This window comes from Melanerpes formicivorus, unplaced genomic scaffold (genome assembly GCF_026170545.1).
Source record: "Melanerpes formicivorus ecotype bairdi unplaced genomic scaffold, bMelFor1.0.p_v2 SCAF_35, whole genome shotgun sequence".
NCBI classification, from domain to species: domain Eukaryota; kingdom Metazoa; phylum Chordata; class Aves; order Piciformes; family Picidae; genus Melanerpes; species Melanerpes formicivorus.
In genome coordinates this window covers 6,685,334-6,929,126 of record NW_027142387.1, presented here as the reverse complement: position 1 = coordinate 6,929,126, position 243,793 = coordinate 6,685,334, and the positions used below count along the sequence as shown (strand labels likewise).

At 43.5% G+C, this 243,793-nt stretch overlaps 3 protein-coding genes and 1 non-coding gene across 10 annotated transcripts; 2 read left to right on the top strand and 2 right to left on the bottom strand.

Moving 5' to 3' along the window:
• The first annotated feature begins 5,616 nt into the window (after positions 1 to 5,616).
• SGCE (sarcoglycan epsilon) lies at positions 5,617 to 35,489 on the top strand. Of its 7 annotated transcripts, XM_068157039.1 has the most exons (13): positions 5,617 to 5,792; positions 12,759 to 12,863; positions 17,410 to 17,532; positions 18,484 to 18,641; positions 21,401 to 21,473; positions 22,945 to 23,143; positions 24,084 to 24,246; positions 26,670 to 26,881; positions 27,577 to 27,603; positions 28,284 to 28,472; positions 29,788 to 29,831; positions 31,110 to 31,144; positions 32,517 to 35,489. In XM_068157039.1, the coding sequence occupies exons 1-13, from the start codon at positions 5,672 to 5,674 to the stop codon at positions 32,565 to 32,567; spliced, it is 1,500 nt and encodes a 499-aa protein (XP_068013140.1). In that variant the 5' UTR covers positions 5,617 to 5,671; the 3' UTR covers positions 32,568 to 35,489. The 7 variants fall into 7 exon arrangements, with proteins under 7 accessions (XP_068013140.1, XP_068013134.1, XP_068013135.1 ...); XM_068157033.1 differs by lacking the exon at positions 12,759 to 12,863; XM_068157034.1 differs by lacking the exon at positions 17,410 to 17,532.
• Positions 35,490 to 36,198: 709 nt separating this feature from the next.
• CASD1 (CAS1 domain containing 1) lies at positions 36,199 to 67,067 on the bottom strand. Its single transcript, XM_068157032.1, has 18 exons — positions 66,752 to 67,067; positions 61,001 to 61,097; positions 60,223 to 60,343; positions 58,719 to 58,763; positions 56,376 to 56,438; positions 55,424 to 55,468; positions 53,569 to 53,692; positions 51,713 to 51,927; positions 49,466 to 49,891; positions 48,602 to 48,691; positions 47,922 to 48,041; positions 46,392 to 46,548; positions 45,766 to 45,845; positions 44,046 to 44,147; positions 41,898 to 42,038; positions 41,332 to 41,409; positions 39,179 to 39,271; positions 36,199 to 38,500 (listed from the first exon to the last, which is right to left on the bottom strand). Exons 1-18 carry the CDS (start codon positions 66,882 to 66,884, stop codon positions 38,234 to 38,236), a joined length of 2,397 nt encoding a protein of 798 aa, XP_068013133.1. The 5' UTR covers positions 66,885 to 67,067; the 3' UTR covers positions 36,199 to 38,233.
• A 3,041-nt stretch (positions 67,068 to 70,108) lies between these two features.
• On the top strand, positions 70,109 to 70,182 carry TRNAN-GUU (transfer RNA asparagine (anticodon GUU)). The gene has a single exon. It is a non-coding gene; the product is annotated as a tRNA-Asn (tRNA).
• A 4,182-nt stretch (positions 70,183 to 74,364) lies between these two features.
• On the bottom strand, positions 74,365 to 114,896 carry COL1A2 (collagen type I alpha 2 chain). The gene is made up of 52 exons (XM_068157031.1): positions 114,688 to 114,896; positions 112,533 to 112,543; positions 111,889 to 111,906; positions 111,146 to 111,181; positions 109,551 to 109,634; positions 108,176 to 108,232; positions 105,827 to 105,871; positions 105,681 to 105,734; positions 105,346 to 105,399; positions 104,914 to 104,967; positions 104,375 to 104,428; positions 104,078 to 104,131; positions 102,349 to 102,393; positions 102,043 to 102,096; positions 101,891 to 101,935; positions 98,982 to 99,035; positions 97,869 to 97,967; positions 97,739 to 97,783; positions 97,528 to 97,626; positions 97,026 to 97,079; positions 96,825 to 96,932; positions 96,434 to 96,487; positions 96,229 to 96,327; positions 95,316 to 95,369; positions 94,855 to 94,953; positions 94,049 to 94,102; positions 93,335 to 93,388; positions 93,155 to 93,208; positions 93,006 to 93,059; positions 92,177 to 92,221; positions 90,509 to 90,607; positions 89,718 to 89,825; positions 88,458 to 88,511; positions 87,825 to 87,878; positions 87,190 to 87,243; positions 87,006 to 87,059; positions 86,796 to 86,903; positions 85,247 to 85,300; positions 85,102 to 85,155; positions 84,025 to 84,186; positions 82,508 to 82,615; positions 81,906 to 82,013; positions 80,046 to 80,099; positions 79,835 to 79,942; positions 79,458 to 79,511; positions 79,034 to 79,141; positions 78,377 to 78,430; positions 78,138 to 78,245; positions 77,068 to 77,314; positions 76,374 to 76,564; positions 75,691 to 75,933; positions 74,365 to 74,815 (listed from the first exon to the last, which is right to left on the bottom strand). The coding sequence occupies exons 1-52, from the start codon at positions 114,755 to 114,757 to the stop codon at positions 74,669 to 74,671; spliced, it is 4,092 nt and encodes a 1,363-aa protein (XP_068013132.1). The 5' UTR covers positions 114,758 to 114,896; the 3' UTR covers positions 74,365 to 74,668.
• Positions 114,897 to 243,793: the final 128,897 nt, after the last annotated feature.

Here is a 243,793-nt window from a genome sequence, read left to right as displayed (position 1 = left end):
GGTCTATTCTATTCTATTCTCTTCTACAAGACATGTAGACATGGTGCTAGGGAACATGGTTTAGCATGTCTTGGTAGTGTTAGGTTAATAGCTTGACTCAATAATCTTAAAGGTCTTTTCCAGCCTAAACAACTCCATGATTCTTTGGTTCTCTAAAAGCACACCTCAATACTGTCATGTCTGAAAAGCCAGAAGTGCTCACATGTGTGCAGCTAAAACCTCTGTAACCAGCCCAAAGTTACTGACACTGAGGGCTACTGGCTAAACAAGTGCTGGATCAGCAAACTGAAGTTGCCTGTGGGCTGTTTCAGCTTACAGTGCACTTCTGATTTCTTCCAAGTTCTTTCCCCCCCCATTTGTTCTTGTTTATGACTTCCATATTTGGATCTCTATAACCTTCTGTCTCTGAACACATGGTATTTTCCAAAATAAAAGCCAAATTCTTGAGAAAACTACTACATTACATAATTCAATCTTCTGAGCTCCTCTTAACCATTTATAATTCCAGGAAAGGATAAAACACATGGGCTAAACGAGCTAAAAGTCTATTTCTGTTCAGTTCTGGAAGTTAATTTTGAACAATGTGCTCTGTTTCAATAAACATCTGTTGGGTGCATTTCACATAACATTAAAATACTTCAAAACTTGAATTTTTGATGATATTTTTGTTGTCCCAGTGTCCTGCAGCACTGCTGCCTATAAAGCATGTAGCTAAACACTGTAGACACATTAACAGTATACTACAATTCCAATTTACCACATTAATATAGAATCATGGAATAGTTTTGGTTGGAAAAGACCTCTAAGAGCACTGAGTCCAACCATCAACCTAACACCACCATGGCGATTAATCCATGTCCTAAAGTGCCATGCCTACATGTCTCCCCTCAGCCTCCTGTTCTCCTGACTAAACAACCCCAGTTCCCTCAGATGCTCCTCACCAGATCTGTTCTCCAAATCCTTCACTAGCTTTGCTGCCCTTCTCTGGACCTGCTCCAGCACCTCAATGTCTTTCTTGGAGTGAGGGCACCAAAACTGAACTCAGTATTCAAGGTGCAGCCTCACCAGGGCTTCCCTACTCCTGCTGGCCAAAAGACTTCCAATTATCACTAGAAAGAGAAGTATTAGAAGTATTAAAAAAAGAAGCCTTGGAATGCAATCAGATTCTTTGCTAGCATGAAAATGATTGCTGGACAGTTACCAGTATTCTCACCAGTTAGCCTAAATGTTACCACCACAGGATGGGCAACCCTAGATCATTATGGCACAGCTACATTTGCACACTTCTGTAAGGGAACGAATCAAACACTCACGCAGAACTTCAGCGAAAGTAGCTCTACTCAAGAGACACAGGAGTACTTGGAGGTAAAAGAAGGAGAGTGACTTCTGCTCTTAAACATCTATGTAGTCAAATTTAAAATGTGAGTAAGTTCTGAAAGCCTCAGAATAAAAAAGTCTTTGCTTTGGGATAATGAGCTGGCTGTATAAAACACCAGAGTATTTTACACTTTAATGTCAAGCAGAACTTCTTGACTGAAGAGCCTCTCACTATGCAAAGTTCCCCTTCATGGTATGCCATAATGAAAATTTAGAGTTGTAACAAGACTAAAGCCAGACAGGGTGAAGTCTTCTACAGTTGTCTTTTTTCCCTTCTACTTATAAAGAGTTTAAGAGGGTCAATGCAATTTGAGGAAGGCAGATTTCTTCCTTCCAAACCTCAAAAGCATGTATTATTATTATTGTTGTTGTTGTTGTTCTTCTTCTTCTTCTTCTTTTAATAATAATAATAATAATTATTATTATTATTATTATTATTATTATTATTTCCAAATGCATTTTGGCTTGCAAGAGTGGAAATGCTTACGAAATTTCATGAGAAGTCCAAATTCTGTATGCAGAACAAAGGAAGGAAGGTTATTTCCATGGATAATGGAGGACCTACTGCAACTGGCAAGTAACAAACATGACAATCTGCCAACAAGAGAACATAAAAGTAGAAATGTATTTGTTGAGCTGAGGCTTCAGTTGTGGAAGGTGAAAAAAAAGTCTTCAACTGCATTCTATGCAATTTCAAACAAGTACTTCACAGAAACACTCCATCCAACTCTTGTCCTGTTTAAATGTACTTTTATATTTGCCTACACAAAACACTTACAAAGGAGTTGTCAAAAATCTACCCACCCATGTATAACTGCCCTAAGATCTTGCAAGCTTAAACTAGAAGTTAATCAAATGGCTTGGATGAATTTTAGAATTTAGAATAAACCAGGTTGGAAGAGACCTTCAAGATCATCGTGTCCAACCCATCAACCAATCCAACCCACCTAAACAACTAACCCATGGCACCAAGCACCCCATCAAGTCTCCTCCTGAACACCTCCAATGACAGCGACTCCACCGCCTCCCTAGCCAGCCCATTCCAATGGGCAATCACTCTCTCTGTGTAGAACTTCTTCCTAACATCCAACCTAAACCTCCCCTGGCACAGCCTGAGACTGTGTCCTCTTGTTCTGGTACTGGCTGCCTGGGAGAAGAGACCATCATCTGCCTGTCTACAACCTCCCTTCAGGTAGTTGTAGAGAGCAATAAGGTCACCCCTGAGTCTCCTCTTCTCCAGGCTAAGCAACCCCAGCTCCCTCAGTCTTTCCTCATAGGGCTTGTGTTTCAAACCCCTCACCAACTTTGTCGCCCTTCTCTGGACTCGTTCCAGCAAGTCAACATCCTTCCTAAACTGAGGGGCCCAGAACTGGATGAGCACACTGCTGGATAAAACTGATCTAGTTGAGGATGCCCCTGCCTACTGCAGAGGGGGTTGGACTAGATGACCTTTGGAGGGCCCTTCCAACCTAGACCATTCTATGATTCTGAAAGACTGGCTGGATGTCCAGGCCCAAAGAGTGGGGGTCAGCGGAGTTAAATCCAGCTGACAGCCAGTCACAAGTGGTGTTTCTCAGGGCTCAGTGTCAGGACCACTTCTGTTTAACATCTTTATCAATGATCTTGATGAGGAGTTAAGAGTGCACCATTAATAAATCTGCAGATGACATCAAGTTAGGTGGGAGTGCTCATCTGCTTGAGGGTAGGGAGGCTCTCTCAGAGTTGGATCAATGGGCCAAGATAAGGGATAAGCTTCGACAAGGCCAAGTGCCAGGTCCTCCACTAGGGCCACAACAACGCCATGCAACACTGCAGGCCTGGGGAGGTGTGGCTGGAAAGTTGTTTGACAGAAATGGACTTGGGCGTTCTAATTGACAAGCAGCTGAATATGAGCCAACAGTGTGCCTGGGTGGCAAAGAAAGCCAATTGCATCCTGGCTTGGATGAGCAAGTGTGACCAGCATGAGCAGGGAGGTGATTGTACACCTCAAGGACTGTATTCAGCTTTGGGCACCTCAATACCAGAAAGACACTGAGGGGTTGGAGCAAAGAAGGGCCAAGAGAATCAGTCTGATTAAGAGCAGCTGAGGAAATTGGGACTGTTTAGCTTGAGGAAGAGGAGGCTGAGGGGAGACCTTAATGCCCTGAACAACCACCTGAAAGGACAATACAGAGAGGCAGGTGGTGGTCTCTTCTCACAGATAAATATAGAACAACAGGGAATGGCCTCAAGCTGCACCGTTCAGGCTAAACATTAGGAAAATTGTTCACATAAAGAGTGGTCAAGCACTGGAACAGGCTGCCCAGAGAGGTGGTGGAGTCACCATCCCTGGAAGTGTTTAAGGGTGGCACTTAAGCTTTAGTGGTGAACTTGGTAGAGTAGGGTTAATGGTTCGATCTGATGATGTCAAGGGTCTTTTCCAACCTGAATGAGTCTATGAGGAATGGCTCTAGATGTGGTTCTAGATGTAATTCTAGTCAAGGCACTACTCTTCCACATACCAAAGAAGAAACTGAGTGACATTCCCTGCAGGAAAACACCGTATTTACATAGCACTGTGTCTTAAGTGGTTCTATTCGACATATACAGACACCTACTCACAAAATACAGCACCACTGCCAAGAGCTCTATTTGACTATATTCTTCCTTCCTACACAGGGGGATCTGCTTCCACAGGGAAGCAAGCACTATCAGAATTTTTGGGCTATGCCACAGATTCTAAATGGCAGTCAAAAATGTAGTAATTAGACCAGAAAGCAGCTCACAGCCTGTGTGAAGTGAGACAGCACAAAATGATCAGACCTGACCAAAGAAATCAGGTACGATCTGTAATGGAGGTCATTACACTGTACAAGTGACAACCTCCACACAGAGTAGCCTGGAGCTTGGACCCCGTAACGATCCCCTCCAGAGACCTCGCTCACAACTCTGCTAGTTACAGAATGAAAATAAAAAACCCATTTTGGATTGGCATGTAGAATAGGGATTCAAACCCAAAAGGGGTAAGATGACCTGGAATCTGATGTTGCAAGGACTTTAGCCGTAACGTCCTCAATAAGCACACCACAAGACAATCTTTTGAGGTGCTCTGTCTTATTACTTATGTCATGCCTTCAAGGGAAGGAGCAGGGCTGCAAGAGTTGAGTACCAAGGTGCCACAACTGCTGTCCTCCCTTTCCCGTCCTGTACCCCAACATTGCCTCGTACCACCATGACTTTGTTCCTCACACATCTGCAATGCCTGAGGTAAGAGCAGACAGGTGTGTCGCACGCTGTGCCCACATCTCTGCTAAGAGAGGGAAAGAGGAGAGAAGGGAGGGAGAAGGGAGAGGGCAGTTACCAAAAAATACTGGATTCAAACTCTCCAAGATCAATTTGAATGTTTAGGGAGCAAAAAGGAATGGACGTGCAGGTGGTTTCCCTGCAGCCTGCACATGCCAAAGCAGGTCTAGTTACAGCATTCCAAACACACCCAATACATATTCATCACTTTTCTGATAAATCTTTAACATACTCATTAGTCTGAGTTTCAGAGTTCATGCTGAACTATGCAAATCTCTCTTCCACAAGCACAGTGCCAGCCTCTGGCAAATTTTGGAGGAGTTTATGAAAAATCCTCCCAATTTCCACCTCCTCTGATATTCCAAGGGTCTGAAGTCTGTTCACTAGTTGGCCCAGAGATTCTCACACGTTTAGAGGTGTGGACTTGTTAGTGAAAGTCTTAACTATTTAGAAGCCTCCGTTCTATTATCTTCAAGAGAACTTCACACTTCATTACCTTTCCTTCCATGATTCATCATCTCCTTATCTGAGGCCTACAAAGATGAGAGCACAGCTGGAGAGACCAAACAACCAGAAGTTAACAACTAATAATGAGGGTTTCTCTGCTGTGCTTTAGTTGTTTCATTGACCTATTCTACTTCATATTTATTTGTATATAAATAAATAAAAAACCCTCTACTTGTTTCATTGCCCTACGCTATTTCAATCTCCTACTTGGAAGAAAGGGAAGGCAAGGTAGCCAGCTGACTCTACCAGAGGATCATAAGCCAGCCTGCCCCTGCCTTCAGGGTCAGCGGATCCTGCCGCCTCCCCAGGAACAACCGCCCCGGTCGGCCCAGGTACTCGGCGCTCATCTCCCTGCCCTCAACATGGCGGCCGCCAGCAGGGCGCGGGCGGCTCGTCCCGGCATGCCCCGCGGGGCTGCCTAGAGACAGCCGGCGGGGCGGGGCGGGGAGGATGCTGCCGCGGCCGCCGTGGGGCGAGGCGGCGGCGACACAGCGCGGAAGGGAGGATGCGGCGACGGTGGTGGCAGCAACAGCAGCAGGCGGCGGAGGAACGGGGAACCATGCGGTGCTGCGCGGCAGGGCCCTGGCCGCACAGCGGGGGTGCCCTCACCACTCTGCTGCTGACAGGTCGGTCACGGCGGCGTTTCACGGCGGAGAAGTGGGTGCGGGCCTCGTTGGCAACCCGCGGACTCCGTGTACCCTCCTGGCGGGTACGGGCGCCGCCCCGCCTTTTGCCTCACTGCATGCCCTGCGTCGGTGCGTTATGCGAGCCGTCCCGGTACCTCCCCACCTTCCCCCAACCCGCCTCGGCTCCAGCGGCTTCTCGGCGCGGCGGCGGCCACCCCGAAGACTGTGCAGGGGCGGCGACCTGCCTACCCCTCGCCTTCTCCCCGCCGAGGGCACAGCCGCAGCCCACCCCTCTTCGTGCCTCGGAGCTGAGGGAGCCCGGATGGGGCTGGGGCTGAGGCGGCTGGGCCGGTGGAATAGGCTTCGTGGTGTGTCAGGGGGGTTGCTGATGGGCCTGCCTGAGAGGCGCTGGCTGGCGGGGGCAGCTCGGCTCCTGGGGCCGGGAACGGGCTGCGCGCTTCTCCTTCAGCCTGGCAGCCCGGCTCCCAGGGCTGGACTACTTCGACTAAAGGAGTATCTTTTGTATCCTTCCCACTTTGACCACTTAATCCTACTGTGTCAGAACCGAGACCGCATTTCCTGCATTGGGAGCCTTAATCCTGCTCCCTAATGCATGTGAAGAATAGCTGTCATGCAGCAGGCGGGTTTCACACCCGTAAGGGTCTGCACAGTGAAACACTTTAAACAGATAATGCTTCATATCATACCAGCCACAGGACTGCCTTCATGAGACTGTTGCTAAGCTAAAAGCAAGTTAACAGCAAAAAAAACTATAAATCTGTTTCTTTAGGTTATTTTGTGATGTGAGAGGTCAGTGGTCTGTCACTGAAAGCTAACAATCTGCTCAATGTCTTCTTGAATAGTATCTAGATAAATTTCTAATACTTCTTTATGGCCAATCTTGTTACAGAATATTGACAGCAGAGGTGATGGGACACATTGGATACATGTAGAGATACATTTAGCACCTGGGGTTTGAGTTGTTGTATGTGAGGACAAAAATGTGCATTTGTTCAATGCAAGATGCTGCTCTCTCCTTATGTGGAAATTCTTCCTGCCTTTTCTGCCACCCTCTCCCAAGGCCAGTTGTGAGATAGCAACCAAGAAAGAACTAGGACAATCTTAGGATAAGCTTTCAGTATGAACTAAGATACGAAGTTAAAGAAAGTTCAACTGAAATGAGCTTTTAGAAGCTGAATTCCACAAGCCTCTCTCAGGCTACACAATAAGGGCAGAGACCTTAAGGGGTTTTTTAGTGTTAACTTTCCCACTCCAAATTCAGATATTTTTAAGCTTGATTCAGGTGGATTTCATTACTTAAAATAGCAGAACATACAGTTTAAAACTGATGTAAAAAAGGAAGCATGAACTTAAATTCAGGTGAGCTCTTTCAAGAGGTATCTATTTAAAATACATGCTTCATCAAGTTGGAGTTTTGTAGCATGTTCCTGGTTTGAGTTCAGGTACAACAATACAAGACTGCTTCGAGAAGCTGAATGATGCAAACTGTCCCAGGAGCTCACTAAAATTCCTTTCCATCCCCTTAATAAAAAAACAAAACACAAAACAAACAAAACAACCCAACCCCATGCCACTGTTTTCATTGTAGCATCTTCCTGCTTTCCCTGAGCTTGACATCCCAACTATGATCGTGTGCAAGGACTTCCAGCCTCATCTGCTGGCTCTGACATGAGCCACAGCCCTGCCTGAAAGTCCTTTCTTTTGAGTCTTGTTCTCAAGTAGACTTCCATGGTACTGAAGTATGACTTAACCTGGGAAAAAACATCTTACAGACAAAGTAGAATATGAGAAGTAGCATAAAATCTGCAAACAGATTTCTTTGAGTTCCCCTCTGCTAATATTTTTCCCATTTCTCTAGTAGCACTTGATCTACAGAAGAAACTTGACATCTGCTTTTTGTGCTTCTTAAAGATGTGTGAAACATACTTGCAGGCTTTTTAGAGGAGGCTGGCTGCTGTCAGAAGTGTGGATTGTCCTCCTCCCTGTCCTTTCTGTTGCAAAACATTAACTCAAAATGTTTTAATTTCAAGAGATTGAAGAGTTCAAAGGATGTAAGAGTGATTTCAGAAGTCCTACCTTTGCTCCTGGAGGGCTGATAGGGTACTCAGATTGAAGGTACTGCCTCTCAAACACTAGCTGGTGGTAATTTTCTTCACTACTAGAAAAAAATGAGATATTGTGAGAAGTGGTATTTAGGGTTAAACATTTCTAATACAGACTAGGTAGTTCTTTAGCTTCATAGTAAGCAGACATGGGAGAATTTTGCTAGGTTAAACTAGTAGAGATATTTGCCAGTGAACTGTCCCCATATTCTGCTTGTACAGAGAGAGTGGTCATTAAAATGTTGTTGAGTGACTGGCCATTTTCTGGTTGTCCTATGTTGCTACCCTTAAAGAATTCATTGCCAGTGTTGTGCCTGGAATGCCTGTTTTATCCCAGGGAGTTGTAGAGCAATGGAATCATACTACCTTTTCCCAATAAAAGGACCAAAATGGGGAAGGAACTCCCTTGTTCTCACTTTGGAAGCTGTAATTTGTCATAAGGCTGTACCACTGCCAGAGAATATTCTGCTCTTCCACAACAAGGCACTTCTCTCTGCTTCCTTTTGTAGGTGCCAAATAGCTTGTACAGTGATACTGTGAGTTGAGGCATGTGCCTGAAAACTAGACCACCCACAACCAAAAATTTTTCACTGAAATCAATCTACTGACCAGGGTGGGATGGGATTGTTTACCCTGGTGTGTGCTAGGTGGCCAGGAACATGCTGGGAACCCCTCCTTGCAGCAGGGCTGCTTTAAAACAGCTGTGAAATTGCTAGGATGGGTATTCAGGAGGCTGAACTTGATCCCTGCACTTACAGAACCATAGATTCATGGAATTATTGTGGTTGGAAAAGACCTCTAAGATCATCAAGTCCAATTGTCAACTCAGTACCACCATGGTCGTTAAACCATGTCCTGAAGTGCTATGTCCACACCTCCAGGGGTGGCAATTCCACCACCTCCCAGGGCAGCCTGTTCCAGTGCCTGACAAAACCAGAAAGTAAACTCAGGCTGTCTGAAGACAATCATGACAGATGATCTTTGGCCTTTTCATTCTGTGGCACACCTGCCTCCTGTTCCCAGAAGAGCCACTCTGCTGCTCAGCACACTCTGCAGAGGGAGGCAGAACATTTCAGGGGGGGATGTTTTCCAACTCACACCACAGCATGCCTGCCCTTTTCTTCAGTTGTAAGGGCAATCATAAGGGCAAACAGGTTTTCCTCATGCAGGGCTCTGAATCTCTGCCTGTAAAGATGAAACCTCTCAAGTTCTTGTACTAATCTGACACAGATCAATAAATCAATTTCCAAATAATAATTGAATAACTAATTACAGGAGGGAAAGTGGTGTAATAGGTGGTGTAGGTTACACAGAGACATCTTAAAGGTCCTAAAGCCAGGCAGAAGTCAGTCACAACAGGATTTCACCTTCCAGATGTAACTTGATGTGTAAAGAGAGGATTTGTTTTTCCTTTTGCTCATTAATGTTTTTTTACACTTGAAGCTCATTAAAGTACTTCAGGAGTTACAGTCGCCAAAGCAAACCCCTTTCTTCTGAAGAGAGGTTGTTTGCAATCCAATTAAGAAGAAAGAATGCCAAGCCTAGACACATCCATTTTGGTACAGCTTTTGAGCTCTTCTTGAGTAGATACTGATACAGCAGTCACTAGCAGTGTAGAGTGCTGTCCTTTGGCAGAGCTCTAGAGGAAAGGAGGGAGTTGCTACTTTGGATTACTTACAGAGGAATTTGAGAGAAGCAGGAAAAAAGAGCCAAGAAACCAAGGAACACACATTAGTTCCCTTCTGATCAGCTGAGCTGCTTTTCAAGCAAGTAATAGAATCAAGAAGTGCTCTAACTTGGGAAGGGTTTTGACGACTATCTGGAAGCGTTTTCAGTGCGCAACAGGGTGTCACTGACTGAGAGGTGAAGGTACAGATTTCAGTGGCTGAGAATTGCAGGGCTGCAGTTAGCATGGCCAGGTTATGCAGGTTCAAAGTATCCATTGTTTTGTTAACAGGGTAGTTATGGTGCTCACTAACTGCCTGGTTGGAAGCTCTGAGATGTCGACTAAGATGGGTTGCTTGGTGGGTTTTTTGTTGTACCTTAGTGCTGTCAGTTCCTGGTGGTTTTGCTTGGTGGTTCTCAGCAGCCTATTTGAAATCTCTGCTGTATATTGACTTCTGCTTCCAGCTTAGCATGTGGGAAGGGCTCTGAGCTAGATGGGTTATGTGGTGGAAGACTGAAAGAGCATTTTTGGGGGGCAGAGCTGTGTGGTAAGAGAGTAAGGGGTAGTGAAAGCGTAGCCCAAGGTTATGGTATGTGGCATGAAGGTGATGAGCACCTGCTTAGGTCAGAGTCCCAGGCAGAGCTGTGGGAGGGAGGGGAGATGCTGGCTTTAGAGAGGGGGAGCTGTGTGCTGCATTACAAGTGGGAGCAATGGGCTTGAGATCCTACTTCAAAGAAGCAATAAGGAGCAGAAGTGGTACTGCAGGATGGTTTGTGGGTGTCAGACTGTAGTAAAGGAATGGGGAAAGGGATGCTGCTCCATGATACTTAGCCACAACACAATCCAAAAAGGACCTATCTTCTCTGTGACATAGTCTGCCATTAAATAGTAATATCAAAATGCTTTACATAAACCCTATGTGAAGATACTTAAAACGGAAATAAGTATAAAACAATATCAATATAATTTATATTTACAAACTAAAGAAGCTTGATTTCATAGAATGGCTTAGGTTTGAAGGGACCTTAGAGATCTACTCTAACCTCCCTCCCATGGGGAGGGAAATTTAAGGAAAATAAATGTTAATTAAAGAAAAGAGACTAGAAAGCACTGTGGATGTACTTCACCTTGGCATGTTGAGGTCCCAGGCACAGAGCTGTGAGTTACTCCTGCTACAAGAAGCACTGCTGGGTGCTCCAGCAAGTGTGGTGCTGTGTAACCATCTGAAGAGCATGACACTATTAACATTTTTCTCAGTGTAAGTACAAGGCTGATTAAATGAATCCTAAAGTGTTTCTTTGATAAAATGCATAGTTTGAATCCCTGTGTTGTGTAGTATAAGGGCTCTCTTGTCATCCTTTAATCTTCCCTCAGCTTTCTTCATGTTGTCACTGTGCTTCTTGAAGGCTCTGTGTAAGCACTAGACACAGTGTTTGAACAGTCATCTGTGTCAAGGACAAAAATGAAATCTCCTTGCTCCTCCTTATCTTGCTATTTACCCACCACAGAGTAATTTTGGTTGGAAAAGCCATTCTTTAACTCTACCAAATCCAGGGCTAAACCATCAGCACCACATCTCTGCCTCTTTGAAACACCTCCAGGGATGGGGATTCAGCCAGCTCCCTGAGGAGCCTGTTCCAGTGCCTGACAACCCTCTCAGCGTTGCTATAATTTGTTTGCCAGTGTTTGTTTCTTCCTGCAGGCTGATGTCTGTGAACCCAAGTGCTGTGCCTCTTTGTTTCTAGTATTACTGTTTTTATAAGGAAGTGAAGATGCTAATCTGATAACATCTTTTAACCAGGGTTTGACACAAGTTCTCCCTCCCAAACAATTGTAAAAGAAACATGACTTACTGTGACCACTTTGCCCTTCCTGACATCTGAGAGCAATTCCTTCCCTCCACACTTTCAGTTGGCATGTAACTGTACAAACAGCTGATGTGTCTGTTCTTCATCATAAAGGAATAGGAACAAAAGAGCCCAAGCTGGGAGATGAGGAGGAGCTTTCTCAGGCCATTCTGCTGCTGGCGAAATGGAGTTTGTCAATTCCACAGCTGCCTTCTGTCTCCTGTAAACATTTGCTCCTCACCACACTTAAACCTTACACCTTCAGCTGCAGTGATCCAGCTCTTTTCAGGCTGTGTTCTGGCTGCCTGGGATGGAGACAACAATTTTTATTTTCAGAACTGTTTATTTGTTATGCCTGCAATCTAGGAAATCAGTTCCATGTGTCTTTATCTAAGCAAAGCATCTCTATAGAAGCAAAGCCATGCTCTTGGTTGTGTTACTTTCCCTACTTGGCTCAAAATACACTGCACCAGTCAAAGTAACTTCAGCAATGGCTGTGCCCTGTGTATGAGGTTTTGCCAGTGCAAATATATTTACCAGAGAATGCTCTTCATCTTAGAATCACAGAATCAGAGAAATGTTTCAGTTGGAAAAGACTTCTGAGATCATCTGGAACAGGCTGCCCAGAGAGGTTGTGCAGTCTCCTTCTCTGGAGACATTCAAAACCCACTTGGATGTGTGAGCTACTCCAGGTGATCCTGCTCTGACAGAGGGGTTGGACTTGATGATCTTTCAATGTCCCTTCCAATCCCTAACATTCTGTGATTGAGTCCAACCATCAACCTAATACCACCGTGGCCATCAAGCCATGATGCAAAGCGCTATGTCCACACATTTCTTGAACACCTCCAGGGATGGTGACTCCACCACCTCCCTGGGCAGCCTGTTCCAGTGCCTGACTACTCTTGCAGGAAAAAAATTCTTGCCAGTATCCAACCTTGGCCTCCCCTGGCACAGTTTCAAGCCATTTCCTCTCATTCTGTCACTCAATACTAGAGAGAATAGAACAAACCCCACCTCACCACATCCTCCTTTTAGGTAGCTTCATTGTGGCTATTGTTTTGTCAGCAGAAGTGTCTGCAAAAGTTCAAGCATTTAGTGTAAACTCAACTTATTTAGAAAAATGGGTGTCAAAAAGCTAACTGTCAGAAAGGTTTTACATATTCAAATCAAACACCACCGTTTTTTAAAGCTGAGGTTCCTCAACCCCAAAACCTGGTGTAGAAGGCATCTGGTCCCATTTGTTACTTGGCTTGTGGGAGTCTGGTGATCTGACTAATTTCTTTTTTTGTTTGTTTGTTTGTTTTTTTGCATGTTTTATTCTCAAAAGCTATGTTGTTAAGCTCTGCTGATGGCAATAATGGAACAGTTAACTGGACGACTAAGCGAGCCCACAGTTATATTATCAGCAGAATAAAGGCTGTTGAGAAGAATGGTGAGTTTAGGTTGTGAATTTAAATCCCACATTGGTTCAGTCAAGTCTGTTTTTAATATTCCTCTTGCTTTTCCAGCCACGTCCTTATTTTAGGGGTAAGGTGCTATTTTCAGGTAAGTAATCTGGGAAAATTTGCATTTCTTCAGTCTTTTAAACATCCACAGACTTGCTTGTCCTGTGTGAGTCTTCCCCAACTGCTCCTGCTCCTCTAGCTTTTCTTGAAGTAATGGCTGTGTTACACCTAATACTGCACTTCTTACCATGGCTGGTGCTTGGAGACACCTCTGCAGTTTGCTTAATAAAATAAATTCTCTGCAGCAATCCAAGAAAGTCTTTTCACTGATGTACATAAAAAGCATTCTTTGGTGTCATTTCTGTAAATGCACACAGCATATTGGAGCAAGTGTGCACTAGCTGAGAAAAGGCTTTGCTCTGACTGCCCAGCCAGGCAGGCAATCTGCATTGGCCCTCAATCAAGTGATTTCTGAAGTTGTGCTTCATCTTGCTCAAAACCAGTGGGGAGAGAAGCCACTGGAATTGCCCCCAGAAAAACCCTAGATGGATGTTTTTCTGAACATCATCAACATCCAGGCTTCAGCTAACATGGTAAATTGTCTGAAATCTCTGGAAATGGGAATCCTCTGGATCTGATGACAGTCTTGAGGCTGACAGAATCTTAGCTAAATTCCTGGCATTGCCCAAGTTCAACACCTGCAAGAAGAACAACTGGGACAGTTTTGGTATGTGTGTCAAAGAGAGTGATGTGTGTTTTCTAACCTTCAGTTCCCAATTACTTCTTTCCCAATCTCCAGAGCTTTTAACCTTTCCTAGAACCATTTTGGTTGGAAAAGACCTTTAAGATCATCAAGTCCAAGCATTCTCTAGCTCTTCCAAGTCTCAGGCTAAACCATGTTCCTCAGCATCACACCTCTGCATCTGAAACCTCCAGGAATGAGGATTCAACCCCATCACTGAGGAGCCCATTCCAGGCTTTGGGAACCCTTTCAGTCAAGAATTTTTTTCTAATACCCAACCTGAACCTCCCCTGGTGTAACTGTAAAGGGGTTGGGGGCAGATCCATTTCCTGTCGTCCTTTCTGCAGAAATTCATCCTGGGACCTACAGAAATTTCTCCAAAGGATCTGGAAACAAGAAAGAAGAAAACAATGCTGTTGAAGTAGCTGATATGCTGTCTTTTTTTTTTTCCTAGCAGGGATCTGTTGTGATCCTGTGTAGTGAAGATTTTTAATTCTACATGACCAGCTTTACAGAAACCTTTCACATTCCACAAGATTTTTATCTACCACAGGGAATTTGCCCAGGCAATTCACAGTCTGACAGTCTGGTGTTAGATTAGTAGTATCTGGAGGTTGGTTAAGTGTATTCAGTTTCATCCCTGGATCACCTAAGATTACACATTCATCTCCAGCCTCAGGTACTCTTAGCAGAATAATGGTGGGGTTTAAGAGCTTCTGAAAAGAACAGCATTTCACTGGTTTAATTATTGAAAAGCAGTGATGGCTGTTGTGGGCTGCAGACTTATCATTTTCTTTCTGATTTGGAAGGAACTTCATATTGGGAGAAGAGGGCTTCTCTAACAAGGGAGGTGAGGACTTGCAGATACTTGATCTCCATACTTGTGCCCTTTCAGTGTGCTTGTCATTATAAGATAAAATGGGTGGGTGGGTTTCTTTCCTGCTGAGAGGCAATTCTGGTTTTTCAACAAGGTCATTATTTTTTATATGCATGCAGTCCTTGGTGGTGTGTTTACTTCATAGTATCAGTCAGGGTTGGAAGGGACCACAAGGATCATCTAGTTCCAACCCCCCCTGCCATGGCCAGGGACACCCCACACTAGATCAGGCTGGCCAGAGCCTCGTCCAGCCTGGCCTTAAACACCTCCAGGGACGGGGCCTCGACCACGTCCCTGGACAACCCATTCCAGGGCTTCACCATGCTCATGGTGAAGAGCCTCCTCCTCACATCCAGCCTGATTCTCCCCGCCTCCAGCTTCATTCCATTCCTCCTAGTCCTATCACTACCTGAGATCCTGAGAAGTCCTTCCCCAGCCTTCCTGTAGGCCCCCTTCAGATACTGGAAGGTCACAATTAGGTCACCTTGAAATATCTCATGGCTAGCAGTGGGCAGACATTCAGGGGTGGCCATGGATTACCTTGGACAGATGGGGTTGGTTTTTTTCAGTAACTGCTGATCTTATTATCCTTCCTTTCTAAAACTGTTGCTTGTGGAGGAAATACACATTGAATTTCCACTGTTCTTGTTTGAAATGCATTCTCATTCTAGAGTCCAACGTCAGAATTGGAAAAAAGGAAATGTCTAGGTATTTTACACATTTTCAGCCAGCCCCCATATTTTTCTCAGCTTCTCTGCTTTATTTAGATTATAAATTACTTTCCCTGCTTTTCTTAAAAATAGTTGAAAGGAAATGAATGAGTTTCCTTGCTCCATTAGCAACTCATTCACAGAAATGAGCACAAAGGCTTTTTGGCTCATCACTTTGCTAATTTCGATTACACAAATAGCAATGTTACTCTACTTAAGGCTACATAATTGAAATTAAAGTAGGTAGTTTATTAACCATACAAAATTGTAATAAACTCTCTTAATTTTGGATCTATTTTAATTTTGGTTTCAAGGAAAAATGATTAGCCAGATACTCGGTTCAGATGTTCAAAGCAGCTTCCAAAAGTGGGGATTTGATCAATAATACATCCAGAGCTTGTGACTATTCTGCAATATCAGACTTGAAGAATGGGAAACAGGTAACTAAATGTAGAGCTCTACATTGTAGCTGTCTGTGTCTCCTCTCAGCTTGCCTCTGCAGTCAGTGGAGATCCAGTCTGTGTAGTTAGGAATCTAGGACATGATTCATCTCATTTACAGGAGAAATCAAATTAATCAAGGCCTAGAAGCGTCTGTTTCTTCTCCACTGACTATAAAAGGAGCCTGACTAACTCAGTGGTGGATGTTGTTTCTGTAGGCATCTAAAATTAGGTGAGATAGATTCCACCCGGAGTACGTGGTGCGAGGGATGGAATGTCTGTGATTAATGCCTAATTAGCAGTGGCTTTTTAAGCAGATCTCAAGTAAGAAGGTTGGTGTAATGAGAAGGCTGGAGAAATTATAGCAGGATTACAAAATTACATGAGCTTGATCCATATTTCACATGTATTTTGTTTACTGATTGAAGGGCTGAAATTAGCCCTTTATCTTCTAGGAGGTGTGGGGCTCGTTCCTTTGAATTTGTTATGACAACTGTAGTCTCTTTGAGTCACTTTTGCCTCTGACAGTAACCCCATGCTGCATGGCCCACAGTCTTTGTTCAGAGATGTGATTCCCAGAAGTTTCTTTCAGCTTAGCAAGCAAGGCAGGTAGCTGTGGGGCTCTGTACCTGTGACTTCTCTTTATTTACCGCTCATGTAACCCTCATCTATTGACAATCATTCTCAGCAATGTGATTAATTCCTTCAGGGCAGTGACTTAAAGTTGAATAGTGATGTGGGATGGTAATATGACCTAGAGTGTGTCCTGTTAAGACACCATGAGAAACATCTTTTATATCAATATTCTCCCTTTACACTTCAATTTGTTTTGCTTGTTGATAAAGCGGCTTCTTACCCATTTAGTGAGTCATAATGATCTTTGCATTAAGATGTATATATATTGTGTCACTGTATAGATATACACACACACACATACAGTACTGTCTCAAATATGTCATACCTAAAGAAGATTTACTTTAATCAACTAAATTTGTAATTGTGTTAAAAAACCCCAACATACTGCTTTTACATATGCTTGTGGTTCTACTTCAAGTTTCCTGTAGGGTTTTTAATTCTGAGTACTGTAAAATACAGCTTCATTTAGTTTGGAGTCAGTGGCTGGCCTTTAATTGCCCTTAACCTTTCGTTTTCTTCTTCAATAATGAGCTCTCTAAGTAGATTTTTAGGTGTCTGTTGTCTCAACCTGCTGGCCCAAGAAAGTCTGACTTTAAGAACTCAGAAATCCTCAGCTGAAGTGAATTTGCCTTTTCCTGTTCTGCACAAAGAGTGGAAACTCTGCCATTCCATTCTGTGAGCAATCAATACCATTGGTTGGTGAAGTTCCTTCTTATTTCTCATCTTTCTTATTTTTATGTAAAATATCAAGAAACCACAATTGTATCATCCACTGAATAAATCTTTGTTCATGTAATATTACAAATAAACAGCTATAAAATAACAGTAGCCTCCCTTGTTGGTTTTTGGTTTCTTTTACTGCAATCAAAACAGTTTGTGCAACTTCTGAGGTCCTATCACAGCCAGTTTTACAGTGCTGGAAGGATCCTGTTGGGCAAAGAGAGGCTTTGCTCTGTGTTCTCATCTTAAATCCACTCAACCTTTAAAAACTTATTAACAGGTCTCTAATATCCCTTGCTTTCCTGCTGCCAGATTGCCCACACTGCTATTGAAATGCATGCTGTTATTATCCAGAGCATGTCTCATTTTTGCCTTTTTCTGTCTTTTATCTTTCCTTCTGCTTTTCAGTGTACACAATTCTGTCCAAGGTGCACTCTGATCGGAATGTTTACCCTTCTGCTGGAGTTCTTTTTGTTCATGTTTTGGAGAGAGAGTACTTTAAGGGGGAATTTCCTCCTTACCCAAAGACTGGTATGGGATGCTAACATCTTCCATATTGTATAAAAATGTAATAAAATGTTGAAATGTCTGACTGCTTTGCATACCTTAGAGTTCAGCATGTAACTTAAAAAGAACACTTTACAGTGTCTATTGAAATGCCTTCAAAGGATATAAAATACATGGTCCTACAAGGTGGAAATGTTGTGGGTTGTGCAGAGATGCAAAATAATTGTGTATTGGGAAGAATGAGAAGGCATAACTAACACATCAGACAGCTGAGATTAGGGAGTACCTTTTCTTCACTTTCACATCAAATATGAAATCAAGGAAGTTTAATTTTGTCTGTTAAAAATGCCAGTTACCTGATCACTGTTTCAGATGCAGCAGGTATCAGGCTATGTGATGGACTGTGAAAGCAAGGAGTAAAATTGAGACAGCAAATATGAGACTATGTAATGATCATAGAATAATTTGGGTTGGAAGAGACCTTAAAGATCATCTAGTTCCAATCCCCCTGCCATGGGTAGGGACACCTCCTATTTGACCAGCTTGCTGAAGGCCCCATCCAACCTGCCTTTCAACACTTCTAGGCTTGAAGCCTCCACAGCTTCTCTGGGAAACCTATTCCAGAGCCTCACCACCCTCATGGGGAAGAAGTTCTTCCTGAGATGTAATCTCAATCTAGCTTTTTCTAGCTTTGAAATCTTTTATTTAAAACAAATGGATTGAGCCTTCTTCCTGTGTTTAGGAACAGCTCAGTGTTTAGTAAGGTAGTTTTCTAAGCATGGTCTTTTGGCAAACCTAAAGGATTGAAGACCTCCTGTATTTCTGACAGGGTGAAGGTTAGCAGCAGTGTTTCCTTTTGGACATGTTGAGAAGACCCTAACAGGAAGACAGAACAGGATTTTCTACTAGAAATGCAAAAATCAAGCTATGCAGTATTCTCTTGTAAATGATCTAATAGAATTTTTTCTTATCTAGGTGAAATAAGTAATGATCCCATAACATTTAATACCAACCTGATGGGTTACCCAGACAGACCTGGCTGGCTACGCTACATCCAGAGGACACCATACAGTGATGGAGTGCTTTATGGCTCACCAACTGTAGAAAATGTGGGCAAGCCAACTGTCATTGAGGTATTTGCTTTGGAAGGCTCACAAAGATGCATTTTGGCTTAGAGTACAAGGTTCAGAATTGGCAAAAAGCATTGCCTCTTGTTTTTTTAAACTTAATCACTGTTAAAAAAAGATTTTAGGCAGAGACAAGGACTTGTGACATGAAAATTTTCTCTTAGGTGCCACTGTGTCCTCTGAGAGAAAGGCAAGTCACAGTATCACAGTATCACAGTATAACTAAGGTTGGAAGAGACCTCGAGGATCATCGAGTCCAACCTGTAACCACAGACCTCATGACTAGACCATGGCACCAAGTGCCACGTCCAATCCCCTCTTGAACACCTCCAGGGACAGTGACTCCACCACCTCCCTGGGCAGCACATTCCAATGACAAACGACTCGCTCGGTGAAGAACTTTCTCCTCACCTCGAGTCTAAGCCTTCCCTGGCGCAGCTTGAGACTGTGTCCTCTTGTTCTGGTGCTGGTTGCCTGGGAGAAGAGACCAGCCCCTTCCTGGCTACAACCACCTTTCAGGTAGTTGTAGAGGGCAATGAGGTCACCCCTGAGCCTCCTCCTCTCCTGGCTAAACAATCCCAGCTCCCTCAGCCTCTCCTCATAGGGTTTGTGCTCAAGGCCTCTCCCCAGCCTTGTTGTCCTTGTCTGGACACATTCAAGTGTCTCGATGTCCTTCGTAAATTGAGGGGCCCAGAATCATCTTATGCTTCAAGGTAGAATTAGGAAATGGCAATAACCATTTAAACTGAATGTGCCTTGCTGAAATATCTTTAGATTCCTGCCCTTCATCTTTATAAGAGGTTTCCTTTCAGTAAATTATAAATACATTAAATCTGGATAAATATATTAAATCTGGATAAATAATTAAATTTACATTATGCACATATAAAAAAGTAATTATTATAAGATAGAGATGTTAGAAAATATTAACTGTATTATATAAATAGTATAATATAAATGTGTTAAAAATAATAAGTATTAAAATATAATTAATATAAAATAGTAATAAAATTATTACTATATTAAGAGAAAATATAATAAACATAAAATGTTTAACTGTAATAACAGTTGCATTCAAAATCTGAATTTTATTAATAATCTGAATTTTAAGCTTTGCAGCATTCTTCCCTCAATGTGAGGCAGACTTTTCCCCAGTGTCCACTCAGCAATCAGGTTTTTAGGGTTGCTTTGTTGTGCTCTTAGAAACTAAATTATTTTTCATCAGCTATTAATTGGTTCATAATTGTTTATTGGTAGACTGAATTTTAGTTAGCATTTCCATGTATTGAACCCTGTTCTAGTAAGTGTAAAAATGACAAGCCCCACTACTTCATTTTTGGTAATAAGCTGTCTGAATGTTTCAAAGCACCGATTATTCACTGAGCAGCACCGGGAAGGCAAAAAGGGCTGTGTGTTGTGCCACGCACTGTGGGTCACAGCGTTGGAAGAATCTGCTTTTTAACTTCTTGTGCCCATTTTGCTGCCTCAGCAGCACATTTGTCTTAAACCCTTGATGACTTTCTTTTTTTCTAAACTGCCTTTGGTGTAGTTGTTCCTCCTCAAGAATGACATCTCTAAAGGTTAAGTTATACTGGAGATAATTTTCACCCATGCTTCCTTCTGTATCCATGATGCAGTTTTGATGTCAGCAGAACTACTCCCATCTGTAAAATGATTTATGTGCTGAAGTACTTGCAGACTCAGCTTTCTGAAGAGGAAACTTCTTACTTGAAATTGCCCCTTTTTAAGCTGGCATGTGCCTTTAGATGCTAGGATCTGCATCAAGACCTCCATTTAAGTCTTGACCCCAAGCCTGTATTTGAACTAAACCTTGCCTGGCATGTAAATTAATTGACTGCAGTCCCCTCTCATCTGTGGCTTTTAAATTAATTCTGTAGCATATGAGGAGGGCAGATTGCATTTGATCCACTCCCTAGTGCCACCTGAGAGGAGTGATTGCATGTTCCTGCCTTCAGTATAACTTTCATCGTGTTGTTTTGGGGGTGATGACATGGTAAGGTCAATTAATTGGAGGAGAGCTCAGAATGAGAAGAGCCCTGCAGTAGAGCATGTAATCTTCTTGAGCTCACACTCCTCTAAAAGCTGTGCAGAGATGGTTTGTGATGAATATTCAGTACAGAGGCGGGTCTGCCACTGTCACTTGGGCGGGTGCGCAGTCCGCACTGGCAGCTCTCACTGCTGGAGTGCAGCTGCAGAGTGGGTGCTGTTGTGTTCTGTGCAGAGAGCTGGCTTTTCTAGGTATTAATGTTCAAACTACTGTTAAAACAATCCTGTGAAAAAATAGCAGTATTGAGGAGTTAAAAATCTCCTCACTTTATTTTCTATTAGTTTTATAATGAAATTGTTACATGGTATAGGATGTATCAGGTAAGCTTTTCTTTTGCACTGGAGGGAACCTGCAGAAGATACTCAGAGCATTTCTCCTTTTGATTCCAATCTGGACATGCAGCATCTCTGACTTTTCTTTGTTTAATAATCAGTGTCACTATGCTTTGTGGCTTTGTTTGCTGAGAAGCAGCATGGTTATGTACCTATTGCCATTCCTCTGCCCCTCCCTTGTCCCTGAAGTGAATGAACTGAAGATGGAAATTAAGGAGAAATGTAATCTGTTTCAGATTGTTTCATGAAGGAAGCAAGCATTCAAAAGGTGATAAACACTGCTAAATAATCAATTGAATTTTCACTGATGTTTCATTTTTGCATTGTTGCTTTGCAATCAGATCTTTTGGTTGGTTTGTCTCTAGATCACGGCGTATAACAGGCGGACTTTTGAGACAGCGAGACATAATTTGATCATTAATATCATGTCAGCAGAAGGTATGTACGGAAAATCAGAGCAGCAGTTGCCTTGGAAAGAGCCCCTTTAAGATCACCATACCCATCCATTCTCTACCTCTACCAAGGCCCTCAGCACCACCATCTGTGCCTCTTCGAAACACTTCCAGGGATGGAGAGTCAGCCACCTCCCTAGGGAGCCTATTCATGGTTTCAGAACCCTTCCAGTGAAGAAGTTTCTTATATCTAATCTAAACCTCCCCTGGTACAACTTGAGGCCATTTCCTGTGGCTCTATCACTTGTTATCAGGGAGAAGAGACCAATATTCACCCAGCTTCAACCTCTTTTCAGGGAGCTGTGGAGAGCTAGGTGGTCTCTCCTCAGCCTCCTTTTCTCCAGAAGGAAAAATAGCTTGTTGTGCTTTGAACTGAATAGGGAAAACATTTTATGGGTTCTTACTCTTTTAAGATTAAAAAGTTAATGTAAACCAGTTGTGTAACGTTCAAGCTGCATGCAGGAGCTCAAAGGGGATGTAATGGTTCTCCCTCTTGATTCAATTTATTTTTAATCTAAATTGCTTATGTCAGCTAAGACTATTATTACTTTATAAATATAAGCTAGTTTACTTTTTCTATAATTTTTTTTTCCTCTTCAGATGGACATTAGAGGAAAGATTTTACTCTCTTTCTGTGTGTTGTTTAGTTTGCTTACTTCTGTATGTTCTTTATGCAGAGATCAATTCATAAATTCATAGAATAGTTTGGGTTGGAAGGCAGCAGCTCACAGGCAGGGAGACCTTCCAGTAGGCCAGTTTGCTCAAGGCCTCATCCAGCCTGGCCTTGAACACCTCCAGGGAAGGGGCATCCACAGCCTCCCTGAGCAACCTGTTCCAGTGTCTCACCACCTTCACTGTAAAGAATTTCTTCCTAATCTCCAGTCTAAATCTGCCCTCTTCCAGCTTCAATCCATTCCCTCTCCTCCTATCACTACAAGCCCTTGTGAAAAGTCCCTCTCTAGCTTTCTTGTAGGCTCCCTTCAGGTACTAGCTGGTTAGTGTGAGGTCTCCCTGGGGCCTGAATAATTGTACAGGCAGATTCAGAAAACAAGAGACTCTGCCACCCAGGGACATTTCAGCTGAAACCCCCTTGAATATTTTACATCCTCAGAAGGAGTTTTTCCTATTTCTATATACACATAGTGTGGAGTGTTGCAGGTTGCAACCCCTTGTCAGTTTGGAGCCCCAAATTAGCACGAGTGTAATTTTATCTGTTTAATGAAGGTTTCCAGCTGAGACACTTTTCCTGTAGTCCACTCCTCTATTTCCCAGCCAATATTTTTCAGCTTTTTCAGTAGGGCTGTTGAAACAAACATGAGCACATCAGATTCAAACGGAGCTAGTTCACATGGAAGACTTAGAGAGGTGTTTCAGCCTCAGTGGGGTATTGTGTTAATGACTTTCAACTCTGTCATGGAATCTTTAAGGCAAAACTCCTCCTTTTCCCTCCCAATTAGATTTCCCTTTGCCCTATCAAGCGGAGTTCTTCATCAGGAATATGAACGTAGAAGAAATGCTGGCAAGTGAAGTTCTTGGGGACTTCCTTGGAGCAGTGAAAAACGTGTGGCAGCCAGAGCGCCTGAATGCTATAAACATTACTTCAGCCTTGGACAGGGGAGGGAGAGTTCCACTTCCTATTAATGACATGAAGGAGGGGTAAGCACATCTCTCGGTCTTTACTCTCTTCTTTCCTTGCTGAAAAGCTTCCTGGTTTTTGGGTGTTCTAGACACTTTGCAGTTGCTCTTTTGTATTTTGGAAAATCAGATTGCTGTTAGATCTGAAAAGTTTCCTGATGGCCTGGGCCTGTTGTACCCTGGGTCTGTCATGGTTGATAACCATTTCAAAAGGCAACACTTTCTCTGTATTGATTTTACAGTGAAAATTATGGAATGGTTTGGGTTGGAAGGGACCTTAAAGATCATCCGTTTCCAACTCCCTGCCATAGGCAGGGACACCTCCTACTAGACCAGCTTCTTCTAGGCCCCAGCCAACCTGTCTTAGAACACTGCCAGGCTTGCAGCCTTCACAGCTTCTCTGGGCAAGGTCCCTTCTAAGCCAAACCATTGTCTGGGTTTCTGTCCTGTAATGCTAAATGAAGTGTTTACATTCAGCCTTCAGTATTCTGCCAAGTTTGTAGGCAGTGGCATAGCTACAGCGTGGAACCTTTTAAGAGAAGCTGGGGCTTTGTCAGGTTGCTGTTAGAATTAGGTCCTTGTGAATTTAATTTGAAAATATGGGAAGAAACTGTCTAAAAATTCTGTGCTGAGCAAGACTGAAGGTTTCCTTAGGACAGAATTAAACTTTTAACAATTTCTACAAGTAGTCCCAATTTAAGTGAGTACTGCAAAAGTGAGGAACCAGCACTTGGAGCTCTGATGGTAAGCAAACATGTACACTATGCAGAAAACAGAATACCTCGGAGTAAGGAGCTAGAAAAACAATTTTGATTTGATTTGGTTATTTATGTTCTTAAAATACACTACCAAGAAAAAGGATTTTAATCTTTGAAGCAGAGCAGAATCTTATTGTGAGCACTAAGGTTTGGTGGAGTACATCAGTGGAGAGCTGTCCTGACTGTCACTCATCTCTCCACAGTGTCTATGTTATGGTTGGGGCAGATGTTCCATTCTCTTCCTGCTTACGGGAAGTTGAAAACCCCCAGAACCAGCTGAGGTGCAGTCAAGAGATGGAGCCTGTCATAACCTGTGATAAAAAATTCCGTACTCAGTTCCATATTGACTGGTGCAAAATCTCTCTGGTGAGTTACTTTCTTCTTGCATTAAAATGGTGTTTGTAGGAGCTCAGTATTTTATGCCAGACATGATTTAGGCCCATTTAGAGTTAATAGCAAGAATTAAATTGCTTGCACTGGACTCCCTTAGGACTGCTCCAGCTGTGACCTTCCCACTCAGCTTGGTGTGCCAGGAGCTTGATCTCACTTCATCTTTACTGCTGCAGTGCTAAGAAGAAAGTGTGAAATGAGACCCAAGAAAGCTCAAGCAACTGTAACTGATGTGTCAGGTGCCTGCTGGGTTCACCATGAGCAGGTTTATGGGGAAGGACTTTCACAGGAAAGAGGAGCCTTGCCTTGCTCCGGCGCTCACTTCTAGCTGTGAAATGTTTTCTGTTAGGGTAGAAGTTGGTCTTGGGTGCTTTTCCTGAATTTGACTTTAAGGTTAACAACTCCTAACTGCTGGCAGCCACATAGAATGCACAAAGACTTTTTTTGTGCAGTGCTTTGGGTTTGAGATTCAGCGCCCAGGTGAAACCTGGTGTACCTAACACCAAAGTTACCATGGGAGTTAATGAGTGGAGAATACTTCAATTCTTTTTTGTCACACTGTCTTGCACTTAAATATATCAATCTGTATGTCTTTGAAGCTGAACAAAGCATTATTTCTAGTGTTCCATGGAAGCCTGTTCATCCATTGCAGAAGTTTTAATGCACCATTTTATGACTTAAAGTGTAAATTATCAAGAAATGACCATCAGCTGCCAGATTTCTCAGTGAACAGTGGCAGGCAAAAGGTCAAGAATGGAGGCAAATGTGATTTCTTTTCATTAATGATCTGGAGAGAGTTTGAAAGCCAACACTGGTAAAATTAAAAAGTAATATCTAATTGGAGATACCAAGGAAATGAAGGAGGGAAATTGAAAAGTCATGTTGGAAAAGCAATTAAATGCAATATGAAAGTCAGCAGCAAAAATAAAAGGTTGTGTTACTTGGAACATTAGATACAGACATTAAAAAATCAGATCTAGAATTACTTGTGACCAGGAATGCAGCCTCTGGAGCTTAGTTGAGTGAGGACATAGAAAAAGCCTTAGAACTCAGGCTCTGATCAACTGAATGCACATCTCCAAGACTGGCAGTGTTCAAAGGCAGGTTGAATAGGACCTAGAGGAAGCTGGTCTAGCATGAGGTGTCCCTGTCCATTGCATGGGGTAGGAATTACATAATCCTGAAGGTCCCTTCCAAGCCAATCTGTACTTTGATTCTATGATCTCCTGATAGGGTGCAGCCTGCACTGGGTGAGTGGAGGAGGCAGCAGAACCGCTCAGTCCTGAGCAGGCTGGTTCATGCCTCTTGGATTTTATGAGCACTGGATGTGAAGCTCAGTAGGAAGGAGGAAGAAAATTGTAGCTACTTCACTCTCCACCTCTACTACCTCCATACAAGAGAAGGCAGTACTGTTGTTTAGGAAGACTAGTAAGAAATGGATTAATAAATCAAAAAGAAATCACATCAAAGAATGAGTTTGTAATAAAAATGTTATTGAATGTTTACTCCAATAATATTGGTGTGAGAGATCCCTAAAATGAATCACAGAATGGTTTGGGTTGGAAAAGACCTTTAAGATCATCCAGTCCAACCATTCTCTAACTCTGCTAAGGCTGGGGCTAAACCATGGCCCTCAGCACCACCTCTCTACATCTCTGAAACACTTCTAAGAGATGGGGATTCGGCCACCTCCTTGGGCAACCTGTGCCAGGCTTTGAGAACCCTTGCAGTGAATACATTTCTTGTTATCTCCTCTCCTGGTGCAACTCTAGTCCTGTCATTTTTCACTAGGGTCAAGAGACCACCCCCCACCTGGCTCTAGCATTCTTTCAGGGAGTTGTAGAGAGCCAGGAAGTCTCCCCCTCAGCCTCCCTTTCTCCACATTAAACAACCCCAGTTCCCTCGGCTGCTCCTCACCAGACCTGTTCTCCAGACCCTTCACCAGCTTCTTTGCCCTTGTCTGGACCCACTCCAGCACCTTACCTGTAGTGAGGGGCCCAAAACTGAACTCAGTACTCAAGGTGTGGCCTCCACAGGGGGACAAGCACATTCCTGGTCCTGCTGGCCACACTATTGCTGATAGAGACCTGGATGCTTTAGCCTTCTTGTCACCTGGACACACATTGGCTCATCTTCAGCCATACATCAATCTGTAAAATCAGAGTATCTCTGGCAGGCACAGAACAAAGTAAGATACTAGAATATCACTTATAGCATGGATCAGAAGTTTTCAATTAAATAGAAGGTTTCAGGGTTTGGATGAAACTTTAGAAGTTGTCAGATGTGTGCTATGGACTTTGTAGATGCTCCTGCTGGTTACACACTGCCTGCTTTCACATTCTGTTATTTTATTAATTATCTTTATTTTTTCTTCTGTTTTTTTTTCTTCTGGGTACCAGGTTGACAACACAAAACAAGTTTCCACCTTTCAGGAAGTGATCCGTGGAGAGGGGATACTGCCTGATGGTGGAGAATACAAGCCACCATCTGACACCCTGAAAAGCAGAGACTATTACTCGGACTTCCTAATCACACTGGCAGTGCCCTCGGCAATAGCACTGGTGCTCTTTCTAATCCTTGCCTATATCATGTGCTGCCGACGGGAAGGAGTGTGAGTACCTTCACACACTGATACCTGCAGGGCTCTCTAAGGTGATGATGTTTGTTAGGATAATTCCATTCAGTTCATTAAAAACATTTAAAATGAACCAAAAGCTATCAGCTTCAAATAGTGACCTGTCCCTCATGGAAGCACACGTGGTAACTGCCAGGAGAAGGGATGTAGGGCCTTTAACTGTTGTAGCTGAAAGGGTTAAACACCTCAGCATACACACAAAATGCCCCAAACACTTAAAATGCTAATAAAGGATCGTGGACTCAGGGAATTAATAAGTAATCTCTAAAATGCTAACTTGTCTAAAATAAGCCTGGTTGAGGAAACGACCTGAAGTTAGCCTTACTATAAACCACCTAAAAGCAAAGCAGCAAGTAACGCAACTCCTGCCATTTCTTACACCAACTACAGTTCCATTTTGTCACAGAATTTATTTGAGCCAGAAGCTTGCTCTTTAACCTGCATTTCCATCTCTGTGTGTGTGTCTGTGTGCGTGTGTCTCTCATCAGCACACCTTTACGTGCGTCCATCCAGGCCTCACCATAAAGCCAGCTGCAAATGCTGCCAAGTTGGCGTTTGGCAAGAACCTTGTCAGCATTTGTGCATCACCAACTATTCCTCACCACCAGAGAGATTTAATGTTCCAACTATCAATGCTATTATTTAATTCATAAATTTTGTTTTGTTTTTAGGGAAAAGAGAAACATGCAAACACCAGAGTAAGTGTCTTCTTTCCTGTTATTTTTCTTTTACCATTTAATTTTCATTCTCGGTAGCTTGTCATGCTTCATACATGTGTGTCATAATCTTCTCTCATTCTCTCTAATCCATGGTTTAATTCATCAATGTGAAAGCTGCTTTTAAATCAGAGTCTTGGCAAGGATAGAAGACCAGAATAAAAAGGGTTTGAAATTAATGACTCTCAATTCAAGATAAAATAGTGCTATTAGAAGAAAGACATTAATAGCTCATTTAAACTCCTGGTTACTGGAACTTTCCAGCCTCTATCTTAAAGGCAGTGGAGAGGAAAGGAAGTATCCTAGAAGTTATCCAGTGCCTGTGCTATGGAGTGGTTTAAAATTAACCTGTGAGCTTTTATGAATCTCCCACAAGAATCAGGAGTTAACCAAACCGTTTAACTGCACCAAATAAATGCACAGGTTTGGGTCCTATGAAAAGTCCTTATCCAGACAGCAAATTCTTAATACAATAATTACTGCCTTAAAATGAAATAAATCCAATATTTATTAACTATTTATTAACTTAACTATGTAAAGTTACTATGGAGTCTGTAGCATGCCTCAGGGTCCTTGTAATTTTTAAGACAAGTAATACTTGTTCGAGGTTATCCATTCTGATGGACCACTTCAAACATGTGTTTAATTTCTTCTTGCCACAGCATCCAGTTGGTCCACCACAGTGCTATACAGAAATCAACCAAAGAGCTCCGTGACATGTCTAAGAACAGAGAGATAGCCTGGCCTCTTTCGACACTCCCTGTGTTCCACCCAGTCACCGGTGAGATTGTGCCTCCCCTTCACACGGACAGCTATGACAACACCAGTATGCCACTGATGCAGACGCAGCAGTAAGTACTCAGATTTTCTCCCTGGGTTGCACCGCTTAATCCCAGTGCCTGTGTTTATCATGGTGGTGTCAGCAGTGGCTCTAGCTGAGGAGTGCTCTGAGGTCTGCAATTCAATGAGGAATGTAAATGTCAAAAGCAAATGAAATGACTTGGCAAGGAGGAGATGTTTCTGCATGCTTTGGAGCAAACCTGCTGCTGACAGAGGAATTGATTGAACTGCTCTATTTTACACACCCTGCCTCTAAAGCCATGCCTTTGGATTTCTGGTACAAAACTAGCAGTGGGCCTGGGGATAGTTCCATAGAGAGAATCCAGTCTTTGTCAGTAGTTAGTGGTGTGCCTGTCACAGGTGGGTGATGTCTTGAATGGTGTCACTGAACAGGGACATGTCCAGTTACACAATGAGCCCTCCACCATTTCCACTGCTGCCAGCCTCTCACCAAGACAGAAACCAGAGAAATATTGATTCCTAGTCCCTGATTTATCAGTAACTTAATGACACCATCAGGACAGACTTTCCTGGTGCTTGGACATGGCCTTTGCAAGACGTTTGAGTGTCTGGGGTTGTGCACACCTAAGGCAGGGGTTGCAGAAGTGGCTGCCATTGTTCTTCAGTGCTGTGCTCTGACATATGCTACAGCTGGGAGCTCTTCAGCTGGCAGGCCTGCATGGCCCCAGCACTACCCTGGCCCTAATTTACACATGCTTGCCCTGAGCTTTATTCATAATGTAGGTACCTGCTAGAGGAGTATTTTCTTCTCCCTGTCCCAAAGCTGTTCTCCAGAAGGTAGAATTCTGCCTTGTGCAGCCACTGCAGAGTGCTCTGCCCTCTCTTTTACAGTTCCCTCTCCATCCAGAATAGCATTTTCATATGCCTGGGGTAGTAAAAGCTTTCCCCTCACTAGCTAGGGGCTATTGAAACAGACACTTAAACAGGACACAAAAATGTAACTTTGCCTTGGTGAGTGTACTGGTCCTGTGTGTAAAACTAGCTGGCCTTTCATCATTCCATAGTCAATAATGAAGCTGCAAATACTGTCACCTTTTCTGTGTTCACCACTTATGGAAACCAAACTTGGCATAACATCAAAAACCTGCCATGACTCCTCTGGTCTCACCAAGTGAGCTTTGATGGTAGCTGAGAACTGAAATAACAGGAGCTACTCCTTAGCAATAATTTCCTTTCACTAACCTGGCTAACCTTTGGACAACTGTCTTTGCGTGCTGGAAATGGATTATTGCTTCATAAGAAAAAAAGAAGAGTTACTTGGTATTCAGACTCTTCTAATTCAAGGTATTAAATTGTTCTTTGTAGGAACCTGCCACATCAGACCCAGATTCCACAGCAGCAGAGTGCAGGTCAGTACGGAGAAAACATTGTAGCTGTGAAGTGACCAGTGTGGAGCAATCAGTAGTGAAAACACACACAGGCTGTGGGCAGTAGAAACCAATCCCCAGTGTAGTGAAGTCTTACAGCATCATCACTCCAGAGTTTTCTCTCAGAATCACAGAGTTTTGTACATCAGTGGACATTTGGGGCTCAGACTGATTGAACCAGTAGGATAAATGCTGCATTAGGACTCAGCATAAGGCACTGGATTCTAAGCTAAGTTAGAAACAGCCTCCTAGAAAGAATTTTCTTTGACAACTAAGAAGCTACAACCAGATTCCCCACTGTGGTTGAACTCTTCAGAGTCTCCAAAACTTTCCCACTCCTAGCAATGCTAGCTAAGCTCTGAAGAAGGAGCTCTCTACTGCTGTTACTAAGCAGGAAGAGTTGATATTGGGGAACCTGGGGCGAGGCACATCCCCATGCTGCAGGTTTTCCATGCCTTAGTCATCACTTTTAGCTCATTTTCCCTAATCCTGTTGCAGTGACTGAAGCCATCAATGATCCCATCAGAGTATGGGCTAGGAGTGATTGTTTCCCATCATAAGAAGGACATAGAAATGTTGGAGTGAGTCCAGAGCAGGGCCACAAAGATCCAAGGGCTGGAGCACCTCTGAGGCAGCTGGAGTTGCTCAGCCTGGAGAAAAGACGACTATGTGGGGACCTTATAGCTGCCTTCCAATGCCTGAAGGGATCCTGCAGGAAGGTTGGAGGACTTTTCATAAGCGTGTCCAGCAATAGGACAAGGGGGAATGGTTTTAAGCTGAGGGAGAGTAGGTTTAGACTGGACCTTAGAAAGAAGTTCTTCAGTACAAGACTGGTGAGAGTCTGGATTGCCCAGGGAGACTGTGGATGTGTCCTCCCTGGAGGTGTTCGAGGCCAGGTTGGATGAGGCCTTGAGCAACCAAGTCTAGTTGAGAGGTGTCACTGCCCACGGCAGGGGCGTTGGAGTAGATGATCTCTAAGGTCCGTTCCAACCTAAGCCATTCTGTGATTCTCTCTAGTTAAGTGTCAGGTGTGAGAGAAACTGCAGCCACAGCCAAGTGAGAAGGCAAATGCAGGGGCCAAAGTATAATTTGAGTATCCAAAGAGGTGTTGATGCAAAACTAGCCACAGATAGAGACATACAGTGAACATACTATGAGGAACACAGCTCCAGCAGGAAGGCTTGTTTAAGTCAGGAGTTACAGAAGCAATTCTTTTCATTCCAAATCCTTCTTCTTCATTACTGCTTTCGGGGATTAAAGGAGAATTTCGCATGACAACATTTCAGAGATTTGAGGCAAGTATATGATAGATGCTTCTGCCCATCTGTTTTTATTTTGTTATCTGGAAATTAAAACCATTTCTAAACCCCCCAAACCGACTGCAGTTCTGCTGGCTTTGCTGTTGGTGTGCTCTATTGGACCTCTGCTGGAAATGGCAATCAAAGCCTCCAGCACTGGCTTGGGTTGACATTTAGCACAGCTCTTAACACTCAAAACATCACCCAGTTCAGTTCTTCTGTTACAAGGATTCCAGTCTGTCTTACAGTAAAAAAAGTGCAAAATCACTAGGTAGCCCTGTGAGAAATCTTTAAAGAGGGATGAAGTAGAAGCTAGCATGAGCTTGGCATTTCCAGGTCACACTGAAGAGCTGCCATAAACCCAGATTTTAAAAGTCCTCCTGTAGCCCCTGATTTTGGTAGAATACACTTGGCTCTTTGATACCCATCACAGAAAAAAACCTCTTTGTGACAGAAAACATTCCCTCCTCTTCTCTTAGTTTGCAGTGACACCTTCCTTCATAGCTCAGAAGAGCAGATGACACTGCAAGAGCTTTCATGATGACATGACGGGGGGTGCCTCTTGCAGTTTGTCTCCTAAAGGATATCTATGACTCATGTTGTCAGAAGGTTAGAATTTTAGGAAATTATGATGTAACCCCAAATTTAGGTGCTCCTAAGATTATTTTTTTGTCATTATTACCTATTTTTAGCAACAAAACTACAAACTCAGCAATCACTTTCATTGATCTGGTCACCTAAGCAATGTATAGAACTAACATGCTGAGGTCCAAATACATTTCTAGAACTAGACATCCATGGTTTGACTTTTTTTCTTTCCTGCAGAGGATTCCAAATAACATAATCAGGATCATTAACTTTCTACCAGTCACCACCATGATAATAAGGTAGTTCTATTTTAAAGCTTCTGTAGACCATAGTTAGTAATTTGAAGAGCAGAACACTCTTATGGGGAAGAATTGCTTCCTTAGGTCTCATCTCAATCCAGTTTGCAGAGACACCCTCCACTAGATCAGGTTGCCCAGAGCCACATCCAGTCTGTCCTTAAGAACTTCCAGGGATGGGGCTTCCACCACTTCCCTGGGCAACCTGTAACCTGTCTCCCTAGAAAGTCTGTTAGATCCCAAAGAGAAAGGTAAATTTCTGGCTGAAGCCTTGCTTCCCCTATCTGCCTCCCCAGAAGCCAGCAAGCGAAACGTTCTCATGTGTATTGTTATCTTTTGGTGCCAGCGGTACTTGTGTGTCCCCAGTGTGGCTGTGGTAAAGGACTAATAAAACTGTTCCTGTGCTGTGCTACCCATTAGCAGTTCAACAGTGTCAGATCATCATCTGCCACTGCTGGATGATACCAAATTCTCTCTGCTTGCAGGTAAATGGTATTCCTGAGGAGAGAAAGCTAACAGAAGCGATGAATTTGTAATCGGAGAAGGCAGCACATTGTCTTATTTTCTCATTTGTTGGTTGGTGCATGAATTTTTTCTGGTGTCTGTTCTGCATGCCCACAGTATTGAGATGATTTCAGTGCCAGAGAGTGCAATCACTTCATGGAGCTGCTGTACTTTTGTACTTGGGACATTTTGGACAATTTATAAACACTGATAACTTTTTATACTTGGTACATTCAGAAAATAATCTTTCATATACATGTATTAATAAACAGCAAAGTTTGTTCTGGTTTGTGATCTCTCCTGGAGGTTTTAAACAGAGAAATCAACACTTCAAAAAGAAGAACCAGGTTCAAAGGATTTTAACCCTGGAAGTGGTCAAAGGCAGGTTGGCTGGGACCTTGAGCAATCTGGTCCAGCAGGAGGTGTCCCTGCCAAAGGCAGGGGTTTGGAACTAGATGATCTTTAAGGTCCTTTCCAACCCAAACCATTCCATGATTATATTTCAGACTGTTCAACGGGATGATAGAATTGCCTTGTATTTGCTGATGAAAGGCAGCAAAGTATAAACATGAAAACTTGTGCAATATGGTGAGGCTCAGCAATAGCATTCCAGATGCAGTAAGCATTTATTTTGTAGAGATTATCAAAATGAAAGGAGCAAAGTTAGCTTTGGGAAAAAAAACACAAAGCAAGAAGCAAAACTCTAAAACTATTCCTGCTGAAAATTGGATTTCTGTTCCTCTACCAGATCCTTCAAAACCCTAAAACTATCCTTGCTGAAAATTGGATTTCTGTTCCTCTACCCAATCCTTCAAACTCCTACAACTATTCCTGTTGGATTTCTGTTCCTTTACCAGATCCTTCACCAACTTGTAAGCAATAAACATTTAAAATCTGTCCATTCATTCCTCTGCTTGTGTTGGAAGAAACTGTTCCAAACCACACTGTAGGCAGAAATTAATGTCTGCAAGTAAACAAGGGTAGATTTTATTTCTGTGTACATGGACCAACTTTTAACTCTTTTTTCGTTTGTGATATTCCTGATGTACTTTGTTTTTTAAATCCTCCACATTAATTGTCCTCTTTGGAGCAGAGGGAGTAGGGGGAGAACTAGCTATCCAAAAACCATAGATTTACTTTTTTTTGCACCTTAAAAAGGAGTTGATTAAGTATGTCTTGAGAGGTGGCTGCTTTGAGAGGCATTTGGGCAGCTGACAGCTTAATACTAGGAACTTTGTTAGAAGGAACTGAGTTTATTTCCTTATTATTTCCTTATTTTTTCAGTGAAGGGTGGTAATGTATTTCCTGATGTGGTTTGGCTAACTCTAAGTTACTGTTTCTGATGTTTCTCTAAATCCTCCAATAGTTCAGTCTCTGCTGTAACAGCTCACCCCAACAGAACTGGTTTTAAGGAAGATCAGTAAGAACGGGGGTTTTACCTTGAAGCACTCTGCTGGGTGAAGCTGACACTTGTGCTTTAGCTCTCTTCTGCAGTATTCTTTCAGAAGCTGCATGTTCTTCTTCAGGACATTGCATTGTAAGCAGAAAGCTGTGCTTTAGCATCGCTAAATGCTGCCTGTGTTTTCTTAGCTGAGCTTTCTGAGGTCTTTGCTAAGAGAAATTTGGATTATTTAGGACTTTGAGGCTAAAAAGAAACTGTAAAGTAAGAGTAGTAGAGTTTGTAAAAAGACCAAAGTAGTCACTGGCTTTTCTTTCCCTCCCCTCCTCCCCCACTTCCTTCAAAATATCAAATTTATGTTAAAGGGCCTTTCCACAAAGGTATGGAGTGTGTTAGGCTGAGGGGTGATGGCTTCAAACTGGAAGAAGCTGGATTGAGATGGGACATTAGGAGGAAATTCTCCCCTGCGAGGGTGGTGAGGCACTGGAATAGGTTGCCCAGAGAAGTTGTGGAGGCTTCCAAGCAGGGCAGCTTTCAGAGGCAGGCTGGATGGGGCCTTCAGCAAGCTGGTCTAGGAGGAGGTGTCCCTGCTTATGGGATGGCTGGAAGTAGATGACCTTTGAGGTCACTTCCAACCCAAACTGTTCCATAATTCTGTAATCTAGCTATGGGAATCATACCGGTGGTTACTTATACTAGGAGAAGTAGCTCAAGCTAAATTGAAGTGTCTGAGACAGCTGGAATAAAGAACCATTCCTACTCCCTTTTAAAGCAGCACTCTTAACACCTACCTCATCCAAATGGTACCAGGCAAGAGCTTTCAGCACTCAGCCAGCCTCCTGTGAGACCTCTCCTTTTGTCCAGCAGCCTGGGTGGTAATCAGAGTACAATCTCCATTTGATTTCTCCTAATTTTTCTTAGTTTCTCCTTCTGTTTTCAGCTGTATGAGCTGTCAGTGTGCTTTGGAACAGAAATGAATGGAATGGATTTTAAATTACTGATTTCTGCTGCAGCTTAAGACTGGCCTTTGTAAATAGCATTTGGTTTGGATCCTAAGAGGTTCTGCCGTGACAATCAACTACCAGTGGAGCTGCTCTCATCTTAATCTGTGTTAATATTCAAAAGTGCCAACAGATTTAAGGAGATTCCTTAAAGTGTTCTTTACATACAGAAAAAAATTAGTTTGTACCAGCAGCTGCACTTAACCTTGAAAAGAAGCTGATGAAGTAGGTGACTTGGGTATTAAGCATACCCAAAGTGTTTTATGGTTGAAAGTTTCATCTACTTGAGGTACGTTTAGTAACAGATGATTTATTTTTACTTATTAAAGCCATTACTCTGAAAGCATAGGTTTATAAAGCTGGCTAAAGACACTTAATGGCTGCAGATTTATTACTAAAGTGCTGATAGTTAAACCCAGTAAATTCACCACCCCTTTCAATGGCAGTGTGAACTGATGTATTCTGAGACAGTTGCAACCACGTGAACTCAAAAGCACCCCAGCTGACTTTGTAAATACCTGAAATGTAACAGCTAATAAACAGCAACACATCAAGTGGTGATGTCAGTGCCTGCTTATTTCACTTGATGCCTGAACCTTTTGTTACAGCTGTTAATGTTTATGGATGGTGACACTGGAGGGTGAGTCCACAAACTCAAATGTGGCCAAGAACTGAAGTGGAGCTGATTGTGCAGAGTTGGTTTGACTGGGTGAGATGCCCTAGGATGGAGTATTTGAAGTATTTGTACCACATTATGTGTTGCCTTCTCTGTTATCCAAGTAGCTCTGGGCACAGCAACTGTCACTCAGAATCCTTTGTTAATGAGCTCCTTCTATTTAGTGTGGGACTTAAGTGGCTCAATTAAAAGCTAAATCAACCCACACAAATCTCAAAGATAGGTTTCTTGCTGCTCCAGACTGAAGAAAAGCAAAGTCAGCTCCTCTGCTTTCACACAGAGCCCTGCTGCAGTCTTCACAGCTTGCAACCCAGGGAGGGGAAGTATTTGAGCCCTTGGTATGGGGTTCTACTGAAGTCCCCCGAGCTCCAAGGGTGACTCTGGCTACTGCAGCTGTAATCTCAGACCTGGGACAGTGCCTCTACTGCAGAACAATCTCCTCCTGCATTGCATCTGAAATAATCTGTGATACAAGTGACTATTTGCCCTTTATTTGCAGTAATAGTATTCAGAATTGTCTACCTTGGAAAAGCTGCAGTTACTGATCTGTCATTGAAGGAAGGCACAACAGTGAAGTGTAGCCCAGCTGGAGTCAAGCAGTGAGTTTTTACTTACTCCCATTACAAAAATAAGCATCCACAGCACGTTTATTTAATGTTTAAATTACTTCATCTTTTTACACAACCTGAAAAGAAAATATATTTATCCCACATACAGTAAACAAGTGCATTATTTCAACCATGAAAAATAAAATCTTTTAACCAAGTCTGTACAACAGATAAATAAAATTATATCTACAATACTTAAAATTGTGAAGAACAACCCAAAAAAAGAAAAATTACCCCTCAAGACTCACAGTTCCCCACTGCTCCTAATACTGGCATAGATGAAGGGTTTGCATCCTGTCCTCCACCACAGTGGTCACCTACACCATTTCCTTTCAGTCATTCCAGAGGTTGGAAGCAATGCATCTAAAGAACAAACAGCTGAGTGAGTATCTTTCCAACAGTTCCAAAAGCCCTGGCAGACCTAGTCATTCACTGCTGAATTTGGGGGAAGGAAAGGATTTCTTTCTTTCTTTTTTTTCCTTTGAAAGGAACTCTTCTCCACTGAAAAAACAAACCAAACCAAAACAAACCAAAGCCATTCCACTCTTCTCACATTTGTTTTTGCACTCACGGGTGGCTGCAAGTTTGGCTTCAACTTTTTAGCTGGGCTAAGATCAAAACCATGTACATGACAGTACACAGGCTACAAATTAAGATTCCTATTGTTTAGAATCACAGGTAATTGCAAATATGCTTGGAAAACATCACTGTGCTCATGGGTTTTGGCTGCTAAGAGGTAATCATGAGAAGAAGAGAATGAAAAAAAACCCCAAAACTTGAGGTCAAACCCACCTGAAGCTAAAGCACAAACAGCAAAGAAATAACCATAACTTCACTAAGTAAATTACAGCTTCTCATTGCCAGTCTGAAGGGCTATTTCTTTACTTTTTGTGCTAAAAGGAAGAGTTAAGAAAATTGAGACTGATTAATAAAAACAAACAAACAAACAGTCCCCCCCAAGCAGTCCAATCTCATTTCTTTGATAGTTCTGAGACCCAGCAACAAGATGACCACTGAGTCCCTCTTCCTGGTTTCAACAGCTTGACTTGCAGTCTTTCAATTGAAAATATGATTACAGCAGAGAGATTGGCACCAGTTCCTTAATGAGACCCAGTTCAAAGTCACCTACAAACTCAGAGAGAGGTTTGAAGATCACCCTTTTCCCTGTTCTCCCATCTCCTTAAGATCTGATGGAGCTGGAGAGGATGGGATTTCATCTGACTGGAAAAGGTTGGAGGTCTTCCAGAAAGTCTCCATCTCAAAATGAGCCTCTGGAAAGCATTCATCTATTTGTTCTGTGTGCAGAGAACTACACATAGTTACATGAATTAGTGGAAGATGTAGGAAAAGCAAGGAGTTTTTAGGGGGAGAAAAAAAAAATGCCCTCAGAATTCCCCATGTAATAGCTTAAGTGTCTAAAAAAAAACCCCCAAAGTATTATGTAAACTTGTATGTAATCTTCACTCACTGAACCTGGTGGTGACTCTTTGTTTCCAGGTATAAAGGGTTTCATGTAATGTTTACTATCTCCACCCAATATACTCATTTCTAACCCCAAACCCCCCAAAATCACCATTTTGTTCAGAAGAATGCCCTGGTTTCCCAGTAAATTCGTGTTTCACATCAGCTAAAGGTGACCACTAAGAAAGGATCACAAGTTTGCTCTGGTTTGTTCCTTGCTGAGCATGATTCCTTTTAGTAACAGCCATTCTTCAGGTGGCTGAGCCCAGGTGAAGCTGGCTCCATGGTGTCACTGAACCTGTTCACCGCTTCATGCCATGTAAACAGAAACATCTATCCAGTAGAAAAGACTCGTCTCCACATGCAGCTCTGTACAGTGCATTCTTCTTTCTCAGACTACTTGAGAAGGCTATTTCCACACAAAGGATGTCCGTGTGCACTATATACATTTTCCACACCCTTAATTTAAATGTCTCTTTGCACCTCTGGTGCAGAACTTTTGTTCAGGCAGACGCAATGTAAACCTGAAGGAAGTTGCCAAGAACTTTCCAAGTCAATGCCTTGACTGATCTTGCATTGCTGAGAAGAGAAGCAGTCCAGAAAAAAATCCAGCTATGCACAGCAACCTTTTCAGCAGAGTGGAGTTATCCTTAGGAACCAGGATCTGTGCTAGGTCATTTGTGATCTGAGAGATTTCATGTGCCACACACACAAAGATGAAAGTGCTGACGAGAACATTGAACATTGGATATCCAGGAATGAGCACCAAGATCCCCTTTGTGTCTGCTGCCAGCCAAATGTGATATTGGCAAATGAAAAGCTACAAGAAGAAAAATAAAGAGTGTCTTTAGTAATAGTTAGATATAAAGCTTTTTACTTACATAAAAACCTGCCATTCAGGGCAACAAAGCTGATGAAGAATCTGGAGAACAGGCCTGGTGAGGAAACTGGGGTAGTTTAGTGTGGAGAGAAGCTCTGCTCTGGTGAGACGTCACCTGCAATACTGCATCCAGCTCTGGAGGCCTCAACACAGGTAGAACATAGACCAACTGGAGCAGGTCCAGAGGAGACCCATGAAAATGATCAGGGGGCTGGAACACCTCTGCTACAAGGACCGACTGAGGGAGCTGGGGTTGTTCAGCCCAGAGAAGTGAAGGCTCTAGGGACACCTAATAGCAGCCTGCCAGTGCCTGAAGGGGCTACAGGAAGACCTGCAGTAACAGGATGAGGGGCAATGGTTTGAAATGAGAGCAGAGGAGATTTAGGCTGGATGTGAGGAACAAGCTCTGCACCATGAGGGTGCTGGAACACTGCAACAGGTTGCCAACAGAGGTAGTTGAGGCCCCATCCCTGAAGATACTCAAGGTCAGGCTGATAAGACTCTGAGCAAGCTGCTCTAGTGGATGATGTCCCTCCTGGCTGCAGGGGGGATGGACTAGATGACCTCTGGAGGTCCCTTCCAGCCCAAACTATTTAATGATTCTATGACTCTACTTACCTCTAAAGAGATTTTGCCAAACCAGGCAAAGAAGGAGCTGTAGACAGACCGGACATAGCCAGGAATGTTCCTGATGAGGACAAAAGCTAAAATCTTTTGTAAAAGAACATAAAAAAAACCAAAGTGACTCTCACTGTCTTCACTGAAGCTCATCATGCATTAAGATTTTCATTAAAATCTAATAAATACCAAACAAAAAATGAAAAGTCTAATAAAACCCCAAACAAAAATCCATCAGTTTATACTCAGAGCTGGACAAACTTTTGACCAAGAACACAGAAAGGGAAGAGAATCAGACACCTGGGGTAGAGTGAGGCTGGAGATGCAGAGAACATCTAAATTTAAGAAAACTACACACATGCTCCTGTGGCCTACTTCTCCTCTGCCCAAAAGTGCCTACAAGGTCCCACATGTTGCTTCCTTCACTAACACAAACTGAAAGACTACATGTCCTACAAACTGGCAGAAGCTAGATTGAGATTAGGACACCATCACAGAAGATACTTCTATTTTAAAGCTTCTATAGACCATAGGTACTAATTTGAAGAGCAGACCACCCTCACAGAGAAGAATTGCTTCCTAAGGCTCGAAGCAATTCTTCCCCATGAAGGTGGTGAGGCACTGGAACAGGTTGCCCAGAGAAACTGTGGAGGCCTAGCAGTGTTCAAAGGCAGGTTGTCTGAGGTCCTTGAGCAAGCTGGACTAGCAGGAGGAGGGTTGGAACTAGTATCTCTAAGGTCCCTTCCAGCCTAAACTGTTCACTGGTCTATTTTCTTGAGGAACTATCTGAAACTCCAACAAGAAACATTTCCTTTTTATTTTACCTTACATGCCCCCCATAGCAGGGGTGGTTGGAACAAGATGATCTTGAGTCCCTTGCAACCCAAGCCATTCTATTCCACCTCCAAGAGACTCATGCTTCCTTACAGCTTTTTGTCTTCTCCACTGCTATGCAATTAACCAAAATGTGGACATAAAACAGTGCAAGTAAAACCTGCACTGATGGTTCATCAAAAGCACAACCCCAGTGTGCAATTTCAGTGCCTGATACCAGTGCACAAGGAGTGGGTAAACCCTCTTTCACTGTCAGACAGGAGCAATAACTGACCACCCATACACCAAAGCAAAAACAGACAAAGAAGTTTTAATAAAAGCCCAAACCAGATCACAGTATCACAGTATAACTAAGGTTGGAAAAGACCTCGAGGATCATGGAGTCCAACCTATCAACACAGACCCCATGACTAGACCATGGCACCAAGTGCCACGTCCAATCCCCTCTTGAACACCTCCAGGGACGGTGACTCCACCACCTCCCCAGGCAGCCTGTTCCAATGATGAACAACTCAGTGAAGAACTTCCTCCTCACCTCGAGTCTAAACCACCCCTGGTGCAGCTTGAGACTGTGTCCTCTTGCTCTGGTGCTGGTTGCCTGGGAGAAGAGACCAACCCCTTCCCGGCTACAACCACCTTTCAGGTAGTTGTAGAGGGCAATGAGGTCACCCCTGAGCCTCCTCTTCTCCAGGCTAAACAATCCCAGCTCCCTCAGCCTCTCCTCACAGGGCTGTGCTCAAGGCCTCTCCCCAGCCTTGTTGCCCTTCTCTGGACACGTTCAAGTGTTTCGATGTCCTTCTTAAACTGAGGGGCCCAGAACTGGACACAGTACTCAAGGTGCGGCCTAACCAATGCAGAGTACAGGGGCACAATGACTTCCCTGCTCCTGCTGGCCACACTATTCCTAACGCAGGCCAGGATGCCATTGGCCCTCTTGGCCACCTGGGCACACTGCTGGCTCATATTCAGGTGGCTGTCAATCAGCACCCCCAGGTCCCTCTCTGTTTGGGAGCTCTCCAGCCACTCCGACCCCAGCCTGTAGCTCTGCATGGGATTGCCGTAGCCAAAGTGCAGCACCCAGCACTTGGACTTGTTGAATGCCATCCCATTGGACTCTGCCCATCTGTCCAGTGGGTCGAGGTCCCTCTGCAGAGCCTTTCTACCCTCTGACTAACATCTGCTCCTAACTTGGTGTCATCTGCAAACTTACTGATGACTGACTTGACCCCCTCATCCAGATCATCAATGAAGATGTTAAAGAGGACAAGGCCCAGCACTGATTCTGTCACTGTAAGGAAAAGGACTCTAATCATAATTACCTGCACCACAGAAACAGAAGGATGTAGTTCATTGCACTCTGTCTTGTTTTTACAGCTACTAGCCCAAATAGAGTAGGTCTGAAAGACAGGAAAATCAGTCTATGCAGCAATTTGATGTACCACTTAATAAGAAAACATGAGGCGAGCTATTTTGAAGTGCTTCAGCACTAGGTGGTCCACGAAAAAAACATTGTGCTTAGTTTTGGGTTCCTCTGAAACTCTTCTATACTACTGGTAGCATATTTACTCACACCCTCAGATACAGACATACTGCTGACCATTTGTTCATCACAAACAGGCAATCAAGAGTGGAGAAAAGAGCTGCATTATCCAGCATATTGTTTTTATGACCCAATCTTCTCATGCCATCTGAAATGGATCTACATGAAAGATGGTTTCACCTCCAGTTGACTGAGAAGAGTAGAGAGATTTGGCTGTGCACCAAACCACAGCTGAAATATCCCTACATCAAGAGTTCATTTTTAAAATCAACATATTTTCAGGACAAGCACTTCAGAAAACTTATTCTTTAGAGATTTACAAACCTGGTTATACAAAGTACTTACCAGAAAGGAGACAACTGAAATAAATAATAAAATATTTGAAACTCTGTTGGAGAAAAGAGGATCTCCCTTCCCTTCTGATATCATCTGGCGTTTCTGCAATGCCAGATAAATAAAAGCAAACAGCATCCCATAAAAAACCACCTGTAAAAGACAAACAAAAGGCAATGAATGTTTCAGAGCTTTTGCAGGTACTTAAGAGCTCATGCTCTTAATAGAAATGAAACAGGAGAAACTATTTGTCATACCAAAGCTTCAGTGTCCAAAGGTCCTTTCCCAGATGTACTGAAGCACCCAGAACTAGCTCTCTATACCATGTTGTCATAAACTGCAGTTTTTAGTTTATTTGTACTTTTAAAGTTGAATTCTCTTACTAATATTTCACAGAGCATTAAAGACACAACAATGACATTTCAAGAAGCTTTCAAGTACCTCCTATCCCTTCTGCAATCTATGGCAGCATTGAAAAGGACTTTCTCTGGGGGGAAAAAAAACCAACAAAGAAAACCACCACGTGAGTTCTCTGGCTTTCTCCCACGTTGGCAGGTGAAAACATTCAAGAAGCGCTACAAGTGCTTCCCCCTCTCACAGACAGTTCAACAGAGCGTTCTGTGATCTTCTGCCAACTTCTCATTAGCTAGCAACACCATGCTGCTTCAGGCCCACGTGGTGCTTGTCTTCTGCATTTATTTTGGGACTTCCTCTCTATCAGCATCACAGATTACACAGTCCCACAGCGTGTAGGAGCAGCCCAGGACGTGTCAGCTGTGTGCTCTGCAAATCTCAGCTGAGGGAGAAGTATGCAAGTCACCCTCTTATGGATAAGGTTAGCAGACAAATGCTCCCACCCTAGAAACTCCACTGATCTTACCAAAAAAATAAGAAAATAAAGACTGGTCTCTCCCTGTTCTCTTTCCCCACAGTGTAAGAACCTTTCTCACTGGGAAACCATTTAAAAACATGTGCAACAAAAGCCTGGTCAGGGCATCAGGCCTCTGTTTTTAGGAGTGTTTTAAAGATTATCTTAAAAGAAATAAAGACTTCATTGATAGAAATTTCAAAATCTATTATTAAGAAAACCATCACAGTGCTTTGCTTTGTATTTCAATAGCCTGAAGTGCTACAGGTGTTAAAATCTGGTGGTCAAGTTTTTGAGAAAAGATAAATCTAGGTCATAGAATCACACAATGCCTTAAGTTGGAAGGGACCTCAGAGATCATCTACTCCAACCTCTCTGCCATGGGCAGGGAAGCCTCTCAACTAGACTTGTTACTCAAGGTCTCATCCAACCTGGCCTTCAACACCCACAAAGAGACGTGTCGTGGTTTGGGAGACCAATTCTCCCACCACAGGCAAAAGACAAGACTCAGACAAACGGATTGCAAAAAAAATGGTGGGAAGTTTATATGGAAAAACAATGAAAGTTTTACAGAGAACCACAAGCACCGTGACAAAGAAAGAGATATCCCAAAGCATACCCAAGAATGTCCCATCGGGTACACCCACATCCCCCCAGGCTCTTTCTTCCCCTCCCCAACCCACCCTTGGCCTCACGCCATTTTAACTAGACAGCAGGAGGGGACAAAAGAGGAAGTGAAGACCCCATGCTGATGTATTATAGGGGAGCAGGGCGTTATGGGAATGAAATACCTGGTTTCCTGTGACCACCCCTTGGGCTGGGCCCACTCCTTGGGACCTCCCAGCTGTGGTCTGTGCAGCAGCATCAGGGGGACAGCACCCAGCCTAAACCACCACAAGATAACAGCCACAACCTCCCTGGGCAGCCTATTCCAGAGTCACCACTCTCATACTGAAGAACTTCTTTCTAAGATCCAGTCTAAACCTACTCTCCTTCAGCTTCCAACCTGCCCCCCTTGTCCTATTGCTAGACACCCTCATGGAAGGTCTTCCAGCATTCCTCTAGCAGCAAACTAAGGAGAAGTCAACAACAAATAAATCAGTGTCCACCTTTCAAGCAATGCTTTGGCAGATGTTTGCAGAAGTAAGGTGGATTCAGCTTTGATTTCTATGAAACAATCCAGTGGGACAAACCCCTGCTTTGTCTGGAAGGAGGGAAAACAACTCTCCCTCCCCCTGCATTAAAAAAATCCCCTTAACAGCCCAGTATAACTGGATGCAAATGGTACATACATAGCGATCCAACTTCCACCTGAACCACCACTCATAGACATTCCCGTTCAGCTCAAAACACTTGGACAGTGGCCAAAAAGAAAATATCTTCTCAAACACACCCTGTAAAAAAAGAAACACAGCAAGAACCTTCACATTGATGTCATCCACATTTACTAAACTTAAATCAATGTGCTGTCTGTTTAACATTATCACATGGCCACCAGCATTACCAAAACAAGAGGCCTCCTCAGATGGCACTCCCACTCACAAAAGCTAAATACCCACCAAAAAGACTTCAGATGGGAGTGGGTTTCAGGTTTTTTTCCCCCCCACACACTTTCCATTTGGCACTGCAAGCTTCAAGGGAGAGATCCTCCAATGTTTATAACAAATGCACACTCCACAGAAGGCTACAGTCCAATGGACTTGAAACCAGTGAAGGCTTAAAACTCCTCCCTGCACAGCCCTAGAGTGAAAAACTCTACCCCTTACTTCTGCCAGCTAGATTTACAGCATGTAGTAAGGCACTAATTTAGCATGAGAACCAGTCTTCTGACAGGGCAAAGCCAACACCAAGTCTCTAGGAGACAGATCTTCAGATGTATCACCTTATGTTATCACCAGATGCTGTTTAAAATCATAGACTCACAGAATGCAATGGGTTGGAAGGGACCTTTAAAGATCATCTAGCCCAACCACCCTGCAGTAACCAGAGACATCCCTAACTAGATCAGGTTGCTCAGAGCCCCATCATGCCAGACCTTGAATGTCTCCACTAGGATGGAGCCTTTGCTGAGCAACCTGCTCTAGTGCCTCACCACCCTCATGGGGAGGACTTTTCTCCTAATGGTTCATCTCAGTCTGTCTCATCTGTTCAAGCAATCTAATGGCTTGAAGCTACTACCTCTTGTGCCTCCATGCCTTTGTCAAAAGTCCCTCTCCAGCTCTACTGGATGCCCCCTTCAAATACCGGAAGGCTGCTCTAATGTCTCCCTGGAGCCTTCTCCAGTCTGATCAACCCCAACTCTCTCAGCCTGTCCCCACAGCAAAGGTTCTCCAGCCCCTCTGATCATTTTTGTGGCCTCCTCAGTTCCATGTTCTTTTTGTGTTGGGGGTTCCAGAGCTGGACACAGGACTCCAAAGAGGCTCTCAGCAGAGCAGAGGGGCAGAATACCCTCCCTGCCCCTGCTGCCTATGATGCTTTGGATGCATCCCAACACAGGATTGGTTTCTGAGCTGCGAGCACATGTTGCCAGCTCTTGTTGAGCTTCTCCTCACCGGACACCCCCAAGTCCTTATCCTCAGCACTGCTCTCTATCCATTCTGTGCCCAGCCTGGATTTGTGCTTGCAATTGTCCTGACCCTGGTGCAGGACCTTGCATTTGGCTTTGTTGAGCTTGACGAGGTTTGCATTGGCCTTTAAGCACACAACAAAAAACCCTCACCCCAAACCAAAGCACAGACCTTTGTATTTATTACATTTGTAGTAAAATGTAGAAAACACCTAGAAGTGCTAGAAAAAGCCAGGAGTAAGACACAAAATTATGTTGTTTTGTGTTTTTTTTTTCCCCAGCATCCACACCAATTTCAATATGAAAAGTTAAAGGTTCCATTTTTCCAGGTTTTTTTCTGTATTTATGATGCAGGAGCAAATGTAAAAGTTATCAGCACATTAAAAAGTAGAGATAGGTAATATTCTCCTAGGGCATTAGGGATAAAATAGTCAAAATGTACAAACCTGAGAGTATGACAGAAAATATATACATGTCAGCAAGCAAATCAGCTTCAGCAGTAACCCAAAGTGCCACAGGCAGTTCCCTGAGGTAGAAATAAATTAATCAGCATTCAGTCATCAATTTTTCAATAGCAAACCCCAGGACACATGAAATAATAATTGCCAATTATTTAGTGCAGCTATGCTTTGTAACAGATACACTCATAAATACATGGTCAAATATCACCAGCTATATTTTATTACCACCCACATTGACGGAACCAGTTTTGCTTTAAGCAATTAAATTAAACACTCACAGCAATTAACGACCTATGAATCCTAAATTAAGATACAAGTGAGAAGGAAAAGAATGTGGGTGTTTAAGCAGAAAGATGATTTTAAAGACTCTGCTTTCCCAAACACTCTGCACAGAAACATTCTAACAGGGCTGTGCTCAGGCCAGAGTTTAACTATCAGCTGTTACTTTTTCCACCTGACCCAGAATTTACCCATGACAAGCTGCATTTCTGTCCACAGCTGTGTGACATCATTGTGACTGTGTCACAAAGACACTGAAATGCACTAATGCCACCATTTCCAATGACATGGAAATGGTTTAGAGCAGAAAACAAAAATTCAATCAGTCTTACCATTTGCTTTCTTCTGGACTATCTGAGGCCATATAGCTAAGGTGGCATAAATGATCATAAACCAGACAGTGACCAGTGGCACAAAGTAGTAGAACTGGTAAGGTCGGTCCATCACGATGCACAGAACCACAACCAAGAAATTGAGACGAAACAGAACCTGAAGGGCGTCGAGAGAAGACAGAGGGGAGGCAAAGCTGAGGGACATGGGTGATGTGTTTCTATTTTATGTGGCACATGCTCATTATATTCCAGTTGAAACACTGCTAAGTACCTTGGGGGAAAATCAACAAGGCAAGGTATGACTGCAGGCTGCTTGTGTAGTACTGGGCCTGTCTTGGGTAGAGGTAGCCATGAAAACAGTTAAACAGAGCTGACCATTATTCCCCAGGCTGGGACAAGTAGTCCAGCTGCTGGATGCTGTTAATGCCTCTCTCTGTTTCACTCCCATATCTACCTGGGCTGGCTCAGGTAAAGCTAAGGTCATAAATGCATCACAAGTGCTGCAGTTAGGCTGCAGACACAGAATCACAGAATGGTTTGGGTTGGAAGCAATCTTGGAGATCATCAAGTTCCAAGCCCCCTGCCATGGGCAGGGACACCTTCTAAACAATTTAGACCAGGTTGCTCAAGGCTTTGTCCAACACGGTCTTGAACATCTCTAGGGAGAGGACATCCAGACTCTCCTTGGGCAACTTATTCCAGTGTCTCACCACCCTCACTGGGAAGATTTTTTCACTGAGCACGAAGACCTGAGTGACCTGACACAATACAGCACTTAACAGCAATAAAGAATAAATTATTTTAACTGCTATATCACACATTGCAAAACCTGGGAGGGAACCCATAAAAACAGTTATGTTCTTTAGTGTGAAAATTCCCTTTCTGCATTAATGAATGTAGGCACCAACACACTGTCTTTGGAGACTTTACTTAATTACTGCTATATAATGGAAATTGCTACTGTGATGAAAATCCCACTACTATACATTGTGAAATCACAGAATGGCAGATGTTGGAAGGGACCTCTAGAGATCATCACCTAGGGCAGGCTGCATGGGGAATGCATACAGGTGGGTTCTGAAAGTCTCCAGAGAAGACAACTCCACAACCTCTTTGGGCAGCCTGCTCCAGTCCTCCAGCACCCTCACCATAAGCACCCTCACCTAATCTGTAGTGGCGCACGATGTTACTCCTCCCCAGATGCAGGACTCTTCACTTGCCCTTATTGAACTTCGTATTTCCTATGAACTACTCCTATTCAAAATCTTTCATATTTCAGGTATTTGCCTTGCTAAGCCTGGACAGTGACATTTTTGCCATTGCAAGGAATATTTATATGCTGTATGTTTGTATTAGATACACACCACCAACTAAGCAGGTATCACAGCCAAACACCAGCCACCTTGCACTGCAAACCTTGGCTAAGCAATCTGGTATCACATTGCTGAGGCAGTAGGGATCTGTTAGAGAGGGATTTTTATCTGATAAAAAACCCATGTATTTGTTAAAACATTAAGGAGATATTCTTACCTGACACACTCTGTACACACCAAAGTCCCCTTTGAGCCAAAAATAGGAGAAGTGCCCATAACCTGTTTGGAACAGATATGCAGCAACCAGAACTCGAATGTGCATGTAGACAGGCAAAAACTGTTGAGAAAAATAAAGTGCTTTTTATAAATTGCCATGGAAATGCTTTTGACTTTAATTTCCCCCCCCCCCCCCCTTTATGCCTTTTTTCTGCACCACAGTAATTCAAGTTTAACTTAGAAAGGAAACATTATGCTACATTTCCCTCTTTCTTACTAAGCTCTTTTGGTGCCCTAATATCTCTGATGTTAAAATTAATTTGTTCTATTTATTGCTCTACACTTTCCATGTTCTATTAGCATCTAAGAAGGGCTCTTTGAAAGTTTATGTTCAGCAGTTTCAAGCTCAGAACATAAAAAAGAAAGGTTGCTAGCAATTAAAAATAAATTCACTTAATATTCTACATGGAGGGAAGAAGTCTATTTTCTCACAGGTTAAGTAAGGCAGAAACTGCTCTTAGCAATGAAATCTACACTTGGCAAGAAAAATGCATCCTGCTAAAACAATTTTTAAGCTACAGAAAGAGCAGTTATTAACTCTCTTCAATCCTAATACACATTTGCACTCTCTTTCATTGGAGTGCATTCCCACTTAAAATAGAATACATTAAAATTACTTACAGTGCTTGCTCCAGAGATATGATAAATCAAAATAACAAGCTGCATCCAGCCCTTCCATTCATCAGTCTGTTCTCTATTTAACACTTTAGTCTAATGCAAAACAAAACAAGAGTTTTGCTATTCCAAAAAGTACAAGACATGTCTACAAAATGAGGAGAGAGTCCAAAACAGTAAACAACTTTATAGGTAAATAGGTCTCACTTGTAAAAGCCTGTCTAGGAGACACAAGTCTGCCAGATTTTAATGTGTTCTACGCTTTCTTGCACCCAAGTTATGCTCACTTCCAACTTGACTGAGTGACAATGGCTGAAAGTGCTCAATATGCACATGCTTTCAAAAAAGCATCTAATTCCATGCAAACACTGAGTGCCTTTTTTGCAGGTTAGCTACACTGACTTTAAAAAAATCTAAATGTCTATAGCAGTTAGTTATTTGCACTCAAACTTCTGAGGAGCACTGAGGGAACTTGGGTAGTTTAGTAGGCTGAGGGGAGACCTCGTTGCTCTTCACAGCTCCCTGAAAGGAGGCTGGAGACAGGTGGGGTTGGTCTCTTCTCCCTAGTAACAAGTGACAGGACAAGAAGAAATGGCCTTAAGTTGCACCAGGGGAGGTTAGGAGGAAACTTCTGCACTGAAAGGGTTCTCAAAGCCTGGAACAGGCTGCCCAGGGAGGTAGACGGTTGAATGCCCATCCCTGGAGGTATTTCAAAGAGGCTGCTGAGGGACATGGTTTAGCATGAGACTTGGTAGAGTTAAAGGCAGGTGGACTCAGTGATCTGAAAGGTCTTTTCCGACCTAAACAACACTATGTTTCTAAACTAGGAGATAACATTATAAGCCAGATGCCAAGAAGACCATCAATTACCTCTTTGGTATTTTCGGTATAGAATACCCCCAGAACCAAGATGTAGACGATGGGGATGAAGAAAGAGGAATGCGTATAAAATTTATTTTCCTTCATGAAAAGATTTGCTCTGTCACACAGATAAAAATAGGTCATGATTAGACCAAGTTTGCAGAAGGAGTGTAAGAGCATCTCTAAAGTAGAAACATTAGGAGTGTTGACAGCAGGTTTCTTCTCCTCTCCGCTTTCCAAATCAGTGCAGGATTTGTTCTTCCGATAATTATTCCGATGAATTAAGCTGATGACTAAATATCCAATAATGGACAGAGTGAAGAAACAGAAAGCCAACTTCTGTATCAGAGTGAGAGGAGGCTGAGGCTGGCAGCAGGAGCCATCGATAGGCTTCATGATCTTATTGCAGTAGACATTCATGAGGATCATTGCATTCTGTCAAAGAAATAAGCGGTTTGGTCAGACAATCTCTAGTTACAAAGTTAACATTGTATGATGTTGCCTCCTAGACTGCATTGCCCTCAGACACATGTCATTCTCCCTTCACATTACAGAGAGAAAATGTCACGCTACAGACAAAACATCTCTTCCTTGAGCTTCCTGAGATATCTAAAAGTCATAACCCTGACCCTTACAAAAGAAGAGTTTTCTCTATTGGCTGTTAAAGGAGCTATAAAAGAGCCAAATGGACTAGAAACAAAAAGCACCTCCCAAACTTCAGTCCTAAAGGGGCAGTGAAAGCCTCTAAAACATGGCAAGGAGATTGAAACCTGTGGAAAGGGAATATTTAGTTCATCTGGTACTTGAAATCTATTTGAGGGTAGGTTTATACTGGAGATTAGGAAGAAATTCTTTCCAGTGTGGGTGGTGAGACAGTGGAACAGGCTGCCCAGAAAAGTTGTGGATGCCCCCTCCCTGGAGATGTTCAAGGGCAGGCTGAATGAGGCCTTGAGCAAGCTGGGCTAGTGACAGGTGCCCCTGCCCATGGCAGAAGGGTTGGAACTAGATGATCTTTAAGGTCCCTTCCAACCCAAACTATTCTGTAAGTCTATGAAAGCAGCAGAACTGAAAACAATGTAGTGGGAAAACTCAGTCAGAAGAAGGGCAGACCAACAAAGCTCAGAGGGAATCACTGCAGGCATAGGTTAAATATAAATGAAGAAATCAAGTCAGGGGCGCCCCATGCAGCCAGGAAGGTAAATACTGTGTTCTTTCTTACTCTTTGCTTACTCCTTACTAAACCAAATTATATGGGCAAATGGAAGACCTTATTACCACACACCAGTATATAAAGGGTGGCTACCAGGGGGATGGAGGGTCCGATTTTACAAGGAGTCCCAGGGAAAGACAAGGGATTATGAGGACAAGTTACTGCTGGGGAGATTCCCATTGGACTCCAGAAGAAAATGTTTCCCCATGAGAAGGGTTGGACATTGGAATCATCTCCCAAGGAAGCAGTGGATTCCCCTACATTGGTCAGTTTTCAGACTCAGCTTGACAGGGTGCTGGGCCAGCTCATTTCAACTACACTATCATTTAGAAAGGTTAGTCCATTTAAATCTTGGTTACTATCATTACTTTTTCATGTTGACCAGAGTGCTGGGTTACACCATCCTGGGGGAGGGCTGCGAGAGCCCTGCTTCCCCAGGGGACAAAAGAAACCTGATCCAGGTGAAACAAGAGGGACTTGGTTTCCCCCTCCCAGGAGGAGGGGTCCCCCCAGTCAAAGGTGGTCTATTCCACCCCCCCTTCCTGTCCAGCAAGCCTATAAAAAGGAAGACACTGAGGCCAATTGCTCTTTTTGCTCCTGCCTCGATGCCAGCCTCCTGGTTCTGCCATATGATCGGGCCTGGTGCCGTCCCTGCCGCATCCATGTTTCTCTAAAGGATTGAAATCCACATGCATAGAAGCAGATGTAAGGCCATCCAAATTTGGTTTTGTATATTTTCCTATTCATCCTTATTCCCTACCCTTGTAAATCCTCCCTGTTACTGAGATAGATTATATATATATAAAAAATAAAACATTTACTTCTACTTCCAAACCAATTCCAGATTATTTTTTGGTAGATTTACCTCCCTCTCTTTTCCCCTCCCCCCCCCCCCCTCCCCTTTCCCCCCCCCCCCCTTTCTCTCCTTTTTCCTTATCAGGGAAAAGGGGTGGGGGGCAGGGGAGGAATTCTCAGTTTGCCATCATCTGAGCCCTTAACCTCCAGTTAAGGCTCAAACCACTACAACCAGTGACAAAGGCACTTACTGTATCTCTGCTTGATTCGGGGAGATGCAGACCATCTGCAGACTTCATGATAGTTTCTTGTGCTATTAATTTTGACACACTGAACACTTTCACTTTAGCTTTGGAATTTCGAGAGCTGCTGTTCAGAATCCGAACGGCTGCTTCATTATAAGCATCTATTTTCTCATTAGTGATCATCTTCCTGCTTTCACTCAGCAGACCTTCATAAACAGGATCTGCATTTGAAGGGACAAAGAAGGAGGATGTTAATCTTCTACCTGTCAAACACACCTGCAAGCTCAAGTTGCACAAGCTCTTTTCCTTTAGGTAGTCACAGCTGTTTAATGGCACACAAAAAATGTACAGCTAGGAGTAAGTGACTGTTACAGAAATGAGTTGTTTGTAATGGAATGTTCTTACCACCATTCCCTACTCATGCATATATATGCTTAAGATTAGAAAGCTTTGGCCAGACATGAATGCCTGTTTAATGTCCCCTAAGCCACAGAGAGTGGGTAATGCTGGAGTGCAAGCTGCTTATGCCTTCTCTCAGAAATGGAATCCCTCAAGGAAAGACTCCAAAGCCAAGAGGACAGAAGATAGGCAGCAGAACAGACATGTGGGGAAAAATAAAACAAATAAATCTCTCAAACCCTCTAGTTACTGCAGAAGAAACCAGCTTCTCATTTCTCTAAGTCATAGTCCATAAGCATATTCCACTTGCTCCTGTTGAGTCCAGTTTAAGTGATGGCAGAATCTGAGTTTTTCAGAAGAATGGAACATCACTTAAATGCCTGCAGGCTTCAGAAATGATGTACAGCTTAACACAAAGCTCTGTGGGGTTCTAGGTCAGCTGTAAATCAGCAAGCTGCTACCAAAAGCTGCTGCTAACTCTGGTAAAACATGCTGCAAGTTCTAAGTTGATTTACTCTAGCTACCTGCTGCTTACTCTTGGACAACTCTGTGTGCACAGACTGCTTCTATTATTTTTCCCATTAAAGAACTCAGGGATGACTTAAATGAACTGGATCTTTAGCAACAGAATGGGGAGATATTTTCTGACAGCTAAGTGCTTCTGGTATAGATAAATATGGGTTTGAATTGTTGATTCAGGTTAACCTCTAGAACCATCTTTGACAGGAAATTGGATGTGACTGTAAATGTACAGCTGGGTATACTCCTATCAGGGCTCAAAATCTGCTCTGGGTTCTAACTGAGGTAATGATCATCTAAAATGCTGTCCTAAAACCCACAGAACCGTAGATGTGAGCTCCCTGTCCAGCATCAGGGACATACCTCTGTTTTACTCAGGAAAGGCAAAAGAATGTAAGCTGGTGCCGTAATGACAACCTCTCAGAATCCTTGTGAGCCGTGGATCTTAACTCAGCAGTGCTCAGAGTACAGAAGCAAGTTTCGCTGCAGAAACTTACATTCTCCATATTCTCTAGAGTATGTCTACTCATTCTAGACACACAGAGAGACTGTATTTGTTGAACCTCTCCTATTATTTATGTACTCTGAAAATGCAATAGAAAACAATCACAGGAATACAGCTGGTTTATGCACTTGTGTTCTTCACTCCCAGGAGGCACACACGGAGCACAGCACAGGGAGAATAGACCCGGCATACTGAGTCTGATAGTAAGCTAACAAAAACTTCAGGATTCAGAAAGCAAAAGATTTTCTTGAAAGAGGTTTAAATTCTCCATCTCTAGTAACAGCTAGTAACACTGGCTAGTTAAGACTGCAAGAAAGGCCAGGCTGGAATTCAGCCAACACCCTTCTTACTCTACAGTTAAGCAGTACAGCCTAAGTTTTCCATCATGATTCAGCAGACAGTGGCAGCACAAATTGGTACCTACTATTCATTACTTTACCTTGTAAGACCCAGTAAACATCGCTACTTTTGGCTAACTTTTCCAGAAGAGGAGCAATTGCAGTGATATTGATTTTATATTGTGCAAGGGCTTCATTGCTGCCATTGTGAATCTTGATAGACCACTGGAGAAATAAAGAGAGAGATGTCTGAGGATCCTTAATTAACTGATTCCATTGCTCTGCTAGTAGCTATTTTTAATTATTTTGATAAAGCCAGATTATTTCTTTAGTCTTCACTTTTAAAGTGCTAAAAAATGTCCCTCGGACCAAGCAGCTGTCCAGACAGAGCGTCACACTCAAACAAACTACTCAAATGCAGAATATATGGCCTCCAACTTCACACAGATTTTCTTTCCATACATTAAATGCTGCAAGATGTTTTAATTAAAAGCCTCTTGACTTTCAGCAATCATGGAATCGTTAAGGTTGAAAAGGACCTTTAACATCATTGAGTCCAGCTGAGCATATTGTGGGTTTCTATCTCCAGCTGTCTACAAAGAACAAGCAGCTATGGCTAATGTCCATGTGAGTAAAAACAATCATTTACTAAGAGTCCTGTAGTTTTACACCCTGACCTGCATGTCAGACCATTCTTCATATATAATGGCATTTTCTGTGTGAAATCTAAAGACTGATGCCACCAAGACAGGCATCAGATTGTGAGGAGTTAATTTAATCTAAGATTCCTAAAGCTTAAATATTTGTGTGGATCCTACAGAGGAAAGGAATTTAGGGGCTTCATCTATAAGGAAACAGAATATTGTGATCCCTCAGGAAGTATGTGGAAGTTTGCATACAAATATGACATTGCCCTAAAACTGGGGGGATTCACCCTAGATTGGCATGCCTAGGAGCTTCCACATTGGTAGAGTGCCTGAACTCCCTCAAAACAAAAGGAATCTGTTTAAAATGGAACACATTTTTCCCCTCTGCATTTGAGCTGATATGAAATTATAACAGCTCATTCCTTTCAAATTCCAGTTCCAAAATATTTGGAAGGGACATCAAGTGTGGAACTAATGAGATGAGCAGCTGCTTGGCTCAGGGGGTTGGACCAGATGATCTTTTGAGGTCCCTTCCAACCCCTAACATTCTGTGATTCTGTGACTCCCAGTACCAGCCAAATACTGGAACAGACTCTTTAGGGGAGGCTGTTGACAACCATCCCTAAAAAGTTTTGAAGAACTGGCTGACTCTTATCAAGTGCAACACAGGTACGACTGGTCCTGTCTTGTGGCAAACTGATGGGTCCAGGGACCTCTTCAGGTCCCTGTTAGACCTGTTTGCTGTGAGGCTCCAACCTACAGCAGTGGTGGAAACTTCCAGTGAAATAAGATTTAGGAAGTCCACTCTCTTTGGTTGAATCATTCATGTAAAAATCATGAGTTTACCCATGTTACTCTAAAAGCAGTATGTACACTCAAGAGGAATTCCAGCTTGAGCCATGCACTAAAGTAGGTTTTCATAACTGGAAAGAGATTATTTGAAATGCATCTCAGTCAGCATGCAGGTACTTCTATTTAGTTCTTTTAATAAATTATCTGCTTTTAACAAACCTGTTTTATCTGCTAAGTTCAAGCTAATTATAGAATCACAGAACCATAGAATTATTTGGGTTGGAAAAGACCTCTGAGATCATCCAGAATTGCTGCCAAAAAGCAAGAACTGTACATCCCACAGCTATAACAAAAGATAATTGATACTATAGAACTACTTGTTGGAGCAGCAAATCCACTGAGAATGTATTTTTTATTATGCACTGAATATAACAACTTCATCATGCAACCAATTTGAAAGCAGAAAAGTTAGCCTACTAGAACTTTCTTCTTCACTGAGATGCCCCAGATAGCTTACCGTGGCAGCTCCTGCTACAATTATATGAGGTTTTGCCACAGAATCCTAAGACACAAGTAAAAAGGAATCAGTTTTTAAATATTTACATCATTATTATTATTATACTGAGTAGGTTAATTAAGACTCATATCTATATTATTATTTACTGAGTAGGCTCATTCAGACTCATATCTTAGTTAATTGCGACTCAATCCATCAGTTGATGATGACAAAAGAATTGATTGTGGATACATTAAAGTGAACATCAACCCAGAATTTTCACATCACAGGATGTGCAAAGTATCAACAAGCACTGCAAATTATTATCCATTTAGCAGAAGTTCTCTTCAAAAAGCTGTGCAAACATATTATTTGTTATCATAATTACTTCATTTTATGCTGAATAACATGACAACCTCGACCAGAACTGAAACATCTAAAATAATTAGGATGCAACTTGAGGGAAATATTGGGGAAAAAAAAATCATGGCATTCTAAACCTTCCAAACTGCTGTTTTCCTTCAGTTTGGAACCCCTGAAATAAATCACAGAACATCTCAGGTCAGAGGGGACCCATAGGAGTCAAAAATGTTTGGTCACATATAAGCAGAGCAATCACAGACAGAAGAAGCAAAACAGCAAAGCAAAGGGAAATTCTTTCAGCTCTTAAGAATAGCAATCAACCTGCTCCTAGGAAGTAAAGGTTTTTTGATTTGGTTGAGTTTTTTTAGCCCAAATGAAGCCTTTCTTAGGAGACCAGGAGGTGCCCAGAAACACAGACACCAGTAAACATCCCCCTTTCACTATTTTGATGTCAAATTTCAGATCTCTGGCATATAACTGACTGGAGTTATGTGATAGGTTGTAGCTGCTGGACTCTTAACAATTATAGTTGTGTGAGTGGAAAAAAAGAAAGGTAACAGTCCTCTGACACTTGATGTATTTTCCTAAAGTAAAGGTTTTTAAGACAAACCTCAGTCCAAGATTTGATACGTTGTTTCATAGAGCCATTAACTTCTGGATGCCACAGGAAATCCTGTAAAATAAATGCAGATTTCCTCTGTAAGCTTCAAGATAAGCAGTAAACACCCCAAATTAATTGCTATCAATTGAACTGTGAGGTAAAACACTACCCAAAGTGAGATTTCTTTTATGATTCCACCACTTCCCTGGGCAGCCTGTTCCATGGCTTGACAATCCTTTCAGGGAAGGAATGTTCCATATCTATATTCCACTTGCACAGAACTTAAGACACTGTCAGTTCATCAATTGCCAGGAATTTGTGAGCAATCATCTAGCACTCTGCAGTGGCTGGAGGACAGAATAGTCAGTCTGATGACTAGAATGGGCAAAATTAAACTCTCCATTTGTTCCTAGTGCTTCTGTGGTCTGTTGTGCATAGTTAGATTATTGGGTCACAGCCATTCTGAGTGTGAAAATTAAGCTGCCATGCCAATAATGGCAACAGCAATCAAAACAAGGAAGCAGCTGACTAGTGATGTATTCCTGCCTACCCAGACATCTCCCAAGAGCCCAAACCTGCCATCACAAATCTTGGTGGTTAGATACCTACAAAGGCTTAAGGAGTTGTGAAGATGTAGTAGGTGTAGTTCTTTGTCAGGCTACAATAACAGAAGCCACATTGCACCGGTCCTCTCGTCCTGCTTTATGTTCTGCCCCTCCTTTTCCAGCACTCAGGTGACTATATGATGAGCTACATCACACCTGACCAAAAAGGAGTCCTACAAGGTTAGTTTTTGGCTGAACTGACTCCTAAACCAGTCCACTGCACAGCTGTACCGGGGTTAGTTACAGCACAAAACCAGGAAGATGCTGTGAAGGGCAAGAGTAGGACAGCACAGGCTCACGTTGCCATGGGTTCACCTCCTAAAATGTTATTCTGTACCCCAAATAATAACCAGATACACAAACAGGTACCGAAACCTCACTGAGACAGCTCAGCAAATACACTGCATCTTTGATCCTCCTGAACAGAGCATGATCTGTCTCCAGGGCATAAACAAATACACAACTAGCAGAATCCCAGCGCTGCTGACAGCTGTCATGGGAAGAAAAGCAAGCTATTGAGGACACCATTTCCATTGCCAGGGCAGAGGAGAACAGAGCCCTTCACAAAACCTCCCCTCAAGTACTTTCTTTGTTTTCCTTTTTAAAATATCCACATTCTCATTAACGTTGTGGTTATTCCTCCATGCAAAAGCAGGCAAAGGAATACTTGTTGGGATAGCACAGAGAGCTCAGTGGCAATTATGACAATCGCCACTTCAAGTAAGTTAGCCCCAGATACATATTCTCACAGTAGTGGGAGAGTAAACTTCTCACCGAAACCTACTCCTGGGAAGGCCAAAATATGAGATCTGACAAAAAAACTGTAAACACTCCAGAGCTTATGCTCAAAGATAAAGCAGAATACAAGTACTCAAAGCCAAAAAGCCTTACTCAAAATGTACTATCACAGAGTGGCTCATGTTGGAAGGGACCTCAGAGATCATCTACTCCAACCCCACTGCCATGAGCAGGGAAGCCTCTCAACTAGACTTGACTGCTCAAGGCCTCACCCAACCTGGCTTTGAACACTCCCAGGGAGGAGACAGCCACAATCTCCCTGGGCAATCCAGAGTCTCACCACCCTCATACTGAAGAACTTCCTAAGATCCAGTCTAACCCTACTCTCCCTCAGCTTCAAACCATTCCCCTTGTCCTGTCTCTATACACTGTCATGAAAAGTCCCTCCCCAGCCTTCCTGTAGGATCCCTTCAGGTATCGGAAGGCAGCTCTAAGGTCCCCCCCAGAGTCTTCTCTTCTCCAGGCTGAACAATCCCAGCTGCCTTAGCCTGTCCTCAAGCAGAGGTGTTCCAGCCTTTGGATCATCTTTGTGGCACTCCTCTGGATTCACTCCAACAACTCTGTGTCCTTCTTATACCTGGGACACCAGAACTGGAAGCAGTGTTTGCAGTGGGGTCTCAGCAGAGCAGAGTCAAGGGGCAGAATCCCCTCTCTTGCCAAGCTGGCCACACTCCTCTAGATGCAGCCCAGTACATGGCTGCCTTCTGGGCTGTATGAGGGCAGTGATGGCTCATGGGGAGCTACCCATCAATATGTTAAGACACAGTGTGATGTATTTTGTGGAAATCTATAAACAATGTGGATAGTCTCAAGATTTTTTTTTTCCCTTTTGAATTTTACAGCACTTGTGGCAACCTGACAAATGCAGCTCTGACTGCAATTTGGGTTTCATTGTATGAAATAACACCGTGATTCTGACTTACAATTTAAAGCTAGATTAAAAACTTACCACTCTAATTGAAGCAGATTTATCTTCAAACAGGATATTTCCATGCTGTCAAAAAACCCAAAACAATAAAATCAAAGTAAGACAAAATATTTACTTTCATATGCTAATTTGCTTTCATCCCAAGATTTATCTGCAGCAAAAAGGATTTTTCTTGTATACACTTGTCAGTATACTCATGTTTATGTTACTTTGTCAGTAAAACAAGCTACTTCCATAAAAGGTTATTTTTACTGGAAGAAATCTATCCAACAAAGTTTGAAATGCATTCTGCTCACTCTCTTACAAAGGTACAAAATGTTTTCCTAAGTTTACCCTCCAAAAAAAACCTTAAACCTCTGACTTTTTGATTCCTCTTTCTTCTTTTATGCTTCCTGTCCCTTAGCCTTCCTTTTCACCTGCCCCTATTCTTTCAGCAGAACAACTGACACAGTTTTAATTAAAGAATAAAAGAAAATCAACTTGGGCAGAAACAAAGTCTGGAATGCATTATTAAATGTGCAGAGTGAGACTGTAAGAAATCAGAATGCAAGCACAAATGCTGCAGAAACAATCCTCCTTTAAAGTATCACTGAAAAGAGCGTTAGTTTCAATTCTCGTCCAAAAACACAAGCATATTTCTCCTCCACAAAATGAGATCTTGATGTCAGAAACACCTGACAAAAGATACCTCTTGACTCAGAATCATCAATTACAGCACTCTGTCATTGCATCACCAATTCTGAACAGCAACCGTGACCTAACAGACCAGGGAAATCAGAATCATCTAAGCAATCAAACGCCTTGGTTTGAGCAGCGCTGCCTGCTGGACAGGCTGCAAGCTGGCACTTCTAATGACAGAATTACTAAGTAATTGACAAATCTGATGTATAATTGAAAGTGAAATGTCTTTCCCCTCACATATGTGTATACACCCATGAAGGGACACACCTAAGAAGCATGATATAGCAAAAGAAATTAATGTTCTGCTCAACAAATGATGCTGCTAAATCCTTTCTTGCTGCTTCCACCCAACAAACTGCAGTTTACATTCTTCACTCAGCTCTTCAAAATGAAGGTGAGACCAGGAGCTATTTTTACTTTCAGCTTCAAGTTAGATCTGGAAATCTGTCATTGCCCCAAGGATTTTAATGAACAGATTAGATCAGCAATTTAACTGACATTTAAAATGACAAATTATAAGCCATGAATTACTCCTCTTTAAAAACACACAAAGGAGCAATCATTTTCTCATCAAGAAACTAAATATGAAGTAGAAGTTGCTCTGGGACAATTCAGCTTCATTAATTTATTCCCAGACTGCCAAGAGCTTTCTCTTAGGCTTCCCAGTTCATATCTCAGATTCCCAATTGTCTCATCTGTACCAAATTATCTGTGCTTCTCCTTCCAAATGGACAGGCCAGCAAATGGTACCATTTCTTGCCTTGTATTTTTGAAGCCTGGAGAAGAGTTATGAGGTAAATTAGGAAGAAAGAAACAAAACCATGATTGAAATAAACAATCTTACCTTATTTCCTTCTTCTTTGACTTGAGGATTTAGAAGTTTTATAAAAGAATAGAACAGCTGTCGAATTCTAGAATCTCCTATAAAGGCAACGTGTCTGTCTAGGAGGCAGTTTTTTGCTTCACTGCAAAACAAAACAGAAACATTCATGTTCCAGGGAGTTTGGATTTTAGGAAAAAGCCTTTTAAAGACCTACAGAGCAATACAGGTAATTCCAAGCTTTCTAACCAGCTCTAAGGAGTGGTAAATCCTTTTTTGAACATGCCAAATGAATCAAAACTTTACTTCATAGAAATGAAAATGAACTCTCCTGCTATGAGATGAGGCAACCAACCAAGAAAGCTTTCCTATGTTGCGGTGTCACAAACACAGCAGTGCCAAAATGGTAAGATCCAGGTAAATTCCTAAAACTAAAGTTCTCTTCATAGTAGGTGAAAAAAATGCTTGGTAGTTTCATTGGGGAATTTTTCAATTGTGATTCCACACCTAAGGTCAGCATTTTCCCTTTCAGCACTCTGACAGTGACTTAGGAAGCTCTGCAGCCTCTTGCAGTTCTACTGCCAGCAGCGTTTACACGGTTTTAGCTAGAAATACAACTATGGCAAACACTGAGGACACACAGATAAAGTACAAGGAACAGACTGTCTTCTGATAAACGTTGCATGTTTTTGAAAGCCTGGAGAATCAGCTCTGCAGTGAGAAAGAGATGACAGTGCAACTACAACAGCTGCAGTCAACCAACCACTTTTCTTTCCAGGCAGATGAGCGGGAGTTTTCTTACCTGTTTTTATATTTATGCATCATACAACTGTGGGGTTGCCATACTTTCTCTCCAAGGAATCTCCCACTGGACAGAAGATATTCACATGTATCACCACCTTTAAAATGTTAAATATTAAGATTAGAATTCAGACACAGAAATTAAAACACAGAATCGTGATTCTAGGGGGAAGTTGGGGAAAATGTTACAAAAAGCATTAAAAACAACATGTTTCAAGTAGAGTTGACAATCAAAGCTCTCAGTTCCCTCTTCAAAACCTCAAGCTCCTTCCTGCTTAGGATGCACAAAGAACATTTTAAGTATAGTACATAGAGTGTAGCTCCTGTGTTGCTTCTTGAAAAAAGAATGTAAGAGTGTGGAGGAAGGAATAAGTGGCAGCTAAAGAATCACAGAATTGTCAGGATTGGAAGGGACCCCAAAAATCAGCTAGTTCCAACCCCCCTGCCATGGGCAGGGACACCTACCACTAGGTCAGGTTGCCCAGAGCCACATGCAGCCTGGCATTAAAAACATCCAGGGATGCAGCTTCTACCACCTCCCAGGGCAACCTGTTCCAGTGTCTCACCAGCCTTATGGTGGTGAGACTTCTATCCCTTCCTTTTTCCCTGGAACTCTTCCCACTCATTTTCATGAAAATCAGGAAAAACTGTAGACCAGGCTCTATTAGAACTGTCACTCCTTGGCTCTTTTATCCAACCAAATCCAGCAGTAGCAACACAAACAAGTGCTACTATTTACCATGATCCAAAGCTCTTCATTCCCTCACTGCAACATAAAACTCTAACAACCAAATTTATTTCTCTCCTGGAACTTCAATTAGTTGCCACCACTACTGTATCATGACTACTGAAAAACTGGAATAAGATGAAGAACATTAACAGTCTTGAAAAAGGTCTGGATTAACATCTGAATCACAGCTCTGAGTCTGGGCTAGTTCTCTGTAAGCAACCCACAGGACATACTCCACAGAGGCAAGGTAAACTGCCTTTATGGAAGCAGTCACGCTTTACTCCCTATCACTGTTTTGGAAGCTCTTGGTCAGGCAGATTTTAGAATCACAGAATAGGATTGATTGGAAAAGGCTTTTCAGATCAACCATTCTCCAACTATATCAAGTCTTGTATTAAAACCATGTCTCTCAGCACTACATCTCTGCCTCTTTCAAACACCTCCAGGGATGAGGGTTCCACCACCTCCCTGGGGAGCCTGTTGCAGGTTTTAAGAACGGTTTCAGTAAAGATGTTTCTTCTAATCTCCAACCTAAACCTCCTCTGGTGCAACTTGAGGCTGTCTCCTCTCCCCCTGTCCACATGAGCTTGGTCTCTTCTCTCAGGCAACCAGCACCAGAACAAAAGGACACAGTCTCAAGCTGTGCAAGGGGAGGTTTAGGCTGGATGATAGGAAGAAGTTCTTCACAGAAAGAGAGATCGGCCATTGGAGCAGGCTGCTCAGGGATGTGGTGGAGTCACCATCACTGGAAGTGTTTCACAAGAGACTGGATAAGGCACTCAGTGCCATGGTTTAGTAGATTAGATGGTTTTAGGTGATAGGTTTGACTCAATCTCAAAGGTCTTTTCCAACCTGGCTAATTCTATTCTACTCTTTCCAAGGAGAAGAGACCAACGCCCATGTCACTCCAACCTCCTTTCAGGGAGTGGCAGAGAGCACTGAGGTCTCCCCTCAGCGTCCTTTTTGCCAGGCTAAACAACCCCAGTTCTCTCAACTGCTCCGCATAAGACCTGATCTCCAGACCCAACAAATATGTGTATTTTGACAGACACAGCCAAAATGCATTAAAAACGTAAATAAAATACATACATAGGTGATAAGCTTCTATTTTAATCATCAGTAAGAGTCTATAAATCACCTCAAGACAGTTGAGGAATTGCCTGAAGTTGACCAGTAGCCTCTCAAGCAAATCCCTGAGATTCCACAAATGAAATGAACACTTCCTTCCTTATCTGAGGGCACTTGCACTATCCATGTCAAGCTGATTAATTACTGCACAGCAGCGATGGGATGTGGCAAATGGCCAGATGCAGAGGGCCACATGCTTCTGAACATTTAAGGAGCTCTCATGAAAGTATGCTGAGACCATAGATACAGGCTGCACTCAGGAGATTCCAGAACGATAGTCTCTGCAACTCTGTTTTTCAACCAGTACAGGTTACTCCAGGTCAGCAACATCATCTTTTATTTTCCACTTTGTGCCTGTTTCATTATTCAGTACAGTGCCACTTCTGAACAGATTAAAGAGAAGATCTCCCCGGAGCAGTTTATCAATGCCTTTCTGCTCCTCTGTCAACCATCGCTACTTGGAAGATAGCTGATCCTGCTGCCAAAATGCCTGCAGATGAGATGGAACGCAGAGTCTTCACCTGCTTTTTAACTGTGTTGGCAAAGCTCCGGTGTGTGCTGGACAGACATCTGTCTATAGGAAGTATAAATCTGAATTTACCATTGTTTCACTTTTAGTAATTTCAAATAAATTAACTTCTATACTTTGGCTTTCAAGGAATGTGATTTCCTTGATTCTCAAGCATACCCACTTCTGAAAAATAGCATTCAGAGCAAGCTGCTTAAAAATGGACCAGCCAGAAATACTAAAAAACCTTTTCACACTCATGTGGTTTGTGATGGGATGATGAGAACAGGCGACGCACAGCTGCAAAAGCTACTACTACAAAGTCCTCCATGTTACATATTATGAAAATCAGGAGATCATAGAATCACAGCATGGTAGGGGCAGAATCACCCAGGGCAGGTCACACAGGAACACATCCAGATGGGTCTTAAAAGTCTCCAGAGAAGGAGACTCCACAACCTCCCTAGGCAGCCTGCTCCATGGCTTCAGCACCCTCATAGTAAGGAAGTTTCTCCTTGTGTTGAGATGGAACTTCCTGTGTTCCAGCTTGTACCCATTTTTCCTCGTCCTGTTACTCACTAACACCAAAAAGGAGCCTGGCACCTTCATCTTGACACCCACCCCTCAGATATGGTAAGATCCCCTCTTAGCTTTCTCATCTCAAGACTAAACAGGCCCAGGTCCCTCAGTCTTTCTTCACAGAAGAGATGTTCAAGTCCCTTCATAGTTCCTCACAGAAGAGATATTCAAGCTCCTTCATAGCTCCTCGTAGGAAAGATGTTGGAGTGATACAAGTGAAATATGCAGAAGAATGGCCACCAGTAATTGGACTCCTTCTGAAATCTACTAACTTGCTGATGAAGATGCCCAAGAAAGTAAGGACAGCTCTTTGTGGTCAATCTACCTTGGTATTCTGCCTTCAGCTGGGGCATCACCAGATACTTAGGGATAAATAAGAGGGCAGGCAAACATTCTGTTCCTGCCTAACATCCTTCCTTCCATCTTCAGTCCAGGGACTGCCTGAGCTGGATGATGTTTCTACCCATTGCTGCCCAGGGATGGGATGGAGTCACCGTCCCTGAAGGTGCTCAAGCAATGTGTGGGCATGGCACTTCAGGAGGTAGTGTTCTTAGCTGACAGTCAGGACTCCATGATCTTAAAGGTCTTTTTCAACAAAACAATTCTAGGACTCCATGCCTTGATTTCATAACCCAAGCTTGGTAGGTCTGCACTCCATGATGCTCTCACGAGAATTACTCACAAATAAAACAATCCTCCATCCTGCAAAAGGTTTACTAGAACGAACACCTGAGCTGCCAGCCCAGCATGTTTGCAGCCCCACCTCAGCTACCCTCTGTCAATCAGGATAATCCTTTGGGGGGCACTTTTGGTGTAAAATCTTACCAATATTTCAAAATGGCTTTGTGGGAGGAAAGTGCTTTCTTTTGATTTCTGCTAATTTCATTTTGCAGCTGGTACTTTTTGTGTAATGACACAATCGCCGTGAATTTACCTTCCCCCAGCAATTCACAATATTGGAGACCATGTTAGTAGTTTTCTGTCCAGGGTACAGACTTTATTTACTTCAGACAGCTGTTTCATTCCCCTGTCATTTGTGCTGCTCTCTTGCCACAAATTTTTCCAAGCTCTATCCTATCACTACTAAGAAGGGTTGACCAACACCATTGACAGTAAAACAAGGTGCCGATTAGCTCCAGCTGTGCAACCACAGTGAAGTCATATGGGGTGTGATTGACTGCCAAAAATATCCTGACACCTGCTGTATTTCAGATGTTTAAGATCACCTAAGGGTTGCAGAATGATCTCGAGCACCTCTGCTTTCAATTATCCTGAAAACTTTTGTCTACTACAAATGCTTCACCTGCTTTTTCTAAACCCTTTGCATTTTGAATATTATTTGTTTAAAGGACCTCAACCTGGTAACTATTCACCCAAGGTCTAGCTTTTAAACAGTTAGGGGAAAAGCCTCATGCTTGCCCTATAATAACTTTTAGAAATATAAAGTCTTAGGGAAAGGAACCATGAAAAGCTTTGTGAAAATCTATACAGACCATATAAACTTACATAAAGGCCTGCAGATTTACAACTTGTGACTCACCTCCCTCATTAACTCTCCTGCAATATATCACATTTATGCATACTCCAGTTTGCTTGTAATCAGCTTGATATGGCACTCCCTATTTTCTTGGGCTCGTTGCGCAATCCTTCTGTTAAAAAGCATTACATTCACCACCCTCCTGCGAATTTTTGTGACTGATTTGCGTTAAGAAACACAGTACAACAGGGAAGTCAATTACTTAGCGTTTGAGCTCCTCTAGAGTTCAGTAAACTCTTCTGTGTCTTGCAACTTGGTACTAGTCAGTTTATCAGACTTACTGATGGGCCAGCCAGGGGCTGAATGTAGGGAACTGTATCCACGAAGATCCCCTACCCACTTTCCCATTTCCATAATAAACTGCCTCAGCCTAGTCTTCCAAGGACGCTGGCAGCAAGTGTTAAGAGAACAATGACACCAGTTCTCCTACCAATAAACAGAGCCGTGGTGATCGCTCTCTCTGGATCAACTTTTTTGTTTACCCACAAGAAAACCCACACATTTTTTAGCCCGGAAACAAGATCTTTCCTTTAACATTAGCATTTACAGATCATGCCAAGATTTACAGCTTGAGGGCCAAAACAACCTGAAAGAGTACTCAACAAATCTCCCAACACCCCGGTAACAGACAGGTTCACCAGCTCGTCTCCAGGTCCTGGCTTGTTCACAGCCACTAACGACACATGAAACCAAACACGTCTTTATTTTGCTTCATCCACCAGAGGCTGGATTTTATGTTTGAGGTAATGGTTCACTTTTATACAACAATCCTATACTAAGTCTTGCACTAATTAAGACTTCAACCACAAATTGCCAGGTAAAGATCGTTAATCATCCTGTATAGGGCACAGGGAAGAAGCCACGCTCTAGCCCTGCAACTTCACCTGCAGCCGTGCTGCTGCCACACACCACGCAGGCGAGGCCCTGTGAGTCTGTCTGTGCTTGGGGTGAAACCGTCCCCTCGCCGCAGCCCCCGAGGGGCCTCACCAGGGCGGCGGGAAAACCTGCGGCGACCCCGGGGCCGGGCCCTGCAGGACCCACGGGCCAGGGCCCGCGATGGGGCAGCCGAACGTCCGCTCTGCCCGTGCTCCCTCCCGCAGCGGCCAGCACCGCCCCAGCCCGCCGAGACAAGTGAACTCCTGTCGCCCCCAGAGCTGCTTCGGGCGGGGGGTACCGTCGCCCTCCCTGCACGGCCGCGGTCCCCGGGGCTCCGCCTCCCGCTGCCCGCCAGCCGCGGCCCCCCGTGCAGCACCCGCGGCCGCCCCCTCACCTCGATAGCGGCGGGAGGCGGCGTGGCAGGCGGTGAGGAGCAGGACGGCGCCCAGCGCCAGCACCTTGGCGCTCCTCACGCTGAAGTAGTAGTTGATCTCCCGCTTGCCCGCGGTGTAGGCCAGCGCCGCCATCTTGGCTCCTCCATGACAACAACGTGCGATGGAGCGGGCGGGCGCAGCGGGGCAGCACTGGGTCCCCGCTGACGGCAAAGGCAGCCCCCGCCGCTGCCGTCCCCACCGGAGCGGCGGAGAGCAGCCCGACACCCCGCTGCCAGGGCGGAGCCGCTACCGCCTCCCTCTTCTCAGCGCGGCGGCTTCCCCTGGGCCGCCAGTGGGCGGCCCCAGCGCTCAGCTCCCCGCCCCGCTGCGCGCCGGGGGGTGCGGCGGAGTCCCCCGGGTTGGCCCCGGGGCTCGCCCCTGAGCGTGTGCCGTAAAGGAGTTGCTGGGCAGGGCTCTCCTTGACCCGGTACGCGGCTGCTGGCACTGGGCAGTGTGAGCTTTTCCCCAGCTGATGCGATTTTTAAACACTTGTCGCTCTGAAGGAGGATGGACACAGACTCTTGGCGGTGGTGTCCAGTGACAGGACGAGAGGCAAAGGGCACACATTGGAAGACTGGAGGTTCCACGTAAACATAAGGGAAAAAATCACTTTGGAGGTGGCAGAGCGCTGGAGCAGGCTGCCCAGAGAGGTTGTGGAGTCTCCCTCTCTAGAGGCATTCAAACCCCACCTGGACACGTTCCTGTGTGATTTACTCCGGGTGACCCTTCTCTGGCAGAGGGATTGGGCTCTGGGCCCCACAGGAGAGGTGGTCGGTCCATCCCTCTGATCATCTTGGTGACCCTCCTCTGGACGCTCTGCATCAGGTCTTTGTCTCTCTTGTGCTGGGGGCTTCAGGGCTGGACACAACACTCCAAGTGAGGTCTCACCAGAGCAGAGGGGCACAATCACCTCTCTCGACCTGCTGGTCACACTGCGTTTGATGCAGCCCAGGATGATGCAAGTGCACACTGTTAGCTCATGTCCAGGTTCTCGAGTCCTGAGTATTCTTCTGATGTGTGCTGTTACTAGCTATTCAATGATTGCCCAGTTTCCACTCAACCAATATCTTTACTACTGTCACCATATAAGCTTTATTAAATCCAGTCCCTTAAATCATTCACTTTATCAGCAATGTTTTTAGATAATAATAACTCTCTACTATTTTAATGTGTTCAGGTTTATTCTCTCAAGAAGAGAGGAAAACAAAAGTAGCAGGTAAACTCCAAAGTGTACAGATTTGGAGTTACTGAAGATGGTTATTTGTTTCCTAGTGCTCCTTGGATAGCTTTCACTCTTCTTTCTGCTCTAGGATGGCCAGTGGCATCCTGGGATGCATCAAAAGCAGCATGGCTGGCAGATCAAAAGAGGTAACTTTGTCACTCTGCTCTGGTGAGACCTCACCTGGAGTACTCTGGAGTACCCTGGGGCTGTCAACACAAGAAGGACATGGACCAAATGGAGGGTGTCCAGAGGAGGCCACCAAAATAATCAGACCTCTGCCATGAATACAGGCTGAGAGAGTTGCGTCTGTTCAACCTGGAGAAGACTCCGGGGACTGCTTTAGAGCAGTCTTCCAGTACCTGAAGGGGGCTACAGGAAAGCTGGGGAGGGACTGTTTACAAAGGCGTGGAGCACCTGGATCAGCAGCCATGATTTTAAACTAGAACAGTAGATTTAGATTAGACATTAAGAAGTTCTTTACTTCTTAATGGAATGGTGGAACACTGTCACAGGTTGCTCAGAGAGGTGGTGGGGGCTCAGACTTGATGGGACTGTGAGAAGCGTGATTTCATTGGGGCTGTCCCTGCTTACTTCAGGGGAGGTAGACTTAGAAGGCTTTTAAAGGTCTCTTCCAACCCGATGCATTCTATCATTCCATGAACTTTTTAGGTCTGGGTTTCCACAAGGCACCTGCTCTTACAGCTTCGTTCATGGCTCATGCTTACTGATACTGTTCAGTTCTCAAAGCCTGGAGCCTGTAAGTGTGGTTAGTGTTACGGGGTGCTCCAAATCCCCCTTCTCCCACCTCCATCAGTGGAGGTTTGATAGGGGAAGACAAAGGAGTGAAATTGCCTTCCCCTCCCCCTGGGGAACATTCATCCCACCGGGAGCTGAAGCCCCTCACAGGTATTCACCTGTGGGGGGAAGCCCGTGCTGGGGTTCGGAGCTGTGATTGGCTGTGTTCTTCAGACCCAGGATATATTGGCACTGGATACACCGTCTAGGGAAATCTTAGAGTGGGCAGAAAGCGGGCTGGGCCCTCTCGTTTGGGCGCTTTCATTTTGGACGTCTGGGTTTTTTGGTTTTGGGTGTTTTTTTTTTTTGTTTTTTTGTTTTTTTTTTTTTATCACTTTTGGCGCTCATTTTGGACTCACTCTGCTCTCGCTCTGGATTCGTGGCAAAATTGGAGAGATGAGCACTCAGACCTGGCTTCTCCCCGGACCTGCCTGCCCTGGGTCCTGCTCCCTGCCTGCCGCTGGAGTGACCCTGCCTGCCGTAACACTGCGGCTGTCGGCTGGCACAGGCCGGCAGTGTGGCTTCCCTTGCACTGCTCAGACAGCGCTGCTGCAGGAGTTTTCCCTCGTGGCAGCTGTGTCCAAGCACACTTTGATTTTGGTGGGTCCCTTTCCCTTTGGATCTGTGCCACGCGATCCACACATTGGATTACAAACTGGCGGTTCTGGAGCCTGCCAGCGAAGAGATCCCTAGGGACCATCTCCAAATTCCTGCTCCGCCCTGGTGAGTACAACCGGCGTTCTCCTTGGCTTTGCCTAAGGGGTAGGGTGAAGCTATTTTGTGGCTTAGCCTTTCCCATTCTCTGAACTCTGTAAATTGTACTAAAGTTGCCCATAAGCATCATTGTAGAATTCACGACCAAACAGAACCTATAAATAAAATCTAACTAGTTTGTACATAATTTTGGGGTGGGGGTTTCAGGGAAAAAAAGACAACTATAGTTTTACAATTCCCGCCTCGTTAATTTAATCCAAATCAAAACAGTTAGCAATCAGCAACCGAGCAAAACTCAGCAAGGAGAAGAGCAAAGGAGACAAAACCGAGGAAAGCACATGATGAAGAGGCTCAGATAATGCCCGATGGTGGACTTCCTTGCCAGGAAACTAAACTGTGTGATCCTTGAGACTGGACAGACATAGAGTTTGATGTCACAAAAGGCATTTGGCTAAATAAAAGGCCAAACGAAGGGTGAATGAGCAGCGATGGAAAATAATTTTCCTTAGAAGACAGCCACCAGCAGGAGTCTCTGCGGCACAATCGGTGAGCGCGTTTGGGTGTTAACACAAAACTGCCAGCAGGAGTCTCTGTGGCGCAATCGGTTAGCGCGTTCGGCTGTTAACCGAAAGGTTGGTGGTTCGAGCCCACCCAGGGACGACTACTGCTCCTTTCCTCTGCCGACGGTAGAGGGATTGTAGTCTTGATAGACCTTTAATTTAAGGTTCCTTTCACGCCAAACTCTTCTCTGATCCAGCCCCAACAAGAGGAGGTGGAATGGTTAGATTGTTTGGAGCAGGTCTGGATGATGATGAGCGGAGGGGCTTTTGGAGCACCTCAGCTATGGGAACAAGCTGGGAGAGTTGGGGTGATTAAGTTTCAAAAAGAAGGCCACTTTAGGCTAGATTTTGCAGCATTGGAAGGGGGCTACCAGGACAGCGGGAGAGAAACTTTTGACAGGCATGGAATGAAAGGCAAAGGGGAATGGTATCACTCTAGAAGCAGCTTTATTGAGTTGTGACATCAGGAGGAATTTTTCCACACGAGGGTGGTGAGGCACTGGAGCAAGTTGCCCAGAGAAGCTATGGAGGCTCCAAGCAGCATTCACAGGCAGGTTGGATGAGGCCTTGAGCAAGATGATCTAGTGTCCCTGCCCACGGCAAGGGGGTTGGAACTAGATGATCTTGAAGGTCCCTTCCAATTTAAACCATTCTATGATCTTATGATTGCATGAAACTTTGGACACCAATTTTTTTTATTAGCCTGAGGCTCATTAAAACACTAATTTGCTGAAGTGTCAACAGCAGATTAATAGACTAAAATATTTACATGGTGGAATTACAGAGAATGAGTTTAATTTAAGCAGCACACTTCCCTAGGGTACACATTGTTCTGTCACACCTGTTTGTCTGTGCTCTTGTGGGTGGCTGTGAGCTCCACTGTGCCTACGATGTTCCAACAGCAATTTTATGACATTGAAGTGTAAACAAAATATCAGCACGGGCTGCTGTGCACCTTGGGCTTAGCAAGGATTCGTCATTTAAGAGTGAGCTGAGAGCTGAGCAGTTGTCCCGCTTCCAGACATCCTGTGTAAAAGCCTGCTGAGTTGGAAGCTGCAGGCCAGCTGTTGGTGCGTGCTGCCAGCTTTAAAACCCCTGGGCACACTTTGGTAACAGCTAAAGCCTAAAACCAGGACCAATCCACATGCAGTGAAACCATGAAGCCTGTGTCCTTCAGTAGCTCCCTCATGTCATGAATCATCCCCTCTCTCGCAGGGAAAACTGTTTGTGCCCTCTCTCCACTGCCCACCTGCCTGTTTTCATGGTATAAGCAAGAATTTAATCCTTGTGAGAGGTCTTCCTTTCTATACTGCTGGAGCATAAGGATCTGAACACTAGGAAAGAGGCAATCAAAGTACTGGTTTCAAAGCTGAAGGCAAAACTCTACCAATCCGATCAATCTGAGAGCAGGAAGCAGACAATTAGCTGGTAAAAAGTCAGCTGGCCTTGGTCTAAGTGCAAAAGACCAGCTGAAAAACCCAGAAGAGACCTCTGAAGATCCCTTCCAACCCAAACCAAATCAAATAATTCTATCATTCTGTGATTCTACTTCGACTCTAATATGGAGGGAAAATATTCTTCACTCCTACTGTGAACGTTTCAGGAACCTGATGCAGAGGTTCATATCAAGCACCCAACAAATGCTACAGCTGATGTGTTGTCATAGTAAGAGCCTTGAACAGTGACATTTCTGAACGAAACCTGATTGCTGTCTTCTGCTGTGGCAATTTGTGCTCTCCATCAGTGATGAGAGGTGATCCAAACCCACTCTCACCTCAAAGACGTTTGCTTCCCATTTTGAACCCCATGTTAAACCTATACTTATATTTGTGTAAAGCCTGATGATGCCCAAGTCCCCCCCTGAGGTCTGGAGGCTAATCTAGTGGTTGTGAATGATTTGCTCTGGTATGGGTGCAGTTGTTAATGGCTTCCACTTACCCCTCAAGACAAGGTTTCTCTGCCTTGCCAAAATAATTTTTCACCTTTTCAGAATTGCAGGCAGACAACAGGAGGACAAAGTTGAAACCTTGTTGTGGATTAAGATAAAATTAAACAGTCCAGAGTGATTCCAGTCTAAATGAGAGAGCTGGTGAAAGGTGAGAACAGAGTGTGTTCAAAGGCCCTGACCATGGGAGCCGAGTACACATCTAGGGATTTGTCAGGAAGATAGAAAGGAGGAAAGAGACAACTGTGAGGTGGCATCTTCAGCCTCCTTCCACTCTGCCTTCTATGTCCACGTAACATTAGCAATATTGTAGGTCTGGCCAAACAGAAAGAATCCAGTTCTGTAGTTCCTCTGTAAAGTGAATTCTTTCTGCCCTGACTTGTTGCAGATCACTACCAAATGCCCTGTACACCTAAAACGATCATTTAACAGCAGTACCTTTGCTGGGAGGTGATGGCAGGAGACTGCTAGCTGAATCACAAGCAGCATGTTAACAACCATTTGCTTCACTGGGGAGATATTCATCAGGTACATTTGCATCTGATGTTTCAGAGAACCTGACAACTAAAAGGCTAAATTATTGTTGTCTTGAGTCTTGTCTATCCAGAGTAGACCACAGTTTGCTGCCAAGAGCTTTTCTGTTTTAGATGGATGTTGTTCTATTAAGTTAATCTATCTTTAGGTTGAATTGTGATGTTGACATTTGGCAGAAATAGCCCTTAGGATACCCTTGGCCATGGGCAACTCAGAAGATTTGGATAGTAACCATAGAAGTGAATACAAGTTTAAAAAAAAAGAAGGAAAAACACTTTTCAGGTGCTAGTAATTGGTATCTAAGTCAACAGGTGGTGCACTATGCACTACGGAAATGGAGGAGAAGCTGCTTTTGCTCTTTCACTAAGGGCCTGGAGAATGAGCAGCTGAGAACACTTGTTTCATTTCACCCAAAGAACCAATTTCAGTGCTTGAAAGCAGCAAGAGAAAATGAAATAGATATACTTTTATAAGATGGTGCTTCAATGTGGTGTGCCAGTAACTACTGAATTACTAGAATAAATGGTATTTATTTAAATGCTTGTGTTCTGAGCACCTTCCCAATTCCAAACTCAAGGCTGTTGGACTTGCAGTCTCTGGAAAGGCCTCAGATAAGAACAGTCTTTCCTTCTCCTGGTGCTTTTTGTGATAGTAAAGTATTAAGGTTAGCAACAGCAGATAGTTCTGTTGTCTCCTATAGAACCAAATGAGTAAGGGCCTAACAAACCCTGACCTTCCTGAGCAGACAACTGAATTTAGAGATTCCTTGCATGGATGATAAGAGCCTGACAAACCCTGACCTTCCTGAGGAGACACTGGAGATTCTTTGCATGGACTTTTGCACATAATTTCCAAGGCATGCAGGCACAGTTCTACTAATTACAGCACAGCATCAGCCAGCACAACTCTCTCAACACCAAGGAACTATCTTGGTGTGCAAGACAGAAACTTAACTTCCCTTCTACCTTCAAATAGGAAGATGATCCTTCTTCCAGTCATTAATCCAAGCTTAGCAATTACAAAAAGGAATTATTTCTGCTTCTGAACTATGAGCCACAGAATTGCTGAGTTTCTTGTGGGCTTTTCAGAAGGTGCTGTTGAAATGAAGAGCCAAGTAGGCAATCACACCCTCAGGGCAGTTGTAAGCAATATCTGAGTCTCTTCCAACCTTAGTGATACTGAATACTGAAAAGAATGCTCTAAGCCAATGCCTTACAGCGGTGGGCTAAGGTAGCTGCAGTAATGCCAACATCTTGTAAATTGAGTCTCTAACCAAGTAACTTAACTCACTGAGTAGCTTCTTTTGGAACACTGGACATGCTTTATTTCATTAATCTTTTTCCACAATTTATTTAAAAATCTCACATATACAAAATACAATTTCTTTCTTTCTTTCTTTTTTTTGAGAAATGGCAATTGTTTGGGATTTTAGCCATCGTTTAAGGTGGAAATGAGATCTGAAAGGAGAAGCACCTGATTTTGGAGGAAGAAGACAAAAGATGAGGAAAAATGATCCACATGCTTAAGCTGGGGTGAGACAGGACATTCTAAGTTGTGAGGCAGACTTCAAAGAAACAGAGAAGTGACACTTGAAATGCTGCTAGCACCATCAAAGTTCAAGTACTGGAAAGAGACTTGGTTATAGGAATGCAATTCACACCACTGCATTTGGAGTGGAACTCAAGGTACCTCAGAAGTACCTACAAAAGATGTGGGTCACACGACTGAGTGCATGAGGTAGTTTAAACCTTCGGGAGTTGTGGTTTTAAACTTCCTCTGTGGAAGATATTCAAAGGCCACAAGTGGTGCAAACTTTCAGAATTTTTTTATTTTGGTTTTTTTTTTTTTAATTATTTTTTTTTTTACTTTCTCTTTACAAAGGTTGACATTTCCCAAAGTAAGGTGTTAAATCTTGAGAGACTTCCAAGTTCTTTTGGGGCTGGTATTAAATTTCATTGCACAGTGCTCCAATCAATTCTTCTCCTTCTCTTTCGCCCAGAGTTTAAGCAAGTAGATGAACAGAAGAAATGGAAGGAGTCAGCTTTCATTACAAAAAGAAATGACAAGAGAATAATTTGGGAGAGGCTTTAAGTTAATTTTAGTTCATTCATTTGAAACAGACTGGGCCAATGTCCAAACCGAATTCTTGGTCAGCGCCGCCAATATCCAAAGGTGCAATGTCAAGGATGGGCAAGCGAGATGGTTTGTTTGTTCTGTATTCAATGATTGTTTTGCCCCATTCATTATTCTTCCTCTGCAAGAGAAGATTAATAACAATTGTTACTGCCTTGTTCATAGGATTGAAAATTGGCTCACCTGAATGGATCATCTCTGAAAGAATTTCTTGTTAATCTTGCTGCCGTTGTTCACAGATCAGAAACCCACAGCAAGCTATTGACATCTCTGATACTGAAAGTACTTACTCTTCTGAAGTCACATTTGTGGTGCTCTACATAAACTACCACTTTATTCACACTGATGTTAAATCCTCAGAGAACCCTGACCAGCTTTTTCAGGCCTTAAAGATCATAGAATGGCCTAGGCTGGAAGAGACCTCAGAGATCACAGAATCCAACCTCCTTCCCATGAGCAGGGATGCAGGTTATTCAAGACCACATCCAACCTGGCCTTGAACATCTCCAGGGAGGGGGCATCCACAACCTCTCCAGACAATCCATTCCAGAGTCTTGCCACCCTCATAAAGAAGACCCTGCTCTCCCTAGAGATTGCACACTATTTTCTCCTCAGTGTTCAACAAATTAAGTTTTGCTCCCTCTTTTTCTTCTGTTTTCCCCACTGCTCAGTACAAAGTAGGATTTGTTTGTAGCCCAGGCCTTGGTATGGCTGGGTTTCACAGAATCACAGAATGGTGAGGGTTGGAAGGGACCTCTGGAGATCATCTAGTCCACTCCCCCGCTAAAGCAGGTTCACCTAGAACAGGTTACACAGGAATGTGTCCAGGCAGGTTTTGGAAGTCTCCAGGAGGGTTTGTAGGCTGCTCATCCTCACTGGGTAAAACTTTGCTGGTCTGATTGGCAACTTGGTTCTGAATGAAAGCACAACTCTATCTCCCTAATCACATGCTTAAGCAGGAGCAACCATGGTGCCTGTGGTTTCTGCATTACTTACAGAGCAGCCATCCTCAAGGACACTGAAAGTGAATCTGCTGTTGCCTTCAGCTCGCAGTTCGACATCATTGGATCCCTGCAGTATAACAGCCTTCTTCAGGTTGCCAGTTGCCTCATCCATGTAGGCAATGCTGTTCTTGCAGTGGTAGGTGATGTTCTGGGAGGCATGGTTGGCCAATAGACGCATGAAGGCAAGTTGGGTGGCCATATCCTTTGAGGTCACACCCTCATGATTGTATTCAAACTGAAAAACAGAAAGAGACCTGGTCATTTGTGCTGCTGAGGAAAGATGGGTGCCTGTAATGGAACTGTGTGATGTTTGCTCTAGGAAGGTTAGGAAAATAACCACATAGGTCTGCAGTCACTTGTCTGTTGCAACTCCAGAGCTAAAGAGCATCCAGTGAATTTAGTAGGAGGTAGGTTGAAAACCAGACATGAGATAATGTAGCTAAAAGGCAGAACTCTTCCACAATAGGGTAGAAGAGGAGGGAGAAGGAGAAATCCTTCCAGCAAATTGTAATCCAAAACAGAACTGAAGCTCTGTCCCCTTGGAATAAAAGGTAATTCCCTTTTTCACATTTCTCCCCTAAGAGTGTTGAATTTATGTGTTTGCTTGCTGAGAGTCAGTGAGTTGGGAATTCTTCAGCTCTGTAGGAAACAATCTTCCTGCCATACATCACTTACCTGGCTGCCACCATTGATGGTTTCACCAAACCAGACGTGCTTCCTGTCCTTGGGATTCTTGTTGACATACCAGTTCTTAGCAGGAATATTGGCAGGGTTGGCATGGATGCAAGTCTCACCAGTAGCAAAGTCACAGTAGGCTCTGATGGCATCAGCAGAGCAGCCTTGGTTAGGATCAATCCAATAGAAGCCTGCCATTGAGGAAAGAAATCAAATAGTTCACTTGGCCAAACATTTGCATTCACCTTCTTGATTAAGGAACTCAGAAAGAAAATGGGTTAGGTTGGAAGAGACCTTAAAGATCATGTAGTTCCAACCCTCCTGCCATGGTAGGGACACCTTCCACTAGATCAGCATGCTTAAGGAGAGAAGCCAGAAATAAATCAACTAGGTACAATATTAAGATGGCAAGATGAGATAAATACGTATTTTAGGTTCTTAATGTACATGAAACTATATTTGATAGACTTAAGTATGTTTGTGTCTAAAAATAAGTAATATTGTACTAATCACACAGCAATAGCTACAAAGAACTTTAAAGAATGTCCTCATATCTGTTTTCAGTGGAGACATGGAAAACTTTGTCAATGGCCATTTAGTATTTTCACTGGGCGGCCAAGGAAACCTTTCAGGAAAGAAAGCAGAACTGGAAGTATTCCCTGAGCCAGAAAGGGCAAGTCTGCCACCACCATACCGCTGCTCCATTCAGGGTGGCTCAGTCTCAGGTCACGGCAGGTGCGAGCTGGGTTCTTTTTGGAGCCTTCTGGGGTCAGCAGGGTCTCAATTTGGTTGTTCAGTGTTTTCAGAGTGGCATCAACTTCATAATCCTTGGGTCTGAGAGAAGGCTGATCAGCCCGGTAGTATTCTGCATCAAAGCCAACTTCATAGCCACCACCACTGGGGCCAGGGGGACCAGGAGGGCCAGGAGGACCAGGAGGACCCTAAAGTTTTTCAGAAGCAAAAGATAAGAAGCATTCCATTAGACATGTTTCTTCCAATTAAGTGCTTCCACACGTGCATAGCTCTGCTTAACTCCTGGTACCCTGAGCTCTAATCTGAGGCAGCAGATAAGGTTTGACTCCTAGATCTATGGCTAGACTCCATGATCTTAAAGATCTTTTCCAACCAAACTGATTCTATGATTCCATATGGACGTGCCCTGTGGTGACTGCCATGGGCTCAAGCAGTAGATTTACAGTGCAGTACTACTACATCTTTTTGTACTTTCTGCCTATCCATCACCGACTGGTAGGGGTTGGAAGAGACTCCTGAAGATCATCTAGTCTAATCCCCCTGCTAGAGCAGGATCACCTAGAGTAGGTGTCACAGAAACATTTCCAGGCACGTTCTGAATGCCTCCAGAGAAGCAGACTCCACAACCTCTGGGCAGCCTGGACCAGTGCTCTGCCACCCTCACAGTGAAGAATTTTTTCCTTGTGTTTGAAGTGGAACCTTTTGTTCCAGCTTGTGCCCACTGCCCCTTGTCTTGCCACTGGACACTACTGGGAAGACTCTGGCTCCATCCTCCTGTCACTCACCCTTTAGCTGTTATAAGGCATGAACAAGGACTTCAAGTTAGGCCTCTTAGGGAAATATTTAATATTCAGTAACAGACATTTGGAAGTTTTAGTGTTGGTTTGGTTTTGTTAACTAAACAAACCCACATCTTTTCCTAAACTCTGAGGCTTTTGAAGTAATTTTCTTGTCATGGTGACTCAAATGTATTAAATCAACTGGGAAAAAAACAAAGGAGGTTATACTCACAGCAGGGCCTTGGCTACCGTGAGAGCCACGCACACCAGCGGGGCCAATAGGTCCAGGGAGACCATTGCGACCATCTTTACCAGGAGGACCAGAAGGACCAGGTGGACCCTAAAAGGAAACTCAGTTTAATTGGAGTAGAAAACACTACAACCAGAGACTGATATAAATGGGAGTGCACATCTTTATGTTGCACAAAAGGAGTGGGAGAGTTGTTTGAACATGCTCTTAAATCCACATACCCTTGGGCCAGCAGGACCAGTGTTACCAGGAGGACCTTGGTCACCATGTTGGCCCTATTGGAAGAGATGCAGTCAAAAAAATTGCAGCAGCACACATTTGTATTGGCGTGATTCAGGAGGGAGCTACAGTCAGGATGTGTATTTGGGCTCAGAGGATGGGAATCTAGGACTAGTGGCATTTATTAGTGGAGTTGGGGTATAAAATGCCCATTTTGGGGAGGAAGGAGAGAAAGTGTGAAGAAGTGCTTAAGGGGATAACCTCTAAAAGTATCTATATTGTTTCTTCGGAGTTTCAGAGAGGGGTTTAAAATACAAGTTCCTAAGGGGATATAAAGAAAAGAAAACCTAAAAATAATAGAAGTAGTATTAAAAGGCAGAGCTCTTTGAATTCTGTGCTATCCAAATGCAGTCCAAGTTTCAGGGTAGCTAATGGCAATCCCAGCTCTAAAGCCAACTATCAATGGCAGTATCAAAAGTTGTTTTCTGGAAGAGGACTGAGTACTAAAGAGAATCTTCTGGCCTCTAAAAGAAGGCACAGAGTGCAGTCAGTGGCATGAACATGCTGGGTTGTGCATATAGAATTCCACACTAGGGTGACCTTATTTTCTTTTTTAATTTTGCTCTTTATATCCAAAATCCTGAAAATCATTTACTTACAGCAAGACCAGGAAGACCCTGCAATCCGTTGTGTCCCTTCAAGCCAGGCAGACCTCTGTGCCCCTTATCACCAGGTTCACCTTTCTCACCACGTGGACCTTGTGGGCCCTAGAAGGGATACAGGTGTCAAGTATATACCAGTGTCAAAGCAAGAATTAAGCATGAGCTGTATTATGTCATAGGTTGCCCCAATATATTTATATACACCCCCTTAACCCACCCAGGAGGAATGTCAGCCCCAAAAGCTTCAGGACTGGTCTCCTTAGAGAGAACCCTGACTGAGATCCTAGGTCTAGAAATATTTACAGGTCCCTAAGCACTAATTTTTGGGCCCATATCTTGAGCAGAGTCATGAGGTTTTATTAATAAAGCATGTTTTCTCTCCTTGCATCAGTGTGGTGATGTATTTAGAAATCAGACTTACAGCAAGACCTCTTGGACCAAAAGCACCAGCAGGACCAACAGCACCAGCAGGACCCTGAAAGAGGCATAGAAAAATGTCAGTGCTGTATATTGTACCTAAAAAAGGTTCTATGCTAAATACATCTCTGCAGATAGCAATTGTCACAGAATCACAGAATGGTAGGGGTTGAAAGGGACCTGGAAAGATCATCCAGTCCAACCCCACTGCCAGAGCAGGATCACCTAGAGCAGGTCACACAGGAATGCATCCAGGTGGGTTTTGAATGCCGGCAGTGAAGGAGACTCCACATACTATAGAGGTTTGATGTCTCATGTGTATATATATGATGGGTGTTAGTCCTGTGTCAATCAAAAAAAATTAAGGTCTCATCAACTTACAGGATCACCACGGTTTCCAGGCTTTCCAGAAGGACCAACTTGGCCATGAGGACCGGGAGCACCCAGAGCACCACTGGGACCAGGGCTACCAGGAGCACCACGCTCACCCTGGGAACAGAGGAATGCAAAAGGAGAGAGTGTGTTACTGCTGACTTACACACATTGGAGTATTTCTTCCATGATTACGAAATGTAAGGAAAAAAGAAGTTACCTTGAAGCCAGGAGCACCGTCACGGCCTGGAGGACCATCATTCCCAGGATTTCCCTGAAAATATATTAGATTCCATCAACCTTCATCTTGCACAGAACTGTTTCTCAGTCTAATTGCTGAGAATAAGAAGATAGTGAGATGAGACAGCATAAATCTTGAGGATTACAAACTCTTCCTCAGGTAAATATGATGGTTTTAAAATATTTCAGGTTTTACAAGCTCAGTGTAGAGGCAAATTGCAGTATTTAAATGAAAAGGTCGAGACAATGGTGGTCTTCATCTAGCTTGCACTCCTGTAAATTTGAGACCTTCTTTTTGGATGGAAAATGGCAGTGGTGAAAAAAGGATTTAAACAGTAGTGACAGCTAAATTACTTTGTTGTCCTCAAATGGCTTCCTTGGTGAATGTTAATTTCAGGTCAGCTGTTCCACTGTGATCACCAGCAAACCTTTTCCCTGAGCAGAAGAAAGTTTATTTCTTTGTAACTACAATTCACTGATCTCTTTGAAATCCTGTTAGTCTCAGGACTTGCAGGAGTCCTGTATCAACAACACTTCAGATTATCAAATGGGTTTCCCTGACAGGAGAAAGCTTCATATGGTTATCCTAAAGAGATAAAAGGCAAGAAGCTGGAGGTGGGGAGATTCAGGCTAGATGTGAGGAGGAGGTTCTTCACCGTGAGAGTGGTGAAGCCCTGGAATGGGTTGTCCAGGGAGGTGGTCAAGGCCCTGTCCCTGGAGGTGTTTAAGACCAGGCTGGATGAGGCTCTGGGCAGCCTGATCTAGTGTAGGGTGTCCCTGTCCATGGCAGGGGGGTTGGAACTAGATGATCCTTGTGGTCCCTTCCAACCCTGAATGATACTATGATACTAAGACAATGTATTAACGTGTTCTTTAAACTGTTCTTAAAGCATGAGTCTTGTATGGCCACCGGATGGATACCCTTCTTCAAGGTGAACTGCTAATTGGATGGGTAAATTTGCTGCTCTGTGAAGATCTGGGAGCAGGGCCCTCTCCTCCAAATAATCAAGAGGGAGCAATTTGTCCAACTACAGTTTCCCCACATTCCTCCTCCTGCACAGGACTCAGGTCCTCCATTGTGTCTTCACCTTCACTGATCTCTGTAGTCCAGCAGTGCCTGTCACACCAAGTTCTGTCAAACCTGTTACATCCTATCTTATAAACCTGCTTTACACTTTCTGGTGAGGGAATGCACAGCAGGAAACATTCTGTTGTTGAGCCACAATGCTGAAGTGTATCTGTTTTGTTGGGACTCCAGTAACTGAATATCAACATTTTGTGTGATGTGCTTCGTGTGCCTTCTGAGTCAGCCTTAAGTTAAAAATCACTTTGTCTTTAATATCACCAACCACCAGATCCCTCCAGTAAAACTGATTTTTATGCTTTCCTAAAATATATCTTATTATACTTCTATAAAGTATGGTTTTATACTTCCCTAAAGGTGTGTATGTACACTGCATCTAAGGTGCTGGTAATGAGCTTCCCTAAGCTATTCTTCTCCCTAGCCAAAGCTTCATCCTCTGGAATGCACCATTTTTTCACATCTCCAACTCAGAAAAAAACCTTTCCCCCTACTCTGTATTTCTTGGCAATTAAGTGACTAGTCAAAAGATCCTGACAGTGACTGCAGACACAACTTGTGCCTTGAAGAATCTGTCATCTAGTTGAGGATGGGAATCCATGTCTATTAGAATCCCGCTACAGTTTTCCCTGCAGACACCAGAAGACATAAGTTTGCAGGCTGAACAGCCTCCAGGTGCCATCCACGATTTCTGTGTATTTGTCTTTGGCTCAGAATAAAATAAATGCAATTCTGGAGAGGAAATAAGACATAGCTTACATCACGACCAGCTTCACCAGGAGCACCATTTGGACCAGGAGAACCCACAGGACCGGAGGGACCACGGGCACCAGGAGGACCAGAAACACCCAAGGGACCTGGTTCACCCTAATACAGGAACAGTGGTAACAAAATGTGACATTATAATACAACACAAATCAGTCTTAAGAAAATGTGACATTACAGTACAACACACACCAGTCTTACAGAACCTTTGGGCTATATCTAAGAGAAACATTTCTCTGCAATCCATCCTGGAAGTGAAAAAGAAGCAGGACACAAGAAACAGACCTAACTATGCCAAATACTAGCTTCTTTCTAAGTTTTCTACTTTTTCTATCAGAAGCCTCTAAGACCACTCAAAAACCATGCCCACCTGCAGACACAAGTCTTCTTTGTCTGCAGCAAGCAACAACTTTTGCCACTGCTCCAAGGCTGTTAGGTCCATAGCCTCTGTTAGCAGCAGCAATGGCAACAGCAGAATCTATATCTCCTTTACCTTAGCTTCCCATAAAAAGAGACTTCAGCCTTCTTTTTTACACTTTTCTTTTTAATCTATTAACTGGTCATAAATTAAAGTTATTAACTACTCATATACTCACTGTTGCTCCAGAGATGCCTGGAAGACCACGTTCTCCCCGAGAGCCAGGCAGACCAAGGATACCAGGAGCACCAAGAATACCCTGAGGACCAGGGGTACCAGGAGGACCCTATGGCAAAAAAGAATATTATTTATATTAAGAAAGAAAACAATTCTTATGGACCTCCAAATCTCTCACTTGTTTAGCTCTACAAGAACTACTTTCCAAAGCTCTCAGTGTGTGTCAGTGCATGCAAGAAGCTGCAACCAAGCTGTAACACTTGAAACTCCAAAGCTAAAGGTCTGTGAAATTATGATGCTGGTTGTACTCCCCTCACAACTGTTTTCCAGTGAAAACACTGTCTGAACAACACTAGACACATGTTCTTAACCTTTCCCATTCAACACCACTGGGTAATGCATTAAACCCAGAATATTTAATAATTCTTACTGTAACTCTCCAGTGAATGCTGGAGCATTCAGTGAGAGAAGATGACATTGTGAGAGGATTCTCTAGCAAAGAGACAGGTCACCTGAGAGATCATGAAACAGCCTTAGAAGATATCTAGGTGATATCTTGACATCTCCAGACAACCCTTACTGACCATTTGAAAAGTCAAGTTTAATTTGATGACTTCTTCATGTCCTTGAAATTTGAGCATATGTGATGCTAAACCAGGCCTAACAGATTACCCTAAATTATTATCTAATTTACAGTCAAGCCTACAAGTTCAATTGCTTTTCATAATTGAAGTTAGATTAGAACATAAACATTGGAAAGTGTCTTGCTTTATACTGGACAGAAAAAGGCAACTTTTCAGTTGTCACCTACAACATTTTAATATCCATGCCTGACAATGACACAAGATTTCATTCTTAGCAGCAGCTTCTGCAGATCACAGGAGAATCATAGAATGGTATAGGTTGGAAGGGACCCTCTTGCCTTGTTCCATCCCTCTGCCAAGATATGTCTATAATATTTAATTGAGAAGCAATAGAGTGCTAATTCACATGAGCGCACACTTCCATGAGACAGAAATGTGTCTGGCTGTAAACCCCCCATCAATTCTAGATTAAAGACACTCAGAGTTAATTAATTTACATAACTCTAAGCCAACCTGGCCACAGAAAACTTTGTGTGATCCTCACACATGTGAGTTTGTGATGCAGAAATGAGTTAGCTCTGAATCTATGTTCATATGCTCTGCCTTTTATCCATCCACAAAGCTAAGTGTCTGAGCAGGAGGCTTTGATTCCCTTTCTCAGCCCAAGGAGCAACTTCTTGGCCTTGTTGCTTTCATTTGGGCTACTTGCAGAGAAAAGATGCAAATCACCACAAGAAAAAAGTAAATGAGAGGAAATCCTGACTCAGAGGTCAGGTTCACTTTGTCACAGCATGTTTGTCAAATGTGTCTATAAGCAATTTCCTGATTCTCAGTGGAGCTTCTACTTAGAAACTTTGCTAAATGTGTGGGTACCAGAATATCTCAGAAGTCAGGACATTTGGAGGAAGAGAAACATTAAGAGATATGAACTTACAGCAGCACCAGCCTCTCCAGATGGACCTTTCTCACCAGCAAAACCAGGTGGGCCAGCAATACCTTGTTCACCAGTACGGCCAACTGGACCAACATCACCACGCAGACCTCTAGGACCATCTTTGCCAGCTGGGCCAGGAGGACCAGGGGGACCAGTGATGCCCTAGGATTGAGTATCAATATGACATCATTGCAATACAGACTCATTAACTGGGGGAACATCATTTGATCTCCCTGTACAGAAGTTGTGCTTTGCAACACACAGGTTTTTGGATGTTCTGAAGAGGCAGCTTCTGCTCCTTTTGTTAGCAGCTGGAATCAGTGGAATTGTTGAACTGAGAGATTTAACCTTTACTTTTTTTAGTTAGTGCAGGTAAAAGGGACAAAAATTTGGTGGGAAAATATTGACTTGGCTCTGGAGACTCAAAAATGTAGAAGACAAAACCTCTTCTAATTGAACAGGATTTTACTTTGGCTACTGGGATTCAGACTATATTTAAATGTAGGGTATCTAAGCAAGGAAATGCCTTTTTGAAAAGGTTGGAAACAGCTTGGAAAAGGAAAACTACAAATGTCAAGTTGAAATGAGACTTCTTGGCTGAAAAAATAAAGAAGCAAGGATTCACATTTTTCAACACAATGAGAGGTTGCCCTGCTCGAGACAGGGGCTGCAACTGCAGAGGCTTTAGAAAATGTGGGCACAATGGAATTTTTGTTCTTTTTTTCAGATAGGATATGACCTTCTTATGCCTTTCAAAATCAGTGGCTATGCAGTCACTTGTGGTGAACAGGAACTCAGTTCCACCACCCCCCCCCCGCTCCTGTTTTCCACCTTTTTCCTCTTTTCTTTCTGCAGAGGGATGCTTGAGGGGTTGTAAAATAAACCACAAAATCAATGTGTAACCTTCACTCTGGGATTTTAAGTAGAAAAGAGCCTTTCTTATCATCTCCAGTCCTGTAAGGACCTGAGGTGACTCCAGCGGAGCTAGGATTTGTGACAATGTAACAAAAATGAGGATTGTCCCTAACCAGTGCAACTTCTGACTTGTTTCCCCTAAGAACTTCATTAGTTACTTACAGCAGGGCCAGGAGGACCAACTCTTCCAGCTGCTCCAGGGAAACCAGTCATGCCCTAGAAACAAAAAGTGAAAAGGAAGATTTGATTTAAAGGCAACAAAGACTTCCTGAAAAACAAGGGCAGGGCCAAAAGCCTGAAGACTTACAGGAGGACCAGCATCACCACGAGGGCCAGCAGGACCAGCTGCACCGGCAGGACCCTATGTATGAGGGATTGAAAAAGAGAATCAGTCAAGGCAAAGATTGCTCATATTCCCTGTCTAGCATAAAGGCTCATCTTACCCTTGGGTAAATTTATAGAATCACAGATTAATTTTGATTGGGAAATAGTTTTAAGATGATCAAGTCCAACCATTCTCTAATTTCAGTGAGGCTGGGCTAACCCATCTCCCTCAGCACCATATCTCTGCCTCTTTGACACACCTCCAGGGGTGGGGATTCAACCACCTCCCTGGGGAGCCTGTGCCAGTTCATTCAGTCAAGAAGTTTCTCTTTATGTCCAACCTAAACCTCCCCTAGTGCAACTCGAGGCCATTTCCTCTCCTCCTATCATTTGTTACTAGGGAGAAGAGATCAACCCCCACCTGGCTCCAACCCCTTTTCAGGTAGTTGTAGAGAGCAATGAGGTCTCCCCTCAGCCTCGTCTTCTCCACACTAAACAACCCCAGTTCCCTCAGCTGCTCCTCATCAGAGCTGTTCTCCAGATCCTTCACCAGCTTCCTTGCCCTTTTCCGGACCTACCCAAGCACCTCAGTGTCTTTCTTGGAGTGAATGGCTCAAATTGAACCCAGGACTCATGGTGTGTCCTCACCAGTGCTGAGTCCAGGGTGAAACTGAGATACTGCTTTTTGCTTTAACAGGAGGAGGACTGGACCCAAACCCCAGTTTTTGTCCTGATGCTAGGGTAGTAAATTCTCAGAGACGTTTTAAATCAGTACTGTTGAGAAGAGTTGCACAAGGCATTTATGATTCAAATGAATTTTCCTTGTAAATGTTATGTGCACCTAAGAAAATCTGGAAGTCAAAATGTGAAGGACATAGGAAGGCAAAGAACAGCAGGTCCTCTCCTTGCACTGTCTGACTAATGCAGCCACATAGCTCCAGGGCCTGGCATTGCTCTGTTGGAATTGAACAGTAAGAACACCAACCCATGTTATCCTGCAGCACTTTATCTGAAATACCAGGGCTTGACTCTCTGCAGCATTTCAACCAGTTCCCCAGCAAGGAGCTGTGCGTATGTGCTACAAAGCACATTTAGGCTGTAAAGGTGTTAGCACAGGAAAAGCCTGTGTGCTAGTGGGTGCACAGAGAAATCTGCACATAGCCTTCTATATGACTGGGTCTGAAAACCAGACTGTGATAGCATGTCTGCCTTTGAGAGGTAGCTATCAACATCCTCATCTCAGAAATTACACAACTGCCCCCTGAATGGTCCAAGACAGACTTATTTTGCTGATCTCCAGAGCAAGCTGAAAACTATTATTTTCCTCTTAATTTCTGTTGCAGACACTCAACCAGAGCTCACTGAAGGAGTTTCTATCATGTATAAAAATCAGTGTGGTGACTTTCCCCACAGTCTAGTTTGAAGTATTGTTTCCTTAACTACCCTTTCCAAACTCGAGGCCTTCAGGCTAGTGTACTGCTTGCATAGCACAGTTGAAGACTATTCATTTTACAAAGGCACAATTCACTTACTGGTGGTCCAGAAGCACCAATTGGGCCAATAGCACCTGTTGGTCCAGTTTCACCCTTGGGGCCTTTAGGTCCACGCTCACCCTTAGCACCAGGTTGACCAGCTGCACCCTATGGGCAGAAAAATATCCAGACTGAGGGGCTGGACAAGCATGGAAAGGAAAGAGAGGAATGGCATGGTAGCAGGAAGAGGAAAGCACAAACAATACTCACAGGAGGTCCAGCAAATCCATTAGGACCTACGGGACCAGGCTCACCACGTTCACCCTAAAGAGAGGACAAAAAAGAGAGGACTGGTTAGGATGGGCTTTAAAAGGGCATTTTCCCCTTGTTCAAAGCACATTTTTCTGAACATCATGTCTTTGACACAGGAAAAACTGCAGGAATTGCTACTTACAGGGATGCCACGTGCACCAGCAGGACCAGCAGGACCAGCAGGACCTCCTTCACCCTAAAACAGATGGCAGAAAACATGACAACATAATGACAGATGGCAGGAAACACGAAAACATGGGGGAAGGCCTCACTGCAGTCAAAACAGGGATGATCTTGTGGTACAGATGTATGTAGGGAGTCTCCTTTCTCAAATGGAGAGGGTGTTCCTGAACATGCTTCTCCTTTAACCTCTCCCGTCTTAATTACCTCTACCACTGCTCAGACAGGCTAAAGAATTGTGCTGAGCTGATGTGTTCATCACATCAAAAACCTCTTCTCAGTGTGAGGAGGACTGTGGAGATAAGCCTCACCTGGGAAGATTTCAGATAAAGCCTAAATCAGAACCCTCTCCCCCACTGCCACCTAGATGTACATCCCTTCTGTACTCATTTGGGGAGATGTTTGGGGTTGGGTTTTTTTGACTCCTGACAAACTTCACTGAATGGTTCTACAGTCCCAATAACCCTTGCCTTCAAAATCTGAAAATCTTGCAAAACCCCTCCATACTAAAAAGATGGGATTGGTTTTTATGGTTTTCTTGTATGGGTAAACTGTAAGAACAAACAAGACAGCTTCTCATTCAAAGACTTGACTTACCCGATCACCAGCACCACCAGCAGGGCCAGGAGCACCAATAGCACCAGGGAGACCCTGTAGGTCAAGAGAGAGGACACCATTTCTAACAAGCTCTAAGCAGGAATGACTACTTCTAATACTTTTTGCTCCTTCCTCCTGGTGACTGGTGTATGACTTTCTGTTTTGGACACAGAGGACAATATCTAAAGCTGTTTTCAAGATAAAGGACACATTATTTCATAAACCCAAATCTATTCTGTTATTTCCTTTCCAAAGTATGAATTTTAGGACAGGCAGCTGAAAATTAAGGATAACTTAGTGTGACTTTTCAGGCTGCTTTTAGAATTAGCTCTCTGGGCTCAGCCCATGAAGCTAAAGAGGACAAATGTCACAGTGAGTAATTGTCTATGAAATACAAGGTTCTTGGTGATGTAATTTCTCTGCTTGTGTGCATGAGATGATCATTTCTCTCTCTCCCCTCAAATTCAAGCACCCCTGGACAAGTGCAACAAAATCATATTGATTTGTACAAAAAGTGAGCACATATGAGCAGAAGTGCAGCACAGTGGGAAAAGCAAGTCCTGACCATCATTTTTAGTCACTATGTTCTGAAGTGTAGGAAGGTAAATTGACATACAATCAAAAGGTACTTACACGAGCACCATCTCTTCCTGTGGCACCAGTATCACCTCTCAGACCTGGGGCACCCTAGAATACACAGAGGGGGAAAAAACAAAACCCCACGTTAGTAGCAAACATCATGGAATGTTTTGGGTGACAAGAGACCTTTAAAGATCATCTAGGGACAGCTTCCACTAGACCAGCTTGCTCAAGACTTCATTCAACCTGGCCTTGAACACCTCCAGAGAGGGGGCATCCTGCTATCCTATCCTACTTTCAATCTGAAGCAGAAAAACAACTGTTAAAACCAATGATGTTGGATGAGTGGTCTCAAAAAGCACCATACGTTTCATATAGCAAAAGGTTAGTTCCAGGCTGTCCCTAGTGTCAGGAAATCAGCTCAAATAAGACCAGCACTATGCTCTATCTCTTTAAGACATCCTTCTCTTCTGCATTAATCTGTAAGTCAGTGCACTGTGGTTTATAAAATGTTGTAAGCAGTTTTCATCTTAATTTCCTTACAACTCCACTTACACTAAATGATTATGGAAATTTTTTAGTCAGTTCCATAAATCCCAGTTAAAGAACTTAAATAGTGAAGAGAGGAGAATATGGGATGAGATGTTTGTAACAAAGTAACTACCAGGTTTGCAGCTAATGATACGGATAAAGCAGAGCTGGTGACATGACTTTCAATCAGACATCACAGCTTTATGTTAGAGCTTACCCAGGCTAAAATGCTTTCTGATTTTATAGGAAACCGATATAATCACAACACTTCTGTAACTGATGCACTTATGTCATGTTCACTGCACTTAGAGCAGCCAAGGATTTAATCAGAGAGTCAGTCCTTTGTGATCAGTAAGCCCATTCTTGCTATAAAGTCTGTACTCACAGACAGCTTTAGTTTTTATAGAATCAGAAAATTGTGTTGGTTGGAAAACACTGGCTGGGGCTGAACCACGTCCCTCAGCACCACATCTCTGCCTCTCTGGAACACCTCCAGGGACAGTGAGTCAACCACCTCCCCGGGAAATCAACCACAGCCTCTTCAGTAAAGATAAGCTCATTATTAAGCAATCCTGTAAAGAATTTACTGCAAAGATCAAAACAACCTTAGACAAGACTGTTGGTCTGTTAGACCAAAAAAAACCTTCAACTTACTGACTACTAAGTGGTAGAGTTTCACTGTAAAAAGTCATGCTGGGGCAACCTGCAGGATTTTTAAGTCAATGAAACTCAAGCATCTCCCAAGGCTGTGCTCGCAGAAACAAAGCAGGTTGTCCATCTTACCTTTTCACCTTTGCCTCCTGGAACACCAGCAACTCCTCTCTCTCCTGGGATTCCACCAGGGCCAGCAGGACCAGGACTACCAGCAGCACCAACATTGCCAGGCTCACCCTAGCAGCAACAGCATAAGACAGAGTCAAATCACTCACCCAGTTTGAAACTAAACTCTGTCCTTACTCCTTTGCCCATAGTTATGCTTGCTTGCGAACAGCATGAGGAGGAGTATTTTGTCTTAAGTCATTGTACTTATTTTACTTTTCCAGCTAGTGAAGATGCTAGACATGAACCCTCTCTCTGATTTTGTGGGCTTTTGAGATTTTGGAGTGTCCCATATTCCAGACTCCCCATGAAAATCTTGAAAACTAAGAGCCATATTCAGTTAGCATCAAGCTAACATGATTTTGGTAGTCGGCTGCTCATTGTTGTGCTAATGTTTGGGGGAAAATATTCCTTACTAGACATTAACGTTGTGTAGAGGTGGGTAGAAATAGAACTTGGTATGATTTTTGCCCAAAATCTCAGACCCTATCTCAAAACAGACCCTATTACACCCAGCTGACAAGCTGTATTCCAACTGAGTCCAAACTGGGGTTGCCCTCCCATCATCTATAAGGGCTAAACATAAACCCCTTTAATATTAGTGTGGACAAGCTGGATAGAACTTCACCACTGGAAGAAATGACCCAGGGGCTATGATGTGTAGGTAACCACCTCTTACCAGTTATCTCTTAAGCTCTTAGGAAAGAAGGTTTTGGAATTCAACAGTAAAGCAATGGCAGCTGGCAAAGGCATACCTTGTTACCATCAGGGCCTGGTGGGCCAGCTGGACCACGGCTGCCAATGGGACCAGCAGGACCAACAGCACCACTTTCACCAGGAGGACCACGTTCACCCTGCAGGAGAAAAGGTGATTTGAGGTTTTCCTTCAATTATTCCCTGGCTTAGAGGTTTCATTGGAGTTATTCCATAGCTTAGAGGTTTCAAAGCACCAACCAGCAGTAATACAGGTTTATATGAACAAACCACCCAGAACTGCATTAGAGTTGTGCAGAGTATCAGCTCAAGTGGTCATAAAATAAAGTAGACACAAATTCAGCAGAGTGAATTAGTGAAGTCTTGCTTCATGGTAACAGCTGGCAAAGTACAAGCCATGTTTCTTGAACATGGATTTTGGCTACTGTGCCAATAGGCAGCTATCAGAAAGGTAGAAGCTGTTGTGGACAGGAAGAAGGATTGGCAAGGGAAGAAGTGAATAACATGCTGGAAGTGGGACAAAAGTAAGAATGTAAAGCACCAGGCCATTTATTTAGGCACCAAAAATGAGGATTTGTGCTGTAAATAGTAATTTCAGCTGATGAAAATGACAGAGAGGGAAAGGTGACAGCAAATAGCTGACAATATGATGCAGATGTCACCTGGTACAAGCAGCAAGGCATCTTTAAGAAGTGTTAATTTTGTTGTACAAAGCATAAGAAAGACCTAATTTGGAATACAGAATGAAATATGCTCTGGGTGAGCATGAGATGCTTAAGGCAAGCTAGAGCACAGGCAAATAATTGCTACTACAATGATAAAGGGGGCCTGGTTTGGATAGATCAGCCAAGTGCAAGTTTAAAGAGGACATGATTACTAACACAGCCTCAGGGAGGAAAAGTGCTGTTTAAACTGATTGCTGTAAGTGGTAGAAGTGAATGAGATTATTTGTCATAAATACATTTAATCTGGTAGTCAGAAGGAAAGAGGAAGCAACAAAAGTCATTTAAGCATCAACCTCATTTATAGGGTAGATTTGGAGAATAAATAATTGATGAAACATTTTATAAACTACTCATTGCTCTACATAAATGAGACCTCCACCATGGCCTCCACAAAGAGCCCCCTGCAGTGCAGGTATAATAGGAAGCAGGAGGCAATGTCCTCTAATGACTACTCCAGGCTCTGGATCCAACCCACCATTTGTTCACAAAGGCATTAGGTAGGAGCTGGCTAGCAAGATTTAATATAACTGAAATGGTCAGGCTGAGAGTGTGACAGGCACTGGAGGTGAAAATTCTCACCTTGCAAAGGTCAGGCTAGGAAGGTGACAGAAGCACTGGAGATGAAAATTCTCATGTGCACCAGGCCTCAGTATAAGACTGTAGGATCAGTCTTTTGCCACCCACATTCTCATTGTGAGGTTCATTACTACAGGATATCATTATCTGGGTAAGATTCATACTGCTTATCGGGAAGTTTACTAACACTTGCAACTATATAGATTCTGTGTCAAACAATTATACAGCTTGACTCATGCAAAGAGCAGAGAACTTTCTCCCTCCTGCCTGGGAGTTTGTTGTAATACACTGGTTTCTGTAGCTGAAGAGAGCTGTTTGTCTTGAGAATCTTGGAAATCTATGCAGCTACTCACATTATTGAACACATTGTTAATACAATCTGGGGTAGATTTCAAGTAAGTTACTCACTCTTGGGCCAGCAGGACCAGGAACACCAAATTCACCGTGAAGACCCTAGAAGAACACAGATGTATTTGTAAAGCTTCTTTCTAAATCAAATTTACCAGCTGAAATGGTGCTTTGTTTCTTAGCAGTAAGTAGAAATGCTTCTCAAATTGCAGCAGCACATTGAAAACCTTCAGACTAATCTGAATCTTTTAGATAGAAATAAATCCTTTTCATAGAGCTGCATGATACAATATCTCAAAGCAGAAACAGGGTAATCATGGAATGGTTTGGGTTGGAAGGGACCTCTGGAGGTCATCTAGTCCAAGCCCCTCATCTTAAGAGTTAGCTTTTAAATTCCAAGATCCTTTTTCAGGTACCTGCAACGTCAACTCTTTCACAGGGATGTAACTATGAACCTTAAATGTGGTTCTGACACATAGGATGCACAATTTGCAGGTTGCAGATACTTTAATGGAGCAGAACCTAGAGCCTGAATTACCACTGGGCCACCTCAGTTGCACATCATCATAAATGCACTGAAATCAACTGAGTATAAAATATTTTCCATGTCCTGACTTGTCTTTTGGAGGAGGGGACAATATTATTGCTGCTTAAGGCCTGAACAGCAAAGGACTGGCTTTGCTAAGTCTCACAGCAAAAGTGTAAAAAGTGATGTTGCAAATTCCAACATCATTTGTGGCCAGCTTTAACAAAAGGGACCATTAAAGTCTGCATGTAACATGGATTGCTTTGCTCTGGCAAATTGATCCACCAAGCCCTTGTGTGCAATTGTAAACATAATGGTTGTGCAATGCCAGCCCCTGCCTGTGGAGTGCTGTCTGCCACTCACCCTTTCTCCTGGTTTACCAGCTTCACCAGCCGGACCTGAGGGACCTGGCAGACCCTAAGAAAAAAAATGAATACAAACAAAGTGAAGACTGAAGCACTTCCTGCTTCATAAACCATAGGTAAGTTGGAGTAGAGCACATAGTAACTTACCTGGAAGCCAGGAGGGCCAGCGGGACCTGTTTCACCTTTCCCACCTTGGTTGCCCTGGATGGAATGAAAACCAAGTGATTAACTTGGAAGGAGAAATACAGGAACACAGGTTTCAAAATGGGAAGTCCCAGTCATGAAAGGTAAATCACATACTGGATCTATGTGGAAGCTGTTACTTACAGTGACTCCAGGAGGACCTTGAGCACCATTGTTTCCCTCTGGACCAGGAGCACCCTAAATGTATTCAAGCAGAAAGCTGTTATCAAAGGCTTGATTTGTGAATAATACCTACTACAGTGATTCTGTGCCCAAAACAAAGATGTCTGGTTGCATATTTTGAACTTCACCATTTACTTGTAGGAGCTTCCCTCTCAAAGGGAACTAAAGACCCCTTCCATTTTAAATCACAGAATTGTTTTGGTTGGAGAAGACCTCCAAGATCAAGTCCAACCATCATATTCTGGTGATTGTTTTGGTTATTGCAGCACATTAATCCTTAAGGAAACTTCTTTGGGATTTACAGATTATAGGAACCTGGCTGACAGCATTTTTTCCCACAACAGACCAAATGTTTGGTCCCTTAAATGAAAGAATTCAGTTGGCAATTTGCAAGATAAATAAAAAACAATTTGTATGGGGACTGCTGTTTTGTCCTCTTCATAGTTATCTAATATTCCATTATTAATTACCCAATTCATACTCAAGAAGGGCAGTTTTCATTTATCCTTTAAGCAGTGCTCCTCACTGACATGAGGCTAGATAAATGCATTCCCCAGTGCTTTTCTATTTCATCATCTATTCATGTTTGCATAAGACCATGCTATCTTATTACAGAGGCTTTAAAAAGCTACCTTTTGCTTTCAGGAGCTTGATAAAGCAAATATATCCACTTACCCGTGGGCCAGCAAGACCAACATTGCCTTTTTCACCAGGTTTGCCAGGTTCACCCTGAAGTTGAAAGAAAAAGATATAAAAGTTAACCAACACTTCATGTTAGATTCCATTTAAAATACTAAACTGATACCCTCCTTGCCAGAAAATGTAGTCTAGTAATTTCTTTAACCCTAATTCAAACACTCACAAACTCCATTTACCCTGCTGAATCACTTAGGCAGAATAGTTCAAAATAGATGTCTAGTCAAAACTCCAATTCCTGTATTTTTTGAGATCATCATTCATGACTCTCTGAACAGTGTCCTCTGCAGACACTGCATGGATATGTATGTTTAGCAACACCACAAATCCAGGAGATGGTTATTGTTATCTGTGGCCTCCATGTGACGTGTCAAGAGCCCCACTGAAATCACTAAGAGCTTTTCTTCTAAATGGAGTAAGCTTTGGATTGTGCTTCATAAATAACAAGAGTCTGGAACTGAAACTCAGGCTTGGCCACCAATCTTTATAGAACTGTTACAGAAATGCTAAGATGGGCATGCAGGAATGATAATTTAGACATCTATTATTGTAATCACTTTAATGTCCAAATATTCCTGGTCTAATGGCATTGGTTTTCCTTTGTTTAATCATATTTTAGATAAGTAGAAACTAATTTAAACCGGAACACTTGAATGTAGGTAGATGCCATCCAATAAGCAGTACAGGAGAACATGAGAAGGTGTATTTGATTGGTAATAGCTGAGGAGCTACAGATTGGTCTGGAATTATTTTATGTTAATAGGAAGTTTCTGTGCTGTACTTACAGTGGGACCTTTTGGTCCAGGGAATCCAATGTTGCCAGGCTCACCTCTGTTACCAGCTGGGCCAATTGGTCCAACCCTACCATCTGCTCCAGGGAAACCCTAGAAAAAAAATCATACTACTAAAGATTTCAGTCTTAGGAGCAACATGTAGTGACAGGAAGCAAATGCCACTGAACTTTTAAACATTGCTTCTACATTGCATGCTCATGCGTTCCTCCATTTTTCTCCTTTTTGTAGAACTGAGTATTCCATCTTCCCCTTCCAGGACACAGGCCTGATCTGAGACCCACAGAGATGAATAGGAGGTTTCTCACTGATCTCTGAGCAATAGGGCAGTAAATCATGCCGTTTTTACACAGAGTTACATTAGAGCTCAGTGCTGAAATCTTTGCTTGTTAAAATCTGTTTATGTCTGTGTTTCACAGGCAATGGGGAAAGAGAAAGAAAAGCAAAGTACTTACAACAGGACCTTCCTTGCCAGCAGGGCCTGGGCTTCCAGGCTGACCTGGGAGACCCTGAGAAAGCAAAGGTTTTGTGTTTTCAAAAGGAAACCAACTCACCCAACAATTAACCAACAGATTTTGTCTACATGCACACATACACACACAGAGAGGTGCCAAGTCATCAACATACACTGTGGAAGCAGTTTTAAGTTTAAATCTAAATCACTGAAGTTTAAATTGGTGGTGTGTGCTCTCTTGCCAGTTGACAATTAAAGCAGGCACCTGTTTTGCTCAGATCAACTAATTTAGGCTCTGCTTTAGCATAGCATGTGCTTAAATGTCTGCAGATGCCTAACAGTTCATGTGTGCATTGAAGACTCTTATTCTTCCTACCCCACAAAGTCTGAGTAGATTAAAAAGGACAAAAGACAATGACATGGACATCATCTGGCTGTTCTCAGTGAAATTGTTTGCAAAAATCAAATGGAAATAATTGAGATCAGCCATCTCCCACCATTTTAGTAGGGGCTGCTGTTCTTTAACTACAAGAGGAGGCACACACTTCAGCTATAACCTTAATCATCGCATTCTGTAACTCATCACAAGCAGAACCCCCTCTCAGAAGTCAAGGCAGTATCCAGCACAAGGGGACACTGCTCCGTGACAAGGCAATCAAGTGCTACCACTGCCAAAGAAAAGGGCAATCAAATGTTACCAGTGACAAAAGAAAGTAATTCCAATAAATATTTTGATGCTTCTTAATTATTTCCTCATGGATGTTATTTTTCAGTAGAACAGCGGAAGTGCCCACACCATGGTTAGCACAGGCTGAGATTTTGCACTTGGATTTCTGAGTAATTTTGCCCCTGAACTGTCTAAGTAGTTTTCTTTTTTTGCCCAGTTCCAACTTAACACCAGAGTTCAAACTTACTCTTGGACCCATAAGACCAGGCTCACCGGGACGGCCACCATCACCATTAGGACCCTTAACACCAACAGGACCACTAGCACCACGGTTACCAGCAGGTCCCTACCAAAATAAATACATACAATCAGGCAAAAGTAGCAAAAAGCATCACTCATCTGTATATATAATAGAAAAGTGACAAGAAATGATGACCCAGACAAAGTCTTACCATGACACCAGCTCTGCCGTCAGCTCCAGGGAGACCACGAGATCCAGGCACACCCTGCAAGTGAACACAAAACAAATCAGGAGAAGGAAAGGAGGAAATCTGCTCCTGTAAGGTATGGAGTGCTTGCTAAATTTCAGCTTTCCAAACAGGTCTGCTGAATTTGAGCTAAGTGCAGCTCTATGCACATTCATCTCTGTGTAAATGTGCATTGAGAGAGAAACCTCTCACACTTCCTTTAGATTTCTTTAAGTTCTGATCTGCTTGCATCACAACATTCTCATGTTCATTGTAACCTAACAGTGGCTCTAGCCAGCAGCTAGGATCCCACAACCTGGCCCACACTGTGTCACCTTCACTGTTTCTACTTCTGGAACATGAAAAGCAAACCTACTCTTAGACCAGCAGGGCCTGGGGGACCAGCAGAGCCGGGTTCACCATTGCTGCCTCTCTTGCCTTCCTCACCACTAGGACCAGGAGGGCCAGGGGGTCCAGCAGCACCCTAGTTGAGGCAATAAAGAAGAAATCAGATGCAGTGTTGCAGATACTATCAGGCTTCTTGATTGAAAAACCCTTCACACGTTGCCATACTTACAGGCTCACCCTTGTTACCACTTTCTCCCTTGGCACCAGCAGGACCTGGTTCACCCTAGAGTCCAAAACAAAAAAGATCATAAATTAGGTACTATTCCAAAATCTCTTTTCTACTTAAACAGGGTTTTTTATGTATCAAACCCTTTTTTCATCATGCAATTTGGGTTAATAGGCACAGAAACATGTTAAACATGCTTATAAGTGACAGTAACTGAACTATGACACATTCAGGGCTGGTTCCTCTACTGAGGACTCCAATTAAGGGCCTAGCTGTGAGGTTGCTGCCACATCTCTCTTGATACTATCAAGATGAATAGAGACAAAAGAGTGCAAAGTGAACCTCTTCAGTGTCTGAAGCAAGCAGTGAGACACAAATTAACCACAACGTTTAATTATAGTGGAGCAAGAAATAAATATCTGCATTAAACACAAAAATATATCCAGAGAGATCTGTAGACACTGTGTCCAAGTTTCAATTGAAGATATGCAGTCTCATAACTTACAACAAGTCCTCTAGCACCACTAGGACCAGCAGGGCCAGGAGGACCAGGAATACCACGGGGACCAGGCAGACCAGGAGCACCAGCAACACCAGGAAGACCCTGTCCAACAGAGGGGGGAAAAAAGGTATGATGAGCCCATTACCTTTTCTGTTGCATTAATTGAATTGGGTGGGTTTTAGAGCAGAAAAAATGTAAACATGGTTGTACTTACAGCTGCACCCTTAGCTCCAGGGAGACCATTAGCACCAGGGTTGCCCTATCAAGAAAGAGAACAATAGCAGTTAATTCAGAGTCTCAGGTGCACCCATCCAACAACAGAGAAAATCTGGCAAGTTACTCACTGGAGGGCCAACAGGACCACTAGACCCAGGAAGTCCAATCTCTCCTCTTGGACCAGCAGGACCACTAGGACCAACATTACCAGCAGGTCCAATTTCACCCTGTTTGGGAGAAGGACAGAGCCCTCAATCAGTGTACACAGTGAGAGGGCAATCCCAAATAGTCATAGTTCACCCTGGACATGTAGACAGTCTTCTCTTGAAACTACATGCTGAGAACACACTCACATCTACATCAGAAAAGACTTCACGGCTTCAAGAAGTCTTGCATTTTGACAGGAATAGGCAGGATGGGAATCTCAATTTTTGCTTGTCTTCCCTCAGTTAACAGTAAGAGGTCTAGCAGCAATACTTAGATTTTCTTCTAAAGGGGGATTAAGGTGAGAGTTTTGTCTGTTGTGACAGAGTTTGTGTACTTCCATTAAGGGTGAAACACTGTCACACCACACCTCTGTATGCATCTCTCAGCTGTGAAATCTGTAAATGCAGTGCATGGGCCCCAAATGCTCTGTCCTTCTTTGGAAGGACAAAAGTAGAATAAAAAATAATGAGACTCTGCCCTAGATAATAATGCTGAGATCTGAACAATCAACTCAGTTGATTGAATCATCTCAGTTATACTCTGCAAGAACTAAATGGCACTGCCCTAAACGTGGAATGTTTAAATGCAACTTTCTCCATAATTACAATGGAGACATTACATCAAGGAAATCTTGAAATTACATCAAGAACTTGGCTTGGAAGGAGCCAGATACTTAAATGCAGCTCCTTGGTCCTCCACTACTTCTGTAAATTGATGTAAACTGATTATTTGTCATGATCTGTGTCTCCCTTCGAAGGTGTACACAACTGCACCACATAGGAAGCAGCAAGAAGAAAACAGAGGTTGTGTGTCTTCCTGAACCTGCACAGCATCAGCCTTCAGTTGTGCAGTATCTGCTGTTATTTTAAATTAGCTTATCTAACATCCTCCAAATACTGTAGGAATTCATCCTCATCTTGACTGCTAAAAAATAATTTCTCTTTCAGAGAGGGCTTTTTTCTTCTGCCTAGCAATACTTGTTACTGTATTTTGTTTTCACTATCAAATGTACCAGCAGAAACAGATGGCCATACCTTTGCACCAGGAGCACCTGGGAAGCCTGGAGGACCAGCAGCACCAATAGGGCCCTAGGAAATGAAAGAGAAGCAGTTGTGTAAGGGGGACTCACAGGTGACATAAGAATTTTGCTTGCTGAAGTAAAGAGATTTAAAACAACGCACATTTACTGAGACACTCTTGCACATGACCATCTCACATGACCAGCTGCCTTTTAGAACTCTGAACTGACAGATCTGTCTCACTATAAAGAGTTAAGAGTGAGGACAGCACCGAGAAACATTTGCAGTGCAGATGAAGTGTGAATTAAGCAACAATTTTGTAAAACCTTGCCTTGAGGCCAAACACCTGAGAAAGAATCAACAGAGGATAGACAGAGGCAGACATCTGCAATGCAGGATGTCTGGCTGTGAAGTCCCACAATGAATTAATGGAGCTGTGCATCCTGCACATGCAGCTCTCAGGTGGCTGCTTCCAACACCTCTACTGTGCAGAGGTAACTGTGCAACCTTTCACACCAGTGGTCCTTCTGTACAACTGGTCACACACAGCAGCCCTGTGTTGATGACAGCATTTTTCCTTCATCAGACAAGGGAAGAGGGCTGGTAAGATCTCTCATGTTTTACAAGCCAGTACTTGGCACAACTTACATTAAAGTCAGTAAGAATGCACCAAAAATTGGATTATATTGAAGAGCAGCTGAGGGCAGGAGTTGATTCCAACATGTGAATGCACTCCTAATCTTGATTCATATTCAGAATGTGCCTTCTGAGGCAGTGAATATGTGCAGCCCCAGTGACTTCTCATTCAGTTGGGTAGTTTTTATGTCACTGGCAATGGCATGTCAGCTTAAGAAGCCCTTCTGTCTGTGAGATTTGTAATGACAATGGGTTTATGAAGCTTGCTGAGGTACAGTACCCAGACACCACAAGAGAAGATGCACTGATGGATTCATAGCCTTTGTTACTCTTTAATGAAATAGCCAATTTATTCCTGGCTGTTGGGGGTCGATACCTGCTTTTTTTGTGTGCACTAACATATTTCAATGATAAATATTTGTTATGAAACTGCCTCACAAATCCAAGGGAATAAAATGGGTCAGCTGGCAAAGAGGAATTGGATGCCAGCATTCTATAACCTCCTGTAATAAACAGAGTACCTGAAATTCTCACTGATTTTGCATTAAGTAAAGCAAAAAAACTAACCACCCTTTAAGATATGAATGAAAAGGTAAACTTCCAGACTGCCTATTGCAATGACCTTTTTGTTTTGAATTGCCAGTGGCAAGAATAAAACATTACTTCTGCTTTAGTTTTGAAAACAAGAGTGTTAATGAGTGCTGTGCAGATGTTTGCAGCATCATTACCTAAGTATGTGTAAAATAACTTTAGCCTGCCATAGACACTGGGACCCATGTTTTGCTACAGTCCTTCATAGTAACACCTCTACAATCAGCAGCTCCAGGATAGTTTTCATATAGTAGAATCATAGTATGGTTTGGGTTGGAAGGGACCTCAGTGATCACTGAGATACACCTCCTACCAGCCCAACTTGCTCAAAGCCCCAGCCAACCTGCCTTCGAACACTGTCAGGCTTGGAACCTCCACAATTGCTCTGGGCAACCTGTTTCAGTACCTCACCAACCTCATGGGGCAGAATTTCTTCCTAATGTCTCATCTCAAGCAGCTTCCTTCAGCTTGAAGCTATGACCCCTTGTGCTACCCTACATAACTTCATAAAAAGCCTCTCTCCAGCTATAGAGTTGCTGAAATGTTTTGGTTCTACTACAAAGTCCAACATCAGTTCTTAGCTGTCAGGTCTCTAATTGCCTACAATTCAAATGTCTGAGCAGATGTATTTTTCAATACCCCCTATAGCAGAACTGCAGCAAAATTCCCACCTATGCAAACATCCTATTCTGTTCAAGCATGACAGATGTTTCCAGTGACAAGGAATATTAAAATGAACTTTAGCATATTTAACATAACCAGGTATGGCTTCATCATTGACTCTAGTTTTGAAGGGAGGAAGAAAAAACTGTCCTGTGCTATGCCTGAAATTTTTTTACAGCTTTTAAACTGAAACAAATGAGGTTTGCTGAAATTAGTATGTGTTATGGCAACACCAAGTCCTTTCAAATGGACAAATCTACACTGGATCAGCATGTAGCAGAAGAGCTTTTACCAGTCAGATCAGGACAAGAGGACATAGTCTGAAGCTGTGCCAGGGGAAGCTTAGGCTCAAGGTGAGGAGAAAGTTCTTCACAGAGAGAGTCATTAGCCATTGGAACGGGCTGCCTAGGGAGGTGGTAGAGTCACCATCCCTGGAGGTGTTCAAGAGGGGACTGGATGGGGCACTTGGTGCCATGGTTTAGTTATGAGGTCTGTGGTGACAGGTTGGACTTGATGATCTTTGAGGTCTCTTCCAACCTTGGTGATTCTGTGATCTTGCTGACCTTTCCCACTAGCTCACATAACTCAGGTATTAATAGTGAATGAAAAAGGTTGGCTCCTGTTAGACAGGACAATGTTGCAGGTGCAAAGCTGTGTCCTGAAGATTATATAATAGTTTGGGATGCCTATAATTAGTCATCTTGCAACAAGGGCATGGTATGTATCTGTTAAAAGATGTAAATATTCTTTGGTTTGGGGATGAGAACAGTTCTGTCAGAAATGTGAATTCATCAAGTGTTTCTCTATGAACTCACCAGAGCAAATGAGAATCTTTGGCTCCTTTGATATAGCTCTGTTACATATAAATCCTGAGGCTCTCAGGATATTGCCTGAAATCTTTTTGTGATGGTCTGATAATCAACAGTTGCATTAAAAATGTAACTCCTTGGAAGCCCAAAACATCCTTTATTAACAGAAAGAGGGACACAAGCCTAATGGGTTCCATATTGTCAAAGATAAAGACTGAAACTTACAGCAGGTCCAGTGGGGCCAGCGCTGCCATCACTTCCACGAGCTCCCTGTGAAGAGAGAACAAAACAGAGTTTGAAAAGAGGGTCAAAGATCAGAGAAAGCCACAGTAGGTGGCTGGTCATGATGACAAAGAGGGAGATAGGAAACCACTTACAGCTGGTCCAGGGGCGCCTACTCTTCCTCTCTCACCAGGGAGACCACGAGCACCCTGAAAGAAAAATTAATTTAACTCATTTCTATCTATGCACTGAATAAAGATACATACATTTTTTTTTCTCTTTTACTAAGTCTCTATAGGAAGTGTTTTGCAGTCAGGCAATCCTGCTTTAAATGTTCACATACTATTACATCAAAGTGTCTTGTTAGCTGGAGTATCACTGATGACAAAAAAAAGCACCAAAATGGTGGCTGAATCATATCTATCAGATCAACATTTTCCACAGCAGCAACAAGTACTTACAGGTTGTCCTGGGGTACCATTCTCACCAGGGGCACCAGGTTCTCCCTGTGAAAAAGAAAGATTGCAGGCTGCAGCTACTTAAAGGATGCTTTGGACAGACAGCACATCATCATCAAGAGGCAGTTGAATAACTGCTGGATTTTACCATCTCTCCTCTGTAGCACTTGCACCACAATACACAAGACCAGGAACATCAAGTCCTAAGGTCTCTGCATATACTGAAACCCAGCCAGTGGAAATCCTCTTAGAGGAGGAAGGCCACAGCTTTCTTTGCCCATCTCAGCTTTCTTTATCCCCTTTATTCTGATGTTTACTCTGTAGCACACACCTAACAGCTAAGTTCTGGATAGTCAACTATCAATTCAAATCAGTCATAGAATTATAGAATGGTTTGGGTTGTAAGGGACCTTAAAGATTCTCTAGTTCCAACCCCCTTGCATGAAAAAACATCAGCAGCTGTTTCTTAAGCTAGAGCAGAAGAGGAATGATGCTTTCTCTTGCCTTAGGTTAAGGTGACAAAGTTCCAGTCAGCTGGCTGGAAAGAAGGATCTTCCTCAGGTATTTAACTTGAGACCAATAATACTGAGATGTGAGCCATTAGAACATGACCCCTTGCCCTTTAATAGTAATTTTTCTACAGCAGTTGGTCTATACTGCTCTACAGTGATGAGTCCTTGTCCTAGAGCACCTGTATCTGGAACATATTTGAATGCACCTTGTTTTAAATGCTGCACACAGCACAAATTTTTGCCTTTGCTATTACTTTTACAGTTATATTGGAAAACAAGCATCAAAGTCAGTCACAGTCAGATTAGCACTCTCACTAATAACTCTTCTTTCCTTTACTGAATTGCTTTATCTGCTTTTAAACTCCAGTGACTGGACAGTTTGCTACCTCTAACTTTTTCTGAAGCTTAACAACTTGCAGTGATATTGGAGAATGCCATGTTACAGTTAGTAACTCCATAAGCAAGGAATGGTAAGCTCTGAGAAACAAGCAAGAGGCAGAATTAGTGTTTGAGCTTTCTTCGTTGCATTAGAAGTTCTTAAATACAAATCTCCTGTGAATAAGCCACCAGGCAGTACATTTCCTAAAAGCCAGTAGTGCAGGAGAGTTAAGAACACTGCTATTAGGCACTGAGATTCAATGGGAGAAGAAACAACTGAAGAAGAGTTTGCTAGAGATGTTTCTAGACCATAGTTTAAAGGATTTATTAACGATAGTGTTCAAATGTCAACTAATCTGAAGAGAAAAGACTACAAATACCAAATAACCTTAAGGCAGAAGATCTCTCCATCTATCCAGTTGTTTAGCAGAAGCTTGACACTGGAGCATGTGTCTCATGCAGCACAGTTTTGTAGCAAAGTGAAGTGTTTTCATTTTAGTGTGCTTTAAAAAAAACAAACAACAAAATGCCACGCACAAACCATAGAAAAGCAGAGGTAGCAAAATAAGCCTTAAGTGCTGCTGGATCAACCATCAGGAACTCAGTTCTGCAGCCCTTACTCATGGAAAGTACTAACTTGACTGAGGGCTGAAGAATATGGCCCCAAGAATGATTTCTTATGTTAAGGTGTAGGCATGTCCTATGTGGATCCACTGACTTCTAGATTACTGCAGCTGAGCAATGTTTAATGACAACATGGAAGATTGATTGGAGGGGAGTTCATGTGCCTTTTCCTGGGAAGAGCTACAAAAGCTTCCTAAATGTTCAGCTTTCATCTTTACCTTGGTGCCAGGAGTACCAGGTTGTCCTTTTTGACCATCCAGACCATTGTGTCCCTATATTGAGTGGAAAAAGAAATATTAATGGCTATACACAAATCCTTAGTCTTGCAAGGTAAAGCTTTTGTTGCATACTAAATGATTTCCTAATATAATCTTAAGATTAAGAACAAAAATTTATATCAGAATATCAAAAACTTCAAAGAGGTTCACGGACTCCAAACTTTGAGGGGATTTCTAGGGGTTTTCAGTATGCTGAGGTAACTGTTCAGGGGAAAAAAAAAGTAGGTATAGACTCACCCTAATTCCCTTAAAGCCAGGCAGACCAGGAGTTCCAGGGAAACCACGAGCACCCTAAAAACACAGAATGCATGAATGTCCCTCATACTATACTGCAGCTAAAAAGAAAAGTAGTTAAGTCTTTCAATAAAATTAATTAGTAGATTTGGGCTGTGACTATTCAAGTGAGGAACACAGTTCCTTCCCTAACCTCCAAGGACCAGACTTGTTTGAAGCCTAAGAGTAATCAATCTGCTTTTCCAGTTGTGAAGTTCAGAAATGTCATGCATTAACATGTGATAGCACAGCAGGCTTGGCTTCCTGTGCTAGAGGTATCTATCCCTGTGTAACTCCTCACTCTGTCACTTCTGTTCCTACTTACCCTGTCTTCACTGGGGGCAGGGGAACACACAAACCAAAAAAGAAATAATTATCATGATATCCCTGAATTGAATTTGCATTAATCTTACAGGGAATATTACTAGAGGGTTAATGTGGTGCAATGCAAAAATGTTGTTAGGTTTCACTGATAAGACAGTTGGTTTGTATTATCTACATACCTGAGGGCCAGCAACACCCCTCTCACCAGGTCTTCCAGGTTTGCCAGGGTGACCCTAAAAAATGCAGTACAAAGGTACTGAGAAGAAAGCTCATTTGATAAAACATAAAGGATCAAAAAAAGGTAAAGGCATTGGTAAAGCTTCTCTTTTTCAACAAATAGAGAGCTGGTTAGCTTTCAAGTGCCCTTCTCCCTGTACTCAGAAAGCTAAACAGTGAATTTGGAGAGGTTTTGAAGTGACCCATTTTTCTGTACATTTCCAACATGCAGCATCTCCTCTACTGTAAAATTATTATTTCAGATGTTTATTCTACCCCATATTACAAAGCAATGAAAAAAGGATGGCAAATAGAATGCTTAGCTTAACAATAACCTACTGTTGGAATTGAATCACAGCCCCAAAAGAGATGAGAGACATTTAATATCCACTTACATCTTCACCAGCCTTTCCAGGAGGACCAGGGGGACCACGAGGACCCTGAGGACCCTGTTAAAAAGAGATTGAGGATTACTTGAAGTATCAATCTTCAGGTAAGTCTTCTGACTTGAGTTGGGGCAGGGCTGGAGTCTAACTGACTTTGCACATTGTGATTCCAATCCAAAGGAGTCAATCTGAGTGGTCAGCTCTGATTCTGTAACAGAATCAAGCAGGAATATCCAATTCAAATATTCCAGGATGTGCATATGGACAGGAGAAACAGACCTAAGCACTAATTTGGTGTCCTGTTTCTAATGCTAACAGTGTCTGTATGTGAAGCCTCTACTTACTGTTTGACCAGGTTCACCAGGCTCACCAGGAAGACCTTGAAAACCAGGAGGACCCTAGAAAAGGGAGATTTTTGTTAGAGTGTGAACAAGCCATTTTGGGCTTGTCAATGTTAATTAGTCAGCAGGAGAGATGAGACTGTACTTACAGGGGGTCCAGATGCTCCGGGTGGGCCTCTGGGTCCCATTAAACCCTAGGGGAGCAAAATCACAGAAATCACCATGATATAAAGGCCATCTATAACATCAATTACTGGTATGACTAACATTTTGGTAAGCATTATGGTTTCCAGTGTGCAATGTCCAAATCAAGTTAGGCTAACTGAAGAGATCTGCATGAATTTCCATGGGCAGTCTGAGTGCAAACCAGACCTTCTAATGCTAAAGAACCAGCACAGAATCCATTGATGTGATTATGGTTGGGAGCCATGGGATTAGGCTTCTTAATCTACTCTTGTTAGCAAGCGTGTTGTTCTATTTTTCTATCTGCCCTCTCCCTTCCTGTGCAAGGACTCCCAGGATTTAAAGACAAAGGTGGCAACAACATATTAAGAAAGGTTGTATTTTTGGGACCTCTCAATTTCATCATGATTTTCAAGAGATGATGGGGAAAAAAATATCAGTAGAGCAGTAAAAAGGAAAACAAAGGTATAGAAACAACAATATCAGCATGAACTGAGAGACATATAGTTGTGGAAAGCAAGCAAGCATATTGCATATTAATCTATTTCAAATAATGATCAACTTCTATTTAAGTCTCTCATTGTTTTCCATTTTTTATTAAATGCCCTTCATTTCACCTCCGAAGTCATTAGTATGTTCTCCTTAACTGCATTAGGAATTTACCCACATGTTGGGGAAAAAAGGTGAAAAATCACTTTTAAAGAGGAAATTTCATTGTATTTTATTAACAGATGTCTTAATCTTAGAATGGTTTGGGTTGGAAGGAACCTTAAAGATCATCTAGTCCCAACTCCCCTACCACGGGCAGGGACACCTTCCACTAGACCAGCTTGCTCGAGGTCTTAAGGCTGACTAAGCAAGCAAACAATTGGAAAATGAAATTTAATTGATTCTTCTAGTGTCCAAATGAATGTTTTAGGAGATGTTTCCAGAGAAATGATGATGTAATTGGTTTTAAAACTTTCTTGCAAACTCTCGTAGATTCTCATTACAAGATTAAAATCATGTGCCAGCTTTTCAGTGGCTTTCCCCTAGGATCAAATACCTTTCATTAAGGGGAATAAATGCATATTAAATACAGGCATTTACTTATGGAAGCTAAAACAATCCTGTGGCTATAAAATATGCAGTAATTCTAGACACAGTAACTGCTTCTGGCCAGTCTGAATCATACATGCTGCATAAGCCCTGTGAATATCTTCACAAATTATATTCCATAATTGGTTTTCCCTCCTTTTCTGTCTTCCCTATCTCTCACATTTTCTTCATGAAACTTGGAATTTCCTCATAGGAGGTAGATTTTACTGCTTTGGCTGACAGATGAACCCTAAATGACTCAAAAATTGGAATGGAGAAATAATGACACCCTAGATAAATCCTCATTTACATTTTCTCATTTGTTGTCAGATACTAAGGACAGAGTTTGATTAAAGATATGCCTGTTTTCCCACATTTAGTATCTAAAGGGATGCCAAAAGTATTTTCAAGACTTCATTTAACATTACACTCTTTTCAGGAAAGGAAACAAGCGCTTGACCCAGAATTGTCCTGCGCAGCCTTCATCCTGCTGCTCACTCATCGGATGCATTGCCTGTGACGTCATTCTGTGCAGTGAATTTAACTCATGCTCTGCTATGTACAATGAAAGTATCTGCTAGCATCAGAAGTTAGAATTTCATATGGAGAGGCACTGCCTCATAATGGTCCTTAATGGTTACTTAAAGGTTCCTTAAATGTCCATTTGGACACAGTATACAGTAACCAATAATTCCTCCTCAGAACAGGCTTGTAGGAGCAAGCACTAAGGGTTAATTGTTGAGAACCAAATGTGGTGGCGAATTTCCTGTAAGATCTGTGCAGTTCCAGGAAATCCATAGGAGAAAAATGGTTACTAACTGGAGCTGAGATACTGAGTTACTTTCTAGACCTAGGTTTGCTTTAGAAGGCAGCTTTACAACCAATCTTACTTCTAAACCACCATCTTCTGTCTCAATATGGATAAAGTAATACTATACCAAAGTACAGGTGGCATCTGACATTAGGAGATTCACTGATTCATAGAAGTGTGGTCAACAGAGAATTAAAGCACAAGACCCAGCAGTGTTACATTCAAGTTAAATACAGTCCCAAGATTTTATTGCAAGTCCCAAGACTGTATTTCAAACACTTCACATTGTCCTACATCAAAGGAGCAGCTGGCAATGAAAACACTTATTTTAGCTCTGTGCTTGGTGTTGATCAGATGGATTAGACTCAAAGGAAAGTACTAAACACTTGATCTATGCAAGTTATCAAGTGCTAAATCATATACCTACCATAGGTCCTGGGCCTATATCAGCTGCTTTAGATGGATCATACTGAGCAGCGAAGACCTGTAAGTGAAAAGAAGTTTGAAATTAAAGGAAGCCTGAAATTAAAACACTACAAATTTTACTTCAAAAAGTATTGATAATTAGCATTCTGCATACATCATCTGACTTGCTGCATACCTAAAACTCAGTAAATATGGCCCTGTTACCTATACATTTCTATTCACTTGTTTACAGAAGGATTTGATTTTACTAGGCAGTCCCTTTCACATAACAGCCTCAAACATATCTACACAGTAGCAAAAGGGAGACATTGCAATAGTGTAAATTGGAAATTAAGAATGTAAAGTAAGTGCTCATTTAAAATTGAAAACTTTCTTTAAACCTTTAAATCATTCTGCCTCATTTCCAGTGAGGGAAGCTATGCATATTTTTTGACTCAATTACTTAAGTAAAATTCATCTACCAGCCCTTACTATCAGTTGAGTTGGGCCTTTCAGCTTCAAAAAGATCCGAGGAGCATGCAAGCGCCAGAAACACTGCACTGGATTTTTGATCTTTTATCAGTACATCCAGTTTCATAGAGTACATTTTCCATCTTCACTAAAATGGGAAAAAAAAATTCTATACAACACAACTGAAACTCCTTTTCTTGCATGTTTTATTAGCACATTAAAAAAACCCAACAACTAATTAATGAATGCAGTTTGGGATTTGCTAATGGGAAAATAATTTTTTGCTGTTGATATTGAAAGCAAAAAGAGTTCTTCCACACAGGAGGAGTTACTAAACTTGATCAGTAAGACACTGTCTATGTATGCAGGCTCTCTGTGCAAGCTTATGTCAAGCAAAGAGTTAAAGGCAGCATTCTGCACGGAGGACTGATGGATACTTCTGCAGAGACTGTTCACTTAGTTCTGTAGTTTCAATACAGATATAAATGAAAAGTTCTAAAGAAAGACATTCCAAAGTTCCAAAAGACTTTGAAGTACAGACTTTCAACTTAAGGGTAGTCTTCTTCAGCTTATTCCAGCTCAGCTGGTGTCTCTTGAACCCAACTGCAAAAGTGTGAACAGCACAGGTTTCATTGAGCCGATTCCTAATCCAGACACATTACAGATGTATAAATTTAATGCAAATTAGCAGGTCTTATTTGCTTCTGTGCATAAGTCTCTGAGTACAGAATGCAAATTTGCCATGGAAAATAAACATCCCAACCAGAGTTTCATTTGAACTAGAACGATCAGTTTCTTGTGCATCACAAGAGATTATTTTCTCTGCTCTCCAGGGCAACATCAGGCTTTCCCAGCAGCTATACATTTAGGCTTAGTCACAAAGCTCAGATCATCAGTTTAAGTAACAGAAAGTTTGGATGCCTTACTCCACCAAGACCTGGAGGACCAGGGGGGCCTGGAGGACCTGGTGGACCATCTTCACCATCTCTGCCTGGTGGACCTGGTGGACCCTAGGGTCAAAAAAAGGAAGATAAAGTGAACATTAGAAGTGGCTAAAGAAATCTCTCAAGTAGTACATCCAGGCACCTACAGCACACACTACAGCAGGGTCATATGTGCAGGTTCAGTATATGGTTAACTTAGAAAAGCAGCATAGCCTGAATTTACATTGCCTTGGCAAACCTCACATCAGGGATTTACTCCAGTTTCATATTTGAGAAGACCTATGGAGGCAACAATGGATCCATGACCCTCAAGTGACCCATACAGACCCACACAGCCCGTCAGATTCTGTTAGTGAGAGGTTCAGTTTGACTAGCTGAGGATCTGTGGAGATCAGTATGAACTAACATAGATCCAGAGTAAGTGGGAGGCCAGTTATTAATCAGTCTAGATTATTTAATAGTCAGTGACAATAAAACAGTGCTTCTCTACAGATTTTTGATACTGTCTCTGTCAGAACCTTTTACAATAGCTTGAAGTGACATGAGTTCAGTCCAGCGACATTTGTCCCTATTTTCTTTCATCCTTAATGCACAAAGCTGGTCAAGTTTTGCCGTTGTGCAGTTGAGGTGAGGTATTTCATTTGGTCTGTATTCTGGAGCCAGGTCAGATTAGATGAAATCCATAATAGAAGTTTTATGGATTTTTAAAGCAGGAGGGTTAGTCTTGCTGCCTTCAGGAAAAATCATGTATCTCATCTCACTAAACATATTTAGTTAGTGGTAGCCTAAAACAAATTGACCAGATCCAATCTTCTTACTAGTTTCCATTATGTTTGTCAGTATATCATGATCCAAGAAATCTTTAAGAGCTGCCTATGAATACTATGGTATTTTGATTTTCCTAAGATACACAAAAGACTCATGGTAACTACACACTGCCAGGTAAGGAGGTGAATTTCAGAAAGCTTTACAAAAAGCAGCAAGGATGTTTGAAGCAAACCAGAAACACAGATCCAGGCAATATGAATGAACATGACAATTAAATTATTCAACTATCCTTATTTATGGTTGCATTTGGAGTAGTCTTTACAGACCTTCTACTAGTCATCTACTTTGACTAGTAGAAAGTAGATGGCAAATGCCTAGATGCCAAGAGGACAAGCCACCTTTGAAGGCTTGTCTATTGGGGTTTGTCTATTTGCGTTTGATACAGAGAGCTTATCCATATACCATATTTAAAGACTCCATCTTTATATGTCAGCTTTCCCTTCTCCATTTTCATGCACTACTTCCACCCTGGACAACCAGAAAAAGGTTTTTCAAGCCTTCACTTGGGAGTTCTAGGTTGCTGACTCAACTCAACCACATCAGCTCAGGCACAATGGCCACAATCAGAATGTGGGACTGCTGAGGCAGAATGTAGGTAACTTGTTTCTTTTTAATTGAATAGTACATGCAAGCTTCTCCAGATGCATTTATTTAATCTCACATCAATGCCTCAATTTCAGTTTTTCCCTACTGGTTTTCCAACTACGTTCAAAGATTGCAAACACATGAATGTCAATCTAATTCCTTACCCTTTCTCCCTGTGGCCCTTTGTCTCCTCTAGGGCCCTGTTGGAAGGAAACAAAACTTAATGAGCTGCCATGGAAACTTTCCAGGACAAGACAGGGAAACACATGTGTTAAATAGAATTAATGTATATGAAAAAGGGAAAGAAGACTGCATATACAGGTCCAATAGCTGTATTTTCCACAGACAGCATATCCTTTTCCCCTAATAAACTACTGGAAATAGTCACTGTGATTACCAGGTCAGTTAAAAGTATCACTGCACAGTCCATAGAAGTACTTGCAATGTTGGTTTTAGTTTCTACTGAATAACTGGCTCTAATTTAACAGTAAATTTGGGAATAAAATGTAACAGTGATTTGGGAAACTAAATAGAATCTCTATAGCCTTTTAGTCCTCTTACAGATACTGCTGTACTCTTCCATTCATGCCAATCTTTCCAAAGTATCTCTGGTTGAACCAGAATGCTACTTTGATGCAGTTTAGTTCCTGGTAGGCTTAGTTCTGCTCTTGGGAAAAGCAGCTTAAATCCAGTATTGGAATCTACCCTGGTGTTAAGATGTTGCACCCATTGTCCCCTCATTTTTTTATCTCCTGCTCATCTCTGTGCTACTGCTTAACCTCAGGGAACACTGGAGATCATGAACATAGTCAGTTTTTCTTTCATGCAACATTCAGCAAAATATTCATCTGCCTAAGAATATCTGACACCATCTCTATTCCCACGCAAGAAGAATTCAAATGCTTACCTTACGCCCTGCAGGTGCCTGGGGAAAAAAAATAATTCAAGAAGAAAATGAAAACAAAGATACAGTTTCTCCCAATACTTTAAAATTAAATCACCTACAAACTTAGACTCATCTTCTTGCATAATTTTTCTCAGTACGGTGTATTTAAGTATGCCCTATGGTTTGAAATTACTCTAAAGGATAGGAGTTTATTAAACAGCAAAGATACTGCATTAAAACCTTCCATTGAAGACCAGCAATCCTCTACCTCTTCCAGCCTACAAAAATGGCATTTAAAAAAGGTCACACCTGAGTTCTTTCATAATCCTTCTGTGCAATGAAATTCAGACAGGAAGGCTGGCTTTAAAGTAGAGTCATCTCCAGTCCAGACTGGTAGGGATAGGATCCAAACAGCACTGCTCTGTTATTTTCTCCTCAAGGTCTTTACACCTATGAAGGCAGTCTCCTAAAAAGGCCGTCCCACTTGAGAAATTGGGGTGGGGACCTTCCCAGGCAGTCCCTTCAGGATTTAGTGGGTATCTTTTCCATGACCAGCTTGGGATTTAATGTTAGTAAATAATACTGCTATGTAAAAGAAATCTAGTCTGTCACCTGAAGCTGAGTGTTACATGTTAAACAAAAAAAACAAATACAATTATACTGACCTGACTCACATCTGGAAAGAGAAGGGAAAGAAAGGAACGAAAAAACAAAAGGGAGATAATTAGTGTGTGGATTTGGTTACTTTATAAGCTTTACAATTCAGTGCTTTTAAACCAAAATGCAACTCTATCAATTTTATTAATGCAAGACGAATTTTCCTAGTGTAATTTCTAATGTTTAAGGTGATCATCTCAAACTGTAGGGTGGGACTGCTGTGCATTTCAAATTCAAAACCAACTTGCTAATGAAAGAAATAATATGTTTGACACAGTAAAAACACAAATCTGTTGGCTGCTCTAAACATGCTTAAACCCATGGGGGGAAAAATGCACATACAGATTTTCACATACGCATGCACGCAGCAGCTGAATAAACCCACATGGGCTGACGTGTGAAGATATTAAATTGTAGGAGTGATCTTGTATCTGAATATAAAATGGCTACATCTCAGTTCCTATGGGGAATGGTTCTAAACATCCCTATTCCCACAATTTCCTGTAAAATACAGCGTATGACAGAACAGCTTGAAACTATTACATGCCAAATAGCAAATAATTTTATGTAGCTTGTACACCAAGTACACACTCTTGCTAATCAGTTGGAGACACTAATCCTCAAGAATCTGAGTTTCAAGCAATTAAAAAGTATTTCAGCTGTAACTCACCCTAGTAAAAAGTCTCACATCACATTTAAAGCCAGCAGTCTGACATGGCCACCGACAGTTTGTTGTGTGGGTTTCCACAGTGTCACTTTGTCACTGTGTGATCATACTGAGTTCAGATGGTTCAAGCAGTCCAGCAAAAAGGTAACGACACCCAAAGTGCTGAACACTGCAGGCCACCGAAACACGAGTCGCCTGTGCTAACTCAGCATCAAATTCAAAACTTCATTGCCCCCAGGTGATGGTGACACTGGTGAGGGCTTATTTCGGGAAAATTTCGGATCCCACAGGAACTGCGCCTTCTCCTCAGCTTTTGCACTGTCCGGCACCGGGCTGCGGAACGTGCCCGGGGCGCAGCTGCCGTGCGCGGGGGCAGGCCTCAGCCAGGCCGTCCCGCCACAACGCCCCCCAAGGGCCACCGCCGCGGCTCCCTCGCTGCACCCCCGCCGCTGCCAGGGGGGAGGCGGGGTACGAGGGGCACTTTCTCGGGGACTCCGAGCGCCATGAGCGGGCAGCGTACGGCTGCTCCCCGTTCCGCCGCCTGGGACCGCGGTCAAGCCCCAGGTCCACGCCAGTCCTGAAGAGGAACGGTGGCGAGGTGTTAAAAGGGTGACTTGAAAGGATGCTGTCTAAGGGTGAGGCAAGGGGAAGGCTCCCACCACAGTGTGTAGGGGAGCTGCGATTCTCGGGAAGTGAGGGGGAGACGAAATCTTCTTCCGGGCGAGAGAGCCGCGCTGTATCCTCAGGGGCCCCCGCTCCTTTTCGCACTAGAGCTAAGCAAGGATCCTACTCTGCCTCCCTCCTCCTGTCCTGCACGGCCTGTCCCTCCCCGGAGGCACCTGGGAGGGCGGGCTCAGGGAGCGGGGATCCACCCGGAGGGGCGGCTGGGTCTGAAGGAGCCCAGCAGCCGGTGTCCCGCGGCGGCCAGGCGCTGCCTGCAGGTGGCGGCGGAGGGCTGCGGAGAGCCTGCGGGACCCGCACCGAGCCGCCCGCTGCCCGCACGCCCCGCGGAGGGAGGGGGTGAGCTGCCTCTATCGCTTCCTCCCGACTCCCCCGCTTCGGAAAGCACGGCTGAAGGCTCCCAAAAGTGCAACTCTGGGTGCAGCCCGGCTTGTTCGGATCGCTGCAAAGACTCTTCTAGCCTTTAAGCGTCTGCACTTCAATTAGGGCTTTGCGTTCTCCTGAGCATCCGTGGTTCTCTTTCCTTTGGTTGTTTTTAGTTGGTTGTTTTTTTTCTCTTTTTTTTTTTTTTTTGGGGGGCGGGTAGGGGGGGATCTCGCTGGCCTTTTGCCATCCGTTTCTACTTCTGAGGGAAAAAACAAAAAAAAGGCGGCTAGGTTCAGATCTGGGATAGAGGTGGCATTTTACGAGATGGTCTCTGTAGCTGCAGCTCCCCGCACACTACCATCCGTGGGGAAGACGTCTGGATCAAGCGCCGATAAGTCGGCCAGCCACCCCGACACCACCCATGCCACAAACAAGCTGAAAGCACTTACGTTGGCCTGTCGCTAGGAATGAAGTTACTGCAAGCAGCAACAAAATCCGCGTATCCACAAAGCTGAGCATGTCTAGTTGCAAGACATGCAGACTCCTTGTGGTGCCGAAGTCCCTGGTCGGTGGTTTAGCTTATTACCTATGGGACGCAGGCATACAGGCTTGAGGAGTTAACTCCAAACTTAGCAGAAACCTCCTGCCCCGGGGATGCTAAATTAATGAAGCCCCGCTCCGCCGTATTTATACCACAGGAGGGTCCCGGCGCCGCCAGTCACCGGCGGCGGCGCAGCCAATGGGAGTGCGGCGGCGGCGGGGCCCGCGCGGCTCCCAGGCTGTCACGTGCCCCCTCTTGTCTCCGGCCCCGCGGCGGCAGCTTTGGCAGCGGTGGAGCCGGGGCTGGGCTCGGCTTGTGGGGGGGCGAGGCGAGGGGAGGGAGGAGGCAGCGTTAAATTGGTTCCATGCTTTGAGGACGTGGACACTTTGAGGCTTTCGGAAGGAAAATCTGACTCGTTGTCTGCTTTTTTTCTCCCTCCCCCCCCTTTACCTTTTTCCCCCCCCGGTTTCAGACGTCCCCCCCGCCCCTTGCTCTGCATTTCTGGGGCTTGCGCGGCCCTGAGCTTTCGCCGGGCGGCCGGTTGGCAGCAGCCCGGAGGGCGCTTTCAGGGCTTTCAAAGCGGGAGCTGTCCAGGGCCTGCGGAGCATCCCGCCTCGCTGGGATGACGGCGGGGAAGTGGCCCTGGCAGCCGGGAGCAGGCTGGATCCTCAAACTCGCCTCGTCGTCCCACCGCCACTGAGGGCAAAAGGCGATGCTCCTCCCGCACCAGAGGTGCGGAGGCGCCTCACCCCTCAGGCACAGGGTGCGGGGAACTTGTCACCCTGGTCCCTCGCCCCTCGCTTTCCCCGCAGCGAGCAGGGACTGCAGCAGCGACAGCCCCAGCACCCTTGTCGCAGCCGACCGCAGGCAGAGCCCTTTCGCGGTTTGCTCTCCCCAGGGAGATCTCTCCGGCCAGGGCGCGGGCAGAAAGCCTCTCTAAGTTTCTTCTCCCGGCTTCGTGGGCACTCGGGCAATGTGTGAGGGGGAAGCCTGGAGTAGCGCAGCACTTGGCCATCCTGAGCACTCTATGCTGGTTAAACAGACCCCGCGGTCGCTCTCCGGCGCAGTACAGGTGCTCCCGGTAGCTTCCCTTCCCGCCGGCCACCTGCGTGCTCAGCTTGAGGGGAAAGCTGGCGGGATGGCTTGCCACGTCTGTCCGGCAGCTGGCTTCTTCTCGGGAGGAGGAGGGGAGAAGGGGGCGCCGACCGCCTCACAGAGCGCAGGGAGGCGAGGGGAGTGAGAGGAGCTGACCGCGCCCTGCTTCTGAGAGTTGGCAGGGCCAAGCCGCCCCTCACGGTACGCAGCGACGCCCGATCTTCCCGGCCCCAGGGACTGGGGTCGGGGAGCTGCAGTCACTTGAGATCGCCCATTTTGGCCCCGCAGCGGCTAAGGGGAGCTAACATGGTCCCACCGAACGGGCCAAAATCCGGCGGCAGCCAGCCCGTCTCCCCGCCCAGGGGCTCCTCCGAGGGAGGCAGCGAGCCCCCTCCTGGGCCCCCTCTGTTCGATGAAGGGAGTCCCGGGAAGGGGTGATGGCGAAGGCAAGTGGGAGCTCCGCCTCAGAGCGGGTCCCCCCTTCCCTGGGCCGGAAGGGGTGATGAGGGCTCGGCGGGACGCAGTACTCGCTCCCGTTCCCTCGCCCAGCCCCTGGGCGTGGGTCACCGAGCAGGCGCATCCCGCTCAGACACATCAGCGAGCCGCAGTCGGCCGCCACTCTGTCCGGGCAGCCGCGGCGAGGGAAGCGGGAGGCTCCCGGCAGCGCGGCCACACCGTCTCTCTCGGGGAGGTGAGAGGGTGGGTATCCAGCCCTGAGTTATCAGCCGCCTCCGGAGGGTCGTGCACGGAAAGCACGGGAAAGGAAGCTGGGTGTCTGAGGGGGAATCCCACAGAGATGGTGTTCCAGGAGTGCAGCTAGCACCAGACATCGCTGAAAGCAGCATCCCCGTGGCAAACACTTCCATATGTTTATCAATGATCTGCACGAGTTGATTAAGACACCCTCAGTAAGTTTTCAGATGACACTGTGCTAGGAGAGAGTGTTGATCTCTTGGGGGTAAGAAGACTCTAGCAAGGAACCTGGACAGGCTGGCTCAATGGGATGAGGCCAGTGATATGAGATTCAACAAAGCTAAGTGCCAGGAGCTGCACTTGAGTCACAACAAACCCATGAAGGCTTCAGGCTAGGGGAAGAGTGGCTAGCAAGCTGCCCAGTAGAAAAGAACTGGGGGTGCTGATTGACATGAGTCAGTGGGTGCCCAGGTGGCCAAGAACACCACCAGCATCCTGGCCTGGATCAGCAATAGTGTGGCCAGCAGGACTAGGGCAGGGATTTTACCCCTGGACTGAACACTGGTGAGGCCATACCTTGTGTACTGGGTTCAGTTTTGGGGCCCTCACTTCATGAAAGACATTGAGGTGCTGAAGGAGGTCCAGAGAAGGGCAACAAAGCTGGTGAAAGCTCTGGAGAACAGGGTGAGGAGCAGCTGAGGGAACTGAGGTTGTTTAGTGTGGAGAAAAGGAGGCTGAGGGGAGACCTGGCTCTCTACATCTCCTTGAAAGTAGGTTGGAGCCAGGTGGGGGTTGGTCTCTTCTCCCATGTAGCAAGTAACATAACAAAAGGAAATGCCCCCGAGTTGCACCAGTGGATATTTAGGCTGGATATTAGAGGAAATTTCTTGATGAAAGGGTGCTTATACACTGGAGTAGGTAGGTAGGTGGTCAAATCCCCATTCCTGGAGGTGTTTCAAAGAAGCAGACATGCGGTCCTGAGGGACATGGTTTAGCCCCAGACTTGGTAGAGTTAGACAATGGTTGGACTCAATGATCTGAAAGGTCTTCTCCAAACAAAACTGTTCTATGATTCAAGGAAAGGCAGCCTTACCCAGGCTGAACAGCCAGCCTGAAGCCTCCTTCATGTATGCTCTCAAGAGTGCTGATGAAATGGATGACATGCATGACAGGTAGCACACAGAATTAAACTGCAGCTGGCATAAAGCCCACAATTTGGATAAAATAACCCTTAGCATTAGGAAAAGATAGTCCAACAAAATATGGATCTAGGAGCATGAAAGAGGTTCACTTAATGTAAATGAAATTCACATGAGAGTCATAGTATCACAGAATCACCAAGGTTGGAAGAGACCTCAAAGATCATCGAGTCCAACCTGTCACCACAGACCTCATGACTAGACCATGGCACCGAGTGCCACGTCCAATCCCCTCTTGAACACCTCCAGGGACGGGAAGGTGCTCCAGCCCTCTGATCATCTTTGTGGCCCTCCTCTGGACCTGCTCCTGCAGTTCAATATCCTTCGTGTGCTGGGGGCACCAGAACTGGCAACAGTTCTCCAGGTGGGGGTCTCAGAAGAGCAAAGTATAGGGTGAGAATCACCTCACTTGCCCTGCTGGGCACTCTTCTTTTGGTGCAGTCCAGGACATAACTGGCCTTCTGGGCTTAAGCACACATTGCTGTTTCATAGCCCCAAGTTCTTCTCCTTGACCCTGCTCTTGAGCTACTCCTCACACTTCCTATATTTGTGCTTGGGATTACCCCCACCCAGGTGTAGGACATTGCACTTGGCTTTTTTGAACTTTATGCGGTTGTCTTGTGTCCACCTCTCAAGCCTGTCCAAGTCCCTCTGGATGGTATCCCTTTCCTCCAGCATGTCACCCAGACCACACAGCTTGGAGTCATCCACAAACCTGCTGAGGGTGCATTCCATCCCACTGTCTGTAACGCTGACAAAGATGTTAAACAGCACTGGTCCCACGACTGACCCCTGAGGGACACCACTTGTCACTGGCCTCCATTTACAGTATCACAGTCTCACAGTATCACAGTCATGACTTGGCTGGGCATGGATCATCATTTAGAGGGAGTCTTTAGAGTGCCAGTAAATGGTATGGAAGGCAGAACGTTGTTCTTTGTGCAAACAGCTCATAGCCATTGACTCCTAATAGTTCTTAGATATTTTAAAGCAGTTCTTTCAGAATCATTTAAAGGGACCTTTGAGAAATAGTTTAGCAAACAGACTTTTCATGAGAAACAAATGAGTTCTGTGTGAAGAGCTATGACAGCTGCTTCCTTTAGGTTTTGGTGCTCAGTGGTTGTGTACACTCAAAATACATCATCACTGATTATTCTCAGGAGGAGTAATGGCCATGAATTGTGGGTGACATGGACAGTGGCATTGAGTGCACCCTCACCAAGTTTGCTGATGACACCAAGCTGTGTGGTGCAGCAGACACGCTGGAGGGAAGGGAGGCCATCCAGAGGGACCTTGACAGGCTGGAGAGGTGGGCACAAGCCAACCTCATGAAGTTCAATAAGAGCAAGTGCAGGGTCCTGCATCTGGGTCGAGGCAATCCCAGGCACAAATCCAGGCTGGGCAGTGACTGGCTGGAAAGCAGCCCTGAGGAGAGAGACTTGGGGGTGCTGGTGGACAAGAAGCTCAACATGAGCTCTCAGTGTGCACTTGCAGCCCGCAAAGCCAATCAGATCCTGGGCTGCATCAGGAGAAGTGTGGCCAGCAGGTCGAGGGAGGTGATCCTCCCCCTCTACTCAGCCCTGGTGAGACCCCACCTGGAGTACTGTGTCCAGTTCTGGAGCCCCTATTCCAAGAGGGATGTGGAGGTGCTGGAGCGTGTCCAGAGAAGGGCCACAAGAATGATCAGAGGGCTGGAGCACCTCTCCTATGAGGACAGACTGAAGGAGTTGGGGCTGTTCAGTCTGCAGAAGAGAAGGCTCCGAGGTGACCTAATTGTGGCCTTCCAGTATCTGAAGGGGGCCTACAGGAAGGCTGGGGAAGGACTTCTCAGGATCTCAGGTAGTGATAGGACTAGGGGGAATGGAATGAAGCTGGAGGTGGGGAGATTCAGGCTAGATGTGAGGAGGAGGTTCTTCACCATGAGAGTGGTGAAACCCTGGAATGGGTTGTCCAGGGAGGTGGTTGGGGCCCCGGCCCCGGGGGGTGTTTAAGAGCAGGCTGGATGAGGCTCTGGCCAGGCTGATCTAGTGTGGGGTGTCCCTGCCCATGGCAGGGGGGTTGGAACTAGATGATCCTTGTGGTCCCTTCCAACCCTGAATGATACTATGATACTATGAATTCTCAAAAAAACCCAACTGATAGGTAGAGAGCAGCCTTGCAGGGTGTGGTGTTGATGGGGTCAGTAGATGAAAGTAGTGGAAAATTTCCCTTGATTATACTTAAGACTGGTTTTCCTTCTTTTCTTTTCCTTCTTTTGTTCCTTGAGGTGTTCAAGAGGGGACGTGGCACTTGGTGCTGTGGTTTAGTAATCAGGAGTGCTTGGGTGACAGGTTGGACTTGATGATCTTTGAGGTCTTTTCCTACCTTATTGGTTCTATGATTCTATGAAGGTTACATGTTTAGGACTTGAGGAAATCAAAACACAGGTTTAGTCCACCTTTAGATAGCAGACTCAGTTGATTGTAACTGGGACCAAACCAATTTATCAAGATTAAATAAATTCAGGACACACAGGCTGCTTTTCAGATCATTATCAGTTCAGTCTATTGTTCTTTGACACTGAAAACAATCCAATAAAATAATGCAATCATTAATATGCTATCTCATTTTACACCTAAAAGATAATTTTAGACCTAAATTTTTAAGACCATTTAGACTTTACTTGCAGTCCAATTAATAAAGCTATAAGCCTGCGAGCTGTTATAAACAGCCTTCTACTCTGCCTCTGATTCTGTTCTCAATAAGAGAATAAAATAGAACCTCACGTTGACTTCAGTAACAGCAGAGGCAACTATTCACTACAGTTGTATACCTCACAAGTATTTAAGACATATCAGAGAATTTTTTTCCTTTGTTTTTCAGCTTTAACCACCTAATTGAATTATTTGGGTCATTATGCCTGCCACCTTTAGAATGCTGACTTAAAGCATAGAAGATTATCAGCAAAAACAAAAGGCAAGACAAAAATAAGGCAAATGATCCTCTTAAAATTATCACCAGAGTACCACAGAATCACAGAGTGGTTTGTGTCGGAAGGGACCTTAAATATTACCCACTTCCAACCCCCCTGCCATGGGCAGGAACATTTCCTACTAGATCATCTTGCTCAAGGCCCCATCCAACCTGCCTTTGAACAATTCCAGGCTTGGAGCCTCCAGATGGAAGCTAACTACTGAAAAAGTTCGCTGCACAGTTAGAATTTCAAAACAACAAAACCAAACCCCGCAAAGAGCCCACAGCTGGAACTGTTCATAACAGGTGGGCAAACAGTCTTTTGAATTTTCAGTGAGTGTAATAATAAATGACAGTTTTGCATATCACGAGATAATTTCCGGCTACAAAGAGTACAGAAATGATGATTTAATGGAAAGAAATCTATCTCAGTGGAGGAGCACCTTCAGCCTGATCCTGCACTAAAAAGAACGTGACTTGGTATGCATGCTGACAGTGAAAAATAAGCAGCAGTGCAAGTAATGGCTTGCTTCAGACAAGTGCACATCACTGAAGTTAGCTTCTGAAGCAGCTACATTCCCACAGGCAGTGGCTGTAGTTTCCAAATGCATTTTGATGCTAATTTGAAAAATGAGGCAGCTTGGAGATATAAGAAAGATTCAGAAACAGCATTGCTCTGTCAGTCCACACTTTTCCATGACTTCAAAACTTTTCATCCCTTGTCATCCTATAAAGAAAGAAACTCTTCAGCAGAGGCCTGAAGTGCTTTCATCTCCTGCCACTGCTACGGACAGATGTCTGTTCTGCTTCATGTGTAGTTACAACCCCTCGCTCTGGAAGGAGGATGCAGAGGAAATCATCTGAGTGCTGATTACTTTTGTGTGTCCTACCCACAGCTTTCTGCTTCCCGTTCACTGAAAGGACAAACAAGATCTCCTGCTGCAGACTAGGAAAAGATCTTAGAGCATGTGAGTACAAGGGTTCATGGCAATGCTCATGTCACACAGCGGCAAATGTGAAATCCCTGCAGATGCAGTCACTCATGTAAGGCTTGCCTAAGTGCAGTATCTTGCTGTGTCCCAGAATTACTTGTACACCACAATGTTCCCATTTTGAAGCAGTAGAATTAATGAATGTGTTGGGGTGTTTTTCCCTACAAGCATTTTTAGGGCTGGTTGTGCTTTGTCAAAACATGTAACACAGTTTAATAGGTTATTGTTCATTGCTACAGCTTGTGGCATTGGAGAAAAAAAACAACAAACACTCAGGTGATTCCATGAGTGGTGCAACCAAAAAGACCTTATCAAGAGATGTGGCATACTTTTTAAGCACTTCAGCTCATACCTTCTTCTAGATTACTCTTCCACATCTCTCTCTAGGCTCAACTCCCTCTGTCCAGCTATCAGCAGGGCAAAACAGCCTGATCTGGGGCTAACCCCAAGCATGCTAAGTATATTTGTGCTGATTAGCCTGCTGGTAAGCCAGACTGGACAGGCTCTAACTCACACTGCAGCCTTTCTTTCTTGGAGTTGATGGTTTTAGTCTTTTCCCTCTGCCTGCCAGTTTCATGAAACTTGCAGAATCTTCCTATTTTTCTAGGTCTTTCCATCAATTCCACTGAAGCAGACTACAAGGTTAGAATGCAATGCAGGCAAACAGGGAGAATGCCAGTGTCCTCTTACTAAGGTCTATTGTGCCTTCAGATCTAAAATGTGTTTTGCTGAATGTTGTTGATATTCTTCAGCACAAAACACCTTCTTAAATGTTAACTTTCCTTGTTAGGAAATACCACTAATGCATGAAGAGTGGTAGCTTTTCATTCTTTCTCCTACAACATTTTCCACTCTTTGATAATGGTTGCTTAATCTTGCCCTGCTATATTTCTACATGGACTTGTGAGATGCTAAACACCCTGGTTGCAATTGTTTACTTCACTTTTTTCATAGGATGATATTTTCACATAGCAAATTTTAATAAGATACTGAGGTATTGAGCAATAAATCAGTGGAATCCTTGAAAAATTGCCAGGTGAGAATTGAGGCTTGTGGTTGCTGCACCATAAGAAGCTAAAGGCAGTGAGAAGAGCTATCTTTCAGTTATCACCTGTACATTTCTGTTAGCCTGCTTACCACTGTTTTGTGTGCTCTTTGAATATTTATACTTCCGCTAAGAATGTCAGGACTTAGTTATTACTGGGTTGGTGTAATGGTATGTAAGGTTGGGAAATACCAGGGAGTCATAGGTTTTGGGTTAGAAGGGACCTTAAAGATCATCTAGTTCTAACTCCCTGCCATAGGCAGGTCCACCTGAATTCAGTTTCTCACCACCTGAATTCAATAGTGGTTATAATTCAGCTTTTCACTCTTCTTCTGCACTAGGAAGGTGTCTAAAGAAGTTATTGGCCATTAAGGTGCCACTTGGAGGATGTTGCCTTGATAGCCAGCTCTGTCAGTCAGTTCTAAAGAAATTTTGGAGGGAAATTTGTGACTGATCATGGCTCTGAGGGCCTGAGGCATTAGCTTTGAACCACAGCAAGGTGGCTGTGTTCTCTCTATTGTTTTTATTTGTTACACCCATTTCTTAATGAGTTTGTCAGAAATTGATTATGTTGTCACTTGCAGAGACTTCACTCCTTAAGTAAGGCTGTAAAAGAACCAGAGCAAACAGTAAGCCCTTGTCTTCAAGCCCTAATTTGAACAATATGTGTGTTTACAGAGAGCCAGCTAACAGCTATTTCACTGTATGATTGTGCTGGAGTCTCTTGGGTAGGCAGAATGTAAACATATCTTGCATTTCGCTGTAGGAATAGAAGACAAAGTGCAGGAAAAGATGTAGAGGGGGGCCTGGCCAAGGTCAGGAGATGACTTAAGGCAACCTTTGCCTTCCAAGTATGACTATGTGTGTATATGTGATACAAGCTCTTCTTAAGGTTCAGACCTACTTACATTGCCACCTTTCAAAGAAAGCAGCACTTTAGAAATGTCCACAGTTCCTGGGCTTGTCCCATAATTAGCTGAGCTGGGTTCTTGTGTGCTTTCTACCTGGCATGTGAGTGTAGAGTCAGCTGGGTGCTGTGTGATGGGGAAAGCAGCTAGGCTCAGTCAGGTAGCACAGGAAAGAGACAGAGGGAAGGTGAGGAGCTTTGTGAAATGGCTGCTCTTCGTCTGGCACCAAACATCTGCTTCTCTCCTGGTGGGCCAGGAGCTGCAGCTGTGTGCCAGCTGTGAGGGAGTAGGAGCTGTGTGGGAAAGGCCTCAACAAGGCGTAAGAGGAGCTGCATTAGCAGATAGAGCTGGCTTTGCAGGGAGTGGGTGCAAGCACTGGAGGGAAATGGGCATCATTTTCCACTTGATTTCTGGGTTGTTCTTTAGGAGCTGGGACTAAAGAGCTAATAATGGAGAGATGCAGGTCCTGAAAGCTTGGTTGACTTGCTCCAGCCCACCAGAAGATTCTTCACTTTCTTTTCTATAAGAACTTCTATGAGATTTTAGAGTAATTTCTTTGCCATACCGTGTGCCCTTTGATGACAGGTGAGGCATCCACCATTCCTTGGAATAAAATACTCTGTAGTCACCTTAACTGGCAGAAGAAACACAAAGTCTTTCCACAGGTCTTTGTGTACAGTGTAAGAACATAGGTGTGAACTACTGCTCACAGGTGCTTTAACAAATGATCTTGCAGCAACTGAACTGTGATCAGTGTCTCTGAGCACCATGATGAAATGTGTGACAGACATGAGAAGATGAGATGACTTTCTCTCAGTTCCCTTAAGGGATATGGTTAATCACATTAGCTTGTAGTTTACATTAATTGTGTCTGTGCACATAGACAGCAGCACAAACTGTTGATATATAAATATATCTTAAACCACTAATAGATGGATTCTGCACCTTTTTCACATCTAAAACTCTGTAACTGTGGAAGATTGTTGTACTCTTTATGAGAGGGAGGACCTAAACTTCATGGAACTGCTTGATAATGAAATGATTGGTTTGCTCTGGTATCAATACCAGGTCTGGAACTCTCACTACAGGAAGGATATGGACCTGATGGAGCTGGTCCAGAGGAGGGCCATGAAAATGATCAGGGAATTGGAGTACCTCTGCTACAAGGACAGTCTGAGGGAGCTGGGGTTGTTCATCATGGAGAAGAGGTGGCTTCATGCAGACTTAGTAATGGCATGCCAGGTGAAGTGGGCTACAAGAAAGCTGAAGAGGGACTTTTTGCAAAGGCCTGCAGTGCTAGGATGAGGGGCAGCAGCTTCATACTAGAGAATAGCAGATTTAGATTGGATGTTAGGAACAAATTCTGCACCATGAAGGTTCTGGAACACTGAAACCAGTTGCCTGAGGAGGTGGTTGGGACCCCATCCCTGGAGATATTGAAGGTGAGGCTCAACAGGGCTCTGGGCAACCTGATCTAGTTGAGGATGTCCCTGCTTACTGCAGAGGGGGTTGGACAGATGGCCTTTGGATGTCCCTTCCAACCTAAACCATTCTATGATTCTATGAAAACCCTCCCTATTATACCATAAGTTTTCTGTTGGTGTTTATAGGGAGTGGTCAGCCTTTCTCTTTTACTGAATTGGTTGAGGGATTCTGTCTGATGGGTTGGTCCCAAAAGCTGCTTAAAAAAAAAAGGGGGCTAAAAAAAGCTGGACTGCAAAAGCAGTTCTTCATAGCCAGTACTGCATCAGCCCATGTCCCTCTGAGAGTACCATGAGGATATCTAGGAAAGAGCTCACATTTCCTTTCCACATGTCATGCACTGACCATCACTCAAAATGGTGACTTTATTTGGACTGAGCTCCCTGCTCTCAAGGAACTGAGGAGCTGCCTGTTTTTTCCCCCCAGTAGATTAGGTAGAGTGAAACTTTTGATGAATTGCCTGGTGTTTCAAGGACTCTAAAGCAGCAGAGAAATCATGAGTCAGAATACGCCCAAGGAATGTTTTCCAAGGCAATGAGTTTGTTTAAGTAAAGTGCAGTCTGAAGAGTGGGGGCAGGGCGGGAGACAGGGCTTCAGCTCAGACATTCTTATGATTGCAGCTGAAGTTTTTTAGGTCCTGGGGAGGAGTTATCATTCTTAACCCTCTCATTGGAAGTTCAGTATCGGGATAGTGACAGCAATGCTACAGACAATCAATGCATCTTTTATTTTACTACATCAACAAGGTCTATGTTTTCATGGAGAGTCAAAGGATGAGAATAAAGACACAACAAGAATAGCTGACATTGGTTCTCTGAAAGGGAACAGAAATGCTTCCCTCAGTTATACTAGCTTTAATCTGATGTAGCTGGTAAATTGAATGACATTTCTTCAGAGTACCACTAGTTTGAGAATCAAAATTATCTGTATCTCTAGCTATTCCTTTACATTTCCTGCTGTCTTTATTAGTAGATTAATATTCTAATTGACTACTGCATTCCACCTTAAAAACTCAGCACTTAAATCACAGCAAATGGGTAATGTCTGATGTCATTTACTACTGCCAGCTACCTATATATCTACAGCAATGTATACACCATGGTATATTGCTATATTGGCACAGGGCTGGGTTTTTTTTTTCTTGCTTTCTGTCCCTTTCTTCCTCTTATCTTCCACCATTTAAAAGCAAACCAGCCCCAAAAAGTCTTGTCTGGCTTTTGTTTCCATTGTGTTCTAGGGAGCTGCTGCAAAACTATTTTGTGGTTTGCCCTGATGCAGTGCAGCTGTTGGGAAGTACAGTATCTCTCCAGCCCTCTGAATGCTCTTCAGAGCTGCAGCCATTTCCCCCTCCTTCCTCTTACTAAAACTGCTTGCAACTCCTTGATTTCAGTATTCAGACAGACAAAGTTAATTCTGAGGATTCTCCTTTTTCTGAATTGTAGTAAGAGAGGAGAGGGAGTGAAGAGGCCCTGTTAGAAGCAGACTGTCGTCACTGCAAGCAATTTTATTTAAACCATGCAATGTTTTTAAACTGGAGCAGCGTAGATTTAGGTTGGACATCATGCAACCCTTCAGAAGCATGGAAGGGCTGTTAGTCTCCAAGGTTTACCTGAAAAGTAGGGGGCTTAAAACAACACAGATTAGTTACCTGCTGTGTTAGAATCCACTTTTGACAGCAAAACTTTTCTGTTTTCCTGCTTCTCTAATTCTCAGCAGTGCCCTGCAGCATTTCACAGGCAGTTTGCTCACAGCATATAAACACAGACCCCAAAGTCGAGAGCTCAGAGGAGGGCACACCCTTTGGTCAGCATAATAACCATTTACCTTTCAGCAAAATCCACATGACTCATAGTTTTTTAACCAGACTGAACTAAATATATCTGTTAATCTAAGATATGTATGAAAAGCAGCTGGGTTCAGCTGCAGTCACTATGTGGCTGTGGCATCTAGCAGTCTTCTCTTATTTAAACACAATGAGCAATAAAACTCTCATTTTAGCCAGCAGTGGCAATTTATTTAGAATAATTACATCCTGGGCACTACACATCTTGGATATGTAATCACCTGACTCCAGGACCTGCAACTAAAGGGAAAAAAAAACCAAAGCAAAATTGTTTTTAAAATTAGGATTAAATCATGAAATTGTGAAGTGTGTTGGTGTATGTTCACTGACAGCAATCAGTCTGAATGACCGGCACTTCATGTTACTTTGATTCCTATAGCCTGGGGTAGATTCACTCCTAGAGAGCTTGCACTTCAATACTTTAACCCTTTTGACTTCCCTGCCTTTCTGTTCCTGGAGAGATCTAACCTTTGTTTGCCAGTCAGGCAGAGCCTAAATGACCTTGGTTCTTAAAAAAGGTACAGATCTCACTTTTGATCACCTCAATCATCTTGTGTGGGGAAAAAAAAAATCCCCAAACCAAACCAATAAAACCCAAACACTAAATCACCTCATATATTTTATACAGAAATATATCAGAAATGGTTCATCCTCCAGAAAATTGGGTTCAGCACTGCACCTGAAGGGGGCCTACAAGAAAGCTGGGGAGGGACTTTTTACAAGGGCTTGTAGGATAGGATGAGAGGGAATGCATAGAAGATGGAAGAGAGGAGATTTAGATTGGAGATTAGGACAAAATTCTTTACAGTGAGGGTAGTGAGACGCTGAAACAGGTTGCCCAGAGAGGTTGTGGATGTCCCTCCATAGAGGTGTTCAAGGCCAGGTTGGATAAGGCCTTGAGCAAGCTGAGCTGGTGGGAGGTGTCCCTGTTCATGGCAGGGGGTTGGAACTAGATAATCTTTAAGGTCCCTTACAACCCAAACCATTCTGTGATATGCTTGTATGATAATGTTGGACATAGCTTTATTTCATGAGTACTGACTTTTGATAGAACTGAAGGTTTGTATCTGAGATACAAATTGTAGGATATTGTGTGGGTAAAGTGCTAGAATGTGCCTTCTCTTTTATTGCATTGCATACCTTTTCCACTCCTTGTTAGTCTGGCATAAATAACAGACTGTAAGTGCCACCAAATTTGCTGAGAGTGCTTCAGCTTCTGAAAAGAACATGGTCAGGAACACCTCTCTGTGGCCCATGGATCTGCTGGTACAGATGCTGAAGAGAAATAAGCCTTGTAAAGATTGTTCTGATTCCTATCAGCAGGCTCTCAGAGTGCTTTGGCAGGGACTCAGAAAAGGGAAGTATAAAAATGGGGGAGAAAAAGAGACAAGAAAATACTTTCAAAGGAAGCCTACTAGTCCTGAAAGGACTGTGGCAAAGTTTCTTTGAAATTCCTCCATCTGAGAACTGGAGCCCTGGTTTGGAGAACTTGCTGCTGAGCCACGTTTGCTTGTCTCTGAAGGAGAGGGCTGGAGAGGACTGGTGGGATTTCTTCCAGCTAGTTAGCTATGTGGCACTGCTGCTCTTGCTGCAATGGCATTCCTTCATCATGACGTTTCTTCTCTTGGGCTCCACGGCCAGTTCAGCTCTCAGAATCTACTCTTACAATTAAAATGTATCAGAAGAAAAGAAAAGAAAAAAGAAAAGCCTCCTTCTGCCCTCCCCCTGGTAGTCCAAACATGAAATATTTGCAGTAGCCAGGTAGTGCCCATTGAGCATGCAGGAGACTGTTGTATTGAATTAAGCACACAGCAGTCTCTGCCTGTCCTGCAGTGGACTGTAAGCACTGTGATCCTCTGCATGCAATACCTGCAAGGCACACAGCCAGCTCTGGGAGTGTGTTTGACCTGGGAAGGGAAGTTTCCTCAGGGTCTGGGGGGAGCTGGGTTCTGGGAAAGATTCACAGTTCACAACATGATGAGTGCAGGTGGGAAAGCTGGAGGTCACAACAGGAGAGCAGGGGAAAAGCTTGCCTGATTTTTTTGTTTTTAATCTCCCTTGTGGTAGGAGGATTCACAGACTGAAATCACATCCTGGACTTAAACTCCTATGGCTGTCCCCTTGAGACTTGAGCAGTTGACTTGTCCTTTGCTCACGTGGGAGTTGCTGATGGATGTGCAGAGTGATCTTGGCCGCTCTTGCTTATTCCTGGGGCAGTGGTGATGCCTAAGAAGGGCAAACCTGCATTTTATCATATGTCATACATGCATCAAAGTAGGGTCACCTGAGCAAGTTTTTTCTGGGTCTTTAGGGTATGAGTCCCTCCAAAGAAAAACAAAAGTCTTAAAGTTAAAAAATGCATAGTTTGAATAAAATGATGGGCAATGGAGACAATGCAGCACTAAACTCCAAGGAATGGGGGGAACACACTTCCATACTGTGAGATAAAATATGAAGAGATGATTGTTTCCACTTTTCAGCTTCTTCATGCTATAGCATGAGAAGTTACCTATTTAACTGGGACACTCTGGTTTGTTCTGGTACAGTAAATTGTTTGCTCTTGAGTTATTTTTATCTGAATGCTTGTCTCGCATACATATTACACACATATATATGTGTAGAAACACAGACACATGCTTATCATGTGGTGTCCTCAGATTATCTACTAATAAATGTATCTACTAATAAATGTACTAATAAATTATCTTAAATGCCAAAATTAAAGCAATCTGATAGGAGCATTAATGGTCTCACAATATAACCCCTGGTGAGGGGTTTGGAGCACAAGCCCTATGAGGAGAGGCTGAGGGAGCTGGGGTTGCTTAGCCTGGAGACGAGGAGGCTCAAGGAAGATCTTATTGCTGTCTACAACTACCTGAAGGGAGGTTGTAGCCAGGTGGGGGTTGGTCTCTTCTCCCAGGCAGCCTGTGACAGAACAAGAGGACACAGTCTCAAGCTGTGCCAGGGGAGGTCTAGGCTGGATATTAGGAAGAAACTCTTCACAGAAAGAGTGATTGCCTATTGGAATGTGCTGCCCAGGGAAGTGGCGGAGTCACCATCACTGGAAGTGTTTAAGTAGAGACTGGATGAGGCACTTAGTGTCATGGTTTAGTTGATTAGATGGTGTTGGGTGATAGGTTGGACTCGGTGATCTCAAAGGTCTTTTCCAACCTGGTCTATTCTGTATAATATAATATAATATAATATAATATAATATAATATAATATAATATAATATAATATAATATAATATAATATAATATAATATAATATAATATAATATAATATAATATAATATAATAATATAATATAATATAATATCTTATAGCAATAGGATGAGGGGCAATGTTTTTAAACGGGAGCAGCATAGATTTCGGTTGGACATCAGAAGAAAGTTCTGCACAATGAGAGTGGCAAAATACTGGAACAGGTTGCCCAGGGATGTGGTTGAGGCCCCATCCCTGGAGACATTCAAGATCAGACTCAATGTGGCCCTGGGCAACCTGGTCTATTTGGAGTTGTCCCAGGGTTGGACAAGATGACCTTTGAGGGTCCTTTCCAACCCAGTGCTGTGAATAATATCTGTGAATAATAAAGTTTAAGTTCTCTTTTTGTTTGGCATTACAAAGGAGTTCATATACTGTAACAGGACTGAAGCCTTTCCCGGGTATGGACTCTGCTCTTCCTGTGGATAATTGTTGGTTGGATACAGAGGTGGTGGAAGGGAGGAAAACTCTAGCAATAGGTGTCTCTAGAAATGCAGCACCATATTATTAGCCGATATAGCTGTAGTTCTCTTAGTGGAGCTGCATCCATTTCCCCCCGGTCAAGTCCCAGACTCAGTCTCACTTCCACTGCTGCTCTTTGACTCCTTGCCAGAGTGAGGTATAACTTAAACCAGAAACAGATGTGGATGACTGTAACTGAGCTGCAGAATATATCTGGGCTCCATACATGTTAATTTTCCATGCATTTGCAACAGGGATGCCGAAATCAGTTTAAAATCTTGTAGCTAACAGCCCCTGAATGGTGAGAAGGGCTTCTCCTTTGTTTGTTGCAAATGATACTTTGTTTCTGCCATCCCTCTTTAGATTGCACTACATTTATTTTGAATTGTTTTCAGCCTTCTCTGCTAAGCATGATGGGAGCCTGTGCTTAAGTGATTGCAAATGTTTCTGTGGTAATCATTTCCATCAGACACGCCAGCTGGATGGTCCCCTCTTAACTAGCTGAAACTCCTGCCCTTTGCTTTTTACAAAGGAGCAACACAATGGGATGAGTCTTTCTCATGTGCATCAATACAACCCTCAAAACATGGGATGCAGGTATTACATAGGAATGCATAAAGTGAGCACTCCTTGAAGCAGAGGCACACCATAGTAAAAAAAACCTTTTTTTTTTCAGTGCACTGTGCTTTTGGAAGGCAGACTGAAAGAAAAGGAGAGATTTCCAGAAAAAACAGAGTCCTGAGCCAAGCTAAGCAAAATACTCCAAGTGAGCAAAGCAAAGCAAGAGTCCGTTAACAGTTTGTAGCAAGAAGCTGTATTTGCTTTTCCAACCTCCCACCCCAGGAACTGTGTCTTGACATCAAACAAAGCCCAGCAGGAATAAACAGGTTGTTGGGGATGCTACTCCAAAGCTAAAATAATGGCCACCTTTGGATAGGACTTAATTCTGTTGTATGAGAGGCTGACTCCTGTTGTTCACTTGCAAATCAAGGCTGGATCACTGCACTTTGCCTTGCCTTCATGCTGCAAGGGGCTGGACTTGCTGATCTTTCCAGGACCCTTCTGACCCCTAACATTCTGTGATCCTGAATAGGTGTTTAGCCTTGCGTATTAAAGTCAAACAGATTTCCTGCGAGTCTTCAAACTCCTCTTTTTTTAATAAGAAGGGATGCAGCTGCATTTACCCCTTGGATTGCAGGAGTGAGAAGAATGCTTAGGAAGATTCAGAGGTCTCTTTTTCATTTTCTTTTTTTCTTTTTTTTCCCTTCCCTTTGCTGTTTGTGCAATCTGAAATGGAGGTGGAGAAAGCTGGTCCAGTTTTCCCACTGCAAGAATTTCCATGGCTGCATTTCCTGCTGACTAAGTGCTCACAGGCCACAGTGGCTTCTGCTGCTTCAATACTAAAATCCTGAGGAGAAAAAATCTATCAGCTTGTTCATTATTCCATTTCTGCTCACCAGTACAGCACAGTTCTGCAGGGGATGTCAAATGGACTAAGCTGTCCAGCCTCTGAAATTACTGACTGATCTTTTACGTTGAAATTTACTTCTTGGGCAGGGCCATCTTGCCACGTATGTCTCATCTTTGTGTAGATCCTAGGAATGTGAAGAAGCTGTGTTGGCTCCCTGTGCTTGTGGGAGTGGAACAGTGTCACTGGTGGCTTTGTAGACTGGTTTTGAATCAGAAATAGCATTCATCTCTCCATGTTTATTGTGAAAAAAAAAGGGAATGCCTCACCTGAAGAATGTACCACTCTGCAAATGTGACATGTAGAGCATGTCCTGTGGGAAGGCTGAGATGATTCTGTGTTTGAGAGGTGATTCTGCCACTCTGCTCTGGTGAGACCTTACCTGGAATACTATGTCCAGCTCTGGGGCCCTCAACACAAGAGACACATGCTGTGCAAAGTAAATCTAAACATGAGACCCCCTCCCCTCCATTTCGTAGCCATAAAAGCAGCAGCCACATGCTAAAGCTGGAATCCGTGCAAGGCCTTTCTCATTAAGCTAGAAATCACAGCCAAGTGACTGTCCCAATCTGAGAGACAGGCTTCCATGTATAAACAAACCCCTATGGAAAGAGTGACCATGTTGCAGTCTGCCTTAGTTTATCTTGCTTTCTCAAAGGGTTTGTTTTGTGGGGGGTTTAAAACAAAAAGATTTCATTCTCTTTTGCAAGCCTATCTCCTCTTTTGCAGCTATCTCCTCTACCTTAGAGGGAAAGAAAAATACTTAGCCTGCTTTGATTGTTGTTATTCCTAGTTTGTACTCTATTTCTAGAGGGAAAAAGAACAAGCATAAGAAAACATTTTAGCTTGGCAACTTAAGGATGAATAATGGTATCAATAATAGCCAAGTGCATGCCTCCTTAGACAAAAACTGTGTCTGCAGGAAAGCAGAGCAAGTGTGACCATTCTGCCACCCCCAAGAGCATATTTTATCTCTGGTCCAGGGCTCACTTCTTTGACATACATGAAAATCAGTGATGGGTTTTATTCAGGCAGAAGAAGAGGTTTCAGGAGCTGGCCCACTGTGAACTCTCACTGAAATCTGCCCACGTGCCTCTCTTTGCATGAAGAGGCTGTGCATCCTGCATTCCTTAATAGACAGCTGTGTTTAGCTCAGGTGACAAGCATGGAGGCTGAAGCTGTCCAAGGCCTTTCTAATCTGCACACTTTCAAAAGGTGGATATTTAGAGTCATAGAACGGTCTTGGTTGGAAAAGACCTTTAAGATCAATGAGTCAACCATCCTCTAACTTTACCAAAATTGGTGTTAAACCATGGCCCTCAGCACCACATCTCTGCTTCTTTGGAGCACCTCCAGGGATAGGGATTCAACCACCTTCCTGGGGAGCCTATTCTGGGGTCTGAAATAATATTTGGGTCTTCTTGAAGGCTTTTTCACCTGACTCTAGCCCTCAGGATCCTCTCAGGATCTCTCAGCAACTTCCTCTCTGAACTTTTTGACCAATTTGACTGGCGAAGATTGAACCAGAGACGGAGCAAAGGGTTGGTTCTTCGATCTCTTCTGTCTCAGTTTAGTTATTGATGCCTTTTATCTTCCTCATTGTGTAGGTAAAAAGCTGGGAAGTCATCAGAAGCTAGGCATTTTAATTGTTTTATTTTTTTGCATCCAAATATTTGTACAACTCCAGTGGGGGACATCAGGAAATGTGAACAAATGCATTGGTAACAATGGGCTATTATGAGTGGACCACTACAAATTATCTGAGGCAATAGTGTCACTCCATCCAAATGTCAGGTTACTGCAGCCAGTTTAAAGCAACCTTGCTGAGAGCTGTGGTAAGGTTCCAAACCTATTTGTGATAAGAAAAGAGCACTTTAACTCTGGATATTTTTCCCCACAGACAGTTTTAATTCTCTCCCCCCCTCCCCCCTTTTTTTTTCCTGTTTGGATGCTTGAATCTGTAGCCTTAAAATATTAATTTACTGTAGGTCTAGAATATGTTTTCTTTCCTTATTAAGGACAATAATATTATAACTTGGATAAACTGTTTCAGAAAGAGTGGTCAGATGGTAGCTTGCCTGTGCTAAACTTTCTGCACACAAACAAACCATCCCTTTTCCCAGTCTGAACTGTGCATGCTTTAAGAGCACCTACTTCAGGAGAGGCTTTCCTGAGGTTATGCAGATCCCACACGACCACTAAGTCCAACATAAATAAGTTTCCACTGAATGAACCAGTCATGGACATGATGGGCTTTTAAAGCTATCTACACAGAGTTCTAACCACATAAGAGACCAGAAACCACCAACATAGTCACCTGTGGACTTCATTAAAGAGCCAGATGTTGTTTCAGACAAATAAACACTTCCTCCAGCCTGGCATCTTAGACCTACAATTCTCTTCAGAGGAGGGGCATCAGTCTAATGGAGTAGATGGCAGCCAGCTGCTATCCTGCTGTGGCACTTCAGCCATTGCACAAAAGCACAGAATCATTGAATGGTGGGGGTTGGAAGGGACCTCTGAAGATCATCAAGTCCAACCACCCTGCTAGGGCAGCGTCACCCAGAGTAAATCACCCAAGGCCATGTCCAGGTGCATCTCTGGGCAGCCTGGTCCAGTGCTCTGGCACCCTCAAAAGGAAGAAGAGATGTGATTTAGTGGCACTGGCTTTGCAGCAGTGGTGGGTTTGTGAGTTCTAGGTGAGCAGCTGGACTTCATGATCTCCAAAGTCTCTTCCAACCTCAACAGTTCTATGGTTCTATGAAACCTCCTGTGTTCCAGTTTGTGTCCATTGCACCTTGACACTGGACACCACTTGATATCACTTTGATTTTTACCTTAAAAGAGACATTAGAGACACAGGTGTTAAGTTCCTACCAGTCTTCAGCACATACATAAGGATGTGTATACAGAGTGCTTAGACATCTGAGGGGCTTGTGCACACATTTCATGGCAGATTTCACACAATCACAGAATTTATATAGTAAATAATGTGTCCAGTTATGGAAAGTAATGGTCAGGTATTGGAACAGGCTACCCAGGGCGGGGATGGAGTCGCTACCCAGGGAGGGGATGGAGTCCCCACCCCTAGAGGTGTTCAAGAAGCATGTGGGTATAGCACTTGTGGACATGATTTAATGGCCATGACAGTCTTAGGTTGAAGGTTGGACTCAATGATCTTAGAGGTCTTTTCCAACCAAAACAATTCTATGATTCTATGCAAATGGGATACTGCCTCTGTTCCCCATACCAGGGACTGCTGTTCAGGTCATTTAAAAGGGCACTGAGATAGGCAAAAGAGAATAGAATAGAATAGAATAGAATAGAATAGAATAGAATAGAATAGAATAGAATAGAATAGACCAGACCAGGTTGGAAGAGACCTTCAAGATCATCATGTCCAACCTATCATCCAACACCACCTAATCAATTAAACCATGCAACCAAGCACCCTATCAAGTCTCCTCCTGAACACCTCCAGCGATGGTGACTCCACCACCTCCTCGGGCAGCCCATTCCAATGGGCAATCACTCTGTGTAGAACTTCTTCCTGACCTCCAGCCTAAACCTCCTCTGGTGCAGCCTGAGACTGTGTCCTCTTGTTCTGGTGCTGGTTGCCTGGGAGAAGAGACCAACATCCGCCTGTCTACAACCTCCCTTAAGGTAGTTGTAGAGAGCAATAAGGTCACCCCTGAGCCTCCTCTTCTCCAGGCTAGGCAACCCCAGCTCCCTCAGTCTTTCCTCATAGGGCTTGTGCTCCAAATCCCTCACCAACTTTGTTGCCCTTCTCTGGACACATTCCAGCAAGTCAACATCCTTCCTAAACTGAGGGGCCCAGAAGTGGACACAGTACTCGAGGTGTGGCCTAACCAGTGCAGTGTACAAGGGCAGAATGACCTCCCTGCTCCTGCTGGCCACACTGTTCCTGATGCAGGCCAGGATGCCATTGGGCCCTCTTGGCCACCTGGGCACACTGCAGGCTCATCAGTCACCAGCTGAGGAAAATCGATAATTGTGCTTATTCCCTAGATGATCCAACACTCTTCTGTGTGGTTGTCTTTATGGTTTATTTGAACTTTTCCAAAATATTTGAAAAGTAGTACTGGGATACCTTTATGTTCACCTTTAAATGGCCCTGTCAACTTGCTCCTCGCTACATAAAACATGACTTTCAGAAAAACTCATGGTTTTCACTCCTGAGCCCAAACCCAGGTAAGCTATCTCACACATGGGGCTCAAAGTCCCTTTCCAGGCCTCTATATAAAAACTTGAGTTTTCATATGTGGTGGGTATCCCAAATGTGACCATAGTGGTGCCAAAACTAGCTGAGAATGATATTTGTGTCTACATGGGACTTGTAACATCGTCTAGACATGCTTGAATGAAATCCAGTATCAGAAACCATCAGAACCTGAGGCTCTACATTAGGGTAGGAGCAACTTTGTGTGGCTGCGTCTATTAGACTTCAACACTAGGGTTTCCTCACGTATTGCTACATGGAATTGTGCTGTGTGGTGGTAAGGTACCCTCAATCTCTTTGTATCTCAGTTCCTCTTTAATTCCCAGAGAAGTGGCTTGTGAGGCACAAGATCCTAGTTTCTTAAATGGAATTGTAGAATCAGAGAATCATAGAATTGTTTCAATTGGAAAAGACCTCTAAGATCAAGTTCAACCATCAACCTAAGATGTGGCCTTTAAACAATGTCCCCAAATGCCATTTCCACATGTTTCTTGAACACCTCCAGGGATGGGTAGCCTGTTCCAATGCCTGACCACTCTTGCAGGAAATAATTTTCTGCTAATATTCAACCTAAACCTCCCCTAGCACAATTTCAGGCTATTTCCTCCTGTTCTATCACCTGATAGTAGGGAGAAGAGACCAACATCCTCCTCACTACCACCTCTTTTCAGGTAGTTGTAGAGAGCAACGAGGTCTCCCCTCAGCTTCCTTTTCTCCAGACTAAACAACCCCAGTTCCCTTAGCTGCCCCTCGTCAGCCCTGTTCTCCAGACCCTTCACCAGCTTTGTTGCCCTTCTCTGGACTCACACCAGAATTAGGTACCTTGTTTCAAAAAGGGAGGTTTGAAGTGTGCCAAGGAGGTTTAATTATTGTGATAGGCTGGAAGGCAGAAATGAGCAGGCACCTGTGAAGATCTTTGTGCCTAGAATGACTTCTCTGGTGCATTTCACTTCTGCAGTGGCTGTGCTGGGCTGTGCTCCTGCTGATGTGGCACCAGAATTTCCAAGTTTGTCAAGTAGAAGGTATTCCTGTTACCTCCTCCTCCTTTTGTGTGCTGCAGCCCTACAGACGTGGCAGCTCCCTGAACCGCTTCCCAATTATACAGTATGCATGCAGGATGTCCCTTGTGACAGTCAGGGCAAGGAGAGTCAACAATTCCAAATTAAGAGCCACACAGTACCAAAAAAAAGGAAAAAAAGGAAAAAGAAAGAGGAAAAAGAAACAGTGAGGAGTCCAAGATAAAAAAAACAACGACTTTCCCCACTCCCACCCCCATGCACCCTTTGATTTTTTTCTTTCCTTCCACAGAAAAGTTTGGTGGGGGCACAGTCTGATACACTGGGAATTGTTAGATCTCGGGGTCTGAGTTTGGTTCTGTTTGTTGCAGTTCCTCAGGAGCATAAAAAATTATTACTGTTAAGATTTGGCTGAAGTCTGCAAGATGAAGATATTTGTAAGGGAATCTTCAGCCTCTTTTGCCTGCCCCTTCTGAAAAGGGAGAAGCTGGGAGGCAAACCGACTCACTCCCTGGGACTTTTAATTTTAAGTGTCTAGAGCTGCTGTGAGTGAAGCCAGGCTGTGGAACACCCGGAGCCTCACAGGGTTTTATTACCCCCTTCCACGTCATCCTGTAGTGCTTAAATCCCTAGAAGAAATATTCAGGCAGAGCAGGGGGGAAGGGAATCCTTTGCTTTTTGACCTGCAAGTTTTCTTGCACTCCATTAAAGTATTTGCATCTTTAACTCAAAAGCATACTTTGCCAGCGTTTTTTCCAAATGAATTGCTGCTTTCCACGAGTTTGTTTGGAAGGCTGAAGCAATTAACATTTTCCTTCTCACCACGGAAAAGGACTTTTTGCCCCACTGTGCCTGTGCTTTACTATTGTGAGTTAGAAAGAAGTTGTTGTAGCACCTCTGAAGCTTTCCTTTCTTAAATGCAAAGTACCTGGTTATGACAAAACAGTGCTAGGGCAGCAGCAATCTTGCTGAAAAAAAACAAAGGAACATCAACTACAGGACACTTCTGGGCTCTCTGCCTTGAATAAGGGGCAGTTTGTCACAGAGCTGAAGTAAATCACCACCAATTTGCAGATGGGCATGAAGGTGTTTGCATCTCTTAGAAAACCAGACAGCAGGAGCTGTGGTCTCCTCGGCAGTATTAGGAAGAGCAGCTTTAATGAATGGCAAATGTCTAAACTTCCCTGCTCTCCCCACCCACCTCAAAAAATGATTCCCTGCTCCTTGCCACAACACTCTGTGCAGCTTTACTTCTTTAACTTAATCTGAGCTGATTCATAGAGCTGAGCAGCGAAAGAATGGATAAACAATCTGGAAAACACATGCAGGGCAGAGGCAGGGCTTCCAACAGCCTGTGCAGAGCAAGAGAAAAAGATTTTTAGGAGAAACTCTGTTAGGAGAAGCTGGCTTGTTTCACTTCATGATGTGTCAGGAAGATCTTAATGATAGCCCAGATTCAGGCTAAACCCAAAAGCCTGGGGACGGTCTAGAAATAGCTTTTGTTAAACTGCCCCCTGGATCATGAGAAGGAGGTGCACCAGAGCTCAGCATCAGAGAGAATAAGGAGGAATCTTTACTGCTTATGAATATAAGTGGAACTCATGGGGTTTAGAAAACAGAAGATTACCAATGAGAAAAATCATAGAATCATAGAATGCTAGGGGTTGGAAGGGACCTCCAGAGATCTAAATCTAACCCCAAGGGACTGTCAAGGATTTTTCTGTGTTTTCAAAGTTTGCTAAGCACCAGTTTTACATTGTGGGAAAGATTTTCTTCCTGCTTTTTAGTCGATTTGTGATCAGCAATTTTTCTAAACCCACGTTTTTAATTTAAAAACCCAGAGCAAATAGAATGTTAGCATTTAATGTGATACGTGGAGGTGTGTTAAGAAAAAAAACCATACAACAAAAAGCAGTTTCATTTAATTCTTAAATAAATGCATTACTGAAGAGTCTACAAATACCCAACACTGCAGTAAAACTGATTCATCTGCAGGGAAATGTTCTGATTTGAAATACCTTAATTTAGTTCAAAAAAGACAAATAGGGCATGAAAAATGTGGGGAAACTCTTCCCATCAGTACCAGGCTGGTGGAAATCTTTGCTGATGGGGATCTTTGGAAGTCAGTTAATTCAACTTCCTGCTTGAGTTGCAACCTGTATCAGGTCAGCTCTGAGGGAAGAGGTGATTCCTCTCCGGGGGCTGCTGCTACTTTTTTTGGTTTTTGTCTCTGTGAGGTTTCTCCTTAAACCTTTCCCAAAGGAAGGGCAAATGAAAAGGGAGCTGGAGTGTTGAGAATGTCACTAGTGGCATCCCCCAGGGATCAGTGCTGGGCCCCATCCTCTTTAATATCTTCATTGATGATCTGGATGAGGAGATTGAGTCAGTCATCAGCTAATTTGCAGATGACACCAAGTTGGGAGCAGATGTTGATCTGTTAGAAGGCAGAAGGGCTCTGCAGAGGGACCTTGATCGCCTGGACAGATGGGCAGAGTCCAACAGGATGGCATTCAAGAAGTCGAAGTGCTGCACTTTGGTCACAACAACCCCATGCAGAGCTACAGGCTGGGATCAGAGTGGCTGGAGAGCTCCCAAACAGAAAGGGACCTGGGGGTGCTGATTGACAGCCGCCTAAACATGAACCAGCGGTGTGCCCAGGTGGCCAAGAAGGCCAATGGCATCCTGGCCTGCATCAGGAGTAGTATGGCCAGCCAGAGCAGGGAAGTCATTGTGCCCCTGTACTCAGCACTGGTTAGGCTACACCTTGAGTACTGTGTCCAGTTCTGGGCCCCTCAGTTTAGGAAGGACATCGAAACACTTGAGCGTGTCCAGAGAAGGGCAGCAAGGCTGGGGAGAGGCCTTGAGCACAGCCCTGTGAGGAGCGGCTGAGGGATCTGGGATTGTTTAGCCTGGAGAAGAGGAGGCTCAGGGGAGACCTTATTGCTGTCTACAGCTACCTGAAGGGTGGTTGTAGCCAGGAGGGAGTTGGTCTCTTCTCTCTAGCAACCAGCACCAGAACAAGAGGACACAGTCTCAAGCTGTGCCAGGGGAAGTTTAGGCCCAAGGTGAGGAGAAAGTTCTTCACTGAGAGAGTCATTCACCATTGGAATGGGCTGCCCAGGGAGGTGGTGGAGTCACTGTCCCTGGAGGTGTTCAAGAGGGGATTGGACGTGGCACTTGGTGCCATGGTCTAGTCATGAGGTCTGTGGTGATAGGTTGGACTCGATGATCTTTGAGGTCTCTTCCATCCCTGGTGATTCTGTGATTCTGGGTGATTCTGTGAATCTTGCAAGACCATCTGCACAACTAACCCACTGGAGGCATTCCCTCTTTCCTGCTGTGCTGCCAGAAGCCCTTCTCCTCTATAGTACAGCTCTGATCTATGTTACATCACTGCCCACAGTTCTTATGGGTTGAAGGAGGAACACTTGTTCATGAGAAGTCACTGAAAGAAGATTTAGTAATGAATGAAGAAAAATAGTATTTGGAGGTAAGTTCAAAGCCAGATTGGATGCAGCCTTGAGCAAGCTGGTCTAGTAGGTGATGTTTACGGTCCCTTCCAGTCTCCCTTTTTAAAACCAGTCTATTATTCTATGATAAATTTTAGAAACTTAGAGAAAAAAAAAAGAAAAATTCAATTCTATTATTCTATGATTGTATGATCCTGAAGGTCTCTTCCAGCCCAAACCAGTCTATTATTCTATTATTCCATGATAAATTTCAGAAACTAGATTAAGATAAAAAGTCTCACAGTGGGGCAGCATTCTGATGCCCCATCAAATATCTTTCATTATTGCCTATAGAGCTATATGTGAGTTCTGCTCCACCCAGTATTCTCAGGGCTTATTTAAAGAGAACATTAAAACTTTTGAGTGTGCCACCACAGTGGGGCTGGGAAGATTTGAGGATTGGGATTGAGAACGGTCTTGACAGATTGGGAAAGGGAGCACCATAGCACAGTGGAATGTAATTGAAACAAACACAAGCAAAATTGATTTAGGAAGGAAGAGAAAGTGATGAATACATCTGCAGTGAATGGTTGGTTACCATTTGATGCCAGAATTTAAGATTGCCAGAAGTGGCCAGTCTGAGACAGCAGCAGCAACCAAGAGAGCAGGCTTTGATTTTGGGACTAATTTTTCCATAACACTTTTGATTGGTAAGTCTGAAAGAGTAAATCGAACAGGCTACATAGTATGCAGTGTTCTATATTGATTCTATACAGAGTACATTCACAGCAGTAATCTCTGTTTTCAACTTTTTTTTGTTTGTTAATTTAATACTGATTACAGTGTCTCTGAAGCAGAGAAGGATTTGCCTTAGGGTAACTATAAAATCATAGGATCATTTTGATTGGAAAACACCTTTAAGATCATTGAGTCTAACCATTAGCTTCTTTTAATCTCCAATCTAAACCTCACCTGGTTCAATTTGAGGCCCTTTCTTCTCATACTGTCACTTGTTACTAAGGAGAAGAGACCAACCCCCACCCGGCTCCAACCTCCTTTCAGGGAGCTGTTGAGAGCAATGAGGTCTCCCCTCAGCCTCCTTTTCTCCAGACTGAACAACCCCAGTTCCCTCAGCTGCTCCTCACCAGCCCTGTTCTCCAGACCCTTCACCAACTTCCTTGCCCTTCTCTGGACCTCCTTCAGCACCTCAATGCCTTTCTTGGAGTGAGCACCCCAAAACTGAACTCAGGACTCATAGAGTGGCCTCACCAATGCTGAGGACAGGAGGATAATCACTTCCTAGGTCCTGCTGGCCATACTACTCCTGATCCAGACCAGGATGCCATTGATCTGTGCCTGAGCACTGTTGGCTCCATTTCACACAAGGGGAAATTGAGGCATTAAGAGTCAAGATTATTTCCTTTAAATGGCTCAACAGCACAGTGACAAAGACAGCAGCATGACAATTATTTAGTGCTGGGGTACTTAGGTTTGCAGAATAAGTGGGGTTAGTTTTATATTCCACTGTTTATAAATATAAGTAGATTCTGTGGAATCTGCCTTCCTTTTCCTACCAGGAATTTAAGTGAATGTTTTTCCTTCAGGAGTTTTCCTGGAGATTGAAGAGAGACAGCAACAGGCATTTCATTTCTCTAGCTCATCACACATTTATATTACCCAAGTGAAATCTGTTTTCTGTTAGAAGAGAGAGAAGAGGGTAGAGTAAGCTTTTTTTCTTTTTTCTTTTTTTTTCTTTTTCTTTTTCTTTTTCTTTTTCTTTTTCTTTTTCTTTTTCTTTTTCTTTTTCTTTTTCCTTTTCTTTTTCTTTTTCTTTTTCTTTTTCTTTTTCTTTTTCTTTTTCTTTTTCTTTTTCTTTTTCTTTTTCTTTTTCTTTTTCTTTTTCTTTTTCTTTTTCTTTTTCTTTTTCTTTTTCTTTTTCTTTTTCTTTTTTTTCTTTTTCTTTTTCTTTTTCTTTTTCTTTTTCTTTTTCTTTTTCTTTTTCTTTTTCTTTTTCTTTTTCTTTTTCTTTTTCTTTTTCTTTTTCTTTTTCTTTTTCTTTTTCTTTTTCTTTTTCTTTTTTTTCTTTTTCTTTTTCTTTTTCTTTTTCTTTTCCTTTTCCTTTTTCTTTTCCTTTTTCTTTATCTTTTTCTTTTCCTTTTTCTTTTCCTTTTTCTTTTCCTTTTTCTTTTTTCTTTTTTCCTTTTCCTTTTCCTTTTCCTTTTTCTTTTTCTTTTCCTTTTTATTTTTATTTTCCTTTTCCTTTTTCTTTTCCTTTTCCTTTTCCTTTTCCGTTTCCTTTTTCTTTTCCTTTTCCTTTTCCATTTCCTTTTTATTTTCCTTTTTCTTTTCCTTTTCCTTTTCCTTTTCCTTTCCCTTTCTCTTTCTCTTTCTCTTTCTCTTTCTCTTTCTCTTTCTCTTTCTCTTTCTTTCTCTTTCTCTTTCTCTTTCTTTTTTTCTTTCATTTCTCTTTCTCTTTTTCTTTCTCTTTTTCTTTCCCTTTTCCTTCTTTTTCTTTCTCTTTTTATTTTTTATTTTCCTTATTTTTCTTTCTTCCTTTTTTCTTTTTCTTTCTCTTTCTCTTTCTCTTTTTCTTTTTCTTTCTCTTTTTCTTTCTCTTTTTCTTTTTCTTTTCCTTATTTTTCTTTCTATTTTTCTTTTTCATTTCCTTATTTTTCTTTCTCTTTTTCTTTTTCTTTTCCTTATTTTTCTTCTTTTTCTTTCTTTCTTTTTTTTTTTTTTTTTTTTTTTTTTTTTTTTTTTTTAATGTTAGCAGACCCAGAAGTTGTCTGGAAACTGTGCCAAAACAATAGCATAAAAAGAAGGCATCTGGAAGTCATTAGGGAAGCTTGGAGTGGGCAGTGATTAAAGCAGGATGGAATTTCTACTCTTTTTTTTTTTTTTCCTTTACAGTTTCTAAGCCAATCAAACACAACTTTAAAGTGAATCAACCCCCCACCCCACCACTTTTTTAGTCTTATGAATATGCAAGCAAGAAAATTCGCCCCCCCCGCCCCGTTTTTCTCCTGAAGGCAATTCCTGAAGTGCCTCCAATACATTTGCCTGCACTGTTTGGGAGAGTTGAAATTTTACTTTTGGTCTGCCTTTTGTTGGTTTTTTTTAACCTTTTTTATTCCATAGTAGCCCCTGGAAAAATCTAGCTTTTTTTTGTTTTTTTTTAACCTTCAAATACAGCAGCTTGAAGGTGATCCTGGTATTGTAGAACACAGGGCTATAATTTGGCATTAAGGCCAAATTCCTGCAGAGGATTAGAAGAATCAGGTTATGAATGAAGGTCGTCTCTGTTTTCACCTTCTTCCACTGCCACATCTCTTTGTCTGTGGGTAACCATTTTCCTCCTGCAGCCAGCAGTACTGCAGGCCAGGCTGTTGCAGTCTCCTCCCAGTAACTCCTGCCAGGTTATGCCTTGAATGCAGCAATTCCAGCCAGGGTCCTCCTTTCCTAACTGCCTCCAAACCCTTCATAGGACCTCCTTCTGCTTAGTGTATTAATGGCACAAATCATAAAAAATACCAATGTCTGTCCTTTTTCCTTCTGCTAAGTTATTTATTTATTTCCTCTTTAACAGTCCATAGCAGGAGTTAATTTAGAATAGAATAGAATAGAATAGAATAGAATAGAATAGAATAGAATAGAATAGGATAGGATAGGATAGAATAGACCAGGTTGGAAGAGACCTTCAAGATCATCGTGTCCAACCTATCATCCAACACCACCGAATCAACACCAGCTGTAAAGTCAGAATCAGTTGCAGTCAAAAATATGAAAACCCACTTTCCTCAACTGATTTTAGAGATAAGTGACATCATACAGTATCACAGTATCACAGTATAACCAAGGTTGGAAGAGACCTCGAGGATCATCGAGTCCAACCTATCAACACAGACCCCATGACTAGACCATGGCACCGAGTGCCACGTCCAATCTCCTCTTGAAGAAACATCCTCTGATCATATTTATAGATCACAGAGTTATTTTGGTGGGAAAAGACCTCCAAGGTCATCAAGTCCAACCATCAATCTAAGACCACCATGGCCATTAAACCATACCCCAATGTGTCATGTCCACATGTTTCGTGAACACTCCCAGGGAGGTGATCCATCACTACATCCAGGACCATGTTTACTCAACACTGTTCCTGGTACCTGCAAAGGCCATAAAGAAGTGGTCTCCAACTTTGTATTTTCATACATGGTGTTTGTACTGTTTGTACTGCAAGAGGACTTGCTGTTGTTCCCCCTACACTAAATGTGCAAGATGCCTCGGGTAAGTCTTGGTGGCCAAAACCAAAGGGCTGCCTTGCTCAGAGTCCTGCAGATGAACATGGCAGTATGCTGACTTTGGCTCACTCATTTCCTATTCCACCCTCACATTTGTAAATTAAACTCCCTATTTTCAGATTTCTAAAACTGTTCCAAAGTTTATGTGATTCCTTTAATTATGGCTTGAAGTAGAGGCAAATGCACTCCAAGAAACCAACAATTACCTGCAGCATGTGATTACAGTGAGACTTAAGGAGATCTGCAGCTTTTGTGCAACCCCATGCAGCATCACAGAAGAAGAAACTGCTGAAGATGGGTCCAACTAGGTTGCAATAAAGAATTCTCAAAATACCATAGAGCCTCCTGCGATAGAATCATAGAATGGTTTGGGTTGTAAGGGACCTCAAAAATCATTTAATTGCAACACATCTGCTGTGGGCAGGGACACCTTCCAGTAGGACAGTTTGCTCAAGGCCTCATCCAACCTGGCCTTGAACACCTCCAGGGAGGGAGCATCCATGACCTTCCTGGGCAGCCTGTTCCAGTGTCTCAGAACCCTCACAGTAAAGAATTTCTTCCTAATCTCCAGTCTAAATCTCCCTTTCTCAAGCTTCAATATATTCCCTCTCATCCTATCACTACAAGCCCTTGCTTTTTAGGCCATCAGATGACTATATCCTCTATGTCAATTCCCCTGTAGCTGTCAGAACAGGGAGTCCTGTATTGCCATGCATTTCAGTGTGCAGTGGTCTTCCAGGAGAAACTGTAATTCACTGCATTACAAACTACTAAGGACTGCTGTCTCCCCAAAATATGGTGCTGCTGGTGCATCTAATTTCATACTGTGGAGCTGTGCCAGATGAGCAAAAAGCGCAAAAGAAGTCTACAAAAGTATGACCTTAACAGAAACAAGTTGCAAGGTACCTCTTTCAGGTGGTAGGACTGTGAATGTGGAGCTCTGCACAAGCCATTTCACCTTCTGAGAAGAAATGAGATGATGCAGCTGGTACTTGGATTAAAGATGAATGAGCAGGATGCCTCCTCTCAGTGCTTCTTGCACAGAGCTACTGCCAGAGACACCATGTAAGAGGGGATGCAGTTCATCCTTGTTGCTTTTGGAAACTTCAGCACCTTTTTCTCCCAGTGTGACTTCACCTCATCCAGCATGGAAGGGACCACTGACTTCATTGTAGACCGAGGAGTTTATTTTCCCCAGTCACAATCTTGCATTTTTCAGGCACAGTGATAGTCATTTGAATCAGAGATGGAAAGAAGTGTAACCTCAAGGCAATTGTGCAAATCTCTATGTTTTACACTTCTCCACACTCTCTCTGCATTTGCTCCATTTTATATGAAACTGATGAAATTCATATGTAGCTCCTCCAGTTAGATCAGTATTTCCATAAGTGCAACAGTAATTAAATTCAGCTATTGGCAGAAATGCAGAAAGTGAAATGCTGCCAACAGAGCTGACTTTACTATACAGCAAATTTAACCTCTCACAGAGGAGCATAGTTTGAGAGCCTGTGCAAGAGCTTCAGATTCCACAGCCTATAAAACACTTTAAGCTTGAGAGGACCATTCTTCTCTTGGTTTATATCATGGTGTGATATCAGTGCTCCCTATAGCAGCTCCAGAGCTGACTAGCTTCAGTGCTAACCTAAGTGTATTAACTGTTTAGTATAGAAGTTACTGAAAAGCCAACTGCAAAATCAACCCAATGTCTACTTTAGAGATGTGACTTTTGCCTCATGCAAAGAGACCTACATGGATGCAAGGCAGTGATCTGTGGGATGAAGATGACAGGGAATTATCTGAAGTAAAAAACCCAGAAGCTGAAGTAAGAAGAGCAACGTGGCTGTCGGTAACAACAACTATTTAGGACTGACCAGAGGAGTTCAAGCCTCAACCTCCAGCTGCCAAATAAAGTTCTTCTAAATGATAGAGTGGGAATTCCAAAGAGACTCTGGCCAGTCTGCTCAGATCTCACTGGACCACAGTGTGAGGCATGGCAATTAGTTTCAGTGAAAAAAAAATATAAATGGCAGCAATGGGGAGGTCCCTGTGGTTCAAACTTTTCTTCTTCCATGCTGGTTTAAGGGACCTGTTTCATCCACTTAACCGATCTTCACTCAACCCATCTTCATCTCCACATGTTGCTTCACTCATGCAAAAAGGTGGGATGATTTGTGGTGCTAAGGGGCATGGTTTAACATCAGACTTGGTAGTTAAATACTGGTTAGATTTGATGGCCTTAAAGGTCTTTTTTCTCTGATTCTGTGTGTATGTGGAATGGTTTCTTAGAAGCTTTAAGGAGTTTCTACTTTTTAATCCCTTGGTAGGCAATATGGTGTGTACCTCATGGGAACCCACCAAGTCCAAGCCCAGGGTTTATACCCACTCCTGGCTTGCACATCTCTGCAGCAAGACCATATTCCTTTCGTGATTTAAAAAGCAAGTAATCAGTCACAAATAACAGGAAGGAGGGCAGGGTCACTCCTCCTATCAGTAGTTTCCCAAAAGGCTGCTCAGTTGGGCTGTCTTTCTTTTTTTGCTCTCTCTGCATGGAAAATATCTATCAATTAATTTCAATATAGTTTGAAGACTGAAGGTTTTATATGAATTTTAAGAACAATAATAAGAGGTAGAACGCAAAAGAGATGGTAAGAAAGCAGATGAAACTAATTGAATCAGGCTTACAGCTTGTCTGATAGAAGGAAACTAACCTTAGTAGAAATCTAGAAAAGGTATAGAAGAGAAAAATAGCTCTGCTTCATGATCCTACTTCTGCCTTCTTCTAAGAGCTGCCTACTTCTTCACTCAGTGCCAGGAAACTAAGATAAGAACTAATTTTTCCTTCAAGGAAAGCCAGGCTTCAGCACTGTGTTCTGTGCAACCTGCTCTAGGTGACCCTGCTCTGTCAGGGGGGTTGGACTAGATGGTCTCCAGAGATCTTCCTTCCAACCCATATCATTCTGTGTGGTTCAGTAAGTCCGTTGACTCTGGTGGTAAGGTCCATATTTCAAGGATGTGCTGTCAGTCAGAGTGACCTTTGCCCTATAAATACACATGTGTCCATACCTATAATTATGTGGGTGCCTGTCTGCTTGGTGCTGGTCCCTCCTGAGTCGACCTTGGAATGGCCCATTTTCCATAGGTGACTGTATTTAAAGATGCTAGGAAAATAAAAGCTGAGCCTTCATAGCTTTCTGGCCCTTCCAAAATGAACTGACAGGGCAAGAAGCCATGCAGTGTAAGTAAACTCTTCAAGGCTGAATTAGTGACTGCACCAGCAACAGGTTGGCTGGTGGTCCAGAGCATTTCCTCAGCTGTGAGAATATCTAGAATCAGAGCAGAATATGAAATTATTTTGTTGCTAGTTACTGGAATTTGCCACATTTTGAGTGTGTGGTCAGTCTTCTCCTTCAGTTAAGACATTAGGAAGCAATTCTTCCCCATGAGGGTGCTGAGGCACTGCAACAGGTTGTCCAGAGAAGTTGTGGAGGCTCCAAGTCTGTAAGTCTTTAAGGTCAGGTTGACTGGGGCCTTGAGCAATCTGGGCTAGTAGGAGGTGTCTCTGCCCATAGCAGGGAGTTGGAAGTAGGTGATCTTGAAGGTCCCTTCCAACCCAAACCATTCTATGATGAAGACTTTCCAGCTGCTGCTTACTCAGCCACTCACATTTTCTTTCCACCATTCCACAGCAGAGAGAGCTGAGAGATGCTTTGAGGAAGTAACTTCAGCAGCAGGCAGATTGCAGAGGGATCAAGTGCCACATGCACTCCCTCTGAGCTCCAGCCAGCCCTCCATTGCACTGCAAAAAATCCTGCTGAATGCAAAAGAAACAGACTCTGGCAATTTAGTTTTGACTTTTAGAGGAAAGAAGAGCTTTCAGATGAGGTGGGGAGCAGAGAAAGCTCTTGGTTGCAGCTACCTTCTCTCCCAATCCTGCTCCATTCTACTTTCAGCATGTCTACTCCAGTTTTTCTTGTTTCAAGCCTGTAGCAGGACAGACTTTAAAAAGCTTTCCTCCTTACTACACTGCTGCATTTGGCATTGATTCAAAGGGTAAGGGGCCACCCAACCAGCCTGCTGGGACTTTTCCCAATGAAAACACCTCTCTGCTGCAAGCCTGTAATCACTTGCAAGTGAGTACAGGGCTGAGGAAGCAGGGGGACAAAGAAATTGGTCCAGATTTTCCCTTTTGCAGCTTTTCATTGAAGTACACCTGTGTGTGCTCCCTTTCTTCCAACAGTTTTGTTTCGTGCAGCAGAAGGTGGCTAGCTGTGTATCTGTGGAAGCAGTTTGCCACAACAGCAACACTCAGTCATGCTTTTTTTACCTTTTAATATGGGAAAAATCATTACTGTCCTTGTTCTTATCCCACACAGAAATGTGTGGATAGGAAACTAATTGACAAGCAGGAGCTCTATGGTCAGCTGAGGAGAAGCCACCAACTGGGCTCCAGCTAACAAAAAAGAAAAGCAAAAAAGAAACAAACAAAAGAAAACAAACAAGCAAAGAGCCAGAGCTCTGCAACAGAATTTGGAGCTATTTTTCCCAGCCACCCATATTTCTGTTTCTCCTCTGCTTTCAGCATCTCTTGTCCCAGGGGCCAGGACTGCTTAGCATGCTGGTGCTGGTGCCCACACTGGTGCTGGTGGCTGGCTTGCATGCCTGGAGGGAAGGAGGGATCACAGACAGGAGTTGGTCCTGCTTCACAAAGCTTTTCCTGAATTTGTTTCACTGTCCTTATAGTGAGGTGAAGAAAACGATGCAGCTTGGTAGCTGCCTTGTTGGGCTCCTCCTTCTGTCCTTCCTCTCCCCCTCTCCTTTTTTTCTTTTGGTGTACAGCCCACTGACTACGTGGACACTGTGTGGAGGAGAGCCAGGGCAAGGCACACAGAAAGCATATCCTATGTCAGAGCTTTTCTTCCTTTTCACAAAGCTGTTTTGGCTCTAGCAGTTCTTCAGGTCCCAATTTACTGGAGAGAGAACATTTAAGGAATAAAGCTTCAAACTGAGCATTTACCACCTGAAGCTGTAGTGATTTCCCACTTCTTCAGCCTCAGGGTTTGTTCTGGTTTTTGGGGTTTTTTTTTGCTCGAATGTGTGGCAAGCATATTTTCATAGTACCATTTTACATTCCTCCCTTAACCCCTAATCCCTTAGACAATACCTTTGGGAAGCTCAGGTTGTACCCCAGTGCTGATAAGCCCTGCTGATTAATTGATACATGGCTTGATGTAGTTCAGCTTACCCAAGGCCTTGGGAATCAGGAATCACAAAACACACTCAGAGCTCTCTGAAAGGTTTTATGCAAAGGCTGTGTTCCACTACCAGCATTTTTAATTGTTGCTGTCTGCTTTTTTTGGGTCACATCACTACTCCACCCTGTTGGGGCCACATCTGGAGTACTGTGTCCAGTTCTGGGCTTTCTGGTTCAAGAAGGGCAGGGTCTTGCTGGAGAGGGTACAGGAAAGGGCTACAAAGATGAGGAGATTGGAACATCAATGTGATGAGGAAAGGCTGAGAGAATTGGGGCTTTTCAGCCTGGAAAGGGGAAGACTGAGGGGAGACTCTCATGAAAGCTTATAAATACTTAAAGGGTGGGTGCCAGGAGGATGGCACCAGGCTTTTTTCAGTGGTGCTCAATGACAAGACAAGGGGTGACAGGCACAAACTTAAACATAAGAAGTTCCATCCAAACAAGAGGAAGAACTTCTTTAATTAAAGGTGAAGATCACTGGAACAGGATGCCCAGAGAGGTGGTGGGCTTTCATCTGTGGAGTCATTCCAAACCCACCTGGGCTTGTTCCTGTGAGACCATCTCTAGGTGACCCTGCCCCGGCAGAGGATATTTGGCTCAATGATCTCCAGAGGTCCCTTCCAACCCCTCCCATTCTGTGATCACCAAAGCCTGTCTGTGCTGCATGCCAAAGTGAGAAATGCATGCAAAGTACCTGGGGACCTCAGAGTGCTTGCAAGTTTTATATGGAAAAGCAGAATATGAGTGGGAGGGGACTGGGGATGGCTGTGGGGCATGAATGTGTGACAAGAGAACTATGCCAAGAGTTTGTTGGTGTGGTGTGGGAGGACAACAGAGCCCTCCAGCCTTCTGACAACTTGTCAGAATGGGGTTATTGCATTTAGGATGTTTGGTGACATATTTAAGGGATTTACAGAAGTGCCAAGAAGGAAGAAGAGTGTAATGGTTTGGCAAATCTCCTGGAGAGAACTGATAATGTGCTGTCAGATGAAGGGGTCTTTTGGTGCAGCTCTTTGAGTATCATTAGGCTCTGTGGGAAAAATGTTGTTACCAAATAACAGCAGAATCTTCCCTGAAATAGTGAGAAAGGGCAAAAGAAGGTAGCAGGGAGGAAAGATATTTCAAAACATGAAATTGTCTCTCTAGGATATCTCTGCAGCAGTGAAAAATCAGAAGCACTCAGCCCTCTAGGTACAGCTGCTTTGTTGTTTCTGGGAAGGTTTTTACCTATTCAGGATCTATTCAGCAGGGACTTACTTTGGTCCAACATAATCACAGAGTCACAGAATGGTAGGCGTTGGAAGGGGCCTCTGAAGATCACCAAGTTCAACCCCCCTACCAGAGCAGGATCACCTAAAGCAGATCACAAAGGAACATGTCTAGGCAGGCCTTGAATATCTCCAGAAATGGAAACTCCACCACTTCTCTGGGCAGCCTGTTCCAGTGGTCTGCCACTTTCAAAGTGAAGTTTCTTCTAATGTTTAGATGGAACTTCCTAACATGAGCAAAATGCACTTCTGAAACTGAAGTGAACTTGAGATTTAGGGCCACTTAAAATATTCCTGCCATGTTTGGAGGAATGATGTGACCTTTCTGCTCTGAAATATTCCTGCAGCTGTTCCTCCATCCTTCTTATCCTGTGTCACCTCTCTTTGCAGCTACCTCAGGAAGCACACATATGTGAAGAGGCTGATGCCTTTTCCACTGGGCAAAGAGGACACCCGCACCAAATCGATCCAGTCCTGGAAGAGGTCCTACCCACCTTTTACAAGGAAAGGGGAAGGACTGGCTGAATTTCCCTGTAACTAAATAAAATGCTTGAGGAAAGCAAGAAAGTGAGAGAGCACATAATAGAGATACCAGAGTCAAGCTGAGAAGAGTGGGCGGTGGAAGGGAAGAGAAAAAGAGTGGAAAAATGCAGAGGCCAGTATTGGGGGGGACCAGCTACATTACAGAGCTGCTCCTGGGAAGGCAGCCAGAGTGTCTCTGCTGGAGTCTTCATCTCTCTCTCCGACTGCAAAACAGCGCTAAGGCCTCACAGAGCATCCAGTTAATGAGCTTAACTGGTGGTGGTGGGAGCCTCAGCTCAGGCACCGTCAGATATCATCAAATCAGTTCCCCTAGATTGATTCAGAGATCTCCATCTCGTTCCCTGTAAAGCCTGATGGCTTTCATTAGCCCCAGATGATCCCTAGCATCTTGTACTATTCTTTATGCTTCAAGAGAACAGCTACCTTCTAAAAATCCTTTCTGCCCCATCTTCTCTAACAACATCCTTGCTCAAATGTTTAAATTTCTTTTGATTTTTTGGAGCATTGGGAAATCAGATAGGTCATGTAAATTAAATTATTGTTCAGGAGCGCAGCTGCTCTTCTTCTTTAGAAGAAGAACCTGTTGACCTCCACTGGAATTTTACCTGCAAAGGCTGAAGGAGTTGAATGAGCAAATGGACCCAAGCAGCCACAGGGGAGTAATGCTGCTGACATGATCTGAGGTTTGGAGACATCTGAGTTTCACACTGCAAATGCAGCTCATAGTCTGAAGACCTCTGCTTTGTTATTGGTATGAACCTTATGGCAAGTCAAAATGCAAGCCAGCTTGTCAAGTCTAGATTCAAAAAAAGGGCACCAAGGTTTTGGGTGCCTAAGTTTTCCTAACCTTTGAAAGCAGGAACACATTGCTGAAGCATTTTGCTGCTGCAAAATATGAACTTTATTATTCATGCAAGTATTGAATCGAGCCTTTGCCACAAATCAGAAAAGAATATTTTGCCTTTTGTTCCTCCTTAGGTGTAGGGAAGCTTTTGCTGATTTTCAGCATGGCCCCATCAGCTCTCTCTTGGAGCAATCTTTCAGTGTCTTTGTAAATCCCTCACTTTAACGCCACATCATCATGATGCATTTGATCTGGTAGGACCAGCAGAATGGCATAGTCTACTGGGTCATCTCAGATGCTGGACAGTCCTCTGCAAGTACTACAATATTGCTACAGCTTCAGCTGTACTTCATCATCCTGATTCCCACCTGAAATTCCTGTACTGGATCAAAGAGAAGCAGTTTTCTGCTCAGCCTTCCCAGCCTCCTACTCATTAGACAGTGAGAATGACCTAGGGAGCAACCAAACCATCCCTGACCAGAATGTGCAGGCTGCTGTGCCCTCTGGTTGCTTTCTGGATGATGATAAATTGGAGATGTTAAATACTAGGGAGGGGCAGATGTGAGAACCCAACACAGGGAAGGAAAACAACAGACCCAGAGGGTCAAGAATTAGCAGGCTGTGATGTTGGAGGCATGGCTCAGGGAAGGAAAGTGTAAAAGACAGCTGTCATCAGCAAAGGAGGACAATGAGCTGACAGATGGCATGAGCAGAGTGCAGAGAAGAGAACTTTTGTGCTGAAGAGGGTTTCAGGTCGTGTGTGAGAGTCATGGGCAGAGGAAGAGACAGGTTTCAGGGCTGCAACATAAGAAGTACTGTATGCAATATGAGCAAAATTTTCAGTTGAAGATCTCCTAGATGTGGTTTATTGTTTATGACTGCACTGTCTGTGGAGGTAGCTCGTTGAAGGGGTGGCAGGGTATGGTCTCTCTCCAGTTCTTCAGAGGCAGCCATGGTCTAGTCATGAAGTCTGTGGTGACAGGTTGGACTCAATGATCTTTGAGGTCTCTTCCAGCCTTAGCGATACTGTGATACTGTGATAATACAGATCAAAGCAATTCCTCCGCTCCCAGGGACCTTCCTGTTGTTTGCTGGCAATCTCAGCTATCACTGATACCTGTCCTACTCCAGGTGCCCCCCAGCCAGCTGAGACCACTGTGCTGCCAGCAAGGCCATGGATGCTGCAGCAAAGCGGCATAGCTCTTTCCAGGCCAGGCTTTCCTCTCTCCGTGGACAAATTCATCCACGTTGACGGCACCCGAGGAAATCCAGACTTTTGGAGCCAGCTCTCATGGCTGCTGTCCAGTTCTCCTCCCTTTCAGGCAGAGGAGCACCAGCATGTCTGTGCTGTGAGGTGGCTGGGACATAGACAGGGAAGCAGGAAAGCAGGGGAGGGACAGGCTGCAGGGGCTGACAGCAGTGTTCACCCTGCTCCCTGGTCTTGATGCTCACACCACATGGAAAGAAAGGTATTTAACTTCATTCCTGTCCTTACCAGGCAAGCTAAGAGGGGAATTGCTTTCACAGCCACTTTTTTTTTCTTTTTTTCCCCTGCTGATAACGTCAGCTGGACCCTTGTGTGATTTACAGCTTCTGGCTCCTTCTCTTCCTCAGTAGCAAGGCTGCAGCTTTCCCACCTCTTTCCAGGCTCCTCCTGCCTGACATTTTTCCTTTAATTTTGATGGTGACCCATTTAGCTTTGACATGACTCACTTCAGTATATCCAGAAATCTTCAGTAAGGGTTGACTTAGGATGCCTGTTCCTTGTTAACCCTTTAAAGACCCTTTAAACAGCCTGCAACATAGAATCACAGAATCACAGAATGGTGGGGTTTGGAAGGGATCCCTGGATTTCATTGAGTCCAATCCCTTGGCAAAGCAGGATCACCTAGAGAAGGTCACACAGGAACACATCCAGGCAGGTTTTGAATGTTTCCAGAGATGGAGATTTGATCACCTCTCTGGGCAGCCTGTTCCAGTGCTCTGTCACCCTTAAATTAAAGAAGTTCCTCCTCATGGAACTCAATCACGGCTTTGAATGAAATATGTATCTATAGCTTTGAAAAGGAACAATCTTTCCTAACTTCTAGCATGGTAAAAACTGTTGATAGCAGAAAAAAAAAAAGAATAAAAGTAAAGTGTTCTAAACCTCGAGCAGGACTCCCACAAAATAAATCTGACTTGAAAACACGGTCCAAAGACTATTTGCACAATAAATGATGCTCAATTAACTGTTCCATTTTTTGCAGAGCTTTAATTCTAAAAGTAAGATGGGATCTCTAACAGCCTCAAACTTCATCAACTGTGAGTGCAAAAAAAAAAAGCCCAACTTCCCAGTACTTTCTAAACCTCTCTACTTTATTTTGATAGTCTCTTTTATTCATCTAGTCTCTTTCAGCATAGCAACCACTCTGTATTACAGGGTGTATCCAGATTCAGAGAAAAACTTCTGGCCAATTGTGGGCTTTTTTTTTTTTCTGGAGGAACTTTCCAAGAGACTGTGCTGCTCTGCTTGCGAGCCTTCGAGTGCCACGTTGCTCCCTACTTTTAAAGGCTGGGAAAACCATCATGGATACTTTTGCAGTTCTTGATGTGGTTCTGGGTGGTAACTTCCGATGGCCAACACTATTGGTTTTGTTTTGGTTTTTGTTTTATTTTTTATCCTTGGCTTCAAGGACATGCCATAGTTGTACTTGCTGCATCAAGGAGTGTAAAACTGGATCACAGGGACCATCTAGTGTTCACAGCCTGCACCCACCACCGATCTGTCTAACAAAGCTGCAGCAACAGCTTGGATCTGTCTAAAAAGCTGGCAATGCTCTGCAGTCTGCTGGCTTAAATATTTCTACTTCTCTTGCTTGTTTAGTGTTCGTTTATTTGTTTGTTTACCCTTTCAGGCTTAAAAAACATGTCACAGAAAGAACTCAGTTGAGTACTAGAGGTCAGCACAAGAGTTTTCAACTGTTCTGGCTGATAAAATAATTTTTGAGTGGTCTCTTTAGGTATTCTGCTCTACAGATGATGAAAGCTTCAACACAGAATCATAGAATCATAGAACTGTTGAGGGTGGAAGGGACCTTTGAAATCATCAAGTCCTACTGCTTGCCTAGAGCTCATATTCCCAAGAGCAAATCACTATCAGAGGCTGTAGTTCGCAAAAGCACCACATGGTGTCTGTAGCGCAAAAGGAAAGAAGTCACACAACTATAACTTGAAATATAACAAAAGAGGCTTTTCATGGACACCTGCCCACACCTCCCCATCGGAAAAGGGGGAAGAGGCATGGGGATGCAAGTAATTAAAGGAATGAGATACTTGCTGCTTTCTCTTAAAGGAAAGAATCAGGGGCTGGGAACTTAGAAGCATGGAAGAATAAGGCTTGGAGGGATCTCAAAGGGTTGCCTCACTCTACATCTATGTCATTCTTGACATGATATGGTATGAGTGATGAGACAAGAAAACGTAGAAGTAGACATAGAAAGGCCTGTAGCACTAGGACAAGGAACAATGGTTTTAAACTAGAGCAGGGTAGATTTAGATTGGACATTAGGAAGAAGTTCTTTACTATGAGGGTGGTGAGACACTGGCGCAGGTTACCCATGGAGGTGGTGGAGGACCCATCCCTGAAGACATTCAAGGTCAGGCTTGATGGGGCTATGAGCAACCTGATCTGGTTGAGAATGTCCCTACTTACTACAGGGTGGTTGGATTAGATGACCTTTAAAGGTCCCTTCCAACCCAATGTATTCTATGATTCTATGAAACAAGATTTCCCTGCCTCTTCAAGCAATCTCTCTCAGGGCTTCACTAGACTTTTATTACTGGATTTTTAATTATTCTTTTTTTAAATGTTAAAACTGAGTCTTTCTTGCTCAATGTGCTCTTACTATGGACTCAGAGACACATTTTTCCCTTTATCTTTTTGCTGTATTCCCATGAATCTTGCCCAGTTGGTCCACATCTTCCTTGAAGTTCATGTGAAAGAGCCCGGCTTTCCTGGAGCTGGCTGAACATCTGCCTGTTGATGGGAAGTGTTGAATGAATTCCTAGTTTGCTCTACTTGTGCACAACCTTTGAATTCCCTCTTAAACTGTCTTTATCTCAACCCACAAGTTTTCTAACTTTTTTCCTTCCAGTTCTCTCCCCTGTGCCACTGATGGAGTAAGGGAGCAGCTGTGTGATGCTTAGCTGCCAGCTGGGCTTAAACCATAGATTCATAGAATCCTAGAATGATTTGTGATGGAAAGAACCTTAAAGATCATCTAGTTCCGACCCATTTTCATGGGCAAGGACACCTTCCAGCAGACCTGTTTGCTCAAGACCTTGTCCAATCTGGCCTTGAACACCTCCAGGGAGGGAGTGTCCACAACCTCCCTGGGGAACCTGTTCCAGTGTCTTCCCATCCTCACTATAAAGAATTTCTTTCTAATCTTCAGTCTCAATCTCCCCTCCTCAAGCTTCAGTCCATTCCTCCCCATCCTATCACTACAAGCCCTTGTTAAAAGTCCCTCCCCAGCTTTCTTGTAGGCCCCTTCAGGTACTGGAAGGCTGCTCTAAGGTCTCTCTGGAGCCTTCTTTTCTCCAGGTATGGCACTCACAAATTATTACTTCAAATTTTCTTGTTGTTTGCAGGGGAATCTGTGGAGCCCAGTTTCCAGAAGCTGCAGTGAATGACAGCTCCAAGATAAGCAAATCCCAGATGTAATCATTAATTGCCAGATGTGGTGTTAGATGACAAAATAGGACTCTGCTACGAAGTAAATAGTCCAAAAACCCCTCCATGTTTTGAAATGAAAATTGATATTTTGCCATTGGGTTTTTAACCTTTCCTCAGTTTTGCTCATTTTGTCAGCCTTCTCAGTGCAGTAGCATGAGGACCTTGTCAGCCAGACTCTAGGCTGTGCTGCTGCATTGAAATTCCTGAGTTTTGTGTCTTTTGCTCTAGCCTAAGTCTCATTGTGAGCTGATGACTTGCTTTTGCCCTAAAAGCATAACAGAAGTTATATTTATAATTACAACATTTTTTTTCCCTCAAGCCATCTTCAAACTTGGGCCTGTGTCCAAAGGAATTTCACAGTAGACATACCCCAAACCCTTGATGCTGCATGACAGCAATCCCAACAAACTCATTCTGTTTAATGATTCATAGGTGTTCTTTGACATGTTCGCAAGTTCTGGGTGCTTGGATCCCTCCCCCCACTGAGTATTACTTACATCATAAATACCACTAACATGTATTTGTTTTGTTGGATAATTGCCACTTGTGTTGATGGGAGCTTTCTCTATTGTTGCCACAGGAGTTTTTTTTCTTTCTGAACAAAACCCCAGGCAAGTTCTGTAAAAAGCAAAGAGGTGTCACTGGCTTAATTTCCCTCAGGCTTGGGGAAGAGTGGCTGGAAAGCTGCCCAGCAGAGAAAGACCTGGGGCTGCTGATTACTGCAGACTGAAGATAAGCCAGTTTGTACCCAGGTGGCCAAGAAGGCCACTAGCATCCTGGCCTGGATCACCAGTAGTGTGACCAGCAGGACCAGGGAAAGAGATTGTCTCCCTGTACTGAGCACTGGTGCAGCCACACCTGGAATCCTGGGTTCAGTTTTGAGGTCCTCACTACAACAAAGATACTGAGGTGCTGGAGCAGGTCCAGAGAAAGGCAATGAAGATGGTGAATGGGAACAGGGCTGGTAAGGAGCAGCTGAGGGTACTGGGATTGTTTGCTCTGGAGAAAGGAACCTGAGGGGAGATCTTCAGGCTCTCTATGACTCCCTTGAAAGGAGGCTGGAGCCAGGTGGGGGAAGTAGTAAGTGAACAAATGAGACAAAATGGCCTCAAGTTGCACGAAGGGAGGTTTAGGTTGGACATTAGGAAAAATTTCTTCACAGAATGTGTTCTCAAACCCTGGAACAGGCTGCCCAAGGAATTGATTGAATCTCCATCCCTGGAGGTATTTTAAAGACATTTGAATCTGGTGCAGAGGGACATGGTTTAGCAGTGGACTTGGTAGCATTAGGTTGCTGGCTGGGTGACAATCTTAAAAGTTTTTTCCAAACAAAATGAATTGATGATTCCATCATTTCATGAGGTGTTGGACACTTCATTTCAGCATTAGAATTGCAAGCCCTCACCCCTCTGGAAGGGAGAGGGAGAAAAAGCAGATGAATTTTATCTGCCAGTAGCTGGAATGCATAAGGCATTTTAATATGAAAGAAAGAAATTATGCAGGCTGAGAGAAGCTAGACAAGTTAATTGCATCCTTCAGGTTGTAGCATCTATGTAGGTCCTAATTAAGCAAAGCACCTTCTTTTTGGAGGTTATGTTGTGAGGGCTGCTCTCACGTGATACTTTCAGTTGGCTGATTGAATAATTTGGAAGCTTTCATATGAGTGGTTGGAGCTCACCCCATTTTCATCTGCAGAGCTCTCCCCTAAATATGAGAGCCACTGAAGTATCTGAGGGGACAACATTTTCCACAATGATTTTCAAATATGAATATTTATTAGGGCCTTAGGCACACTTCACAAGAGTCACAGCAGAAGCAGGGACACACTGTCTGTCTTTCCAGGGGATGGCAAGCCCATCTAGATGAGACCCCATGCAGTGGGTATGCCTTACCTGTGCGCTCAACTGACCCTGAAAGGTGGCCTTGTAAAGCATTAACTTCTCCTATACATTCTCAGTTGTCACTTTCCTGACATATGGAAGTAAAATTGAAGTGCTAAGTCTTTTTGTCCTGGAAGCTGCCATTACCTCTTGTGTTCTTAGCCATGTCATGGAAGCTGAATCTGCTCCTTTCGGTTAGTGTCATGCCTGGAATGTGCACCCAGCATATTGAATATGCCAGATCATCCTGAGCTGAGCTTCCTCACACACTCAGCTCATCCAGAAGCTGTAAAAGCCCTACTTTGTTTTGCTTTCAGTCTTATACAGACCATTCTCGAAGAGCTTTGTTGTCCTCTGTGATTCATTTGTTCATCAAGAACAGTGTGGCCAGCAGGAGCAGGGAGGTCATTCTGCCCCTGTACACTGCACTGGTTAGGCCACACCTCGAGTCCTGTGTCCACTTCTGGGCCCCTCAGTTTAGGAAGGATGTTGACTTGCTGGAGCATGTCCAGAGAAGGGCAACAAAGTTGGTGAGGGGCTTGGAGCACAAGCCCTATGAGGAGAGGCTGAGGGAGCTGGGGCTGCTTAGCCCAGAGAAGAGGAGACTCAGGGGTGGCCTTATTGCTGTCTACAACTACCTGAAGGGGGGTTGTAGACAGGCAGAGGTTGGTCTCTTCTCCCAGGCAGCCAGCACCAGAACAAGAGGACACTGTCTCAAGCTGCGCCAGGGGAGGTTCAGGCTGGAGGTTAGGAAGAAGTTCTACACAGAGAGAGTGATTGCCCATTGGAATGGGCTGCCCGGGGAGGTGGTGGAATCGCCATCATTGGAGGTGTTCAGAAGGAGACTTGACAGGGTGCTTGGTTGCATGGTTTAGTTGATTAGGTGGTGTTGGATGATAGGTTGGACATGATGATCTTGAAGGTCTCTTCCAACCTGGTCTATTCTATTCTATTCTATTCTATTCTATTCTATTCTATTCTATTCTATTCTATTCTATTCTATTCTATTCTATTCTATTCTATTCTATTCTATCCTATCCTATCCTATCCTATCCTATCCTATCCTATCCTGTAGGACAACATGAAACCAAGCAATGCCTGCTACTGAGAAAATGATAGGGTTTGTTAAGTTGAAGGATTGAATGCAGGAATTATCAGTTTTGCTTCCTGATCAGCAATTAACAATTAAATGTGATATATTTAATAACATGTTTTGTGTGTGAAGGAATAAATTAATTACTATGATGAGTTATGCAATGAAATTTCCTTTACTACAGCTAAAGAGTTGATTGCTGGCTTGCCACCTTTTCCTTTCTTTCCGGTTTTGGTGCTCCACTGCAAACTATCAGCAAGGGTCTCCTATGACCTTTCACCTCAACATGGTTGTGTTGTCACACTCAACATTTTGATTTTGATGGGTTTTTTTTTCCAAAATAATATTGCCTTGAAGGAAGCATTCAATGTTCTCACTCTCACCTCCTCATCCCTTCCCTCTAGAGTCAGAGCAGGATTTTTACAGCTGTGAGCCCAAATGTTTCTCTGAATAGGTACAAACTAAAACACAGGAAGCTTCACCTGAACTTCAGAACAAGATTCTTTCCTCTGAGGGAGGCAGAGCACTGGGACAGGCTGCCCAGAGAGGTTGTGGAATCACCTTCTCTGCAGGCTTTCAAAACCCACCTGCACCTCTGCAACCTGATCAAACTGAACCTGCTTTAGCAGCGGGGTTGGACTAGATGATCTCCAGAGGACGCTTCTAAATCCCAGTCTGCAATTCTGGGATTCTGTGAACTCTGTTTCTGGATATTCTGACAAAGTACTCTCAGACGACAGGACTGGAACCATTAGTGATTCACATGATAAGCCATGAGGCTATGAAGGTGTCTTTTGTGTCTCAGATGAGTTCAGTGACTGGAACTTAGGAGACAGTGGCCCAGCCCTCTGATCCCTGCTCTCTCTCCAGCCATCCTGTCTGCTACTTGCCCTGGGGGATTTCATTTTCATAGAATCGTGGAACGGTTTGGGTTGGAAAAGACCTTAAAGATCATCTAGTTTCAACCCCCAATATTGTGGGCAGGGACACCTTCCAATAGCCCAGCTTGCTCAAGGCCACATCCAACCTGGCCTTGAACATTTCCAGCGAGGGGGCATCAACAACCTCTCTGGGCAGCCTGTTCTAATGTCTCACCACCCTCACTGTAAAGAATTTCCTCCTAATCTCCAGTCTAAATCTGCCCTCTTCCAGCTCAAAGTCATTGCCCCTCATCCTATCACTTTGTCAGAAGTCCCTCCCCCATTTTCTTGTAGCCCCTTTCAGGTACTGAAAGGGTACTCTAAAGTCTCCCTGGAGCCTTCTCTTCTCTAAGCTGAACAGCCCCAACTCTCTCAGCCTATCTCTATAGGGGAGGTGCTTCAGCCCTCTGACCATCTCCATAGGCTCCTGTGGACCCTCCCCAACAGTTTTAGGCTTGTAAAGCCAGAAATAATTATTTTTCCTGTAGTTATGAACAAAAGTATGTTTCTTTCATCAAAGAAACAGTTGATATTGACAGCACAGATGTTATTGACAGCCACATTGCACCAGTCAGCTTTTATTGAAGCTAAGAGGTGAACAAACTAAGTGTGAGGAAAAAAGAATCTTCAGAATCAATGAATCACCTCAAACATCTATGATCTTCTTCTCTGTGGTTTTGACTTTTTCTCTGCCACAGAGAAACCTGGAGTTATTCCTTTATAAAAAGCAACTTATTAAAAGGTAACACTGCAAATGCAATTTGCCTCTCAGGAAAAAAATTGAAGAGAAAGGAAACCAAGCACAGAGGAACCTGAAGCTGTGGTGGACTCTTTGAGACGTTAAAACCAAGCTTTCTGTAACCGTCTACACTGTTAAATGGTTTCCTTGATGGTGTGCATTTGCTGCAGTATAAGATCCTTTAGGGAGTATTTGTGTACTAGTGTGGGCTACATAGAAGGATGGTGACCAGCCGGTTGAGGGAAGTGATTATCCCACTCTACTCAGCATGATGAGGCCACATCTGTGCCTGTTTTCGGGCACCTAGTTCAAGAAGGAAGAGGTGAAGCAGAAGAAACCTTCAGTAGATCGGTGCCTAGATAGTTGCAGGCTGAGAGACCTGCAAAGACAGGCTGTGGGAGCTGGCCTTCTTTGGTCTGATGAAGAGAGGACAAAGGGGTGAACTAACAATCACCTACAAATATTGGCAAGGTAGTTATGAAGGTACTGGAGCCCAATTCTATCAGCTACCGCCAGATGTCATAACAAGGGACAACAGTCACATATGGAGCTGAATTTATCAGGCTCACCCAAATGTTAGAAGAGTAACATTTTCAGAACCTGTGCATGTTTGGGGAGCAGATGGGCTTGACACTCCTCCACTTTCCTGGAGTGCAGCACTCAGAATGCAACTTCGTGTTACCAGGCCACTGTTGCAGCTTTTGGGCCACTGCTGCGTATGTGAACTTAGGGAAAGATTCTTCTGGTATTGAAAGTTACTTCTTGGCACAGCACAAGACATGTTCACATGGTCTGAAAATGGACTTCTCTGTCCTTTTCCCAAGGAGCATACTGGGATCACTCATATTATTTTAGGTATAAAAAGGTACAGATAGTGTTAATGACAATTATGGATTTGTATGGATCCTTTAAAAGACAAAATGAAGGGGCTTTCACAGTGACCACAATCAAGAACAGAGGTCTTCATGGTTGTCACACCTTCATGAGTCTCAGGTATGTGACTCCAGCACTCCCATTTCCCTGCTAGTTGAGGTAACTCAGGTTGGGAAGCAGTGTAAAAACGCCACTGAGAAACTATACTGCAGCTGGGGGTTAGGAGCCAGGGAGCTCTAGTCCCCAGAGGGTGCCAGTGTCCTTGTTAGCAGGGATTTATTGTCTCCTCTATTCACCAGCCCAGTTCTGCTCAGGAGTTCTGTAAAAAGTGTGACAGGCCCTAATTTTTTGATCCAAGTCAAGAAGCCCAGTCAATAAGCTCCTCAAAGCAAGGACTCAGTCACACAGTGGGGCAGTGATTGTGGCTGGGGGCAGGCATCTTACTGTAGTACAAATACTGACAATATAAAATCAGACAATCATTAAGGTTGGAAAATGACCTCTGAGCTCATCAAGTCCAACTATTGACCCCAAACCACCATGACCACTAAATCACATCCTGAAGTGCCATGTCTACACATTTTTTGAGCACTCCAGGGATGGTGACTCCTCATCTCTCTGGGCAGCTTGTTCCAATGCTTGACCAGTGCTCTCCAGATGGAGAGGGTAAGCACAATACAGAGGCATCTTCACTTTCCAGATGAATGAGCTCTCTGTGCAAGAATCCAAACAGGATGTGGATCCTGCTTTTCTTCTTGAGCTTTGGGAGAGCTTCTTCATACACATAACCAATGTTACTGCATAGCACCTATCTCTTGCTTCTAGCATTGCCAGTGACAAAAAAACCTGGAAGGCATTATCTAAACTAATGATCAGCTTTGGTCCTCTTCCATCTAACTGAACATGAAGCAAGCAGCTGAATGTAAAATTGGCTCCTGTTCAAAAGTTTCCTAGCAACAAAACAGGTAATGCAGCAAGCAGCAAGGCAGGCTGTACACTGCCAGCATCTGAAATGATGAGTTATCTACAAAAAGTGCTCTTTATATAACAGAGACTTGTTCTAAGACTGAATGGTGCCTGCAGCATTGCTTTGTGACAGCGAGGCCAGGAATACACAAAGGTGTGGCCCTCTGCACTGTGCTAGTGCGTGGTTATCCTCTTCAGTCAAGAGTTTGTAATTGGGGGACAATAAAATAGGGGAAATTCAAAGGAGAGGAGGTGTAACAGCTGTGTTTTGTTCATGTGTTTGCTCTAAAGAGAGACATCCATATTGCTAATGGGGCTTGAAGGACAAATAGGTGTTATGAATATCTCTTTAAAAGCTAGTCAAATGCCAGGCCAAAAAAATAACCATTTAATAATGACCTCAATTAATGCTCTGTCATTCTGACTCAAACATTACAAAGATCAGCTTTGGAAGTTATTATTTTTGTTTCAGTTGATACTGAACTGGGAGCAGGACTGTCTGTCTGGTTTAATTTCTGCAGCACCAGCCCAGAGGGAGCCCTCTGGTCTAGGCATGGTGTGCATTATGGTCATCCAGTTGCCTTGGTGTCTTGGAAGTGTAGGTCAGAAGAGGTCTCCTAGTCCTCTGTTGCCACCTCCAGGTGTGTTTTCCATGCTGCAGACTGTCTTTCCCTCCATTGTGTGTAACTGCATGCTTGTACACCTGCCTGGCTCTTCAAAATCCCAGCTGTACATGTTCCTTCTATTTAAACACTGTCATGTGAAAGTCTGGTGGAGTCACTGTTCCTAGAGGTGTTCAAGAAACATGTGAACATGGAACTTGGGGACATGGTTTAATGGCTGTGGTGGTGTTGGGTTAATGGCTGGACTCAATGATCTTAGAGGGCTTTTCTAACTCAAACAATTCTATGATTCTATAACTGAGGATGCATTAATGATCCAGGAATGAGTGGCTTAAAAAAAATACAGAGAGGTCATAGTTTGTGCAATGGCAAAGTGCACCACAGCAGGAGCCAAATCATCAGGGCTGGGATGCAAGAACATCCTTCAGACAGCTGTGGGGGCATTTTGCCCTTCCCATCTGTTCTTTGTGGACCTTGTGGCCATGTCCACCAGGCCTCACTCTGCAGCTCCTCTTTGCTAGTATTTAGTTTTCAGTTCACCTCACCAGCTGATGGACAGTGCTGCAGGAAAATCAGACCTGAAGCACTCCATGGCTATTTCCCGCCTTTTCTGACCAACTGCTTTGGAGGACTTTGTGATTAACTTCTTATATTATGCAGTGGCTCCAGATTTTCCTTTTTTCATGTGTGAGATGATTAAATTCATATCCAATCTCCCAATGTATTATTCACCTTCTAAGCCTTAGAGCCATCATGTTTCATTTTACTGACCTCCATCCAACACTACTCACCACCCTTCAGCCTGGGGTTTTGAGTTTCACAGTGACTCCAGCACAAGTGCCCCAGTTACACGCACACTGGAGCTGTCTTTTGACATTTTGCTCTACTTTGACAAAGCAGGTGGCACTTCTTTGTGTAGAATCATTGAATGGTTTTGGTTGGAAAGGACCATTAAGATCATCAAGTCCAACCATTATCTCCCTCTACCAAGTCTGGGGCTAAACCATGTCCCTCAGCACTATATCTCTGCCTCTTTGAAGCACCAGCAGGGGTGAGGATTCAACCACCTCCCTTAGCAGCCTGTTCCAAGTGTTTGAGAACCCTTTCAGACTAGAAGTTTCTTCTCATATCCAACCTAAACCTCTCCTGGTGCAACTTGAGGCCATTTCCTCACATCCTATTACTTGTTACTAGAGAGAAGAGACCAACACCCACCTGGCTCCAACCTCCTTTCAGGGAGTTTTAGAGAGCAATGAGGTCTCCCCTCAGCCTCCTTTTGTCCAGGCTGAACAACCCCAGTTTCCTCAGATGCTCCTTCCCAGAGGACCTTTCAGCAGTTTTGTTGCCCTTCTCTGGACCTGTTCTAGAACCTCAATGTCTTTCTTGGAGTGAGAGCTCCAAAACTGAGCCAGATTTCTTGAGTAGTTTCATCTTTAGCACTCTCTGTTGAAGTTTCTAGATATTTTGTGGAGGAGGAGATGACTTTGCAAAATATTTTAACTGCAAGGGTGAAAAAAAGAAAGTTTCAGAGAATCAGAAAAGCCTCTGTTAACAATGATGAGAATTTAGCTTGCTTATGGATGTTCCATCACTCACAGAATCAGGGAAACACAGAATCACAGAATCATAGAATCACTGAGTCACTGAATCATAGGTTTGGGTTGGAAGGGACCTTGAAGGTCATCCAGTTCCAGCCCCCTTGCCATGGGTAGGGACATCTTGCACTAGGCCAGCTTGCTCAAGGCCTCAGTCTTCCATACTGTCCTCATTTGAATAACTAGACGGGTTTCTCTCACACTAGTCCCACATAAAGTTGAGAGCTTTGCCATGGATATAGAAATAGAAGAAAAGTGTTCACTACCTCGCAATTTGAGCTGGTGAGTTTGAGCAGGATGAGGTTTTGGTGAAAGTTGTGTTACACAGCGTTAGAAACTGAGCTCCAAGTGTTGGCACAAAGCCAAGGGTTTCTAGCTGCCACAGAAATAGTCCTGCCCAATCAAGGGGGGAAAAAGACCCAATCAGAAATGCAACTGCTTCCTAAAAATGGCATAATGAACCCACAGCATCTAAGGAAGGTCCTTTGGCAGCTCTAAATGCCACTAAGTGCTGAAACAACAGCTCCTTAGCAAGAGGGAGCCTGATTTAGAAACAGGAGCATGTTGTAAAGAGATGACTCTGGAATCAGAGTCAGCTGTATCCTCACAGCTTTTTGTCTTCTCTTCTTCCAATCAGCCAGCATTCACACGTGTGCCCCGAGGAGACAGCAAGCAATTTCAGACTTCTGAGCTTCTGCAGATTTTGCACACAGCTTTATATTGAAGGGAAAGAGGGGTCATGCTTTAAGCAGTTCATATTGAAAATGTTCAATTGAATATGCACACAGCAGTTAAATAGCACAGTTATTAGCTTTGGGAAGGCTCAGATGTCTCATACTGGAGACTTATGGGTCATGTGAATGGCTCTGATTCTTTAGCAGACTAGTTTCTTTTGAATCAATCCACCTTAAAATATTATCAAAACCTCAACATTCCTACCTTTCTGGGTCAATGATGCATGTTCAACAAGACAGGTCCTACTGAGGGTCTGGCTACCAGGAGACAAAGTCAGAATCTGGAGTTGAATTTAGAAGAAAGGTGGGAAGGGTTAGGTCAGGCAGTGATCTTTAGGTGCTTGCTGAGGTAGACTTGAAGTCAGGTCCCCTAACAGACCTCTGAGCCTATTGGTTAGTGTTGTAATTACCATCAGTCCTCACCAATTTCTCCATCTGAAATTTTACTGGATAGTGTCTGGGCCACAGGTAGCTGCAGTACAGCTCTGTGATGTCCATTAATGAACAGTGCATCTATAGCTCCACCTTACAGCCCAGTTCCATGAAGTCCACTAGGGAAGAGCACAAACTACAGCTCCAAGTTGCAACCCAGGGGAAAAAATGCAACAGCTTTTTATCTCTGTGGTTCACATGCATGTGTTACTTAGAAAAGAATTCAGAGTTGTATCTTCTAGTGATGATGTAGCTAAAGTTGGAAAGAAAACAAAGCATCTGGAAGACCCTAGGTGCTGGGCCCCATCCTCATTAACATCTTTATTGATGATCTGGATGAGGGCATTGAGTCGATCATCAGTAAATTTGCTGATGACACCAAGCTGGGGGCAGGAGTTGATCTGCTGGAGGGAGCTTGACAGGCTGGACAAATGGGCAGAGTCCAAGGGCATGACATTTAACACATCTAAGTGCTACACATTGGCCACAGCAACCCCATACAGTGCTACAGGCTGGGGTCAGAGTGGCTGGAGAGCAGCCTGGCAGAAAGAGACCTGGGGGCATTGGTTGATAGTAGGCTGAACATAAGCCAGCAGTGTGCCCAGGCAGCCAAGAAGGCCAATGGAATCCTGGCCTGTATCAGGAACAGTGTGGCCAGCAGGAGCAGGGAGGTCATTCTGCCCCTGTACACTGCACTGGTTAGGCCACACCTCGAGTCCTGTGTCCAGTTCTGGGCCCCTCAGTTTAGGAAAGATGTTGACTTGCTGGAACAAGTCCAGAGAAGGCCAACAAAGCTGGGGAGGGGTTTCGAGCACAGCCCTATGAGGAGATGCTGAGGGAGCTGGGGTTGCTCAGCCTGGAGAAGAGGAGGCTCAGGGGAGACCTTGCTGTCTACAACTACCTGAAGGGAGGTTGTAGCCAGGTGGGGATTGGTCTTTTCTCCCAGGCAACCATCACCAGAACAAGAGGACACAGTCTCAAGCTGTGCCTGGGGAGGCTTAGGCTGGAGGTTAGGAAGAAGTTCTGCACAGAGAGAGTGATTGGCCATTGGAATGGGCTGCCTGGGGAGATGGTGGAGTCAGCATCACTGGAGGTGTTTAGGAAGAGACTTGATGGGGTGCTTGCTTGCATGGTTTAGTTTATTACATGGTGTTGGATGATAGGTTGGACTCGATTATCTCAAACATCTCTTCCAACCTGGTTAATTCTATTCTATTCTATTCTATTCTATTCTATTCTATTCTATTCTATTCTATTCTATTCTATTCAACAAAGTAGACCTGAGATTTATCATCCATCATCAACTCAAGCAGAAAGATAAAAATTTAAAGATACACTTAAGATGAATGTTTTTCAGTTGAAGAAAACTGGATTGGAGCCAAATTGTTGGTCTGAGCATATCAAAACACCTTGTTTCAATTTTAATGGGTTTTAAACAGGAGCAATTTAGGATAAATCAACTGTGCTGCACAAACAAGTCATTCTCAAGTGGAAAATGAAAATTTGCCTTTGAAAAGGGGTCAATACATTGTATTCTGACATTTTCTCCATTTTGTGAGGTTGCAGGATTCTCATGAAGGATTTAGGTCTCAATAAAGATGCATTTTGCTGTGAAAAAAAAAACCCTAGCTGAGAAATCTCTAGTTGCATCCAGAGACAATTAGACAACCACCGTAATGAAACATGACACATTAGCATCTTGTGGAAGAAATTAAAAGCCAGAGGCAAACAGACAAAAGCAAATTATTATGTGGGAGTATTAGCATTGAAGGCTGTGTGGGACCCTTTTCAGCATATACTAATCATAGAATTATTTGCTTGAAAGAGACCTCTAAGATCATCGAGTCCAACCATTGACCTAGCACCACCATGGCCATTAAACCTTGTCCTGAAAATCATACAAGAGATCTACAGAGAGGGAACTTGGACCTTTGTTGAGGGCCACATAGCCTGTCAGATGCAAGATTCATTCTTATGGAATCATAGAGTGGTTTGGGTTGGAAGGGACCTCCAAAGGTCATCCAGTCCAACCCCCCTGCAGTCAGCAGGGATTTCCCCCACTAGAGCAGCTTGCTCAGAGCCTTGGCTAGCCTGACCTTGAATATTTCCAGGATGAAAATTCTTTGGGCAACCTGTGGCACTGTTCCAGCACCCTCATGGTGCAGAACTTGTTCCTAACACTTCGTCTAAATCTGCTCTTCTCTCATTCCAAACCATTGCCCCATGTCCTATCACTGCAGGCTTCTGTATGCAGTTCTTCTGCAGCTTTCTTGTAGGCCCCTTCAGGTACTAGACAGCCTCTATTAAGTCTCCCTATAGTCATTCTGTTCTCCAGGCTGAATATCTTACAAAAGGCTTCATGGCTAATTAAATTTAATCTGCAGAGTGGAGGGTTAGCAGGTGAAAAGGGCTGGTGAATGGGATGATGAGAATGTATGAAGTTAAATGCCACAGCTTCCAACCAGCCCTGACTCTGATGTGATCAGATTTACAGCTTTGAGGAGAGACATCAAGGGTGCGAAGCTGTCAATAAAATGATCATCTGGATATTGTATGGCCCATAATGGTGTTATCTGCAGGGGCTTTGCTCAGGAGGGAATCACATCCACTAACACACTGTTAGTTCACTTTACTCCTTCCATACTGTGCTTTATTATATTTACGTATTTAGATTTGTGTATTGAAACTACACATACCTGAAATGAACACTGACTTCAAAGAAGGGTATATTTGCAATGAGATTTAAATGACTGCAGAATGAACATATAGCTGAATTGAAAGCCTTGGAACTTACTGCACTGGAAAAAGAAGTTCTTCACATATAGAGTACAATGATAAAAATTCAAGCTTCTTCCTCCTCTAAAAATTACCTTCAACTTTCTCCTAGAAAGACCAAATCTGCAATTTAATTCAGCTGCTGTGGCATTTCAGTACCTGGCAACTGTAAGCTGAAAATAAGGATTCCATCCATTAACACAAATTTGGCACAAAGGTTTCTGGAAAATCAGGGTGCTTGCTGTACAATATCTGCTTTATAAAGTTTTGTTTGCGATGCAGCTGAGTGTGAACAGCAACAGTCCATCCCCCTTTGCTTCTCTTTTTGTTCTCTTCACTCTCACAGAATCACAGAGTGTTAGGGGTTGGAAGTGACCTCTGGAGATCATCCAGTCCACTCCCCCTGCCAAGGCAGGATCATTTAAAGCAGGTTGCACAGGTTGGCATTCAGGTGGGCTTTGAATGGCTCCAGAGACAGAGACTCCACAACCTCTCTGGGCTGAGGGGTCTAAAATGGTGATAACCAGGGTCTAAATGGCAATAACAATGAATGAACCTGAGGAAGTGATTCCCTGGATTATTAGAAAAGTCACTAAAGCAGATCTGTCTTTTGAAGTCAGCTTGCCTTCCCCTCCCCCCACCCCTCCTCCCCCTCGTTGGAAACCCCTGGCTCTCTGTGCTCTTTGAAAAATGCCTGCTTTTCTAACTGAGATCCTTCTGCACTGGCCTCTGCACCTCCTCACTGTCACCACATTCTGTGCCTGGACCAGCTACTGGAAGCATCTGAACCCATTGGGCAGATTCTAGCAGATGCACTGCAGAAGCAGCATATGACGTGTGTGACCTCCAGAGACCATGGGAGTTCAGAAATGGGGTTTGCCTTTCCAGAAGTACAGAAGAAGTTTTAAGAGGAAAGCCACTGCAAAATCTGCTGCAGAACAGAGAGGTTGGCAGATTTGCTGCATCTTCCAAAATGAAGATCAACACATCGAGGATACAGGTGGTGAATAAATTAAACTCTCCCAGGAGACAGAATTCCTGCAGGTTCCTTGAAACTAAACCAAGGCAGATTTGTCTCTAATAACCCTTATTGTGGATGCCCCTCCCTGGAGCTCTTCGAGGCCAAGTTCAATGAGGCTTTGAGCAACCTTCTCTAGTAGGAAGTGTCCCTGCACATGGCAGGGATGTTGGAACTTGGTGATCTTTAGGGTCCCTTCCAACCCAAACTATTCTATGAATCTAAAGGTTTTGTGAAAACTGATAGTGCCTATCCTACCATTTGGGGTGGTGACAGTGTGTGTAAAGCCATAGGATAGACACAAATAAGAGCTGCTGTTCTATTAGGTTCACAGCAAGGTTTGCTCTGGACACGGCATTGCAGATGAATTTGAAAATGTAAAAGAACATATGTAAGAAAAGTGTGTCTGAGCATCTGCAACACACACACAACTCATCTTCCCAGTTGCTGTTCTTTTCTCTTATTGCCTCTTCCAAAGCCCTTTTCAGTACAGATTAATGTCACTGAACTAGCTTTATCCAAAGGCAAAGTGAAATGCGTGTGTGGCAGCCAGCAGAAAATAAGACCAAAAGGGATTGGATTTGTTTGCTTGTTTGTTTGTTTTTAACACAGAAGAGGGTCACAGGATCACAGGATATTAGGGGTTGGAAGGGACTTCTGGAGATCATCGAGTCCAAGCCCCCTGCCAGAGAAGGACCACACAGAAATCTCCCGCAGTGTCAGAGGCAATGCTTTGTGTAACCAGTATCTGTGTACAGAAGATGTGGTATCATGAGCACAGCAAGCATTCACCCATAGTTTTGTGATGTAAATTCAGGGAACTCAGCTCTTCCTGTTTGGGTTCAACAGTCCTTGGTGCTGAAAATCTTCTCAGCTGTTGAACAAAGAGCATAGAAAATACTGATGGTCAACAGCTCTCAAAGGCTTTTTCCTTGCACAGCTGATTAGAGATCAACAGCAGAACTAGAGCCCCAGGGTCACATCTAAATTGAGTGAACTTCCTTTTGTCCCCAAGCCCTTACATGCAGGGATATGATCTGAAGATGTATTTCAGGCTCCTTTCTCATTTTTCAAGCTTGAAGAGACTATAGCTGAATTTGAGCTCACTGGAGCACCGTGCACTCTGATTGCCTCACATCTAGTGAGTTCCTTCTGAAACATCTTAAAAAAAGAGCTAAGAGTATGAACCCTCCCCTTTTTAATGCAGTTACATGAATCAAACTGTATGGATGAATTAACTCCACTGTGTAGGAGAGCTGTGGGTTACATTATTATTTCTCAGAAGACACAACCGATTGCTTTTTAATTGCCTGTCATGCTTTGCTTTTGGTGATGCATTTTTTTGTTGCCTCAGTCACATTCTCTTGGTCCACCAGCAGAGGGTGCTGACTCCCAAGAACAGTGAGTTTGAAGTCCAAGCGGGGCTGAAACGAGATTTGAAGCAAACACCAAACTTTAGGGTACTAAAAAGAAGAAGACTCCTCAAGAAAAGCCCATCTTTTGGACTGTGTTTGTTTGGGGTTTTCCATTTTTTTATCTTTCTTTTTTTTTTCTTTTCCTCTCGTTGCCTTAGGAATTCTTTTTTAATGAGTTATCCAGACTGAGAGAACAGGTCTTGTGAGGAGCAGCTGGGCTGTTTAGTGTGAAGAGGGGGCTGGAGGGAGACCTTCTGGTTCTCTAGAGATCCGTGAAAGGAGGCAGGTTGGGGTTGGTCTTTTCTTCCCAGTAACACCTGATAGGACAAGAGGAAACGGCCTCAAGTTCTACCAGGGGAGGTTTAGGTTGGATATAAGAGAAACTTCTAGACTGAAAGTAAGTTCTCAAACACTGGAAAGGGTTCTCAAGACCTGGAACAGACTGCCCAGGTTGAATCCCCATGCCTGGAGGTGTTTCAAAGAGGCAGAGATGTGGTGCCAAGGGCCATGGTTTAGCCCCACTCTTGGTAGAGTTAGAGAATGGTTGCACACAATGATCTTAAAGGTCTTTTCCAACCGTAATGATTCTCAGATTCTGTGACTGGTGATGATAAAACTCAGAGATAACCATCCTAATTTTAAAATCTGAACATAGATTTCAGGATAAATGGAACAGAAATAAGCCTTAGACATGTGGAACTCGCTCAGGTTTTGTTTCCTTGCAGTATTTTGTTCCAAAGATCCTAATTTTTGATCCTGAACTGTTTGGAAATGTTCCACTTGCTCTTTATTCCATGGCCTGCAGTTCAAATACAAACCATTAATGACTTTGTTATTTAATGCTAATTGAAATCAATTGCTTCCTGCTTTTAGATAATCACTTCTTTACTAAATGTCATTGTAGATCCCTGTGGTAGCCTCAGGACTTTATGTGGTAGGGCAGACCTCTGTTGAAAGCTGTAAGAATGCAGCAGAGCACTGCCAGCCCAGCTGTGTGTAGGGGATGGTCTGGGTTGGAAGGAACCTTCAAGATCATCTAGTTCCAACCCCACTGCCATGGGCAGGGACACCTTCCACTAGACCAGCTTGCTCAAAGCTTCAACTGTATTTGCCCTGCACTGGAGCTAAGAGGATTTTTTTTCTGCTCTGTGGTGATCCCTTTGGCACAGCTCTAAATTTGCAGGAATTTCCTAACTTTGGGACTTTCTAAATGTATCTATTTAGAAGGCAGCTTTAGATTATTTTCTGAAGCCAAGAGATGAAAGTAGCACCTGCAACCCATTCTGCTTTTATACAGATGCTTTCTCAACTGTTTCTACCTACCTGAGAGTACTGTCATCTTCTTGCTCCTAAGATAAAAGGTGTGGGCAATCTTCTTCAGCTAAGCAGCTTCTAGCTTAACCACTTATACTTTCTCCTCTTCTGCTCCTAGGCAACAGCTGACTCCGAAGGAAAATCAGCCCTGTTACAGCCCACAAGACACACACACCCACACACCAAATAGGAGAAGCTTGCTGGAAGGTTTGCAAAACATGGAAGAGAAAGCTGAGTGCCTTGAGAAAGAATTTGAATTGCATATCATCTGAGCTCACTGACTTGATTCAAATAATTTTCTCCTCCTAAAAATCTGAACACTTGACTATGAATAATGAGTTTCAGAATACAACCTGAAGATGAATTTTTAGACTTCTGGATATCTGAATATATAGTTGGAGCCCTTGGATTATGTTATCTACAGCACTGTCAATCCAAGGATTTTGTATTTCTAGTGAGGGAGAGTTCAGCGCTTTTTAGAGCAACATCTTCCAACGTTTCATTGATCTCATGATGAAGATTTTTTTTTAATCATATATCGTGACAGAGAACAGTAGAATAGTAATACCCAAACTCTCTAAAGCAGTTGATAATTGTGACTAGAATCACAGAATGGTTTGGGTTGGATGGGACCTCCAAAGGTCATCCAGTCCAACCCCCCCTGCAGTCAGCAGGAGCATCCTTCACTAGAGCAGCTTGCTCAGAGCCTTGGCCAGCCTCACCTTGAAGATCTCCAGGCATGGGGCCTCAACTACCTCCCTGGGCAACCTTTGACAGTGTTCCAGCACCCTCATGGTGCAGAACTTGTTCCTAACATCCAATCTAAATCTTCTATGCTCTCACTTTAAACCATTGCCCCTCATCCTGTCACTGCAGACCTTTGCAAACAGTCCCTCTGCAGCCTTCTTGCAGCTCCCTTCAGGTACTGACAGGCTGCTATTAGGTCTACCCAGAGCCCTGCTAGGTGTGTTCCAAAAGGTGTAGCTTATGTGTTGAACCAGAAGCACAATCAATGAAGTCCTGACTCGTGTGGGATCACTCCTCTGTGTTGTCCCTCATTGCTCTCTGCAGCTGGAGCTTTCATTTTCTTCAACAAAGATATCGGCTGGCTCAAGGTGTGCCTAAACTTCTGTGGAGGAAACCATCAATAACTGTCACATCACATCTCTGTAGGAAAACACTAAAGCAAACCATCAGGGGATTGCCACTGCTGCTATGATGAAGAACAGGTCAAAGGAAACTTCAGTCTTTCCATTCAGGTACTGGGTTGAAAACCAAAGGTTTAATGGCCATGGTGGCGTTAGGTCAATGGTTGGACTCTGATCAGTTCTATGATTCTATGATTTATGCAGCACTCCTTTGAGACAAGATTTCTCCAAGCCTACTCTGAGTCTTTGACAACATTGAAAGGACAACACCAAAAATTATTAGTAATTTTAAAAAGAACAAGTGAAATGTTATCAACCTTTTTGCTCTTCTAGTTTGGATGGCTGAAAGATCTGTCAGATTCACACACAGAATCACATGATGGTAGGACTTGGAAGGGACCTCTGGAGATCGTCTAGACCAAAGTCCTTTGGCAGGAATGCTAAGGAACAGCATCAAAGCCTGAAGTCTTGTGGCTTTTGTGGGAAAGAGTCATTGAAACCAAAACAGGGATGTTGCCATCAGTACTATAAATTTACAGCTGTAATGTGCATGACTGGACATGGGGCTTGCTGACCCTTGATGTCTTAGATCAGAGCTTGCTACCACTGAGGGGAAGCTACAGATGGTTCCTCTTTTACAAAGTAAAGGTTGTGTTGAGATCATTCACCTGAGAAAGCTGGTCTGTGAGGCTTCTACAATAATTTTAAGAAGTCAATATCCTATCTTTGGAAAGAACCAGATTATCTCAGGTGGCAGATATTAAAATCAGGATAGTCTTTCCCAGTGGAAAGACCCTAAATCTAGCTGGCAGCCAAGCCATGTTTTCCCACATGGAAAGGGCCAAACCTGTGTACCACCTCAGCCAGCACCAAGGGTCCTCACTCAACATTTCTTCTCTAAAGTGCCCAAATCACTTCAAAGCCCAGTTTATCTACAAACTTACTACTTCACACAAACTTTAAAGTGCATTTATGGCTTGGCCAGTGGGGAGTTTGGTGGAGTCCCCATCCCTGGAGATATCTAAGAATTGTGTAGATGTAGTGCTTAGGGGTATGGTTGTATGGTTTGGTCAACAACTTGTCAATGTTAAGTTAATGATTTGGCTCAAAGAGGGCTTTTCTGTGAGTTGGTTGGATGTCTTTATGCAGTGTTCATTGAAAGATTTTCCCAAAAATGTTGGTGCTTTGAAGTCCCAAACAGTCGCAAGTTTAATAATAATAATAATAATAATAATAATAATAATAATAATAATAATAATAATAATAATAATAATAATAATAAACAACAACAACCAGGTTGGAAGAGACCTTCAAGATCATCGTGTCCAACCCATCAACCAATCCAACCCACCAACCAATCCAACCCACCTAAACAACTAACCCATGGCACCAAGCACCCCATCAAGTCTCCTCCTGAACACCTCCAGTGATGCTGACTCCACCACCTCCCCGGGCAGCCCATTCCAATGGGCAATCACTCTCTCTGTATAGAACTTCTTCCTAACGTCCAACCTAAACCTCCCCTGGTGCAGCTTGAGACTGTGTCCTCTTGTTCTGGTACTGGCTGCCTGAGAGAAGAGACCAACATCTGCCTGTCTACAACCTCCCTTAAGGTAGTTGTAGACAGCAATAAGGTCACCCTTGAGTCTCCTCTTCTCCAGGCTAAGCAACCCCAGCTCCCTCAGTCTCTCCTCATAGGGCTTGTGTTCCAAACCCCTCACCAACTTCGTTGCCTTTCTCTGGACACATTGCAGCAAGTCAACCTCCTTCCTAAACTGAGAGGCCCAGAACTGGACACAGTACTTGAGGTGTGGCCTAACCAGTGCAGTGTACAGGGGCAGAATATCCTCCCTGCTCCTGCTGGCCACACTGTTCCTGATGCAGGCCAGGATGCCATTGGTCCTCCTGGCTGCCTGGGCACACTGCAGGCTCATGTTCATCCCACTATCAGCCAGTACCCCCCAGGTCCCTCTCTGCCTGGCTGCTCTCAGCCACTCTGACCCCAGCCTGTAGTACTGCATGGGGTTGTTGTGGCAAGTCCTGTTATAAATTATTACAGTGGCAAGTTGTACTCTTAGAAATTATTACAGTGATAATTAAAAAAAAAAAAAGTCTCCAAAGTGCTTGATAGGCTTTTTTTTTTTTTTTTTCCCTGAAGAAAAATAATGCATTTGGACACAAGACTGCATTCTGATGGGTAGAGGGAGGACAGTGCTGGAAATAAGAATTATATCCAAAAATGAAGCAGTGAAACATTAAGAACAGGAAAAGAATGATGTCTTGCTTTGATGAATGCTCTTGTGGCTTGTCTTGATAATCACTTTTCTTACCCTTCCACCAGTTCCCTGTCTTTGAATTCAAAACAGGACTAAAACCTTTTTTTTCTCAGTGCTGTGCTCAGCAAACAGGAAAAATACAAGAAACTGTGCAGGCTGTGCAGGTAGAGTTAGAGAATGGTTGGACTTGGGCTTGATGATCTTAAAGGTCTTTTCCAATCAAAACAATTCAATGATCACAATATCACAGTATCACCGAGGTTGGAGGAGACCTCAAAGATCATCAAGTCCAACCTGTCACCACAGAGCTGAAAGGGGGTTGTAGCCAGGAGGGAGTTGATCTCTTCTCTCAGGCAACCAGCACCAGAGCAAGAGGACACAGTCTCAAGCTGCACCAGGGGAAGTTTAGGCTTGAGGTGAGGAGAAAGTTCTTCACTAAGAGAGTCATTCACCATTGGAACGTGCTGCCCAGGGAGGTGGTGGAGTCACGGTCCCTGGAGGGGTTCAAGAGGGGATTGGATGTGGCACTTGGTGCCATGGTCTAGTCATGAGGTCTGTCGTGACAGGTTGGACTTGATGATTCTATGGTTCAGATGATTCTATATTCATACAGCAGTCTCAAAACATTTTTTTTTTACACAGAAAATATGAGCTGTGGATCACTCTGTGAGTTCCAGACATTGACTGAGTTAAAATCAAGACACATTAATGATGATACAATTTCTCTTGTTTCTGCTTGAGAATCCATGGACACAAAGGAACTGTAGCAGTGGATGTCACTGCTTGGCTGCTATGATTTTCCTTTGGAGATGTCCATGTACCCTCTCCTCTTTTCTGTCATTCTAAAAACACTGTCAAACCCTGGAACAGGCTCCCCAGGGAGGTAGTTGAATCCCCATCCCTGGAGGTGTTTCAGAGAGGCAGAGACGTGGTGCTGAGGGCCATGGTTTAGCCCCAGTCTTGGCAGAGTTAAGAGAATGGTTGTACTTGATGGCCTTTTCCAACCAAAATAATTGTATGGTTCTGTCTTCTGAGCTCTCCCATAATCTCCAGTTGCATCTCCACCTGCTGATAGACTTTGCTTCACTGTAGAAATCACTTCCATCAGAGTCCATCCATATGTAACACCTCCTGGATCTGCAGCATTGTCTTCAGTGTCTCTAGTTCTGGTCTTCTTTCCTGCTATATCAGGCACCACCACTGTCCAATTCTTCTTGTTTCTAGAAAACCTTTTCTCAAAATTCTCCACAAATGGCTTTTCTTTTTCTGTTTTCTCCACTGTCAAGGAGGGAATTTTTTTCTCTCTGCTTGGGTGTTGGATCTGCTTGTCTTAGGTATGCTTGGATGGAGGATTATGTATTGTCTGCCCACCATGTCCTGTCTGAATATTCAGAACATCCCCTAAATCTGATGGATTAAATCTGATGGCTTTCCTACACTGGCTGCTCTTTTGTAGTGTTGCCAGCAAATGCTTGATCTATAGCTGGCATTATGCTGCAAATGAGCATTTCATTTGCACTAGGCAGAGCAGAAACTGATGGTGTTTTTCCTTTAGCTGCTCTAAACCATCAATGAAAATAGCTTGCTTATAGCTCTACCAGGGCATAATGGTGGAAAGACACCATGTAGGCAGTGATGGTACCAATATGGAGAGCAGAGACATGCAATCCACGTTAGCCAGTTGTCAGCACCAGCTGGCAGACTAGGGAGTCTTGTGGTCAGCTGGAACCCAGAAGGTTCTACTTCAACATGAGGAAAAACTTCTTTGCAGAGAGGGTTCTGGGCACTGGAGCAGGCTGCTCAGAGATTGTGGAGTCTCCTTCTCTGGAGACTTTCAAAGCCTTCCTTTGCATCCATTGCAGCCTCCCCTAAGTGATCCTGCTTTGGGAGCAGGTCCCATCCAACCCCTAGCTAAGATTCTATGATTTTTCCAATACAAAATGTTAATGAAAAAGCACTTAGTCTCTGTTGAAGACTAGAGAAGAGGAGGCTGAGGGGGAAACTCATTAATTCTTATAAGTGGCAGAAGGATGGAGCCAGACTCTTCTCAGTGATGTCCAGTGACAGGACAAGGGGCAGTGGACACAAACTAGAACACGGGAGGTTCCACGTAATCATAAGGAAAAAATTCTTCCCTTTGAGTGTGACAGAGCACAGACTGCCCAGAGAGGTTGTGAAGTCTCCATCTCTGGAGACACTCAAAATCCAGCTAGATGTGTTCCTGTGGGATTTCCTTTGGGTGTTTCAAAGAGGCAGAGATATGGTGCTGTGGGACATGGTGTAGTAGCGGTCTTGGCATAGTTAGAGAATGGTTGGACTCAATGATCTGAAAGGTCTTTTCCAAGTAAACCCATTGTATTATTCTATAACAATGAAGTCCTGTGTGAATTGTTTACCAAGGAGACAAAGGGAACAAACAGATGCACTTAGAAGCTCTGCAGCTTACAGAGAAATGACACATTCCACTTACATTTACTCAATCTGAGTTAAAGAAAACAGAAAGAGCAAATATTTCCCTTAAGAGATGCACTCCACTGATTTGTAGAGTCCTCACAAACTCTACTTTCCAGCTAATTCTGAGATGCTCCTGGACAGTTTTACAAAGCCCTAAACAAGAGATACATAGGGTAATGAAAATGGTTGCCTAGAGACATCACTGGGCCTTCTGCATTGACTAGGCCTCAAGGAATGTGTCTGAGCAGCCTCTTCTTGTACGGTGACAAAAGTACATACCACATGTAGTGGTCTGACTATGTGGGAGGGTGTAGTTGATGTAGCTTCCTTCCCAGCATGGGGTACTTGCTGACATTTTCACAAGGCTGGCTGAGCTGATCTGGCCCTGCTGAGTCAATAATGGGAACATTACACACCCCTGCAGAGAGACTTCTCCAGCTTGGCAGAGGGCACAGCACTGCCTCCTAGCTCTGAAATGGCAAAAGCTGCCAGCTTTTAAAACTGGTATTTCTATTTCTCTACCAGGTAGTGAACTAACAGATGGGAAAATCATAGAATGTCTTAGGTTGGAAGGGACCTTAGAGATCATCTGCTCCCATCTCTCAACTAGCCTTAGCTGTTCAAGGCCTCATTCAACCCGGCCTTGAATACCCCCAGGGAGGAGGCATCCACAACCTCCCTCCCCAGTTCATTCCAGAGTCTCACCACCCTTGTCCTGAAGAGTTTCTTCCTAAGATCCCGTCTAAACCTACACTCCCTCAGCTTAAAGCCATTTCCCCTTGTCCTGTTGCCAGACTCTTATGAAAAGTCCCTCTCTAACCTTCCTGTAGGATCCCTTCAGGTACTGGAAGGCAATAACCGTGTTTCCTTTAGGGATTTGTGAATATCATAGCCACAGGTTTGCATTTTAAATTTGCCTTCCAAAGCCTGGTATCTACAGCAATTTTGGAGCCTAAGAGGTGGTCCACTATTCTCATTGGTTTTCTGCTGTATATATTATGTCCTAAGGTCCACTGTCCACCATTGTCACTGCTTTTCTGCTGTATCTTTACGTACAAAGCTCCACTAGAAGAGATTAATCAAATGCTCGATTCAGAAAGTGTTTTCTGCTCCTAGCACCTTCTGGAATTCATATATGCTTCACAGTTTTTCTGCATAAATTCTATCCATGACTCCAGAGCTCAAAGAAAAGCTCATCATATATCACTTGGATGTATGAAGAAAAGAGAATTTATTTAAAGAAATCATTAATATAAGTCTTTGGTGGACAGAACTGGCTGAGAAATTAATGGATTTGCAGTCACTGAGTCACTCTTCCATTTTCATGTTAACTGCCAGAACTGGAAAGTAGAGATTCCTCTTGGCTGGGTTTCATCCTTACTTCCCATAAGACAAGTGGCAGGAAGAAATTGTGTCCCTCTCCCTGTTCCCTCTACCCTGTCCTTTTGTGAGATATCTCATAGCTCCAGGTTGTGAAGCCCCAAAGGCTACACCAGGGAGCCAGTGGGATTTCTGATGATGGCAGGAACTAAACTTGTCAACAAATCTTAATAATGTTTTCTCTGGACAGCTGTGAAACAAATGGTTTCCTGATTTTTGTCACCTTTCTTCCCTAATGTATCTGTGCAATTTTAGTGTGTTGCAGTGCACTGAATAGACTGAAAAAAAAGGAAAGATGAATGATCCCTGGTTTTAACAACCTGTGTAGGGATGAACCTTGAGCACAGTGAGACCTCAGCTCCTTATTTATTCTGCAGTTCCCCTTACCGCCCATCACCTCCCACCTCAGTGAATGGAGGGTGCTGGGACACTGGCTTTTGGCAGTTCTCCCAGGAGGTCTCACCATTGGTGGAATCCTTCTCTTCATGCTTATCATTTTGAATACATAGCACTGAGCACAGCTGTCACATGAGCTCCTCACCAGCTCAGGATGCTGCTGCAGAGCCTAGAGTGCAGGGTTGGCTTCAAGTATTCCTCCCATAATTTCTTTATCTCTGTTTTCTCATTGCTTCAAGAGTTTCAGTGTAGTTTTCCCAGCACTTTGTCTCACAAGTGCTACAAAGTGTTTGAAATGTTTGAAGGTGTTAAGTGTGAGAGAGAAGATGAGACCTGCTGAAAACAGGAGAATTAAATCACCTTGTTCAGAACTGCAACAAGCTGTTACAGTACTAGAATCACTCGATCGTTCCTTTGCTTTCTTTATGAGCCCTTTCTGTTTACTCTATTTATAGAATCATAAAAGTATTTTGGTTTGTAAAATGCAAAACCTGTTTACACACAAATTATGTTCCTGACAAGACTCAAACCAAACACAACATCAGGAGACTGAATGAATTTTTGATCATTTCTCAAGGCTCTGATGGAATTTAATGTGTTATATTTTGCTGCTGAGTAATGGCATCAAAAGAAGAAAAATTCTTTTTGCAAAAGCACAAGAAATTCTATTTCAGGTCTGAACTAGAAATCATAGAATCACAGAATGGTTTGGGTTGGAAGGGATCTTAAAGATAAGATCTAGTTCCAACCCCTCTGCCATGGGCAGGGACACCTTCCACTAGCCCAGCTTGCTCATGGCCTCATCCAACCTGGTCCTGAACACATCCAGGGAGGGAGCATTCAGGACTTCCTTGGAAAACCTGTTCCATGTTATAGTAGATTTAAAGTATAAAGTCTGGATGCTGCTCAGAGTATTCCCAGCTTATGAAAAAAAAAAAAACCAAAATACAATTGCTAAACCAGATGATGTTTTAAATATTGATAGTACAGCTTGTCCCTAGGGAGAGAAAATGAGATATATTCTTATTCACATCAGAATAAATTTAGGATAAGTCTCTGAAGAAATTTATAAAGCTAATTTAATAGCAACAAAGTGAAAGGAAGAAAAATAAGCCATAATTGTAAAATAGTTTTTAGTTCTCCCTCACATTTAGGGTATCAGCTAACAGCTCTGCTGTGTTTGACAGCAGTTTGGCTTTCACGTGATTCCTTTCTCAAGGATTTGCACCCTCAGGAGGAAATGGCTGTGTGCATCTTTGTGGTTGGGTTGATGCAGGTGATCCTTGCTCTCTACTCAGTACTGGTGAGCCTGCACCTAGACTACTGGTTCCTGTTCTGGCATCCTCAGTACAAGAGAGACATGAACATACTGGAGAAAGTCCAAAAATGGTTCACAAAGATTATTAGAGCATTGCTTCTGTGAGGAAAGGTGGGACTCTTTAGCCCATGGAAGAAAAGGCTCAGGGTGGATCTTACTAGTTGTTGTAGGGTTGAGGGATTGAGGGAAAGGCCAGGCCCTTCCCTCCCCCCCCCCCCCCCCCCCCGTGAGTAGAGGGAAGAAAATTGAAGGGAAAGGAAAAAAAAACCTCACAGCTGAATTAGCAAAGCAGTGGGTGCTGTATATTTACAAAGCAGTTTAGGGAAATGCAGGGAAATATATACAGAATTTACAGTATTTACAATATATACAGAAATATACAACAAATTAACACAGAAATGAGAGTTCCCCCCTCTGCTGAGGGGGTTCCCCACCTCTGCTCCCCCTTCTCTCCCCCTTTCCCCAGAGAGGGTTAGAAAGAGAGAAAAAGAGAAACTATTAATTAAAAAGCAGTTACGTGTTAAGATGTTAGAGGAGGCCTCACGCTTTTATCTTGCTTCAAGGTCAAGTCTGGCCGAGAGCCCAGAAAGCTGTGAGCCGAAAAGGGGGAAAAGCAAGACTGAGAAAAAGTGCAGGAATGCCCAGGATTCTCTGCTGTACTCCCAGTTCAAAAGGTGCTTCACCCCAATCTACCAATGAAATTAGTTTAGATCCATCTTTTGTTTACAAACATCTGACCACAATATTCCCTTTCTTAAGGGGACAGCCTCAAATGGTCTGAAAGGAGGGTACAAAGAAGATGAAGCCAGACTCCTTCCAGTGATGGCCAGTGACAGTACGAGAGGCATGGGCACAAACTGAAATATGGGAGGTTCCTTGTGAGGGTGCCCAAGTTCTGGCACAGGTTGCCCAGGGAAGTTGTGGAGTCTCCATCCTTGGAGATTCTTAAAACCCATGTGGACATGTTCCTGGGCAACTGGCTGTAGGTGGCCGCACTCAAGCAGGGCAGTTGGGTCAAATGACCTCCACAAGTCCCTTCCAGCCTTAACCAGTCTGTTTTTCTGTAGTTCTGTGGTCTCTCCATTTAAATTACTGGGTAATGAGAGGGCTTTCCGCACCCCCCCCCCCCCCAAGGGTTCACCATCAGTACCCTAATGGGCTGCTACAGCAACTTCAGAGTCTTCACCTGCTTTAGGGAGGTCCATCTCCCAGCTCCTGTGAAACATTGGCATGAACCTGAGCAGTTACCTCACCATTTGATGCAAACACACTGGACCAAGGTCTATGCTTAATATTTGCCCTTTTTAAGTGTGGAAAACATGCTGCTTGTAAGCTGGCTTTGTGCATATGCCCTGTGATTTGAGCCTCCCTACCTTCCGGTGAGGTAGGAATAAAGGTAAACATCTGAGCTAAGTCATTTCACACCTCCTGGTACAGCTGTGAAAAGTAGCTGATTAAGCTGAGAACAAAAACAATTGCAGGAAGCATAAGAGAAAAGCATGACTATAATTTGTGTTATCCCTGTTTCAGTTTCTCTGTTGGTAATGGTTGTGACTCTGCTGAGGAAAGCTTCAGGCCATTTCATCCAAATGAGCTGAAACCCCATTCTGGGCACTGGGCTGCATTTTAAGGTAATGAAGCTATATTTCAGAATTCATAGGTAATAAAGTGCTCTTTGGCAGGAACTGGAATAGATATCTTTACCTGGTCTCCCTACACTAATTTTTTCTCTAGGTTTCTCTTCTTTTGCCATCTACTTCTTCAGTTTTTAGCCTTCCATCTATTAAAGAAAAATTGCCAATAATTAGCCCAGTTTAATTCTGAAGGGTCTCAGTACCCAGGAACAATTTTTTTTTGGTCTTCTCCCCCGCCCCCAAGAGGCAAATATGTCACTGTTTCTTCAAGCAAGCTCTCACTGCTGCCAATAGAAGGTTTACCAGATGAAGCATCACAGAATTGTTTTGGTTGGAAATACCTCTAAGATCATCAAGTCCAACCATTGACCTCACACCACCATGGCCATTAAACCATGTCCCAAATTGCCATGCCCACACATTTCTCGAATACCTCCAGGGATGGCAACTCCACCACCTACCTCCCTGGGCAGCCTGTCCTAATGCCTGACCACTCTTTCAGCAAAGAAATTTTTCCTACTATCTAACCTAAACCTCCCCCTTGTGCAACTTGAAGTCATTTCCTCTGGTCCTATCACTGGTTGCCAGGGAGAAAAGACCAACCCCCACTCCTTTCAAGGAGTTGTAGAGACCTACGAAGTCTCCCCTCAGCCTCCTTGTCTCCACGCTAAACAATCCCAGTTCCCTCAGCTGCTCCTCACCAGCCCTACTCTCCAGACTCTTTACCAGCTTTGTTGCCCTTCTCTGGACATGCTCCAGCACCCTTCTGGTAGTGAAGGGCCCAAAACTGAACCAGTACTTTATTAGAATAAACCTTTATTAGAATAAACCAAACCAAGTTGGAAGAGACCTTCAAAATCATCGTGTCCAACCCATCAACCAATCCAACCCACCCAAACAGCTAACCCATGGCACCAAGCACCCCATCAAGTCTCCTTCTGAACACCTTCAATGATGGCGACTCCACCACCTCCCCGGGCAACCCATTCCATAGCGCAATCACTCTTTCTGTATAGAACTTCTTCCTAACATCCAACCTGAACCTCCCCTGGCGCAGCTTGAGACTGTGTCCTCTTGTTCTGGTACTGGGTGCCTGGGAGAAGAGACCATCATCCGCCTATCTACAACCTCCCTTCAGGTAGTTGTAGAGAGTGATAAGGTCACCCCTGAGTCTCCTCTTCTCCAGGCTGAGCAGCCCCAGCTCCCTCAGCCTCTCCTCATAGGGCTTGTGTTCCAAACCCCTCACCAACTTTGTTGCTCTTCTCTGGACTTGTTCCAGCAAGTCAACCTCCTTCCTAAACTGAGGGGCCCAGAACTGGACACAGTACTCGAGGTGCGGCCTAACCAGTGCAGTGTACAGGGGCAGAATGACCTCCCTGCTCCTGCTGGCCACACTGTTCTTGATGCAGGCCAGGATGCCATTGGCCCTCTTGGCTGCCTGGGCACACTTAAGGTGTGCCCTCACCACATGCACATTTGATTAATTTTTTTTGATGACAAGTCATGAATATTGATTAGCAATTTGATTAAAAGTCATAGAACTGTTTCCATTGGAAAAGACCTCTAAGACCCACTAAGATGAGAAAACATTTTACTAGGGTCCCTAGCCTTTGTTCCCAGTTCTGCAAGAACATTCTTTTCTTCTGTTTTGTATTTAGTCACTATGAACTAAAATACTTTAGTTCAGCATTTGATTTAATCTCTCACCAAGCAAAGCTAGTCAATAAAGAGCGTTGCTTGCAGATGCCGTACTCGATATTGTCTATGAAATCCTGTAGGAAATTTAATGCAGATAATGAGACACTTTGTAAGTGATCAATACCCTGAGGCCAGAACTCGAGCAACGGGGCAGTTTTCAATTCATTTCCATCTCTGCTACACTTTTTCAATTTTATAGCATTAATTTGGGCTGGAGTTGGTGAAACAAGATGCTTCAGCAGCTTCTGAAAGTCAGCCGTGATCAAGCAGTCTTTAGTCTCTCTGTTCACATAGGCAATATGCCAGGTAGCAAAAAGTTTGTTTTAAAGATAGAGCCACCAACTCGTTTTATGGATGGCTGTTACCTTTGCACTGCAGAGCCATAGAATATTGTGTTGCAAGGTACCGTAAAGACAAGTTGGAGAAGTGGTCCCAGGTGAACCTGATAAGGTTCAACAAGGCTAAATGTGAAGTCCCGCACCCGTGTTGGAACAACCCTCTTTATCAGCACAGGCTGGGGGATGGTGAGATTGAGAGCAGCCCTGTCAAAAAGGACTTGGGGGTGCTGGTGGATGAGAAACTGGATATGAGCCAACTGTGTGCATATGCAGCCCAGAAGGCAAATGGCATCCTGGGCTTCATCAAAAACAGGGCGACCAGAGATGGAGAGAGGGGATTCTGTGTCTAGCTCTGGAGCCCTCAACCAAAGGAAGGACGTCAACCTGATGGAGCAGGTCCAGAAGAAGGCCATGAAGATGATCAGAGGGCTTAGAACACCTCTGCTATGAAAATGGGCTAAGAGAGTTGGGGTTGTTCAGCCTGGAGAAGAGAAGGCTCCAAGGAGACCATAAAGCAGACTTCCAGTATCTACAGAGAGCCTGCAGGAATGCAGGAGAGGGACTTTTTACAAAAGTATGTAATGATAGCACAAGGAGCAATGGTTTTAGTAATAATAATAATAATACTAATCATCATCATCATCATCAACAATCAGGTTGGAAGAGACCAAGGGTAGATTTCAATAGGATGTTAGGAAGAAGCTCTTTACTACGAGTGTGATGTAAAACTGCAACAGGTTGCCCAGGGAGGTGGTGGAGGCCCCATCCCTGGAGACATTCAAAGTCAGGCTTGATGGGGCAACCTGATCTAGTTTAGGATGTCCCTGCTTACTGCAGGGTGGTTGGACTAGATGACTTTTGGATGTCCCTTCCAACCCAAACTATTCTATGTACATTCCTGAACTGCTGTTAGATGCCTTAATGAGGCTGAACATTTAGTCAACACTGCTGCATAATGACCTTCCCTCTTATGCAGCCAATGCAGCAAACTCTTCTGCAGATCTCTTCCTGCTAGGGAACAGGATTCCACATCGAGCTTTTTGGGTGGTTGCTGATGATAAGAGTGCTCTAAAGATGCTCTATTTCACAGAGCTGGCACTTGTCAGCAGCACCACTTCTAACATTTCCATAATTTGTGCAACCTGCTGACTCTGAGCTCTTGCAGTTCCAGTGCTAAGCAAACTGCTTACACTGAACACGTTTGGACACCATGACCACGATGTCCTTCTCACAGCCACTTTACTCTGCACTATTTCATTGTAGTGGCATGGGTTTGGCTGTTAAAACCCACTTTTGACAGCACCCTGAATACCAAATGATCCACAGCATTATTTATCACTCCATCCATCTGTACCATCTGTAAAATTTTCCAACAACAATGTCATTGTGTCTTCATGGTCACTGAGAAAATCTGATCAGCATTTGGCCAAGAAGGTCACCATAGTGAGTTCATTGCAGTAACTCATCTGAAAGCTGCTTGCAGACAGAGCATTGGTACAGGTAGGAAAAGCAAAAGGAAAATCAAAGGGCTTCTCAAATTATTTTATAGACTCATAGAATCGTTTGGTTGGAAAAGCCCTCTAAGATCCAACCATCAACCTAGCAAAACCATGTCCTGAAGTGCCATCTCCACACATTTCTTGAATGGAATCTGTTGAGGAGTACAGACTACAGAACCAATGTCTGGAGAAACAAATGTACATGGTTTGTCCATGGTTCCACACACAGCTCTGAGTGAAAATTGGTGTGACTGACACAATCATGCTTGATGGAAATCAACAAAGCTCTCTCAGAAACTGTTTAACAATCTGCTAAAGGTTTTGTTGCCCTCTGTGCCTTTCTAGGTGTAGTGATCAGCACTGTCAGCTGCAGAAGTGAGATGCAAACTCAGTGACAAGATTCCCTCATGTTTATGTGCTGATTTCACCTTGCAGGCGTGGTTAGATTAACTGAGGTGGTTGCCTTCATAACCAGGTGCTGGAGCATGTCTCTGCCGTGGCCTGTCTGCAATATCAAAAGCATGGACATGCTATTTCTAGTACTTCAGAAATCAGCTCAGGTATTTCTGCTTTCCATGTTTTATTGTAGACATATCTTCTGTGGGTGTCAGGAACATGGGGCCAGACTCTTCTCAGTGGTCCCCAGTGACAGGACAAGAGGTACTGGGTACAAATTTGAACATAAGAATCTCCATCTAAACATGAGAAGGAACTTGCTTCACTTTGATTCCACTTTTGCCTTCAGGATTTTAGCAATAGATTCCAACAAGGTCCAGTGATGTGGTGACAGAGTTTGAGATGGGCCACAAGGGTAGCACCTTTACAATCCCAAAGATATTTGGTGTGGAGACTGTGTACTGTGCCAGCCACACACCTGGCATTATCTCATTTCCCAAATGGCTGCTTGCCTGGCCTTCAGGGGCAGGAGTGGTGGTTGGCTTAGGTCAGCTTTCCCTACAGGTCATGGAGCTTGGAAAAAGTTTCAAGCAGGTGACAGCAAGCATTAAACAAGCAAATCAGGTATCCTATCCAAAACACATATTTAAAACAACAATAGTCAATGTGAAGAAAAAAAATATATGAAAGTTCTTGATGGTACTTTACAAACTATTCACTCTTTTTGCTTTACATGTTTTTTGTAAAGCTTATCTCTGGCCTGTTAGGGTAAAGAGAAAAGTTACTTAGAGTCGTGACTTTCTGAGGTTGGAAACACTTCAACAGCACAGCAAAAAGGTTAGAAAAACAGTGAAGGAGAAAGATAAAGTAATGGTAGAAAATTATAAGAATGAAACAAGGGTAAAAGATGACCATTCTCAAGTTGTGGCAGTTTGCAAATTGAAGTGTTTCCCCTCAAACTGGCATCCTCAACAGGGAGAACTGAGAATGAACATCCTGTCACGGACCCACCAGAAAACTCTCAAGTCCACATCTTGAAAGATAATTAGGTCAGGAGCTTCCATTGATTTCCCGTTTATACATCCTAAAAACCTCAGCATCTAATTTGCTACAAGGAAAGCTCAGCATGCTGAGGAGGCTGCAGGAAATGACTCTTATTAGAGTTTTGAAGAAATGTTAGAGCAATGCTGCTTTTGTGCAGCAAGTGCAGCAGGACAGTAGTTAAAAAGCCAAACATATTTACTTGGGCAAATATTTCCAAGCAATTAAAAAAATATCACTGCTAATATCTTTACATATGCTTGATTAATCTAACTGTAAACATAGCAGTAACAGGAAAATAATGACCATGAGCAATCACGTAATAAAGATAAGAGATAAATTTTTATTTTGAAGTTTCTTTGCAGAGTTTTTACTTAATTTTAAGGATGCAGGACTAGTTTATATGTGATTTCTAGCATAAATTATCTTTCTCAAAGAGTTTCACAACTGTGAAGTAGCTGGAAAGCTGCCCAGCAGAGAAAGACCTTGGGGTGCTTGTCAACAGCCCACTGAAGATGAGCCAGGGTGTGCTCAGGTGGTCAAGAAGGCCAACAGCATCCTGGTCTGGATCAGGAATAGTGTGGCTAGCAGGACCAGGGAAGCTATTGTCCCCCTGGACTCAGAACTGGTGAGACCACATCTTGAGTACTGGGTTGAGTTTTGGGGCCATCACTACAGCAAGGACATTGCCATGCTGGAGCAGGTTCATACATGGGCAGCAAAGCTAGTGGGAGTCTGGAGAACAGGTCTGGTGAGGAGCGGTTGAGGGAACTGGGGTTGTTTAGTCTGGAGAAAAGGAGGCTGAAGGGAGACCTTCTGGCTCTCTACAGCCCCCTGAAAGGAGACTGGAGTGAGGTCTTAATTTTGAAATGTAGCTTGAGGGAGATAGCTTTAGGTTAGATAGCTCCAAGGTTATGTAATGATTAAGTCTTCAGAGCTACCCTGCTTCATTTTCTTCCAATTTAGTATGCAGTTGACGGTGATAAAATTGAAATTGATAATGAAACAGGAGGTAATATTTTTTTTTCAGTATCTCAGCTGATTGTTCTAATGAGTACTGAATGATTCAACTACAGCTGATACTTAAATAGCAGAACCAAGACTAATTGTTTGATCTGATGTTTTCAAATGGATATCAAACCAGTCATCCAAAATCTTCAGTTGTTTGTTCTAATATTGTTACATGGAACTGCAGATCTCCTCACATATTACTCGTAAGAAGCAAGATAAATTCTCTGTGGAACAGTAAAATGTTCTCAGCCCCCAGAGTGGGCAATAATACACAGAGTTGTTTACAGGGCACTGAACAAAAAAATCTGGTAACAAGGATTTTCCTTTATTTTTACTGACAGTTCTGCTGTTGATTCCTTCTGTGCCTGTCTAATGAATATCATTAGCACTTTTCTGTCAGAAGGCTGAGACAGGCTCATTTAAACTACAAACGACAGCTGCAATTAACCTGCTGTTTATACTGAGCAGACACCTGACCAAACTTGAAGCAGCTCCACCCCTAACCTCTTTTCCTTTGTGGATCTCTGCTTTCTTACAGCCAAAACCTTCCAGCAGTATTTCCATGGTTGTCCTGCCAGGGGATTCTTTCTGCCTTTATAAATACCTGGTGAAGCAATGGTCTTGCCCTTTTTACTTTTGTTTTCAATTACTGTGCCACATGGCTTGTTTGGCTTTGTCTGAAGTCTTACTTTTTTAGTTTGGTATGTTCTGCTTTTGCTGTTCAACTGGGAAACTGGGTTTCTGTGCCTTGTTTTTCCTCTGATCTTTACCCAATATACACATAACAGCTTTTGTTCATAACCACAGTAACATTTTTACCAAAAGCTCTAGCATCTTCGAGGAGGTATCCATAGAGCTTTACAATGGAAAATCTTCCCTGTTTTACTGAAATCAGAAAATTAATTCTTTTCTATATAAATGTTCATCTCTTTCAAAGAGTTCTGCCTGGATTATTTAGTTAGCATAGAATCACAGAATGGTTTGGGTTGGATGGTACCTTTAAGATCATCTAATTCCATCCCCCCCTGCCATTGGCAGGGTCACCTTCCACTAAATCTGTTGTGCAAGACCTTGTCTAACCTGGCCCTGAACACTTCCAGAGAGGGGGCTTTCATAATTATCTTACATAATTTGCTAGCTACCCATTATCCCACCACAAACACAGAATAAATTGATAAGCATTTTCCCAGCATTGAAGACAATGCTGAAAAAGCAATGTGTCTTTGTGGCCAAGAGGACCAATGGCTTATGTGGGTGCATTAACAAAAGTGTGTCCAGCAGGTCTAGGGAGATTCTTCTACCCCTCTACTCTGCCCAGCTGAGACCACACCTAGAATACTGTGTCTGGTTTGGGGCTCCCCTGTTCAAGACAGACAGGGATCTGCTGGAGAGAGTCCAACTGAGAGCTACAAGGATGATTGGGGGACTTGAATGTCTTTGCTATAAAGAATAACTGAGAGACCTGGGGCTGTTTAGTCTGGAGAAGAGAAGGCTAAGAGGAGATCTTATCAACATCTATAAATATTGGAGGGGTGGGTGTCAAATAGAAGGTGCCTGCCTCTTTTTGGTGTTGCCCAGTGGTAGGACAAGGAACAATAGGTACAAATCAGAACACAGGAGGTTCTACCTCAACACAAGGAGACATGAGAAGTGACAAAGCACTGGGAGAGGCTGCCCAGAGAGATTGTGGAGACTTCCAAGAATTGTTGGAATGTGTTCCTGTGTAACCTGACCTAGGTGATCCTGCTTTGGCAGGGGGGTTGGATCTCTGGAGGTCCCTTCCACCCCTAGCATTCAGTGATTCTGTGATTATCCAAGACCACACATTGTGTCTGTGGTATGGACTCAAAATCTTTTCCCAGGGGGCATCACCAACTCTTGCTGATGATTAATTATATTTTTAAAGGAGTGATTTATACTTAAGCAGCCTGCAGAGACAAGATCAAAAATATTGAACTGAACTAAGTCCCAAAGTGTTTCTGAGAGCAAGAAGTGGCCAGTTTACATGAATTGCAATGGATTCATGTCCACACAACTTTTCACTTGGAAGAAGGAGCAAGATTTTACAAGTGCTGCAACACAATCACATCTAATAGACTGCTTCCTTTTGCTGTTTGATGCAGTTTACTCAAAGGACTGCAGTCTTTATATTAATTAATTCACAACTGTAATAGTCCTGTATCCACTGTATCTGCTATACTGTATTGACTGCAATAGGATATTATCAGTGATCTGCATTCCAAAGGCAAAACGGCCCTTGTCGACTGCCAGTTGTACAACCTTGTATAACTTACAAACCACTTGATTTCAGCTTTAAAAATCTTTGGACAAAATTCAGAACTACCCTGAAAGCACAGATGAAAATCTAAGTCTCTCTCTGTTCCCAGCTTTGTGCACTAGCTAGAGTTAAGGTCTTTGCTCTTTTTCTGGGCTCATGAACCTATTCTTTACCAGTAACCTCCAGTGAAGGTCTCATTGTCAGGTTCTATTAAAAGCCTATCTGCACTGCAGAAACTAGCTGTGGAAGTCACATAATGGGAGAAGTCACAGGAGAAGAGTCTGGCAGCAGATCTTTACAGGGGACATACTGTCAGGAAACAGAAGGAGGTGGCAGGGTAATTTGGAGCCAAAGCAAGGAGCCAGTCTTTCTTCCAATATCTTCTTTGCTTGCCAGGCTCCTTTGTTGCCTCAGTAGGATTGTGGGGCATGAAGCAAACAGACTCTTCCTTCCTTTGCACGTACATGGGCATAAATTCCGCCCCTTGTAATGACAACACCAACAGAAGTTTTGTAGGATTCTGGAAAGAATACAGAATGAAGCTTGGACAGGAAAAATGAATAATTGCATGGTCTTGATGTGAGCTTTCTCCTTTCAGGCAGTGACTGAGCCTTGGCTATTAATCTGTGCTGATGCAGAACCAAGTTTCATCAGATATCTGCATGCTTCTAATCCATGGGTACAGCATTTTGAAGCTGCTGAAAGTATAAATATCAGTCTTGCATCAAATGCAGAGAGTGCCTCTTCAGTTGCGTACATCTGCCTACGCTTTCCCCAAGGCACGACCGGAGTCTGTAAGATATTTAGTCATATTTTTACTGTGTTCAGTAAAAATTCACACAAGCCAATGCCATCTTTTGTACTGTCCTCTACAACAGGGACAAGGATATTTTCACAAATCCTTAACCTAATGTTTCTGTGAGGAAGCTTTTAATGAGTTAATTGTGTGAAGGATTTACAGTCTCTATGCTTTTATGATTTCAGTGTGACCTAGGGTGGGACACCTCTAAAAGTAGTGCTTGAGCTGTACTTCCATCAGTTTTGTTTCATAGTTTTGTGATGTATTTCCAAGGTTGATGTGGTTTTTCTCTGTTGTTAACAGCCATGGTCCTGGTTGGCTCTGCCTCACTGAGGGCCTGTCCTTGGGGCACCAGGGTCTCCCTGCCCAGCCATTGGGTCCCACACTACTTGCAGGGCTCTTGCTAACCTGGAGACCTTTTGACCCAGTCTTAGATGTGTTATAAAATTGTTCTTTGGAGTCCAAACTGAGCTTGTTGTAAGGAATTTTTTGGCAATGTGGTGGGGAGACTTTGACAAGGGCCAACCCCTGGCCTATGGGGCTGCTTGCAGCTGAGGCCTTACTGAAGCTCCAGCCCCGATATGTCGGTCAACCCTGGGTCTGCCATGGGCCCCACTAAGCCAGACCCAGGCATATCCCAGGGCTAATGGCCTGGGCTGGCCTTGGCCTGTCCACAGGAAGGTGCCTGATGCCAGAACTGCAGTGACTCTGGCTGCCTCCTCCCTCTGCTCCTCATCTGGGACAGTGGGATGGGGTTTGGCTGTGGGGCCCTGCCCTGCCCTCCTGGGGAGTTCCCATGCAGCCACCAGCCCATGTGGAGCCCTGACATGTACCTTCAAAGGAACAAGGATCAACAAACATAGAGAGAAGAAACAGCTGGGATGTCACACTTCATAGCCTTAGGAAAACAACCCATAAGTAAGAGCAACGTGCTCCTGTGGCCAAGAAGGCCAGTGGTATCCTGGGTTGTATTAGAAGGGATGTGATCAGTAGGTTGAGAGAGATTCTCCTCCCTCTCTACTCTGCCCTGGTGAGGCTACATCTGGAATATTGTGTCCAGTTATGGGCCCCTCAGTTCAAGAAGGAAGATGCTTGTTGCAGTTCATGACAGGAAGATGCTTGAAAAAGTCCAGCACAGAGCCACGAAAATGACTAAGGGAGTGGAACATCTTCCTTATGAGAAGAGACTGAGGGAGCTGGGGCTCTTCACCTTGGAGAAGAGGAGAGAAAGGGGTGACCTCATCAATCTTTATAAATATGGAAAGGGTGAGTGCCAAGAGGATGGAGCCAGGCTCTGCTTGGCGATGCCCAATGACAGGACAAGGGGCAATGGGTAGAAGTTGAGGCATAGGAAGTTCCATGGAAACAGAAGGAAGAATATTTCACTGTGAGGGTGACAGAACACTGGAACAGGCTGCCAAGGGGGTGTTGTGTAGTCTCCCTCTCTGGAGATTCAAGACCAGCCTGGATGAGTTCCTGTGTGATCTGGTATAGGTGATCCTGCTCTGGCAGAGGGTTGGACTAGACAATCTCTCAAGGTCCCTTCCAGCCCCTAACATTCTGCAATTCTGTGACTGTGGAGTATGCTCTGAAGGATCCTGTCATGGAGTTTTCCTCTAGCATTCCATAGAAGAGACAGGGATTTCTCTGTTATATTCTAAATCTCAGGTGATGGAGGATGCTCAGTCCCTTGTGCTTTGTTCTGGCTCTTTCAGTCTCAGCAAATGCTGAATCCAGCTTATGAGCTAATTCTGGCAGATGCAACTGCCCTGGCAGACAAAACACTGACAAAATCCTGACAGAAACACAACCCCCTGACAGGCACCTGTCAATGCCCAGGGCTTGCCAGAGACCTGATAGAAGAGCTTGGCACCTCAGGACCTAGCCTAAGGACACTTCAACTGATTGAGTCCTCATCTCCTGTTTAGTGAGTACATGTTTTTTTCTGGATGTATCCTTGAGTGAGCCCTCATCCCTTTTGGGTGAGAGGTCTTCTTGGGACCCTTGAGTTAGGAGTTTTCCCTTTATGAGCAAGTGTGCGAACATTTTGGTTCATTTTTTTTCTAGAAAGAATAATCCTTAAAGCTTAGGAATGTAGAGTAGTGTATTCCTGACTGGCATCCAACCTTTGTTGAAGGAATTGCCAAGTAATTTTGGTTACAATAAATCTGCATTTTGGGTAGCTATCACAGTCTATTTTGTGGGTACTTCTGTGACACTAATAAAAGCCACATGCATCTCAAATGTGCTGTTCCAGAGCACATTTCCACCTAGCCAAGCCCTGCACAGTTCTTTTCTATTCTCTTCAGGAACTTCCAGATTCCTGGATTCTTTGAAGCTATTGGGAGATTTTCTTTGCTCCCTGTAAAATAGAGAGGAATGCTAAAACCACCCTTAAAAGATGCATAGATGTGGTGCTGAGGTTCATAATTTAGCACAGCTTTGGCAGAGTATGTTTGGACTTGATGATGTTAAAGGACTTTTCCAATCAAAACCATTCCATGATTCCACTTTTTCCACAAAGAAAGAAGGAAACAAATTTATCTTAACTAAATGGTGATATGCCAACATTGCCTACACTCCTTCTTGGTTATATCTTTCTTCTCTCCTAAAACCCATAGGACTATAAGACCTGCTGTAAACTAAGACAAAGCTTACAGGCTTTGTTGACAGAAACTTTCCCTTCAGAGCTGTTTGTGTGGGAAGAAGTAAAATAAAATTTTTGTACTCAGTTTCCTTCCATTTTTTTTTTTTTTCTTTTTAAAGTTAGAGGCTCACTTGGTGAACAGGTGAAAGCCAAATACAACTAGAGCAAGGAGGACTCTTTTATCCCTTTTCCTTTCCCCTATGATTAATAAACTTTACAATTAATAAACCCTCTATGATTCATAAGCTTTAACTTTAGGAGAGATGTTGACTTGCTGGAATGTGTCCAGAGAAGGGCAACAAAGCTGGGGAGGGGTTTGGAGCACAAGCCCTAGGAGGAGAGCTGAGGGAGCTGGGGTTGCCTAGCCTGGAGAAGAGGAGGCTCAGAGGAGACCTTATTGCTGTCTACAGCTACCTTAAGGGAGGTTGTAGACAGGTGGGGTTTGGTCTCTTCTCCCAGGCAACCAGCACCAGAACAAGAGGACACAGTCTCAAGCTGTGCCTGAGGAGGTTTAGGCTGGATGTTAGGAAGAAGTTCTTCATAGAGAGAGTGATTGGCCATTGGAATGGGCTGCCCGGGGAGGTGGTGGAGTCACCATCACTGGAGGTGTTTAGGAGGAGACTGGATGGGGTGCTTGGTGCCATGGTTTATTTGATTATATAGCGTTGGATAACAGGTTGGACACGATGATCTTGAAGGTCTCTTCCAACCTATCCTATCCTATCCTATCCTATCCTATCCTATCCTATCCTATCCTATAGTATCCTATTCTATTCCTCTGCCCTAGAGAAAAGGTTTACATAGAAGGAGGTTTTAAATTATCCTGATGAGAAATTAGGGAAAGTTTCTATAGTGACACTTAGCTTGATTTAAATTAATTAAATCAATATTTTTTTTTTAAGGAAAAATATTTCATGGCAAGGAAATTAAACAGTCTGTTTCAGAAATTGTTTCTTTCCAGCTTTTACTAGGAAAACATTAGAATATGGAAGTATTCAGTTAGTCATGCAGCCCTTTATAGTGTTTTTTATAATTTGTATTTATAATGTATCTCTAACATTCTCACTTATCTAGCAGAAAATGAATTACTGAAGAGAATTGAACTGCATGAATGGGCTGAACGTCATCTGCTTTACAGATTATATGCCTTAGAAGCACATGCAGAGTGCTTCAACATGTGTCTGATTAACTGTAGAGGTTTAATTAGTGTTCCATGCTTTCAGTAATTCTTTGGCCATTATTAGCTCAGAATTAAGGCTTTCCAATTTTAAACAAAGACAAACTGCTTCAGTCTTTTCAGTGTGCAAACAGAATACTTGAGACAATTCTAAGTGCTCCTGATTGCCTTAGGGGTCTGTTAACTCTGGAAAGTAGTGTTATGCCACCAGTCCTGAGATGTCATAGTAAGAACAGTCTCCTAACACCCCTAAAAGTATATCAAGAGGAGTGAACAGAGGAGTTACGCCACTTCCCAATGACAAAAATCTCTCACGTCTCCTTTTTCTGTCAGGATACTAAAATCCTGAGTGTGAACAAAATTAGTGTTCAAGGGATTTAAATCTCCCTCTAAAAGGAAACCCATTTGTTTTTAACAGGAGCACTGTCTGTGGTGTGTGGAAAATTGAGGAGTATAACATGCAGTGACCATTGAAATTTAGCTATATTTGTCTAATTGGTGGTTTGGTTGGTTGGTTTGGTTTTTTGCCTGCTATACAATTCTCAAAAGAAAAATAACCATTTTTAACGTTAATTTTTGTACCACCATCAGAATGCAAGAGAAATCAGGAGACGTTCTTTAGTTTAGCTTGTTGAATTGATGCTATCTCAGCTTGCTTTCTTTTTGCTGTACTCTTACAGTGACTGAGCCAAATAACAAAGCAAATGAAAGTATCAGAGGCAGAGACTTGATGATCTTACAGGCCTTTTCCAACCAAAACAATTCCATGATTCTAGTCTAAGACAAAACCCAACCTCTCCAAATACCAGTACTGTATTTGGTGTGCTACTATTCACAATCTAGAAAATTCAAATGTTGTGAACTAAGGTTACACACACCAAGACCAATGACACTTAGCACAAGATACCCACTTGAGTAGATCAAGAGTCATTATGTGTTTTGACACAAGTATGCTCACAGACACTCAGCTCATCAATTAGTGAGAAGAGATCTGTGAATATTTACACATGTGGAGGCATCACAGGAAGAGTTCAGTGGGTTGACTCCACCTGATTAGGAAGAACATTTTTCTGAACTCAAGGCTGACACAACTGACCTGGTGAGTTTCAAAACCAGGACAAGAGGAATATGAAAGCCAGATGATCTCAAAGCCCATTTTTACAGTACAACAATCTCCAGTGAAAGGATATATAACAGATAAAGGGACTCTGCAAGATTAAGGGATTAGAAAGAAACTAATAGCAGAAGAAGCAGTCAGGTAAATTGTACTTGCAGGGGGTGGGGTGGGGGGGTGTTGCATCACAATCTGGCCAGGAAGATGATTGAGATCAGTAAGGATCAGCTGAGAAATTCATACATAAATTTGAAGAACACAGATAAGAGCTGGAGGATTGAAGAGCATGAAAATTGATATTGTGAGGGATGAAAGAGACATGGGAAAACCATACCAATGAAAGGAATAGCTAGTAGAGAGAGCAAACTTGAGAAAATAGAGGTAAGGGTGGATTAGCACTGCATATTACTTCTATTTAGAGAAAGGTATTATATAGATAAAACAATTATTATTGGTTATTTGGATTTTGGTTTTTTTACATGCCACGAATCAGTTTAGGGAAGGGTTCTTAAGAAAGGATCTCCTGGGGACATAGCAGGTACCTGGTTCTGAATACAGACAGATCCAGCTCTAGTGCTAATAGAAAGATAACTGCCACTGCAAAGTATTTAATTACAGGAGGTTCTAAAGTTCCAGACACAAAGTGGAGGGAAAAAAATGGTGCAAACAACAGTAATTTCCAGCTGTATCCTGAACATTAGAGCCAGCAGATTTTCAGTTACTGAGTCTGTGTTCAGTGGTAGTATTTTAAACTATGTTTTATTGAATGAGGAAGGTAACAGTCACAAAAGTATACAGGTACAGGGAAGGCTGCTGACTGTCAAGCTGTACTAGGTTTGTGGATGGAGTTAGAATACATAGCAAGAGGTTCTTAAGCAATCAAAGGAGAATTTCTCTGCATGTAGGATGATACAGGTTAAATATATCCTATAGTAGGACAGTAGTCTAAATATGAACCCAGAAGAAGTGAATGAATGCTTTGCCTCAATTTCAGTGGGCAGAAGGGTAAAGGAAGGGAAGCAGGAGTAAGAAAGAGAAAAAGCACTTACAGGGTGGAAGAATCATAGAATGGCTTAGACTGGAAAGCAGAAAGCACCTTAGGATCATCTAATCCAACCTCCTGACATGTGCAAGGACACCTCCCAACTAGACATAGTTGCTCAAGGCCTCTTCCAATCTGGCTTTCAACACCTTCAGGGAAGAGACATCCACAACCTCCCTGGGCAACCCATTGCAGAGTGTCACCACTCTTGTACTGAAGAACTTTTTCCTAAGGTCCAGCCTGAACCTGTTCTCCCTCAGTATAAACTATGGCAGGGAAGTTGGAGGAGATGATCACTGAGGTCCCTTCCAACCTAAATCATTCTCTTATTGTACGATACAGATGTGGTCTGTGATGTATACAAGGTTTCCAAACCAAGCCTTGACCATGTCCCACGGTTGTCCATGCTTCTGCATAGTGACTGATCTCAGGGATATTCCTTTGGCTTCTGCAGTGGCCATGCTGAAAGCTGCAGGTGAGGAAGGCCAGCTTTAATCCACTGCGGGCATTCAGCATTCCTTCTTCCCATTTGATAGAGACAGCAGCAAGCAAGAAAACTGTCATTGTAGGAATAGAATAGAATAGAATAGAATAGAATAGAATAGAATAGAATAGAATAGAATAGAATAGAATTAACCAGGTTGGAAGAGACCTTTGAGGTCATCGAGTCCAACCTATCATCCAAAACTATCTAATCAACTAAACCATGGCACCAAGCACCCCATCCAGTCTCTTCCTAAACACCTCCAGTGATGGTGACTCCACCACCTCCTTGGGCAGCCCATTCCAATGGCCAATCACTCTCTCTATGAAGAATTTCTTCCTAACATCCAGCCTAAACCTCCCCTGGCACAGCTCGAGACTGTGTCCTCTTGTTCTGGTGCTGGTTGCCTGGGAGAAAAGACCAACCCCCACATGTCTACAACCTCCCTTAAGGTAGTTGTAGACAGCAATAAGGTCTCCCCTGAGCCTCCTCTTCTCCAGGCTAGGCAACGCCAGCTCCCTCAGCTCTCCTCCTAGGGCTTGTGCTCCAAACCCCTCCCCAGCTTTGTTGCCCTTCTCTGGACACATTCCAGCAACTCAACATCTTTCCTAAACTGAGGAGCCCAGAACTGGACACAGTACTCAAGGTGTGGCCTAACCAGTTCTGAGTACAGGGGCAGAATGACCTCCCTGTTTATGAGTACAGATAAACTTCACTCTTCTGAGGCTGATGAATGATGTGTAGAAGTTTCACCCACCACCATGTTATCTATTTTTTGTGGATAAAATTTTGACTCATTACCAGAGCCACATGATTATATTTTGTCTCAGGCCAAATAACTTTTTCCTCCTCCTCCATCCCCCCAAGAACTTTCAAGACCGAGACATCTCCATATATGAATATTCACGAGGCCTTTGGGAAACATTTATGCAAATAAATATCCACTGGTATGAATGCTTTGGAAAATGATAACAATGAGAAAGAAAATCTGCATTTTGGTTTCAATCAGTTTGGGGTCAATCAACTGGGATGGCGTAGAGCTCTATGGCCTAAACTCTGTCACGGTAGAGAGTTGCATATTCTGGTTCATGGTTTGCTGGCAGACCATAGTGAAGGTAAATGGTGAATTGTAGTGACTTCAGTCAAAAGAGCTGAGAAGGGTCCATAGAGGTTAGTGAGGAAATTTGGAAGGTTAACAGCCATTTTCTGGTACAAAATGGTTAGTATATGCTGGAATGATAGAAACTGGGAAAGAGGGATATCTGGAGTGTTTAAAAAGATAAAAAATAGCTAGAATCCTCTATGGAATTTATGACTCCCAAACTGAGTAAGTTTGACAATGCAGATTTCCTACCTGCTCCTCAGAAGCTTTTATGAAAAGTCATAGAATCACAGGACCCTAGAATCATTTTGGTTGGAAAAGACCTTTGAAATCATCAAGTCCAGCCATTCTCTGACTCTACCAAGTCTGGTGCCAATACATGTCCCTCAGCGCCATCTCTATGCATCATTAGACTCAGTCTTTAGATTTTTCTTCTAAGGCTCTTCATATCCAAACTTCAGCATTGAGAACAAGTCTTCTGAGGAGCAGCTGAGGGAACTAGGGCTGGAGATGAGGAGGCTGAGGAGACCTCATTGCTCTCTACAATTCCCTGAAAGGAGGTTGGAGTGAAGTGGGGGTCATCATAGAATCACAGAATCATAGAATGGCTTAGGTTGAAAGGGACCTTTGAGATCATCTACTCCAACCTTTAAATCTCCCTTTTGAATCCTAACACAATGCTTGGGAAAAAGAACAAAACCAAAAACCAGCAAAACAAAACCAAACAAAATCCCCAAACAAACCAGCTAACCAAACAAAAAACCAAAACCCAAGCAAATGAGAGAGAAAGAAAGAGAAGATATTTTGGTCCCATTTTCTCCTGCCTACCTTTGGATAATTATTATTTAAATTAGGAGAATAGTCACACTGGTTTGTTTTCACCTGTCAGGGAACAGAAATAGTGTTCACCATAGAAGGATATTTGCTTTAATACTGCTACAGGGAATAATAGTATGGGCCTAGGGCAGTTGAAATGGGTATCTCACTTCAGTTCCTTCAGAATTCCACATCTTGGTAGGCATCTGGCACATGGAGGCTACTGCATATTTGTTACTATGACAGTTCTACCTTGTCTTAACTCTCTCTGAACCAGACCTGGTGATAGTCCTTGTTAAAATTGGATCTTGTTTGGGCTTGGCTTTGGGACTCTTCTGCAGGAGGTGCTGGGAGCTGCTCTTGAAGCAGTCTGAGAGCCAGAGATCTTCAGAGATCTTCAGAGATCTTCAGAGATCTTAAATGGCTTTTATTTATTTTTTTTTCCAATCTTAATGACTTCAAACATGTTGAAATACTCAGTGAACTTTAAACATTTCCTATGTTATATAAAAAGACTGCAAAAAGCTAAGAAATGCATGTTTGGTTCCCTTACATAACTTAGAAATGTCTGTCCCTGTGAGAGACAACATGTGATGGTGAGGGAATTCTTTTTCAGCTTGTGGAAATAGCAAATTTGTGCTCATTTGTGGAAAAATAAAGGATATACAGATGGATCCAACTCTCCACTATGCTTTCAAGTTTCTATTAGTTCCAGATTTTTTATTCCTGGGACTTGTGCATGAAATCTTTGCCTGGTATTTGTACTGACTAGACAGAAGAACAGGAGTAGATTAAAACTGTAATTTGTAGGGCTGAGTTTTGGCTGTAGGATTCACTAGTAAGGTTTCTTATTTCTCCAGGTTAACTTTTCTTTTAGCCTTTCTGGATGAAATGCTGTTGATGACTAAGTATCAAAATAACTTGAAGATCAAGTGCAAAATTCAGAAATCATTGCACACTGGGAGGTTTAACACAGGTAAATGTTGCCCTGGAGAGGACCATGCTTGAATTTTCCACTAAATCAAAGATCAATGTTTCCGTATGGCCAGCTGGATCAGGATTTCTCATCAAGTGCACAGTAAAATACCCCAGCAGATAAGAGTTTCCCCCAGTAGCCAGAATTTAAGTGTTCAACCAGTCTCTGAAGCTGCACTAGCTGCTGTCAGTAAGTTTTGAGATGCGTTGCACACTCTGCATTGGAAATATCTGGGCTTGTGCCTCCCTTTGTGTTCCTGATGGTGTACACCAGACGAAGAGTTGAGGTGTTGGTCAGTTCTTCCACTAGATGGCAATGAACGCCAGGGGCCTTTAGGCAGCGTTTTGCTTTCCATATTCCAGAAGTCACTTGCTTTCAATTTTACCACTTGTGCTTTTTTTGGGGGCGTTATTTAGGCGTCTGGTTCAATGATTCCTATCTCCCTAAAAACATCTGATATCAGTGAGCCAAGAGGGAAGTCCAAAACTTGGAAAACAACTCATTAGTTTTAACCTTATTTGTTTTTTCTAGATGGTTACCAAATTAGGTGCAGACAGGAATAATGCAGAATTAGAGAATGGTTGGGCTGGATGACCCTAAAGGTTTTTTTCCAACTAAAATAATTCTATGGTTTTATGATTCTAAGCAGCTTTCATGATAAGACCTAAAGTTCTGCATGGACAGCCGTGACCATGTGTTGCTGTGGTAAGGTACCATTCTATATGTGTGCACTCTAAGCACGTGGCTGTGTGGAGAATAAACTGTGAAGATGCAAATCAGCAACCTGCTCACCGATCTAAATTTGAAAGTGACATAGAAAACAGACTTTTGAGGCTTGAGTGGAAAAGCCTGAAAACTCAAAGTCCAAAACCAATTGACTGCATTCTTTTCTCTGTGATGAGTAAAAATCTCCAGGAAATAGAATCATAGTATAATTGTTTTGATTGGAAAAGACCTCTAAGATCATCAAGTGCAACCATCAAGCCAAAACCATCATGGCTATTAAACCATGGCCCAAAGTGTCATGTCTACACAGTTTTTCAAACACTTCTTTGAGAGATCTTCCTTGTTTCTGGGTCAAAAAGGCAACAGAAATAACCTGGGGGCTTTCTCCCAGTCTCAAACTGTGCAGACAGAATTATTTAATGATGTTTACACTCATTGTCCCCTTTATAGTTGGAGAAAATTTACTGTTGTTTTTTTACTCCTTTTGAACTTCATAAACCAAAGAGTCATGAAATGGTTTGGGTTGGAAGGGACCTTAAAGATCATTAGTTCCACTATATGTGAATCATCTAGTTCCACTATATGTGAATCATCTAGTTCCACTATGCATGAAGACAAGCACAAAGTTTTTTATCTAATCTGTAACCTATATTTCTGAACATAAGAACTTTCTGTACCTCCTGGGTGAAGAAAAACCCACATTTGAGCATTGATATTGCACCCATTTTTTACTCAAAGGAAACACAAATGGTAGGACTCCAAGAAAGAGAATTTTAATTATTTTTGCTCCATGGAGCTTGCTTAAAAAGTATGGAACAGTGGTGAACATTTGGCTACTGTTTTAGACCTCTTGCTTCCCTGTGAAAAATGTCTCTCTGCCATTTGTTTCAGGAAATTTACTTCATGGTGCTGGTAGTGCTGTTGATCAGACCCCAGAAGGGAGTGGGAGAGTAGCTCGTCCTGCATCACATGGTTACAGGCACGAACACAGCTTCTGTCTACTGAGAACTCAGTCCCATTTCCAGGAAAAAGGTAGCTTCGTTTTATACTTCTGTTCTTCTCCTTGGAGCTCACTGTAATTATGGCGAACACTTCCATAGCTTCCAGAACATGGAAAAGGCAATTACAAAATAACTGAGGTTTGAGCTCAATGAGCAAAGTTCATGTAGTAAACTGGCAAAAATCTCTAGCAGATTCAGTACTCACTTGGAATATTGCCAAATTTAAATCCATTACCTAAAGTAATTTCACTTGAATTAGGGAGTTGTGCTTCAGAGATACAATTTCCAAAAGGAACACTATTTAGTGGGATTGCTTGGTTTAATTAGATACTGTTCCATGGGTTTGTATTTATAGCAATTGCATTGGATGGGTTGGTTGACACAATTGCTTATAGGAAAGACAAGACTTGAATTCACTTCAGAATGATCCATTGGCAGAAAAGTTCTTAAAAGAATTTATCCATGCCTCTTTTAATGTGAGAGTGACACAGCCCCATCAGACTTCTCTTTCCTTGAGTTTAGGTCCTCTACTGCACAAAAATTAGATTGCAATAACTTTTAATTGCATCTTATTGATAAAGCTTCTAATTTTTAATATGGTAATTAAAGATGATAGAATGGTTTGGGTTGGAAGGGACCTCCAAAGGTCATCTAGTCAACCCCCCCCTGCAGTCAGCAGGGACATCCTTCACTAGAGCAGCTTGCTCAGAGCCTTGGCCAGCCTCACCTTGAAGATCTCCAGGGATGGGGCCTCAGCTATCCCCCTGGGCATCCTGTTTCAGTGTTCCAGCATCCTCATGGTGCAGAACTTAGTCCTCACATCCAATCTAAATCTGCTCTGCTCTCATTTCAAACCATTGCCCCTTGTCCTGTCCCTGCAGGCCTTTGCAAACAGGCCCAGTGCAGCCTTCTTGTAGCCCCTTCAGGTACTGGAAGGCTGCTATTAGGTCTGCCTGGAGCTGCCTTCTCTCCAGGCTGAACAACCCCAGCTCCCCCAGCCTGTCCTCGAAGCAGAGGTGTTCCAGTCCCCTGATCTTTTTTGAGGCCTTCCTCTGGACTTAATCTAGTCCCCCTTCATGTGTTGAGGGCTCCAGAGATGGACAGAGTACCCCAGGTGAGGTCTCACAAGAGAAAAGTGGCAGAAACCCAGAACATTTCAAGAGTATTTTTAATTTTTATTCAACCAGAAATTAATTTTATCAAAACTGACATGTTTAAAAATCCAACATTTTCCATTTTCAAATGCTTTGTTAAGTCTCCTGCCCACTGTTTTATTTTTTCCTGAATGTTTTAGAGCTTTCAGGCTGCATTAATCAGGTTATATGACCTTCTCACATGCAAACTGAAGAACTGTCTTTGGTTCTCTACCCAGAAGAAATGAGGAGGGTTCCCCTCCCTGGTGATTCCCAAGTGAAATCAAAAGACCTTGAGTTAGACTTTTCATTTCTTCTTGTCCAATTTCCAGAGCCTCAGTCTATTTTTGTACAAAATCCCAGTGGGTATCTGTGTGCTAAGCAAATACACACTCAGAGCTTGCTTATCATCTGTAATGAAGTAAAGGTCAATCTTTATATGAAGCCAGTACTTGTGAATGTCGAAGAGAAAAAAGCCTTGTATCATCTAGCATCAGAAGTAAGGGATGGAAAAGATACAGGTATGCTAGGAACACTTTCTTTCACTTGTGAGAGTCAAATCAGACTCTGTTTTGTCTCTGTGCTACCTAGATCTGCACCCTCAGCAGGTTTGCAGATGACACTAAATCTGGTGGGACTGTTGATCTGCTTGAGGGTAGAGAGACTCTGCTGAGGAATCTAGATAGGTTGGATTGATGGGCTGAGGTCAGTTGCATGAGACTGATCAAGGCCAACTGCCAGGTCCTGCACTTGGGTCACAACAGCCCAATGAATGCTCTAGACTTGGACAAGAGTAGTTGGGAAGCTGCCCAGCAAATAAAGGCTGGAAGCATTCTGGCCTGGATCAGCAATAGTGTGTTCAGCAGGAGTGAGGAAGTGTTTGTCCCCCTGAACTCAGCACCTTGAGTCCTGGGTTCAGTTTTGGGGGCCTTACTCCAAGAAAGACTCTTGGGTGCTGGAGCAGGTCCAGAGAAGGGCAGCAAAGTTGGGGAAGGGTCTGGAGTACAGGGCTGGTGAGGAACAGCTGAAGCAACTGGGCTTGTTTAGACTGGAGAAAAGGAGACTGGGGGGAGACCTCATTGCTCTCTACAGCTCCCTGAAAGGAGGCTGGAGCCAGGTGGGGGTTGGTCTCTTCTCCCTAGGAACAAGTGACAGAACAAGAGGAAATGACCTGAAATTGTGCCAGGGGAGGGTTATGTTGGAGAGTGGTGAGGTGTTGGAACAGGCTGCCCAGGGAGGAGGTGTTCAAGAAACTTGTGGACATGGAACTTTGGGACATATTTTGATGGCCATGGTGGTGTTAAATTGATGATTGGACTCTATGATCTTAAAGGGATATACCAACAGAAACAATTCTGTTATTCTATGATTCCATGACCAGTCCCACTCTCAAAAATAAAACACAGCTGGTAGACTGGAGGAAGAAGCTGTCATCGTTTCTCAAATAATTAAAACTGACAGCATAGCAGGAGGAAAACCAAGACTGACAAAAAAAGGACTCAAGTAGAGCATCCTTCTGATTCAGAATGCTACATTGAACCAGCGCATTTACTGTTCTCATTAATGACCCTGGGCTAATTAGAAATGAAGAAATAAAACTGACTGGTGACACAAGGTGGAAGATACTGGGAACACAGATGAACAACAGAGTATCCTGCTGCAAGAACTAGATTACATAGAGGGCAAAAATAATAGAAATGAAATGGAATGTAACAATGCTACATGGTAGGCCATGGATTTAAGAGCAAAAATATCTGCTCAAATGGTAGAATCTCATTAGGTGGAAAGAGCAAAGAGAACAAGATCAAGATACAGGAGTTTATCAGAAGACAAGCAGCAGTCATAAATGTGATGTGGTATGAAAAAAGCAAGCATGATATTAGAATGTATCAAGAGAGCTCTTTCTAATGCAGCCAGCAAAGTGATGGTACACACAATTTCAGAAGTAGAAGCCTGGATGGGACAAAAGATAGAGAAAATGTGAGCACTGAGAATGATAAACTCATAATAATGAAATAATTAACTTTCTATGTTATGCAGTAGCTTCAGCTTTTCCTTTTTTCATGTGTGAGGTGATTAAATTCATATCCAATCTCCCAATGCATTATTCACCTTCTAAGCCTTAGAGCCATCATGTTTCATTTTACTGACCTCCATCCAACACTACTCACCACCCTTCAGCCTGGGGTTTTGAGTTTCACAGTGACTCCAGCACAAGTGCCCCAGTTACACGCACACTGGAGCTGTCTTTTGACATTTTGCTCTACTTTGACAAAGCAGGTGGCACTTCTTTGTGTAGAATCATTGAATGGTTTTGGTTGGAAAGGACCATTAAGATCATCAAGTCCAACCATTATCTCACTCTACCGAGGCCGGGGCCTCGGCACTGCATCTCTGCCTCTTTGAAGCACCTCCAGAGATGAGGATTCAGCAACCTCCCTTGGCAGCCTGTTCCAAGCTTTGAGAATGCTTTCAGGGAAGTATGCTTCTCTGGGTTAAAAACTGACTTTGTGGCCCAGAAGATGGTAATGAATGGAGTTAAATCCAGTTGGTGTCTGGTTACAATTGATGTCACCCAGGGCTCAGTCTTGGGACCAATTCTCTTTAATACTGTTATTAGTGATCTGGATGTGGGGATTTAGGCACCCTATGTAAGTTTCAGACAATAACAACTTCGGAGGGAGTGTTGATCAGTTTGGCAACAGCAAGGTTCTATAGTGGGACCAGGACAGGCTGGGTTGATGCTCTGAGGCCAATGGTATGACAACCACCTTGTGCAACACTACAGGCTTTTGGAAGAGGGGCTGGAAACTGCCCAGCAGAGTAAGATCTGGAGATGTTGATAGACCGCTGGCTGAATATGTCCCAGCAGTGTGCTCAGGTTGTCAAGAAGGCCAACAGCAATCTGGCCTGTAGCAGAAATAGTGTGGCCAGCTGGACTAGAGAGGTAAATGTCTCCCTAGACTCAACACTGGTGAGGCCACACCATGAGTACTGGGTTCAGTTTTGGGTCCTTCATTACAAGAACATTGATGTGCTGGAATATGTCCAAAGAATGGCAGCAAAGCTGATCGAGAGGTATAGAGAACCTGAGGAGCAGCTGAGGGAACTGGGGTTGTTTAGTCTGGAAAAAAGGAGGCTGAGGGGAGACTTTCACACTCCCTGAAAGGAGGTTGGCTTGAGGTGGGTGTTGGTCTCTTTTCCCAAGTTCAAAGTGATAGGAAAAAGGAAATGGCCTTAACTGCACCAGGGAAGGTTTAGGTTGGACATTAGGAAAAATTTCTTCCCTGGAAGTGTTTTCGAACACTGGAACAGGCTGGCCAAGGATGTGGTTGAATCCCAATCCCTGCAGGTATTTGAAAGATGTGTAAAAGTGATGCTGAGACACATGGTTTAGAGGTGGTAGTGCTGGGTTAACAGTTGGACTCAATGACCTTTAAGGTCTTTTCCAATCAAAACAATTCTAAAATTGTTTAGTCACTAAATTGGGTGACTATAGTCACCCAAGAGTGGATATTACATGCAGGACGATCAGCTTTAGGCTGTAGCCTGTGTCAGGTACAAATTGAGAAACTCTGGAGTAAACTTGTTGGCACTGACAAGAAGTCAGTCTGTTCTTATTCCTACAGAATGTTAACATTTAGCCTTGAAATGTGTCTGAGTGGCTTCTAGTTTAATTGCTTTAATCTGCACATTGAATTCTGAAAGAATTATTCCTTACAAATCTCTCTCTCTAGGGCTGTCAGCCCTGTCCTTCCATTTCATGAATATACAATAGGAATAGAGCTGCAGCTATCTCTGCTCTCATGAGATTCCAGTGGGTTATGTAAGATTTCGTTTCCTGTGAATTTCCTTTTATAAGCATCTCTGAATCACTGTTTAGATCTAGGGGAATAATCCACAATAAGTCATTTATTGTGGCATTTCATCTCCCCCTATACAAACTGGCAGCAGTCTGCAGTTTTCTCAAGCATCCACTACCACAAATAGTCAAGCAGTAGGTGAGATGAATGCATCTGTTCTGGGCCCTTATTGGATAACCAAAACGCTGCTTTGTGTCTAAGGTACAAACCAGCCAAGCTTCTACTTGATTTTGGAGGTATTTCAACTTTCTGGTATGGATGTTGATAGGTTTGAAACTCATTTTCCTTGTATGTGTTCCAGCCAGACCTTGTCAGTCAAATCCCTAAGCATGCTGCAGAGAGGAGGTTATTTCAGTAGGCATGTTCAGCGAGAGGGCATGAAAGTAGTCAGAGCATAATCCTTAACCATCCACCAGCATTCTCTCCTCTCCTCCTTTTACGTCTGTTGCTTTGATCAATGGCCAGACCATACACTCTGCAAATGTTTTAAAGCTTACAGCTTTCATTGCTTGCTTTCCTGAATCTTCCTCTAATTTACAGCATTGGAAGGCCAAAAGAATGTCAAAAGTTTGCACAGGTTTTTCGTGCCCACATCTGTCTAAAACATACAGAATAAAGAATCTTGTCTCTATGTGATAAAAGTTATGAGCTTGCATATAATGTGCTGAATCCTGCACCTGGGTCACAACAACCTCATGGACACCCCAGGCTTAGGGAAGAGTGTCTGGAAAGCTGCTCAGCAGAAAAAGACCTGTGGGTGCTGATCAACAGTCAGCTTAAGATGAACCAGTGTGTGTGCCCAGGTGACCAAGAAGGCCACCAGCATCCTGGTCTGGATCAGCAGCAGTGTGACCAGTAGGACTGGGGCAAAGATGGTCCTCCTGGACTCAGCACTGGTGAGCCCACATCTTGAGTACTGGGCTCAGTTTTGGGACTCTCACTGCAAGGAAGACATTGAGGTGCTGGAGTGTGTCCAGAGAAAATCAATAAAGCCACTGAAGTGCTTTGTCTGCTTCGATAGCAAGAAATTTTGCAAGCTATCTCCTTTAGAATCATTGAATTGTTTTTGTTGGAAAAGCCCTTTAAGATCATTGAGCCCAACCATTTTCTAACTCCACCAAGTCTGGGGCTAAACCATGGCCCTCAGCACCTCTGCTTCTTTGAAACACCTCCAAGGATGGTGATTCAACCACCTCCCTGGGGGACCTCTTCCAGGGCTTTTAGAACCTTTTCAGTGAAAAATTTTCTTCGGATATCCAAACTACACCTCCCCTGGTACAACTTGAGGCCATTTCTTCTCCTATCACTTGTTCTTGTCAAGAAGAAACCAACCCCCACCTTGGCTTCAACCTTTCAGGGTGTTTAGAGAGCCAGAAGGTCTCCCCGCAGCCTCCTTTTCTCCAGACTTAACCCCAGTTCCCTCAGCTGCTGCTCACCAGCCCTCCAGACCCTTCACCAGCTTCATTGCCCTTCTCTGGATCTGCTCCAGCACCTCAGTGTCCTTCTTGTAGAGAAGACTATAAACCTTAACCCAGGACTCACCAGTGCTTTGCAGTATACTAATTCAATTTTTTGTGCTGCTGTTCTCAACTTGACATCATTCATATTAGGCATCTCAGAGAATTTATTTTATTCTTTTTTCCCCCTGTGTTTAAAATGTTTCTTCTGGGATTCTGATGTCAAAATACATCAGTGGAGCAGAGCTGAAAATCAGCACTCTAAATGTAGAGGGGAGGCAGAGGTGTTTTCAGGCTAAGTGACTGCTGTGATTTCTATACTTAGTCCTCACTCAGGTGGTATCAACACAGATCTACCACGGAAATGTTGCTGAAATTGTTTCTTCTATATTCTTCAAACAAGTATTTTTTTGCTGCTGCAGACCCAAGAGTATCTGCCAGAGGATATGGTGTGATTCAGGTTGGCTGAACTGAATACTGAAGAGATGGATCTTTAGTGATAAATGAGAATGGAATGGAGGCAGCAAATAAACACATTCACAGGTGATAGTCCAAGGATCCAGTGATAGAGACGGGATTAGCAGAGATGGGAAAGGCCAACAAACTTCTCCAAATAGGAAAGGAGGCAGAAATCACTGTTCTAAGAAATCTGTTCTTTACTGTCAAACTGCACTACCAGAGGAGTGCTTCAGCAGCAGGCTGGACTGGCTCTCTGAGGCTGGCCGTCTGGGGCTGGCCCCAGCTCCCATGCTCCCTTCCAGCTCATCTTGTAGTCCCAGGGGAGCTTTAGGTTGGACATTAGGAAAAATTCCTAATTTTGCCTTTTCTAAATGAATGCACCACCCACTGCTGGCTTGGATAGGTTTGTTCCACTTCTTGCAACATCTGAAAGAAATCCAACTTGGAATCTAGTGTGCAGAGAGTTTGGGTTTGTCTGTTTTAAATCTTGAAGGTTTATTCTTTAAAAGGGATTTCTTATCCAGACAAATTGATATTTTAAAAATACTTTCAAAGATTCTCAGAGGTTTTCCTGCCATCAAAGGCTGGGAAATGTGCATGACATGGTTGTCTAATATGGGCCCCTCAAATATGGGTGTTTGATGATCGGGCTCCTCAGTTCACAAAGGACATCAAGCTGCTTGAAAGTCCAGTGCAGAGGCACCAAGATGCTGAAGGCAGTGGAACATCTCTCCCTTGTGAGGACAGGCTGAGGGAGCTGGGGCTTTTTAGCTTGGAGGGGAGGAGCCTGAGGGGTGCCCTCAATTTTGTTGATAAAGATGTGCAGAACAGTGTCAGGAGGATGGAGCCAGGCTCTGCTCAGGGATGTCCAATGATAGGACAAGGGGCAATGGGTGCAAGCTGGAGCAGAGAAGGTGCCATGGGAACATAAGGAAAATCTTTTTCATTGTGAGGGTGCCAGAGCCCTGGAGCAGGCTGCCCAGAGAGGTTGTGGAGTCTCCTTCTCTAGAGATATTCAAAACCTGCCTGGATACCTTCCTGGGTGACTTTCTCCAGGTGATCCTGCTCTGGCAGTGGGGTTGGACTGGATGATCTTTGGAGGTCCATCCAACCCCTAACATTCCATGGTTCTGTGATTCTGTGTACAATATCATTAGAAAGTCTTTTCAGCGTCTCAGTTTCATTTCAGGAGATTGCATCAGCTCCCCAGTTCTTCACTTCTGTACAAGACTATATTTATAATTTTCAACAAAAGCATTCTCAGGAACTGTTTCTTCACAACAGAGTTGTTTTTTTTTTTCCCCTTATGCTTTCATTCCTTCTGCTGTCTGACCTTGTGTATTCTACCTCCAGAAACCCCAAAACTGAACCCCTGAGGTTGCCTGTTGAGCTCTGGTAATCAGAGACAGCAGATGACAAATGTCATTGTGTTGTAGTGACACTAGCAGGGTTTTCTGTGTGAGGGATGGTACACAGTGAGGCACACATAGGAAGGAGGACCCTAAGCAAAATGAGACAAAATGTTTTATTGTTCAGCAAAGAGCTAATCTGAGCCTCACTGAAATTAATAGAATTGTTGCCACAAACTGTCAGGTGTGAAGAGTCTTTCCTGTGAGCTAAATAAAAGGAAGTAAAAGAATCTTTACCCATCCATGGTGATGGTCATATGGACCTTCTCATACACTGACATGCTGGTTTTTTCTTTTGAAACTAAGAGAGATTAAGAAATGCATCAATATTTTCATTATGGGGAAAAAAGCAAAAGCAGGTGGCAGCAGAATAATGGGAGTCAGAAGACATCTAGCTTTACAGACATATCAGTGTGTGTGGAAGGAGCTTGGTTATCATGATGACAATGATCTTTCTTGGCCAAAGCTTTACTTTTACTTTCTGCTGCATCTTGTGTCTTGTTCCTTTGCAATTGGGTCAAAGAAAACCCGGCATTTTTAGTGCTGTTTGTTGATGTGATTTATAGTTGAAATCCTTGCTGTTCCCAGTTCTTGTATGGCAAAAGGAGTGTTCCCTTTCTGTCATAGAATCATAGAATTGTTTGGGTTGGAAAAGCCTTCTAAGATCATTGAGTCCAATCATTAACCCAACACCACTAAACCATGTCCCCAAAGTGCCATGTCCACACGTTTTTTGAACACCTCCAGGGACTCCACCACCTCTCTGAGGAGCACTTTTGCAGGAAAGACATTTTTCCTAATCTCCAATCTAAATCTCCCCTTGCACAATTTCAGGACATTTTCTCTCTCCTCTCACTTGTTACTAAGGAGAAAAGACCAACCCCCACCTCACTCCAACCTTCTGTCAAGGATTTGTGGAGAGCAATGAGGTCTCCCCTTAGCTTCCTTTTCTCCAGCCTAAACAAACCCAGGTCCCTCAGCTGCTCCTCACTAGCCCTCTTCTCTAGACCATTCACCAGCTTTATTGCCCTTCTCTGGACCTGCTCCAGCACCTCTATGTCTTTCTTTTAGTGAGGGGCCCAAATCTGTCCTTGCAGTACAGTCACAGACTTACAGAGAGCTCCCAATCCAAACTTGTCCTTCACTGCTGGAGATCCAGCCAGCCTCAGTGATGTCTGCAAGACACTTTGCTGTGCTGACAATTAGCCTGTAACTGTACAGCCTGCTGTGCCCAACACACAGGGCAAGGCATATGTGCAAATGGTATTATTTTCACCTTGGATCTGAGCATACATCATCTCCAGGAGTGACCTGTGATGCAAAAAGGAAAAGAAGTGAGAGGGTTTTTTTGCATTCAAGGTGTTTGCAAAATGAATTTTAAAGGACCACTAAATCCTAACTCCTGGAGAGATACTTGCCTATATTGATTAATATATAGCCACCTAATCTATTCTAACCCCAGCATTTCTCCAGTCATTCAGCAAAGAACTCCTCCTACCACAGGAGGTTACTAATGTTGGTAGCTCTCAGGACCGTGTCAGCAGCTCTCTAATCATATTTGCACTTGTTTTTATGGAGAAGTGAACTATTTATTCTCAAAAAGGAGAAATATGTTTGGGCACATCCAGTGAAATTTGAACTTAAGTAGAATCATAGAATACTTTGGGTTGGAAGGGACCTCCAAAAGTTAATGAAGGACAGCTCTCAAATTAAAAGTAAATATTGATTATCAAAATCTCACTTAAGAGGCTGGTTTAGTTTGCCCTGATCAGAGGCCTCTCAGCCTGAGTGGAGACAAATGGGAAGTGTACTGGGAAATATAAAGTCAACTGTCCTAAAGCAGGCACTAGTAACCAGGTGCTGTTTAGTATTTGAGGAGAAATCTGACATTCAGGATTCCTGTAGTAAGAAATAAACTTATTGAACTGCAAGACTTAACTGCTCTGCCCGAAGCTACCCATGGAGGAGTGAGGGAATGAGAAGCAGACAGCTAGAGTTGCAGCCACAGCCACAGCACAAAGGGCATGCAGCTTCAAATCCAATGTCAGAAAAAATAAAGCAAGGAAAAGAGTGTCAGACTTCCTAGAAAAGCCCAAAGAGAAAGCTCAGTCTGGCAGTAAAAGTGTTACTGCTAAAGCTGAGCTGTTTGCAAGAAACACTTCAGCTTTCAAGAGATGCAGGCAGTGTGAAGGTAATGTGTTGTGTCACCGTTTCTCACCTCTAGGGCTCCACTGTAAAGCTAGCAGCCTGGTGGAGAACTAGTGTCATTTTCAACACAAGGTTTAATCACTCAAGTGAAAGAAATTACCTGAAGAGACACTGATTTTTTAATTTGTTTTTTTTTCCCTAATCAAAACTGAACAGGCTGGGGAGCAGCCAAGAAAGCACAAATCTGCTCTGGCTGGGAAAATCCCCATTTGGAGTTCTTACACAGCATCCATTCTAGAAGATGAGGCTGTTTTCAAGTCACTCAAGACACAAATCCAAATCTCAGCCAATCAAGAGAATACTTGTAGTAAAGTGTTTAAGAATTCTCAGCCAGGAGATCAAAGCAAGGAGGAAAGTGCGAGGGGAAAGCCTGCCCAACACATTGGTAAAGAGAGAATTGCAAAGACTAGAAATGTGAGTGGGTTTATTGGAGAAAAGCACGCTATTCAAGGTGGAATGTGGGAGATTTCTTTTTGTTCTCTAGAGAAACAGAAGAACAATAATAGGGAGACCAGTGTCAGAGCTAACAGGGGTAGAAATAAATGGAAGAGAAACCCATCAGTGCTTCCCATGGCAACTCCAGTTACCAGAACTGTCCGTGAAGGGAAGAATTAGGTCTCCAAGATGGAAAATATACTTGTCTTGGACTGCAGTATAATCAGCCCACGCACTGGCAGTGACAGACTTATAAAAACCCCAATGTGCTGTGGGAATTTACACAGAAAAATCAAACTACATTCAATTGCAAATATGACACAAGAGGAACCAAAAGGCATTTGTCACTGCAGTCAAACAAACTTGCTTCCAGACTGCCAAGGCCCTTCATGACTTCAAGGTCTTTTATTAAGCTGAAATGTTATCATCTGTGACTTTTGCCTTCAAAGCAAAGGACAAGGGGCAATGGACAAGCAGTGGGTGGAAGCTGAGGCATAGGAAGTTCCATTTAAACATGAGGTAAAACTTTTTCACTGTGAGGATTGCAGAACACTGTAACAGGATTCCCAGAAGGATTGTGGAGTCTCCTTCTCTGGAGGTATTCAAAACCTGCCTGGATGTCTTCCTGTTCCGGTTATCCTGCTCTGGCAGGAGGGTTGGACTAGATGATCCTTCAAGGTCCCTTCCAACCCCTAATACTCTGTGATTCTGTGAAACCAGAGTTTAGAGATCTGAAGGTGTGGTTCTCTCCAGCAATCAAAGAGTGAATGGTTGGTGATCTGAGGACACGAGCACTTGCTTCCCTTTTTACTTTGTGTTATAATTCAAAGCTTTGCATGAAGTCTGCCCGCAGTTTGTTGAACAGAAGTTTTTCTGCCCAGCAAGCACTGACACATGCAGTAGAAACTCTGAAAATATGTCTTGGTTTTGACTAAAGCACACCTTAAACTGATTGGTATCAATAATAACCCAGAAACTGTGCTCCCTAAAGCTGAGAAGTGAATTAGGCTACTAATCTGACAAAGTATGGCAGGTGCTTCTCTTAGCTTATTATTCTGTGGGTGCTTTCAAAGTCTCTTGAAACCACTTCTTAAAGAGCTATGACCTGCTTATCCTTTAAGTTCTTATCCTTTAAGTTCTCATGAGGTAACCAGAGTGGCATTGTCTTCCCATGCTTCCTCAAGCCTTAGAGTTGTTTCCTCTTTCAAGTAACAACATTCAGTTCCTGACAGATGAGAATAGGACTTAATTTACATTTCATATAGGCTCTTGGGATTCATATCAATACATCTTGACATCCTGCAGTATTTAAATGGGCCCATATCAGGCATTTGCCTTTGCATTCTCTTCTCAGAGGGACAAACATTCATTTTTCTTTTTTATTTTCTTCTGAACTAATTATTCATGGTTTTATTTTGATAGAGAAGGGAATGAAAAGTCTTTAATGGTCCCAGGTTAGGAATATCAGTCTTAAACAAGATGAATTCTGTCAGACATTTTTCCAGCAGAGGTGCTAATACAATAAGGAGTTAATGATGATTAGTCCACTGACTGCATCACACAGGAGGTTGCAGCATTCTGCTGTGATCTTACAATAAAGCAAAGCTTTAAAGTGACACACCAAAACTGGCAGGCAAAACAAAGGCTGTTAAGCACTGCATCATCTTCTATTCCAACGTCTTTTCATTATCTCATCAAATGCCACAGAATGTTAGGGGTTGGAAGGGACCTCCAGAGATCATCCAGTCCAAGACCCCTGCTAAAGCAGAATCACCTAGGGCAGGATGAATAGGAATGCATCCAGGCAGTTTTTTAATGTCTCCAGAGAAGGAGACTCTACAACCTCTCTGGGCAGCCTGCTCCAGTGCTCCATTAATTTCACCATAAAGAAGTGTCTCCTCATCTTGAGGTGGAGCCTCCTATTTTCCAGCTTGTACCGGTCATTCATTGTTTTGCCACTGGGCACCACTGAGAAGAGCCTGGCACCTTCCTCTTGGCACCTATCCCTCAGATATTTATAGATGTTGATAAGATCCCCTCTCAGCCTTTTCCTCTCCACACTAAACAGCCCCAGGTCTCTCAGTCTGTGGTAAGGTCTCCCTGGAGCCCTCTCTTCTCCAAACTGAACAACCTCATATCTCTCAGCCTGTCTTCATAGCAGAGATGCTCCATCCCTCTGATCATCTTGGTGGCCTTCTCTGCATCTACTCTAACAGTTGCATCTCTTTCTTGTGTTGGGTGCTGCAGAGCTGAACACAGGACTCCAGGTACGGTCTCACCAGAACAGAGTCAAGGACAAGTGTCACCTCCCTTCACCTGATTTAGATGCATCTGCAGATACAGTTGGCTTTCTGATTAATGATTTCCAAGTACTGTTTCTAGCTCATGTAACATATTCCTGAGTAATTTCAGCAAAAGGTTCTGTTTCCATAGCTGGGTTAAAAAGCAGCAGTTCTCAAAGCTAGAATTCTTCCTTGTTCTGTATTTATTTGGAATTGATGTCTATAAATAGGGCTTGCTGCTCTGGTTCTATCTAATTATTGGACCTGCTCCCAGACACCTGAAAATAGTGATAACTTTGGCTTGCTCTAGGCTCTAAATAAAAGTATGAGCATTAAATATTTTTAAACTCACATATTAGGGAGATGCGGATGTTGAGAAAATATGAATACAGAGCATAACTAAAGTGTGTCCAAGAACAGGGGCTTTTGAATGCAGCAAAGTTTCTAGTGGAAATTATGGGTCATAATTAGTGCTAATGGTATTAGTTACAGCAGAGTGACACAACATACTTTGAGAGCTGGTGTAAGGTCATGAGCAGGTCCAGAGGAGGGCCATGCAGATGATCAGTGGGGTGGAGCACCTCTGCTATGAGGACAGGCTGAGAGAGATGGGGTTATTCAGCCTGAAAAAGAGAATGCTCCAGGGAGACCTTAGAGGAGCTTCCAGGCTGTCCAGTACCTGAAGGGACTACAAGAAGGCTGCAGAGGGACTGTTTGCAAAGGCCTGCAGTGACCCGATGAGGGACAATAGTTTGAAATGAGAGAAGACATGATTTAGACTGGATGTTAGGAACAACTTCTGCACTATGAGGGTGGTAGAACACTGCCACAGGTTGCTCAAGTAGTTGAGTCTCCATCCCTGGAGATCTTCAAGGTGGGGCTGGCCAAGGCCCTGAGCAAGCTGCTCTAGTGGAGGATGTCCCTGCTGACTGCTGGGGGGTTGGTCTGGATGACCTTCTGTTGAAGCTGAAGAAAGCAAGGGATATGTGATGTCTCTGAAGAAGGAGCACAATGTTATTCCATACATTGAGACTCTGAAGTCCTAAAAACTTCCTTTTTAGTCATTTATTAACAAAGTAAAAGTTTCCATTCCTACAATAATGCTCAGCAGAAAAGAGAAGTGGTTTGCTAGTTCAAAGGCAATTTAATTCAAGAACTATTACTGGCTAATCTTACTCACTCATTAAAAGCAGCTTTCTAGGGACAACACAGATGGGAAATACGCTTTTAAAAGTACAACTATAGAACTAATTTTATGAAGCCCTTTGGTATTTCTAGATGAAATGTACTATTACTAATTGAAGCTTGTACAAACGGTCCTGGTGCTACTACAGAAACATTCAGAGGAACACATAATTCTTCTGTACAAGACAGATTTGAATCAGACCGTAATCTAATACCTTGTTGGTTTTTACCACAGAACCAAACCAAGCTGCAACAGAGCAGAGTGTGACATGTGAGACATATTCACAGTAGTATCATAGTATCATAGTATCTGTCAGGGTTGGAAGGGACCACAAGGATCATCTAGTTCCAACCCCCCTGCCATGGGCAGGGACACCCCACACTAGATCAGGCTGGCCAGAGCCGCATCCAGCCTGGGCTTAAACACCTCCAGGGACAGGACCCCAACCACCTCCTTGGACAACCCATTCCAGGGCTTCACCACTCTCATGGTGAAGAACTTCCTCCTCACATCCAGCCTGAATCTCCCCACCTCCAGCTTCATTCCATTCCCCCTAGTCCTATCACTACCTGACATCCTGAGAAGTCCTTCCCCAGCCTTCCTGTAGGCCCCCTTCAGATACTGGAAGGCCACAATTAGGTCACCTCGGAGCCTTCTCTTCTGCAGACTGAACAGCCCCAACTCCTTCAGTCTGTCCTCATAGGAGAGGTGCTCCAGCCCTCTGATCATCCTCGTGGCCCTTCTCTGGACACCTTCCAGCATGTCCATATCCCTCCTGTAATAGGGCCTCCAGAACTGGATGCAGTACTCCAGGTGTGGTCTCACCAAAGCTGAGTAGAGGGGGAGGATCACCTCCCTTGACCTGCTGGCCACACTTCTCCTGATGCAGCCCAGGATCTGATTGGCTTTGCGGGCCAGGTTCTCCCCAAAACAGAGGGAACTGAGCTCTCATCAGTGCAGCCAGAAGAAAGGTTCTCTATTCTCCCTTCACCTTCAGTCACATCCCTAATTAGTCTTCACACCTCTCATACTTGTAGAGGCTCCATGGGTTTGAGGAAATGCCCATTTGTTCACTCTTGGTAATCACTTTGTTCCTGAGGGTCTGCATTCATGGTGACCCCCATGTTCTGCAACATGCCCAGCAGTGAAACCTGAAGACCAGCTTTGCCATTCAGGATTCTTGTGGTATGAAGACTGTGAGGGAGCAATAAAAGCAGTTAAAATAGGCAAATAGGAGCTGGTGTTGACTCTAAACTAGCAGAAACAGGAACATAAATGGGTGCAGAGTTCCACAGCATCAGATTCTGCCAGTTTGGCTCCTCATGCTGGTTTCACTTGTCTTCAGCTCACAGCAGTTGCTCTCTGCCCTTTGCACTCTGACCGTAGGCAATCAGCAACACTTCTGCTGAAAGAGGCCTCTCTGAATTCCTGTGAAAAGTATCCTAGGAAATAGCAGGACAGCCCCCAGGGCATGGAAACTTTGCTTGTGTGGGAAATAGAGCCACAGGGATGGTGCTAAACATCAGAACTCCTTGGCAGTGGCACAATTCCACTTGTGCTGAAGAATGTGGGAGGAAAAAACTGATAAATTGGTCACTTGTGGTAAGTATTGTTAGGAAACTAATGATTACAACACATCAGTGTGGAAATGAGACTTAACTGAACACCCACATTCTCTGCAGAGGTGCTCAGTACACAGATCTCTGTCTCCCACAGATCTTTCAAGTAAAACTGGAGTCTTCAGATAAAATAATTGTAGTATCATCAAGTTTGGAAAAGCCCTCTAAGATCATTGAGCCCAACCATCAACCCAATGCCATCGTGGCCATTAAACCATGTCCCAAGGTGCCATGGCCACACATTTCTTGAACACCCCCAAAGACAGTGACTCCACCACCTCCCTGGGCAGCCTGTTCCAATGCCTGACCACTTTTGCAGGAAATAAATTCTTCCTAATGTCCAACCTAATCCTCCCCAGGTGCAACCTGAGACATTTCCTCTTGTCCAAATCACAGAATCATAACATCACAGAAGGATTTGAAGGCACCTTAGAGATCATCTATTGCAACCTCCCTGACATGGGCAGGGACACCTCTCAACTAGTCTCAGCTGCTCAAGGCCTCATTCAGCCTGGCCTTGAACACCTCCAGGGAAGAGGCATCCACAACCTCCCTAGGCAGACTATTCCAGAGTCTCACCACTCTTCTTGTACTGAAGAACATCTTCCTAAGATCCAGGCTAACCCTACTCTCCCTCAGCTTCAAATCATTCCTCTTGTCCTGTCGCTAGACACCTTTATGAAAAGTCCCTCTCTAGCCTTCCTGTAGGATCCTTTTACATATTGGAATGCAGCTCTGAGGTTCTCCTAGAGTCTTCTCTCCTCTAGGCTGAACAACTGCAGTTCCCTCAGCCTAATCTCATACCAGAAGTGCTCCAGCTCTCGGATCATCTTTGTGGCCTCCTCTTGGACTCATTCCAACAGTGCTCTTATGCTGGGGACACCAGACCTGGATGCAGTGTTTGAGGTGGGGTCTCAGCAGAGCAAAGAAAAGTAATTTGAATGTAGAAAGACCAGGAGGGAAGAAATGATCCAAAGGAAGGTCAACCAGCAAAATCAGGTACCTCACCAAGTTATGAGATGTACAAAGAGGAAGAATAATTTCCTCATGTTAAATTGGGTTGATTTCCTGCTGCCAGGTCATGCTATGGAGAGATGGGGAACTAACCAGTAGGTGCAACAGATTGCTCATAGAATATGAGAATTCCCACAGAATATTCTCATACCTACCTGAAAACAGAGGCTGTGAAATTAGCCCTCTGCTGATTTTGAGTCTTTGGCTTCAGGCTTATTTAGCATCTGGGGAAAGAGAGACGAGTTAAATATAATTAAACAAACATAGTAGAGAGAGTACCACAGCAAGGTCCTGATCCAGAGCTAATGATAAATTAAATTAAAACAATTAAGGCTGGAAACAATACTCATAATCTGATTATTGCATTTTAAACCTGAAAGAGGCAACTGCATCATGGGAATGGAGCACACGACCAGTAGTGAGTGCAATGAGATTCAAAGCAAACCCACTACCTAACACCTTTCATCCAAGTCTACTACCTAAGATGCCATGGTGCCTGCTAACTCCTTCTTTCTTGGACAGCTCTGTGCACAACAACCATACTGTCAATGCTATCACAAGGCAGCATTTGACAAGACAGGCCATGATCCAAGGGGAAGTGCTTGCAGGCAGCCTGGTCACACAGAGAAAACCCACACAGCCATTTTACTACTAAGATGAGTATGGTGAGCATGTTCTTTGCTATAAGGGTGGTAGAACACTGGCACATGTTGAATATTCCAATGTGCATTACAGCAAGGTTTTTATACTGTCATTTGCCTAGTTTAACAAAGCTCTGAGATTAAACAGATGACTTGAACATGAAAGCATCATCTGCCAGCTTCTGGAAAAGTCAAAACTTTACTATATAAAGACTAGACTCACACAGTTTATAGTGCTATTAACAGCAAGGAAAAATCAGATGCTATCTTCAGTTTTCACTAGGAAGTAGATTGTTCCCCTCAGTTGAACTCTAAATAAAAGCTGATGTCACCAGTCACACTTTGCAAAGGCCTAAGTGGGAGGTTTTGCTTGCAGTCAGGGTTAGCAGTAGTAGGATCGTATTTTGAATGAAACTGAATACTCAAGTGACTCTAAATACCAGAGGAAAAAGAGGATAAAAAAGTCAAAATACCAGCACATGGTGCATGTTTCCACGTGGAGAAAACCCAGTCACTAAATTCCATCACAGACAAATTGCTAAATTTAACTGTGTTCAAATTTTATCTGTAGCAGATGTATCCCTGGGCCAAAATATTGGAAAGCCCCATCCCTGGAGATATTCAAAGTCAGTCTTGACAAGGCTATGGGCAACCTGGTCTAGTTGAGCATGCCCCTGCTTACTGCAGAGGGGGATGGACTAGATGACCTTTGGAGGTCCCTTCCAACACAGACCATTCTATGATTCTAACTATTTTTCTCTTGTGCTGCTTTGAAGTAGAAGCCGAGAAAATGAAATCAAGCACTGGAACAATTCATTTTACTAGGATGCACAAAAAACCCTGAAGGGCCAGTCTCTCATATATATATATATATATATATATATATATATATATATAACAGGAACAATGCATTCTACTAGGATGGAAAAAAATGAAGTGCCAGTCTCTGGTATTTAAGTGCTATTAATGCTGTGCATTATGGCTAAGTATTTGAGGGAGAGAGGGATTCTAGTCTCTCATGAATTACTTCGTCTCAAGTGCTCATACATTTGCAAGCAGAAAATTCAGAGAGCAACCCCCAGGTTTCTGGTATGCTTGGATTGCACTGCATGCAAATTGGGCTGCTGAGAAGCAGCCTTCTGGCTTATTCCTCCAGCTCCAAGCATTTCAGCGTAGAATCACAGAACAGATAGTGTTTGGACTGGATGATGTTAAAGGCTTTTTTCCAGAACAGCCTCCTGGCTTGCTCTTCCAGCTCCATACATTTCAACATGGAATCATAGTACAGATAATGGTTGGACTTGGTGATCTTAAAGATCTTTTCCAACAATAGTGATTTTGTGGTTCTGTGGAGACCAGCCTCCACCAGGCTCCAAGCTCTTTTCAGGGAGTTGCAGAAGCAATGAGGTCTCCACTCAGGCCCCTTTTCTCCAGGTTAAACCTTACCAGTCCTGCTCTCCAGACCCTTCAACAGCTTTGTTGCCCTTCTCCAGACCCACTGTGGCACCTCAATGTCTTTTTTGGTGTGAAGATGCCAGAACTAACCCCAGTAGTCAAGGTGTGGTCTCACCTTGACTCCAGGGGGATAATCACTTCCCTGGGCCTGACTGACACACTCTTCCTGCTACAGGCCAGGATGCTCTCGGCCTTCTTGCCCTCTTGAGGATTGCTTGTTTCTTATATCAGTGATGCTCACATCCCAGATGTGCACTGAGTCTAGGCTTGCTCAGGTGATCTTGACTTGTTAGATGCAAATATTTTTCCACTGGATGGTGGTTTCATCTGGCAGCAATGAAACATGAACATAAAGGTTAAAAATAATCCTTAGACATTTTTGTGCTGTTATCATCATTTGAAGCTGAATAAACTCCCCTGGCAAATGCAAACATCACTTAGGAATCACATTTCAAATGAGCCACAGTAACAAATCAAGTGCAGTATCTAAAATATGGACAAGTTCAACTCAGAAGTTTTTCTCCATTAAATCCATGTTAAGGCATCTTCCCAATTTGTCACTTTTCTATCTTGGCATTGTAGAAAGGCCAACAGTTTTATATTCCCTACGGCTGCACAGAACCTGGCTGGGCAAAGCAGAAGCTCTACAGCTCAAAGCAAACTCCTGCTTGCTGAGATGAATAGTGTGAGACATCTGGGGGAGGTCTTGAGTACTGCGTCCAGTTCTGGACCCCTCAATTTAAGAAGGATATTGAGACACTCAGATGTGTCCAGAGAAGGGCAATGAGGCTGGTGAGAGGTCTCAAGCACAAGCCCTATGAGGAGAGGCTGAGGGAGCTGGGATTGTTTAGCCTGGAGAAGAGGAGGCTCGAGGGAGACCTTATTGCTGTCTACAACTACCTAAAAGGAGGTTGTAGCCAGGAAGGGGTTGGTCTCTTCTCCCAAGCAATCAGCACCAGAACAAAAGGACACAGTCTTAAGATGTGCCAGGGGAGGTTTAGGCTTGAGATGAGGAGGAAGTTCTTCACAGAAGGAGTTATTGGCCATTGGAATGGGCTGCCCAGAGAGGTGGTGGAGTCACCATCACTGGAGGTGTTCAAAGAAGGATTGGACATGGCATTTGAAGCCATGGTTTAGTTAGTCATGAGGGGTTGGATGATAGTTTGGGACTTGTTGATCTTTTCCAACCTTGTTTATTCTATGATTCTATGAATGTCAGCCTTCATTTCTCTGAGACTTGTTGAGCTGTCAGAAATAGCTTCTGAAAGGCAGAGGAAACTTACTTGGTCCAAGGGTTATGTAAATAACAGCTACTGAGATCTAGTCATAGTTTTCTTATTGTGAATGAACAAAATTTGCACTTCAGCTCAGAGCATTTCAGAATCATTAAGTAAATCAGGCACAAAAAGGGCCTTTCCTGTGAAAGGCAGGTAGGTATCTGGAAGTTACTCTGTTTCAAGGCAAACAGGAGCTCCTTTCAAAGTCTTCCTCCTCTCACCCATGCAAAGCAACATCAAATATTCCTCAGCTTCAGGACCTCAAAGCAACCTTTCCACATATCTCCTAAATAGCCCAGAAATTGGGTAATTTACCCAAGACTGATTCAAGTCATCAAAGCCCTTCAGATATGGAATTAAACCTGGATTTTCTACATGCCTACAAATGCCCAGGGCTGGCTATTACAGGAAGTAGCTTTTCAATCAAGCCTATTAGAGCCTAGGTGGCATCTTACAGAAAAGGAAGAAACCTGTAATTTCATGTTTACTACACTCATTTTGAAACATGAAGTTAAGAGATGCCAAATGAAATGTTAACTGGCAATTATATTTGTAGGCATCTCAAAATTAATCATTCCATGCAGTTCTCCTATAAACATCCCTGAGAAGAAAAAGATCTAACTGCTCCAGATAAACTTGTACAGCATGGATATTACCGTGAGGTTTCTCTGGATAGCTAAAATGTTAGATGGTTTAAATAGTCTTTATCCTGAGGCTGCTGACTCTGATGGCTATGCTATGAAGCACCTGGGAAGATAAAACATTGCAAGAGAACCTGCCTTGTTTGCCCTTCTCTGCAGATGTCTGCTGGAAGGAAGAGGCTCCTGCAGTGGGAACAGCTGTCCTCAGAGAAGCACATCTTGAAACATTCTAACAGACCACGGAAGCCACCCTCCAACATGTCTTCACACTAGTTTCCTTCCACATTCTGAGCAATGCAGTAGGAGGAAAAGGCTAGAGCAATTTCATACAGCCAAGCTCCTATTTTATACTTCTTTGTACTGCAACAGCTTGATGTGTTGGCACCCAGTCACAGGCAACATTCAGATTCAAGAGGATTTCTCTAAGACAGAAGAATATTCTTTATGCAGACTCATTTCTTTCAGTTCAGCTTCTACAGAAGCACAAAGATTCAAGATGGATGTGGAAATATTAATACCCCGGTGGCAAAAAAGGCCAGTGGTATCCTGGGGTGCACTAGGAAGAATGTTGCCAGCAGGTCAAGAGAGGTTCTCCTTCCCCTCTGCTCTGCCATGGTGAGGCCACACCGGGAGTATTGTGTCCAGTTTTAGGCTCTCCAGTTCAAGATTGACAGGGAACTACTAGAAAGAGTCCCAACAGAGGCCACAAAGATGCTGAGGGAACTGGAGTATCTCTCTGATGAGGAGAGGCTGAGAGACCTGAGGACTGTTTCACCTGGAGAAGAGCAAACAGAGGGGATCTTATCAATGCTGATCAATATCTAAAGGGTGGAGTTCAAGAGGATGGGGCTGGGCTCTTTTTCAGTGGTGCCCAGAGACAGGACAAGGAGCAACAGGTACAAATCAGAATGCAGGAGGTTTCACTTGAACATTCTTTGCTGTGAGGGTGGTAGAACACTGGACCAGGCTACCCAGAGAGGTTGCAAAGTCTCTTCATCTGCAGACTTTCAAAGACCACCTGGATTTGTTCCTCTGCAACCTGCTCTAGGTGCACCTGCTTTAGCAAGGGGGTTGGACGAGGTGATCTCCAGAAGTCCCTCCAACCTCCACTATTCTGTGATTTTGTGGCTCTGTTAGGTTGGACTCACTGATCTTTAAAGGTATTTTCTAACTGATTCTATGATTCTATCCTATGATTCATGATTAACTTACGAGCCAAAAACCAGCTTCTCCAGGATGTGACTGAAAGAGAGTACCTGGGATCTTGACTTACAGCTTTCTATTTAATGTGCTCTGTGGAGTTTACAAATGCAGTAGTGCTCCAGTATAAACAAATGCCTCCAGTTAGTCTTTAAAGCTATTTTCTTGCTTCACAGAGCACCCAGGAAGAAAGCAGCTGTTCAAATTCAAGGAAGAGCTGAACCAGTAAAGCAAGGTGGGGCTTAGATGTGTTTTTTAGCAGCTAGTAGAGGGGCACTGGATATTTTTCTAGTTCCTGATGAGGACAAAGCTGCCACCCACTCACAAGAGAACTCACTGGATCTATATGAGGTCCATAGCTCACACTGCTCTTGGCCACCTGATGATGGGAATTGGTGTGGATTTATGTCTGTAGCAGCTACAGAGAAGCCTGCTCTTTTTAACAGCCTCTGCTAGCCTTGCTTACCTTGCTGACATCCACATAAAGCACTTGTAGAGCTAGAAATAGATAGTGATGACTTCTGTGGGTGGTGAATGCATACAGTTAAAAAATTTAATAAGGAAACTGAGCACTGCTTTTGTACATACAGGTCTGCAGCATAAATCCTCTTTATGGTGCATTTCTCTTGCTGCATCACTGCACTGATCTTCTCTGGTGTCCATCCCCTTTTCATCTTTTGATTGGCCTACTAAACTTGAAGGTTCCCTAGCTGAACCTGCTTCTCTAGATGAACTTGCCCCCCTAGGTGAACCTGCCTTGGTAGGGGGGTTGGACTTGATGATCTCCAGAGGTCACTTCCAACCCCTACCATTCTGTGGCTTTGTATTTTTTGAAGAATCAAATTTTGTGACTACCAAGCCCTTCTCTTCAACCCGTACTTTGCAACCACAGTAGAACTTCTTTAGCACTAGTTAATGCTTGCTGAAAAAAGGTCATTTTACTATACAATGGTGTTTGGTGACTCAAATTAAGCCATTAATAATTCTGTACACTTTCAGTGGGCCTGGCTTGCCTGGATGCTGAGCACTCAGCTCTTTTAGTTGTGCTTTTGGTGCTTTGCATTAAACAAACAAACAAACCCCCAAAACAAAACACAAAATCAGCCCAGGTGTTTGTACTCTAAAGAGAAGAGGAGGCTCAGGGGTGACCTCACTGCCCTCTACAACTACCTGAAAGGTGGTTGTAGCCTGGAAGGGGCTGGTCTCTTCTCCCAGGCAACCAGCACCAGAACAAGGGGACACAGTCTCAAGCTGTGCCAGGGGAAGTTTAGGCTCGAGGTGAAGAGGAAGTTCTTCATGGAGAGAGTAATTCATCATTGGAATGTGCTGCCCAGGGAGGGTGTGGAGTCACCGTCCCTGGAGGTGTTCAAGAGGGGATTGGACGTGGCACTTGGTGCCATGGTCTAGTCATGAGGTCTGTGGTGACAGGTTGGGCTCGATGATCTTTGAGGTCTCTTCCAACCTTGGTGATACTGTGATACTGTGAGAAAGAGACTATAACATCTTTGTTAGCTCAGGGGTGCCTTAACCTGATGTGATTGGATTTTCCTCAACGGGCATCTGAAATAGAAACTCAGGCAATTGTTTTGAAAGCTCATTAAACCAGACAGCCACAAAGGACTGTTTCCCAGAGACATTAAAATTGCTTATCTGGCACAGTATGGAGAAAACTATTAACCTCGGTAGCTTTTTTATACTGCTGGCCCCCAGTCTGATCATGAACTCTGCAAATAATCAGTTCTAATTGCCTTTCCAAAAATATGTTTTGACATTTGAACCACTTCATTGCTTGAACTTCTCTCTTCTTTATCTCATAGCTGCTAGGATCAACCTGAGAGTGATCTCTGGGAAAGTGCATCTCAGATGAAACAGCTTCTGAGAGCACAATCCACCCAATGCTTTTGGTCAAGGATTACAGGTATTACAGAACAGTAAACACACTGACAAAGCTTTCCTTCATGCAATTTTTCAAGTAAGACCCCTTTAGAAAGCTAGAAAACCCAGATGATGACTTACAACAATCCATGCTTCAGATTAGGAGAGGGAAGGGTAGGAAAAATAGATTGTATCACAATCCATGCTGATAACCAGGCAAGAAGTTCTGTGCCCAAGTAGAGGTTTATCTTATCTAGGGATAACAAAAAGTAGAAAGTACAAACCAGTGAAGCTCTGCTCCCACATGTGCCTCTGGCAAGTCTTGATTTTACATTTGTAGTTCATTTTTTGATGTGTTCAGCTTACAGCCAGAAAAAGCCTACTATCTTCCCTGCCCCAAATCATGCCTTCTAGCAGCAAATAAGTGCTGGCAAACAAGAGCTGTCACTGTCCCATTGTAGTGAGCTGGCACTGCATCTGGAAGAAGCCCTCCTGCCTGCTGCTGAGCAATCGTTCCTGACCCAGCACATGTTTTCACTGTGAGGCAGTTTAAAGAAGGATAATTAAAAGACAATAGCTAAATTCCTAGCCTGAATCAGAAACAGTGTGGCCAGCAGGAGCAGGGAAGTCATTCTGCCCCTGTAAGCAGCACTGGTTAGGTCACACCTTGAGTACTGTGTCCAGTTCCCAGCTCCTCAATTTAGGAAGGACATTGAGACACTTGAGCATGTCCAGAGAAGGACAACAAGGCTGGTGACAGGCCTTGAGCACAAGCCCTATGAGATGAGGCTGAGGGAGCTGGGATTGTTTAGCCTGGAAAAGAGGAGGCTCAGGGGAGACCTTATTGCTGTCTATAACTACCTGAAAGAAGATTGTAGCCAGGTGGGGGTTGGTCTCTTCTCCCAGGCAACCAGCACCAGCACAAGAGGACACAGTCTCAAGCTGCACCAGGGGAGGTTTAGGCTTGAGTTGAGGAGAAAGTTCTTCACAGAAAGAGTGATTGGCCATTGGAATGTGCTGCCCAGGGAGGTGGTGGAGTCACTGTCCCTGGAGGTGTTTAAAGGAGGATTGGATGTGGCACTTGAAGCCATGGTTTAGCTAGCCATGAGGTGTTAGGTATTAGGTGATAGGTTGGACTTGTTGATTGTATGATTCTATGAAAATCAAAAGGCAGATGTTTTTAACTGGGATCCATTTGCCTGCCAGGTTCATTGCACAGCCAGCAGGAAGGGATATCTGACCAGTAAGAGAGCAGGCTGAGACCTGGCATGAGTACTTTGAAATAGTGGGGAGGGGGAAGCAGTAGTGATGGCTAAGCAGACAGGAAGTGATGCTGTGAAGGTCACTTCATTTAAGTAAAGGTAATGTGGCAATATGTAGAAAAGTAGATGGATCTTTAAGATGGATTCAGATGAGCACTAAAGACTGTACACAAATCCAAACAAGACTAGAGTGGAAATATGCATGACAAGTGGTGCCAAAAATGCACAGAAATTTCTTACAGACCTGAGGGAAGTGACTGTCCCCTTGGACTCAGCACTGGGGAGGTCACACCTTGAGTACTGGGTTCAATTCTGCGGCTGTCACTGCAAGAAAGACATTGAGGTGCTGCAGCAGGTCCAGAGAAGGGCAAGGAAGATGGTGAAGGGTCTGGAGAACAGGGCTGGTGAGGAGCAGCTGAGGGAATTGTTCAGTTTGAAGAAAAGGAGACTGAGAGTAAACCTTCTGGCTCTCTACAACTCCTTGAAAGGAGGTTGGAGCCAGGTGGGGGTTGATCTTTTCTACTTAAAAACAAGTCATAGGATGAGAGGAAATGGCCTGAGGTTGCACCAGGGGAGGTTTAGGTTGGATATGAGAAGAAACTTCTTGAATGAAAGGCTTCTCAAAGCCTGGAACAGGCTCCCTAGGGAAGTGGTTGAATTCCCATTCCTATAGGCATTTCAGAGAGTCATTGATGTGGTGCTGAGTGACCTGGTTTAGCCTCAGCCTTGGTATAGTTAGAGAATGGTTGGACTCCATGATCTTAAAGCACTTTTGCAACCCAAACAATTCTATGATTCTATTCTCCAGTACTCACAGACATTGAATACAAATGTGTCCACTTTCTAGAAGATGGGCTCTAGATCCAAAACAGAAGTCACAGCCTTATGTATGTAGATATTCCTGAAGCATGTCCCACAAAACCACACCAGTCCAGGCCACCAAACCAGCCCCTGGCAGGGTGGCTAAGTTAGAGCTTTGCTAGTGAAGAGCTTACCCTGAAAGGGCCATCTCTACACAGGTCATGCTTCATGTTCAATTGCATATAAGTTCCAGAGCTTCACAGCAAAACAACCTTCTTACCTTTGAAGATCTCTTCAGTCTGATTCTAGTGCATGGAAAACATTTCTTCAGACTGAGCAGATTGTATCTACATTAAAACAGCATTGAAATGGATATGTTATTAGTTTTCTGATACTGCCTGGACTGAATTGAAAATTGCAGATATAATAACTGTCTAATTGTCAAAATCTTCATGGTAAGACTTTTCCTTTTTTTTTTTGACAGAACCCCAAATATTAGGAAAATTATTACCTTGTGCAGTAGGAAGTCTTAAATTACAATTTTCAGCTGATGCTTGCTGAGGAGAAACTACAACAGAAGGAACAGCAAAGTCTTTTGCATTTGCAGTTAAGTGCTACTAAAGATTGACTATGGAGACATAGAAAAGGGCTTCCTTTGTATGAGCACAGTAGGCTAGCCCATACCATTCTTCAGTCAAACAAAAGCTTTCCAGTTACCAGTGTGTAAGACCACAAGCAGGCCACAATGTCCAATATTGGTACCCAAACCAGCCTTGTACCTATGAAAAAAACCCACCCAAACCCCACCTTAGTGAGGATGCTGATTTTCAGCAGACTACATAAGTTGTTGATTTCATGTAGTGTGATTTGAACACTAGCATCTATGCACCTCCTCTTGACTTAGAAGTAACATTTCTGCGCTTTGTTATTGTCTCTAAAACCAAAACTAAAATAGACACATGGTCCTTCATCTGTGCAACATGCTCTGACATACTTAAGAGACCTTAAAAAACAAAAGAAGTCTCTATTTCTAATTTAAAGTACTTTTATGGTGGAAAATATCACAGTATCACAGTATCGCTTAGGTTGGAAAGGACCTCGAGGATCATCGAGTCCAACCTATCAACACAGACCCCATGCCTAGACCATGGCACCAAGTGCCACATCCAATCTACCCAAAGCTGATGTAATTTGCAGAAAGTTTTTGATTCCAAACTCATTTTTTGCCTGCTTCTGAGTTCTGGAAAGCCTTCTGCATGTTTTGCCCTAAAAATGAGGAGCGGGATAAAGAAAAACATCTCTCTTACTGACAAACTCTGCTCTGCTTCCTTAAATGTCACTGGGGGAATGCTCACCTTATACTACTCTGTAGTCAAGATCAGTTTAAGAACCACTTTCTGGCAAGAGCAAAACCCTCCATTCAAGCTCCCAGTCGAAACAAGCCTTCACCACACCTGCTGGGCTTGCCCCAACCTTAAATAATCTGGCTTGGTTGCTTCTGCCTTGCCAAATTATCCAATGCATTATAACCACTCTCTGCTTTAACAGGAGTCAGAGCTTGTCTTTTAGTTCATGGCTGGCTGGTGGGGTAAGCATGGAACAAGTGTTGAAGGAGATGACAGAGGTCAGTGAAAACCTGCAGTCTGCCAAGCACACCCAATCAAAGAGCACATTTATTGCCCTGTCTTGAGTAATGACAGAGGAAATCACTTTCCCCTTGAGCTCTCTCCAGAATAATTCATCAGCTTCTTACTTTGCTAATAAGTTTATGGATATTACGTAGAGCTGAGTCAGTCACAGTCCCACTGCTCATCTGGAGGATTACTCACAGGCTTTGAGATCAGTGACAGAAGCTTCTCATACGTATCACTAACTTTTCTTTCACACATTAAGCAATTAACGACCACCTAATCAGGCCCCAAACCATGGTGGATTCACAGCTAGTGCTGATGAGAGCAAATGAACCCAAATCTCCTCATGGATAGCTCCTTGCTTGTTGAAGGCATGTCTGGCTGCAGGCATGCCTCTGCACACTTGAAATTTCATAGGGTGTATATTTCTAAGCCACATTTTATTTTTTGTTAATATCTACTAAAGGATATTAAAGCAAGGTTCTCAACTATTGTGGTAAAAACAACAGAGGAAAGGTTTGGGAAGAGCCAGGTGACAGAATACCCTTAGCAAGCTTTCAGTTGAACTGCTTATCCTGTATTTAGTATTCACCTTTAGTGTTTTTTACTGAAATCTTAAGATATGAAGGCACACACAATTAATAGCTTGCAATTTGATTAAAAGACAGCACACATGATGCTCAAGTAACACAGGAAAAAAACCAAGTCTGTTCTGAGGGTTCTCTTTCTTCCCTAATCACAGACAATTCAACCTGATACAAGATGGGAGTTAATATTTCTGGGTTTGATCCTGTTTTCCCCTGGGACATTTAAAATGGGCCTGAGCATTCTGTGCCTTATCTTACTGCATCTGTAGAGCACACACCAGATAACTGCCAATAACACTCCTCTAACACAGTACCTGGCCCTCCTGATGGGTTATGAAGCCATAAACCAGCCCTTCATCTCAGTGTAAGCACTAAAAACATGGCTCCAGATTTTGTATGATTTTTGTTTACAATGGGCTCTAGAGCCCAAACTGACTAAGGTCTGCATGTGGCTGGAAAACCAGCACCTACGATGAGCTGTATCAAGCCTAGACACTAGGAAGTGGTCTGCAGACTAACTCCTTGACTTTGCATATGTTCCTGTTGCAAAAGAAATGGAATCATAGCACAGTCACCAGATAATCACATAGCTGCCTATGATACATCCCTGTTTAGAGCTGTTGAGGAAGCCAAACTAACGTCTGGCAACTTAGCAAGCTTAAAACTTCCAGCATTACACAAAACAATTTCTTGTCAGAGTTTCTTCAGGCCTTGCACCTTTCCTTTGCAGAGCTACAGCTGAAGCACATGAAGAACTATGTATCTCTTAAAATCTATTTAATTAACTTGCTGATAGCTCGTAATGTCAAAGTGTAAGGTCCTGCACATAGGTCAGGGCAATCCAAGATATCAATACAGGCTGGGGAGTGATGAAATTGAGAGCAGTCCTGCACAAAAGGACTTAGGGGTGCTGGTGGGTGAGAAGTTGGACATGAGCCAGCAATGGGCACTTGCAGCCCAGAAGGCCAATGGCAGCCTGGGCTGCATCAAAAAGCAGAGATGGAGAGAGGGGATCCTGCCACTCTGCTCTGGTGAGACCTCATCTGCAGTGCTGTGTCCAGTTCTGGAACTCTCAACACAGGAAGGACATGGAGCTGATGGAGCAGGTCCAGAGGAGGGCCACAAAAATGATCAGGGGGTGGAGCACCCCTGCTACTAGGACAGGCTGAGGGAGCTGGGGTTGTTCAGCCTGCAGAAGAGAAGACTCAAGGCAGACCTAATAGCAGCCTGCCAGTACCTGAAGTGGGCTAAAAGATGGCTGCAGAGGGACTGTTTGCAAAGGACTTCAGTGACAGGATGAGGGGCAACGGTTTGAAATGAGAGCAGAGCAGATTTAGATCAGATGTGAGGAACAAGTTCTGCACCATAATGTGCTGGAACACTACACCAGGCTGCCCAGGGGGACAGCTGAGACCCCATCCCTGGAGATCTTCAAGGTGAGTCTGGCCACCACTCTAAGCAGGCTGCTCTAAGGGAGGATGTCCCTGCTGACTGCAGTGGGGTTGGATTGGATAAGTTTTAGAGGAGCCTTCCAACCCAAACCGTCCAATAGTTCCATGATTCTATGACTTGCCAATAGCCCCCACCTTGATAAGAAAGCAAATAAGCCCAGTGATCATAAGCATGGACCACAATACTCAAAGTAAAGGCACAGGCTATTTTACAGAGTTCTAAAACATACACACACAAACCTCAAACTCCCAACAGCTAGAATGTATTTTAATGGGTTTGCTTTTGAATTATGTGGAAAACAACACCAACACATTTTTTCCTTTGAAGATAAAAATCAGCTCCTATCCCCACCTAGCATTTCTGAAACATCTTAGATCTACAGGAGGATGTGTCTGTAATACTAGCATCCATTTAGAGTCAGTCATCTGACAGAAAACAAAAGCACTACCTCTCAAAAGTTCCCCAATACATTCTCTTCTCTCTTTCTGGAACTTAAATACATCTGCCTTGAAAGTGAAGGCTACTCATATGGTAGTCTAACTTACCAGGTATTTTTAACAGATAGCTACTGTAAAAAGCCATGAAGGATGATTTTTATGGACTGTTTCCACTATAACTACTTTTCCAGGGAAACAGATGAACTTTTTCTATCTTCTCTCTAGGCTACTTATAGATTCATAGATTCATAGAATGGTTTGGGTTGTAGGGAGCCTTAAAGATCATCTAGTTCCAATCCTCCTGCCATGGGCAGAGACACTTTCCACTAGAACAGGTTGCTCAAGGCATCATCCAACCTTGCGTTGAACACCTCCAGAGAGGGGGCATCCACAGCTTCCCTGGGCAACCTATCCCAGTGTCTCATGACCCTCACTCTCAAGAATTTCTTCCTAATGTCCAGTCTAATTCTGCCCTCCTCAAGCTTCAATCCATTCCCTCTCATCCTATTAGCCCTTGTAAAAAGTTCCTTCCCAGCTTTCTTGTAGCCCCCTTCAGGTACTGGAAGGCTGCTCTAAGGTCTCCTCTGAGCCTTCTCTTTTCCAGGCTGAACAGCCCCAACTCTCTAAGCCTGTCTCCATAGCCAAGGTTCTCCAACCCTCTGATATCTTTGTGACCTCCCCTGGACACACTCCAGTGGTCTGTGTCCTTCTTGTGTTGGTGGCACCAGAACTGGATGCAGTACTGCATGGGGGTGTCTCAATAGAGCAGAGTAGAGAGGGAGAATCACCTCTCTCATCCTGCTGGACGCACTTCTTTTGATACTTCCAGGTTTCTAATTGCTTCTATTTTTTTTTTTTTAGCACTCTGCAGTACATTTGTAGTTCCACATCCTTTCAACTGTCCTGTTTGGATTTGTCTCAATGGCCTCTTTGAGGTGCTCATTTTCACAAACACAATTACTGCCTTGTGCTTATGAAATGCTGCCCTCCAGGAGAGTTTCCATAGTTTTTGTTAATTTTCTCTTAATCATTTTTCCTGCTCATTTATTAGGAAGCAGATGAAAAGATGTGATTGTTAGTTTTCAGCATGTTTTTCACTCCTGACACTTCTACTGACCACATGGACCTTTGTAGCTAGCAAGTGGCAGACAGTTATTTACATGAGGTATAAAAAGACACATCCCTGCTTGGATACTCTTCACAGTGTATAAAAGGTCCAAATCTGTGAACTGAAAGAAAAGGTGCTCTAATTTTGTGCTGCCTAACAGCCTAACAGTCTGATGTTTCCCTAGTAATGTGCCATTGTTCGATGTTAAACCTGAGTGACAGTTTGATACAAGCACAAAATACAATTAACCATATATGACAGAATTGTGTATAAAGGGTTATTTATTTATTCATTCTCTTCAGATAAATCTCCTGCCCCCAAGACAGCGTTATTGCCTGATGCTACAAGAAATTGCTGCCAAATGAGTTCTTCTTTTGCAGATTTGCCTGGTGTAATAGATGTGTGCAAGCCTTTTATTTGTTGTCATATTGACTAATGGACACTCAGGACTAAGAAAACTGCTTGGCACCTCAGATGGAGTTTTTTTTGGACAAGGAAGGAAAAGCATCCAGCAGAAAGCAGGTGATGAGTGGAGTGTCTGAAACGAAGCAGTGAACGCTGTCCACAAAGTTATGTTTGATAAAGAAGCTGGGCTGGCAATATAATTTGAAAACTCATAAAAGCCTGCAATTGTTCATGAACCTCCTCAGGAGATTTCTCCCAGTGACACAAATGAAACACAGCAGGAGGCAAATATTCAACTTAAGATACAGCTGGAACATTTCAGTGTGTTTAGAAAAACGCGTCTCTCAACCCAGACTCTCAGAGAACCCCTCCAGATAGTGCTCTCTCTGATCATTACTTACTTCACAGCTCTGAAGTAGTCAAAATGATCTTGTGGGCTTTCTCATAAAGGCTAAGCCTGCTTCAAAATATTTTAAAGAAACAATCAGAGTCATGAGGTAATTCTTTACAATCTCCATCCTTGGAGGTATTCAGAAAGCCCTCTGGACATTTGTCGTGGGTGACTCGGCTTGACTCCAGAAGGCTGGACTAGCTGACCTCCAGAGATCCTTTCCAACCTCAACCTGTGAGTCTGTGAATCACTTTTATAAGGAACTTAAAATTTCAAGCTGAACTGATACCTTTTTATCAGTTTCACAAATCAGTGTGGTTTTTCAGTTTCATAGAGGAAAGCACAAAGGGAATTAAATGGTCATCACACTGAACATATAGGATTTATTTCATTAATGCTCCAAATTCCTCTTGTCCTATCACTTGTGACTTGGGAAAGAAGACCCATACCCACCTTGCTCTAACCTCTTTTCATGTGGAGACTGAAATTTTTCCAGATGCTTAGAACTAAAAGTCACTAGTTCCGAGATGGCCTGACTTCCAGGGGAATTAAAAAGTATTCTGGGAAGAAAGCAGATTTGAGCAGAAGCTGAGGTAGATGATAAAGCTAGATGCCAAGAAATAATAATGGAAAAAAAAAAAAGGACTGAACATTTCTTCAAAGATGAGAGGAAATGGCCTCAAGTTGCTCCAGGGGAGGTTTAGGTTGAGTATTGGAAGAAATTTCTTCACTGAAAGGGTTCTGAAAGACTGGAACAGGCTCCCCAGGGAGGTGGTTGAGTCCCCATCCCTGGAGGTATTTCAAAGAGGCAGAGGTGTATTGCTGAGGGAGATGGTTTAGCTCCAGATTTGGTAGAGCTAGGGAATGGTTGGACTGGATGATCTTAATGATCTTTAAAAACAAAACCAGTTCTATGATTCTTTATCCTGTTTACTAAATGCCATCTTCCCTCAAAGCTGTACACCATATGCTGTGTTAGCACTCTGCCTCCACAAGTCAGCCCCTCCTGTTACTCCACTCTGAACACCACACTCATCCCAAGCAGTGCACTCTCTCACATGGGCAACTTGTGTGTGGTACATGGTGGCTGAGAGGACATGAGATTTTGTAGGCATCATGGGAAACAGTACATTTAATTATGATCAATCCTGGATGTGGAAAACAGTTACCATCGAACCTTCTAGTGAAAATTATAGTTGTGTTATGCTCGGTCAGACTCAGGTGTATAAATATTATCCAGTGTCTTATTGTCAGTCTTTAGTTGGTCTGCTCATCTGGTTTATCCTTGTGGTTTGTTGTTTGGAGTTTTTATTAACTGAGAGATGAGGCAACAAGATGAAGATTAGAGAAAATAAAATCTTCATGCTTATCACAGTACTTACACTCCTATCACAGACTAGGAATAGCAGCTCTGTTTCACACAGCTGTTAGAAGTCAAAGTTCACACCAGAAAGTGGAGCACATCACACTGTGTCACCCCCACAAGCCTTGTAGATTAGCTGTGAAGCTGATTTCTTCTGTGAAGCTCTCAGTCTTTATTTTTACTTTAGCAGTAAAGGTGATTTTTAGCTGCACAGTTTAGTTTTCAAGCCCTTTCACCTGGAGAAATTTAATCAATTCTTTGTATAGAGTTTTGATACTGAGGGAAATGTTAACACTACTAATAAATTGTGGTACTTAGGACAAGATCTCAGTTCATCTGAGAGCTTTCAGGGTTGAAAATGAAGATAAATATGATGAAGATAAATGTTCACAGATGGTATTTGGGTTAGAAGGGACCCTCAAAGGTCATCTTGTTCAATTCCCTGTCAGCAGGGACATCTCCAACTAGATCAAATAAATATGATGAAGATAAAAATGATGAAGACATGATATATATTTGTAACAGGGAATCAGCAATTTCATTAAAATGCAAAGGATAAAGTTAGAAGAGGACCATATTTGTACAAATAATAATAGCTTAGTAAGTGGCACTGGCCTTACAGGTTTTTTGGGAAGCCACTGTACTTGCCAGCTTTTGAATTCACCATGATTTGCTGTTATCATTTATCTTGAGAGAAACTGTAATTCATTTATCAAAAGGTTATCAGAAATTTGGAATCCAGAAATGTAAAAGAATCAGTAAAACCCTCAAGAAAGCATCCAGGACAGGGATCCTACTTACTGCAGAAAAAAATCGTGGCAGTTAGAATTGAGGAAAGTCTATTTTTTAATCTATACTGTTATATATGTACAAGCTAAAACCTAAGGCCTGAATCTGTTTCACATCAGACAGCTTTCTGGTCTTCTTTCAGACCCTTTTTCAACTATTCGTTCTGATTTGGGGATTGAAATTCTGCCTTCTTCAAAGTCACAGAATCACAGAATGTTAGGGGTTGGAAAGGACCTAGAAAGATCATCCAGTCCAACCCCACTGCCAGAGCAGGATCACCTACAGAAGGTCACACAGAAACACATCCAGGTGGGTCTGGAATGTCTACAGAAAAGGAGACTCCTCAACCTTTCTGGGCAGCCTGCTCCAAGGCTCTGGCACCCTCACAGTGAAAAAGTTTTCACTTCTGTTCCTGTGGCACCTCCTCTGCTTCTGCTTGCACCCATTGCCCTTTGTCCTATCATTGGACATCCCTAAGCAGAGCCTGGCTCCATCCTCCTGACACTGCCCTGCACATCTTTATCAACATAAATGAGGGCACCCTTCAGGCTCCTCCCCTCCAAGCTAAAGAGCCCCAGCTCCCTCAGCCTTTCCTCATGAGGGAGAGGTTCCACTGCCTTCAGCATTTTTACGTCTCTGCTGGACAGTTCCCTTGGACTGAGGGGCCCAGAACGGGACACAGTATTCCAGAGTTGTATGAGCATGGGCAAAATAAAGACTGTCCAGGGAGCACTAATGGCAGGTTTTACAAAGTTAAACCTACTAAAAACATTGAGTAATAATATCTCAAGTGATAGTATTTAAAATTAATAAGCAATGACTAAAGCAAATTCAGAGCAGGAGCTCAGAATGAGTCTTGAATATAATGGATAAAAGACCAAATATTAGCAAATATTGGGACACAGGAAGGAAGATTTCTATTTCTTTTTGTCAGGCTGCCAGCTCTCAAACAATTCAAAGTGAATGGTTTCAAGAATTCTCATATTTATTGCTAAGTCATTTTAAAAGCCACCTGACAGTAAGGAATTTGAAACATCTCTCTCTTGACTTGAAATCTATCTCCATTTGTAGTAGGATTTTTCCAGGTGGTCAGTGTGTATTTAAGCTTCTTTTTCCATGAGAGGAAACTCTCCTGAGAATGAAAAAATGCTTTTACAAATGCAAGTGGTGAGCGGGAGAGACGACCTCCACCCAGCACTTCCCAAAAGGTTTGCTAAGTCTCCTTCCCCACTCTGGTGCAGCTCAGCAGCTCCTCCAAGCTGATGCTTTTCTATTCACCACCAATGCTTCCCAACACCACTGAGTTAATTCCATCATTTCTTCTACTTCTCAGCTTGCACATTGTGGTTCAGGTTAATTTGCATAAAGCATTTCCATTTTCAGGACACATTTATAAACTCATTTCCATAGCTGACAACTGCGTCTCAGTGAAAGATTCATAGCATGGCTTCTGGTCTCATGCTAATTGAGGTTAGAAAAGCATTGCTGATGTAAAAATAATAATGATATCTTGCAACTCAGTACAAACCAGCTCTGGAAATAAAGCAATCTTTTCATATCCTCTTCTTGAATGCCATTTTCAACCCTCATTAGTATTCCATTAAATAATATCTTAACTGTCAGTGTGTTATGATCTCCTAGTAACAGTTTCAATTGTTTCCCTGATTGTTCACTGTACATGTAAACAATTTTGACTTTTAGTTTATATTCTCCAGAGTTCCAGGAAAAATAAGCTCTTAAAAGACTGAAGATGAACAGCTGGGCTATTTTTAAAATCTTGGCAAGAGTTTATTGCTACCAAAGTTCACATGAGACGTTTCCAAGACCCAGATTTATGCACTGCAGTTCACTGAAGGACCTGAAAGTTAAGCTGCAACAACTCATCCAATTAACCACTTAGCAAACAGGTAGCAAAAGTGAACCACAAAGTGGTGGCCATCTTTGTGGCCCTCTTCTTGTGTTGGGGTGAAGTCCAGATGAGGTCTCCCCAGAGCAGAGGGGCAGAATCCCCTAACTCCATATGCTGGCCATGCTTTTTTGGTGCAGCCTAGGTGTGATTGGTCTTCTGGGCTGCAAGCTGGCTCATGCCCAGCTTCTCTATTATAGCCTCTCTATATATTCCATATAGCCTCTAATACATGTAGCTTCCCTAATACTTTTTCCTTAACTTTGTGCTCTTATTTATTTTTTCCTTCAAACAGCTTCCTCTTTGCTAAAATGTGCCAGAAAATGTAATACAAATAAGGTGACATTACAGGAGTCAATAGGGTTAGGAGGTGTCTGGGAGAGGTGTCATGGCTTGGTTTGTAATTACCAGATGGACCTTACCATCTGACTCTATTGTAATGTTCCTCTACCCCCGACTCTGAGGGAGGAATCCTGTCTCCCTATATAATCCACATGATGGATCAGGTAATTTGATTCTACTGTAATGCAGACAATGGACTTTCTTCTTCCACTGACTTTGAATAATGCTTTTCTTTCCTAAGCCACATTTCAAGGCATTAGGGCATATTAGTAAAAATTATTAAATAAGCCTCTTATAATCCTTGGCAAGATTGCCAACAGCATCCTGGCCTGGAGACTGTTCAATGGAACTCAGCACTCAGCACTGGTGAGGTCACACTTTGAGTTCTGGGTTCAGTTCTGGGGCCCTCACTCCAAGAAAAACATTGAGGTGCTGGAGCAGGTTCTGAGGACCAGCAACAAAGCTGGTGAAGGGTCTGGAAAACATGGTCTTGTGAAGACCAGGTTAAGAAAGGTCTTGTGAGGAGCTGCTGAGGGAACTGGGCTTGTTTAGTCTGGAGAACAGGAGGCTGAGAAGGGACTTCATTGCTCTCTACAACTTCCTGAAAGGAGGTTAGAGCCAAATGAGGGTTGGTCTCTTCTCCCTAGTAACAAGTGATAGGTCAAGAGGAAATGGCCTCAAGTTGCATGAAGGCAGGTTTAGGTTGCAGATTAGAATAAACTTCTTGACTGAAAGGGTTCTCAAAGCCTGGAGCAGGCTGTCCTGGGAAGTGGTAGAATCCCCATCCCTGGAGGTGTTTCCAAGAGGCAGAAATGTGCTGAGGAACATGGTTTAGCCCCAGCCTTGGCAGAGTTAGAGAATGGTTGGACTCCATCTTAAATGTCTTTTCCAACCAGAATGATTCTATGATCAATTCCATGATTAATACTTCAGTGGCAGAAAAACAGGAACAGAGGTGTTATAGATTCGGCTCAATCCCAGGATTTATTTCACAAATTGGAATCCAGTTATCCTCACTCTGCAACCAGTGTATGACTTTCTAGCTATCAGCTGTCTGAGCTGTGTGCTGCAGGAGCTCTGAGGAAAAAGTGCCCTTTCTCCAGGCAGTAGTATGTGAGTCTACACTGCCTCTCACCTCCCATGTGGCACCACATTAAGAAGCATGAATCGAGTATTAGAGCTGGAGCTGCTCTCCTGGCAGGTCACCAAGACTTTTCTCTGAGACTTGGTCCAGGATCTTTTGTTTCCTATGATTCATAAAGATAGTAAGTCAGATCTGAGAGTGGCAGATCCAGTGTCATGTGCAAAAGCTCACAGATTTTGCACACAAATGGCACAGGATGCGTATGTTGGACTTACATCAGATCAGCTGCACACCAGCAGTGACTTCACTGCCTCTCTAGTCTGAGCTTTGCCACAGATGAGATGATCTGTATGGGCCAAGCAAATGCCAGGCACAAGAACCAGGTGCCTCAGACCTACCCTGTTTGCTGTCTGGACTTGCTGTGCTCTTCAGACTAATTTCTATTCTTAATTTCTGAAGAACTGCAATCTCTGGAAGAAGCCTGAAGCTGTATGTAGTCATTCCCACTGCAGGTGGTCATGATTTGTCCAGATACAGAAAGCTGCATTTCCTGAACCAGGCTCATCTTTACCTTTACTGTGGTCACTGCTGATCCATGAAGGAGGAATATGGTCTGATGTTTAAAGTGCTGACCCTACTTGTTGGTCTACACTGTTCAGCTGGAAGCCATGAGAGGAACTCTTGAAACTAGATCCATGACCATGTACCCTATCAGGAAATAGGGATGCTGACTGCAGCACCAGAAAAAGACCTTATTTAGTAACTAATGAAATATAGCCTTGAAATACACATGGAATACTTAAATACAGTCTTACTGAGTAACAGGTTTTATCATCAAGAAATAAATCCTAGAAATCTAATTTAATGATAATCTGAAATTCAGCTATGTTGTCTACATTTTCTTTTACATCAGTGGACAGATGGACACTCAGCATTGCTGCTGCAAACTCACATTTGCAGTTTAACTTCATGAGTTTCCAGCTAAAGTATAATTAATTAGAAAGATCTGTAGCATATGGATTCAAATTAGGAGCATCACTCTGAGTGGGCTTGTATATAGTGTCCTCTCCATTCTTCATGAATCCTTCTGGGGAAAGGTACTCTCTAGGAACCATCAACCTGACCCTTTCCCTTCATTCAGGAT

Coding starts and splice junctions, on each gene's coding strand:
- COL1A2 (XM_068157031.1), bottom strand. CDS start 114,757: ATGCTCAGCTTTGTGGATACGCGGATTTTGTTGCTGCTTGCAGTAACT. Junction 108,233..109,550: donor GTCCTCCAGGTCTTGGTGGA/GTAAGGCATCCA, acceptor TTTCACTTACAG/GTCTTCGCTGCTCAGTATGA. Junction 85,301..86,795: donor TTGGTGCTTCTGGACCACCA/GTAAGTGAATTG, acceptor CCTCATACATAG/GGTCCTGCCGGTGCAGCTGG.
- CASD1 (XM_068157032.1), bottom strand. CDS start 66,884: ATGGCGGCGCTGGCCTACACCGCGGGCAAGCGGGAGATCAACTACTAC. Junction 56,439..58,718: donor AATCTGCTTCAATTAGAGTG/GTAAGTTTTTAA, acceptor TTTATTTTACAG/GATTTCCTGTGGCATCCAGA. Junction 46,549..47,921: donor GTGTGTACAGAGTGTGTCAG/GTAAGAATATCT, acceptor GACGCCCTTCAG/GTTCTGTTTCGTCTCAATTT.
- SGCE (XM_068157039.1), top strand. CDS start 5,672: ATGCGGCGACGGTGGTGGCAGCAACAGCAGCAGGCGGCGGAGGAACGG. Junction 12,864..17,409: donor AAAGGCTGTTGAGAAGAATG/GTGAGTTTAGGT, acceptor TCTGCTTTTCAG/TGTACACAATTCTGTCCAAG. Junction 18,642..21,400: donor GCAAGCCAACTGTCATTGAG/GTATTTGCTTTG, acceptor GTTTGTCTCTAG/ATCACGGCGTATAACAGGCG.